The sequence below is a fragment of the Drosophila virilis genome, chromosome 3, assembly GCF_030788295.1.
Source record: "Drosophila virilis strain 15010-1051.87 chromosome 3, Dvir_AGI_RSII-ME, whole genome shotgun sequence".
Lineage (NCBI taxonomy): Eukaryota > Metazoa > Arthropoda > Insecta > Diptera > Drosophilidae > Drosophila > Drosophila virilis.
In genome coordinates this window covers 7,607,605-7,892,125 of record NC_091545.1, presented here as the reverse complement: position 1 = coordinate 7,892,125, position 284,521 = coordinate 7,607,605, and the positions used below count along the sequence as shown (strand labels likewise).

At 41.9% G+C, this 284,521-nt stretch overlaps 24 protein-coding genes and 2 long non-coding RNA genes across 41 annotated transcripts; 9 read left to right on the top strand and 17 right to left on the bottom strand.

Moving 5' to 3' along the window:
• The first annotated feature begins 55,066 nt into the window (after nt 1–55,066).
• Nucleotides 55,067–58,424, top strand: LOC116650580 (uncharacterized). The gene is made up of 3 exons (XR_004303579.2): nt 55,067–57,299; nt 57,412–58,234; nt 58,300–58,424. It is a non-coding gene; the product is annotated as an uncharacterized lncRNA (long non-coding RNA).
• Nucleotides 58,425–58,443: 19 nt separating this feature from the next.
• On the bottom strand, nt 58,444–59,383 carry ND-24L (NADH dehydrogenase (ubiquinone) 24 kDa subunit-like). The gene has a single exon (XM_002046686.4). It carries the CDS (start codon nt 59,273–59,275, stop codon nt 58,532–58,534), a length of 744 nt encoding a protein of 247 aa, XP_002046722.1. The 5' UTR covers nt 59,276–59,383; the 3' UTR covers nt 58,444–58,531.
• An 11,958-nt stretch (nt 59,384–71,341) lies between these two features.
• On the top strand, nt 71,342–73,070 carry LOC6623117 (uncharacterized). The gene has a single exon (XM_002046685.3). It carries the CDS (start codon nt 71,455–71,457, stop codon nt 73,033–73,035), a length of 1,581 nt encoding a protein of 526 aa, XP_002046721.1. The 5' UTR covers nt 71,342–71,454; the 3' UTR covers nt 73,036–73,070.
• Nucleotides 73,071–73,530: 460 nt separating this feature from the next.
• Nucleotides 73,531–74,244, top strand: LOC6623084 (uncharacterized). The gene has a single exon (XM_002046684.4). It carries the CDS (start codon nt 73,556–73,558, stop codon nt 74,180–74,182), a length of 627 nt encoding a protein of 208 aa, XP_002046720.2. The 5' UTR covers nt 73,531–73,555; the 3' UTR covers nt 74,183–74,244.
• An 11,883-nt stretch (nt 74,245–86,127) lies between these two features.
• Nucleotides 86,128–89,259, bottom strand: LOC6623250 (transmembrane protein 209). The gene is made up of 5 exons (XM_002046682.4): nt 89,118–89,259; nt 88,711–89,057; nt 87,086–87,747; nt 86,700–87,029; nt 86,128–86,640 (listed from the first exon to the last, which is right to left on the bottom strand). Exons 1-5 carry the CDS (start codon nt 89,138–89,140, stop codon nt 86,278–86,280), a joined length of 1,725 nt encoding a protein of 574 aa, XP_002046718.2. The 5' UTR covers nt 89,141–89,259; the 3' UTR covers nt 86,128–86,277.
• Nucleotides 89,260–89,295: 36 nt separating this feature from the next.
• Or74a (Odorant receptor 74a) lies at nt 89,296–90,787 on the bottom strand. The gene is made up of 4 exons (XM_002046681.2): nt 89,865–90,787; nt 89,716–89,811; nt 89,473–89,655; nt 89,296–89,418 (listed from the first exon to the last, which is right to left on the bottom strand). The coding sequence occupies exons 1-4, from the start codon at nt 90,738–90,740 to the stop codon at nt 89,368–89,370; spliced, it is 1,206 nt and encodes a 401-aa protein (XP_002046717.1). The 5' UTR covers nt 90,741–90,787; the 3' UTR covers nt 89,296–89,367.
• Nucleotides 90,788–91,726: 939 nt separating this feature from the next.
• Mip (Myoinhibiting peptide precursor) lies at nt 91,727–96,777 on the bottom strand. The gene is made up of 2 exons (XM_002046680.4): nt 96,484–96,777; nt 91,727–92,903 (listed from the first exon to the last, which is right to left on the bottom strand). Exons 1-2 carry the CDS (start codon nt 96,564–96,566, stop codon nt 92,270–92,272), a joined length of 717 nt encoding a protein of 238 aa, XP_002046716.2. The 5' UTR covers nt 96,567–96,777; the 3' UTR covers nt 91,727–92,269.
• Nucleotides 96,778–98,603: 1,826 nt separating this feature from the next.
• On the top strand, nt 98,604–103,724 carry LOC6623222 (calponin homology domain-containing protein DDB_G0272472). 4 transcript variants are annotated; one of them, XM_015175391.3, is made up of 7 exons: nt 98,604–98,795; nt 98,857–99,274; nt 99,336–99,586; nt 99,649–100,242; nt 100,305–101,145; nt 101,208–101,887; nt 101,949–102,120. In XM_015175391.3, the coding sequence occupies exons 1-7, from the start codon at nt 98,712–98,714 to the stop codon at nt 101,973–101,975; spliced, it is 2,895 nt and encodes a 964-aa protein (XP_015030877.1). In that variant the 5' UTR covers nt 98,604–98,711; the 3' UTR covers nt 101,976–102,120. The 4 variants fall into 4 exon arrangements, with proteins under 4 accessions (XP_015030877.1, XP_070063896.1, XP_015030876.1 ...); XM_070207795.1 differs by having other exon boundaries at nt 101,946–102,120; XM_015175390.3 differs by having other exon boundaries at nt 98,605–98,795; nt 101,211–103,724.
• Nucleotides 103,725–103,858: 134 nt separating this feature from the next.
• Nucleotides 103,859–110,173, top strand: tap (Basic helix-loop-helix neural transcription factor tap). The gene has a single exon (XM_002046678.4). It carries the CDS (start codon nt 106,250–106,252, stop codon nt 107,420–107,422), a length of 1,173 nt encoding a protein of 390 aa, XP_002046714.1. The 5' UTR covers nt 103,859–106,249; the 3' UTR covers nt 107,423–110,173.
• Nucleotides 110,174–115,211: 5,038 nt separating this feature from the next.
• LOC6623106 (uncharacterized) lies at nt 115,212–116,161 on the top strand. Its single transcript, XM_002046677.4, has 3 exons — nt 115,212–115,366; nt 115,433–115,585; nt 115,657–116,161. Exons 1-3 carry the CDS (start codon nt 115,289–115,291, stop codon nt 115,990–115,992), a joined length of 567 nt encoding a protein of 188 aa, XP_002046713.1. The 5' UTR covers nt 115,212–115,288; the 3' UTR covers nt 115,993–116,161.
• Nucleotides 116,162–118,650: 2,489 nt separating this feature from the next.
• Cad74A (cadherin 74A) lies at nt 118,651–131,889 on the bottom strand. 5 transcript variants are annotated; one of them, XM_015175668.3, is made up of 9 exons: nt 131,807–131,889; nt 130,526–131,000; nt 124,525–124,889; nt 122,978–124,469; nt 122,582–122,843; nt 120,901–122,518; nt 120,539–120,841; nt 119,341–120,482; nt 118,651–119,282 (listed from the first exon to the last, which is right to left on the bottom strand). In XM_015175668.3, exons 2-9 carry the CDS (start codon nt 130,677–130,679, stop codon nt 119,156–119,158), a joined length of 5,463 nt encoding a protein of 1,820 aa, XP_015031154.1. In that variant the 5' UTR covers nt 130,680–131,000; nt 131,807–131,889; the 3' UTR covers nt 118,651–119,155. The 5 variants fall into 5 exon arrangements, with proteins under 5 accessions (XP_015031154.1, XP_015031152.1, XP_032290642.1 ...); XM_015175666.3 differs by having other exon boundaries at nt 131,636–131,888; XM_032434751.2 differs by having other exon boundaries at nt 130,526–130,840; nt 131,636–131,888.
• Nucleotides 131,890–132,668: 779 nt separating this feature from the next.
• LOC6622668 (putative uncharacterized protein DDB_G0271606) lies at nt 132,669–135,343 on the bottom strand. Its single transcript, XM_070208550.1, has 2 exons — nt 135,101–135,343; nt 132,669–135,014 (listed from the first exon to the last, which is right to left on the bottom strand). Exons 1-2 carry the CDS (start codon nt 135,245–135,247, stop codon nt 132,747–132,749), a joined length of 2,415 nt encoding a protein of 804 aa, XP_070064651.1. The 5' UTR covers nt 135,248–135,343; the 3' UTR covers nt 132,669–132,746.
• Nucleotides 135,344–136,162: 819 nt separating this feature from the next.
• LOC6622795 (uncharacterized) lies at nt 136,163–142,021 on the bottom strand. 3 transcript variants are annotated; one of them, XM_070208253.1, is made up of 4 exons: nt 141,813–142,021; nt 139,049–139,117; nt 138,763–138,983; nt 136,163–138,621 (listed from the first exon to the last, which is right to left on the bottom strand). In XM_070208253.1, the coding sequence occupies exons 1-4, from the start codon at nt 141,813–141,815 to the stop codon at nt 136,698–136,700; spliced, it is 2,217 nt and encodes a 738-aa protein (XP_070064354.1). In that variant the 5' UTR covers nt 141,816–142,021; the 3' UTR covers nt 136,163–136,697. The 3 variants fall into 3 exon arrangements, with proteins under 3 accessions (XP_070064354.1, XP_070064355.1, XP_002046710.2); XM_070208254.1 differs by having other exon boundaries at nt 136,163–138,555; XM_002046674.4 differs by having other exon boundaries at nt 136,163–138,983.
• A 10,775-nt stretch (nt 142,022–152,796) lies between these two features.
• blot (bloated tubules) lies at nt 152,797–180,434 on the bottom strand. 2 transcript variants are annotated; one of them, XM_032434752.2, is made up of 6 exons: nt 180,090–180,434; nt 165,891–166,505; nt 157,536–157,767; nt 155,410–155,555; nt 155,209–155,345; nt 152,797–155,148 (listed from the first exon to the last, which is right to left on the bottom strand). In XM_032434752.2, exons 2-6 carry the CDS (start codon nt 166,494–166,496, stop codon nt 153,372–153,374), a joined length of 2,898 nt encoding a protein of 965 aa, XP_032290643.1. In that variant the 5' UTR covers nt 166,497–166,505; nt 180,090–180,434; the 3' UTR covers nt 152,797–153,371. The 2 variants fall into 2 exon arrangements, with proteins under 2 accessions (XP_032290643.1, XP_032290644.1); XM_032434753.2 differs by lacking the exons at nt 165,891–166,505; nt 180,090–180,434 and adding an exon at nt 159,607–159,790.
• A 132-nt stretch (nt 180,435–180,566) lies between these two features.
• Nucleotides 180,567–183,802, bottom strand: Sec3 (exocyst complex component Sec3). The gene is made up of 6 exons (XM_002046671.4): nt 183,008–183,802; nt 182,712–182,939; nt 182,202–182,651; nt 181,642–182,144; nt 181,073–181,580; nt 180,567–181,007 (listed from the first exon to the last, which is right to left on the bottom strand). The coding sequence occupies exons 1-6, from the start codon at nt 183,680–183,682 to the stop codon at nt 180,660–180,662; spliced, it is 2,712 nt and encodes a 903-aa protein (XP_002046707.1). The 5' UTR covers nt 183,683–183,802; the 3' UTR covers nt 180,567–180,659.
• A 10-nt stretch (nt 183,803–183,812) lies between these two features.
• Nucleotides 183,813–184,581, top strand: COX7B (Cytochrome c oxidase subunit 7B). Its single transcript, XM_002046670.4, has 4 exons — nt 183,813–183,919; nt 183,993–184,043; nt 184,182–184,354; nt 184,425–184,581. Exons 2-4 carry the CDS (start codon nt 183,998–184,000, stop codon nt 184,479–184,481), a joined length of 276 nt encoding a protein of 91 aa, XP_002046706.1. The 5' UTR covers nt 183,813–183,919; nt 183,993–183,997; the 3' UTR covers nt 184,482–184,581.
• Polr3G (RNA polymerase III subunit G) lies at nt 184,572–185,453 on the bottom strand. Its single transcript, XM_002046669.4, has 3 exons — nt 185,209–185,453; nt 185,028–185,156; nt 184,572–184,969 (listed from the first exon to the last, which is right to left on the bottom strand). The coding sequence occupies exons 1-3, from the start codon at nt 185,356–185,358 to the stop codon at nt 184,601–184,603; spliced, it is 648 nt and encodes a 215-aa protein (XP_002046705.1). The 5' UTR covers nt 185,359–185,453; the 3' UTR covers nt 184,572–184,600.
• Nucleotides 185,454–185,510: 57 nt separating this feature from the next.
• Nucleotides 185,511–186,933, bottom strand: Gorab (Golgin, RAB6 interacting). Of its 2 annotated transcripts, none has more exons than XM_002046668.4 (3): nt 186,771–186,932; nt 185,940–186,645; nt 185,511–185,877 (listed from the first exon to the last, which is right to left on the bottom strand). In XM_002046668.4, exons 1-3 carry the CDS (start codon nt 186,856–186,858, stop codon nt 185,673–185,675), a joined length of 999 nt encoding a protein of 332 aa, XP_002046704.1. In that variant the 5' UTR covers nt 186,859–186,932; the 3' UTR covers nt 185,511–185,672. The 2 variants fall into 2 exon arrangements, with proteins under 2 accessions (XP_002046704.1, XP_070064461.1); XM_070208360.1 differs by having other exon boundaries at nt 185,727–185,870; nt 186,771–186,933.
• Nucleotides 186,934–187,028: 95 nt separating this feature from the next.
• Coq4 (Coenzyme Q4) lies at nt 187,029–191,919 on the bottom strand. Its single transcript, XM_002046667.4, has 5 exons — nt 191,789–191,919; nt 188,083–188,302; nt 187,824–188,028; nt 187,284–187,507; nt 187,029–187,200 (listed from the first exon to the last, which is right to left on the bottom strand). The coding sequence occupies exons 2-5, from the start codon at nt 188,298–188,300 to the stop codon at nt 187,050–187,052; spliced, it is 798 nt and encodes a 265-aa protein (XP_002046703.1). The 5' UTR covers nt 188,301–188,302; nt 191,789–191,919; the 3' UTR covers nt 187,029–187,049.
• Nucleotides 189,498–191,492, bottom strand: frc (fringe connection). Its single transcript, XM_002046666.4, has one exon. The coding sequence runs from the start codon at nt 191,167–191,169 to the stop codon at nt 190,021–190,023; it is 1,149 nt and encodes a 382-aa protein (XP_002046702.1). The 5' UTR covers nt 191,170–191,492; the 3' UTR covers nt 189,498–190,020.
• Nucleotides 191,920–192,027: 108 nt separating the features above from the next.
• On the top strand, nt 192,028–196,102 carry LOC6622258 (protein bangles and beads). Its single transcript, XM_002046664.4, has 6 exons — nt 192,028–192,222; nt 192,278–192,422; nt 192,477–192,539; nt 194,445–194,504; nt 194,612–195,612; nt 195,680–196,102. The coding sequence occupies exons 1-6, from the start codon at nt 192,028–192,030 to the stop codon at nt 195,974–195,976; spliced, it is 1,761 nt and encodes a 586-aa protein (XP_002046700.1). The 3' UTR covers nt 195,977–196,102.
• Nucleotides 192,588–194,449, bottom strand: LOC6622376 (uncharacterized). The gene has a single exon (XM_002046665.4). It carries the CDS (start codon nt 194,382–194,384, stop codon nt 192,684–192,686), a length of 1,701 nt encoding a protein of 566 aa, XP_002046701.1. The 5' UTR covers nt 194,385–194,449; the 3' UTR covers nt 192,588–192,683.
• Nucleotides 196,103–197,390: 1,288 nt separating the features above from the next.
• On the top strand, nt 197,391–214,594 carry LOC6622959 (uncharacterized). Of its 2 annotated transcripts, none has more exons than XM_070208359.1 (2): nt 197,391–197,693; nt 208,163–214,594. In XM_070208359.1, the coding sequence occupies exon 2, from the start codon at nt 208,177–208,179 to the stop codon at nt 212,323–212,325; it is 4,149 nt and encodes a 1,382-aa protein (XP_070064460.1). In that variant the 5' UTR covers nt 197,391–197,693; nt 208,163–208,176; the 3' UTR covers nt 212,326–214,594. The 2 variants fall into 2 exon arrangements, with proteins under 2 accessions (XP_070064460.1, XP_070064459.1); XM_070208358.1 differs by having other exon boundaries at nt 197,391–198,148.
• A 5,892-nt stretch (nt 214,595–220,486) lies between these two features.
• Nucleotides 220,487–221,125, bottom strand: LOC6623026 (uncharacterized). The gene has a single exon (XM_002046662.3). It carries the CDS (start codon nt 221,123–221,125, stop codon nt 220,487–220,489), a length of 639 nt encoding a protein of 212 aa, XP_002046698.1.
• A 23,991-nt stretch (nt 221,126–245,116) lies between these two features.
• Nucleotides 245,117–261,065, bottom strand: LOC116650656 (uncharacterized). Of its 4 annotated transcripts, none has more exons than XR_011416356.1 (4): nt 258,873–261,065; nt 249,485–249,561; nt 245,348–247,881; nt 245,117–245,262 (listed from the first exon to the last, which is right to left on the bottom strand). It is a non-coding gene; the product is annotated as an uncharacterized lncRNA (long non-coding RNA). The 4 variants fall into 4 exon arrangements; XR_004303674.2 differs by having other exon boundaries at nt 245,117–246,533; nt 246,593–247,881; XR_011416355.1 differs by having other exon boundaries at nt 245,117–247,518; nt 247,587–247,881; nt 258,873–261,063.
• Nucleotides 261,066–273,249: 12,184 nt separating this feature from the next.
• Nucleotides 273,250–273,713, bottom strand: LOC138911018 (GATA zinc finger domain-containing protein 8-like). The gene is made up of 2 exons (XM_070207844.1): nt 273,382–273,713; nt 273,250–273,298 (listed from the first exon to the last, which is right to left on the bottom strand). The coding sequence occupies exons 1-2, from the start codon at nt 273,711–273,713 to the stop codon at nt 273,250–273,252; spliced, it is 381 nt and encodes a 126-aa protein (XP_070063945.1).
• Nucleotides 273,714–284,521: the final 10,808 nt, after the last annotated feature.

Here is a 284,521-nt window from a genome sequence, read left to right as displayed (position 1 = left end):
TTTCCGTGCATTTCACCTGCAGCTTTTTGTGCTGCACTCGTGTCGCAGCCCAAATCGGTGGGACAGGCACAGGACTTTGCTCACTTTTATTTTTGGGCCAGACTTCTCTCCAGCTCTCTCGCTCTCCGTCTCTGATTTTAAGCGCTGATAAGCAGCAAAGGACATTCAAAAATAAAATAGCTGCAAGTGGCACTTGTCTTGGACTTGCGGGAACTCTTGCTTCCCGGTTTCGAGCGGGATTGCATACAGTCCTTGTCCGCAGTTGCCATTGCAATGCAGTTGCAGTTAACAAACTGCAAGTGGGGGATTGCAATTGCCATAAAGAGCGACGCCCCCCACCCATCAGGCACTGTCGCCCGTCGTGTCGAGGGCAAAATTGAAGTGCAAATAAAAGCTTGTGCAATTTTTGTTGTTGCCTAACCGTCTGCCCATAGGACGTCGCATATTTCAACAAATTTTTTACTGCACTTTCAGCTGAGTTTTCGCTTCGTTTTGCTGGATTGCCGCCGGTTGCCGCCGAAATGTCACCGAAACAAGCAAACGGAAACACTCGAAAAGTATTTTGTTTGTTATGCTAAAATTTAATGGCACAGGAAGTCGTATTAAAGACCAGCCCGACCAGAGCAGCGCAAGAAAAAAAAAAAAAAAAACAAACTAAATAATATTAAAAAACATTTCGATTAAGGCAACAGCAGCAGCAGCAGCAGTTGCACTTGCAGTTGCAGTAACAATTCATTTTGCATTTTACTCTATACGTACATATATATATATTTTTTTCATTTATTTCACGTTTGATTGATTATTGGCACACGATTGAAAAAAGTTTGATATTTCTGTCAGAGTTGTGTTTTTTTCTTGTTCGGCCTTAAATATATACATATATTAAAAAAAATAAATACAATGCATTTCACTCGTAAATGCCAATGTTGATTTTATGCAAATTATTTGCATGAACCGATGCAGCAAGAAAAAAATAAAGATGAGTGAATAAATTTAATATTATTGTTGAACTTTAATTATCTGCCATTTATTGTCATACGCTGTGCGTAATAAACTCGCATAATAAAAAATAAAATGAGAAAAACAATTTTAGCGAATCTCTTTCACAATACTCGGGCTAATAAATGTTAAGCGCAAAAAAAAAACGAGAACATGCGAATATCTTCGGCACGGCAAATATTGAAACTCGAAAATGCCGAGTTTGAAAATACCGTGGAAAATATAATGTTTCATCATATGCTGCTGTATGATATAGCGATCCGATCCGGCAGATTCCGATATATGTATATACTGACTGCCAGAGAAAGAAGTCGTTAATGCAAAGGGGTAATAGCTCTAAAGCCTTAGCTTTAGCTTTTTAAGAGTCTAGTTGACATAGATACAGTCAAGTGGACATGGTTTGGTATTGATCCGGCGAATATATACGTATATATATAAATAAAAATTACTTATATATATATATACATATATGCGTATATATTCTCCAAATCATTGGTTTCGAAAACGTGTTCTCCACAATTCTTGACAATATTAGAAGGCCTTCAGCAGGAAGTGTATCTAAATGTTTGCATATATATTTGAGCGAAACGTTGTTGCATTGAAATTACTTTGCAATTGTATAAAGGAATCCAGAATATAAAACTCTGCTCTGTGCGCTGCAGTTGAAGTTTCTTAGAGAACGTGTCCTTAGGGCAACTAAGCAACAAGATTCCGCTTACGTAATGGATGTTCAAATGTGAGATTCCGATGTGCAAGTGTTGTGGGTTGCTTTTATATAAATTTATTTTGCATGAAAAAGCTAGCTTCTAGGATGAGAACCTTTACGGCAGCCAAAAAAACAATGAAAAAATCAGTTTTAAGAGTTTTTAATCGAATAATATAATGCTGCTCTTGTCACTGCTCCTTCGCAAGTTTATTTCTTTAGCCTCAACTGAGAACTAAATATCTTTAGAATTCGCTCCTCGAGTCGCAAATATATATTTCCAGCATAAAACCAAAGTTGGGCTCATTTAGATTTTATTGTATTTATATCAAGAGTATTTGGCCATTATTTATGAATTTATTAGTAGGGTATTTAATTGTCGTTTATTTTCGTTTAAATTGCAATTATTTCTTGTTTACGCTGCTCAGTCAGTCGTCTAATGCCATATGGCATTGATTTTCTGCAATGTATCAATATAAATAAGCCATTTTCCATACGCTGGCTTATGCACTTGTCACATCTGCATAAGTAACCCCTCGCCCCGCTCTCCCTCTCTCTCTCTCTCTCACTCTTTGTCAAACTTTCTTTCCCTCGCTTTTCAGCTCCATTTCCTTATCCGCATCTAATGCTGCTGCTGAGCGCTGAGCTACTTGCAGACAGTGCAATCTGCTGCTGCAACAATTTGACACATTCGAATCGGAAAGTCAGCAATAGACAAGACGCAGGCAGACTTCATTCCAGCGCTAGACAAAGCCTCCAAAAAAAAAAAAACAAAATGGCGACAGCAGCTATCCAGTTGACGTCCCGCTGTGGGATACTGTGCGAAATTGAGTCGCAAGCGCATGTGAAAGGGCGCGTGGCAGTGTGCGGTGGCAGCATTCAAAATACATACGTGTATTTGCCACTTGCACAATTTCACGTATGCGAGCGAGTGTGCGTGTGTGGGTGTGTGTGTGTGTGTGTGTGTGTGTTAGACGCGTAGGATTGCCACATCAAACTATGCTGCCCATTTATTTGGGCACGTGCTGCTCGTCATTTAAGAGTTTTGTCTGCACTTTCGTTGCTGGAATTTTAAAATATTTTTCGTGCCAAATGGCTGCGTGGCTTTTACTTTTCGCTCCTTTTTGTTGTTGTTTTTTTTTTGGTTGTGCGTGTGTGTGTCAGTGTGTAAGTGTGACTGTTGCTATTACCAAACACCTCTACAGACAATATTCGTTTTGTGTACATTCAGTCCTTGACATAAACACTTTACGCGTTGTCTATTTTAAAATGTTGTGTATTTAAAACCAGAAATTTGAACAAAAGTTACAAATTTCTATTAAAATTAGTTACCGTAGTCAAAGCTCGTGAAGTAATTGTGATAGTTGAATATTTGTTTGCATACAAATTAGATAACTTTTATAGTAAAAATGTTCAGGATTTTCTGGGCAATTAAAAGTAGCATTTAAAATTTGTAAACGTGAGCGCCCTTATCATAATATGAGCTCTATTGGAATACTTATTTATAGCTTTATGCTTGCTGTGTTAGCTAACAATAGTTTTGAGCCATATCGAAAGCATAGCTCAGATAGCTCTGTATATCTTTAAGCATTCGTGGAACTGGGCGCTATCAATGGGATATGCAGCAAGTTATTTATTATAAAAAGAGTTGCCTTTGAGTTGGAATAACAAACCGCTTAAGAAAGCTCAGCTGCCTATGAAGTGTTTAAGCTAATTCGCATGCTTACCCAATTTAACTTTTTGTACTATTTCAAAAATCGTCTCAGTGGCTTGCGAGAGAGCAGCCAATTTGCTGACTAATGAAGCCTGGCACCAATAGAATTTGAAGCGAATGCATTCTACATATGATATTCATATGCCATGTACATTTGCTTTAAGGCAACATTTCAGTTGGACACGTGCTGATCATCATTTAAGGGTTTTGCTACGGCACTTTCGTTGCCGGAATTTGAAAATGTTGTTGTGCCAAATGCCAGTGTGGCTTTTACTTTTCGCCCTTTTTTGCGAACGCATGTGTGTGTGTGTGTGTGTGTGTGGCCGCAATATGACTGTTGCTGGCTGGCTGCTAACAAAGTGCCCAAGTGGTATGCAACATTGTTGCTGCCACGCAGCATTCAAATGCGGCGGCATTTTTATTTTTATTTCTGTTCGCTTTTCTGTTTTTTTTTCTTTTTTGGTTTCATTTTCTTTTTTTGTTTTTGTTTTTGTTTTTTTTTTGTTGTAGTTTTTGAGTTGCTTGCCTGCGTCTCTGGGCATCATTTCCACTGACTGCGTTTCATTTCATTTCCTGTTGCTGTTGTTGTTGCAGCTGTATGTTGCTTTTGCTTCAGCAGTAATTTGGTATGCCTTTTGTTGCCTCTGCCTCGGTCTGTGCTGTAGCAGGCGAAAAAAACAAAACAAAAACACACACAAAAAAAAAAAAAAGAAATAACTATTTGCGCTTTTAATTTGAATTACAAATTGTATTCAAGTGCAACAAAATTTAATCAAATTGCTGCGGCGCATTGTTTAAAGGCGGCATAAAGCGTAAACGCGTGCAAATAAATGCCGAACAGGCTGTACAACAATGCCAATGTCCTGCCTGCCCCCACCGTGGCGCACCCAGACCTAAGCCCTGTCTTTAACAGCCTTTTCAGCGCTTTAACACTTGATACCAGTTGAAATTTAATTGACTGTGTGCGCTATATGCATATTTGCTCAGTGTGTGCGTGTGTGTGTGTGTGTGTGTTGACTTGTTTGTTGGCCATTATGGCCAGTGTCAGGCTCAGGTCTCTGACGCTGCAATCTGCACCTGCAGCTGCTCCCTGCCACTGTCATTGCTGTTGATGCTGCTGTTGCAATTACCAAAGGACCAGCAATTCGCACTGACTGCAGCTGCGGGCAAATGAGTTGTAAATAGTTGACGCCCCGGCCAAATCGTTTAAATTGCTAAATAATGACAGTCATCGCAGTACACATACACATACACGCACACACCCACGTACATACATCTACATGTTAGCTGCCTTTGTTGCCGGAAGATATAAAAGTATCGCCTAAAATGCGGCCAGTCAAAGCGTTGAGCAAATGCCAACGCTCAAGTGCGCATACGACACGTTGTACACACGGCCTGCAAATGTTCGTTGTGGTTGCATGCACAGTCACACGCACACCCACACACTCAAACACACACACACACACGCACACGCATACTCGCAACGTTAACGATAACAAGTGTCGCGCAAACAAATGCTGTTTGCTGCGACCCAAAGCCGTGGTGAGGGCTTGGTGCGAACGGCTGCGTTTGGCTCCTTTTTTGGTGGGAGGTTTGACTGACTCTATGTTCGAACGGCTGCGAAAGGACATCGAACATGTTGCAACCAGGCGGACGAGTACGAGGCGCTGCGCTGCACACGATGCCCACGTTCAGCGCGCAGTTGGCTGCCGTCCTGCGACAGCGGTAGTTGTGTGCGCTTGACTGGCCCCAGTCTCCCTCTCCCAACCCCCAGCCAGGATCAGTGTCCGCCTGCTGTTACAGTGTTTGTGAGTGCAGTGCAAGCCAATATTAAAACAACAAAAATTAAAGGCAAAAACTTGTAAAAATATCTAATATCTAAGAGCATAAAGCCAGAGACAGCAAAAATTAAGAGATAGACTCGTGTATGGACGGTGACGCCCAAAAGCGTGGGCCTAGCCAAGTTAAAGCTGCTGCCCACGCACACATGCACACCCACACACATAGGCAAACACACACCCACACATATAGGCACACACCGACACCCACACCCACACCCTAACCCACACGCACGTTATGTGGCCTGCAAATGACTTGTTTTCTATTTAAACTTTCTTAGCTTGCACTTAAATACTTTTTTATTTTTTTTTTTTTTTAGCTCATTTATTATAATTTCTTTTACTTGTGCGCTGCGTGTTGATTTTTCTATTCATTTGGCTGTGCCTTTTTTTTTTGTTGTTGTTGATGTTTTTTGTTGTGCCATTTTCTTTTGACTTTATGTGTGTTACGGTCTTTTGCAAAGTGCGGACATTATGCGAACACACTGCCTGCCATATGTTGCCAGCCTCGGTGTTGGTGTGCCTGTGTGTGTGCCTGTGTGTGTGTGTGAAAGTCAAAACTTTGCCGTTGGCTCCTTAAAAAAGCCAAAACACTTTGCCTGCAAATAAAATGTCCATTGTGCTGTTGTTGCTGAACTTTTGCTGTTGTTTTATTGAATTTCAAGTGGGCCATTGAGCCAGACGGCTGCTGTTGGTAAGTAATTTAAAAGTGGCTTATATCGCATGCCGTTAATTAAGCCACATATATTATTCAATTGTCATACATGTGCATATATATATATATATATATATATATATATATATATATATATATATATATATATATATATATATATATATATATATTTATATACCTATCTTATGCGTATAATTAAAGAGTTGCCACATGTGCCACGCGTCTGTCCGCACGTCAGCAGCATTGCAATTATAATAAATCAATTCAATAAGCGCGCAGCTGACAGCTATGCAAATTCTGCAGCACACAGAAAACTATACACACACACACACACACACCACACACCTACACACACACACACACACCTGGTTGATGTATAGCTGCGGCGCAAGCAGCTGACACTTTTCGCAAACATTTGCCGGCGCCAGCGTTTAAATTAATTATGTCGCCAAGCTAAGCCACTTGCACCCACACACAAGCACTTAAGCGTACGTGTCTGTGTGTGTGTGTGCGGCCACTTCCGCTTGCAACACTGCGGCAGGCGGCGTCTCATGGCTTAGCTGTTGCAAAACTGTGGTCAGCATATGACATGAATATGCCGCGAGTCTGGCCTGGCAGCCTTCGCATTCTGATAACATTAATTACAGTCAAGTTGCAAGCCAGTTTGCCAGCAAGTTTGCCAGCTAATTGCGAGTCAATTGTAAGCTGGTTGCTTTTAATTGCCAGCTGCTGTTTTCTTGGGAGCAGCTTAGCCCTGCCTCGCACTCTGATAACAATTATGATGGTCAAGTCGCAAGCAAGTTTGCCAGCAAGTTTGTCAGCCAGCTACCAGCCACTTGCACAGTACTTGCTTGTCTTTGCCAGCTGCTCGTCGGATCCCGATACCAACTACAGTCAGGTTGCCAGCAAGTTTGCCAGCCAGTTGCGAGCTGGCTGCTTTTATTTGCCAGCTGCTCAGCATTTCGTTCTGTGCGACGGCACTTAGCCAGGCTGCCTGCAGCTGTCAGCCTGCAAGCATTTGGCAAAAGATAAATGGTAAAAGCAGGCATCCAGCCTCGTCGGCCCGTTAACACATGATGCCAACTGTCTCAACAATCAACTCTCTATTTCTCTCTCTCTCGCTTACTCGCCCTCTCAACACTCGAGAGCAAAATCTGCAGCTGTTGAAAATCAACTGTAACTGCAGATTGAATTACGTTCACCCCTGGTTTTAGAGGGTTGGGCTTTGGGAACTGCTCGAACGTGAAAAGTTGCATAGGTGCGCCGCTGTCTGTCAGCCTGTCAGTGGCTGCTGATGCCGCACACATACGCACACATACACGAGCGTGTGCAACCACAGCACACACACACACACCCGCACACACACACACACACATACACTTAGTAAATACTAATACCAACATCACCTGACATTGTTTGCTCTGCGGATTTGCATTGCGGTTAGCTGACGGCGCCGAGTCTAAGGCAAGCTAGCTGTGTGTGCGTGTGTGCTGCCCGTGTGTGTGTGTGTGTGTGTGTGGCTCGCAGTCAGCCATTTTATGTGCACTGGCAGCTTAATGGCCGCCCAGCCCCCAGCCACCCAGTTAAATAAATGTTTTCTATAATCAAATGGTAATGCAGTCAACCCAGGCCCAGGCCCAGAGATGTTGTCGTAGTCGGAGTCTGAGCCTAACTTCCGCCACGTTACCAAAAACCAGCCAAGCGTCCAACTTCAGTCAGTCGATGTGGCCACAAAGGCAGCCCAAGATAGACCAGTGCAAGCCAGACCAGACCAGGTCAGGCCAGAGGCAGCTCCGGCAGCGTCTTCTTGTTTGAAGTAATTACATTGTTCGCAGGCATCGTAAAGTGGAGTGAAAGGCGTTAAAGTGTTAAGTTGCTTGTTAATTTTTTTCTCCTTTCTGTTTGTTGTTGTTGCTGTTGCTTTCTATGCTGTTTCAACTATGTTGCCAACAACGTACCTTGCCACTTGCCACGTTCTTCTAGTTGTTGGCCATACGCTTTTGTTGTGGCTTAGAGTCGCGTCTGATTAATGAAGCGTAGCTACGTAGCTGGATTAAGGGTCCTGGCTGCTGATGTAGCTGCTGCTGCTGCTTCATGTAATTAAGTTGAGTGTAGTATAAATAACTGTATTTGCACAGCGTCCGGCGAGAGAATGTTTAATTAATTTTGTTATTTTGTCTAAGTATGGCTAAGTACACAGCAATGGCTCAGCGCATTGCGGCCAAATTCAGTACGAGTTCTTGCCCAAATTAAGTTAGCAAGAGTTGACACAAGTTCTCTATAACTTTGAGCTTAGTTTTTGGTTTGTACGCAACGCTCAGCGTTAATCAAATATTAATGACTGTCGTGACAAATTAATTTCTAACTATATTATTGACATACAAGTATGATAAGGTACTAAGCTTTTCGAATTGATTTAATATAGCACAGCTAAAGCAAGCCAAGTCAAAGCTCATTGTTTATTGCCAGAAGTCAAGTTAATAAGCTATTCAGTGGAAATATTCTATGTGTGTATTTAAGACATTTCTCTTCATAGAGTAAGCCCACATTTAAGAAGTCAGTTTTCTATTACCTGGGACACTTCTCAGGAAGCCATAGCTTAAAGTTTTGGCCTAGTGAACCTTACTTTATGAGATGGCTTAGCAGCATAGTTAATAAAGTCGTAAAGCAAGCATCATATCATACCCTTCTTTACCCCGTTTCCCTAAAGTCATGCTCCTTTTGAAAGATCAAAGGACCTTTCCCCGAAACCGACCCTAGTCTATTAAATATGCCCAGGACGCATGCTTGTGTGTCCTTCTAAAAACTACACAAAACAATTTATAAATAACATTGAACATAGAGCTATATTCCATTTATTAAACTCTTACTAATTAAAATGTTCAAAGCTAAACTCAAACCCTAACATGTTATCAAACGTAATTAAAGATTATAAAACATATACTTCCTCTATAATTATTATATGGTAATTGTTGATAGATATTGCCCGCTTTTCCATAAAGTAACGAGTTTTAAAGCCATATAATTTTGCCCATTACCAATCATTCGCTAATTAACTTTTTAAATAAAAATAAGGTATTATAAAAAGTGTTGCATACTTAAGAGCGTCATAATTTATGATATACTAAAAAAATGCTATTGCATATATGAAAAAAAACGTGCGCGTTGTTGCGCAAATGATTCGCATTATGTGATTAAAAATTTAATAAAGTTTAACGCCAATTGTGATTGTTGTTGTTGCTGTTTTTGTTGCGCCGCCAAAGTCATGCACTTTGCCACCATGAATGATCGCATAGATAGAGAAAAAACAATGGTGCGATTTTTATTGAATTTACATGCATAATAATGGCAAATGTGTTGCCATTTTTTTTTTTTTTTAATATTTTTATATTGATAATATAATTACAATGCGAAATGTAAATTATAATTTAGAACGTATTAACATTTGCCATTCGCTCGCTGGTGGCCATGCCAAAAGGCACATAAATTATTTTTAGTTGCAACAGCGATTTGTGTTTATTTGCAAATAAGCGTTGACACACACCCCGCCCCCCCGTCGCTCTGCTACCAACGCACCATCGCTCAGCCAGCTTACTTAATATGCCATATAAAACATTATTGCAAAAAGAAATAATGCACAAATTTATTTGCACATTATGAACACAAATTGCATAATTGCAATTAGATTTACGAGCGTGTTACGAAAAAAAATGCAATTTTACGTCGACCGAAATAATGCCAGAAATTTAGCGGGCGATGCGTAAATGAAAATTTCAGGCAAAATGGAAAATGGCCAAAAAAGCAACACACACACACACACACATTTGTTTGAGCAGGATTTGGGCAACAATGCACAGTACCGCGCAGAGAAGAAATAAATGCGACGCCCTAAAACTTACACGAAAAATGCTCTAAACAGATAAGAGAACTTACACACGACGAGACAAAAGGGGTAAATGGAGCTGCTAGCCGGGAGGCAATCTGGTTAGGGCGTAGGGGCAGGGGCGGGGCAGAAATAGAAAGCAAAGACAGAAAGTTGGCAACTGGAAAGTCAAGTTGCGCTCACGCTATTTATAGCCGACGTGGGCTTTTGTTTTCGATGGCCTTTTCATTTGCAGCCAACTGCAAAACACTCACCAGAAAGAAAAAAAAAAAAAAGAAAAGCGGGCTAAAAAAAAAACAACAAAGTCAAATACTAAAGAAAAAAAAACAACAGGAGCAACTCCAACAACTTTGCCAAATAGTATGACAATGGAACTGCCATTGTGTGTGTAGTTTTTTTTCTTCTATTTTCCCATTGTGGTTGTTGTTGTTGTTGTTTTTCCTGCAATAGTCGTATCTTGTGTGACTGCATCTACACTAAAAGCCCGGAGCGCGCTCCGCTTAGCCGCAAAACAGCCAAATGGCCGAAATGCTTTGAGTGGGTGCTTAAAGCTGTCAAATCTACTGCCGCACAATTTAAGCGTTCAATTGAACAGCCTCGCCCGACCCACCAGCCAGCCAGCCGGGACTAACAGCAGCAACAGCAACAGCAACAGCAACAACAACAACGGCAACAATAGCAACAACCACTTGAACAACAACAATTTTGGTTTGGTGGCGTTGTCGCTGCCATCGCTGAAAATATTTTCGTAATTATTTTGCATGCAAAGTGCGGATTTTTCCAATTTTCACTTATCAAAGCGCACGCGGCCAATATGCAAAATGGTTTTGGCGGAAAAACAAATGGCTAAAAAAAAAGGTGACAAGCGACAAGTAAAAGCGAACAGAAAATACTCTGCATTTTAAAGTGCAAAAGTCACATCAAAAGTTACCAGTTCCGAAAATGTTTTTAAATATTTTATAGTTGCCAGTGTAATTAAACTTTCGATTATTTTTGACAGATTTTGATCGATTATAATAGCTATTATTATTAAAAACATTATAATCGTGTTGTATATAAGCGCGCAAGGGGAGAATTATCCATCCGCAACTAAAAGTGCATTCTAAAAATGCCTTTACAAGTATTTTATAGTTACTTGTACAGTTATTGATCATTTTCAATTATGACGTCCAGTGCTGGAAAACTCCCATAAAGTTTCCATGCAGTTCCCCTACAAGAGTACCTTTACCTTCACTTAATCGAACTTTGATGAAATTGTCTTTTGCATTTACATGGATAAAGTTAAAAAAAACCTAATTTCCAATAATTTTTTCATAATTACCACAAACACTTAACCTAACCAGTCTGACTTCTAACGATCGTTTCGCAGCACTGCAAAACTTTGTGGCTTTCAACAGTGTGGCAACCCTTGCATAGCTGAGGGACATGCAATATGCAAAAGCCAACAACAATGTTTGTTGTGCGGACGCACGTTTTGGCCTTTTTATTTTCATTCAGTTTTCTTTATTTCTTTTTGTTTTGTTGCAGCATTTTTTCCATTCATGTTGGCCGACTGCTGATGCTGTTAATCTGGCTAGGCTAGGCTATAGACGGGATTGGATTGTCGACTGAGCAGCGCTGGTCTGTGCACTTTTGTTTGAATTTGCACTGACACGAGGCGGTCGCAGGAATTGGTTGGCTCTGCCTGGGTTGCCTTCTGTGGCTGACGAAGCTCATGTTTACATTGAATGCTTGACGCGAGTTTGAGTATCTGTATCTGTACAGTTGTCGAGTGTGTGTCTGTGTGTGTGTGTCAGTGTGTGTGCGTGTGCATGTGTCTATAGTTGATTGTAAGTTTTGATGACAGCGTTTCGTTTGCATATTTTTGCATTTTGCTCGTTTGCTGTTTGTGCTGCTGCATTTACCTACGCGGGTGTCGCTGTCTGCTCTTGTGTATCTTTCGAATTGACTTTGTTGTCCTTGGGAGCACCCATAACAACCCACCAGCTGACACACACATATACACACATATACAGATGGCCAGCAATCACACAGCTCATAAAAGACGCCGTCCTAGTAGCTGCTTGGCTTCAGTGTCTTGAATGGCCATTAAAATTTAAGCACAGCTTGTTTAGTGCCTTTGGCTCAACTCTGCTCTGTTCGGTTCGGTGCTGTGCTGTTCAGCACATGGAATCGTAAAACAGTTCTATGCTTTACGGGCTACTAAACGTTTACCATTGCCATCAGCTGCTGCGACAATTCCGCACATTGACCCAACCCAGACACAGCGGCAACTCCAGCAGAACACAGCCTGAAACTAGTGCCAGATGAGAAGTGTTGTCAAAAAAGGCTAGTTTTAGAGGAAAAGAAAAGTAGTTTTGACCTATGTTTTAGTTTGATATAATATCAATCTATAACCATGATATCGTGAACAAAAGCTGGCCTACTTCTTGTACTCAAAAGAAAATCTCAAACAAAATAATTATACAAAATCAAACTCTATGAAAAAACTCCAATATTTGCGAATTCCGGCATAAAAAAAAGCCAGATTTGGCGGCAAACAAGGAAAATTGGTTGTCACTGTCAATGAGACAAGTTGTGCAAATATGAAAGCTGATACAAGTTGAACATGAAGTTCGTTTGGCACTTGAGCAGCCTTTCAGCTAACTTCACAGTAGATAAACTTGACTTGAAATCCGTGTAGCTGCAGCTCAAGTCTCTGTGTGCCTCTGTATGTGAGATCTATTTAGTCAGCCAAATGCGTTGGCCGCAATAAAATTGAATTTATAGTTTATTTATGCAGCTACTAAGAAATTAAAGACATAGACGTTGTCGGCGACGACGACGTTCCGAGTGTGGGCCCAGACACATGTCAGGCTCATGCACAAACAACGCACAATCACAAGCACACACACAGGCACACCCACACACACGTTTATATATAAATCAGGCTCATAAAAGGCGCGCGCGTGGTTTATTGATTTCAAAAGCAGTCTTTATAGACTTTAACGAGGCACGCAGACGTTGGGCGAGAGGCACACAGAACATCAGATGCGCAGTCTAAAGCTGTTTGCTTGCACGCCAACTGCCACGCCCAGCGTTTGGACGTTTAAATTGATTATAATTTTTCGTTGAATTTCAGCTCATTTAGATATTATGCACGGAGTGCATAGTGTTTGCGGCGCGGCTCGTAAATCTGTCCGTCAAGTCAAGCGCTAATCAAGTGAAAGTTCAGAGCTCATGCACGCTCATGCACGCACACACACACAAACACACGCGCACGCACACACACATTTACATAATGAATGGCAATACATGTGGGCGTGCCGGGCTTTTGCATAATTTCAATTAATTTATGCGGTCAATGTTTAGTTTTTACTCGATCCTGTATGCGGCTTTTGCTCTAGCTACGAGCCTATAAATCATTTTGCATAATTTATGCGCTGTCCGAAGCAAACCCAACTAATCCAGCTGCTCCACTGACTGACTGCAGCCATTTGGCTGTGGATGTGGCTGTGGCTATGAGCTTGTGGACAATTGAAATTTCACTATATCATAACGAATTTCAAGCTGAAATAGCCAATAATTCATAATATTAAATGCGCGCGCAATTAGTGGTGCAAGCTTTTTTTTTTATCGCTCATACGCCGTGTGGCACGCACACAAATCATACGCCTGAACAGCAAGTGCCGTCAACGCTATTACAAAATTTATAAGCGCACTTAAGCTCGGTCTGATGATGCCCTCACGGCAGTCTGAATGAAATGAGCACATAACTTGCCTTGGCGACACACGAAGTTGGCCTTAAAAAAACAGGAGCAAAAAAAAAAAATAACGCCCGTGTGTGCTAGGACTCTGGCAGAGAAAGGCTTGCAAAACAATGCGAAACGCCGTCCTGACTTGACACGTCTGTCAACAGCCATTAAACGCTCGAGGCTTGAGCCGCCTGCTTGGCTGGCTGCCGGGCTGCCGGGCTAGCATCTAACCCAGTTTGTGCTAAAAGCAACCTATGCCCTGGCACAGATATGGAGACTCCTGCCCTGTCAGGAGTCGCAGCTGCCGAGCAGCAAGAAAAAAAAAAAGAAATGCCAGCGATTGTAGCTACCAAGTTCTGACAGCGCAATTTATCACTATCCACATGTGTGTGTGCGTGTGAGTGTGTGTTTGAGTGTGGTGGTGGTGGGTGTATTGCCCATATAGCAGCCTACAAAGTTGAGGTCGTAAATCAAAACTTAAATTTAACACATGCAGCGACGGCAAATGGCAGCTGCCCCCCAACCAACCAACCAACAAAAATGTCAGCCTCTTTTGTGTTTGCTATTTGTTTGTTTGATATTTGTTTTTTTGCGCGCTCACTTGCTTAGGCTTCAGCTCCGGCTGCCGGAGGTGGCAGCACTTCCCCGTCAGCTGCAGGCGCCCTCGTCTAGCTGCTGACAATTGACATAACGAGCTGGTGGGCGTGACTAGTGGGCAAGCGTTGTATATCAACGCACGCGTGAGTTAATCTGTCAAAATAGCTCAGCAGCAGGCAGACAGGCTCAGACAGGACGTCTACAGACGTGGCAGACACATGCAGCCTGCTCCACTTGATTGCCTGCCACTGACTTCGAGTTGCGTCAATGCAAAGACAGCTTGCCCGCACTTCGCCCACTACTCACTACTCAAGCATTTGGCATTTCCTTATTCGCATTGCGCATTTTGGCTTTTGGCATTTGTCGTTGGCGTTTTCGGCAACGTTTCGCTTTAATTTGCTTGAGCTGCCACGCCCAGATGCCCACATTCAGCTGGCCATTAAGTGCTCCGGCTGGCACTTCGTTTAGTCATTTGGCTTAGCCATTTTATGTTTGCTCTGGTAATTTGGCTGATATGCTGATTTCGACTTCATATCCGCAGAGGCTCAAGACGAAAACAAACAGGGCTTGCCCCGCCCACTGGCCTCTGATAGCCAGCCAGCCCCGCTTGTCATTTGGTTGTCATGTGCGAGATTTGCGTGTGTTACGACGATTAATTTAAATCATTGATGATGCTACAGCTCGAATGTCTGTGTTGCCAACAACCCTCCACAGCCCACCGCTCAGCTCAGACCGTATCTTTATTTCCATTTGATTTGCCCGCCATTACACACACACACACACACACACAGGCACACTCAGCAGAAGAGGCTGTGCGTATTTTTATATATATGTCTTGCTGAGTGCCATGTCATCGTCTCCATCTCCAGCTTCATCTTCAGCTCCATCTTCATCTTCAGCACCATCGGCATCTTCGGCTACGAGCTCGTTAATCATTATTTTCGACATGCCACTCGTCATTTGCCTTTATTGTCATGGAGATGTATACAAGCATGGAGGGGCTGAGGCGCAAGAACTGGACTGTTTCCGCTGGCCTGTTTTAATACGGCACTTAAGCTGGCAAATACATAAGTATACTATATGCGTGCCTTATAAAAAAAAATATATATATATATATATATGGTATATACGTGTGCGAATGGTCAACGGTTCAGTTCGGGTATTCGTATTCAAAAGCCATTAGCCATAAAATGCAGCCAAATGCAAAAACAAATGACTCGCATCTTGTCGCAATGAGGCTGCACGCTGGGTTCTCGGGTTGGTCGGTTGGTTGTTTGGTGGGTGGCACGTAAAAGTATGGCATAATTTATGCGCTGCAGCAAAACAGCAGCCGCCAGTTTAGGCCCAGACGGCAGCGTCTAGGTCCATCTAGCCATAGGCATAATTAGTTTTCGAACTTTAAAGTTATGGCCGTGTGCTATCTTTATGGCAGACGACGCCAGGCTAGCCGCTGCAGGTATAACCCAGCCAAATACCTATCTATATACATGGTATATATATAACTCTTTATGTGTGTGAGTGTGTGTGTGTGTATTTCTGTGGCCATGGCTACATAATGGCATCTTCATTGATTGTCGAGCAGCAACTGTGGCAGCCGCTGTGCCAGTGCTGTGTCTGCCAAAAATATACAGCTGGCAATACACAAAAAAGAAATCAGGCATACGCCGCGTTGCCCGAACACACAAACACATACGAGCTGCCGAAAATGTGCTGACTGTGTAGGTGCGTCCGCTTGGAAAAGGAAAAACCTTTAGCAGGGCAGCTGCCGCAACGACAACCTGACGCCAGTTAAAAAAATATATATATATAATAATAAAGAAACGAAAAAAAAAAATATTGCAGACGCAATCCGAAAACTTGGCCGAGTTGGCGACGCCACAAACGGGTTGTGGCACACGTCTCGCTGTCTGCCGCAGCCCAGTCTACGGGTATCCTGTTTCTGCCCGGCTGCTGCAGCATTTTTATGCAGCTTGCATCATTTGCTGGCGCTTTTATTTGCCAGCATTTCGGGTGCTTAGGCAAATGTGCTCATAATTCTAAATAAGCTCATGAAACATGGTCGCTGACGCTAATAAAGTGAGTCGTGAGCTGCTGTTGCTGCTGCTGCCATGCTGCCTGCTTATGAGTGCTGCAAGCCAATTTCAAATCTATATATAAAAATGCATTCATTATTTTTTTGGTAGCTAGTGCAACATTTACTTTCTACTCGAGCGGCTTTTGTGTTATTGCAAAAGTTGTTCGGGTGCCAAAAGTTTCACATCCTGCCATCCAAAATTTTAATGCGCATTGTAAACAATGTTCTAATTGAGTTGAAAAATACATAACGCATTATAATTGTTATTGTTTGTGCAAAAATAATGAGCATGCGGCAAGGGCCGACGGAGGGAAAGGGGTGGGGGTTGGTTTTAGAGTGTGTGTTAAACAAGCTGAAGGTCTGGCCTGGCACGGTTATTGTTTGCTTTAGCCTATTAAAAGCGCTCTGCTCTAAAAACTTGAGACACTTGGCAATTTTAGACTTTCAGCGCAAAGTAAACACAGCGTCAAGCACTCAGCTGCAAGGAATGTTAGAGGGGACTATAAAGAAACCAGGGCTGCCAAACATTTTACCAATGCCATTTTAAAGCTTCGAAAGCGAATTGGAGCACGAAGCTGCCTAAAAACAGAACTACTTTAATTAAATCCTTAACAATTCTGTAAACATTAAAAGTTAGGCGAGTGCCCTAGCTGAAAGCTCATTAAAGCTGTGTGCAGTCTTAAGCGGGGCATTTTTTTATTAAGGTCGTATTATTGACTTTCATATTTGCTTAAAAAAGGTTGCCAATTCAAAAGCTTTGCTACTCGCTCAGATTAGCTTAAGACTTTAAAAGCTCTTGCAAACTCTATGCAGTGTGTTAGACTTGACTTTATTTCATTTTATGGCTTGCTATTTTTGCCGAGCTTTGAAAGCTCATTAAAGCTCGTAATTTAATCGAATGCCTTATAATTGTGAAATTATTTCATATAACTCAAAAATTCTGTTTACAAGTGCTTTTATAACTGCTCCAGTTCAATGGTTCGTTAACGTTTGTAGCTCTAAAGCCCTTAGCTCTGCAGCCCTTAAGACAATGCACACACACGCACACACATGCCACAGCACACAAATTAATTTAAGCTGTGAAACAATTTAAAGTTTTCCACCGAGCGGATAGCTGAGTAGCTGACTAAATGACTGACTGACGGAGTAACTGACTGAGCGCAATGGTTGACTGGCTGCTAACAATAAGTACGGAAATTGAAGAAGATACTGCTTTAACAGGGGCGGGCGTTCCATTATTGTGCAATTAGGTGCAAGGCAATGCTTAAGGCCAGCCAAAACAGAAGCGGATCTCTTGTCGCAGAGGAAGTGCAGCAGCAGCAGAAACAACAACAGCAGCTGCTGCTGTTGCAGACGCTTGTTAAACAAAATCAATATAAAGTATACGCTCCGTTGGCCGCCGTCGCAACGTGTGCAGAACGTGATAACAAAAAAGTGAGTAGGGTTTTTTATTTTTATTTTTTCGCCTTGTTTTTCATTACCTTTTTTGGCTGCTGTTTGTCGCCTTAATTGGCTGTAGCCACACGCAAAGGAAAAGAAAGCCAGCAAAAATAACAAATGTCAACAAATTGTGACAAGAAATCAAAATTTGTGAAGACCAGGCACAATGACAGCTCCAAGAACAAGACGAGAGCCAACAATGAAATGGGCAGGCTAACAAGAGAGCTAATAAAAAAAAACAAGACCCAACGACCAGTTTTGTGGCGAATTTGTAACGAGATTTGATTTGAATTTAAAACAGACGCACGAAATAGCTTAACTACGGCCACACGCAGTCAACAGTTGACAGGCAGATTCGGGTTGGGCGCATAGGTAGAGGTAGACTCAAGGGTCCCGTGTCTGGGCTAGCTGGCTCGTTGTGTTTGTCTAGCTTCGCTAGCGGCGTGGCATAAATTACGCAAATAAATTGACAATAATGCGGACAAACCAAACGAATCCGTGAGCAATATGAAGCTGAGACCAGACACTGGCGCAGGCGCCGACCCACTGTCGCTGATGGTAGCTATCCTGATTCGAAACAGGGCAAAAGGTAACGAGATTATCTGTGTCAAGACAATTATTTCCGCCGCATCAGCAGCGGCTTGTCCTTGTCTGGCAGCAGTCGTGCGTGCTGCCAGCTGATGTTACCAAGCCCCCATGCACAATTCCCATTCGGATCCCTATTTTGCCATTTGATAGCCCCGAATGGAGAATGAATGAACGATTGCTTGATGGTTCGCTGATGGCGTTCATTTACATGATTGCCGCATTGCGTTTTACTGCTGTGCCATGTAATTGCGCCGAATGTCTTATACACATTGTATTCAAATCATTTTCATCTTGGCCAAAAGGCCCAAGCCAAATTAATTAAGACTTGAAGGCGTGTCAGCTGTCACACACACAGACTCACACACAATCACACATACACCCACACTCACGCACACAGTTGATTAGCCTTTGGCAAGACTTGAATCTTGTGCTTACTCATCCAACTGATCCCCACTCTCATCATCTATCTCCACAGCTCACAGCATTCAGCAGCCATGACAACCGACTACATAGCGCATTATCATTCACAACTCATCCGATTGCCATTGTCTCGCCGGTGTTGCTGACTTCCCCCCAGTTGACTCAAGTGGAGCGCATCAAACGACCCAAGGGCATGCTTATGCAGGTGCAAAGGGGATGTGGGGGTGGAGAGCAAGACAGCAAGACGCTTTATTGTCCTTCTGCGGCACAGGTGAGTGGCGAACGGGCAAATCCGGGCTGCAAAATATACATCAAGCTAGCTGCCTGCCAAAAGCGTTGAAAAAGTGACTTTTAATGGGTTTAAATCAAGTCAAAGTTGTTGAAAGTTGACTTGATTTGCGCGGAATAGCGTAGAACGGCCATGGCCTGCAACGTTAGCCATTTTATGATGCTGCGACCGTAAAAAAGTTTAAGCTGTTCGAGATCAGCTCAAGTAGCTGGAGTTGGAAGCGTAGATGGTAACTGCTAGCTGGAGCTGCAGCTGGAGCTGGAGCTGATGTCATCGCAGGGCCACTTGATGGCTCAGCTCGTTAGGTAATTTGGCTTTGATTGGGGTTTTGGGTGTATTTCGTGCTGCATTTGTTTCAATGATGCACAACTTGTAGCTTGTCGCAGCTCAGCCAAAGTTTTTGCCCAACAAGGCTACATGCACTCAGCGAAAAACTCGGTGCTAAACTCTAGACAGCAAAAAGTTTATTGCTGCTAATTTTCATTGCATTTCCTGTTAAAGTTAAGCGTGCAGCTTCTATTGAGCATAAATGTTACGAAAACTAACAGAAAAAGACTTGATTGAAGCACAATATAATTATTACAAGAATTCACATAAGTAAAACTAGCATAAGATGTTCTCAGTTCATCATGGCTTTAGTATAGATTTAAGTAGAAATTGCTTGACTTTTTCGCCGAGTGCGTGATGACCGCGCGATGGCAGCAACTTTGTGTGCGGCTTTAAAAGTCAGCAAATGGCTAAAACAAATACCAGCTGCTGATATATATAAATGTGTGATTGTGTGTGTGCGTGCGTGGGGGAGGTATTTGAGGGTGTGTCACGCCCAAAAACCAGTTTTAAACGCTCGCTTTAAACGACAATTATCCTGTGGCAGAATAAAAAAGTGTCAGTCTGGCTCGTATTTTATTATTCGATTTGGGTTTTAGCAGCTTTATCCCTTTTAAATGTCACGTACTCACACACACACACACACACACACACACACACACACACACACGCATAGATGTAATATACATGTCTGCTACTCACAGATATGACCAGCAGCAAAGCTAAGATTTTTATTACTTTATTTTATGCTCGTGCTGCTCCAGTTGGTCCCGGCCCTTAAGCCAGGCAATGAGACTCTAATGCGCGTAAAACTAATACAAATGCGTTTCTTATCCGCCTGCTGTTACTCGACAACGCCACCACGCCCCCCTCCGCCCCATGGTCGTGCTTCAAACCACACACCCTACCAATGCCACCATTTCAAATTGGTTGTACTTTGCTACAAGTGACGGCTTATGCGGCAATATACATAAGTAATATTGTCCTTGTCCTTGTCCTTGCGCTGCTCACCACCACCTCTTTGTTAAATCTCTTTCTGTGTGTGTGCGTATGTGCGTGTGTGTGTGTGCGTGTGTGTGTGTGTGTGTGTATTTGTAGCCTTGAGCCATTGGCCTGTGGTCGATATGCTCATATGTTGGCCATAGCTTAACTAAATAACCGTTTGATATCATTGCTAGCGTTTTACGCCCTTATCACATTCACGTTAACACTTCAGTATCCGTCAATGTTATCCGCACGGTCACCCCAGCCCAACCCAGCCTGAATATAGTTTAATGAGATACTTGTCATTATGTGAAATGAAATAATGATATCTCCGCTGAGATAAGGACAAGATAGAATAGCTTTCTTAAGCAAGTCGAAGATTAAATACTCTTGCAGCCAAAGGGCTTAAAAGAGATTTGAGGTTTATTTGCAACCGATTTTTCTTATGAAAGTACTTTGATAAGGTAAAACGATATATAGAAAGAATAGCCTAGCTATTAGCTCACAACTCGAATACACATATTTAAAAAACCGAAATGTTTGCCAAAAAAAAACGAAATTTTCTCATATCCAGAATATATATATAAATATCCAATAGAATCGAAGACGTCTTCTTTCCTGTGTTACACTTTTGCTGACAAAATAAGAATTGCCTTCTGTAAAAGTGCAATAAAAGGAAAACGTGGTTGGAGTTGGGCGTACTCGCATGATGAATGGCACAAATATTTGATTTGATTGGAGCGCATTCCGGGAAACGTACTGCAATAAATACGAGCCGTAAGCTTAATGAATTTCTCAAGGATATTTAATATTAATTCCGCGAATGCAAGTTGTAGATAGGAAGACTAAACAAAAAAAGCTAACTAATTTCCACATAACAAAAATTGAAACTACAATTCAAATGTTACGTTGGAAATTTAAATTAAGCGCATATTCCGGGAAAATATCTGTGCATTTCCCGACTTCAGTCTCTCTCAATTCATAGAAAATGCAATTTTGTGTGTGCAACAAAATTCTTGATTGCAAATTAATTTTGTTGTGCAACAGTTTCAGATTTTAATCAAAAAGACTCTATTATGAAGGCCTTTAATATTTATAATTTACTTAAATTAAAACTCAATTTATAAAAAAAAACCAATTTTTTGTATCAACAATATTTGTATAAATAATGTGAGGCAATTTTTTAATGCGACTATCAATACCCTTGATTTTGCCAAACATTACTTTTTGCGCATATTCTCATGTTAATTTGATATGCTTGTGTTTGACACTGTCCGCTATTTTTTTTAAACAAATTACGTAGTTTATTTAAGATCGCATAATAAAACTTTTTTTTATGTCTATACATATTTTTATGTACATATATTATTTATATAAATCCCGGCAATTTTCGCGTGCAACTTAATTGCAGAGCTTTCAAAAAGAGTTCATATCAATATAAACTGCTGGCAAATACACAAATTTTTTCGATTAACAATTTTTGACTGCAGTTGCAGTGGCTAAAGGCAAATCAAGCAAAACGAAGTGAGTTGTGCATAGAGACTAGCATAGACTAGCAGACACCCTGTAACCATATTCGCACACTTCTGATCTCGATCTTGAACTTTCTACTGCTTTTCTTAATCTGTGTATGATAAACGATTAGATACATATCAAATGTAGACCCTAGCTCTCTCATAATCAAATCGATATTTATCGACTTGAGCGAAACTTGAAGAAATTGATAAAAAAAAAACACCTTTTGGTAAGTGCAAATTCAAAGCATGGCGCCCTTATAGTCTCTAGGATCAAAGCCTTATAGACAGATCGACAGGAATTTTTTTCGATCCTCTCGTCTGTTGTGGTTGATAGGGAATATGCGTACTTTATGGCCTTCTCCCGCTGCAATATACCCTGACTTTAAGCCATATACCATTGGATACAGCTCATAAAAAGTTCAATATAAAGCGTGTGACATATGACATTTTTTGCTTTGTCAAATATGCATAAAAAACGTGTTGATATATGGGTTTGGTTGCGCTTTGCCAGTCGTTTGTGAGTTGCCATTTAATTGGGCAACATGATTGCCAAATGAATGGCTTGTAATATGGGTAATGCTCGTATTTGCCAAGCAAATTGCAAGTGGCCAACGACAGGCGAAACGACTATGGTCAACACGAGACTGCAGCAACAGTAAATTGTTCATTGATTGGCTGCCATTTGTTCAGCACATGCATGTAAATATATGTACATATATGTATGTATGTATGTATATGAGTATGTATATGAGTGCATGAACAACATGTGGAAAAGACACACAGAAATGCCATTTATAAAATGAGCTGCTCGCTACGTAAAATAGCCTCAAGTTCTGTTGCCCTGCCGTTTGGTAAGTTCCCAACTGTACGACAAAGTTACATTCCGAGGCAAGTCAATAAAAAGCCACTCAAATGTCTGCGATTAGGGCCGAGACATGGGCCCATAGTTGCCCAAATTGATTTTATGCAAAACTTTTCTATTATATCCACAAACAAACCCCTCAATTCAATCGAAAATTGAAGCAGGGTGTGCAGTATATGTCGGGATGCGAGCCGTGCGTTCAAAGTTGGAGATTAGACGCATTGACAGGAAATAACAAAAAAAAAAAAAAAAACGAAAAATTTGTTTTAATTAATTGTCATTGTTGGCGGCTTTCGGATACAACAATAACAACAACAAAATACCGTCAAGGAATGCAAATCATATCAAAGTTTGCAGATCATCTTAAAAGCGCGCAAGTCACGACGCAAAAGCCCCAAACTTGCCACTTAACGTGCGGGGTACGGAAAAGCAAAACAGAATGAACAAAAAAAAAAGCGAGAGAAAAGTTTCAATGAAAATCCGTAAAACCGGTAAGCCGCTGCCAGGCGCATTTCCCGGGTTTGTTTAGTGGGCGTGGCACGGGCAACATATGACAAGAAATGACTTGAACGCTTTATAAACAGCTTAACATGCCGTTGCCAGCCACGCGAGGATGTCGCAAATGGGAAAAATGCGGCCAGGCCCAGGCGCAACTGTCGGTACCGGCTTTCCATCCATCCAACCAGGCGCTGGTCGTGGTCCTGGGTCTGGGTCCTGTTCCTGGCTCGCACATAAAGCGCTTACAGTGTGGCAGATTGATTTGTGGTCGAGTTCATGCCAAATTTAACTTTAATAGTTTTTACTGGATTTACTTTTAATTAATTTTTGCGACAAGCCGGAACTGAGACCGGCTACCGACAGCCACAAGGAGCCGTCGTTTCATTTGTAACCGTCTGTGTGTAACCGTGGTGCCCGCCCAGAGGAGCGTTTATCGTGGCGCGTAAAGCGCAATTAATTTCTTGTCTGCTCGTTGCTGGAGCTGCCACGAAGTAGACGCCCACCCACACTGATACCCAGCCGCCATTAATTATGAGATAAAGCACTAAAATGTATCAAGTTGTTGCGCAACTGTTGCGACAAAGTTGCTGCCACAATTTACTGCGAAATGTTTTTACACACACACACACACACACACACACACACACACACACACAAACTCACACACATACACATATACAGATGCATATACAATTATACATTTATTTATTTGGTTTTTTTTTATCATTTTGAATATTTTTTACTGCCTGTCGTTAAATTAGCATGCATACTGTCCAGTCTGGCCCGTTGTTTAATATCGTATTCTCAACATTGTTTGTCTTCTTGCAGTCTAATCTGAAATGGCCACATGGCGTGCCCTCCCCCAACACATACACACACACACACGCACAGAGACACACAATTTGCGGTAAGTACCTGGCAGTTGTGGCAGGTGCAACTGCATAATGTTGCGCAATCTAATTAAATGCGGAAGTCTCCCAGTGCAGCAGCAGTGCGGCAGTCGACAAAATCAAAATGTCGTTAACATGCATCCTCAAACAGTTGCCCCGCCTCCCCGAGGGGCTTTGGGTTTTTTGTGGGGCGGGCGCAGGTTCACACAATCAAATAGACATTGGGTCCTACTCAATCGATGTAGTCTCACATTGAATTGCAGATTCTCTGCTTAAACTTCGACTATTTGAAATGCACTGCACAAAGTGCAAAAGAGTTTCAGTTTTAAGCCAACTGCCAGCAGTAAGAAGAAGAAGAAGAAGAAGAATAACAACAACAACATGAGGAACTGCCAAATCCGTAAGTCTGGCACAAAAGTATTCAAAAAGAAGTGCAGCTGAAAAAGTTCACATTTCAAGATGCCATTTTCTTGACTTTTGCAACTTGCCTTTCAGTTTTGCACGGCCGTTGCCGCAAATGTACTCAACACCACAACCGCCACCGCCAGCACCCGCAACACAACATTATGCTTGTGTGTGTGTGTTTGTGTGTGTTTTGTGTGTGCATACCCTGCGTACAGAGGGGGTTGGCGCATTTAGCCTAACTAAAAAAAACGAGTCTCAACGAAACGAAGCCCGTCTGCAAAAAGCAATTAAATATAAGTTTAATCTTTAAAAATGAGAATTATGGCTGAGAGCTTTTGGGACTCACAAGTATTTATCTTTTATTAAGCACGCAATTTAGCCACAAGAGATTTGCTTATGCGGCACCACTTGAGAATTCCATGTGACAACATAGTTCATTTCAAAATGCTCCTAAAACTGTCACAAAGCGCTTTGAAAGCACCTTGAGTTTTTAAGCAAACTTTAATATAATTATTTAAGATAATTATTATTGCCTAGAACCAGAGCTTTGGAAGCACATTAAAGCTTTAATCGAAATTTTAAGTTTCAAGCAGCGATTTTATGATAAGCTTTTAAGCAACTTCATTAATCTCACATTAAGATGAAAGCTCAACAAACTGAATTTAATTTTGACACTACAAATGATCGGCCCCCTTTCAATACTTCATTAATTATTCGAGCTCAACGTTTACTGGTCATTGGGTTTATTAAGTCTTTTTTGAACGCGCCTCCACGAGCTTAAGCAAACTTTATTTTTAACAACTGTCTTTTTGTTATTCTAATTATTGTGCACTCAACTGCAGAGTATCTTAGAGTCTACCCCAGCTCAAACAGCATTATTTTTGTTATTTTTTTTTTTTTTTTTTTTTTTTTTTTTGCAAGTTTGGCGCCGCCTGCAAGACAACAATGCCGCCAAAGTGACTGGCAACGGCCGACGAGGACGTTGTCGGAGTTAAACAACTTACTTAGGCAATGTGCTGCTGACGGGTTTGGGTCAGAGGGCAGGAGGCGGTTTGGACATTGGGACAGGGTCTCGGCTGGCAGTCAGGAAATTGTTGCATTTGGGCTTTTGTATGTTGTGCAGAAGTCAGCAGAAATCTACTTGACTTGACTTTTGCTTGCCACAAGAAATGTACTGAGAAAAAAGCCAAAGAAACAAAACAAAGCTGGCGCACAAGAAAATAAAAGGGAAACAAAATTCAGGCCAAAAAGTAACGAGACGTTAGGCTACAACAACAACAACAACAACAACAACAACAACAACTACTACTAACAGCCCACTGTTGTGTAGCTCCAGCACGTATTTGTTTTAATAAAAGTTTTGCGCAAAAACTTAATGAAATGTTGCCAGGCTGAGCCTCTGCTGCCAGCCGGCCTGCATGTCAGCACAGACGAGAGAGGAGCTGGGAAGCTGGCAGCATGTAGACATGTTCTGCATGTGTCCTTGTTCCTGTGTCTATGCATATTTAGCCACAGCTCGAGACAAGCGAAAAGTTATGTTGGTTGTGTACAAAAAGGAAGTTGTTTTATATAACGCTTGAGATGCTTAAAAGAATGCCTTTCAATTAAAATGAATGTGTGTGCATCTGTGGCGGTGGGCGTGTGCGAGCTGTTGCTGCCTGTTGTTGTTCAGATATTAGTGCACATTTGTGTATATTTAACAGATTTAATGCAGCACTAATGAATAGATCTAATTGCCACTTTAGACGGCTCCAGTTCTGGTTTTGAGTTTGGCATTGGCTTTGGCTTTGGCTTTGGCTTTGGCAATTTGTGGCCAGCAACCAGAGGCAGCCTGTTAATTGGAAAGTTCTATGCAATTATAAAAGTTTTTTCATTATTTTGTGGCATTTTTCTGTTGTGCTGCTGCATCCGTTGATATTTTGTAGCTTTGTGCATACAATTTTGGCCAAGTTGGCCAGTTGCAAGGCAAATGTTTTTGCCACAGGTAGCGCTCAGCGCTCAGTGGCAGCAACTGTAACCGAGACGGACCCAACTCATGTGTGACTAAAGTTAAAATGGAAATGAAAATGGAAATGCACAGCTAGAAATAACAACAATAACAACAAAAATGACAATGTCACAGCCAGAAACAGGGCGAGCTTTGTCGTAGCGGTAGCGGTACGTGGGAGGCAGGCGCACATGTCGTATGCGTGTTTTTGTGTGCTGGCTGCCAACGCAAAATTAATTTCATTTTGCAGTGCAACAAAAGGCAAGTGACAATTGCAAAAGCGTTTAACATGAATTTCATTAAATACAGAAAGCACTCGCTTGAAGCAACAATTAAAGCAACAGCAGCCACAGCCGTGCTTAAAGACGCAATTTCTTTGGCCGGCCCCTACCGCAACTTTGCGCTCTGTCTCTAGGCGAGCAAAAGCCTAATGAATAGCTAAGAGGTCCCACTTGGCCATTTAGGTGCACAATTGATGTGGTTTGATTTTGTTATGGCCATGGCAACTACTACACATAAACACAAATGCCAAGCATCGCTGGCAATAACAACACTAAAAGCAATCCCCAGTTGGCTGCCCCACAGGCTCACACGGCGCCCGCCAGCCAAATGAAACACGAATGAATAAATGAAGGCGGTGCCGTCCCAATCCCCTTCTACAAAATGGCCAACATTCAATGTGGCAGCGGCATTGGCAGCGACATTGGCAGCGACAGCGGCAGCTGTTGAGGCAGCATGTGCACATAATAGCTGCTAAGCAACTGTCTGTCGTCTCTGTGTCCACGACGCTGTCTGTCTGACTGTCTGTCAGTCTGTCTGTCTGGTTGGTCTTCTTTTTGAACGTTGAGTGCTCTGCCAATACCTGTTTTGTTGCATGTCCCAGTTGGCAGGAGAGTACTGTGTATTCCGTGTGCCTTGATTTAAATGATACTGAAATTGATTTCATTTCGAGCGCAAATTATAATATTTCCATTCAGCAAAACACACACACACAGACTTGTGGCAAGTGCTCAAGTGGCATACAACGAGCGCAAGTTTCAAATTGAACGCAAAATGGCAGCTGAAAGCGGAGAGGCATTAAAAAAAAAACTGCGCAGCGGAAGTAGCCAATGGCCACGCCCCAGGCAAAGGGCCAAATGCTCAAAGCAAATGTATATAGAAATAAAAATAGAGATCAATTTGAGCTGAAGCTCTTACATTTTATTTGCTGCCCCTTTGGCAAATATAATAAATAAGTTTTTATGCTACTTTTTTTATTTGGACAACGCTTTAAACTTTGGCCAAATTCGATTGCCTTTTGGCCACAGCTTAAATCAATATGGAAAGGAGTACTTGGCAACAAGCGCAAGAAGCGGCCAAAAAGTGTTGCCTACTTTTGAGCGAGGGGAGAATGTGAATATAGCAAAGCTGCAAAACAGTTTTCAACCAACCCGATTCGAATTCGGAATTTCAATTAGATTCGACATCGAAGTACTGTAACCTAAATTAACAGCCTCAAAGATTTCCGACGTCAGAAAGCCAGGTTAAACCTAAGCCGAATCCCCGAGCATTTTTATTGTGCAGCCCTGGACTATAACAGGAAGTTAACCACAATCAATTCAATTTCCGGCAAATGTCATGTCACAGCCACAATCTAATATGTCTGTAATTATAATTTATAAACATTTAATGCCGCCTTTGTGCAGCATCAATTCAGCAAACGTTAAATCATTCTGAATCATATATATATACATGTTTTTTTGTGTAACTTGTCAAGGCTCATCTATTGATAGATAATCTTTTTTGTGCATCGGGCATGGCATGCCATTAATTATATGGGGCGCAATCAATGCCCTACTCTGCCGCCCAATCAGCACAAGCGTGTCCGAATCTTATCTGCACCACCCAAAATCACCCACCCGCCCAACCGCTGACCAATACACATGAATGTGGTTGGCAGTGGAAGTGTTTGGCGGCGGTCACTTTTTTGACACCGCATTTTCATTAAATGGATTTCAATTATAACGAAGGACGCAACGCGAAGGCGACGTGCAAATTTATTACATTCAAATTTATGAAGGCCGTTAAAACGACAGCGCACCGTACAGTAGCTATGCGCTGCATAAATACAAGGGGTGAAAAAGCGATGTAGGAATTTTTTAAAAATGAATTCATTAAAAGTAAAAATCAGAAAGAGGAAAATCACTTGGCAAACAAGACATCGCGGCAAAAAAAAAAAAAAAAACCCTTTGATATTTAATGCCATCATCGGTGACGTTCGGGGCCAAGCTGGCGACCCCGCTCCCAACCTTTAACCCTTGATTGCGCCCACCATCCGCTCATTACACCGCCTGTCGCACTTTATTTGGCAACTTAATCGCCAGACTTGGCCGCCATTTAAATGGAATTTCACTGCTCGCAACGAGCATTTTATTAAATTTCAGCGCATTAAGCGGCAGCAGTTACTTTCATTGTTATTCTTTGGGGAGGGGAGGTCTTTTGTATTTTTCTTTCTTTTTAATGCTGCCGAGGGCGATAATAATAATAATAATAATACATACCAGAAATGCGTCAAAAATTAAGCGGCCTTGTTAGCAGCTTGTACAATTTTGGCTTACAAGGCATTAAAAAAAGTTGAAATTACTTCAAGAATATTTCTACTCAAGCTTAGATTAAATTTATTTCATTTGTGTTCATATTTGATTTCATTTTAAATTTATTTTATTCTAGATTACAATTAGTGGCGGCCCGAACACAATTTACGAAACGGTTTTTAAGCATTTTTTTGCCAGCCATAAAATGTTTATTCAACATTTAAAAAGCGTTTGCTCGCGGGCACGTTTATGGGCCGTTAAAAAAGGTCAACGCCGGCGCCGAGCCGAGAATAAACAAACCGACAAAATGCCTAAAATTTATTTTTTAAAAAAAAAGCTCATTTTTAACAGGCAAACGCTTGGGTCTAAGGCCACATCAAACACTGAAATATGCGAGGACTTGCAACAAATGCTCAATTAAATTAAATTTGCTGCGCAGTTTAAAAAGACAATGCGCCTCGCTGTCAACTAAAATTGCATAATTAATTGTATGCGTTGTGCACTTAATGTTATTAGACCAACATCAATGGCTCAGGTCTCTGCGCGAGCGTGCAACAACGTGATGATGTTGCATGCAAAGCAATTTGCGTGACAAAACTTGCAAAGAGCTGGGTGTAAATTGCCCAGACCACGCCCACCTAGTTGGCCGATGCGATTCGATGCGGTGCTGACTGTTTGACTGAAAATTATTTTAATTTTTCACACAAGCGAGAAGCGGAAATTCCAATTAAAACGCATCAGCGGATTGCGGGCCAATGCAACTGGAAATCGTCGCCCTGCCTGTCTGTCGGGCTCACAGAATTGGCAACAGAATCATAAAGCGTTGCAGAGACCAAAGGCAGCGGGTGTGGCAAGAGTGGTTGGGGGGAGGGCGGGAAGATAGAGTATACGCAACAGAATCAGACAAGAGACGATTGCGATAGAGATAACGATGCGTCCACATTTATATAAACCACATATACACACACACACACATACACACACACACTTACACAAATATATACACATATATGTATGTGTATATTTTTTGACTGATTTTTCATTTATTTGTGTAAATTAAAAACGAAAAAGCTACACGAAATGGTTGCACAGGCGCTGTAAAATAAATAAACTGTGCAACAAAGTGAGCCGAAAAAAAAAAGAAAACAATAATGTGCATATGTAAATAACGATGTCAATGTAATTGGATACGGCGCGCGCACACACACATACATACAGAGTGGGACACCATAGCGAGTATTTACCGTAAACACATATGGCAAACGGTTGCAAGAGGGGAGTGGGGGGTTTGGTGCCTACGCTTTTCCTGTTTCCTGATAAATTCGATGGCCAAAAGGAAAATGACATTACAATTTCTTATTATGCAGCTGTCACATGTGTTTAATTTGCAACGAACAAACGCATTGCCACAATCCACAGATTTCAATTATATTGCATTTAAATTGAATTACAATCCCCAACGAATGCGTTATGAAAGCGCCCTGATCTTGCCGTCAATATGTTATTTGTGAACTTTTCAACATGCGTAATTAATAAGCCAGACAAGCGCTTGATGTGCAGCCAATAAAAAGATTGCCTAGCAGCATACGAGTATGGAAATTTTCTTGCATATTAATTTCATTTATATTTTAAGGTTTCTATCTTTTTTTTTTTTTGTGCAATCGACTTGGCAAAAGTCAAGCGTATTTTGATTAGCCAGCTCAGACAATTGCAACATCTTTGTTATAATTACAAATGCTGGGCACGTGCCGCCCTCAAAGTCATTCGTGCCACACACACACACACACACACACACACACAGAGAAAACTATACAAGAAGAGTGCCAGCCACTGGAATAATAACTGCAATTATGATATGTATTGCACAATGTGAATGCGAATTAAATCGCATCGTATCGTATCGAATCGAATCGAATCATATGAAATGGCAATCTGAAGCTGCACAACAAGCGAATTTATATTTTGCTGATTTACCAAAGACAAACATAATTGAATTACAACAGCTGCAACACAACACAACACAACACAACACAACTGTGTGTAGAGGGAATACCCTATCGTACACAATACGCATGCACATGGTCAAATGTGCATTAAATTGCCAATTATTTGTTTTCTTTGCTGGCATTTTTAGTTTTTCAAATAAGAAAGAAACAATAACAATAATAATACAATTTGAGTAGATATTTCGCAAAATAAATAACAAACTAATTTGATTTTTAGCATGAACGAAAGGCCGACTTTGGCATGCGGAATAATAAATGCCTTTGTGAATGCAGCTGAAAAATGCTTTAAAACAAAAGATTTAAATTTGCCCAACACGGTTTGCGGGCATGTTATGATATTAGAGGAGCTCATCAAGATGTCTTGAGAAAACAGAAGACGTTTTTTTTATTTTTTACAAATTAATTTTCCTACCTATTCGATTTGGCTAACTCGACAAATCTGTTGTTGCTGATTAAGAATGTATATAAATATATTCTGTATGCGATCTTCTTCCTACCAAATTATAAATGAATCAGTCAGTTTCGGAGCTAAGCAAATTCTGCTTAAATTTGCCAAATTCCTATGGCAATCGGATGAGTTTCGATAAATTGCAAATTTATGTAGATGTAGGCGATAATGGATTTTGAGTTATGCTTAAAAACAACGCAGCTATCTTCATCAACGGCCTGTTATTTGCCAGCTCCCAACAATATTGTGACGCTTCTTTTTTATGGGCACAGCCTAAAAAATGCCCAACTCTACAAAGTTGTATTTTATTTTTATTTTATTTTTTTTTATTTTGTGCTAACATAAACATTGATTTTTGTGACGCACAAAATGTTTAATCAGTTTGTGTTGTGCTGCCATAAAAAACTAATCTACAATGGCCTCAAAATAAAGGCCATAAATTTCACACACACACAGAAGAAAACAAAAAAAAATAAGGGATTTGTTGCTGCATAAAAAATGGCGTAACACAACCTGCCCCTGTCCTTCATGGCCGGCCAGGATGTGATGGCCGGCGGACATGATACAGATTTGTATGCAAAGAGCGGAAAAATCTGAATAGGCCAGTTAGCGCAGATAGATGGAGGCGTATTGAGCAGGTGGGTGGCCAGCAGCTGGCACCCGGGCTATTTTCGTAATTGCTTTAGCACATCCAAAAAGTGCAAGATAGAGAGGGAAAGAGAGAGAGAGAAGTTAGAATTGCAGTTGATTTGTTTGCCGAACGAACTGCAAACTGCAATCAAAATGGAAAGCTCCAAATGCAGGCGATACACTGCAAAAAAAAATTAATGATTATTTGTTTCGACGTTTATCCAGCCCGAGGCGTGCTATTGTTTTCATTTAGTGAAAGGCTGCTGCTGCTGCTGTCGCTGCTGGTTTGGCTGGCAACCGCTTGTCACACGTGTTAGCATTGATTCTGTTTGCCAATGGCATTATATTTGATTTCTAATTAAAAATCATTGTTCAGCTGGCAAATAAACATTTCCGATTTTTTTTTTATAACATGCTCGCATTTAATTAAATGCAAATAACAAATGGCAAAAATCACATAAATTCTAGCCAAAGGTGCGAGTAACAATATATATGAGCAGCAGTTGTCCAACTGTTTAATGCAGGAGGTTTTGTGTGGGTAGGTGGAGGGGGAGGGGGAGGGGCTTGTGGCCAGTGGGTGGCAGAGATTTGCAGGGTGTTGTGGTGCAGTTTCGCGGCTGGCGTGACCATTATTTATGAACGCAATCATTCATATGATATTTTGCGGTCGCGCTTGCATTTATCAAAAAAAAATGTTTTATAACACTTGCTTAACAATGCCAGCTTTCAGTGTGTGTGTGTGTGTGTGTATGTGTGTTAGAGTGCTTAATGCCCTGCATGTGAGTGTGTGTGTGTGTGTTTGGGGATGTTTGGTACGCTATAAAAATGTTGTACAACAAACATGCTATACATGTATAGAACCCTAAGCCTGCAAGCTGGGTTTCACTCGAATCGGTTTGTAGCCGGAATTTTAAACCTCTTTTTTAATATAAGTTGAACCATTTATTTTACCAGCTAGGTAACTGGTTCAAACCATAAATTAAAGCTACTTTTTTTGGGTTTGCAAAGCTACAAGCTCAGCTTCAGCCGATCCGGAAGATAAACCATTTTTCAATATTTATTAAACGCCCAACTAAGCCAAGTGAGATAGCTGGTTCAAAGCGTAAGCCGAACCACTGACTCTTGTACTTTAACAGCTTTGGTTTTACATAGATAAAACCTGCAGAACTTCCTTTTATGCAATCGATAGTAAGCACAGCTGCCAGCGACTTGAAGTTACCTGCGCTACATTGTCAAATTAATCACAAAGATTGAAAAGAACTGGGCAACAAACTGGTAAAGAAACTTTCAGCTATTAAAAAAAAAAAGTAGAAAGGCAACAGCTAGTTACACTTTTTTCTTTTTTCTTATAAAACACAGCTCAGAGTCCTGTCGACTACTTAATTTCAACACATTTGCTTCCATTAAATTTCCAGCGCTGTGATTAATGTTTTCTGTCAGTTTTATTATCGTTTTGGCAGCTGCTTAAATTGTCAGCTTTAAAATGCGTTTTTAAGACGTGCGCGGGCGCCCTCCATAAATAAGACCCCAAAAACATCAACAGCAAACTCATTAAAATCATAAAATGCATTTATGACAGTCTTGTTTGCGCTGAGGCAATAAGTATATACATACATGTATTTTTGTATATGTGAGTGTGTGTGTGTGAGTGTGCGTGCGTGTGTGTGGGTGGGTGTGGGTGGTGTGTGCACAAAAGTGTCAAAATCAAAACCGAAAGGCGCAGGCAAAGTTGGCAGGCTGTGCGCTCGAGTTGCTGCGTGTATCCTGCTGCATCCTGTCAGCCTGTCCTGCGGCCGCCTTCGTGTTGTCACACAATTATGCATGCAACAGCTCGAGTTTTGCTGCCGTTGCTGCTGTTTCTTGTTTGTACTTGTTGTTATTGTAATTATATTGCTGGCTGCGAAACAAACTGCGAACAACACGAGCTGGCGCTGGCTGTGGCACAACACGATTAATCTTGGCAATCCATTTGGGCCTATATGCGTGTGTCAGTGTGTGTGTGTGTGTGTGTGTGCCCAACTTTTAGACATTACCCAGGCAGGACTCTTAAAGCAGCTCTGTGCATGTCCATATCCTGCGACTGGCACTTCAATCACGCTCATTCGTTATGCGTTTGACAAATTGAAAATGCGCACAAAGTAAGTGCGAAGCGTGGCCCAAGAATAAGAAAAAAATGAACGAAAAGGACGTGCTGTTTACTTGCCAAACAAGCGCCATCAGCGCATCCTTAAACACATAATTTCTAGTTGCCAACTCCTCGCGCTGGTACAGTCCCCAGCACTATCTATCCACCTATCTCCATCTTCGATCCCTTTTTGGTGTTTCTATACCGAGAACCCATTGAAAATGCGTAGAGAAGGGTATATTGGTTCTTGGACAAATGTTATGTAACGGCCAGCGGATATATCTGAAGGGATCTGTCCGTCTGTGCGAATATGTCAACCCGCCCCAGAGAGCCTCAGCCTGGAGATGCACAGGTTCCTCTAAAAGGTGTTTCGAATGTTTGCATAGGTAGCTCAGCGCTGGATTAGGGTATCTCCTAGTTGGCCACACCCGGATAGAGCATTCGTATTTTTTCTGTGGTCTGCTGCTTCTTCTTGGTTCTTCTTATTATTGCTTTCACATTTCGCTGGCTGACCACGTTCTCAGCGCAGCGCGTTGCTACACCATTTATCATGCACTCGACAATTTTTCACTGCATAACTCAGGGCGCCACGTACGACCGGGGCATGCCACAGCCTCAGCGGCTGCAACTTTCTTTTAGCAGCACTTCCACTTTATTGAAGGGGAAGCTTAGAGTGTGGAGTCAGGGGTGGAGTGGTGGGTTTATCTGCAATCAGTGGCCTGCACAGTTTCACACATGGCCACTGCTAGATAGGTTTTGATTAATGCAACTGCAGGGGAGAAAATCGCCAGAGAGCTCGAATTCGATGCGATTCGATTCGATTCGGAATGAACCTAAGTTGACCCTTGGCTCAACTAGAATCTAGACAAGAGTTGACTTTCATTTAGCTAAGGCAACGAGCTTGATTCATCTGACGTTGACTCGCCAAATCAACGGCATCAAATGTGCGGGTCCCGTATATTCATTCATGCCACATGCCACATGCCCCACACCCCATGCACCCATGCAATCCCCATTTTCAATGGCATTTCCATTGCGATTTCCATTCCGATTACCATTTCGCATTCATTCTTCATCATTTGCTTAGCATGTCACTCAGCACATTTGGCATGCGCTCGTCTATTTAGCTGATTGTCTGCCAGCCAGGAAGAGCAGCCAGCATGTCAAAGGAGCCCTCGCTGTTTCACTCTGTTGCCGTTGCTGTTGCTGGCGTGTGTGTTCAGCATTTTTGTTGACATATTCATTGGCAAATGCAATAATGTTAGATTTAAATGCTTGACAGCGTTTAGTGCGTTTACGTAAAGCAGGCTTAAACAGCCGCCGGCGGCATACACGCCCATCCAACCGCCCATTCTTCAAATTGAATTTGGGCAACGCTTTACGCGTTTGTCACGGAAATTGAAAAGCATCGCCACGCTTCCTTTAAAGTTCGATTTCAGTTAAAATTTTATTTTTTTTTTTACTTTTCGCTTTTCATTTTGCTCGATTTTTCAGCGTCGTGAGTTGACAAAAGTTGTGCAAATTATTTTGCCATTGCTGGCAGCAGCATGTTGCCATCAGCTTTTGACACACTTTGATGTCAGTTGCATGCAACCAACTAATTTCCAAGCAGACCCAAACGTGCCCGCACCCGTCAATTGATGAATGACAGGCGCCAGGAACTAGTCGGGTAATGCGGGCAAAGCGCTTCAAAATGCCTTAAGCAGCGTTCGCCAGCTTAAGTTGGTGGCTTCGAGTGGCGCAGGATACGCCGGAGTAGCATCATCATCCTGTTTGTTACGACTATTATTATTTTCAGTTTAATGAAAAGTGCAATTTACCCGCCACCCGGCTGCCCACATTTTCCATCCAAACCGACTTCAACGACGTCGCCTCACTTCAATTCAAAAGCAAATGTGCAACTCGGCTGCACAAAGCTGGCGAAGACGACAGCAAAATTCGTACCCCCGACTCTATGGTTATGCCCTGCACTGTGCCCGCTGCCACTTTACAATCTTATCGATTTTTGTTTGGCTTTTAGACAGCGCCTCGCCGTTGCCTTTGCCTTTGCCTTTGAGCCTTCCTCTTGTTTTTTTTTTCTCATATTTTTTCTTCGCCCAGCATTTACTTTATGCATTTGATAGCAGCCACTTTGATGACATTATTGAGTGTCCCCCAACTCATTCAATCTTAAAACCCATTGCTCTGGCTTTATCCATGTTGTAACAGTTTCTGTGTGTGTGTGTGTGTGTGTGTGTATCTGTATATGTGTGTGCTGCATAATGGCATTACGCTTTTAGCTGGTCTCGTCTTCTGGCCAGCTCTCAACTCCATCAATTTCAACTGCTTTTTACAATAAATTAAATCAATCGATCAAGCCGCCACGCTGACCGGGCAAAAACTGTGTCAATCAATTAGTTTTGTCGTTCACACACACACACACACACACACGTCTCAGACACACACATACACGGCTCACACCCCGGCAATAATTTTAATGAAATACAAATATAAATGAAGCAACGCCCAAACAATGACAGCTCAACGATGGGCTCAAATGGAGCTCATCAATCGCCGCAAAGTTTTTTTACCAATCAGCCTGGTCGAAATTATTTCCAGCACTCGCCTGATTAGCTGCGCCATCATTTTCAGGACATTTTTGCGGCTGGCCACGTGCAACGCATCTCAAGTAGTTCAACAAAAATGGCGTCGATAGATCCATGGAAAATGCAAAATAAATAAGCGGGCGTATGTGCTCAAGAGGCGCTACTTGTAGCTACCCTGTAGAAAGCGCTAAACAGTGTTTAAGTCCTTAGTGTCTGGCTAGTTGAGCATACCTTATGCCCTGTGCAAGTGTAGGGTATAATAAAATACACAAGCAGCCGAATCGAAAAAAATGTCGAAAAACGAATGACAAATTTTAATGTCAATAGCTGAAGACGTGCGCTCCAGCAAGGCGGCTGGGCGTGGTCTGCTCTATTAAAAACTAGGCGAAGGGGAATGCCTGCAAAGCGGGGAGGGGCGGATTTGTGGCCATTTGCTCTGGCCAGCTTAGACGTATCTGCGCCGCTTTCATGTTCATTTTAATTTGTCTGAATGTCGTTGTAGGACGCACAAACGATTTGTTTTGGTCGGCGGCAACGTCTATTGGTTTAGTTTTATTTTATTTTTTTTCTTTTTGTTGCTGTTTTTGGTGGGGTTCAGGGTTTTCCGGGTTTATTTGTATTAATGAAATAGACATTTTGGGGTCATGCTAAAGTGATTTTTCAACGTCCTGTCCCGGCCAAGCTCCAAGCCGGGCCCAAACCAGCCACACCATGCGCTGTCTCACGTTTCATGTTCCTTATCTCTGGCATTTGCCATTCGTTTTTATTTTTTTTTTCGTTGTTGTTATTTTTGTTTGTTGTCGCCGTGTTTATTTTGGCTTTGTCTTGCCTTGTCGCCTGTTTTCTGGGGGTTTTTCTCCGCCAAACGAATCCTTTCCGTGCCGCAACAATGGACAAGTTTTTGCTGTGGATGCTGCTGCAGCGGCATTCGTGGCCTTTCAGCGACACTCGCAGCAAAGTGAAACTAATGGCAGTTAGTTTTGTTAAGTCGATAAAACTGTCAGTGATATGGCAGATTGTGTGGCAGCTGGCGGGTATCCTTTTTGCCGCGAGCCAACTTCAGCTTTTTGTCACCTAGAAAACGGCGCACAGAATGTATTCGTGTGTGTGTGTGTGTGTAAAATGGATTTGCGGGCGAGGCTACATTCCAGTTTGAGTTGGGTTAAAAAAGTTAAATGAAGTTGCCACAGGCATTAAATTTCCGCCATTATCAGACAAGTCAGCCCAAAAGGCCCCAGCTCGTGCCCGTACCGCACCGCACCACACCGCACCGCGCTGCCCTCCCCTTTCACGACCTAACTGCCAGGCAAATGCAAATGAAGCTGCCTGCAAAAGTGTTGCATTTGTCGCTGCATAAAGCATGCCACCAAGTGATGCATTTTGCCAGCTCACACACTCACACACTCGCTTCTGGCTGTGGCATAAGTGTAAGCATTGGGCGTGGCTGCTGGGCATGCTTGGTCTAAAAGTGAGTGACATTTTATGTACATTGGCTTCGGCTCGAGCTCTGGCCCTGGCTCTGGCTGCTGCTCTTGCCATGCATTGTGTTTTATGCTCTTCGCCTATACGAAATGCACATTCGCATATTTGGTTAGGCTAGGGCGGCAGGTGTGTGTGTGTGTGTGTGTGTGTGTGTGTGCCTGTGTGTTAATGGGGGGCTGCTATAATGTTGACTTATTCCGTAGACATGCTGCACATTTTTCTCTACAAATGACTTGCCATGTGTTCATCATCATCACCATCATCATCATCATCATCATCATCATCTGAGCTGAGCTGAGCTTTCAGCTTATTACTTTGTGCGCACCACGCGGCGTATGGTTGATGTGCATTCATTGTGTACATTACAAAGCAGAAACTACTTCACATTCCACCAGGTAGCTGAATTAATTATCACATATCACAGCTGGCGCACGTATCCTAAATCAAAGCATTTAACGCCCCTAATCCGCTTAATGCAAAGGGTTCTTTCCTCTAAATCCAACTCCACAGCCACACACACACACACACACGCACAGATTGCTTGTTGGGGTTTCTGTGCATTTGCAGTTGGGCAGGACGAATGGCACAAAGCGGGTTCTGAGTGTGCAGCGTATTTAGCAAATTAAAATGAAAATCCTTGGCCCAGGCGACCACAGCACAAAAAAGGTGACAAAAAAAAAAGAAGAAAATAAACGCCTCACGTCACACAGCGCGAGAAGAACAGAGAGGCGGAGGGGAGCGAGAATGGCGATCCAGGACTATTTAAACCCCAACGCGAATAAGGGACACATTGCACGAGCTGGCCAGGACGAGCGTCAGGCGTCGGCAGGTCGCTGTGATTGGCAGCACCCATCAAGCAAGTTAATTGCCCACAATTTAGAGAAGTGAACGTAGTGAAGTGGGTCCAAGCTGCCAGTCTCCATACCACGCCGCAACACTCCACACCACTCTGCACCACTCTGCGCCACTCTGAACCACTTGCCGTGCACTTCCGTCGCGCAAGCAAAGCTCATCAATCGAATTGAAGTCGGTCGCCCATCCTGTTTTGTCGACGCTCCTACACACGGCTCATGTTCAACCGCCCCCCAGCTAAATCTCAGCCATTTGTGACGCTATTAGTGCGACGGGTCAGTCGAGGCTTTTGGCTACGATACTCCCCGGACTATTCTCTATTTGTATATGGCTGTGCTTGGGTCCATTATCGTATATGGTGCGTTATTAACTTTTGTTGCCTGTCAACATTGAAAATTATATGCTAGCCAACCGCAAGCATACGCCCCGTAAAACTGAACCCAACAGCACACACACACACACACACCCCACCCACATACCCATTGTGAGTGTGTGGGGTATTTTTCATGCTTTGCCTTCGTCTCGCATTCATTACGTGAGTTGCATGGCGACAAGCACAAGGATTCACATCCTTATTCCCAACCACTTGCCATTAGCGCAGCAGGCGAAGCACATTTAATTTTGTTGTTGATGTTGTGCCCCCTCCGTTTTGGCATCTAGCCCCCAATCCTGCTGCTGTTGGGACTCTCATCTTGTGGTTTTTTTTTTTGGCAAATAAATCAAGTATTTTTTACAAATTGTTGTCATCATGTTGACATTTGCGACATCTTTATCGGCATCGAATTCTGGCCCAGGCCCATGCAAAATAGACCCTAAAAATGTATGAGTGTTAGAATGTGTATGTGGGAGAGACTTGTTAATGTAATTGATGTGCGAGAGAGTGAGAGACATGTATATACAAAATGCGGATCAACTTAAAGTGCCCCAAGTTGGGCGCCAAAAGAAATGGCAACTTCTAATTTCAAAGACTGACTATAATTATCGGTAAGTGGATACGAATCAAACAAGAGAAACCACTGCGACCTAACTCGGTGCCGGTCAGGCCATCAAGCGCAAAACAGGACGTTCAAACTTTTATGAGAAATTCAAGACTTCCGACGCTGTTAGCGACAGGCGATGGGCGGGCGCAAATTAAAAGGAAAACAAAATGAAACTGAAGCGAAAAGGAAGCGGGGCGGAGCTGTAAATGAAAAATTACATTTTATTTTTATTTATGTATTTGCATTTGCCATAAAACTCAGCGCAACATCATCAGCCGGAGTAGAAAACAACATCATGAACGTCGACGTTGCCCAAATGACTTCCGTTTCCGCTTAAGATGCAGCCACGCACACACACACACACACACACACACACACACACAAATATATGCAGAGCATCAGCATGCAGCGCGCGTCATTTGTTTGCGAGTTTGTTGTTTTTTTTATTCTTCTTTATTTTTTTGTCCACTGCCAGCTGGGTCTACACATTTGCTGTCCATTTTGACAGCGAAAAATTGCATCGAGCATAATGTAAATCGTGTCATTTGTCAAGGGCAGCTGTTTCCTAGCTGCCAACACAACAATAATAACAACAACAGCCTAATGACAATCGGCATGTCTTGACAGCTCATATAAAAGTGTGTGTATACAGTCAGAGAAAACACGTAAGACCGGAATAGAACTTTTAACTTTAGCTTTACCTATTCTTGAAATACTGATCAAAATGAAAAAGAAACAGTAAGGCTTACGATAACTGCAAGATTCTGTTATTAATATTTTCCGTGCCGAAAATACCCATTAAATATTCTCAACGGAAGCACAAACTATGCTACACTGAATAATGTTTTTGAATCTTGTCTTTAAGAACTGCAGAAATAACTTGAAATAAGAATCTACTTCATCATTAGCATTTGCACTTAACTTGAGTATACAAATGTCTACCATTTTCTCTGAGTGCATTAATAAATATATAGAAATGCTAACGCACATTGCTCATCAGCCGTGTAGTCGAGTAGATTTAATGAGTCTTTTGCGAAAGTAATTTGAAAATTTTCGGGCAATGCGTCTGTGACTTAGTCGGGAGGCGTCGTGAATGATTCAATAAACTAACTTTCATGAAGATTAATTAAATATTTCTGTCTAATTTGACGCAATTTATGCAATGCGTCGGACGGCTGGTTGGAGGGAGGTGGCGCTGGCAAAGAAAAATGAACAAAGTTTTAGCGTTCGCTATCTTAAGCTGTGTGTATGTGCCTGTATGTGTGTATGCGAAAGCTCTGCTGCTAAAACTTTTATTAATTACAAAAGATACACATAAATATTAGTAGCAGCGGCAGCAGCAGCAGCAGAAGTGGCTCCTGCTTTCGTTTATTTGCGAGAAAGCCACTCGTCGAGTTACTAACTTAGTTTCTTATGTTTCCTGCTTGGTTTTTGCAGTGTCCGGGTAAAGTTGACGAGCTCTGGGGACCACAAACAACAACAACAACAACAACAACAGCAACAACAAAAGCAATTGCAAACGAGGATTAACATGGCCCAGACCAGCGAAGCGTAATCAGCCACAAGCACGGCTACGATATGCTGCTATACGGTATACGCTGCACGGTATACGGCTTACGATCTAAGGTAAGTTGGGGATTGGGACTTGGTGTACTGACGGGGAAATAATGCAAGTTAATGCGCTTGTGTACACGGACATAATGTATAATTAATATGGCTCGACATGCACATTTGCCACAGGCCAACCTGTTGAGCCAGTTCTCACCTGCTCTGCACAACTGCCCCAATCCCCAGCCCCATTCTCCACAACCCGCTCATTGATAAGTGGCATAACGAGCACTCTTGCAACGGCTTAAAAGTGCTTACAAATTGCTACACGGCAATGTCTGTGTTACGGTCGAGCTGTGGGTGTGTGTGGATGTACGTATGCATGTGTGTCGGTAATATTAGTGGGTTGAGCTACTGCGCTGCCTCTGCTGCTGCTGGTGCTTTCATCAACACTTCAGCAGCAGCCGTTGAAAAAGAGCTGAAAACTGAAACTGCAATTGAAGCGCTTTTCAGCACAGACAGAAACCTGGACTCAAAAAGAAAAACAAGCAGAAGAGCAAGGCTTTTTAATGAGTCAAGTGGCCAACACGTCGCATTCAATCGCTGTGTGTGCATGTACGAGGGCAGGTTTAAAATTATGAGTTAAGACAAGTAATAAGAAAACCAAAACAGTTAAGGGATTTATATATATATATACATATACGTTTGAGCAACGGAATAACAAACGGCTGATCGCCAGTTCAAATTCAGCAGCACCCTTCGAATTGATATATAATTTTTATAGTTTTCGAATTATATTAATTAATAACTTGATGCACTTACCTTCCTCTATTTAATTTTTATCAGCTTCTTTTTATCATAGAAATTAAAACATTTTTATCACAAAACAGGAAACACATTTTTATGAGCACACAAATAATTATTTATGAATTAAAACACTTTTTCTTCGTACTTTTCCTTTCTTAAAAAAAAAGCATTTTACATTTTATTCCAAAAGAGGCAACACAATTAAACACAGAAAAAAAAATCACAATAAAGGATCACAGAAAAAAAATATTAAATTACTAATTTTACACAGATTTTTAAAAAAAATCAAATTAACTTTTTATCCCAAAAGAGGAAACACAGTTAAACACAGAAAAAAAAAGAAAAAAATAAATAATGACACCTTGGCACACTTTCTTTTTGCATTAACTGAAAAAAGAAAGATATAAAGAATTAGAAAAATTAATAAATTGACGAAAATATATAAAAAATATCTTAAATCATATATGATATACCAGCGGGTATAATCTTTTTGAATGCCTCTTCTAATGCCGTAAAGTTTAATAAACAAAATCTTACAACTTCATGGTAGAGGCTTTTGCTTTAGTTCAAGCACATTTACTAATTTCTTATTTAAGCCCTGAAAACTTAATAAAGATCGGACTACAAGCACCGAAGTCAGTCGAGAAAGGCAGAACACAGCAAAGCACAGCATTATTTTAATATGCGGAAACCGAACTAATTTCTCTAATCACTCTACACAAATAGAACAAGTTTTGACTTACGAGAGGAGTGCCTATTTCAATCAGACTACCTTAACAGATGGCATCAAAGGGGATTATATTGAATGATATAATATTCTTCAGTCTGCCCTCGTACATGTGTCTGTGTGTGTGTGTGTGTGTGTGTGTGTCTGCGTGTGTAATGACGCGCATTTGGTGCGCTTTTATGCCAGCGCATTCGTACGAAATAAACCGTTTGCTTTTGAAGTTCGTTTCTGGGCGCCATGCCAACCTTTTTTGCAGTTGCCAGTTTGCATTTGCTTTTATAATTGCATGGCGCTCTTAATGAGCCGAGCTCCATGCAATTTGTACAGCAGCAGCAGCGGTGGCAACGGCAGCGGCAGCGGTAGCGGCAGCAACCACTAGCATACAGAGAACGACTCACTGTGGTGCAAATCAGCCTTTCAGAACAACTTTGCCGCCACTTGAAGTTGAAGTTGAGTTCGGTTTGAGGTTGGTTAGTTGCTCGGTTGGTTGTCCGTTTGCTGGAAACAGCTGCCAAAAAGCGTTGCTGAAAGTTAAGCTATGGCCAAATGGATTTGCTCGTAAGCGAAATAAAACCACGCAACGAAACGAAATGAGTAAATTGCGGTTTCAAGTTCTCGCAACTGTTTTGCCGCCGTCCCCATCTTGCCGCACTGCCATGCCACATTCACCAACGCGTTGCCACACACAGCCGCACACGCCCCGCTGTTGCCCAGGCAATGCGTGTTACTCTTTACCAATTTTTTGCAATTTCCTAGCCGCCACCCCCCCAACCCGAAAACCACTTTGGTTGTTAAAATTTTTAACACATACTTTTTAAGAGAGGATGCGGGGGAGCTGTTGCTGTTGCTGCTGCTGCTGCTGCTGCTGTTGTTGTCGTTGTCGTTTCTGCTTGGATACGTGGCTTAAACATTTGATTGACTTTTGCGCATGGACACAATAACCAGCGCCAAAATCATGTTCGCTTTTAATGCCAGCACCAGCAACAAAAATGGCTGCCACAATAGGCAACATTTTCAATTGCTTTAAAGCGCTTGTATAAAATATTGCGCATACGCCCCGCAGTACAACGAACACACACACACAGTCAAAGAGGAACCCCTACACATAACGTATAAATGTATAATTGAAAACAAATTTTACTGCATGTAATTGAGAGTGTTTGTGTGTGCGTGTGTGGGCCTGTCTTGATATCGATAACAAACGCCACAAATTGAATTTAAATCATATTACATACACATACGACTACAGCCAAGGCGCATACAAAATCATGGAGTTTTAGCCTGCTTGTTGTCGTTGCTGGCTGCTTTGGGTCGTTGGGCGCAATGTTCGCTTGTTTTATTTATGGAGGCAGTAACAACAACAACAACAACAACTACGATAACAACAAAAATAACCCCAGACAGCACAACAACAAACGAGCAACGCCTTCGCTTTGCCCTATACAGCAAAAGGATTTCATTATTCTTACAAGCAGCTAGCAACAAATAGAAGAGCATATCTTTAACATGTTAATTATAAAATATAAAATTAAATAAACCATAGAAGTATAAATAAGCTTGCTAAGCTTTAAAGGTGCACGTATTCCAAGCTGTCGTTAGAGGATAGTTTTTAGTTTAAATGAAGGCCACAAAACTTGCTTAGAAACATTTTCAAAGTATTTGAAGCATCAGTTAAGTTAAATTGAACATTTATTTATTGGTTAAAGGATTTTAAGCTAGAAATTAGCGCAAGTAACACTAAACTCCATTATCGATAGTTTTGTAGTTTTGATTAATTTAAGAGAATTTTATTGCGAATAGTTTACAGAGGATTTCCGCTTTAGGCTCAGCTCATTAACATCTGCATATTCACAAATTACAATTTTCTAAGCGGAAGCTAATATTTATCGATAAGCGGCGTTATCGCTAGACCTATCGATACATTTGTGATACAATGCTTGAACTTAACTACACATTTGCTAAACAAAATTACACTTGATCAGAATTTTGTATATTCATTTTAAATAATATTTCTAGCTGCAGCTTTTATCTAACGATTACCCCAATTACCACTATTTATTAATGTAGATAGCTGTATAGCAAATCGTCCTCATTCGATTCGATTTAATTCAATAAACTTCTTTTGGTATCAGTCTGAAAACATTTCCGAACAAATTTGGAAATGGTTGAGTGCTTAAATTCCATTTGGTTAGAAGAGCATTTGGCACGTCTTTATAGCCGTTGAGTGTCGTAGTTTGTGCCATGCCTTGTTTTGAGATTTCCGTTTTATGCATTCAGTGCACACGTTTGCCAGAGACAAGCGAGCCAATCTGCTGGCTGCCTCAACCAGCTCCTGTGCTTGCCCCTGCCACAGCCACGGACGCTCAGCTCTTAATTGTCTACTGTGCTGTGTTGTGGCATGCAATAAATTTATGCATTGCATTTGGATTTTGGGGCTATTTGGGGGGCTATGCATTGCATTTGCCAGCGGCTCGAAGCTAGAGGCTACAGGCTAGAGGCCACAAGAGGCCTATCGGTAGCTGCTGCGACTACAGTTTGGCTATTAAAGCAATAAATAAATGTTTGATAAGCAGTCAAAAATATGTTTTGGACTAGTTTTTTTTACCTTTTTTTCAACAATATTTGCATTTTAAGCCAATTAAATGGCATTATGGAAAAGAAAGCAATGCTAATTAATTGAAGCAAAAATGTGCGCAGAGGTTGAAAGTTCTGCTGAAAATACGAAATACACTTGAAATGTTGTTGAAAATGGCTTCGGGCATGAGAAATTCATATGAAATATGTTCAATGTAAATATAAATATTTACGATAACAGAGATCAATTTATTTTTTCGTAGAAAAATATCATAAATCTTGTTTTATTAAAAACCAGCCGCAGGGCAGGCAACAAAATCTTGATAACACAGGCAGGCGGAAAATAACTTACACGGTTTTGGCATTAATCATACCCTGTACCCAAAAAGGTAGTATGGCTTTGCGAAAATATATGAAACAGTCAGAACCAGGCATTATAAAAGATATAGCCGTATAACTCTATCCGTCTGAGTCTCTCGATTGTTCTAGGGACTTGAAATTCGCAATGTAAATAAAGTTTATTTACACGAAATCGATCAGTTTTGGGTTTCAGACATATGCTATAAGTGGTAGTATGTAGATTCGAGTAGCTTTTGAATTACTTTCTCGTCTCCCCAGTTTTGAAGGTCCAGCCTAGAAGCTCTGCACAGGCTATTTCCCATTCGATTACTCCCATTGCAGGCCCTCTTACATGTTTGCTTTAGTTTGAATACTTTAAAGGTTGCACTCCATATTGATTTACATTTAAATAAACCCATTCAAAAACATTCAAGTTCAGCTGAAATTCACATTTTTGCTCGATGGAAGTTTTATTTTATGCCAAAAGTACCTTTAGTTTGATTTTTGCATAGCTGGACCCAGCACACATTTTGTTAAATATGCAAAATATATATTTGCTTATATTTGTGGCCAGCACGCAAGTTCACATTTATGGGCACTCAATAAAATGCCAAATTCAAGTTATGCTGGGAAAATATATGAGAATGACAGGCCCCAAAATCCATTTGAAGTGTAAATAAGCATAGAAAAACATAGGGCTAAAGCCAATTCAGACGAAGCCATCGTCGCTATAGGGTCGCACGCACACACACACACATTGTGCCTGGGCAAAGACTTTTCCGGCAGCTGTTGTAGTATGTCCTGAATGTCTTCGCAGCTGGCTACGTGTTGGACGCAACTGAAACGTGAACGTGTCGCACGTGCGTGCCGGGCCAGAGGAAACAGACTTCAGGTCTTAGTCGGACTTGCATTTGATATTGACGTTAAAAATGTTCTTGCAGCTAGCAGTAGCAGCAAATACAAGAGCTGAAAAATGGTACGACAAATTAGAAGATTGTAACGGCAATCGTAAGCAATGAAGCGAGTTATTTCTCACAGAGACTGAGTGAGAGTTGGGTGTGCGAAGACACGCCCACTACATCATGTCTGGGCGGGAATGGGCATTGTTGCCGCCTCTGCTGCTGCTGCTTCTGCTGCTGCTGTACGCGTAGCACGATTTTGCAAATAAATACAAATAACTTTGATTTTCCAACAGTTTCCCAACGGGACAAGGCAAAGGCAACCAACAAACTGCACATAACAACACACACACACACACACACACACACACACACACACCCACAAACACACACACAGACAGAAGCATGTGACATTCAACAGAAGAAGCATTCAAATTAAACTTTATTTTCCTGCCTGACATTTTCCATTGCATACCTTTGGGCGTCACTGCCTGAAATTGCAGATTGCAGGCTTGATCACATTGAGGCTTGCAAATGAACACGACTATTCGGGTAGCGGGTGGTGCCTTTTGTGCGGGACGGATAGCTACATGGCATAGGCAACCAGACAAACATACGAACGTGCTGTGCATGCAATAAAGCAGCTTTTTTGTGGGATTTCTCTCGGCTCTGATAGCAAACTAACGTCACAATATGCTACAACAATTGCGCACAGGCAAAACAGCATTGGACTGCGTCAATACCAGCGCTAAAGCCTTCCCAAGCGGCACAACAGTTTACACTTGTACTCCGCTCTCCCCCGCCTCAAGGATTTAAAACCAACAACAACAACAACAGTAATAATAGCAACAATACAAAATATAAAATTTGCAGTCTTAACCACAAAGACAACTGAATTCGTTTTAAGCATGCGCAAAGCAATTATGTAAAATGTTCTTTGTTAATAGACGAGTGTCTGATCGACTGATAGGTACTCTATATAACCAGTGCAGGTTGTGGCTTCATTCGAATAGCCCGCTTAAAGCCTGCAAATTTGCAAAGTTTTCTATTTACCATATGCCTAACCGTAAAACGTATTGTTCAGAATACAGATAAGTCGAGCCTAAGCCTGTAGCTAACCCATTTTGTTGAAGACTAAACCAAGAAAAAAACGTAACCTTCGAATCGCAAGCCGAATTACTAAAAATATGTTTGCGCTTGCTCTGCCCTGGTTACAGGGTATGCACACAGCCCTTTGCTGTCGCCTTGGCTTATTATTGTTTGCAGTTTCGCTGGGGCCTTCGCTTTTGTTTGTAATGTGAAAATAATCCAGGCGCACAAAATCAAAGTATTAGCAACAACAGGAAGTAAAGGAAGCAGAATAAGAAGAAGAAGAAGCAGAGCTGAGCAACAGCAGCAGCTCAAACTTCCTGGCCAGGCAGGCAGGCAGACAGGCGGCACGGGCGCCAACTTGAGCGCACAACCTCGCCAAGTTTTGACGTGTGTGTGTGCGAGAGTGTGTGTAGATTGTGTGTATTGTTTTATTCATATACCTTGCGCTCGACTATTTGCACTATAGCCGCGAGTCCTTTTGCGTCCTACAAGGGTTGTTGCCAGGAGCCGCACAACTCGAATTCTATTTTTATGAGCAGCCAGGCAAATATCGACTGTGGGCGGCATGAATTAAGTTACGCCACTTAATGATGTTGCTTAGCAAATTGAAGCAACTAAACACAAACATAATTGAAACAATTTTCTCATTATAATGACGACGATGACGATGATAATGATGATGATGATGATGATGATGACGGCAAAGGGCACAAACGGAACAAGCTATATGCAGAAGTTGGGCAGGTTTAGCAGGTGCGCCTGACGCAAATTGTTTGGCTTTGTCTGAGAACCTGACAAGGCAGCGGGTAAACAATGCCGGCTGTTGCCACGCCCACGCCCACGCCCACGCCCGTGTCAGGTAAATATGCATTGCACTATGTGTGTGTGCGGGAAGAAGATGAAGTGGGCTCGGGCCGCACCGGCGGAAGTCAACGCAAAAGTTAGGCGCGCTTCTTTTGCGAATATTGCAAATAAAATGCACAAAATGAAAAAGTCAGACAGAGGCTTAGGTAATTGTAGATGCACCTGGAAACGTTGGGCGGCTGGGCGTGGCCAACTATGTTGGCAGCGCGGAAGTTGTAACAAGTTAATGGCAGTTTTCAACAAGCAGCCGACAACTGTCAGCCTCTCAAGTGCGGCAGGTGCAACAGCAGCGGCAGCAGCAGCGACAACGACAACAACAACAACAACAACTTCATATTGAAGTTGACACTCAAGTAGCTGGCAAAGTAGCTGTTAACGTGGCCTAATAAAGTTGCTCTCAGATTAAATTTACCAAGCGTTGCACGCGGCGTATGCGTGTTGTCTGCTGGGAAAACCAACGGCTGCTGCTTCTGCTGCTGCCCTTTTTTGGGCTACGCCTTTTGTATTGGCAAACAGACAACGGCAACGATAATGTCAAAAACAACAAAGACTTCTCTGGCCCTTTGTATATTTTGTTATTGTATTTATGCTGGCTCTCCCATTAGCAGCTCAATTTACACAGTCAAGTTCGACACTTTGGCCAGCTTTTTGCGGGAGCGTGCGGCATGGCAATACACAATATTTGGCATTTGTTTTCGGTTTATGGCTCACTCGCACCGCCGACCAACCCATCAACTCCAGCTCTATCTATATTTCCGGTGCTAAAAGCTGCCGGAGTCAAGTGGTTCGCCTAATGGACCAACAACTGCAATTCGATATGTTCCCAGCTGAATTCGAAGCGGGGTTCTATTCTGCACACGCTTCACACATTTGGCACACACACAAAAGGCACCAGAAAGAGAATATTACTTTGGCAGTCGAAGATTAAATACCCTTGCAAAGTGTTTTAAGCGAAAGATCTTTTGTCGACCATTTGTTTCTATAGTTGTCATCTGATAAAGTGAACTGATTGATGACATGTCTGTGCAGAAACGTTGGTAGAAAACTAAAATTAAGTGAAAGACTGAAATATATTGCATACTCATGCACTGCACATCTTAATTTCAGACCGATTCTTCCTACATAATGATAAGCAAGGCGAATCGTAAAGCTTGTGAATGTGAAATTTGGTTAAGACACCTTCAATACCTACGGGATCGGGGATACCTCCATATTTCATACGGAAAGCTTCTTAAGCCTGAGCGCGTATAAATATGTATACATTTATGTATGTAATAATCGTAGGATTCGTAGATGCCTTACACAGTTCTAAGCAAACTTTATATTACCCACTGCAAGGTTATACAATAAGAAAAAAAAATCAAATTGCTTGCGAATAGCTAAATAAAAAGCCACAGCTATGAGCTGGGGGCGAGGCCTGGGCGGGTGGGGCGGCGACTATGTCTGATTACCCGATATCGCCGGATATGGCGAGTAAATGAGAAACAAGTTTGCGCTTTGCAAATTAATAACAACAGCTGAGCTCAGACCGTATCCTTTGTTCTTGTTGGCAGCAGGAGCGCCTAGACACAACATAACTGCGTGTGTGTGAGTGTGGATGGGTGCGTGTGTGTGTGTGTGTTTGCGTAGCTGTTAGGCTAATGCCTGCAGGTTGACGTACGTGCTGCGGTATTTTTATTAGGCTCGAGCCTTTTACGAGCAGCAGCCGCCTTTCAATGTTTTTGGTGGCCACAACCCGAAGGCGGGGCAATTGGGGCACTGGAGTGGAGTTTATGATGGGCGCTGGAGTGGAGTGTGCTGCGCTGGGAAGTTTGTTTCATTGGCCATAAAAAGAACAGCGTAAGTTACATTTTTTTATGCTCTTCAGCCAAAAGGGGGTAAACAAGGTTTATTGACTTGATGCAAATGCAAATGTTATGTGTGTCGCTCTGTTTGGCTTTGATAAAGAATTTAATTATTTTTTTTATGCATTTAATAGAACTTGTTAAAGAATAACAAAACTCTACTTTTATGCCATGTGTGGCAATATATTCAGTTATAATTATGACAACACTATCAATATCTGTAATTTCTGTTAATTAATATTTTAATGCTATTATTGAACTTTATCAATATCGAAAATTTCTATCATAATTATTGCAAAATTATACAGAACAAAGCAAGCTCATAACTATATTTTAGACTCTGGTAAGTAAAATTAAATTATAATATTTGCCAATAATATAAATGAAATGTGCCTAAAACGTATCAAATTGTCGTGTTACATAAACGTGTGTGCTTGTGAATCGTGTTTCGTGATCGTCTCGTGTTCGAATTATGCGAAGCACGCTGTTGCTTATTTCCAGCTCGAATTCGCACAGCTGTAGCCTTAATTAATACCATGTCACATGTGATTTCTATTCCTTTGCTATTTATAATACTTAAAAGCAAATATTTTTCTTTTTCTTTTCATTTTAAAAACAACCTTCTGCTCACGTTCCACTCACATCCTGCACAACTGGCGGCATGGATTACCTATTGTTTTATTTAATTAGTCGTTGCTGTTACCCAGCATTGAGCTCACAATTCCCAGACCCTACAGACTGTCGACCCGGCCCACCCACTTGTATTATTGTTATTAGTGTGTGTACAGGCGTTTTATTGGCCGCTCCGTGACTGAAAAATGTCGCTCAATTAAAATGGAAACACTTAAAATTCAACACTTAATTCCGTGCGTAAAATTAATGCCGAGCACCTAATTAAATTATGTTAATTACTTCTGCAAGTCTATTAACAACAGCCCACACGAACACGCCCACACACACACACAAATACACACACGCGCGCGCGCAGTGGGAGTGATAGGCACGTAGAGCCTATGCCATTTGTGGTTGTTGTTGCTGGATTTTGGCTTTCACGTTGCTTGAATTGGGCCGAAACGGCAAACATCAAATAACTTTCAATCAATTCCAATTAACAACGTCCATAAAAGCAGCTCAAAACAGATCCACAAAGTGCACATAAGAATGGCAGGACAATTTAATTTAAAATTTAATAGCCAAACGGGACAGGACAGGACGAAAGCTGGAAACCAAGTTTTGATGTTCTTATCAAAGGCAACCCTTGCCAGCTCGTGGTTGAGGGGTGTCAGCTGTATACAAGGAGCGCCAGCTAAGGATATTGTAATAACAGTAGCCTGACACGCAACGGACAACGACACGGGCCATGGACACACGCACACACGCACACACACACACACACACACAAGGACTAACGCAGGAGTATCATCAAGTCCATGTTGAATGCAGCTAGCGCTTGGAAGGAATGCAGCTTTTACAGTTAGCAACAATGGGCAGCAACGCTTGCAGCCACAATAAAAGACACAAGACACAGGCCACAAGACAGACAACAACCCAAGCGAAATAAAACCGCAGACACGCCAATGCCAGCGGCAGCTCGCGCTCCGGCCACGCTTCTGGACAGGAGGGCAGGATACAAGTGCCGGCAGTCCTGTGTTCAGCATTCTGACGCACTGACGACTCTCGTGGCAAGGACATATGCGCTGCTGGCAAGTTCATTTTGCACTTGCAGTGCAAAAATTTAATCAAGTAGTGCAGCGCCAAGCGAGACCCAAGCAACCAACAGCCAACCCATACACCGCCCACACCACCCGCAACAAACCAAGGCCCACAGCCAGAAAAGTTGTCTTGGCCAGCAACACGCGCCAGCCCCTTGCGTGTAATGCGAGATTCGTTCAACATTTACAATGATTTTGTGATTCTTCCGACACTTTATGGCCAGCCAAGCTGACAGCCAAGGCCCCGACCCCGCGTCGAAGGACCCCATTCGCTGGTTAGTTGTGTTTGGTCTCCTTTTTTTATGCGATCTGGAGCATAATGGAGTGAAAGACTTTAAGCAAGCGGGGCCCTTGCTCAATGCTGTATTAAGTTCCAGCGTAAGGTTCACGAAAAGTGGTTTTTCTTTTTCTAGCCTTTTATACTTTTGGGTGCCATGTGATATCAGGGCCAACACAAAGCCGAGCAGCTGGCCAAGTTTCCCAACAGCTGAAAGCCATTATTTTTTTTGTCGCGCTAAGTGTATAAATATTTGGTTAATTCGATTTTTAGCTATGATTGTCCAAACGCAATTCTTGTTGATTTCAAATACTCAAGGGTTGCGACTGGGCATCGCGGCTCGAAATGAGAATCCAACCCACAACCAAACAACAAATAATAATAATCAAATAGAATAAGAACAAAAGCCAATTAGCTATACTTTATGTTTAGAGCGAAATCCAATTAAATTCGTTTCATTATCAGCTTATTGTGTATTGCTAATTAACAACAATTATTGTAACACTCAACTTGAAGTATCTTTAAGGAGCAAGACAGAAACAAACAAACAAAAAATGTTGGAAATTTAATTGAATGCGTTCAAAGTTTTTGTGCATTTTTAAACAGAGTTCGTCAAAGAAGCAGCACAAATTACGAATTCACAATAAAAAATTCATTGCCTAGACAACAAGTTTTGCCTTGGCTCGCCTTTTGATATCTATATTATTTAAGTTTTAGGTTAAACAAATGAATTCCTCAATTTATATTCAAATTGAAATACCAAGAAATAAAATGTTGGAATTTAATAAGTTTTGTGTGTAATAAATTTAATAAAAAAAAATAAGTATGAGAAGTTGGTCCTAGAGTAAGGTATAGTACAGCAGGCTGGTAAAAATATTTGGAATTGTATTGACCGAAGGCTGATTTGATTTTAGAAATTTAGTTAAATAGTCTGTAACTATAGTACTAATAAATCTTTAATTAGCTGGCTTGAGGTTATGGTTAAGACAACTAAAATTGTTTTCCGATTTATTATAATACAAGAAACAAAAACTGTGCAGCTTAAAAATGCAAGTTGTGTGGGTTCTCTGGCATGCTTTGCAATGTCTTTTTGGGGCATTAACTGTCTTGAAGTCTTACGGATCGAAACATTAATCAAATCAATCGAATAATGTGTTCTTAAATGAAGAGCAAAGTCTATTTAGCTACTAGAAAATCAATTGAATTCTTAAATGAGCAAAGCAACATTTGTCAGCATGTCTCTATACTTTTTTTATACGAGCCAAGCATCTCAACACGTCGGAAATCTGAACCAAGTCTGGCAAGATGAAATCCTTATGACACCCTAAGCACAATTGCACTTGCTTGCTATATTTTTAATGAGTAAATGTCAACTCAACATTTATGATTGCACTTTACGTTTCCTTGGCCAATGACTAAGACAAAACTACACCCATCCACACTAGACCGGATCCTTATTTTGCAGTTGACAGATTTACTAAAATAACTCATTTAGCTCGACTATTAATAACGGAAGCGCATTAAGAGATTGCAAGAAAGTAAATACAAATAAAGAAAATGAAATAAAATTTAATGAAAAACTTACTCAAGATTTTCGCGTGCATTGATCAAATTAATAAATATCCAATAAATATGTTGGGCGGAAAACTTGTTTATGAGCTGCAAAAAGTCAGATAGATAATAATTTATGTTTTCATTATTATGATGCATATTAAAACAGGTGAATAATCAAGTAAGTGTAAAACAGGTGCTAATTAGTATACTAGCTGGTAAGTAAAATCTATTGCAGAGTAAAGGCTTCTGTTTTGTGGGTGGGTAGTTTTTGTGCCATAGCCCCGGGGACGGCATTTCGTGGAGCTCTTGAGTAACAAAGTTTTAGTTTGGCTTTTAAGAAGTGAAGCAAAAATAATGTTTACAATTTTTCTCATGTACTTAGTTTTGCAACAACTGCGGGCACAGTTTGGGGAAGGGGGCAGCGCAAGACAGGCAAAGTTGAATGTATTATTTTGTTGTTATTTTTTTTTTTCATTATATAAAACAAGAATCCACCCACATGGCAGCATTGTACTAAAGGCACGGAGCAACAGCAGCAGCAGCAGCAGCAAATGGAAAGGCAACAGCAACTTTTTGTATAGAAAAGCTATTTTGCAGCAAATATTTGCCAAGCATATTTATTCGCTTTCCGCCAGCCACTTTTGACAAATTATGACTTTGCTATTTCTTGCCCCCAAACACAGAGCTTTGTGTGTGTGTTTTTTATTTTCTCACAAACTATGGCAGTAAGTTGCCATGACAGCGCTGCCACATTATACAACAAGTGCTCAAAATAATAAAGTTAACAGCACTTTAATAGTTAGCTCGTCCCGCCCAAAGCCGGTGGCAAGTGGCAGACGCCCACAAAGATTGGACTTGGGAGTTTTGATACGAATCGGCAAACGGCAAACGGCAACGGCAACGGCAACATGTTGCCCGGCAACGGGGCATAAATGAGGGGCTTATCCTATCGAGCAGCAAAACTTGAGCAATAAAATTGCTTTTATACTCTGGTACATATAGGAGTCTATGGCAGCATTGAAATATTCTTGGCATGCTCATTGGCAAAGCCAGCAGCAGGAACAGCAGCAGGAGCAGCACAAGTAGTCGAGAGTCAGATAAATTTCTCTACTTTGATTTTGCGCTTAATAAAAGTCAAATTTAAATTCGGCTGACTACGCACGGCCACCAGTTGCCCCTACCTCCTGCTGCTCCTGCTCCTGTTGCTACATGTGTGGAACCTGCTCCCAATAATGGACGAAGCAGCAGCAGCATTTTTTATTGCCAGCCGATGACAAGACTTCGTAGCTGGCAGCACAGCTTAGGAATGTAATAAACTTGAAGCGCCTCCCGCCTCCACTCGGACTTTTATGGCGCATACATAAAAGGAAATTGGAGCAGAAGGGTAAGCAGCCAGTACAGCTAACCAAATGGAAAAGTCAAAGAGTGGCCGCAGCAGTCAGCGTGGAGCGAGCGAGTGAACGAACGGCAGCTGGATGGGGCAGCTAATGAGCTCTGTGGAACATAAGTGCGGCATGCGGGGCGTATGCTTAATATCAGCGCCAGTTGGCGCGCTGCAGCCTCAAAGCGCTTACATATAAATGTGCCGGGTGAGACGCACGCCCAAAGTGCCAAGCGGAAAGTTGTGCATAATTCAATTAACTAGAAACATGCAAATGAAAACTTTGCTGGCGACAAGGCCGCGGGCAAAAGAAGCGGGCAGCAAAAGTGCAGCCAAAGACCCAAAAAGAGTGCCACGAAAGATCCAAGACCAAGGGCGGGGGAAGAGCTGATGGCGGGGAAAGGGTTGGAGTAGTGCTCTGCTCTGCTGTTGCTTTTAATGTTGCAAACAAATTGGACAACTCTCCAATGGAATTGCGCAAAAATATTTCTAATTATTTCAGAGCAGAGCAAAACAGAGCGCCTGGCAACCAGCTCTAGCTACTCAGCCCCCCTCACTACCACAAGCCATGTCGCCCACTCCCCATGCTCAGTCGCATCCTTGACTCTCCTGGTTGCTAAGTCAACTATGCGTGTATATCAGAAGTATAAAATGCAATAACGTAATGAGTAATTGCGCAAAAGTAATAAAGGACACGGCGCACAGTTACGCAAAAAGCAGCATACAATCTGTTGCAGGGATAACAAGGATATAGCCGGCAGCAGCAATTATGGATGTGGTGGGCGGGCGGCTCAACAAAAGTTGTCAACGGCAGGCAACTGGCGAACTGGCGTGGGGCATGGGGCAACTGGCAACTTAAAACAAAAGCCAGCCCCGGGGTCATCGTTGCCATTTGGGGCGTGGCATGGGCGTACGTGCAACGTGGCCACAAAAAAGTTGAAGCTCAGCTCACGCGTTGCTGCCGCGTGACTCCAATTGCTGGCCCCGCCGCTAGTTGGCTTGGACACAGCCTGAGCTGGACGGGACTCGACCGTGGAGGCGGTGGCCAACGTTTGGCTTTAGCTTTGTGGGTCTGCCTGTTCGGGGCGGGGCATTGGTGATGTGTGTTTGTGTGTATGTATGTGTGTGCGCCTCGTGCCAGCCAGCCAAAAAGGATATTAATTTCCCAAAGGTGCCGTTTCCAGCCAGCGAAAATCACGCAAAATGCGCTAGGGCGGGGCGGGTGTGCCACAAGCACAACTTAAAACAACAACAGCAACAACAACACGGAATAAAAAATAAAACTCACGCACACAGAAATTAAAAACTTTCAATAGCAACAATTTTCATTTAAAAATTCATCGCCATGCGCTGGGACCGCGACAATGTGCCCCAAAACGTGGCAAGGCTGTGGGCTGAGGAGACGCAGCGTGTCGTGTTGCTGCTGCTGCTGTTGATGGCCATTGAAGCGGCAAACAAAAGTGACAAACAGATTTATTAAAACTGTAAATCTGCATTGTTCGCTTAGTTTGTCTAACAACAAATTGCAACAGAAAACCGTTTCGAACGTTATTGACGTTGCGTCTGTTAGTGACGGTGAGTTACCCTATAATAATAAGCAAACTATATATGTGCGCTTACCCATTAATTTGATTAAAATTCAGTTTCACTTTATTACTTTTTCACTTTTTACACACGCTTGTTGCAGCAGCGCAGCCAACTTCAAGCCGATCTCGCCGCTATTGAGAGCTCTACAGATAGTTCCGTTATTTGGCAGTAAAGAGCGTATTTCAAGAGCGTGTGACGTCACAATTTCGGCTTGTGCTTTGCTAGGCTCTCTCAATCGCAGATGTAGCGTTGCCAACTTTTAATATTTTTTTCTGTTCCTAAATTGTGAGTTCTTGAATATAAATGCGCCACAATGCAAATTAAATAACCCGTTTAGTGCACTGCAGCACTGGGTATAACAAAAGTTGTTAGCCGCTTTAGGGGGCGTGCTGCAATTAAAACTATTTTGGATAAAACAATATCGACGCTGTTGCTATCGCTTTCGTAGTTTTAGTTTGTTGCTGCTGCCGTTGCTCCTGTTATTGTTGTTTCTGTTGTTGTTGCCAGTTGTACATGTTGATGGTTGGCAACATTTCATTAGAGCGCCGACGGGGCTTGGCCGAGGTCAAACCACAGCGTGCAACGCCAAGTGGGAGCAGCCAGCCAGCCGGGCGGGCAGTCAGAGAGACAAGACAAAAGCTGATTACTTGCTGCATTGGCTGCACAGGACATGGCAAGCAGGCGGGCAGCCAGGCAGCCGGGCGGACAGGCAGGCAAAAGGCACTGGGCCAGGGCCGGGCTTTAAGTTGGACTTGGGCGTTGGTTCCCGCTTGATTCGCCATGGCTGCCATTGCTGTTTGTTGTTTATTTTTGCGAGCGTTGCGAAATTGCAAAGCATGTCCTGTTCCAGGGGCTAAATAGAGCAATGCAATGCAATAAGGTCGAGACTAGCTAAGCAACAACAGCTGTTGACAGCAGGAGATGTAAGAAACAAAACAAGAATAAGACTGCTCCAGTTGGGAGTGCTCAACTAGTATATACCCTGCAGAAATTCCATAACAAACAACCCAGATGTAAAGTCAGCCGGGCGGACACAGAAGTGGTTAGAGCGACCAAGAGAACATATCCTTAATGTTTCCCCGAGGGACCTACATACTCTGTCTTCACTTTTTCGCTGGGTATGCAAACTCGCTTTATACATTTGCTGCTTGGCCAGAAACTATGCCTTTTTAATGCCTTAAAAACTAGTAAACAAAATGTGATTTGCTTGCAGCGCGGTGCTAACAAGGCTTTGTCTTGGGTTTGCACAGCTCCTGCATGCCAAAGCCCGCGGGCGGTGCTTCCATCAGTAATGAGGTGGGCCCCGTGATCGGCTCACTGGCAAAACGGCCACTGCGCGGTCCAGGTGGTGGCAATTTGCCATCTTTCAGTTCGCACAAGATCTTCTCTGTTTCGTCCACGTTGAGATCCTCGTAGAGATCATCATTGACAGACATAACGGGGCCATTGACGCAGGCGCCCATGCAGTAAGTAGTATTCAGTGTAAACTCCATATCCTTTGAGGTCTCGCCATCCTTTAAATCCAATGTTTTCTCACAGATACGCAAAACGTCCGCACAGCCGCGCAGCTGACAGGGTGTCGTCATGCACACCTTCACACGGTACTTGCCAATGGGACGCATATTAAACATGGTATAGAAGTTGGCCACCTCCCACACGGCGAACGGCTCCAGTTTTAGCACTTCGGCCACAGCCTGTATGGCTGTGATCGGCAGCCAGCCATGCTGTCGCTGAGCCAAGTCCAGCAAGGGCAACAGAGCACCGCGCAGCTCCTTCTCCGGATACGAGCCCAACAATTCCTTGACGCGGCACTTGTTCTCCTCAGTAAACTCGAACTTCAGCTTATCGTACATATTGCATGCGTCGACCTTGTAGCGTGGCGGTGTGGCGCATATGACGCGGCTGGGCTGTGCGTGCAGTACAAGGCGTGGCAGCTGATACAGGCGCAACAAATTTGCGTACATCTTGATTGGAGTCGGGCACCAAAGTGGATTTATATGTATTAATATACTCAATATGTATATGTATTATTTTATATGTACATGTGCCTCTCGAGTATGTGGATTGTAAACTGGCAGAGCTGGCAGCTAGCTCGACGCATGTGAGAAACGCAAGCTGTACCGCCTGCCTCGCCTGTAGTTTTGTATTTCAATTTGATATTGAAAATTGTCAGCGCTTTGTTCCCATTACGCACGCCTCTGTGGCAAGCGCAATCAAATTAGCAATATGCCATCGAATAGGTGAGAGGCGTCAGGAATTGGTTTGCCCTGTTTTGCCATGGCAACAATCGTCATTTGATGCGTCTGGCGGCAATAACTAACTGGCACAATATGTCAATCAGTACCCGATCGGGCGCCCAACGTGCTGAAAATTGCTCAAATTGTTCAAATTGCATGCCCCGCCTAATTGGCAATATAGAGAGCAAAAGCAAGAGCGACCACTTTGCCTGGAGGCCACACGGAGCTCAGCCTCACAGACTCCCACAATTTTTTGGTGGGCGCGTGTCGCAGTCAATCACTTTGATGGGGCGCCATTGTTATCAACACCTGTCCTGGGCTTTTACGCTTCCCATTTGCCGCATTCCTGCCTTTCTTTTTACAGCTTTTAATGTATACCAGCTGCCTCCCCCTGCCTCCACACACCAGCCCGCAATATCTCGTAAAATGTGTAATTCAGTAAAGTGTCTAATAAAAGTTTGCCATAAGCGATAATCGATAAATGCTGTTCAAAATTCCATTGATTACAGATCACATGGGTTCGCGGCCATAAACGAAAACAATTGAAAACTTCCCATTCTACCAATTAACTTTTGACTACAAGCTAGATTAAATTTCGGGTTATTCATTGGATACCAACTTTATAGTTGGATAATCTCTGTATATAAAACAGTTTGTCCTAGCAGACTGGCTGATTGGTGATCGACCCACAGCCCGAATCATTAGAGTTACGAAGCTGAAATATCCGATAGAGATAGAGATAGAGTATTGAGATAGAACCGAGCTATGATGGGAAATGGAGATGGAAATGTTGATTATGTCTATGTAGGACATTTTAAGAGTTCAATTTTATTACATGAATTTCGACAAAAATTAGCGTTGCCAGATTTTGATGCACAATTAACATAGAGGTCAAACCATTAACAAAAATCCAAATCTCGTGAAAAGCAGTTGAGTTTTGGCCGAGTTATGGGGGTGGGAAATTTCGACCTGTCTATATATGATATTTGAGGGTACAATTTTTACATGAATTTCGACCAAAAATAGCGTTGCCAGATTTTGATACACAATTAATATAGAGGTCAAACCATGAACAAAAATCCAAACCTCGTGAAAATCGGTTGAGTTTTGGCCGAGTTATGGGGGTGGGAAATTTTGACTTATGTCCATATAAGATATTTGAGATATTTGCGTGTACAATTTTGTACATGAATTTCGACCAAAAATAGCGTTGCCAGATTTTAATGTACAATTCATATGGAGGTCAAAACATGAACATAAATGTAAACCTTGGTAAAATCGGTTGAGTTTTGGCCGAGTCATGGGGGTGGGAAATTTCGACCTATTGGTATATATGATATTTGAGGGTACAATTTTGTACATGAATTTCGACCAACAATAGCATTGCCAGATTTTAATGCACAATTAATAAAGAGGTCAAACCATGAACAAAAATCCAAACCTCGTGAAAATCGGTTGAGTTTTGACCATGTTATGGGGGTGGGAAATTTTCACTTATGTCCACATAGGATATTTAAGGGTTCAATTTTTTTACATGAATTTCGACCAAAAATAGCGTTGCCAGATTTTGATGCACAATTAATATAGAGGTCAAATCATGAACAAAAATGCAAACAACGGTGATATCGGTTAAGTTTTGGCCGAGTTATGGGGGCGGGAAATTTCGACCTATGTCTATATATGATATTTGAGGGTACAATTTTTTACATGATTTTCGACCAAAAATAGCGTTGCCAGATTTTGATGCACAATTAATATAGAGGTCAAACCATGAACAAAAATCCAAACCTCGTGAAAATCGGTTGAGTTTTGACCATATTATGGGGGTGGGAAATTTTCACTTATGTCCATATAGGATATTTGAGGGTACAATTTTTTACATGAAATTCGACCAAAAATAGCGTTGCCAGATTTTGATGCACAATTAATATAGAGGTCAAACCATGAACAAAAATGTAAACCTCGTGAAAATAGGTTGAGTTTTGGCCGAGTTATGGGGGTGGGAAATTTCGACCTATATTTATATATGATATTTGAGGGTACAATTTTTTACATGAATTTCGACCAATAATAGCGTTGCCAGATTTTGATGCACAATTAATATAGAAGTCAAACCATGAACAAAAATGTAAACCTCGTGAAAATAGGTTGACTTTTGGCCGATTTATGGGGGTGGGAAATTTCGACCTAAATCTATATATGATATTTGAGGGTACAATTTTTACATGAATTTCGACCAAAAATAGCGTTGCCAGATTTTGATGCACAATTAATATAGAGGTCAAACCATGAACAAAAATGTAAACCAGGTGAAAATAGGTTGAGTTTTGGCCGAGTTATGGGGGTGGGAAATTTCGACCTATGGGTATATATGATATTTGATGGTACAATTTTTACATGAAATTCGACCAAAAATAGCGTTGCCAGATTTTGATGCACAATTAACATATAGGTCAAACCATGAACAAAAATCCAAACCTCGTGAAAATCGGTTGAGTTTTGACCATGTTATGGGGGTGGGAAATTTTCACTTATGTCCACATAGGATATTTGAGGGTACAATTTTTTACATGATTTTCGACCAAAAATAGCGTTGCCAGATTTTGATGCACAATTAACATAGAGTTTAAACCATGAACAAAAATCCAAACCTCGTGAAAATCGGTTGAGTTTTGGCCGATTTATGGGGGTGGGAAATTTCAACCTATGTCTATATATGATATTTGAGGGTACAATTTTTTACATGGATTTCGACCAAAAATAGCGTTGCCAGATTTTGATGCACAATTAATATAGAGGTCAAACCATGAACAAAAATGTAAACCTCGTGAAAATAGGTTGAGTTTTGGCCGATTTATGGGGGTGGGAAATTTTCACTTATGTCCACATAGGATATTTGAGGGTACAATTTTTTACATGAATTTCGACCAAAAATAGCGTTGCCAGATTTTGATGCACAATTAATATAGAGGTCAAACCATGAACAAAAATGTAAACCTCGTGAAAATAGGTTGAGTTTTGGCCGAGTTATGGGGGTGGGAAATTTCGACCTATATCTATATATGATATTTGAGGGTACAATTTTTACATGAATTTCGACCAAAAATAGCGTTGCCAGATTTTGATTTCCAATTAATATAGAGGTCAAACCATGAACAAAAATGTAAGCCTCGTGAAAATCGGTTGAGTTTTGGCCGACTTATGGGGGTGGGAAATTTTCACTTATGTCCACATAGGATATTTGTGGGTACAATTTTTTACATGAATTTCGACCAAAAATAGCGTTGCCAGATTTTGATGCACAATTAATATAGAGGTCAAACCATGAACAAAAATGTAAACCTCGTGAAAAAAGGTTGAGTTTTGGCCGAGTTATGGGGGTGGGAAATTTCGACCTAAATCTATATATGATATTTGAGGGTACAATTTTTACATGAATTTCGACCAAAAATAGCGTTGCCAGATTTTGATGCACAATTAATATAGAGGTCAAACCATGAACAAAAATGTAAACCAGGTGAACATAGGTTGAGTTTAGTTGGCCGAGTTATGGGGGTGGGAAATTTCGACCTATGGGTATATATGATATTTGAGGGTACAATTTTTACATGAAATTCGACCAAAAATAGCGTTGCCAGATTTTGATGCACAATTAACATATAGGTCAAACCATGAACAAAAATCCAAACCTCGTGAAAATCGGTTGAGTTTTGACCATGTTATGGGGGTGGGAAATTTTCACTTATGTCCACATAGGATATTCGAGGGTACAATTTTTTACATGATTTTCGACCAAAAATAGCGTTGCCAGATTTTGATGCACAATTAACATAGAGGTCAAACCATGAACAAAAATCCAAACCTCGTGAAAATCGGTTGAGTTTTGGCCGATTTATGGGGGTGGGAAATTTCAACCTATGTCTATATATGATATTTGAGGGTACAATTTTTTACATGGATTTCGACCAAAAATAGCGTTGCCAGATTTTGATGCACAATTAATATAGAGGTCAAACCATGAACAAAAATGTAAACCTCGTGAAAATAGGTTGAGTTTTGGCCGAGTAATGGGGGTGGGAAATTTCGACCTATATCTATATATGATATTTGAGGGTACAATTTTTACATGAATTTCGACCAAAAATAGCGTTGCCAGATTTTGATGCCCAATTAATATAGAGGTCAAACCATGAACAAAAATGTAAACTTCGTGAAAATCGGTTGAGTTTTGGCCGATTTATGGGGGTGGGAAATTTTCACTTATGTCCACATAGGATATTTGAGGGTACAATTTTTTACATGAATTTCGACCAAAAATAGCGTTGCCAGATTTTGATGCACAATTAATATAGAGGTCAAACCATGAACAAAAATGTAAACCTCGTGAAAATAGGTTGAGTTTTGGCCGAGTTATGGGGGTGGGAAATTTCAACCTATGTCTATATATGATATTTGAGGGTACAATTTTTTACATGGATTTCGGCCAAAAATAGCGTTGCCAGATTTTGATGCACAATTAATATAGAGGTCAAACCATGAACAAAAATGTAAACCTCGTGAAAATAGGTTGAGTTTTGGCCGAGTTATGGGGGTGGGAAATTTCGACCTATATTTATATATGATATTTGAGGGTACAATTTTTTACATGAATTTCGACCAAGAATAGCGTTGCCAGATTTTGATGCACAATTAATATAGAAGTCAAACCATGAACAAAAATGTAAACCTCGTGAAAATAGGTTGAGTTTTGGCCGATTTATGGGGGTGGGAAATTTCGACCTAAATCTATATATGATATTTGAGGGTACAATTTTTACATGAATTTCGACCAAAAATAGCGTTGCCAGATTTTGATGCACAATTAATATAGAGGTCAAACCATGAACAAAAATGTAAACCAGGTGAAAATAGGTTGAGTTTTGGCCGAGTTATGGGGGTGGGAAATTTCGACCTATGGGTATATATGATATTTGATGGTACAATTTTTACATGAAATTCGACCAAAAATAGCGTTGCCAGATTTTGATGCACAATTAACATATAGGTCAAACCATGAACAAAAATCCAAACCTCGTGAAAATCGGTTGAGTTTTGACCATGTTATGGGGGTGGGAAATTTTCACTTATGTCCACATAGGATATTTGAGGGTACAATTTTTTACATGATTTTCGACCAAAAATAGCGTTGCCAGATTTTAATGCACAATTAACATAGAGTTTAAACCATGAACAAAAATCCAAACCTCGTGAAAATCGGTTGAGTTTTGGCCGATTTATGGGGGTGGGAAATTTCAACCTATGTCTATATATGATATTTGAGGGTACAATTTTTTACATGGATTTCGACCAAAAATAGCGTTGCCAGATTTTGATGCACAATTAATATAGAGGTCAAACCATGAACAAAAATGTAAACCTCGTGAAAATAGGTTGAGTTTTGGCCGAGTAATGGGGGTGGGAAATTTCGACCTATATCTATATATGATATTTGAGGGTACAATTTTTACATGAATTTCGACCAAAAATAGCGTTGCCAGATTTTGATGCCCAATTAATATAGAGGTCAAACCATGAACAAAAATGTAAACCTAGTGAAAATCGGTTGAGTTTTGGCCGATTTATGGGGGTGGGAAATTTTCACTTATGTCCACATAGGATATTTGAGGGTACAATTTTTTACATGAATTTCGACCAAAAATAGCGTTGCCAGATTTTGATGCACAATTAATATAGAGGTCAAACCATGAACAAAAATGTAAACCTCGTGAAAATAGGTTGAGTTTTGGCCGAGTTATGGGGGTGGGAAATTTCGACCTATATTTATATATGATATTTGAGGGTACAATTTTTTACATGAATTTCGACCAAGAATAGCGTTGCCAGATTTTGATGCACAATTAATATAGAAGTCAAACCATGAACAAAAATGTAAACCTCGTGAAAATAGGTTGAGTTTTGGCCGATTTATGGGGGTGGGAAATTTCGACCTAAATCTATATATGATATTTGAGGGTACAATTTTTACATGAATTTCGACCAAAAATAGCGTTGCCAGATTTTGATGCACAATTAATATAGAGGTCAAACCATGAACAAAAATGTAAACCAGGTGAAAATAGGTTGAGTTTTGGCCGAGTTATGGGGGTGGGAAATTTCGACCTATGGGTATATATGATATTTGATGGTACAATTTTTACATGAAATTCGACCAAAAATAGCGTTGCCAGATTTTGATGCACAATTAACATATAGGTCAAACCATGAACAAAAATCCAAACCTCGTGAAAATCGGTTGAGTTTTGACCATGTTATGGGGGTGGGAAATTTTCACTTATGTCCACATAGGATATTTGAGGGTACAATTTTTTACATGATTTTCGACCAAAAATAGCGTTGCCAGATTTTGATGCACAATTAACATAGAGTTTAAACCATGAACAAAAATCCAAACCTCGTGAAAATCGGTTGAGTTTTGGCCGATTTATGGGGGTGGGAAATTTCAACCTATGTCTATATATGATATTTGAGGGTACAATTTTTTACATGGATTTCGACCAAAAATAGCGTTGCCAGATTTTGATGCACAATTAATATAGAGGTCAAACCATGAACAAAAATGTAAACCTCGTGAAAATAGGTTGAGTTTTGGCCGAGTAATGGGGGTGGGAAATTTCGACCTATATCTATATATGATATTTGAGGCTACAATTTTTACATGAATTTCGACCAAAAATAGCGTTGCCAGATTTTGATGCCCAATTAATATAGAGGTCAAACCATGAACAAAAATGTAAACCTCGTGAAAATCGGTTGAGTTTTGGCCGATTTATGGGGGTGGGAAATTTTCACTTATGTCCACATAGGATATTTGAGGGTACAATTTTTACATGAATTTCGACCAAAAATAGCGTTGCCAGATTTTGATGCACAATTAATATAGAGGTCAAACCATGAACAAAAATGTAAACCTCGTGAAAATAGGTTGAGTTTTGGCCGAGTTATGGGGGTGGGAAATTTCACCTATATCTATATATGATATTTGAGGGTACAATTTTTACATGAATTTCGACCAAAAATAGCGTTGCCAGATTTTGATGTCCAATTAATATAGAGGTCAAACCATGAACAAAAATGTAAACCTCGTGAAAATCGGTTGAGTTTATGAGGTCAAACCATGAACAAAAATGTACCTTTAGTTGAGTTTTGGCCGAGTTATGGTGGAAATTTCGACCTAAATCTATATATGATATTTGAAAAATAGCGTTGCCAGATTTTGATGCACAATTAATATAGAGGTCAAACCATGAACAAAAATGTAAACCTCGTGAAAATAGGTTGAGTTTTGGCCGAGTTATGGGGGTGGGAGATTTCGACCTATATCTATATATGATATTTGAGGGTACAATTTTTACATGAATTTCGACCAAAAATAGCGTTGCCAGATTTTGATGCACAATTAACATAGAGGTCAAACCATGAACAAAAATCCAAACCTCGTGAAAATCGGTTGAGTTTTGGCCGATTTATGGGGGTGGGAAATTTTCACTTATGTCCACATAGGATATTTGAGGGTACAATTTTTTACATGAATTTCGACCAAAAATAGCGTTGCCAGATTTTGATGCACAATTAACATATAGGTCAAACCATGAACAAAAATCCAAACCTCGTGAAAATCGGTTGAGTTTGACCATGTTATGGGGGTGGGAAATTTTCACTTATGTCCACATAGGATATTTGAGGGTACAATTTTTTACATGATTTTCGACCAAAAATAGCGTTGCCAGATTTTGATGCACAATTAACATAGAGGTCAAACCATGAACAAAAATCCAAACCTCGTGAAAATCGGTTGAGTTTTGGCCGATTTATGGGGGTGGGAAATTTCAACCTCTGTCTATATATGATATTTGAGGGTACAATTTTTTACATGGATTTCGACCAAAAATAGCGTTGCCAGATTTTGATGCACAATTAATATAGAGGTCAAACCATGAACAAAAATGTAAACCTCGTGAAAATAGGTTGAGTTTTGGCCGAGTTATGGGGGTGGGAAATTTCGACCTATATATATATATGATATTTGAGGGTACAATTTTTACATGAATTTTGACCAAAAATAGCGTTGCCAGATTTTGATGCCCAATTAATATAGAGGTCAAACCATGAATAAAAATGTAAACCTCGTGAAAATCGGTTGAGTTTTGGCCGATTTATGGGGGTGGGACATTTTCACTTATGTCCACATAGGATATTTGAGGGTACAATTTTTTACATGAATTTCGACCAAAAATAGCGTTGCCAGATTTGGATACACAATTAATATAGAGGTCAAACCATGAACAAAAATGTAAGCCTCGTGAAAATCGGTTAAGTTTAGGCCGAGTTATGGGGTGGGAAAATTTCGACTTATGTCTATATAGGATATTTCAATTTTTGTACATGAATTTCGACCAAAAATAGCGTTGCCAGATTTTAATGCACAATTAACATAGAGGTCAAACCATGAACAAAAATCCAAACCTCGTGAAAATCGGTTGAGTTTTGGCCGATTTATGGGGGTGGGAAATTTCAACCTATGTCTATATATGATATTTGAGGGTACAATTTTTTACATGGATTTCGGCCAAAAATAGCGTTGCCAGATTTTGATGCACAATTAATATAGGGGTCAAACCATGAACAAAAATGTAAACCTCGTGAAAATAGGTTGAGTTTTGGCCGAGTTATGGGGGTGGGAAATTTCGACCTATATCTATATATGATATTTGAGGGTACAATTTTTACATGAATTTCGACCAAAAATAGCGTTGCCAGATTTTGATGCACAATTAATATAGAGGTCAAACCATGAACAAAAATGTAAACCTCGTGAAAATCGGTTGAGTTTTGGCCGACTTATGGGGGTGGGAAATTTCGACCTAAATCTATATATGATATTTGAGGGTACAATTTTTACATGAATTTCGACCAAAAATAGCGTTGCCAGATTTTGATACACAATTAATATAGAGGTCAAACCATGAACAAAAATGTAAGCCTCGTGAAAATCGGTTAAGTTTAGGCCGAGTTATGGGGTAGGAAAATTTCGACTTATGTCTATATAGGATATTTCAATTTTTTTACATGAATTTCGACCAAAAATAGCGTTGCCAGATTTTAATGCACAATTAATATAGCGGTCAAACCATGAACAAAAATCCAAACCTCGTGAAAATCTGTTGAGTTTTGACCATGTTATGGGGGTGGGAAATTTTCACTTATGTCCACATAGGATATTTGAGGGTACAATTTTTTACATGATTTTCGACCAAAAATAGCGTTGCCAGATTTTGATGCACAATTAATATAGAGGTCAAACCATGAACAAAAATCCAAACCTCGTGAAAATCGGTTGAGTTTTGACCATATTATGGGGGTGGGAAATTTTCACTTATGTCCATATAGGATATTTGAGAGTACAATTTTTTACATGAATTTCGACCAAAAATAGCGTTGCCAGATTTTGATGCACAATTAATATAGAGGTCAAACCATGAACAAAAATGTAAACCTCGTGAAAATAGGTTGAGTTTCGGCCGAGTTATGGGGGCGGGAAATTTCAACCTATGTCTATATATGATATTTGAGGATACAATTTTTACATGAATTTCGACCAAAAATAGCGTTGCCAGATTTTGATACACAATTAATATAGAGGTCAAATGAACAAAAATCCAAATCTCGTGAAAATCGGTTGAGTTTTGGCCGAGTTATGGGGGTGAGAAATTTTGACTTATGTCCATATAAGATATTTGAGATATTTGCGTGTACAATTTTTTACATGAATTTCGACCAAGAATAGCGTTGCCAGATTTTAATGTACAATTAATATGGAGGTCAAAACATGAACATAAATGTAAACCTTGGTAAAATCGGTTGAGTTTTGGCCGAGTTATGGGGGTGGGAAATTTCGACCTATATCTATATATGATATTTGAGGGTACAATTTGTATATGAATTTCGACCAAAAATAGCGTTGCCAGATTTTGATACACAATTTATATAGAGGTCAAAGCATGAACAAAAATGTAAGCCTCGTGAAAATCGGTTGAGTTTTGGGCGAGTTATGGGGTGGGAAAATTTCGATCTATGTCTATATAGGATATTTAAGGGTTCAATTTTTTTACATGAATTTCGACCAAAAATAGCGTTGCCAGATTTTGATGCACAATTAATCCAAACCATGAGTCAAACCTTGTGCAAATTTGATTAAATTAGACCGAAAATTGACCTCAAAGCAGAAATTAAGCAAAATGTAAATATTTCATTGAAAATGCAGCACTCGTGACAAGAGCAATTAAGCCAGCATATATCATTGATAGCATTTTTAACAAATATAGCTTCAGTGTTGTGCAATTGCCTCGCATATCCTAGAGGCTATAATAAACAATGGCAATTAAGTGCTGGCCGTTTGAATTCTTGGCACATTTATCGTTAAGGCGCTTAATGCTGTATGGTTCAAGAACTAATCTTATGATTTACTAGCGCTTCGGCAAAACTTTGTCCAGGCCGCAATCCTAACTCAAACTTAACTAAAACACATATCTAAGAAGGCCCTTTAATAGTTATATGGCAAAAGCAGTAAATGCATTGGCATGGGTTGAAAAATATGCTGACCCCAGAGCCGCCAGGCAGCCAGCCAACTGCAACTCCAATTGGCCACTAAGCACTTTCCAAAGTCTTTTGCATGCCAGTTCACATAATTCCTGTTGTGATAGTCTCGCTTTCGCCTTTGCCCCAAAATGTTCTAAGTTGTTGTTATGCCCTGTACCCATTAAATGTGTGCATTGTTGGGGTGTTATGATTTTATGCAGACGCATGTGAGCTCTGCCCATTTGTCCGTCTAAAGCTACAGACTTTATATTTATAATATATGTATTTCAATACCAAATGCAGTACGAGTTTATCATTTTATTTCGATTTCTCGTATAATTTTCTTCATATCAATAAAATACTACTTTGACGCATGGGTTTTTGAGCATAACTCGAAGATTATAAGAGCTAGATAGACCTAATTTGTCACGTAGAATTAATGCAGATCTGCATTCTTTTACTTTTTGATAACTCACCGCGTATACCACAAATTTTAATATAAACACTTTGTTGGGGGTCATGATATATATAAGCACCGAAGTTATCCAAGAACACGTTACCCTTGGTATCGGAAAATGGAAGAAGCATAGTTGCTGGTCGTGTTTGAGTAGGTATTCAGGATATTGATGAGGTTTAAATATGTGTAAAGGCAGCTCGGCACTGAGAACAGGGTATTGCCTAGTCGAAAACTGTTTGTGGCCAAAAGCACTCTTACTTGTTGTTGTTGCTGGCGTTAACTTGGTTGCCGTACAAGTTAGGCAGCAGTTTTCGGTTGTTGCGCTCAAAACATAATTAAGTGCTTCACAAGTTGTTAAATATAAGTACGGGCAACTTGTCATAACAGAAACCGTTGATGATGTACTAAGCAGCAATAAATTTTACTTTTATAACAAAACTACAAGCAAAGAAAACTGAAAACGAAAATGGGAATGGAAAAGAACAAGCCAGAAATCAAGTCCAAGCACATAAATGAAATGAAATGAAATGTGCTTGTCGCAGGGCCAACCAGCTCAACAAGTTGCCAAGTTCTTGGGCCAACTGACAGACTGACCGACTGACGACTGTCTAACTAGCTGACGACCGAGCTGATGATGTGGCAATGGCCAGAGCGGAGCGTCAGTTGAAGTTCGCAAGTCGAGCGCAAAAGTTGAAATTAAATCAAACATCAAAAACCCGAGTCGGACCGGTGCCCTACCAAAAAAAACTGAGCGCGACTGGCGCGTTCTACGTCCAGTGGCGCAGTCCTGCAAAGTTGTTCAAAATGAAATGAAATGGGGCAAAGACGGAATGCCGAAAGTGTTGTTACCAACTTTGTTATATTTTTGTTGATTTTACAAAACTGCGGCCAGGCACGCACCCAGCCAGAGATCGGGCCGAAGCTGCCGCAGAGGCGTGATGGATTAGCAAAGTTTCAGTTTAGCGCCCCGCAGCAGCAGCAGCAGCAGCAGCAGCCTGTAAAGGGCTGTGCTGATGGCCGCAATGGGTGCGTTGGCCCTGCAGATCCCCTATATGTTTTTAATTTTGCAAAAATTTATGAAACTTTGTATGCGCAACTGATGCAGCAGCCGCTCTCTGACGGGGAGCAGCATGGGCGTGGCCTGCGCCAACCACAAGCACAGCTGCTTTGGGAAACGCAATCGGAAGGGATTGCAGCTACAACTTCGAAGCCCTTTCATGTGCTGCAGCAACTGGATCTGGATTTGGAGGAGGAACTTAAACACACGACCACAGTGAAACCCTTCAGTGTGCTGGAGCACTTGGCGCTGGAGCAGGAGCAGCAACTGCAGCAGCACAAAGGGCCAAACGTTAGCTTTAACATACTACAGCAGCTCCAAATGGAGCAGGATAGGCTTGTCAGTGGCACCACCACAGTGCAGCCCTTTGACGTGTTCGAGCAGCTGGATCAGGACCTGCAGCAACAGGAGAATGCCTTTGTGGTACTACAGCCAGCAGCTGAGCCGCTGGAGCAGCACAAGACCAGCACAAAGCTGCCTGCGGAGTCCTCACGCGCCAAGGATAGTCAGAAGCGGAAACGCAAGCGAATTCGGCGTCGCCGCAAGCGCATCCGCCGTCGCCGCAAGCGCAAGCGACGCCGCGGCAAGAAGAAGCGCAAGAAGAAACGCAAGAAGAAGGATAAGAAAAAGAAAAAAAAGAAGCGCAGAAAGCCCTCAGGCCACCAGCCCGTACTGGGTCAGCAGGCTCAACTGATCTTTGCCAATCCCACCAAGCAGCCCTACCACTCGCACCACGGCCACTACTCCCACAACTATCCACACAAGCCGATGGCTCAGACCACAATTCTGCAGTTAGTGACAACGAAGCGACCTGTGACCAGCACAAAGGCACCCTTTAGCAAGATCAAGTATCTGCTGCGCCACAACAGCCTGTTCAAGAAGAAGAAGAAGGAGTGGGTCAATCATGTGGGTCACGTTTTATATCCCTTCATCAAGTTCGTTGCCTTTTTCACCGTTCTCAATCCCTTCACACTGGGCGTTTTCCTCTTCACTTTGATCTCGCCCGTCGTCTTTGGCTTTCTGGGCTTTGTTGCGCTGAGCGTGCTGGTGAAACCCTTCCTCCATCTGGTCTTTGGCGTCAAACGCAATGTGGACTACATAGATCGCAAACACTATTTAGCCAACAAGCGCGCCGAACAGCTCAAGCTAAACCTGCGTCCGGTGACCATTCACAAGCACTTCTATCAGCAAAGGCCACTGCATTCCACACCGCCGCGTCATCATCCGCCGCTGGTGGATTGGCGGCGACATGCCACACAGCCGGACCAACGGCGGCACAATCCATTGTTGCCCACAGAACGAACAGCTCTGTCTCAGGAAGATCTGTATTATGACTAGGAAAACACATCTGTAAATAAAGTACATAGCACACAACCTACCAAAAACATTTCTAAAATTCTTATCAATTATGGAATTTTTGCAGGCAAGGCTGTTAACTGGGTCGAAAAAGAAATTCTAAGCCAAACCTATAACCGGAGCCTAAGCCGAACCATATTTTTCCTGAAATATTTAATATTATAGCCAGACTTAAGTACCAAAGCTATCCAATATTTTTATTTGATGTGCAGTCTTTTTGATTGATTGATGAGCATAGTATAGTATGCTTATCAATCTGTAATAATCAATCAATCAGACAATCAATCAATCAGTCAATGACAGCAAGTTTCACATGTGACAAGTCTAGCTATAGAGTGGATGTCAAGTGAAAGAAAATAACCCTTTGTGTCCCAGGAGGAGAAGAGTCTACATTCAAACAGGGAATTTCATTAAGAGTCACTAAAATCTTTGAAACTGATTTTTAAGGCAGTTCCTTAGCAGCTAAAGTTTTTTTCAGTCAAAATTGAAATTTCAAAACCCGATGATATTCCTGTCATCCCATTGGAAAATGTTCGGAATCTTGCAACATCTCCGACTGCTGCTGTGCCTGCACTACGATGCCCTGGCCGTAGTTTGTGTCGGTTGCATCTTTCTTGTTGGCCTCTTGGACTATAGTCATTGGGTGCATGGTTGCGATCTGTTCTGCTGGCAGCAACAGCTGGCACGTGTGGACGATAAGCCAATGGCACTGATGCTGCTTATTGTCGGCTTCAAAATGCTGCTCATTCTAATCTTGACGCTGCTGAGCTACAGGCGAGCCCGACCGGAGCTGGAGCCCACAATTGGGCATGTGAAGCAGCGCTATCGTCGCTTCATTGTGATGCGTCTGTTGGCCGCTCACAATCAGTTCTTGCACGGCGATGAGCAGATCCACCAGAGACATGCAGAGCTGCTGCAGGCCATTCAGCTATTTCGTGCGGATGCGCGTAAACTCTATGAGCGCACGTCGGAACAGCTCAGCCAAAGCATCCAACAGATGCTGCCCGTGGAGGAGCAGCAGGAGCAGGAGCTGTTGCAGATGGGCTACGACAAATACAAGTGCGTCACACAGCTCCGGGAGGTGGACATCTACAGGCTGGTATTGGCCTTGCCCATGTCAAAACCATGAACCCAGAGCCAATAAAGTGCGCTACTCACAGCACTCTAAACAAAGGCTCGATATATGCGTGTTTATATATATGCAGGGGGTTGGGAGCGCCGACACTGGCAACAGCAGCGGAGGGGGCGTTGTGTGTTAACCACAACAATCGGGAAAAATGTACGCGAATTTTTGTTTTTAATTAGGTTCAGCAAGGAATTTCAGCTCATTGCTGTTGCTATGCACTGTAGAAGAAAGTGAGGGGTGCTTGTGGAGTTATCAAACTAATCATTGGTTAAAGACATATTGAGTTTAAAATAGTTGAATGTCATCTTTAAAGTACTGCAGTTCTGCCATGAAATTCAGATCAGTTGCTTCGTCTGGCGGCAAATTGTTAGTAGCTCTTCAGTTTCCATATTCAGCGTAGAGCGTCCGTATCCGAGCCCAGTTCGACATAGGGGCCATTTCCCAGATCTGGAATATATCCAGCTGGGCATGAGACAGTCCCCCGCAGGAGGAGTTTGAACTTATTGCACGACATTCAGTTTAGGCGAGACATCTGATAAAGGCAGCTGTGGTCTTGATTTACGGCCTAAGAATTAGGTGCTGATTCAGATTGATCCCCAGATGCTTTGCCTTTTGATCCATCGTGAAGCCAGACTTGTGGCACCTAAATTCTCTGAGGGCTGTAGCAAACATTCCTGCACTTGGCCATTTTGAATCAAATGTTCCATCTGCCCAGCTCTCATGCTGAAAATTTGATCCATCTTAATACAATGGCTGTGTTCCAAGTGCTTCCAAGGATATGCCCTAGAAGTCTTTTTCTTTCTATTAATCCTTTTATTCCGTGGGCAACTGATTCAATTTAAGCTACGATTGATAGTAATATATAAATTTGGAATTTGGAAGTACGGCTCAGACTTGAGAGGGTATTTCTGTTAATTGCATAATTCATATCAACTTTTTAGATAACTTGGTTCTAGAGTGTGGAGGCGAGGTCTTGAGGTTGTTGAGCAATTATTCGTTGAAAATCGTTTAAAGTTGCGCTCGATCATTTTGTTGCTTAATGCTTTGTTTGCAGAATGCAGCAGAGCCAATATCAATTGAGCCTTGCAATTTGCCAGCGGATTGTTGGCCATAATGGAATTGCCTTGGGAACGTCATTTTGTGTGGCTGAAAACAAGTCGAATGCCATAGAAATACGAGAGAATTGCCGAGAGCAGAGCGTTGCAAATAGAACGAGTAATAATAAATAAAATTGTAGTCAATTCATAAGGATTTTGCCGCTGCAAATTGGCGGCGACGGAGGCGGGGCGTCGAGGCGGAGCGACTGGGCTGCCGAGCTGGGTTGTATGGACGAAAGACGACAGGCGACATGCAAACAACATTCATTCATATTTACCAAGAGAAGACTCACACCGGGAGCAGCATGTCACCCACTCCATCAGCATCAGCGTTCACAATGTGCGTATAAATAACGGATTTCCTGTTATAAAATATTTGTAACGACATTTTATGTATGCCGATTTATATGACAACACCCCACCTCGCAAACCCACCGCCCAACACAATCCATTGTGGAGCAACCACTATTCTCAGCACTGTGGCAGTCAGAAGTATGCGAGAATCTCGCTTGCTCTCTGTCTCTGCTGTCGCAGGCACTCCATCATGGCTGGCAGTTATGGCCATATACATATATACATATATTTATATATGTATATGGTTTTAAGGGCCTGGGCATGGGCATCTGGTTATGGATACATATCGATGTCGATGTCGATGCTGAAACGTCTTTTGGATTGCAGCTGTCAGCATTGCAACAAATTTCATTCGGTTTAATGACAAACACTGCGTAGAGTAACCATTGTCATTGATGCGCAATGCCAGCTGCAGTGACAATTTCATAAATCACACTAGCATATACCATATACCATATATGTGTATACCATATCTTGCGTTCTTTATCTTTATCAAGCATCTGCAACCTGACACTTAAATGATGCATTCCTTGCCAGTTGCTTCTGACTCGTAAATGTTACCCGGAAATTTGCAAGCAATCATTTTAAAATACCTTGTATTCATTATTAATGCGCAAATATTCATTATTAATGAGACAATTATAATCATTAATAATGAATACAAGAAAAGCTCTTCAACTATATATACTAGCATATGGCTGTCATAGGAACGATTGAACAAAAATAAAGTGTTTCTATGAACAACAAACCTTGGCGTTAACAAGTTCTATCATGAACCAAAGTTTACTATAAGCTGTAGCTCTTTGGGCAAAATTGGTCTTAAAATGAGTTCTAGGATCTTACTATATATTGTCTACTATATTATATAACTTTATGTTGTAGTATGGACAACTTCTTTATTTCTCAAAATATTGTGAGCAAATCTGCAAGAGCATATCAAATTGGTCTACTATATAGTTTTGTCTCTTATTAGAAAAAACCGACCCGAAATAAAGCTTTTAGATAAAATCCCTTTGAAGCCATATTCGAATATTTAATCTTCGGCGTGCCAAACACAGGTGTATAAAGTTATGTATAAAGTCTAAAACGCTTGGATTACTTGAGGGTTTTTAGATGTGGCGCTTAATATTAAGCACGGCTCTTTTAGCGAACGCCTAAAAGTATGCTCCTGAGAGTGTGTTGCACACACACACACACACACACACACACACAGGCACATTGCATATCAAAGACCGAAAAGGCGTTGAAGCACAGCAAATTCAATTCAACTACTGTTGCCTAGCCAGTCGAAGTTTGTTATTGTTGTTGTTTCTGTTTGATAAAAGGTCGAGCGAGGGCCGTTGCTCAGAGGGGCGAGGAGAGTAGAGTCGGGGCCACAACAGCAACGGCCAAAACCCAAATAATATTAATATGCAAATTGAGTTTTTTAGTTGAGTGATCTAAGCGGATAACTGTGGCCCAAGACAAGGGCAGCAATCCGAGCCGGTGCTCGGGCGCAGGCAAACAGCAATGAGCCTTGAATGGACACGTAACCCCTGGAGATCGAGAGGCAGCTCAGCCAGCTCGGCAGCCCGTCCGAGCACTTTGCTTTATTGATTGCCCGCTGGTTAGGGCCAAAGGATGGGCACGGACAGCACCGGCAACGGCACCGGCAGCAACAGCAGCAGCAGCAGCAGCGAATAATGCGAGCATATCACACATTTCGATTCAAATGCGACTTGTGAATCAATTGAAATCATATTTTATTAAACGTTTACGGGGCCATTTCCCACAGCCGCGACGGGCAAACAATGCCAGGCACATACTTTAGCCTTGGGGCTCTGGGGCACACAAATCAATGTAGGTTCGTGTGTGCACATTTATATAACATAAATCGGATCAGGATCAGCAGCCAGTGGGCTGGCGTGGCAGTGAGCAGCCGGGCAGCCGCCGGGCGGCACACCAAAAAATACACAGCAAAATATTTACAAGAAGTTTGCTGCAACAAAAAATAATATAAGCCCGAGGCAGCGCATCAAATGCGAGCATAAACACATACAAAAATAAACAAGAGCCTTGTTTGGCACGCCGAAGCAGAAATACCCTAGATAGACAAATATATGGCATATCAGCATATCATACCGACCAATTGTTTGCATAGGAGGCATATGATATGAATCTATGAATCTATATGATAATGGGATTCAGACATGACTACATCTCGTCTCGTCTTTCGATGCTGTTTAAAAATAATTATACTTTCAATATTCGGCAACATTTCTTTCTATGCGTTCCATATTCGGCAAGCATTTTAATAATATCCTTTACAGGGCATATAAACAGAATTTATTTTCAAGTAGAGAGTGGGAGAGAGCTTTGGGAGTGGTTGGGTTGGGGGCGCGGGGTCGTTCAAGTTATGAAATTTGCTTTTCTGCATGAAATAAATTTCCAAAGAAATTGAAAACGAAAAGCGCAGCGCAGCGCAGATTGAAAGCAAACTGGAGACAGACAAAAACTGACAAACAGCCGTGCGAATGTGTAGAAATGGCACGATTCAGATTTCAGTGCTGACGCGCGGTCGGCATGGAATTGGAAGTGGGCGTGGGCATGGGCGTGGGCGTGCCGTCTGGCCCAGTTGGTGGCCCATTGTGGCTGCCGGCTGTGAGTTTGTGCGGCACAAAAAAAAAATGGCCCCAAGGATTTAGCAAATGTCACGCAAACGGAAAGTTGTCGCTGACGATGACGCTGACGCTGATGGAGTTGGATTCAGATACGGATACGGATTCATGCAATTCAAAGCAAACACCGCAAGCAATTGATTTATAATTACGCTCGGGCCGGAAGTGAGCCGCTGCCAGAGCCATTTACCGATTTGCTCAATTAGCCAGCTGGATGGCAAACATGCAACTGAAACCAGCAGCGCTACAGAATGTTAAATGGCTCTCTCTCTCTCTCTCTCTCTCTCTCTCTCTCTCTCTCTGTCTTTCTCTGTTGAGCGCAATTTCCGCTTGGCATGCTGCTCGTTGGGCAATTTTGGTTTTCTTTTCCTTCTTTTTTTTATGTGTTTTCTTTCAAGTTGCCTTCCACCTGTGGCGCAGACGGTGCGTATGCGTAACGTCCCCTCAGCATAATTTGCTCAACTTGGTATTGCCCGCCCCCCTCACATTTGTTCTCCTTTTAATGCCACCTCCATAAAAATCTACGCTGCCCCAACTTTGAGTGTTTTCCTAAACATATGCAAATTAGAATATTTGCATGTGGCAGGATAACAGCGGCGGCAGCATTCCGCCTCAGGCTGTTTCCACGGATTCTCACTGGACGCGGACACGTATGCGGCATAACAAATGTTGCCTCATATTTGTGTGGCTGCAACAATTTTCCAGCCACTCTGTCTAGACATCATTTTAAGCCAATTTGTATTAAGATTAGATAGAGTCTAAACTAAAATATGCTCAACAAAAAAAAAAAAAAAAAAACAAATTATAAAAAATATATTTAAATAAAGGCAAATTTTACTGCTCGAGCGCCATTAAAAAATCTGTAAACTTTTTATGATTTTTTAATTACTTGATATGCGTTTATGGCTTATTTAATTAACGAGGTACATTAACTCAGCCCGAGATTGTGTTCATGGGGCCAGGGCTTAAATCATTGAAGGAAGCATTATGAATTGGTCAGGATACATTTAATGCACGACAGGAGACGTATCTAACCATAAAAATTATGAGGTAATATATATGGCGAAGTCAGCTGTCGCTGTCGCGGTCAATAATTAAATAATTTATAAAAGAAACTTTTCTTTAATACGAAATTTTGAGCAAACTTGAAATCAATGAGCTCTGCCATAAGCCTTAAATATGAGCTAAAGCTTATCAGAAATTATAAAAGATTAGTCGAGAAAGGAATTTGAGTATGGAAAACTTTTCTGTTGTGTATTCTCCCAAAACATTTGCCACAAATGCCCCAATTGTTCCCAGCATAGCAAATAGTTCCTATAGAAACAACATCTAAATTTATATTGTGTGCTTGCATATCAAAGCCACATGCCTGTAAAGGCGTTCAAGTTTAAAGCAAGTTTTTCATTTTTGCCTCAAGTTTACTTCATGCCAAAGCCAAGACACAGACACAGATTGTTGAAGGGATAAGATGTTTCAGCTTCTATAAGCCCATGAATAATTAATTCCCCGGCTACGCACACACACACACAGACAGACAAGAAGAACAAGCAGGCGCGAGATCATATAAACAGGAATTGAAAGAAAATCGAATACGCAGTCCTGCACATGCCTAATCCTGATGTCAGCTCACGCTTGGTGCACATTTTTCGGGACTACTCGAGCCGTTGCCGGCGGCATGTCCGTTATTTTGTTTACAAGAAAACATAAATCTCAGCGCTCGTCGGCCAGTGGGCAGTGGGCGGAGGCTTCGCATCCGTTTTTCGGTATGAGCATGTCTGTGTGCGGTCGAAAGGATTGCCAACGGTTGCCGTGTGAAATGAAACATATCATCACTTCAAGACCCACACATGTGCGGCCTATGTCAGAGGAGCACGTCTGCTCGGGCAACCAAAAAAAAAAAAAAAAAAAAAATAGAAAAAAAAGGTTCGGTTGGGGGTGGGGTGTGGCCGTGTGAGCAGCTTTGGTTTGTACGCGTCAACTGTAAAATCCTTTTTGACATGCCACGAGCAGCACGGGCTGCAGGGGCTATGACTACGTCTGTGTCCAAAGTGGCCATAAAAAATGGGCTGACCCGAGGAGCAAAGAGGTGGGGCCTGCTTTTAGATGAAGCAATCCAATTATAAAGAATTTTAAACTATGTACCGTGAAGAGGACATTTAAAGCGCACACAAGAACCAGGTTATTAGCGCATTAGTGTGTGTCAGCTCAATGTGTGTGTCTCTGTGTGTGTGTGTGTGTGCGAACAAGTTATTAAAAAGGAGCAAAGTTGTGAAGGGCCACATCAGTCAAGCTCTCACACAGCTGGTCTCCATTTCGGCCATGTAGAGAGAAATTGACGTGAAATTTATACGCTGTGTTTTTCGGGCCGAAAGTTGAAGAAAAAATATAGCAACAATCCATAAAGTAAATGTTGCATTTAAACAAACAAACCAAGTGACAAACACTGGAAGCCAAAACTGACAGTGACAACTGGCTGGCTGAATGGGGACGATCAGAACGAAAGGGAACGGCACGGAACGGAGCAGCGAATCGTTGATGATGATGCCAACGACTACGTCGTCTCCCGTTTGCTGCCAAGCAAAAAATAAAAAAAAAAAAAATTGACATAAGCGGATATGTTACACAGCGCCTTTGCGCTAGCTGAGTCGCGGCAGGGGGAGAATTGTATATGCTGTGCCATAGGCAGTGGCTGTATGCGCACTGAGGAGATAAATTAATGCGATTTTTCATGCTACATGTTTGAGTTTGATTTATGCAATTATACCTTCCTCTCACACTATCTCTCTCTCCCCCCCTCTCTCTCCCTCTTTGTCTCTCTCTCTCTCTCTCTCTGGTGATGTACAACTTTTGTCAAACATGTCTAAGAGCAGTCATTTTTTATATTTGATATAAAACGGAAATGCTTACCATGTTTCCGGTTTGTTACCTGCACGCACAATTGTTACATGCCCGCAGAGCTCACCTATTTAGCGTTTAGCTGGCAGACCATAGCTTTTGCTACATCTATTATTCAGCTTTGGGTCAACAATGGGCCGTTGTAAGCTGAAAGCATTCCAAAAGAGCATAATTTTTTAAAGGAAATAAATCAAGTGCGGTTGCTTAGAGATACTTTAAAGAATTATCTTAACTATTAACTATTTTGTGAAATTAAAAAAAAACTTAGTTTTTAGGTTCAATAACTTTTAAGCAAGACAAAAACATGCCAAGCCAAAAATGCAGCTAGACATGAAAAGTCTCAAATGACATTTTGGAAAATCGGTCAAGCAAATATTTTAAGAAATTTTCCAAAATATTCGTAATATTTATCGAAAAATAATCTTCATATTATAGATTTTAATATTTGAGTATGCTAAAAGCAAGCTTAAAGATAATGAAATACAATGTTAATAATTTTTAAAGAGTATTCAAATGTATCATTTTGATATGGTTTAAATTCTCGTTATATTATTTTCTTTGTAAACTGAGTGCATTAAAAACAACCCAAAGGAAAACAAAGCCTTAAAGGAAATAAACAAAAAGAACAATTTTAAAAGATAATTCTTAAATATGATTGAGTAAATGTGAAAATATTTTTTTTTATGTTTAAATTTTTGGTTATCGACTGATATTATTCATTTTCAATCATATATTCTTATATATATATTCTTGATTTTGCTACGAGTTTTTGTTGAGAGTTGTCGTTGTTGAATGACTTGTCGATCTCTCAAGCAGGATTGCAAGCTCTCGATTATAATTGCCTTGCTTACGAGCCCGCTTAGAAACCAAATCATAAAGTATTTATGCCCCTTTATAAGAGTATTAAATACCCAGCATATGCCACATGACAGCAGAAGCATCAACAAGAGGATCAATATGGAGCAGGCAGACTCAACAAGAATTGGCAGCAACGTTAATTTGTCATGGCAGTGGTTGTGGTCAATATACACACACACACACACACACACACACGCATGCACACACACACATGTATACACACTCTCGATATTACACAACAAGTGATTTTCTTTTTGTGTGCCCAGTGCTCAAATCAGAAATCTGTATGTATGTGTGCTCGTACCTGTAATCTGGACAACAAATCCGATTAAATGCAAATGCTGCAGAGGCCCCCAGCCACACTCTATGTGTGTGTGTGTGTGTGTGTGTGTGCCGCACACCAGCGAGTGGCATGCAGCTTAGTTGCGTAAGTTATCGACAACGGGATTGAAGTCCAAAGTGGCCAAATGCAGCATGAGCAGCATCGGCAGCGGTTGCACTGCAGCATCTAATTTGGAGACGACACCTAAGCAGGTGCAGGTGTGTGTGTGTGTGTGTGTGTGTGTTGCTTGTGTGTGTATTCACTGCAGCAATTCGCATTCGGCGGCTTCTAATTATTATTTCAATAGCCCAGCTTCAAGGCACTTTGCGGACTTGCATTAGCATCGTGCGAACGAGCCACTCATATGCTCGGCGGTCTACTCTGGGCCAATAGATAAACTGCATGGCTTAAAACGCTGCCAAAATAGTTGCCATAAAAACTCATTTCGGCCATTAACTTGAACCATCGAGTAACAAGCATCGAATTGGCGCTGAGGACGCGTTGAAAACGAGAAGCTGCTTCAACAAAAAGCAATTGAATGTCTTTGACTAGCCGAAGACTAAATACCCTTACACCATATTCCTAATCACGTTTCGATTGATTCTATAGAAGGCTCATAATATTGTTGACCGATTCGATAAGGATTGTGGATACGTGAGCACATACGCTTCGGAGATTTGATGAAAATATCTTAAAGACAGAAAAGTTTTGCATAAAATACCCAATAATTCCTTTACAGCTACTAATAAAGTGATTCGATTCAAGTAAGATATATGTTTATATAAAATAATGAATGAAGCATGCTGAATTTCGTAAATGCCCAGATTGGTCAAGATATTTTGAAAAAAAAAATCAATTTTCAATAAATATCTAAATTTTCGAACAATTTTTCCTATGGATTATGACAGCTATATGATGGATATAGTAGTTCAATCCGACCGATAAAGACATATTAACTGCCTGCAAAAGAAATTCGAGAATAAGGACACGGATTAAATTGACTCGACTGTTCATATGCTATATGCACAGCGGCATCTTCGTATAAGCTTTATACAGTTCTTGCCAAAGTTATAATACTCTCTAGTAGGGTATACAAAGGAAGGACAGCCATTTTCTATGCCAATTCCTCGCTGCAGCCAGGCAGCCGGCCATGGAGTTCCTGGGAAAACTCACAACTGTCCGCGATTTGGACTGGGCGGCTCGGGTGCTCCAGGGTGGATAACACAAGTCGACGACTCTTTAAAGCTCTTTCGTCTGCACTACACGAATTGCTTGTTAAAAAAAAAAAAAAAAACAAAAAAACCCAAAAAAAAAAAAACTGCGCCAAATATTTGTTGAACATTTAAGCATCGACATTATCATCATTGTCGCAAGTTTGTTTGGCTTCACATCAGAATTTTATGGAGCGCGCACAAATATGAGACAGGATCGAGAACGAGCAAGAGCACGAGAATGTGGGCACAAGAATGGGATTGGAAGTGGACGCAGAAGCGGGAGCGGGAGCGTGAGCCACCTAGACGATGGTAAAAATAAAAATGCCACTTCCGTTTTATTTGCGCAAAATTAAATAAACCGAAATATGGCCAACCATATTGGCGCATAATAGGAAAAATATTTTGTTCATTAATGTGCCCCAAACGAGGAGTAGATGGAAAACAAGTAAAAAAAAAAACTCAAATAAAAAAAAACGCGAAGAACTGTGCCCGACTTGCAGGTGCCCTGGAAGTGCTATTAAAATAGTTCGAACTGAGATATATCTATGAAAATGGAAGCATATTTTTTACAACTCTTACAGGTGAAACAGAGCAGAATATAGTCTTAAGATTGTCTAGTTAAGAATTTCAAACTTTGAAATCTATGAAATTAAGAGCCCTTTATATAAAAGAATCATGAATAATTTTGATTCTATGTTCCATGCGAATAACAGGCTTGAGTGTGAATAAAGAATTATCTGAGCCAAAGTTTATAGTCAAAATATAAACATAATTTACATTTAAGTCTTCTTCCCAGTTATTTAATATATTATTACTAAAGGTCCTGGCGCACAATGCTGAACAGCCCTCTTTTATCTTCCACTTAATAGGCACACACACATAGCTAGGTTTTTATACCCTTGCCAAGTTCGAATTACAGGGCATACGAAAGTAAAAATAAATAAGCAGCAAAAAAAAAAGGAAAGCCGAAAAGTAAAAGCTTTGCCACTAGCCAGTTTATTGTGTACAAACATTTGCAGGACTAAAGCGACGCCAGGACAGCGTGGAGGATGGCAGCATGTTTTTTTTTTTTTCTGGGCAGGAGCTTAGCCCCCACTAAGTGACTGGCCGAATAATATTCGATCGAAGCTTGTGTAAGCAGCCGTAGCAAGGGGCAAGGTATATAGCCTATTGAATGTACCAATCGAAAGGCGTTCAGTTCTTTTAAAGTGTTCACAGACAGACGGGCATCGGACCAGAGCTGAAATCCATCTGCTGCCTGTGTGGGAAGCCAGCGAGCCGCACTAATCAACACAATTACGGTGCAGTCGAAGGAAAACTTTTCTAATTGGATATGAAGAAGCGCACATGCGTTTCCTTAAAAAGAAATTTCAAACGTCTCACGAAACGGCGTCCGACACACAATTTGGCAAAGAAAATGGCGAGCGACAGGAGCAGCAGCAGCAGTTCCATAGGCGTCGCATGAGACACCGAACCCCAGCGCCGTGTACGCTGAAATGCTTTGACAAATTATTTTTAAGCCAATTTACAACTTGAGAAAAAGTATCAAGAAAACATATCACCCAACCGAGGCGAGGGTGTGTGTGTGTGTGTGTAGGTAAAGCAAATATAATGCGAGGGATAAAAGTGTAAAGTTGACAACCCAAGCACATTACTCACCCGAGGTGCCAGCTACAACGACGGCATTAAAATAACCAACCAAGCGATTCAACGTCAAATGAACAAAGAGCTGAAACAGAAAACAGCAACCGGAGCGCGTTGCCTGAAATGGGCATGGCCAAGAAAAATGGTAATGCGCTCCTCTGTCCGCGCCCGAGCAGGCGACTCCAAAGCCAAAGACAGACTTAAGTGTATGCAGCCGGAGGTAGTCAACGAGTTCATATTGTGTGTGTGTGTGTGAGTGTGTGTTGGCCCAGCTCCTTCATTCGCACGCCTGGCTAGCTCCACTTCCAGTTGCACATGATGCCAGCTGTTGTTGGCCAAGGAGCAGCATTTTCTCAACGCTTTTCTCAAGCTCAACAAAATGACGACACTCATTGCCGGAAGCCATTAATTTTGTCACTCTGGAGCTGCTGCAGCACATGAGCCGCAGTCGTAGTCAGTGCTGCTCTCTACGTGCCGGTGTCCTGTTTGGTGTAACGGCCATTGACCAGCACAATATTGAAAATCATGAAAATGCAATTAAAGTTGTGCACCTGCGCGATGGGTCAGGCCCAAGCGCCCACACACACATTCCCGTTTTGGTGTGTGTGTGTGTGTGTGTTGCGGCATTTGTCCGGCTGACTTCGGCGACGTTCGAGGCATAAGTTAATTGTTGGCAAAGCGCAGACCGCAGTGACCGCAAGTACAACAACAACAACAACAACAACAAGAAGAACAACAACCATTACACCACGAGCAATAACGGATGGTGCATGCTCAAAAGTTCACATGACACTTTGATGATGATGCATTGCGGCCAGCAGCGAGGAGCAGTGGATAGCCGCAACTGTTGTGACCGCAAAAACCGCGTACATGTTTACAATTTGATGTGCATGTGTTGTCTTGGCAATTGACTTAATAATTACAATGCATAATTTAATAGCTCAATATATGTTATGGCTAGTCGGGCCATCGAGTAACAATAAACGTTAGAAATTAAAATATATATAATAAGCGTGGCGGCCATTGCTTTATGGCCAAGTCAATTTTTCTCGCTGCCTCATTCTTCGATTACGCACATTATATTGATGCCGCTCTTGCCCAAGTTAACACCCTCGAGTGCCGATTCCTGGTGTGTGCGCATATAAATCAAAAACTGTATGATAACATAAAACAAATTGTTGCGATCGTAGGCGCAATTGTGCAGCTCCTTTTCGCTGATGAAATTAAATTTGGGCTTCAGTTGATTGTTGGTCACGAGTATGGCGCAGTGTGCTTTGTTATTAACCGCATTTATTATGTCCTTGGTGGAGCGTTTCTCCTCGCGTATGAGCACATAGCGCGAGTGGAATGGCCGTCCGCCACCCTGTGGCAGGGGCATCAATTGGCTGTCCAAGTAGACGCAGAACAAATGAAACAATATCTAGAATGGGCAGGTGACATTTGATTATATTGCAGATTCCAGGATGATGTCGCACTCACTGCAGCGTCCGTGGGCAGATGCTCGCCCCACACCTGTCCGTTGTGTGCATTGCCCGAATTCCAGCGGTAGTCGCCAATGCAGGAGCCCTGCGATAGATCCCTAATGCGCTGCACCAGATACTCCTGGTTGCTGAAGGTGTCCAAAAAGGGCAGCAGTAGCGGCAGCATGGGTGCACAGCTCTGCACAAACTGTTGGTTCTCTGCCATTTTGCGCAAACGCTCCAGACCGACGGCGCCGATCTTAAAATCGCTTAGGCCGCGCTGACGGAACACTTCGTCCATATGATCGATCTGCTTGACTAGGCGCTGCAATATGGTTGTGGATATCCACTAATATCAAAGAATATTAAAATCCTGGCTCATTTAGGTAAGCTCCCGGCACTTACATAACGCAGATTGCTTAAGTATTGCGACAACTTGACCGTCGAGATGCGCTTGATGACCTCTGAGTTGCTATCCCTGAACTGAAGAAACCCAAAATCCTCAATCGAAGAGGGCGCATTCTCTGTGGAGGCTACAGGCGCCGGTGCCAGCTGATAGATGGTTCGTTTCAGCATATACGCCGCATTATTGCAGTAATTCCAAAATGAGTTTCCCGAATCCATGGTCTGCATATTTGATGTATCGGCCAGCTCGGCATAGCTGCGTTCGCGTTCCCGTTCTGCTCGTCTCATCAGTGCCGGCAGCTTGCGCACATCGGTTGGAAAATCGTCACGACAAACTTCCGCGTAGGGCGACATATAGACAGACTCATTGCTCACATTACTGGTGTTCAGTGAGTTATTCGCGCCCATGGATCGATTATACGATTGATTATTGTAAGATTGATTGTGAAAGGATTGATTGTTGAACTGCTGTTGCTGCTGGTGCTTCTGTTGCTGGTGCGGCGTGCGCATCGGACTAGGACTGCGACGTGGTGACTGCGTGCCCCAGCGTGAGTCCTCAAACGAAGAATGCCAGTTGATTATGGGTCCCGTATCCAATTCATCACAATTCGGTTCGTAGGCGCGTGGCTTCGACATATTGTTCACAGTCTTGAATGTATTATCTGAATGCATAATAAAGATTTCATTGTATGCTAGTGTTTCCCAGGGAGCTGTGCATCTTTAACTTGAAGCGAGACTGCGTTTATAAGGACATCTTGAACAAGGGTCATGTCTGAGTTAAAAGGATGGTGCATCGGCTTCCAGAATGAGCTGGGCTGGACTTTTAGATGAACTATTTGTTGGTCCTCTGCGATCCCGAACCATTTTTTGGTCTCGGGCCGTGTTAAAGAAAACTAAGATGCTTGAGAGGAAACGCAGATAGTAAGCAAGTAATGCTGGATCAGAAATAACCAAAAGCTCCTGGACTGCATGTGCAATGAAACGAACCGAAAAATATCTGGACATAAGCTAAAACTAAATTCGGAATATCACAGGCTATTCAAGAGGAATTTGCCGATGTTGCCTTGAGAGCGAACGATTGTTTCAGGGAGGGTTTTGATCCATATGTTATAAGTGAATCTTTGATGGCAGGGAAATGCACTGCGTTTCTGCATAAATTGCGAGTGGGCAAAGAGTTCCAATTTCCAATGTCAAGTCCAGAGAATAATCTTAAGGATTGTCCAGTTTTAAGCAAACCAAGAGAAGAGCTGGTGTTAGATCCTTCACATTTGAGAATCGACATTTTTGAAATAAGCTTTTCTACTAATCCTAGATGAAGTGCTTTAAGTTTCCTTTTCCATATGGAGCTGACCCATATTCCATCCTCAGATGGTATGTCAGATCTTTGAGATTTAAGAAATGAGAGCTTTAAGGCGAGGGAATAGAAACTCAGTGGAAAGATCTGTAAATTGTGTGTTCCAGTGAGAACTTCATGGCACGTTCAAGTGGTTTATTCACTTATAAAAAAGGCTGAGAGCGAATTGCAACAAATCCCGTTGGCCCAGTGAGGAGCAGAGTTGAACCAAGTGTTCAGAATGCACTTAATGCTACCAAAAATAAAGTCATACATAAATGCAATCGCTTACCATTGCCTTCGTCCAGCAGACAGCGCTGCAGCTCCGTAACACAAACCGGGCCGCTGTCCATCATCAGCCACCAGATGTACTTGCCGATGCAGGCGGCGGCGCTCATGAAGACGCACACGGCGAGTGTGTACTCCGCCTGGTACCAGAAGGTGGTTCTGGCCGAGAGGCATGTCTGCCAGAGATCAAATGATATCAATGCCATCATGATTATGTTGATGAAGCCCCATTTCAAATAGTTTTTGGCCTCAGCACGCCGTCGCCGCAGCTCCAAGCTCTCGCGCACATTGACACGAGACATTTGCGAGTTTTGTCTGGGCTGTGCGACGGGACTGCGATAATTTGGCGAGCTGCAATTAATTAAGCCGTATACATAATCATGTTTTAGTTATTAATTCACTGTACTTTACCATTTATTGCTAGAGAAATTCATGTTTTAAGGCAAATATAACAAGGCGTATTTCCTAAAATATAATGCCGTAATTTGGCGGACTTAAGAAGTGTGTACATATCAAAAATATTTTATTTAATATATTTCTATTTTATCGATATGCTGTGCGTGTGGTCACTCTACAATTGCATTATTCTTGCAAAGCTGGCTGCTATGAAACCATATGTGGCGCGCGCCAAATGTTGAATTTGAAATGTATGCGATGGGCCTTAACGCATCGAAGTTAGAAACGTAAAGTACGAGAAAGCACCTTGTATTATCTGAAAGTTTAAAGCACTAATTAAAAGAAGCCTTCAAAGAGCTTTGTAAATTACTTTTAGTACAGCGACCAGCGTAACGCGAAAATACTTTAGGCCAGTTAGGTAAAATGGACGGGAGTTAATCTCGATGGCCATTGTGACTAGCTTCATGAGTTTCACATTTTCTTGAGCATTGCTCGACTTGTAGATCACCTGCTCCCAGTCACAGCAGTAGTACATGACACTTAATTGATCCGTCTGTGAAAACAATTCGATAAAATCAAATATTAAGTATAAAGCAGGCCAAGCGGAACGCACCGTTGCATAAAGAATCGAGCCGAGCATGCCCAAGGCGAGCAGCTCACAGAATTTGGCTGTAAACCAAACGATATACACAATATTACCCGCTGGATTCTAGAGAAAGAAGTGTAAGTGTTGGCCTTAATCATTTTGTATTTTATACCCACCGTATAAGCCTTGAAGCCCATGGCACAGAGTAGCGCAGCGCTGAACGCAAACATTATAAATATGCGAAAACTGAATTCCAGCTCCATTTGCTGGCCAAAGCGATTCAAAGCAGCATTTCGCCGCAATATCTCGATGAGTGCACAACGATACTGAGCTGCTATTTTAGCTGGATGTCCGTGCAACAGCAGCGCCTTGGCCACCTGCTTCAGATCCCGGCCGAGCAGCTCGTAGCGTGCATTCAGATGCATCATCAGCTCGCCCAGAATATTCAGCTCGCCAAAGATCATCGTTGTAATTATAATGCCCACCCAGTAGTTGGCACAGATCAGGGGTATATAGTACTGCAGCTTTGTATTGTCAAAGAAATAAACCTGCTGATAGAGCATCTCTCGTCGATGGTAGATAACATTCTGCACGGGCACCAGCGAGAAATTGAACAGTGCCATTAAATAAACCACTGAGTTGAGACGCGTGCCCAGCATCTGACGTTGGATGCGTGCAAATCTCACTGGCTCCGTTTCCTGGCTCACATAGATGTCTGCATAGAATTTCTGCAGCAGCTGCTTGAACGAATCCTTCGTGGCGGCCAGCTGAAAGCCGCGTATCTGCATCTCGAACAGCACCAAATATGTCGGCACACCCGTCAGCATCTTATCAATATCGTTGCGATAGGCCAGCACATAATGCATGTCCACCTCGTTGTGCTCACAGAATATGATAAATCCGACAAAGATTAGCAGCCGCTCTATGAACACCATACGCCGACTGGCCCCATCCTCCAGCGGCCAGGCAATATGATTGAGGCGACGATACATGGCCAGCGGCCAGGGCAACGGCGCCGCCTTTCCATCCCGGAGTCGTGGCTGATAGCGCATGGTGGAGCTGTCCTTTCCGAATGGACTGTGATCCACTCAAGACACGTTTACACCTGTATTTATACCTGACAAACTAACTAATAAGGATTTAATTACTGTTGAGAACTAAATTGCACTTAAATAGACATTCATTATTCACGATTCGTATTCATATTTAACATTTGCTTTGAAATGGTCATGAAAACAATAAACAATATTTGTTGTATTTATTATTAATGCCAGGTGGCAGGCAAACTAATTAATGAATTAAAATTTAAGAACGTTTCGTTAATTTCTCTTACAAACTTTTAATTTATTTGTTAGTTTTCAGCAAAAGTCGAAGATTTAATACCCTAAGAGCCAAATGAGAGAGAAGCTTTATATTCCACCGATTGTTTCTATAGGCGATATAGGATATAGCAGACCGGCTTGATATACATGGTAATGCTTGTACTTACTGAGTTTGAACGATATTAAAATAATTATGCTGTTTCCATATACAAATAATTCTGGACTTACGAGGCCTTATCCTGAGTCTGAAGCTATAACCACTTGAGAATTATAAGAAAAAAAGCGACAAGGCTAACCAAACCAGTATTGACCCCAGCTTAGTAATAAATTTGTACTAAACAGGTCTTTAAAAGACCCTAATCTTAAGAACTTCCTTCTTTACCGATTATTTTCATAATAGTTCTATGATAACAGGATCCGATCTGGCCGACTCCGTTTTATTGGCATGGCCTTAAGTCAGGCACCGGGTAGGGATGTTCCTTTCCAAACAAGAGTATAAAAAGCTTATACGCATAAACTTCAAACCTCAAAGCGACTTTAGAAAGTCCTTCGATGGGATATCAAGAGCAAATTAAAATAGCTATTGCTCTTCGGAGTACATTCAGTTTTTGACACGAGCCCGAGCTCGATTAAATAAATTACTAATAAAATTAATAATAAATTTAGAGCAATAAATTGAATGATTTTCTTTAATTTATTTTGATAATTGAATTTATATATATATATATATATAGTAATTGCCATTTGGTATGCTTTGGTATGTATACGTATTTAAAAAATATGCACAATTCGTTAAACTAAATTTAAGTTTTCTAGATTGCACAGAAATGTGTGTATATATACCACTCTCTATATACGACTAGCTCGGGTAGCTCGGCTAGCATATAGTTAATGCTTGGTTATTTTTATAATACTGGACTAACGAAAACACATATTTGAATACACAAGTACATATGCAAATTACAAATGCTTTCATTATAATTTAGTTTAAAGTTTCTTTTTGATTTTAAACGTATTTGTTTTTGGTTGCTGGCGAGCGCTTTCATACATTTTCGGAATTGACCTCCACTTCCTGCCACAAGGATCTTAGAACAGCGAGAATCTCAATGGGAAAAGAGTTGCACGTACTAGTTCATTTTATATGTTATATATATATAGATATTGTTATACACAGTTAGGTTTTGCTAGTTATATCATATATTATGTTTGTTTGTCTCCATGTTTCTATTTGCCTATATCGACTGATCGGAGCTGTGGGCTTAGTTGGCCAGCGAGCGCTTGCCCCAGCCCGCGTGCAGCTTCTGCCATTGATCGCGCTTGCCCCACATGCCCTTCAGATTGTTCCAGGTGGGCTCGCGCTTGCCCCAGGCACCACGGAACTTGTTCCAGCCCTGTGCCTGTCGTCGCTTGCCCCAGGCCACGTTCATGTTCTTCCAGGCTCGCTTATCGATTGTGTTCTCAGCGCTCACATCTTCCGACTCCTCATTGGACTGTGCCGGCTGCTGTTGCCGCTGCAGCTGCTGCTGCTCCTGATTGCCACTGGCCAGCCGCTCAAAGGTGTTCCAGTCAATGGTGTTGGTGCCGTCGGTTATGACCAGCGGCACAAAGTGTCCCGTCATGTATATGGAGTCATCCACTTCGAGAGGACGCGGCTCATTGGAGCGCTTGCCCCAGGCGCTCTGCAGCGACTGCCAGGCGCGCTTGTTGTTGCCGTAGAGCTCATTGTCGTCCAGCTGCTCCAGCACCTGGTCGGACAGACCTGTGGCGGCCAGCTCATTGTTGTTGCCGCCGCCGGCTGCGGCCTGACTGCAGCTGGTGCGGCACCAGAACAGCAGCAGCAGCAGCAGCAGGGCCATGCCGTGTGTCCCACCACAGACGCAGCTCTTCATTGTCCTGGCAAAGAGCAAAAAAAAAACAGAGAAAAAGTGGAAACAATTTAAAAAGTGTATAAGTTAAAGCCGCATTGCGCATTCTCCCAGGGGGCACTGCGTGTGCTCATCGCAATGCTTTGTTTTATTATTTTTTTTTTTTTTGCTTTCGGTGTGCTGGCAATCATTTCCGCCCACGACTCAAATTACAGCAACAAGCGTAACGATTTAGCTAAATAACCACTCTAATTGAAAGGCAATGGGGCGGCCAGGCCGGGCCGGGCGGCACTCAACTCCCGACGGTGGCCAAAAAGTTCAGTGTCAGGCCGAATGCCAGCCTGCTGCGTTAAAAGCCAACAACGCATAACAGTTACAATTTATGGCCTATTAATGTGTTGCTGTTGCTCATGCAAGTTGCTGAGGTAGCTCGCGGCAGGCGGTAACAAGTGCGTTGATAATACGCATACGCCACGTAGTACGCACGACTTGCAGCTCCTTACGAGCTGCACATGTGTGCGTGCACTCATCGCGCCTTAAAACGATATAATGATAGCAAAGCTTATGTTTGCTCAACAGCTTAAGTGGCTGCGAATTGCACTTGCGGCCACTATTACCACAACCGCAACGCCCTCCGCCAAGCAACACTTGGCCAGAAAAGACAATGTGACGCTAAGCGGCTTCACATTCTGTTCGCACTTGACGCTAAAGAGGTTCAACTTATGCGTTTGCATGGATATGAAATACATAATCGCTTAACAGCTAAGTGTACAGCAAGAGAACTCAGTTGCAGGGCATTTGTGTACGCGTATACTCTACAGCAAATAAATTACGAGCACTTTAGATGCTCTTTTCTGTCAACTTAACCCACATTATACAAGTGACTCTTAAGTTCTAGCAAAGGTTAAGTCCTAGTCTGACAAATATTTATGTTTTTCAAGAGATCTGGACTATTATATCATCTCTGTCTATATATATGGAATCGCTCGAAATATTAGTTCTTGCATGGAAAACCTTTCTGTTCTTCAAGAAAAGTTATCCTACATATAGGCAATATTTTTTCATATCATCTCTCTCGCTCTCTCTCTCACTCTCTCCTCTTTCTCTCTCTTTCTCTCTTTATAGAATTGCTCAAAAACGTTTGATCAAGCTCATGTACACAACACTCTATTTAATCAGTTTACTTTCTCGCAGGACTTTAACAGGAATCATAAAATTATTCCTATGTCTTAATTCTATAAGATTATTCCATTTTCGACATGCCAAAGCTAATCGCTGTTTAGTATTTTAGTTTGTTTAAATAAAGCAATGAAAACACTTTGATTGTATTTTGAAATTAAAGAATGATATTTATCGAGTGACCTTTTGAAAATTGGCATGGCCCTGCGCTGCGCTCTTTGCGAATCTCTGAAAAGTTGATGCCAACTGAATTTGGACAACATTTGCCATATCCTTTGGCGGGCTAATTAAGCCCGTTACAAATGTAAGCCGCCAACACAGAAATGCTTTTTGAGAGGACGAAAAAAAAATATGAATCATTACAGGCCACAAAAGTCGAAAGCAGTTAATAGTCCAGACTAGGGAGGAGGCGTGCGCGCGACCAGATGGGGTTGCCGTGTTGGCGGCTTTAGTGGTATCTTATCTGGATGGGCGGCGATTTGATGATGCTACCACTTTGTTGCTTTATATGGGAGCTGAGAATTGGAAAGTTAATTGGCGGCAGGCGGTGTGGCAATTGCAGTTGGCCAATCTCCTGGCGCTTGACTCTTGACTGATTGTTCGTTTGGCTGGTTTTATGTTGTCTTACTTTGCATTTAATTTGTGCGCTTGTCGTTGATTGATTGACGCCCAGATGAAAGTTTTAGCGGCTTTGCGTTAAATTATAATAGATAGCACCATCGCTTCGATAGGGCACGCATCAAATTTTATGACCACACACAAAACCGGGCCAAAGCCAGGCCAAAAGCAGCAGCACGTTTCGCACAGCTTGTAATTGAAATTAACTGAAAATATTTATGGCTGTGTTAAAGGCTGACATGCCAGCGCATTGCGAATGCGGGCCAGATCGAATTCCCGTGCCAAGTCAACTCGTGTCGAGTCCCTCTATTATTCAGCAGCTCTGTGCCTGTCCAGGCATTATTCATGGCCCTGTCGCACGGTGACAAGTACAGGTACTTTTGGGCCACCGAGCACATCCTTAACAACAGCTCCCTAAATATATATGTATATATACGCCCAATGTATATATACAACGCATTTCGCGAAACATTAAACATTTTGACGGAGGCGTGTATTTCTTTTTCATAGCGCCTTCTACTCAAGCAGGCTCTAACGCCAATATTTGCCAAAGGCTGCCATTCGCCTATAAGTATTTTGTTTAAATAGGCATCCAGTGCCAATGCGTCCTCCCACGTCTCACGTTCGACGAGTGTCATTTGAATGAAAATCATGAGCCACAACACGAGCCGAAAACTCGTGAATAAACAAAATATCCACAGAAGTGCAAATAAATTTGCCATCGAGTGCACAGAATTTTTGGGTATGCTCAGCTTGGGTTCTGTTCTATTTAGCATAAACCCAATCTGTCCGCCTGCTCTCCTTCAAGATCCCAAGATCTGCTGGCAGTGCATATGTTATGCTGGCAGGACTGGCGCTGATGCCTTCATCTTTTGACTGCCTAATAATTCAATTTCTAATGCGCTCGGCGTTTGTTTAAGCCAACAAAAACTCGTCTATTATAAAGTGGTAAACATATTTACCCCAACCGCCTGATGGCAGCTTTAAATATTTGAAGTGGGCTCCACTGGGCTAATGCCTAAGTAAATTCAGTTCAATCAATTGTTTTTTTTTTTTGTGCATGTGAGAAGCGCGTAGAAAATAAATTTAAATATTTTGAAAATAATTTCTCAATTTTTCACTTGATTTTCTGAGAGCAGCGAAAAGTGAAAATGGTTTTTAAGCAATAATTGGAATGGAAGCTTATAAAATATAATAATATATAATTTAAAAAAAAAATGAAATATTAGCTATTGTTATTATATTATGTAATATTATTATGTAATAAATATTATATACTTCTTACTCATATCTTCCTTCGCAAAAAACTATTTATTTTCAAAATTGACGCTCAAGAATTGTTTTTCTTTATTTTAACTTTAACTAAGTAGCTTTTCCTCTAGTTCGATGCTCAAAAAGAATTTTCTATTATATAATTTATATAATATATTATAAGGGAAAATTAAAATGAACATTTAGAAAAAGTTTCTTAGCATTTTTAAGCACCTATTGAATATTAATTTTGTATTAATTTTATTCCGAAATATTATATTAAATATTTTGTTGGTATGCAATTTCCACATGCACCAAAAAACATGCTAAGAAAGTTTTCCTTCTAAATATAATTTATTAAGTTTAATAATATTTGTACTCTGCCCAAGTGCACAAAGAAGGGGACTTAAATTGTGTTTTGCTTTTCTAATCTAATATTATTTAAAGATAAAATATTTGTACTCAACATTCTCAAACACCGACTAGTAAATTCATTAAATAGAAATTTCGTTAAGCATTGGCACCTGCACAAAAATGCCCTTTTATCACAATCAACTCACCTGTCTGTAGTTATTTTATTGTATTTGAATAACAGGAAATGTGCTTTTGGTTCCGTTTCTGTGTTCGCCTCGCGAATCTGCATACGCGCGCGTCCCTTTTTTTCGTAGCTGCTTTTTTCTATATATATATATATATATTTGTGAGTAATGCACGTGAAATGACTTTTATAACTGAATTTGTGGTGCCGCTGGAATTCAATTAGTGGACAAATAGGCCGACTGGTGCTGCACTGCAACGGATTGCGACTGGGTTAGCGACTGTTCTGTTGCCGGGATGTCTGCGCAAACCTGTTGATCAACTGTTAATGATACGCAGCACGGTCGCGACGGTCGTTTATAAATCAAAACGGAAGCGAATCGTGGCAGACACGAGCGTACGAGCGCACGAACCAGATACGCACACAGTTAGACACAATGGGCTGTCAGGGCAGCAGAGCAGCCATTGTGGCCAGTTGGCGGTTGCAGCGACGGAAGTGCCCGAAAACTGTTGCCTACTTAGCGGGGCAGCCCGTCCCGCTGTCCCGCTGTCCATGCCCATTGTCCCGCTTAACGAAGTGCTGAAGTTGTTGGCACACATGCGCGCCTTTGCAATGTTTATTTGCCTTCCCCCGGGAAATGCGACAAACACACACGCACACACACACACACACACACACGCGCGCTTGGACTCATTCAAATTCATATGCATGCTCCATTTGATTTCGTTAGCACCTCAACCTTACCTCAGCCCCTATGTGCTTGGGCTAAGCCAACGCCCATGCTGACCTTTAATATTTAGCATGGCTTGTGCCCGAAAACGCGCTGCCACTCAACGTTGGCAAATGCAATTGCATTTCTTGGTCGCTTCGAATACAATTTTTTTTCCATTTGGGTTCAATTGACGCTGCACGTGTGGCCCGGGACAGGGACATCACCTAAGCATCTGGCACAAGTAAAAACCCTTTTAGAGCTTCATGAATATTTATGAACGCGAGAGCCGTTGCTTTCTTTCTTTCCTCCGTTATTTTCTTTTTTTCTTCTTGCAACACTTCAATTCCCTTTCAAAAATGCTTCTTCAATTACGACATGAACGCAACCTTTGATACAGACAGGTGTGCGACTGTGTATGTGCCTGTGTGTGCCTGTGTGTGTGTGTGTCTGTCTTTTGGATATCAACAGGTTTTCATTTGTGCCATTTGATAGCCACTCCGGTTGAGGACGCCAAATAAACGATGATGGGAATATTTATGACACTGCCAATGCTACCGGTGCGTATAATGAATGGGTTATGCAGGGAGCACACCGAACATGGCAAAGCGCTCGTCGCTTTATTGATAAGGCCCTTACGTAGTTACTAATTGATTTTGCCACTGATAAATTGGTACGGAATAATGTTATCTGGCTGTAGACAGCTACATGTGTTTTTTTATGTTTTGCTTTTTGGTGTGTTTTTTGATTTTTGTTGTTGCTGCTCTTCGAGTGCGGCAATTGTAAATCATTTACATGGAAAATATTATTTGGCTTTGGCCTAATTGCTGCTACCCTAAATACATGATGAAATTAAGCCATTAACTAAAAATCTCTACAATGGACTTTAATACATTGGCTTTTGCAGCAGTTGCAGCAGCTTTGCACTGTTGCACGCGTTGAAGCCCCGCTTGTTGACCAACCAACTGTTGACCCCGCACACAAACATATTTACACTCTTTAGAAAGGACACATTTCTATAGGAATACCCTTGGCGCTTTCATTGTAAGATGAAGTAGTAGACGCTGTTGGCAGCTAATAATAATTTGTTTGCACTTTGCATATGCCAGCTGGCAGCAGAAACCAATCAGAATGTGGGATGCAGATTCTTATGAATATGTGCGTAGATATTACTATTGAATAGCATTTATGACATTTTCAATCATTCAATATTGCATTGTCAAGTACTTTCATGCATAAATCGAATAGCTTACACAATTCATAACTATTTGAATTTTAAAATTAGTTTTTATCAATGCAATTACAAATCGATTTTAAATTGACTCTGTCTTATTTTTTAAATTGCCGCACCTTGCACACTTGCAAGAGCTCGCTGCTATAGCACGCATGCTTTTTATCGATAAGTTACCACAGCACATATCTAGATTATGGACTCGCATCTCTAGATGACATGCAAACCGGCTGAAAAATGGAGAAAAGTGCTTAATATTTTGTTAAAAACTAATTTATATATGTGAACGTTTTGATGAAAAGTGCTCGCCATGGACATTATATTGCCTGAGCAGTATAATGAACAAAAGTTTCTTGACTGCGCCTCGCAAATACAATATGACGAGTTCAACGCGGTAAGTAAAAAAAAAATTTTCACTTCGATCTTTCTCCTATGGCTACTTTTGTTTGTGGTAGAAAATGTTTGTGTTCTTTGCGAACTACAGCGATGTCGATGTCTACCAGCTGATACCAGATGACCGCATCCTGCAATTAATCTACGGCTGGGATGTGTGCCGACTGCACACACGCGAGTGCATCACAGAGGAGCTCGGCCACATTGTCCGTGTGCTGGCGCATCACACGCTGCATTTGTGGTTTAGCCAGGAATGGATGGGCAGCTCTGAGAGTCTAAAACGCATGCTGTTGTACTATTTGAGCAAAGGTTATAGGGCGTTCAGCAAGATTAAGGGACTATGCGATATCGATTGGCAGTATTTACTCAACTTCCAAGTCAATCCCTGGCGTCTACCCTATCTGCAGCAGCTCTTTGCCAACCTGCTACAGAATAAACATCATGTGATAGAGCACGCTGTGCAACCGGCAACGGCAGAAGGTGTGTATGGTTGGATAGAATCTACTGATGTTATTTTAACTGATGCACTTTATGTTTCCAGATGAAACATATCTAATGCAGGAGCGTCTGCATCTAATTATACTGCGGCTACTGAAACTGTTCGATGCCGGCAGCTGGGAAGCCGTTAAGCAGTTATCACTGCGTGTGCTCGCTGCCTGGTTGAAGTGCAATCCCAGAGTCTGTACCGCGAACTTGCATCCAGAGCAGAGGTCTATTATACTGGTGGGACATCTCTATTTGCTCACAGTTTTTGTAGCGGACGATAATCGTGGTTATATGATTGATAATATGGTGCGTAATCAGATGGCACGCAAATTTGTATTCAGTTCTTAACAATGTATTCTCTTTTAAAGATGTACAACATACGCTTCTATGCGCAAAGCATGCAGGATGCTTCGAATGCGGAGGCTATGGGTTACACTCCAGCTAGGCTAATTGCCCAGGTTTGTGTGCGTCTGGGCCTGGGCAAGGATGGGTTCTTTGAATACATTGTGTTTAAAAACTTCAATTTGAGCCTGGTCACGTCATTCGCTGTTATGCTGGAGGCCTACACCAGCTACGTGTTGGGTAACCAGCTGCTGGAACTGATGGCACTGAATGAACATGATTTCATGACGCACATGGCGCAGTTCAAGGTGCTGATGCATCGCTATGTCGAGGAGCGCGAGAACAGCGAGCGTTTTCTGCTCAATGAACTGCAGAAGCTGGATGCGCAGCGCAATAGTCACGCCTTGCCACACACGGTTAATCTGAATCTGAACTACCAACAGCAGATCTGTAAGGGCAATCGTGCGAGCAACATTGGAAACTATAAGAACTGCGACGATGATGAGAAGCCGTTGCTGGATGTTGACGAGGAACTCGACAGGCAAATAGATCCGGTCTTTCAGAATGTGCCCAATAACGAGGAGGTTCTGGAGTTTGTATACAATTTGCTGGCACAGCGTGTAAGTTGTTTAATTTTGTTCATACAGGCAGAATGCATGTTAATCTGTTTTTCCTGTTGCAGAAATTCAGGGGTTGGCAGTTCGCCAAGATTGCGCTGCTGCTGAAGATAATTGGCCAGAAGCTCAACACAATTGAAGTCTGGCGCTATCATCCTGGCCTGACCACACAATTTATGCTGAATCTGGAGCACAAGCTCTCTGATAACTATGCCGATTTGGCCAAGGTGTTTACGGAGCATGGCTTCATGGAAGCCGAGTTTTGGTTAACAGCGTTCTATTTGCATCCAACACGCAGTAGTTACTGTGAGGTGAAACGCTGTTCGCGCATCAAAAAGAAACGCAAGGATGAGGATGAAGTCTCTAGCAGAGCAGCGGCACGTGCCGAGAAAGTGGATCACATCAAATACGAGCTGTTGAGTTCAACGATAGATGTCGATGAAATTGTTGCCATCACAAATCACAATTCGCCCGTAACCGACTATGATCCTATCTATAAGGCGCTGCAAACCCTGCGCTTGCCGCGCAGCATACTCAAGGACCTCCTGACAGTGGCCTTCCAACCACGCAACAAACGATATTCCTGGGCGCTAGAATGGAACACTTTGCACCAACGCTGCAGCAGCCTGCTGAAAAGCACAGATCTAAAGCGAAAATTTGTGGCTCTAAATATGGCCGAGGCTAATGATGGTCTGAAGTTTTTGAAAATCGATTATGAAAAGTACAAAAATCGGCCTCAATTAGATTATGGCACAATCGAAGAGGGTTACGAGAACGCCGTCAGCACAGCCGAAGCAGAGGTTGAATTGAGCCTTGAAGACGAAGAGGCTGCGCAAAAGGCAGCTCGCGAAAAAGTAGAGAAAGATCGAAAGCGTTGCCGAATACCGACCAAGTTCTGGGAGGAGGGTAAACATGAAGCTAAATACAATTTTTTGTGATTAACTAGATGATCCCACTTTTCCTTTCAGTAGTCTCAGAAGATGAAGAGGAGGAGGAACAGGAATCTGACGAATCGGAAGCCTATTACACAGGCACAGGGCGACGCACTCGCGTTCGCGCCGCTGCACTAATGGCAAATGCCATGATCTCAGACATGGATAGGACCATGCGCAGCGGACGTCGTTCGCCTGCAGCTCCTACAGCAACTGCTGTTGCCGAGTTGACAGCGGAACCACCGCCACCACCAGCATCAGAAAAGCCCCAAACGGCGCCAGAGGCTACGACGTCGCAGCCGCCGCTGGAGGCACCAATCCAACAGAGGCGTTCGTTTGGTGAGCTGCTGCAGTCGCAGGCCAAGTACACAAACGAAACAAGCGGCTTTAAAGCCTTCGCAGACATTTGGAGTTTCGAGAAGGACGAGCAGATAAGCATAGAAAATGACGACAATGTGCTTATGGAGAGTAATACGCTGCTGAGCAAGTTCAGGAGCTTGCAGGGCCTGAGACGAAGCACAACAGCAACAACAGCCGATAATAATACCCAGTCACGGGCACTCGAGAAGTCGGAAACATCAATGGAATACTGCAGAGTAGCGCGTACCAGCAGCCGTTGCAACAGTGAGGCGGACAGTTTGCAGTCTGGAACATCTACGATGGCCATGCACGACGCCAACGAGTTCGAGGAGGGACAATCTGAAGCTGTATCTGGCGTAAGTAAAGAGTTAACGCCCCCGCCGGCGCCAACGTCTGATTTTACAATGGAGACAGAAGTGTTGCAGCTCAGAGGAAAGTTTCTAACCAGAGATGAGGCAACCGCCAAATCACTGCCGTCAGCAGGGATACAGGAGGTACAGAAGAGGACAACAGCTGAAGCAGAGGCGGAACCAGCAGAGAAACACTCCGAGGAATCGTCAAGCAAACGAATCAAAACCAAGCATGAATCAAGAGTCGAAACCCACATTGATGATCACAACCAAACCAAAGAGGCATCCGAAGGTTCTGTGCACACAGCAATAAGCCAAGTTAATGCACGTCTAGTCGAGGAATGTTTGACGCGCCAGGCTGAGGTGCGTCTGGACATGCTCACATTGCAGGACATTGAAAAGTTGCGCGGTCTTCGGGTGCGTGTGAAGCGCACCAATTTTCTTGACTACTATCGCGAAAAGAGAATGCAACGCGATCGCAGCAGACCCACGTCGAGCAGCAAGCAAAGCCACACCCACACCGAAGACAGCAACGCCTCGACGCCGACATCGGAGCTACAGAGCGGCACGAGCAAAAGTAGGAAACGTTTTGTGCATATAACATCCGATTCGGCCGCACCGACGACGCGAGTGATGTTGGCCAAGCCGCGCTTTAAGCAATTCAAGCGATTCAAGCACGTTACTTCCGACTCGTCGACCTCAACCGATCCCGAGGAGACGTCACGTCCAGCCACGTTGCATCGACGACGACGTGGTCATAAGTGGATCCAAACGAAGAGCAAATCCATTCATTTAAAGTCAGAGAAGGCCAAGCATGTGACCGGCGATACGGATGTAATAGAGCTCTCATCGGACTCGCTGTCGTCGTCCGTATCGCCAGTGCCTGTGACTGTGACCCGTTTTCCCGTGATGGTTGTGCCATCGGAATTGGATCCACTCTATGAAGAGGAAGTTGTTCCCTTCTGAAGATGGCAGACATTTGCTTAGCTGGTGCTGTTTTGGTCTCTCGCTTCGCCCGGGGCTACGTGCCTGAAACGAATGCAGTCGGGGTTGCATGCCGCACACACAAACACACACATCCATACACACGCACGTACGTAAACGCACACCAGGGGCAGGGAGATTGGGCATACAGGCAGCTTGGAAAATTGAATTTGCGTCGCTTGTTAGAATGCAATTTGCCCGGGGCATATATTTGATGTGTATGTGTATTTGCTTACGCTCGGACTGTGTTAGGATGTTTGATGAAATTATATATGTACAGAAGTCCGCAGACAGGGACTAAGCCATGTTGGCTTTTATTTGGTTAACGCGACTGTGACGCTGCCTCGAGGCTCTTTAAACCGGGTGTGTTAGTGTAAGTGTGAGTGTGTGTATGTGTGTGTGCCAACCAGCGTTAGCGTGAGTCTTGGGCGACAATTGTTGAGAAAATGAATGCAGCTTCCATAATAATTCACATACTTCCATGCAAACCTAATAAGCGCTCACACTTCAATTAACTGTATAATTGATACGCATTATGCTTACTACAAAACCTCAATTAGCCACACGCGTCCGGTCGGCGGCTGCCACTTGAGATGTTTCGGGCGTAACCAATAACAAAATTGACAACAAAAATAACACACACCACGCCGGACACGTGTCGAGTGGTGTGAATTTTGATGCGAACATTATTATTGTGTTAAAAACCATAAATCCGACTAGAGGCCGCGTTGATAATCCTAAAAACCATTGACTAAATTCAATAATAATCAACAGTTTCCTGGCGTCTCTATGGGAATCTCAAGATGTATTAAATGTGTGACCAAAAATGTAAATAAACAATAACTAATATTGACATCTACATTTTAATGGATAAATTAATATTTTAATTAACAAAGTTAGCAGAAAACACAAGTAAAAATCGGCTATTAATCGGATATTGATCGCGCAATACTATGTTAAAAGTGTAAAAACAGCTTAAGAGAGTTCAGAGACAATTTCAATATGGAAATACTTTTGGCTCTCTAGGATTAAAATCCGCAGGAGAAAATCTAAAATATTGGCGATCACACATCTACGGAAACTTTGTGAGTTACTTACTTCCGATATCTATTTTATTAGAACAATTTTTTATTTATAAATTTATTTTAAAAGATTTCAAGTTTGCAAAAGTCATGTAGCTTGGGGTACATTTTAATATAGCGAAATGTAGATATACGCAAGCCTTTACTATCCTTTGATGAATATCATCGGTACACATCTATTATTATTTTGTCGCAAACGTATAGAAAAAGATATCCGAGTCCATGAGGCATATATATTCTTGATTAGTCTTATCCATCAGAATCAATTTAGTCAAGTCCGTCCGTTTGGCAGTCTATTCTCTTAGGCTTTAAGCTATTGTCACGAAGCTCTGCATAGGTCTGTCTTTCTGTTGGGCATATATATATCGAAATCGGCCATATCGACTCACTATATCAGAGTGCTCCTGTAGCAGCAAATAAACTTGTATGACAAATTTTACTTATATGTCAAGATATCTTAACCAATCTTGTCATTTATAAGTTCCGGGGTGTTTCTTGCATGTAGGCCAAATCTTATGAGCATAGGACAGCTATATATAAGAAAGCCTCTATTAGACGCCTCCAAACAGATAAAGTAATATATCAAGATCAACAGCCGAGTATATATAATCATGTCCGTCTGTACTTATGTCTGTTCGTCTGTCTATTTCTATGCAAACAAGTCTCTCAGTTTTGGGGCTATCGTCTTGTTGCAGGACTATATTATATAGCTGTCATAGGAATGATCGGTCGAAGTAGCTTCTTGTATGGAAAACTATTTTGTTTACAAAGATATCGGCGCCAAACTTAGCATTTAATAGTTTCACTATGCTCCTTCATATATGGAAAATCCTATCAATATCGACTTACTATATCGTATAACTACCATAGGACAGATGGGTCGAAAATTAGGTTCTTGTGTAAAAAACTTTTTTGCTTATCAAGATAGCACAACACGACTTGGCTTTTGCAACTTCTAGTATGTTTAACATACATGAGCTAAATCTGATCAATATGGTATTGCTATATCCTATAGCTCTATAGAAAGAATCGGTCCAAAGATAAAATCAGCAATGAACTATCGTTATATTAATTCTCCTCACATATCCGTATAATCAACAGCCGTATATCTACTAGATTTTTAAACAGTCGGCGTGCCGAGAAGCAACGTTCTATTTTATTTGTTTTTCTAATGGATTTGTATCTATGCCAACTTACTTACAAGATGGTAAGGTCCGGAACTAGGTTGTTTAAGTGTCATAAATACAAGCAACTGTCAGCAATTGGATCAATTAGCATCCTTTGCCCTTTAAATTAAGCAAAATTGTGTCATTTTGGCATTAATTTATTAAGTGCTCACTCGTGTCAACAATTTACCCGCAATGGGAGCACATATCATAACAAACCTGCACGTGGCAATTGGGAAGCGGCAAGCGGCAGCCACTTAAAGCCACAATCCCAACCGCGTGTGTATCTTTCGCGTTTATACACATGCAGCCACTTGAGCCAGTTGTGAAGTGGCTTATGCCACAAGCTCTCCAGCCCAATTCGGTGGCACGTGCCGCCGCGTGGGCCCTGGGCGGGAGTATTTGTGGCATCTTTACAGAAGTGTCGGCACACGTGGCGGTAATTCGTTTAGCGACAGGCGTAAGCTCGCAATGATTATTGCGGTTTAAGCTGAAAAGAAAGAGTTGCTGCGAGCTGCGAGTTGCAATTGATATTAAGTGGGCACAAGATGTGCCACAATCAATGTTGCGACAAAGGCGCACTGATAAGAGAAAGTGCACGGCGCTTTGAACTCTGTCGCTGATCCTCGCGGCCAGACGAGGCCAGCGAGATAGACAAACAGACAGACAGAGCACTCATCCTTCCGATTGGCTTACGTTCAGGCGTAAAAAATGCTCGTGTTTTAACTGGCACTGGTAGTTGCTGGTGTGTGTGTGTGTGTGTCCGTGTCTGTGTATGTGTGGGTAAAGCAACCCCCTGGGCTAGAGCGAACGGCAATCACGGCGCGCATATCTTTTGGGATTTGTGCCATGGCGCCGCCATCGTCGCGACCGACGACAATGCGCCGAGGGTTGTTGCCGCCTAAATCAGCGGGCTTACTGGGCAGCTCTGCCGTGCTAATGGCTGAACATAAAACCGGTGCGCACTCCTGTTCAGCTTTTAGTTGGTGCGGGCACGCGAAACGGTTAAGGCTACAAAAGAAAAAAAAAAAACACATACGCGAGCGTAATGCGTCTGGTTTGACATTTAGAGACCGGCACAGATACAGCTAAAGCTAGAGCTAGAGACAACCACAGCTACCCACGCCGAGCTCAACATGGCCGCCTGCTACAACGCCTACAATCCGACGCAATCGTTTGAGTTCGAGGAGGATGATGACGATGATGCCTCATTCGATAGCGGCTACGAGAAGAGCTTTGAGACGATTGCGAATGCGAGCGCGCGGCGTCGTTTGGACTTTGCGGAGCACTACAATAGCACGGCCAATGCCAGCGGCACGTCGCCGGGTCAGGCTCAAGCGCCGCTTATGTATGCCGGCGCCTGGGATATGCAGCTGAATTCGCCGCCAGCGGCAACGGCTGGCTTTGTGGGTCTGCTGGACAACAGTAGCAATCACAGCACGCGCAGTGGCCGCACCCTGGTGGAGCATCTGAACAGTCGCGCCGCAACGACGGGCGCCTTTGAGCCGCAGCTGACGAGCACGCCGGTCAAGTCGCCGGAGGATCCGAATGCGCCGCGTCCGAAACGCAAATATGCCGTCGGCAAGAATCGTGTCACTCGGTCGCGCAGTCCGCTGCAGGTGGTGCGCATCAAGAAGTTTCGACGCATGAAGGCCAACGATCGGGAGCGCAATCGGATGCATACGTTGAACGATGCGCTGGAACGGCTGCGCGTGACGCTGCCCTCGCTGCCGGAGGAGACCAAACTGACCAAGATCGAGATACTGCGCTTTGCGCACAACTACATCTTTGCGCTCGAGCAGGTGCTGGAGAGCGGCAACACCATCAATCTCGACTTGGAGAAGCTGCAGAACTTTACGCTAAGCGGGGAGCGCATAACCAAGGAGCTATTCGATGCGCTCTTCGTGAATCCGCAGCCGTTTCCCATGTTTGGCAGCGGGCGCATCTTTCCGTATGGGCCGCATCATCAGACGCCGCCAGCGATGCACTATCAGCCAGCTCAGGGAGTGGATTATCAGACGGCACAACCACCTGGCTTTGATCTGGGCAGCAGCATGCGCTACTACCAACAACAACAACAGCAGCAGCAGCAGCAGCCGGAGCTTAGTCCACAGCCCACAGCTTCAGCTCAGTTTTCCCAGGAGAAATACGATCTGTTTCGCAGCAACTTTGAGGCAGCTGCCAATGGAACGCCATTGTCAGAGTCGGGTCTGCATCAACAGAGTAGCTTCTATACACAAACGCCGCCCTGGAAGGAATACCAGGAGGATCAACAGCTACTCTACAAACAGTTTACCCACCAGGTATAGCATAGTTTTGCGGGCATCTATATGGTGTCAGTCTTCTCTGGGTGATATGTTCGACAATGTGCAGACTATAACGACACTGCCACCTGGAAATTGGAATTGAGAATTGGCTGCTCTAGTGACTCACTTTTGTTTAAGTCAAATATCAAAAGTCATTTGCTTAGAGCAGCTGGCCAACATGCTCACATTTCCAGGTCTCACTGCCGCTGTGGCTAACAATCAGTTGATATTTTGCAATAAGTGTACACAAAATTTTGATTGCTGAGGCCATGCTAAGCTGGCTGGCCTCAATAATCGATACGATTAAATTCATTTAGTGGGTAACACAAACGACAAATCAATTTGCGCTGCTTAATGTCAGAGTTCAAATGAAATGCAGTTGCAAATTCACTACTGATTCATGCATGCCTGGAATGGGTTGCTTGTTTGTGGCACTCGCTAGTGGACTATTAAAACTAAAAGTGCATTTTTTAATGAATATATTATAAAATGCACTTGTGGCTTTTAATGGCTAATACAATTTGCTTTATAATAACATCGGTTGTCCATGTAAATTAAGTAAGAGCATCCATGTACCTTGCCATATATATTTATATAAACACAATCTAACTAAGAAAGCAGCCTAGCCATTACTAACACACATGCTTAACGAGTTTTAAGCGTTAGCTAAGATTTAGTTTCAGGCTTAGTTAGTTGGGTTGGGTTAACATTGCAATGCGATAAACGAGGGCTAGTCATTTTTGAAGTCAGGCTTAATATATACTATATACATTACGTGTTAAGATGAATTTTATGTAAACTATTACAATTTATTTTTGCTAAATAAAGTTGATGAAGAAAAACCCGAAACCCGAATAAACTATTGTTTATGTAGAATGGAAATTGTTAAAGTCAAGGCAAGTCTAGTTAATGCTGCCTTCTGGGCAGCATAAAGCAAACAACCCTGAGCTGCATTTGTGTGCGGATTTCAGATTTCAAACAAAAGACTTAAATTCAAATAAATATTGTATATTGCAGTGCACATAAAATGAATGGCTCTGTGCGTGTGTGCGAGTATGTGTGTGTGTGTGTGTGTGTGTGTATTAATGTGTGCAGCTTGTTTATTGTAGGGGGCATTTTTGCGCCCTTACAATTCGACATGGGGTGAGTCGAACAATGGAAGATTGCCCGTCACCTGCCACAGAATTACGAGTACAAAACGAATGTACCAATACCTAAAATATAAAGCAGCAGCAGCAGCAACAACAACAACAACAACGGCAGCAGCAGCAGCAGCCGACAATCCTGAAACATGAGCCAAGTGGCAGTGGACCTGCATGAATGCCACTCAAATTATTTAGTTGAATGAACCGGCAAGAGTCGAAATACTGACTGACTGAGTGACTGCCTGACTGACTGACATTTTCCGTTACGTGAAAAGTGAAAAGCGCCCCGGGCGTTAAAAAAAAAAAACTAGAAGAATGGCTGCGACACGCCGTAGATAAAATACCCTTGTAAGAAATATGGATAAGAAATGTTTTCCTGTAGATGCCTTGTGATAAAGTAGATAGATTAAATACGGAATGGCTGACAAATTAGGAGAATAAAGAAACTCACAATTGCTGACACAGAAGAAAAGTTTTTCATATGGAAAATCATTTTGTAACCGATTTTTCCCATTAGGCTGTAGGATATAGTAGTCCGATGTCTATAAGATCATTTTAGGAGTATATTTAAATTAAGATGCCAATGCAAGACATCTTAAAAGCCAAAAGAATTTACTTACAGGAACTATATTTATATTTTGCTATAGTAGTCCGTTCCTGGCAATTCCGATAAATGTACTGCCTGCAATTAAATACTGAGAACTAAGTTTGGCATAGTAAGAGACTGGAGTATAGCGTCACGGTTGTTGATACTGATAGGGAATATATATACACTCTGGAATCGGAAATGTCTTCTTCCTTGTGTTACGAATTTCCTAACAAAATTACAGTACCCTTCACTCAAGTGCATAAAAAATGGTGACTTGAACGCTACAAGATGCAAAAATGTGGCATGCAACTTCGCTCAAGACATTCAAAGGACCCAAGGCCGAGACCTATGAACTAAGCCGCTGTGGCAAGCGACGCGTTTGTCATTTGGCGCAGCTTTGTTGAAGGTGTCGGGATTTATCTTAACAATAATCATTAGTATAGCCGGGACATTGCTGTTGTTCCGTTGTGCTGGTGCGTCACAAAGGCGCAAATACGCAGCGGGCGAGCTGCTAAGCTGCATTCAATTCCACAGAACTGGCGCTGAGGGATGCATGAGGGCAGCCCAGCACATAAGACGCGGGACAGGGGACGGTATACGGAGCAAAAGGACTCGGGCAAATCGGGCTGGCATCATTAGCGTCCTGCATGCTGATCCATGGCCATGGCCAGTTGTGTTACGGGGTAGCTGTAGATGCTTATCGGCGGATCAATAACGGCATTACGAGTACGTCTAGCTACAGCCCCCTCCCTGCTCTATCCTCTTCACCCCAACTGCTGTCTATATGACTATGCTAATGCTATGTGAAGCTGGCAAAACAATTTGGCGATTGCCGTAAGACGATAAGGAAACCAAAATGGAAACAAATTGCCAGCACGGTGCAAGGAGCAAACACAATGCGAATGCGTCAAGTGCAGGTCCTTTGGGCACAATTTATATACGATTCGCTGAGCAACAGCTTTGCTTCCGGCTGTAATGTAAGATATTACGTATTTAGTTCACAATAAAATAAAAGCAACGTTGCAATTCATTTTAAGAGTTTGTCCCATTTTACTAGGCTATAAAACAGCCAATAACTAATAAAACACAATTATAATAATATTATATTTTCTTCTAGGTCTAACCAGATCTTCATTCTTTTAAGATTTTAATTTCTTCTACTTTTTTTTATAACGTTTCTTGGTGCTTGAAAGAAATTGTTCTTTAAATAGCGCTCTACTCTGCGATTCTCACGAATCCCATTATGTCTCGCTTTCATGCCTTAGCTATGTATATTCTTTTAACTCATCGCTGATCGCTGATCATACTCTAACTCTTATTTACTTTGATTTTTCAGTTATTTTTATATATGAATTTCATCTATACTAATAGATGTCCATAAAAAATATTCGTGAATTTTGTGGGTAAGTAGATTTTCACATATTCATTTTAACATAAAAATAAGTTTATATTTATGTAAATTCAGTTTCATAAGTTGTCACCAGTTAGCTTTATATACCAAATTATATTTTTAAGTTTTTTGAGTATCTCTTTTATGACTTAAATGACCTTTAATCGTTATACCAATATCATGATATACTTTATTAACTAACTGATTTGAAGGTCTTAAAAAATCGGGCATATGCGGGCATAAATTATGAGCATTTCGTGTAATCCGTATTCAAGCATAAACGTGCCAATTTGTCATTTCAGTTCCGATTCCGATATCAAAATGGCAAAATCGCAAATCGAATTTTATTTGGCGAATTGATTGTTTTACGCCTTTTTAGCATTGAACTCGTATGCATTTCGTTGACACACTTTTCCATAGAGTATAAAAAATTCTAACCCTTTTGCGGTACACGTGCGGCATCGTACCTTGTGCCCCTTTTGCTTACCCCTTTTTCGATTGGCAAACAAAATTCGCTCTGGTGTTGTTGTTGATTTTTTTTACGGGTCGAGCCGAGCAAGTTGCTCGACCTTTTTAGCGATTCATTGCCCTGCTCGAATTGGTTTATCTGTGAAATCTGTGACGTTGTGTTGTTTGTGTTGCAACAGCGTTCGGGGTTCGCCATGCATATGTATCTAAATATATATATATGTGTGTGTGTGTTACTGGTACTTTTATATAGGTCCTCGGCTGTCCTACCTTGAGTTGTGTGCTCATCTAACCGAAAAACATTGGATAAACAAACAGCCGTTCGAGTATTTTGTTACATTTGTTGCCGAGCCGAGGAAGCCAATCTGTCGCATTTGTGTGCATGCTCGTCCTTTCAGGATAATCATTAGACTGTGTGTGTGTGTGTGTGTGTGCGTGCGAGTTGAAACTGTAAACTGTGCTGCAAGTTTTGATTGCGATTTTAATCCGATCTGAGCGGTTTTAGTCAAATTTAAGCAGATTTGTGTCACATTGTAGCAGCCGAGAGTGGTACGCAAAAAATGTAAACACATGTAAATCAAAAATCATTTTAGATACACACGAATCGAATTGAGATAAAATACTTTCATAGGGAATATTATGCTTATAGGGCAGGTCTTAATGAATTTAGTATTCAAGAACAAGGGCAAAGAATTTGCATTTGTATTCGTTTGTCTTTTAATAAGACACAAATTATTAAAGATCCTGTAAGCACTAGATATATTTAAATATTATGCTTATGTATTTTTAAACGCCAGCACATGTATATCAAAAATCTAATTAGATACACATGAATCAAATTGACATAAAATATTTGGTTACAAACAAAGTTTGTTACTTATGCGCAAACGAAAGACTTTCGCGTCTTTTGTTTTTACCTGAGCTGTTGTACGGCAACGAATTTGATGTGATTTTACCTATTTAGAGTTTGGCAACCCGCCAAAAATGTCATTTCCGTTTGCAACCCCAGAAGAACTGCATGCATACATATTTCATATTCCAATCACATAACAACAAAATTTCCTTTTCCAAATGAATAAACTGTTAGACAAACAATACATTAAACTTTACAACTTCACACCCGCTGCCTGTGTACAAAAACCATTAGAGCCGGCTAGTTCTACCCCCAGGACCCGAGATCCTTTAGCCCTTCACTCAGCATTAGCGCTAGTAGCTGAGCTGAGGCTGTACCACAAGCTACGACTTGATTGTTATGCAAATGAGGGCAACCAGGACGAAAGCATGCTCGCAACCCCAAATACAAATACTGGGTGCAGTTCATCAAGTGGTCATAAATATATTTGGGTAAAGGACGAACGAGCGCCAGTCTAATTAATATGCAGCGCCATGTGCATAATGAATCTGACATTTGTAATTTATGGTTGATATTTGTAAAGTTTTTTTTTTTTTATTTTTAGTTTTTTGCAGTGCATAAATTGAATTGAAGGCTGGTGCTAAAATGTCGGCACAACAACGGTTTCATGCCCAGTTATTGTTAATGTAAATAACGCTTGATTGACTGTATTTGCCATTGATTGCAGTTTGTGCCAAAGCCGCATTAACGAACGCTTCCGTTCGCTTGTTATGCGCTCTAATGCCACTTCCGGTTTAGTGAAAAACGCGCGAAAATCCTGCGATTAGGCCTGCATTGTGCGGCTCGGCATAAAAAAAAAAGAAAGAAAATATTGCAAAAAAATGCAGTTTTTACCCCAAAAAAAAAGAAAAAAAAACAAAAACAATAAAGCAGCAGCCTAACAAGTAGTTAACTGCAATTACAATTGACTGGATTGCTGTCGGCGCGGGGTGTTTGCCCTAAGTCGCTTTTTATGGCACCTCTGACAGGGTTTGCGGCAGTGACAGAAAGCGACCGTTATGATTTAGTCAGATATATCGCATTGGCACGCAAGGTCTTAATACCCTAGAAATGCTAGGCCTGTCAAAGGTATATTCTTTCTATATACATTTTAGAGTGACATAGGTAAGGGTTTCTATTTGGAACCTCAAATTAAATAGACTTTATTTTAGTACTATTCAATATATAAAGCAGTTGCTCGCTAACTGATTCTTTGGAATAACAAAATATTTTGGTTATATAGTAAAGTATTGGAATTACTTTCTAGTAAACAGTTTTTAATGCTTAAAAACAAATTACCCTATGATTATCTTTGGCAATATTCAGTAAACAGGGCATTTATAAGTCGATCAATTTCTAGTCTACTCTGCTTGTCCTCTCACAAATTGTTTTTGCCGCAAATGTTAAGGAAATGAGCGACTTTCCCTGCTATAGCCTCGTCCTGGCTCACTCATTAATTGTTCGCATTGTTTGTACGTTAAAGTTGGACATCTGGCCGGCTGCTCGTTCGGCCCCGTCTCCCCGCCATCGACTGACTAACTGTCTGCCAAATGAATCTAGGGTAAAAAGTTGATGTGTGCGTTTAACTACATTTTTGTTTAACACTGTTTGCGCAGGACACCTGCAAATGTGCTGGCTTTTTTTCAGGGTGTGCGGTGTTCAGTGAGTGCAGTTGCGAGCGCTTGGAGCTTGGAGCTTAGAGCTGGGTGGCGCCAACCCCTCCATGTATCACATGAGCATAAATTGGTGATTACTGCAGCTTGGATCCGTGGCAGTTAGCGGCGCCGTCATTGTTTGGCCAGCAAACAAAGAGGGAAGCGCGTTTGTCACTCGAGTTTGAAGTGTGATTTACGATCGCCATCATCAATCAATGTTCAAGTGGAATGTGATTTGGCAACATTTGATAGCTGCGACTGCTGCCAGTTGGGTTTTATGCTAATTGCAATACTCTACAAGTACTTTGAAATTTTTCAACATGGTAATGGCTATGGTTGTAATTACACCAAAAGCCAGAGACAACCCCCATAAAAGTGAGCCACTGCTCGTTGATTTACTTGAGCCCGGACGCACTTGATTTGCCTTAGTTGTTGTTGTTGTTGTGTTTTAAAAAGTTATAAAAATAACTCGTTAGATGTGGCAGCAGCTACAGCTAACAACTAAGACAGGGGTACACAGCAACAACCCCTGATCAGTTCATATGTGTGTGCACTGAAACACACATAAAACTTGCACCCTTTGGCCTGTTGGTGTGGCAGTTCATTTACCAGCATCATCATCCCTTGTACTTGCCACATCGTCCACTACGTAGTTGCCTGAGGCTAATGAGTGCCGCACATTAGTTTTAACAATATTTATTATATATGGGTTTTTCTTTTTCTTCTCTTTTTTATACCCTGAACCCATTTAAAATGGGTAATAATTAAGAGGTTCTAGTCGGGAGCTCCCGACTAGAGGATACCCTGAACCCTTCTCCTCCAACATCAAATGCATATATATATTATATTTTGGAAGCTGTATGTCCAGTTTGGCGACTCTAGCTCTTGTTATTTACCTAAATTGCCCAAAAAACGGGATATCAATATCGATTGCGAGTAAGTTATCGACTTGCTTTAATAACTTTTGTGTTTCTTAACCGATCTTGATGAAATTTTTAATAGTACATCTTATTGTGATATAGAATATTTGTTTATTTTCAAAGAGTCAATTGCATTAAAATTGTGGCTTAAATTGGGTTAAATTGGCAGCACAAATTGGTTTATTTACTTGAATGTGGTGATAGCTATATAATGAACTATACTTGATATTGTATAGTATTCTAGAAACCACATGTCAAGTATGTTGACTATTATTATTATCTTATTATTTAACAATTTTGCTCAAAAAGGACTTCAATATCGACTCTTATCGATTACTTGGAGCGGGTGAAGGTATAACTCGTTCTGCGTGGGCACTAGCAGGAGCCACATTGAACATTTTAATTCCTCGCTCTTATAGGCTCTGAGATCCCTGCGTTTATACATACGGACAGACGGACAGATATACAGACTGACATTGCTAGAACGACTCGGCTTGTGATGCTGATAAAGAATATATATATACTTTTTGGGGTCGGAGATTTTTCTTTCTATCTGTTACATACAAACGTTTTCACAAACACATTATACCGGTTTTACCCAATTTCAATCGGTTCAGGGTATAAAAATAAACACCCAGTAATATGTAAAGCTGGTAAAACTGTCAGATTGTCAGGTCGGGCCTGTGTTAATAATTTTAATGCCTGTCAAGGTTAATGGCTATAACCCACAAAACGAATGGGACTCATGACAAAATCGGCATATATAAATAATCTGACTGCAGATACAACCATAATCAAACGATATCGGAAATGTATACGGGTCTGCTGCTTTCGCTCTCCGTGGCATGGATATTGCTTCCGTTGCTCGTAGACGGCTACGATGAAAGGGTAAGCGATGCAGAGTTTAATACAGAAAAGGATATGCCACCAAATGCCAACTGATCCCGTTTGCAGTATGATAGGATCTACGAACCATTATCGGTAAAATTCAGAACGTCGGATCCATCGAAATTGGAGGCTAACGCAACGGTTGGACATATGGGACGAAAGGGCCGTGCTTTTATGGGCAAAATGTTAGTAAAAGTCGATATGGACGATACACTTATGGTGAGTGCTTCAGTGCAAAAGTGATCTCAAAATGTAATGAATTGTAAGTGCGATTTCTATTTATCCACCAGGTGGAGGCTACATCTTATCGCAGCAATGACGGGCACGATTACACGATTTTACCCTACCACATACCGAAGCAGGGATATAAAAGCTTTGCCGAATCCTTTTACAAGGACATTATCTACAAGGAGCTGAAGCAGTGCTCGAATATACCCGAACCCAAGAAAGCATACCCCTGGCCCAAAGGCACCTACATTTTCGATAATTGCGTTCCGACTGGCGATGGATGGCCCAAACCTCTGAGCCCGGGCTACTACAAGATCAACTTCAACATCAGCGGACAGGTCGAGGCGGACTTATCAGTTATTGTAGTGCTGAGAAATATGAATGGTGGATTGTTTTAAGCCCAAAGACAACCGACGAGTCATGGCATAAAAAAACAATATTGAGTACTTCTTTATGAACAGTAATCAAAAGAATTAGGTTAGTTTGAACAGTATATATCCGTATCTATTCAAGTGGTTCAAAGAAAACATAAGCTATAATTAATATACAACAGCTCTGCAATTTGAATGTTCTTTCAACTTTTTTGATGATAAAAGCTGGGGGTTCTCAAAAGGCAACTAGGGGTTTCTATTAACATTGTTGATAATTATCTACATCTACAATAGAAATCGATAAGATCCGTCTACTAGCCCAAAACTCGAATCATAACTAGATATTTAGAGAATACCGACATCCCGTTTTTTGAGCAAATTTGATAAATGTTAAGAGATATAGTCTCCGAACTTGAAATGTTGCTTCCAGAATATTATATATATATATATATATATATATATATATATATATATCAAGTATCTTACATTTTATACCTATCGCCACCTCCCCGCTGCCACCGCAGAGCTATTAATCAAGTTTTTAACCCAACTAATATTGCCCACCAATTTAAGCCAAAATTTTAATGCAATAGACTTTTTGGGAATACACAAATATTCGATGGTACGATAAGATATACTGTAGAAAATTTTATTAAGATCGGTGAAGAAAAAAAAAGTTATGTTGTACTGCGCAATTGGATTGGGGCAGCTAGTGCAAATTCAAAGAATTTCTATATAAATGCATTGTAATCGCGATTGTTTTCTGTCCTGCTATTTTAATTCGTTTTTCTCAATAATACTTAATTATTGGTGTGCCTGTTGAGTAATGGCTTAGCAAGTGGTGCGGTCTGTCGCAAGCTCGAGCCCTACCGGGGAAACTATTTTTATACCCTGAACCCTGAAAAAAATGGGTATAAGGGTATATTGTATTTGTGCAAAAGCCGAATGTATGTAACAGACAGAAGGAAGCATCTCCGACCCCATAAACTATATATATTCTTAATCAGCACCAATAGCCGAGTCGATCTAGGCACGTCCGTCTGTCTGTCTGGTCGTCTGTCCGTCCGTCCGTCTGTCCGTATGTACAAACGCAAGGATCTCAGAACCTATAAGAGCTAGAGACTTGAAATTTTAGATGTAGGTGCTCCTAGTGCCTGAAGATCGAGTTTGTTTCCGATCATCGATAACTTTCCGTTTCTAAGCAATCGATTAAAATCGATATCGATATCCTGCTTTTTGGAAAATTTTGGTAAATAGTAAGAGCCTGAGTCACCTAACTTGACATATAGCTTCTAAAATAGAATATACATATATATGCATTTGATGTTGGAAGAAGCTCCCTAGTCGGGAGCTCCCGACTAGAAACTTTTACTTGTTATACCCTGAACCCATTAAAAATGGGTATAAGGGTATATTGTATTTGTGCGAAATCCAAATGTATGTAACAGGCAGAAGGAAGCATCTCCGACCTCATAAAGTCTATATATTCCTGATCAGCATCAATAGACGAGTCGATCTAGCCATGTCCGTCTGTCTGTCCGACCGTATGTATGAACGCAAGGATCTCAGAACCTATAAGAGCTAGGGACTTGAAATGAAATTTAGATGTAGGTGCTCCTAGTTCCCGCGCAGATCGAGTTCATTTCCGATAATCGATAACTTACTCCGTTTCCAAGCAATCGATATCGATATCCTGTTTTTTCTTTTGGCAATTTTGGTAAATAATAAGAGCTAGAGTCACCAAACTTTACATACAGCTTCTAAAATAATATATATATGCATTTGATGTTGAAGGAAGAGGCTTCAGGGTATCCCCTAGTCGGGAGCTCCCGACTAGAAACTCTTACTTGTCAGTTGCGAGTTCGAACCCTGCCAACGAACCTTTATTTTTAAAATTTATCTTTATTACTTCAAACGAGCGCGTTACGCGAGCTGCATTCAGGATATTCCCTAGTCGGGAACTCCCGACTAGAATCTCTCTCTTGTTTTTGGCTTTCTTGGTGGAAATCATTAGACATTACAATTTTCATTTTCGCATTGGCGCGTTTTGGTCATTAAAAATTATAATTGGAATGATCAAAAATGGTCAGGTATAGAACTGTAAGAATCTTTTAGCAGTCAATTCAATTTTATTTAACAAAAAAGATGCCAAATCTTAACTACAAACCATGGTCAAATAATGATAATAAAGGCCTGATAGTTAGAAATCTATCAAGGCAACAATTGTAGTCCAAATAGCCGTATATATTCCCATATATTGGGCAAGCCAAATTGTTGAGAGACTCGAGAGTCTACTTTTAGCTAAAAGCCTTTGTGTTTAGTTTAATTTTTGTTGACTTACATTTTTGCTGTGGCCCATATCACTGTGCATGCCCCGTCATAGTTCATGGAATGTGACTAAGGTATTCGTGTATTTTGTTGTAGATACAATTTATTTGCACACATGTTCACATTCGAAAACTAAATACATATTTCTACCTTAATGGCACCAAACATATGCACCTTGTTTGGGTAAGTGGCAAATATATATGTTATGCATATAATTTGTTTTAGTTTCACACGTCAACTCTGCCCTTTTGCTTAGCGTCAGGATGTGAAACTTCCTGCTGAAAATCAGGCTGCATTTTAAGTAATATTTATTTTGCACTTGTTACGCATTTGCTAGACAAATAACGATAAGATAAATATATAGGTAAATGCCATTTATTTTTACTAAAATAAAACAAAATTATTTCATGAGTTGCAAAAAAAAAGAACTCTACTCAAAGCTGGAGTACTCGAATGGGGTACTCGGCCCTTTCTGCGCAGATGACACATAAAATGACTTTCTATATGAGAACTTAAAACTAAAAGTTTTCATTTTCGACTTTATACAGTTTAAATTAGATTAGCGTACTCTATACTCTTCTATACTCTACATAGGTGTATTATGTACATACTAGATCACGTGCATAGTATGCTTATGCTTGTATGGACTGTTTTGGCCAACTGGCGCGGCCAGCTGCATTGCCCAAGCCTCATGTGCACCTGTTCTGCTCTGGTTATAGCGGATAACTAGCGGATTGGATAAATCTGTTGTCAGATGGTGCAGATGAGGCCTAAGTCTTGAGTCTTGAGCACTAGATTACACTAGAATTAAGATTCAGCATTGCCATTGGCTGTTCCTGGCTGTGCAGAATATTAGCTGAGGCTACAAAGGTCCATAGATGGGCTCCGAGTAGAGCACGGCGGGCATCGAGTAGCTGTACGAGGTGGGCGTATGCTCCGTGGGCGTGCGCAGACTTGCCTGCAGGCTGCGTTTGCTGTGCCTCTTAAATCTGTATACAAGGTATTTTCATTAAACAATGGAAACCAGACAGAAACTAGGACACTCACTTCTTCTTCAGGCAGCAGGCTGTGCAGAGGGCGACCAGCGCGGCCACGCCTATAAGCGCCGCCAAAATAACCAGCCAAGCGCCCGCAGACATCAGTGCATTGCCAAAGAGGGCGGCCGTGTGGGTGCGTCGCACCGAACAGGACTCCAGGTCACTGACGCCATATGCCGCATAGATGTCGATGAGCTCGTGCCGCAGCTCCTTGGAGTTCATCAGCTTTTGCATCTCCTTTAGTGACAAAGCGGCCCCATTGCGAAACATTTGGAAACAGGAGCTGGTCGCTGTAAAGTCCAGACTCATGTCGGCACGCGTAAAGACCTGTGTGTCCAGCACGTGCAGCTCCAGGCCCAATGGCCTGAGTTTTTGCTGCAGCTGCTCCTGGAATGGCCGTATATTGTGCTGTATCTCGTTGGGCGGGCGGGCAAAGACGAACTTCAGTAGCGACTTGTCGCGTATGACAAACACCTTGATGTTGCTGTGCGTCTGGCGCTTGGCCTCGGCTGAGTTGTTGGCGCACACGCGCATTAGGAAGTATCCATCCACATAGTCGGCAAAGGAGCCACCCGTGCGCAGCTCCCCAGTGTGATTGTTCAACGTAAAGAGCGTCTGCAAGTTGCCCGTGGCCAGTTTGCGACTGCGCTTGTAGAACTGCGGCACAAAGGTCACGTTCACAATGGACAGCGCAATGGGCGCAGCTTCCGCATCCGCATCGCTGGCACGCAGCGTGGTAATCACAGTGTCAATGGGCACATTGATGCGTATGCCGACGGTAGCGTCCGGATTCTCAAACAGTGGCAAATTGTCGTCTATGTCCAGAATCTTTATGGTGAGGCGCAGATGCGAAGGATCCTGGCGATCATAGGGATCGCCTATGTACCTGTAAGCTGGCTCGCCCAGCCTCAGGCACTTAATAGTCAGCGTAAAGGATTCGACCAGCTCTCGATCGATGGCTTGGTTAGTCTTCAATATGGCCACGCTGTTGTTGTTGCGCTCAATGGTAAAGATCTGCTCGTTGTTGCCCTCGATTATGACATAGTCGATGGCCGCATTCTCGCCAATGTCCTCGTCAATGGCGCTAAAGTTGCCCACAATGGTGCCCGCTGGCTGCTCCTCTTTCACGGACATGGTTCTGGGACCCGCATCCTGCTCAAATTTTTAACTTAGAGTCCAAATGGATGTTAACTTGTGTTCTGACTTACGATTTCTCTGGCAAATCTGGGCTCATGATCATCCATGTCGAGCACTTCAATCTTTAAGATGCGCGTCACCGACTGCTTGGGCTGCCCATTGTCGCTGACCTCCAGCAGCACCTTGTACATGGACTTCTCCTCACGATCCAGCTGTTCACGTGTTGTTATCAGCCCGGTGTGAGTGTCAATGGCAAAGACCTCAGCGTCGGGCGTATCTGGCAAAATGCGGTAGGATATTGTGCCGGAGGGCGTACTCTCGTCATCGGGATCGCTGGCAATCACTTGGAAAACAGGTGCGCCAATGGCAGCATTCTGTAGGGAGATTAAAAGTTGTAACATCTTTCAATTTACGGTTTTTCTGCGAGACTCACCTCTGTCACATTCGCCATTTGACCCACTCGCGGCGCCACAAAGAATGGCACACCATCATTGGCGCTCACATCCCCGATGAAAATGCGCACCTCGACATCCGTGAAAAGCGTGGGCTGCTTGGGCACCTGGTTGCCATTGTCCTGGGCGCGCACAATCAGCACAAAGGCATCGGCGCGTCCCTTGCCCGTCAGATTGCGACGCGTCGTCAGCAGACCGCTCTGCGCATTGATACTAAACAGCCCGTTGGCGTCGCCCTCGTTGACCAGCTCGTAGCGTATCTCGCCGCCAGGTCCATCATCCGCATCTGTCGCGTTCAGTTGCAGGACATTCTCCATTTTCAGCGCGTTCTCCGGTATGACAGCGCTGTAGAGCTTTTTGGTAAACTCTGGCGCATTATCGTTCACATCCAGCACATCGATCAGCAGCTCGACAATGCTCTGTTTGGCATCGGTGGGTTTGCCGGGCGAGTCCTCCGCCTTCACTTGCAGTCGAATGGTGGGCGTGCGTTCGCGATCAATGGTCTGATTGCGAGCGACAATGATCTGCCCGGTCAGGTTGTTGATCTCAAAGAGCATTGCATATTCGCCTTGCAGGGAGTAAATGATCCTATGATAGCCCAAGCGCTCATCACGCGCATTAAGCGCCGCATCCTTATCCTGGGCCCTCACTTGCAGCACACGCTCCGGATGGCCCTTGTTCTCAATGATGGTGGCATGATAAGAGCTTTGTTCAAAGATCGGACTGTTATCATTCACATTCTCGACCGTGATGTTCACCCGGCTGATTGTGCTGCGCTGACGATCGGCGCTATTCGCGCGCACCTGCAGATCAAATTCTGCGCTGCCCGACTCCGCCAGGGTTTCGTAGTCCAAACGCTTCTTCAATATGACCTCGCCAGTGCGTTCGGAAATTTGGAAATATTCCAGCTCCTTTGGTTCGACCAGTTCAAAGCTTGTAATGGGCTGCTCGGTCACTGGATCCTCGGCTTGTAGAATGAACAGCGCGCTACCTATGGGCATTTCCTCCTTGATCTTGATGTTGACAACAGGGCGAGAGCTGCTCCATCCCGGATTTTTGAAGACCGGATCCTTATCCTTGAAAGACTGCACATACACCGTTACCTCTGTGGTGTCCACTTGCTTCTCAGGATCCACCTCAGCATTTAGATCCCGCACGGCCACTGTGAAGATGATAATGGCAGCCACATCGTGACGCAGACTGCTGTTCACAAAGATCTCTCCGCTTTGGCTGTCGACACGGAAGGCTTCCTGCACGGGATAGCTGCTCCGATTGGTTATGCTCACGCCCGCCTTGGTGGTTGCCCTAACCGCTCCCTGCATGCTGTACTCCAGACGTGAGTTGAGATCCTTATCAATTGCCTTAACCCGCAATACGCTCTCTCCAACAGCTGTGCGCTCGGATACGTAGGCAGCATAGCTATTCTGCTCGAACTTGGGCTTCTCATCGTTGATATCCTTGACATTCACATAAACAGTGGTTGTAGCTGTTTCCGGTATGGGCGTGCCAGAGTCGACGGCATTCACAATTATCTCAAAGCTATTCATATTCAAGTCGCGATCAATGCGCGCCTGCGGAGACACAGTAATCAATCCAGATCTGCAGGAGAGAAGTTTAGATGAGGTGGAGGAGCAAAAGTCTTTCAAGTTAGACTGGACTTACAGCTCATTAATCTGGAAGTTGTCATTGGCGCCCACAATGCGATATCTGAGCAGACTGTCCAGACCGTCGGGATCATGTGCTGAGACTGTAGTTACATTATAGCCCGGTGCGGCATTCTCTGGTATGGACACGCGATAACTGGGCGGTCCAATGATGGGCAAATTCTCGACATTTTGGAAGTGACCCTTGAAAATGGGACGCTGATTGCCGGAGATTCCCACACGCACAAGCACACGCGTTGTGTTGGTTAGCGGAGGAATACCTGGCGACAGGACGAAGAGAGACAATTAATTATATTAATGCTGTCTTACAAAAGTGAGTGGTTCTCCTTATGAAGGAACTAAGTGGAGGAGCAAAACTCTTTGCCCAGCCCAGTAATAGTTTGCCCTGACTCACCGAAATCTGTGGCGGATACGACTAGCTCATACTCGCCGCGCTCCGTATCCATGGACCTGGCTGCCTTCTGTAGGGTTATTTCGCCCGTTGCCGGCTCAATGCGGAATACATTGCCAGCTATGCTGTTTTCCGAGACTATGGCGTACTTCACCTTGCCGTTGCCTTGGCTGGGACCATCTGCATCGTGGGCACGCACAAAGAACTGTGGTTCAAAGATTGCGGCACCCTCCCGAATCGTGCGACTGTATTCGTTTCTTTCGAAGCTCGGATGATTGTCGTTGACATCGAGAACGTCGACATAGAGATTGGCATTCGATTCGCGTCCACCGCCATCCACAGCCACCACAGTCAGACTGTATGTACTCTGCTTCTCGTAGTCCAAAGGTCTGAGTAGATAAATGCCGCCAGTCTCCGGGTTAACATAAAAATTATCGGCTCCAAATCCTTTAAGCACATACTGCACATGCCCGAAATCAGCCGAGTCTGCATCAGTGGCATTTACTACGCCAATAAGGGAGTCGGTTTTCAGATTCTCGGCAGCTGTAAAGCGATAGGTTTGCTGACCAAAAACGGGCGCATTGTCATTGGCATCCAGTAAATGGACTTCCACGCGTGCCTTGGCCTGTTCCACGCCATGCGTGGAGGCCACCAAATCGAACTCGAATTTGCGCTGTGCCGGATTGTCGTAGTCCAGGCGACTGGCATCGAGCACCTTGACCACAACAGGAGTGCGACCCTGGCCCTCAGTTGGTGAGACTGCAAACACGCTAGCTGCCTTCGAGACATCCAGTAGCTTGAGCTGATATCGACTGTTCTCGCCCATATCTCGATCATCCACGAATATCGATAGACCTGGCAGGGGCATACCATTGGCCAGATTCTCCGCAATCGAAACGTTAAAGTGCGAGGCGCTGAACTCGGGCCTGTGATCATCCACATCGGTTACCACAATGGTGACGCGTGTTATCGAGTGCTCCGCGGGAATGGCACCATCTATAAGCTCTGTGGCGCGTATGGAGAAGACGTAGACGCCACCGTTTTGCAGTATATCAGGATTTTCGCGGTCCAAGGGTACACTGGTAGTTTGCAGCATGGCTGTGCCATCCTTGGGATTACCGTAGGCTACCAGCTCAAAGTGACCAAAAGGTTCATCCTCCAGTGAGAGAAAGATCTCCCTTGGTATGCCCACATCGCCATCGATTGCCTTGACGGTAAGTATGCTCACGCCGGCTGGTGTATTCTCGGCCACAGTAGCGGAATATGGGGCATTGGTGAAAACGGGCGCCTGATCCTGCACGTCGATTACATTGATGGAAACTGTGGCAAAGGAGGTCAAACGATTCTCCAACGCGCTATCTGAGGCGGAGATGGTCATGATGTAGGAGGGACGACTCTCAAAATCCAGCGGCTGTTTTAGAGCAACCCTCGCGGTGTAGTTGCCATCGCCCAGCTTGACAGCGCGTACCTCAAAGATGTCACAAATGTCGTTTTCCTGGAAGATGGTATCATGAGCTGGATTGAATTCGCCTGTTGATGACTCGACCTACCTGCACACACTTTATCTGCACCTCTGCATTGAGGCCCTCGTCACGATCAACGACTATGATCGGCGGCTCCACAATCAGCTCGCCGCCCACGGGCAGCGACTCACTAACGCTGGCCGTGTAGGGTCTTCCGTAAAATGTGGGCTGATTGTCGTTATAGTCGCGCACCGGTATCTCGCGACGCTGGGACACCGTGTTGGGCTCTGTGCCGTAGACACCCTCATCGGTAATGCTTATAATTACCTCAACGGTATCTTGGGTTTCGCGATCCAGTTCCTGGCGCAGACGCACCACGCCCGTCTCCCGATCCACCGAGAAAACTGGGCCAGATATGCTGTACTTGAGGCGGCCTCCCTCCGGGTCGATGCCTGCAAATGTGTAACAAATAAATTGGGGTTCACTTGTGACTGGGTTGTTGGCGGCAGTAAAAGCGGTTTGTCGGCTACTCGTTTTGCTCGACACGCTCACTGCTTTAATTACGTGTCGAGTTCGCGTCGTCGACTAACGTCATCGACTGACACTCTGTTGGGTTATGTTTAAGCGTGTGAAAAATGCTAATTAAGTTCCCACAACCTCCTATGCTCGACTTTGCAGTTTAGTTGGACGTGGAAATGGAGCTAAATATGTTGCTAACGCTGGGAGTTGGGTCAGCTCAGCTAAATCTGGGTTTCTTTTGAACTCCACTCAAACTGTCTTGATTTAAGCAGTTTCTCTTTCTCTTTGGTGGTTTTAATCACAGGAAACATACTTCAAATTTCCGAGCAGCTCAACCCAGCTTGGGGGCAAACACGAAAAACCATTAGAAATTCTTTCGAATGATACACAGTGGATGGGCAAAAGAAAGAAAACAAATGATCCCAACAGCGCATGTACAAAAGCCAGCAATGACAAGAAAGAACTGCAAGTATCGGTAGATCGAATTAGAAATACTCTTGCGACTTGCATGAATGCTTGAAAAATAAGAGAAAATTTCTATGCACAAAATCATCTTTGACCCATTCTTTCTGTGAAGTATATGATTTATTTGATATAATAGCTCGATGCTCAAAAGATATGCAAGCAGCAAAGTAAAACTCCTAAATACTATGTTAGCCCAAGATATCTTGAAACAACACATTTTTCAAAAAAGATCTCAATTTTCGACTGATAATATCTCTTGAAATAATATAATATATGATAGACTAGTATGTTCTGGCTATTTTCTGTGATACTGAACAAGAATATATCTTTACGCGTTTCATGAAAAATGTATCATACTTTCTAAAAGAGTATAATAAGCCCGCTGGCGGTCTGCAAGACGACTTTTGGCACAGACGCAGACGACAGGCACACAGATCGCTTTTCAGGTTTTCAAGTTTGCTCTAACCATTTGAAGACGACAGACACGGCGACCGACAATTGCAGCAGCTACAAGCACGACTTGGACGCCGAAGCGGGAAGTAAACAACACGTTCTCCATAGCTTACTACACCCAACAACTAACCAATTGCGGTCGCCAACCCGAATCTTTCCCATTGCAGTGCCCCCAGTGCCTGCCCCTGCACCGTGCCTCTTGCATTCGGCGCGTGAGCGGCCGTTTCCACTTTTAATGTACATAATCATTTTTTTTTATAGTTTTTCTTTTTCTTGTTTTTTTTTTTTTTTCGGAGCTTACACATTTTTTTATGTGATTTCTCATAGCATACAACAATATACCGTAGCGTATTGGTACATTGGGGGCCAGTGGAATTATTTGGTGTACGTTGATTGTTACTGCGCCTCATATGGAATCTCGTTTTGGGGCATGCTCAAGAAAAACTGGGAAAAACTAACTGAGCTCCGTAATGGCCAACAATTATGCGAGTTTTTCAATGTTGAAAACTTTTCTACATTTCTACTTTTCACTTGCCTTATCATGCGGCATGTGTACTGCATGCTGATGTTTCAGGTGTGTAAGAGTGTGTGGGGTGGGGGCGGGGGCAAAATAATTTGTGATTTCATGCTCTGCGAAGCGTATTTGTTAATATTTTGCTATTTATTACACACTAAACACACACAAGGGAAAACAAAAGAAAAACACCCGCATTGTGCCAGCGTGTTTTTGCACAATTATTCATTTTCGTTTCTTTTGGCCGCACTTTGCGTTTAAAAGTCTACATAATTATACCACGCCATTCACTTAATTATGTTGTTTATGTGGATTTTGAAAACCATTTAATTGAATCTAGCTTAATCTTTAAAAAGTGCAAAAAAAATTTAGTAAAATATTTGACGAAAAAAAAGCTTTAGAAATTACTTTTTGGAGTTGGGAATATACAAATAAAATAGCTACAGTAATTATTCGCATTATACACTATTTTCTTATTTGTGAATATTCATAATTTCTGTTCAATTATTGACGTTTAGTTGTTGCATATTTTGAATTTAATGATTTGAGACAAAGCTGAATATTTTTTCAAAAACTCTCTATTCAAAGATACAAAGTCTGAAAAGAAAAGGAATTTCTTAAATTTTATGCAAGTTGCAAAATCGAAGCGAATTTCTCATCATTAAATCTTAATATAATTCTGCGATCGCCTTGAAGTTTCTATAAATAAGCCAAGAATCGTAAGAATGGGCTAGCGAAGAAGGGAAATAAATAAACTCTAAATAACTCAGAATCTGCCTAATGAAAGCCACACAATAATAAATCTACATAAACATATATACAGGTATTTATTTGGTCAGCACGATCTCAGGGCCGTCTTTTGTTCCAGTTTTATTAACTGATTAGCCGCTATTATCATTGACTTGTCAAATGAGCAATTCGAATTTAAAATAGATAAAAGAAAAACCTGTAACATTTTTTCGTTTATTGAATAAAGTTGGCTGCAGCCAACAAATTGGCCTATTGCCAGCGAGCCGTGTGATGCAAGCGCTTTGTTTTGTTTTCTTCAACTTTTGATGATTGCCAGTCAAAATTGCAATAACAAATTATGCAGCTGTTCGAGCCGCTTCCTGGCTTACAGTTTAGCCAACGTTTTGGCTAGTTTTCAATTTGGCTGCAGTGTCCGTGTGTGTGTGTGTCCGTGTGTGTATTTGTGTTTATGGCACTCTTAATTTCAAACGCAGCGCGCTATAAATTGTTGGCTTAAACGTGTTTTTTTCTACCGGTATCTCACGGATGCAGCTTGCAAAACTAACTGGCTGGAAGACCGTTCACCCAGCTACACACACATGGCATAGATTGATCGCACACACATGAAAGATTCAATGAGTACTCACTTACTTGTCAACTACTTAGTTAATGCAAACACTTGAAATAATTTTGGGCCTCAAGTTGCCTTTTGAGCTCTTCATTGAGCTCAAGAAAATTATGTACAAATATATTTGTAGTAATATGGCTTGGGATTAGATAAAAAGATACATATATATGTATGCTGCAGCCCCGCACTGGCTTGAAAGTTGTCTGCCTTGCCTTGTCGTCTGGCAACTGTGGCGTCTGCATCAAATTACAGGCCGCATCTCGGCAACCATAACTGGGCCTCTGTGTTAGGGTGTCAACGGGCCGCCGCCGCCGACATGCACTTGCGGGCAGGTGGGCAAAAACAAAAGCCCAAAACCAGCACGAAGATGCGCCCAGTGCGATCTGCGTGCAGCTTTCACATGAATGCGAACTGTTTGTTGTTGGATAATCATGCAACGGAATGTAACACCAGTTGCGCCTGTTGCTGCCACACATTATGTGGCAGTTGCCAAGCCCAGCCAAGGAGCTGCCCCAAGCACTTACAGTTACAATTGCAATTGCGAAAGGAGGCGATTACGACATGGGTATATAAGATATTCATTGCGAATTGTAGCTTTCGATTGATTGTCCGCTTTTATCAAAGTAAAAGTGTCATAGATTCTGCGTGTAGAAAATTGAGCGCCATATTATTATTCTACACTTGCAGGGGGTATTATAATTTGTTAAAGAAATGTGTAACGCATGGAAGAAGACGCTTGAGATTTCATAAATTAAATATATATTCTATCTCCATATATAAAACTGTTTGTCCTGACTGAATGATTGAATCCCAATTTTTACGTGAAAAACTTTTTAAATATGTAAAGTTGATGATTTTAGATATTTATATATTTTATATATATTTATATTTATATTTATTTATAATAATTTATATTTATCTATATATATTTACTTCAATTAATTCAATTTTAATATCATTTATGTCTTTTTATTTCAGGTAATGCAAAAAGGAAGTGTGTCAATGTGTGCTTTTTTTTAATATTTTTTTACTGTGTTTAACTGTGTTTCCTCTTTTGGGATAAATTTAAAAAAATTAATATTTTTTTCAAATTTTTTTCTGTGATTTGTTTTCTGTGTATAACTGTATCCCTTTTTTGGGATAAGGTGTTTTTTTTTTAAGAAAAAGTATGAACAAAAAAGTTTTTAATAATTTTTTTTTTTTTATTTTTTTTCTGTGATCTACAAATATGATTGATTGCTTCCTGTTTTGTGATAAAAATGTTTTGTTTTTTGACAAGAAAAAACTGCTCAAAGAAGGTAAGTGCAGCAATTTATTAATTTATTTAATTCGATAAAAACTTCATATAAAATCGAAAATTGACTATTTACCAACTACTGTAGCACATAGCAATTTCTAGCCTAATTATCCATCCAAAATATCTCAAAGAGCATATCGAATTGGTCTACCATATTATATGGCTAATAGAGTAATAATTAGTCGAAAATATAGCAAGAGTATTTAATCTTCGCCTTTTTCTCTGCAACTGTTGTAGTTGGCCAGCAGCCAGGAGACAATTGCATGTCTAATGCCGCAAAGAGCTGGCCACACGCCATATTCTCATGGTAATTGTTATCATTATCAAGCAAACATTATCGGAGCGTTTGTTTTGGTATCGCGAGTGCTACGCACAAACGTGTTCAAATGCATTTCCGCATGGACAGTGCACAGAGGCAAACACACACACACACACATATGTAGCTGCTGTCTGATTACCTACTTGCATTCCCAAGCATGCAACAAACACATTATCATTATGGGAACCCGAACTAAAGTAAGATTGCTTGACGCTTATCGCTTAAAATACACGACATATTTCGCTACATAAATCAAGTAATCACCAGAGATACTCTACATAAAAATGCCCATGTCGAGACACACTTATGAGACATGAGTTCTCCAAAAACGTGCGGGGCAAAAAAAAATACATAAAAAAATGCAATACTCTGCACAAGGTTATTCAAAAAGTAGGTGGCGCTGTGGCGGGCCAAGCGCTTAATATTTCAATTATGGCCATATAGGCATAACCCTCTCAAGCCCCCCCTTGAAAAAAAAAAAAACCCACAGCAAGCCAGCGAAATGAAAGTCAGCAAAGGCAATTTGAGATTTCGAGTCCACAAAAGTCAAATTACAAAATAATTAAACTATCAAATGACCAGCAAAATAAAGCCGAAAGAGAGCGCAAATGCAAACCGATTTTGACAAAAACAATCTATATGTATAAGTATATATAATTACTAAGAGACATGAACTCACAAGTTTTTGGGCCAAAAACATTGTCTAAGTAATTTTGCTGTTTGTGAAAGGCTTTGCCGTAAATAATGTGAGAACTGAGGCTATTGTTGCTGTTTTTAAGAGCCTGTGCCCATTGTAAATGGGTAAAAGAGGGCATTATAGTTTGCTAGAAAACTACATCTGTGAGCTCATAAAATGTATATATAAACATATATATTCTTGATCAGCATACACATGCGAGTCAAGTTATGTTCATGTCCTTCTCTGAGAAGAGCTAACTGCTATCAATGCAGAATGTAGATACTTCGATAATTATCGACTTTCAGGATAGATTTTATCAGCATAGCTCTGATATAGCACTTATTCATGTTATGGCATATAGTAGAAGAATCAATAGTACGGGATATGTTGTAGTCGTTCACCTGCGACTAAAGCATTTTTGCTTGATTATGAAACGTGGGTTTGGTCATTTAGTGACCTTAGTTTGGGATTTAGGCACGACTTACCTTTAAGCTGATAGACTGGACTGCCAACTGGGGTATGCTCCGACAGGCTGAAGCGGGACATGTCGCCGGAACCGGGCACAAAATGCGGCGCATGATTCAGCAGCTGTGCCCCAATCGAACCGAGCAGCAACAACATCAGCGACGGCAGCAACATGTTGCCGTTGCTAATTTCAGTTGCCGTTATGTATCTGTATCCGTTAGCTGGCAAGAATTCGGTGTTTTATTTACACAAGTATTTGGCACATGTAGCACAAATTCTTTCACAACTCTTCAACTGTTTTTCGTTTATGCAAAACAAGAGATTTTCGTTAAACGCTGCTAACCAAAAAACAATGAAAAACCTCTTTCAATGTTAGCCCCCACCGCCCATTCGACCTTGGTTGTGGTTAATGGCAATGCAGTTGCAGTTGCAGTGGCAGCAATTGCAGCATTTGCAGCATTTGCGCTCAGTCAGCGGAAAAGTGAGTGTTGCAAGCTGTAATACCAAAAAAGAAAAAAAAATAGTTTTGTGCTATTACAAGTGAAGCCTTGGGAGCCAGCTGCTGTTGAACTTGGACCGCACTTAAAAGCCAAACATTTGATCAATTCTTGAAAAGAAATTCGCCTTAGCTGGCAGTTTCACTTTATGAGCATGTGAAAAGTGGCACATGATGATGAGGCGGCTGCTGCTGCCAAAGAGTTCCAATCATTTGAGGCTGAGGCGCTGCTCGCGCCAAGCGATTGGCAAATGTTGGCTTTCTCGCACACACACGAGCACGCACACATGGACTTCAAACAGCTGGAGAATGAGGAATGAAGCATAAGGCATGGGGAAGTCAAAGAAAGCCAGCACACACACACACACACACACACACACACAGGCTCACACACTTAAGACCAAAATGTGTGCAAAAAGGCAGCTAAAATAAATAAGCGCATAAAACAGAACTGGTTGCTCTCTTCTGCGCTGGCGTAGCGTGCATTGCCCGCAGATACATAAGTATCTGCAAGATACATATATAGGCTGATGGTCAGCACGGCTGTTGTTTGGGCAAAAGTAACAAAAAACAAGCGGCCAGGAAGCAGCACATAAACCACAAAACACTGCGCACAAGTTCTGGCCAAACTCACATAGCTCTAGCAGCCCCGCGTGATTAGATGCACAGTTATTACACTTATCAAATGATTATTTCACTTTTTAGCACACGCGCATAAAAACCCAAACGCCAAAGTATGACGCCAGGTACGAAACTTGATTCTCGTTCCGAATTTGCTTCTTGTTTTTTTTTTTTTCTGAATTACTTTTATTTTGTTCGATTTTTGCCCACTGTCACGTTGAATTCAACCGCAGCAACGTCTTAACGACGCGACGCTCGCTCACCTTCTGTCTTTTGGCCGTTTTACCTGTTGCTGCTGTCGCTGCCGCCGTTCTTGGCTGGCCAACGGCGTGCGTGGATCGGCCACAGAGGTAAATACTGGTTTCGTGCTGTTGCCGGTTTTGTTTTGATACACATTTCGCGCATGCGCAAAACGAGTGGCAATGAAATAAATACAAGTGTGTACACACTGTGCGGACAGGGAAAACATTTTCCGCCGCAGCCTCAAAGTATGCAGCGCATTTTTCAATTAAATCGTTTGTAACGCAAAGGGCGGCTAGGTAAAAAGTATAGTTAGATACAGATATAGATATTTTTGGGGTACCTAAAATTTGATATGTTACACGGATTATGTCATGTTATATTAATGAAAAAATGTTCATGTGTTCCAATTTAAGACATCTAGAATTCCAAACATGCCCAAAAAAAATCGTTTGAAACTCGGTTCAGATTTTAACCAAGTTACAGATGTTAAAAGTCTTCAATTTGCATTTACTGAGAATTGGGAGCTCTGTAAGCCGACAAATGTGAACAACATTTTAATAAGAAAATTCTAAAAAATTTTGCTCTCAAAATATATATAAAAGTTCAATCTTGAGGTCAAACAAAGACCCCTGATTAAAATCGTTTTAGTTAGGCGCATGTTATGTAATTTTGAAAACTTGGAAAGCAATAGCTTAGAACTGGAAACTTTATAAGTTAAAATATTAGACTTAAACTTGGTGATGAAAAATTACACAATATGGTGTTTGCAAATCTATATACAGAATCAAAATCCAACCAAATCATCAACTAAGAATAATTGGAGTAAGCACTAAATATATTTATTTATTTTTGGTATTTATAAGAACTATAACTAAATCGATTTAGAGTGCATCGTCCACCTGGAACTGTATCAGATCCTCGACGGGAAAGCGAAAGAGCGAAGCTGTTTGTGCCTCGGCGGCCAGTTGATCGATGTGTGGAATCTTGTGGTAGCGAAAATGATCGCCCTGGACGCTATAGCGACCATGATTGGGAGGATTGCCAGTGAGTGCTGCAGGATGTGGCAGCTGGGGCACCTCAGCCGCCACAATAGGATGTTCAAAATCGATCAGCGAAAGATTATCGCTGCGTGAAATCGAATGATTCGCTGGCTGCTGCTGCTGTTGCTGCTGCTGCTGTTGCTGTTGTTGGGTTTGGTTCTGCTGCGGCTGAGCTGTGGTTGCCGCCACAGAGCTGTTGCCGGACTGTGACTGTGACTGTGCGGGTGCCACCTGGCGTGGCTCAATGGGACTGGGTGGTTTAGGCAGCGGCTGCTCCCGCTCACTGGTGCTGAAAGTATTACGCTGCAAGCCCGCAGCGAAATTGTGATTGTAGAAGGGATTGGTGGAGGTGCGCATTGGTGTTGTGGGCTTCTGCTTGGGAAACACATTCAAGTGCAGCATTATTTGATTGGAGTGCGAGTCTACCGGTCCAGTGTTGACATTCCCATTGGCCTGCTGTGCATAGATGCAATCCTCAGAGCCCGAATTTTGCTGCTGCTGTGTGGCAAACTTTGGCGACTGGTAAAGCGCCTGCTGCTGATGCTGATGCTGCTGCTGCTGGTGCTGGCTGTAGCGTGTGCCATGATCGGGAAAGATCATGGGCAGGTGGCTGGGTGGCTGTGTAGGAAATTTAAAGGGTGTCTGGTAGAGACCCTGCGGCTGCGCATAGATGGGCCCGTTCGAGGCAGTTAGTGCCCCAGCCGAGGGCAGTGCATAGTCGCCGTGAAAGGGATTGCGCAGCACAGAGGTCGGCCTCGAAGGTGGCAGCACCGGATAAATATCCAGGTTTAGTTTAAAGGGTATGCGCTTATGTTGCGGCTGACGCGTTGCATTCACTGCGATAAGGGGTGGCAAGTTCTGCAGAAAGGGATCAACCACCAAGTGCTGCTGACTGCCGTGCTCCAGCAGCATGTTGTAATTACTCTGCTCCTGCTGCTGCTGCTGCTTCTTGTTTTTCTTCTTGGAGCTGGGCTTGCTGTTGGGCGCCTGCTGCAGCGCCAGTAAATTTATGTCCTGCGGTGAGCGTGGCTTATAGGGATACAGCTGCTCGATGGCTACGCGCTGATGCGGCGCACCACCGTACAACGACATGGGCATGCCCATGGGAAACATGGGCATCGGTATGCTGAACTGCATCTGTTTCTTGTTACGCTTGCCCCGAAAGAAATTGGCAATGCCGCTGGACTTGAGATTCTTATAGCTGCCGGCAATGTGCAGACCCGTGGGCATCATCACCAGCGAAGGCGCCGTCATCATTTGCGGCATCTTGCTGGGCAGCATACTATTGATGTGCAGATTGTGCAAGATGTCCTGAATGTTGTTCAGTGTGCCATGCTGTCGCTCCGCCTCGCCCTTCTTGAATTGCTCCGGCAATGGCCCGTCGAAGGGAAAGTGAAACGGTTTCGGCTTGAATTCATCGCGCATCGCCAATGTGCCCGGCGTCTCCGAGTACTGGCGCCGCAGCAGTCCCGACGAGGGTGGCCGCTGTGTGGACAGGCGCGGCGGCCGGGGCAGCTGATCGCGCAGCACATCACGCAGCGGCGTCATTGTGACGGATCGCTTGGGCAGGCGCTCATACAGATGATTATCGTCGACGGCGTTGGCATTGGCGTCGCCATCGCCGGGCGCGTTTAGCTGCATAGTTGTTGCGTGCTGCAGCATGTTGCCTGGCGGCTGGGGTCGTCTCGCTTTCGTGCGCCATGTTCCGTAAATGGGCGCAACGTCGTCGGCACGCTCCAATAAGTAGGCAGTTTCGCCAGCCGCGCCAGTCTCCGCTTCACTCACGGCACCCGCGTCCACATCGTTGGCATGCAACTGCATCTGCTGCTGATGCATCTGCTGCAGATGCATGTGCATTTGTTGTTGCTGCAGACGATATTGTTGCTGCTGCTCGTGCTGAAATTGCTGTAACTTGGCACGCATCTTCTCAATGTTTAGGCGTTCCGCTGTCTGAGCCGGGCTGTCGCCGTGGTTGTCACTTTCCGTGCTGGGCGTTGTCTCCGCCTCCGTTGGCTCAATGTGGTTAAGTAACTGCTGCGGCTGCTGCTGCTGCTGCTGCTGTTGATATAAGGCTGCTGTTGATGCGACCTTGACTACCATAAGAGACATCTGTAAAATTGAAAGTTTTATTTGGTTTTGCTGCAAGCACTTAACATTTCTCTCTCTTTCTCTCGCTATTATCACTGGGGGCTCACAATTGTGTACACATAAAGCAGGCCCATAATCCGCTGCCAGCGGCTTCGTTTTGCCTTTTGTATGCCTCTGCACCTGGCAGGATCTGGACCCAGCAGCTCTATATGGTTTGACTTGGGCTCTAGCTGCGCTTCTGGCTTTATAAACATTTTTCACTGTGTAAATTTAGCTGAGCTGAGCCTCGTATCGTAGCTGTTGGTATCGGTATCTCTTGGCGCAACTGACGCGACTTCCTCATCGCGAATCGCAAAGACGACTGCCCGCAGTTTTGGCCAAGCAGCCCTAAAAAACTTGCAACCACTTGCAACAACGCAGCGTACGACTGCGCCTAATTAGAAAGTTTAACATATACGAACGAAAATAGACAAATAAATTAATTGGCTAAATGATTTCGTGTTGCCGATGTGTTTGTGTGGAAAAGAAAATGAGATATTTTAAAGGCAGCGACCATGAACAACTCAAGATCGCACACACGCCAATACACGCGATAAAGAATTAAAACGAGAAACAATTTAAGTGCAGCTCGCTAGCCGAAGTGCCTAAAGCTCTCATAAATTAGATAAAAAGTTATGTTTAATAATGTGATTAATCGGATTTTTTGCAGTTCGATAGGCATCATTTGACACCACAACAGGCAGGCGTTTTAGGGATTTGAACCAGCGACCTTCTATTTACTTTTTTGTAGAATATCCGCACATAATACGTACCTCAAAATGGGATATTACTGGAACCTTTTGCCAAAATAATGCATAATTTAACTGCTTTACAATAAAATGTTTATAGTAAAAAGACTCCTTGATAAAAGAGTTTTAACCAATAAACAATGTATTATGTGTCATTCCCCATTATTAGATGGAATTCATAATGATAATACCGCACTTAAATTGTTTCTCGATTATTATTTGCTATACAAACCTTACACAAAAGCCGTACGACCCGCTCTTTTACAGATCCAACCTCACGCGAGTTGCGTCTTGTTGTGGCAAAAAAAAAAAATGAATATAATAACAATAATAGCAACCGCTGCAAACATTTCCCGTTGTCGAATTAAAAATGCATTGAAACCACATTTGATAAACTTAATTTATTGTTCGGGCCTTTAGAAATGTTCATAAAAGATATTTGTTTGTATTTCATTTGATTTCAATATAGAGCTAAATAGTCTTGAGACACAAAGTGCTGAGGAGGCAAACACGCATTTTGATTGGGAAAAACATAAAACATAGCAAGATATAGTATTAAGGGGTTTACAAACAATTAGATACATAGATACAGTGATCCCTAATCGTATGAGTATGCGATTCATTAATTCATAAAAACAAACAAGTTTCATTCTTGCCGACGCTTCAGTGGTAATTCGCAAGTTCGAGCACCCTCATGAAACGCTGTAAAAATCTTTTCGACTGTATTGACTAGATGTATCTAGCCCTAGAAATATATGGTTGGCATTGCATTGCTAGATATATAGAGCATCAGTTATTGCATCCCCTCTCATAAGACATTGTTATTTCAATTAAAATGAAATGAAATGTCACCCATCCTGCCGTTGACCGTCGTTGAATTCATCGACGGCTATAACTGAGCTAGTTGAACGGGTGCTTAGAAGTCAAAGGGTATGTTGGGCCTGGGATATTGGTAGCCCTGATGTTTGGTCGTCGCTGGTGGCACGCTAGCCCTTGTCGGAGGTGGGACGTACGGAGTGGTTCTACGGGTCGTCGGCACCGTACGTTGAGTGGTTATCTTCTGAGTGGTCACGGGAGGCAGGTAGGTTGGTGGGGGTGTGGCTCTGGTTGGTGGTGGTGTTGGCCTACGCGTGGTTGGTGGTGGTGGTGGAGGAATTTTGCGAGTAGTGGTCGCTGGGGGCAGTGGCTTGTTGGTTGGTGGCAAGTAGGTTGGAGCTGGAGTTGTGCGGTAAGTTGGGCGTGCGGTAGTGTAAGTGGGTGGTGGTGGTGGTCTACGAGTCGTTGTGTACACAGGTGGTTGTGGCTTGTTTGTGGGTGGCAGGTATGTGGGAGCGGGAGTCGTACGGACTGGAGCCCTGGTAGTCGGAGGAGGTGGTGGCCTGCGGGTCGTGGTCACAGGAGGCAAGTACGTTGGTGGTGGGGTTGGTGGACGAGTAGCCCGAGTTGGTGGTGGGGTAGCCCGAGTTGGGGGTGGGGTGTACCGAGTTGGGGGTGGAGTAGCGCGAGTCGGTGGTCGGGTAGTAGCTCTAGTCGTAACAGGAGGCTGTGGCTTGTTTGTGGGAGGCAAGTAAGTAGGTGCTGGCGTACTTGTTGGGCGGACGGTCGCGCGAGTCGTACGGACGGTAGCTCTAGTAGTTGGTGGCGGTGGTGGCCTACGGGGCGTGGTCACTGGAGGCAAGTAAGTTGGTGGTGGGGTAGCCCGAGTTGGTGGTTGGGTAGCCCGCGTTGGTGGTGGTGTTGCCCGAGTTTGGGGTGGGGTGTACCGAGTTGGGGGTGGAGTAGCGCGAGTCGGTGGTCGGGTAGTAGCTCTAGTCGTAACAGGAGGCTGTGGCTTGTTTGTGGGAGGCAAGTAAGTAGGTGCTGGCGTACTTGTTGGGCGGACGGTCGCGCGAGTCGTACGAACGGTAGCCCTAGTGGTTGGTGGGGGTGGTGGCCTACGGGTCGTGGTCACTGGGGGCAAGTACGTTGGTGGTGGAGTTGGTGGACGAGTAGCCCGAGTGGGTGGTGGGGTTGGCTTACGAGTAGTTGGTGGTGGTGGTGGTCTACGAGTCGTTGTGTACACAGGTGGTTGTGGCTTGTTTGTGGGTGGCAGGTATGTGGGAGCGGGAGTCGTACGGACGGGAGCTCTGGTAGTCGGAGGGGGTGGTGGCCTGCGGGTCGTGGTCACAGGCGGCAAGTACGTTGGTGGTGGGGTTGGTGGACGAGTAGCCCGAGTTGGTGGTGGGGTAGCCCTAGTCGGCGGTGGGGTAGGTTTACGGGTGACAGGTGGCTGTGGCTTATTTGTAGGAGGCAGATACGTTGGTGCAGGTGTGCTTGATGGGCGAATAGTTGCACGAGTTGTGCGAATGGTAGCCCTTGTCGTTGGTGGTGCTGGCTTGCGAGTGGTGGTCACTGGGGGCAGTGGCTTGTTGGTTGGTGGCAAGTAGGTTGGCGCTGGAGTAGTACGAACGGTAGCCCTGGTTGTCGGCACCGTGCGCTGAGTCGTTGGTGGAGTATACCTAGTCGGTGGTGGCGTTGGCTTGCGAGTAGTCACTGGAGGCAGTGGCTTGTTGGTAGGAGGCAAGTAGGTTGGAGCTGGCGTTGGCTTGCGGGTAGTAACTGGAGGCAGTGGCTTGTTGGTAGGAGGCAAGTAGGTTGGAGCTGGCGTCGTACGAATGGTAGCCCTGGTAGTTGCCACCGTGCGCTGGGTTGGTGGTGGAGTATACCTAGTCGGTGGTGGCGTTGGCTTGCGGGTAGTCACTGGAGGCAGTGGCTTGTTGGTAGGAGGCAAGTAAGTTGGAGCTGGCGTTGGCTTGCGGGTAGTCACTGGAGGCAGTGGCTTGTTGGTAGGAGGCAAGTAGGTTGGAGCTGGCGTCGTACGAATGGTAGCCCTGGTAGTTGCCACCGTGCGCTGGGTTGGTGGTGGAGTATACCTTGTCGGTGGTGGTGTTGGCTTGCGCGTTGTCACAGGAGGCAGTGGCTTGTTGGTAGGAGGCAAGTAGGTTGGAGCTGGCGTTGTGCGAACGGGAGCCTTGGTAGTCGGAGGTGGTGGCCTACGAGTAGTGGTAGTCACAGGTGGCTGTGGCTTATTTGTGGGGGGCAAATAAGTCACAGGGACACTTGTTGGAGGCCTGGTGGGCGGTGGTAATGTAGTGCGCTTGGGCAACTCAAACGGCACCGCGGGAGTAGGATAGAAGTATCCATCAGCCGCACGAACCTTACGCTGAAACAAGTCATACTGTCAGTTAAAGATCAGCTCCATGATCTAAATTGCCATTAGATGCTTACCTCATGGGTGTCAGCTGTTGCGGTGGCTACTGCCACAACGCAAAGCGCCAAGACAAAAAGTGCACTTCTCTGTGGAGGAACGGAAACAGAAAGTGATCGTGTTAATATGGTTAAAGAACAGACTAAAAAAAACTTCAAGTTGTTTGGTATTCCACAAGCTGTGACCCTAGGCATCGCAATGAGTTTAGTTCTAATTACCTTATCGAATTGTTTTAATACTCTAGGCCTAAATGCAAGGCAACATTGTTTAACTATAGACAATGCTCAAGTCGTTCGTTAAAGTTCAGACGATGTCAGCCATTTGAATATAGTATTCAAATCGGCTACAACAACAACAATAGCAAATAGCTGGCAATTACATTAAAATGTTAATGTGTAAAGTCGAAGACATTCAACTTTGACATCATCTCTAGGTCACGGTAGCTAACCACAACAAAGTCACACAAAGCGATGGCTAACTCGATTATGCTCAAATTTCTGATTCACAAGCCAACTATAAAAAGACACAAAATGCAGGTGAAATAATTAATTTGTTTGGCGACAAGATCTCTGGTCAAAAAATGCACAGATTAAGCTATGTATCGTCTTCCGTGGCTGTCAACGGATCTAATGTCTAATAATTAGCATTTTATGCGATTGCCGTTTAAATTTCGACAAGGTCAGCTTGAAGCTGTCAACATCAACGAAAGTGGTAAATGGCTAGCTGCAATTAATTTGCGGACATATTAAAATCACTTAGAATTTTTGGATAAGCTATGTCCGTGCTGGGCTCTATCTATAAAAATAGCCAATTATGCAACAAACCGGCTGCGAACATAAGAAAAAACAAAATAAAATTATGCCTGACTAGTTTTAGAACCAGCAGAGACAGCGGTATTATATAATAATAATCGGCATCGGCCATTAATAAAGTGAGAAAAACTGAAGTCGTCGCTAACAAAATTAGCATACGCACTAATCATTGAAAGCCGCTGCCCAAGTCATAGCCATAAAAATCGCCATTCGCCTCGCTTTATGGCCAAATTTCTTTGACTAAGCCAGACAAAAGAATACTATGTACATATGAATATATACGCACACGTACATGCCTATATATATATCTTTATATTCTTGACAAAAATTTGACTTATCGCCAAATCTAAAAAAAAAATATATATATACATATAAATATTTATACATAAGTTATTTAAATGTAAATGCCTTTTAATATTGGTTGTTAATGAACTTGAAATTTCTCGATGTTCTAAACTTGTTTAGCATTCAAATATTCAAGTGCTTGGAACTCAACCCGTCGCCGGGCAAACGTCTTGTTAGCACCTAGGCGAGTGAAAGTGAAAGGACTTTAGCCGCATGGTGTTCAACTGAAGATAAACGCGCGTCAGTTTCTAGTTTTTAGATTATTCCAAACAAACCTAATGAATAAAGGTTATCTCATAAAGAGCTACACGCGCTTTATATTTAGATTTATTTTTATTAATGGGATGCGGTTGGCGAGTTTCGAAGACACGTTCTCTAAACGAATATCTAACTATAGATGGGTCTTAGTGCTGGTGTCTCACATGGTATATTCAACTTTGAGCATGGTTCCCAATAATCTATTATGCTAATATGTAGTTAATTAATTTGTTTTACACACAGACATGACCTTGCATTCGTATCGGAAACGTCAATGACGCACATTTAGGTCAAGCTGTCTTCAAAAATGATCGAAAGTTACGCATTTTCATTAATGGTTATTTTAACATTGCTTTTAGAGATTAACGAGTTAGGTTTTTATTGGATGTTTTGGAATGAAAGAGACAGGTAGCATGTCAATGAAGAGCTAAATGATCATCTCCAACTATACTATTAAATATTTGTTTTTCATATCTTAAGTATCTTAATCTTCGTTTGGTTCTTGTGCAGTTCTCTGCTTGCTGCACATTTGGCCACTCAGATTGATCGCTAAGCCTGTTGAATTGCCTTTGGCACTTGGTCTAGGCGGTGCTTCTATGCGATTCTTTGATAATTTGCCGTAAATCTCTGTTGCAATCGAAAGACTTAGGCAACGAACTTGGTGTAGATAATTAACCGACTAGCGAACTGACAGACGTTGATCATCTCTCAATGGCAGCGCCAAGAATTTACATACATTTATATATACTGATATAGCTTAAGGCAACATTTAATGGTCATTTACCTAAATATGCCAATTCAAATGTCAACCCATGAAATGTATGAAAAAAATTTGCAACGATTGGCAAACAAGTTTTCATTTCATCCGCTGCGTTGACATAGAAACCCAGGCAAAATGTTTGCAGCTTCTGCTGCACCTGAGCCATGTTAAATGATTAAGTACGCAAATACTGACAGCAGCAGCAGAAAACCCCTCACCCAGCACGCGGACCGCTGTGTCGTCGACTTGGACAGCCCACGTGGGCGCAACGGGCGTATGCGTAATATTGGCTGGCAAAGCGCCTGCGCACTTACACACTCACTTACACACTTGCACAATGGCACTACTACAAAGCGTGTAATTGGAAAAACAAAAACGCTCTTCAGGGCTTAAATGTCACTTGGGCCGCCAGATAAGAGCCCCAACTTGTCTGCCTTGTTAAATGTGTACAACGCAAATAAGCGATTGACGTGAAGTAATTGATTTTCAGTATTGTTCGATTGTCTTAACAACTTCTCACTTCTCTTTTTGGCACTTTTCACGAATGTCTTTTATTTGATTTCATTGTATTTGTATTTGATTTGGGCAATTGCAACTAATTGTAGTTACCATATTGAGCACTTTTAACTGCAACGGACGGCAGATAACGCTTTAGTGTATATCTGTGATTATATCCCGACTGTGAATTTTGTGTATAATCCTTATGTGTGTACGATCGTATCAAAATTCAATGGTCAATTGAATTTTTGATCGATGCCAAGCAAAAAAGTTGCTTCAACTTCTGGGTCGACACTGGGCTAGCAACTAAAGCATCAAAACTTGTAGATTCTCTACTTATATATACTCGGGGCGTCGGATCGGCCGCTGCTGCTTTAGCTGCTGCTGCTGCTGCTGCTGCTGCGACGACTTGGGCGACAGCTGTTAACACTCGCAAAGAGTGAAGATGCTGCCAACAAAGACGCTGACGCCAACAACTGACCAACCGGTGCCAGTTTCGGTTTCAGTCCCAAGCCTCAAGTCGCTCGGCAGCTGCGCAGTCGTTGCCGCGGCTGCGGCTGCTGCTGCTGCGGCTGCTCTTAATGTTAATGCCAGGCATTGTTGTTGGTCCGTTTAACAGTCGCATAACATAAGTAAACGCACTAAAAGCAAATAATCATCATAATTTAAATTATAAAATACGCCTCAACCAAAAATATAAGCCCTGAAAAGGCTTCAACTAAGCAGCAGCAGTTGAGACAATGCCGCAGTTGGCGTCTGCCGCGTGCTTAATTTGTGGCTTGGGTGTTGTTGTTGCTATTGGTATTTCTATTTAGCTACTTTTATTTGAGCAAATATATTAGATGACTAGTGACTAGATTAAAGCCAGGCATTTGGCCACTTGCTCTGATGCCTGCCTGAACTGTGCCTTAAGTGCGTGTATTAGGTTTTATTTTATCTCTATATTTCTTTACTTACTTAAGTTTTTTAGTTTCTTTAGTTTTTTTCTTTTTTTGCCTGCAAACTAGTATTTTAGTTTTTTTTCTGCTTTTTGAGTAACTTGAACGCCCATGGATAATGTGCTCGGCGAGTGTTAAACATATTGTCATGCAGAGTCTAATTTGTAAACGAGATTAACATTCGAGCTGTGGAGCTGTGTTGTAATTTTGGCAATCGCTTTCAAGGCTTCAATCGAAGCTCGGCAATAGGCAAATAAGTTTTTAGTGGAATTGCAGATGAAATTAGCTGCATTCAACTGAAATTCCATGCAGGCGTTGTCTAAGTGCAAACATCGCCATCGACAGAGATTACAGCTGTTCGTTGCCAAGATTAGGCCTACATGCGCCGCAACTGCAGAGATAGAGATGAAGATGAACCGGTTGCTGCCGCTGCCGCTGCTGCTGCTGGTGGTGGTGCGTGCAATACCGTGTTTTGGCGGGTCAGTCGTGGCGTCCAAGTTTGGAATTGAGCTCTGAATGTTAAGGTAGGCGCGCACAGACGCGCGCTGCAGCCCCAATAACCAAATGACCTTTAAACGCAAAACGAAAAAAAAAAAAAAAATAAATAAGATATAAAAAAAAATATATATACACACACGCTCGACAATCGCCCGTACACATTATGTGTATTTATTTATTAAAAACAAAAAAGATGCTGCTGCCAGCAGCCAGATGTAGATGTTGAGATGCAGAGATGTGAGTGGAAGATATCCGAGTGCCAGAGCCAGTGCAAGTTGAAGCCTCATTGGCGCATCATTTTTGCGCGTCCGACCGGCTGACAGCAGCAGCAGCAGCAGCAGCAGCAGCAGCAGCAGCCAAACGGGTTTCCTTGCTGCAACGTATTTGTTTATTTTTGAACAAACTTTTTTTTAATAAGCTGCATTTATTAATTTGTGATGCCCAAAACATGATCAAGTGGCAGTCACGCAAAAGTCTCTCTCAAAACTGAACACCGTCCGAACCAATTTGGCGGCTGCCCACGCGACAAAAACAACGAGACAAAACAACAACAAAAACTCATCAAGTTGTGAGTTTTGCATATATCAAATATTTGTCGCTTAACTAGATCATCGATTCTTGAATGAGGTGCTAATCCGATTCATAATTGGAGTTCGCATTAGTGACTGAATTTGAACCATTCAACAAGTACCTACACTCAGAGAAAAATTCTATTAACATTACATTTTCTAACTGCTTATTTTATTAAATATAAAAAATATGTAGATATAGAAAATATGTATCCATATCATTAAGTTATTATTACAGCAGGTAGCCTTTTTATACCCTGAACCTATTGAAAGTAGTATAAAGGGTATAAAGCTTTTGTGTAAATGTATGTGACAGGCAGAAGAAAGCAACTCCGAACCCATGAAGTGTATATATTCTTGATCAGCATCAATGGACAAGTCGATCTAACCAGTTCCGTCTGTCCGATCTCCGAAACTATAATGAAATAGTTATGCACTCCCGACTAGAGCACCTATTACTTGTTTAACTGTTAAATAAATCAGCTTAGAATTGGTTTACATGAACAAGAGCTATGTCAATTTTGTATGGGCAAGAGATTCACGCTTTTGCTCACACTTTTATATTAAATATGCTTCAAAGTGAATGCAGAGTTTGACTACGCACTCCTCTGATATTTGTAGCTTCTACGAAAACTTGACAGCAAGTCATTCATTACATATTCCGTTTTCAATATTCATCAATTTTGAGGATTAGCTTTGAGTTTATATATGTTATAACATATATATTTATAAGAGTACATTATAGTTAGATTACAAAACTACGGCCTTCCACTTGAGTTAAGAATTTGTCAACTTTATAGTTTGTCTAGCAACAAATGCTTGAATTTCGGGTCTCAAGTCATGTCTTATGCACATGCTAAACACTGCGCAAAAACAAAGGTGTGAAGGAATGTGAAACATTACTAAGACAGTATTAAATTTCACATAAATCAACATTCTGAATGATCAAATAAAACAAATGATATTTTATATTAAGAGAATTAACTAGGAGTAAAGTCGCGCAGATTTAGTTAGCTTTATATGTAACATATTTTGTTCAAATAATCGCTCAGTGTCGTTCTTGTGCTTGAATGACATTATTAAAAGTTGTTTATATGAAGCTAAGTAGTTATCAACAAAGTGTGTTAGTAGTAATAATTGCGTGCTGCAAAGTGAGTGCTATGCATTCGAATATGTCGTAAACATAGTCATAAACACTTTGGCTTTAGGAAGTCACCCCAAAGAAACTAATTGCGAAGTTGACCGCCAGCGCACACTTATGCATCCGCCTATTAATCGTTCTTTTTATGAGAAACCTCCACCCAGCTCAAGTCGGATACCAGATGACAACCGGCCAAGCAAAGCGATGCGATGCTGCTACTGCAGTTGATGGCTAACAATTCGGGTCATAACTTGCTTTGCGCCTCTGCTCTCAGAGGCAATGACACTTGGCGACTGCTGACATTTAACAGATAAGTCATTGTGACAAACCAAAAATTCGTTATACGTAGCGCCACAGAAATAGAAGAAGAAAAAACCATTTCATAGCAAATATTCGGTATAGGAAAGAAAAGTCAACTATTTCGGCAGCATCATGGCAGCTTGCAACATTGCGGCATGATGAAAATGAAGTATTATTCAACGGCGATGTAAATATGCAAATAGCCGAAGGACGTGCCGCTGCTTATTGTGTCCACAGTTATGGATCGAACCAATAGACGTGTGCATAAAATTGATTGAAATTAATTACAAAACTGGCTTGTCAAATTAACGCACCCGATGTCCGTGACATGGGCCAAAGCCAGCGCTGTGGTGGATGCCACGTCTAACCAGATTCTAGACATTGTTTTTTCGATGTTTTTGTTGCTATTTTAACACTCCACATCGTCATATAAGTTGCGAGCTAAACAGAAATTAGCAAGATCAAGAAATAGCCCAGTCCCGCCGCAGTCGAGAGATGTTTTTTAGTGCGGAAATAATTTGTAACTTTTATCGAAGCAAATATCTCGTTTAATTAAGAGTTTATATATATATATATATATATTTATTTATTAAAAGCACAAATCGATGCATAAATCTTTCTATTTAGGTGTCAATTGAAGGCAAAGAACAAATATTTCGACATCTGTCTAATTCACGTAATTAAACATTTGCACGCACAGCCCATTAAAATTATAATCAATTTTTAAATACTTATCTGGCAGAAATTCGAAACCCAAAAGAGTTGTGAGAAGAATAGGCCTGTCGAATATTTATGACTTCTATTCACAAGCCACGTTTTCTCAAACTCACGGATACGCCTATTGTGCTTGTGTGTTTGTGTATATATATATATTATAATTTAGCGGATCTGATAGAAACCGCATAAAATAATATAAATTTTCTAGCCAAATGTGACATCAGTTACGTCAGCAAAAGAATACAACTTTTGGACATCTTTAATTGTGCTTATGATTTATGCAAATTTATCCTTTATATAAACATGCTCTCGCATCTACATACCAGTCAAGGCAGAGCAAATTTTATAGCTTGTCAGGCTGCTTTAAATTTATATATATGTAAATAAGCAAACAGAGACTGACAGACAGACAGACAGACAACCAGACCAGACCCGACCCGACCAACTAGTTCGGTTTCTGTTTTATATTTTGGCTATGCTCAAAGAGGAAGTTCAAGTATACGACAAGGTGTACGTTTGTCTTTTCTAAATTGGAATATTGTAGCGCCATCTAAACGCTGGGGAATTGGATTGATATTGAAAGAACGACAACAATAGCTGCTTCTGGTTATTTGTTTTCCAAAGTAGGAAAAGTCTAGATTTTATCGAACTTGAAATATACGAATACTTAAATTGAAAACTCAAAATCTATGTATACAAAACAAACTGGTTCAAAATGGCATTATTAAACGCACATCTGGCCTTTGCCAAGTTTGGGATTCACAAGCAAATTCTCGGAATTGAGCTAAATCGAATATTTGAATGCGTATTTTTGAATAGTTTTCTAAATTGTTTATATTTATTTCTCTTTTTTTTTTTGGTACATAAATATGCTTTCTTGTATAGATATTTTTCATAAGTTGGCCCTTTTTCGATACTGTGTCGATATAATTGAAATGCGAATAGTTCTCTATGTTGACTTTTATTACCTTTAATAATGTTTGCATTTTTATCTATATATTTTTAATTTGGCATATATTAACATAGATATTTTTGAACTCATCTGACATTTATATTTTGCATTAGTCCACAATCTATTCCAATTAAATATGTTTTTAAATGCCAACAAAATATATTCATTTTCAATGTTTGCTGCTTGTGCGCTTAAGTAATTTGCAATCCAGTTAAACACGCTAATACCAAACATTTAACAGAAAATTATTTATTGTCTTTCGAATGTCGATAATACAAAATTCTAGCCGTTTTTATTGTTATATGATCGTGCAGTTGTTGATGGCAGTGCCATGTTTCGAATTTGTTTATAATTACCGAACGCTGGTTCCTAACGGTTTCTTTTGAGCGTAGTTATAATTAATGCCATTTTAAAATTTATTAAGTAGCTGTGAAATTTCATTAAAATACAAGAGCTGCGCATCGAGCGACGCTTTTGGGCCGGTTTAAAAGGTGGCCCAGAAAACGTGTTTCCCCAAAAAACAAAAACCATTAATAAGTAAGTCCGATCAAGGACACCGCAGACAGGCTGGCTAGCTGGCTGGCTGGCCAGCAACCAGTTTGGACTTTGGCAATTTATTGGCCCAATTGCAGGCCATTGGCATTGAAATCCTTGTTGTGCTGGTGAATCTGTACCGAGGGTCACACTTGGGTTTTGGGATGCGATGCTTATCGAATTCCACGAAAAACCTGTTGGCTCAGAATACTTTGTGGCGAATTATGTAATATCAATTTACACGCTTCCCAGCCTAAGCGAAAGTTTTTAAGAAGTTGTTCGCCATAAATCAAGCGTTTTATTATAATTAAGCTAAGAACTGGCTTATGGCCAATGACAGCCGTCAAGTGGTCATCGATTGGGCCCATTATTCACATGGCATTCACGCCAAAAAGGTAGGTGCTCGGCCTGTGGTCCAAGACTGAATCCAATTTGATTTATGGCCAAGCGAGAGTGTTGCACTTCGGGCCCCAAAACAGCTCAATGGCTGGGCTGGGCTGGCCTGTGAATTAGCCTAGTTATTCCAATAAGAAGCAGCAAAGTTTTGAGTGCAAATTAAAAATATAAAAAGCCACTAAATTGGAGCAGTGTCGTTCACACGCGCCGACAGTCGCAAGGCTGTCAAGTGAACTGTGGGCCAAGTCAAAACAAAGCCAAATTAGAAACATACAGAAAATGTATCTTAACATAATAAACACAAATGCATATATATCCGTATATTTTATATATATGTGATCTTGTGTGTAATAGCTAATCGTTTTAAGATGCTGCTTAACACATTCTACGCGTTTTTTGGCCAAATTTGTGCGACAAATAAAAATCAAAAATCGAAAATCCAATAACCAAAATTAATTTAAATTAAACGAAGCGCAGAACGGGTTAATCTTACCACGAACTGGTTCGCTACATATCTCTGTATATAGGCACATATACAATATGTATATAAAGCTGAATATATGCATATATCTACATATGTGTAGCCCTAGATATATACACATGTGGCCGTAGTATTTGTTGTAGAGTGACTGAAATTCTACGCCCAAAATCTTACAAGTTTCACATGCAAATTTTCAAGTTCAGTGCTTACATATTAAACACGAATTTATTGCCGTCTGCGGTTGGAATTGAATAAATGCTGGATTTTTTTGGGTTCACACTCGACGTCATTGGCAACAAACATTGTCAGCTGAAAAATTTTTTGCTGGCAATCTTTCGGCTAATTAGATGCGTTGAAGCGCCATTTGTGTGGTCCACGACTTACTACTTGGTTCCAGTTCAAAGACTGCAAAAAGTATGCTATAATAAATTTCACGGCGAATCCTTTAGCGTTTGTCACACACCAATTCGCCGCATAGTGTTGCCACCCTACATCAATTGCCTATAACACATCAAATGCCTGCCCCTCCCAGTCTCCGATATGTCTGTCTGTCTATCATTTGCCCGAAGGTTAGTTGGACAAGATTTCAGTTTTTTTTTTTTTGTTCAGCGCATTAAAATGAATTCGATATATATAAAATAAGTATATAAAATATAATTTGATTTTAGGCAAAGACTGAGACCAGAGCGCGCATAGTTTGTAGCCAAAAGCGCCAAACTATTTATTAGCTTTAATTTGAATTTCGTATAATGCCGCGAACAAAACTTGTTGAGCCGCTTCTGCAAAGATGCTTCTACATATTTCACAAATATAAAAAAAAAAAAACAGAAATACAAACTAAAAAGATAACAACAACAAAAATCAAGTTCACCTCGAGTGTATCAAATTTGTATAAAATTCATCAGTCAACAAATACGTCAGCTTGAAATTTGTGTATATATATATATACATATGCTCGAAGCCACAAATCTTGTGTTATGCAAAACAGAGGAAGCACTGCGGTCTCTGAAAACCAAACTTCAGAGATACAAAGATACATAACCGTGCTCATATGCGGCCCAGCACGTATGTATCTCTCCATCTAAGTGTACCTGTTGAGCATCGTTTAGCGTGTTTTAGTATAAGCATTAATGATTTTCACTAATATTTCAGACATAAATCAGTCACTTGTTTAGCCATTCGATATGGCTGTGAACCCCCCCTCGGCGGCATCTGAATGTGGTATCATGCACACATTTATTATTATAATTATATCTTTTATACGCTTGTAGACATTATGTTTAATGATTCTTTTTGATTATGGGTGTAATGTGTACATACGGTTATTGGTTGACTCTTTGTATGTTTATTATTACAGACTGCAACCGCAAACACGGTTTCAGTACCCAAATTGACGAGATTTGCAGTTATCACGACTTCTCCTGAAGCTACTTTAGGTTTACCAAAATTGTGGGCGTAATTGTGTTCTATTGACTTACAGTTCTGTCGTGGGCATCCATCGTTTTTTTTTTTATAAAAAAACCTGAATTCTTTCAATACCAAGAGTTTGAAGCATAAGTAAAATAATCTTACAAATCGGTTTTTATAATTTTAAAGAAATATGGAATATGGCATATTCGAAGCCCTAATATTACCCTTTTATTACCTAATATCCCTCATTAAAGGTAGATGATACTCCCCAAAACTGTATAAAAGCTTATTCAGAAACCTAAGTAATCTTTAGACTACAGTATAAATCATTTGCTTTTCAATCTGGCCGGGTAGATTGCCGTTTTATACAGGCCACTTTTTAATCGATAAGCCCCAAAAGTATGCAGTAAAGTTTCTATATTCTTTTCGCACTGATTATAAAAGCATGCTTGGGCGTCAGTAAGACCATCCGCATTAAAAATCCTCATACGGCGTTATGGGATTAGGCTCTAAATAACCTTTCCATCCATGTGTTATTAAGGTACTAAATTATAAATATAAGGTACTGTATTATAAATAAAAATAAAAGTATGCATGCAGAATTAAATATTATTACTATAACAAGAATGAAATTTTCTAACCTGTCACCTTCGGAAGGCACACAGTCGGCTTAATAGCACAAGAGCTTTAGCAGCAGCAGCAGAACCGTCTACCAAAGGAAACAAGGCTCAGTTGAAGCCCAAAGAAGCTGTGATTAAAACAGCAGCCATACCAGATACCGGGCAAATAAAATACCTCCATCGGTCGGTGATGCTATTAGAAAATTTTGTATTCTAATTAGGCTTTTAGCATTTAATTTTCATAATTTGATGTATTGATAAATTAGGACACTCGTTTTTATCGACCATAAATAAATTTAATAATTAAATAAAATAGATAAATAAAATAGATAAATAATTAAATCAATGGCATATACAAAGAAATACCCATAAACTCGTCATACTTTGGATACATTTAACAAAATACAGAGTGATTTTTAGAAACCATCGAAACTGAAGACTGATGTATTGATAAATTAGGAAGACATTCGTATTTATCGGCCATAAATAAATAAAATAATTAAAAAAAATAAATAATTACATAAATGGCATATACAAAGAAATACCCATAAACTCTTCTTACTTTGGATACATTTAACAAAATAGTGATTTTTAGAAACCATCGAAACTGAAGACTGATGTATAGATAAATTAGGAAAACATTCGTATTTATCGACCATAAATAAAATAATTAAATAAAATAAATAATTAAATGGCATATACAAAGAAATACCCGTAAACTCGTCTTACTTTGGATACATTTAACAAAATACAGTGATTTTTAGAAACCATCGAAACTGAAGACTGATGTATTGATAAATTAGGAAGACATTCGTATTTATCGACCATAAATAAAATAATTAAATAAAATAAATAATTAAATGGCATATACAAAGAAATACCCGTAAACTCGTCTTACTTTGGATACATTTAACAAAATACAGTGATTTTTAGAAACCATCGAAACTGAAGACTGATGTATTGATAAATTAGGAAGACATTCGTGTTTATCGACCATAAATAAAATAATTAAATAAAATAAATAATTAAATGGCATATACAAAGAAATACCCGTAAACTCGTCTTACTTTGGATACATTTAACAAAATACAGTGATTTTTAGAAACCATCGAAACTGAAGACTGATGTATTGATAAATTAGGAAGACATTCGTATTTATCGACCATAAATAAAATAATTAAATAAAATAAATAATTAAATGGCATATACAAAGAAATACCCGTAAACTCGTCTTACTTTGGATACATTTAACAAAATACAGAGCGATTTTTAGAAACCATCGAAACTGAAGACTGATGTATTGATGTATAGATAAATTAGGAAAACATTCGTATTTATCGGCCATAAATAAATAAAATAATTAAATAAAATAAATAATTAAATAACTGGCATATACAAAGAAATACCCATAAACTCCAACTTTAGATAAATTTAACAAAATACAGAGTGATTTTTAGAAACCACTGAAACTGAAGACTGATGTATTGATAAATTAGGAAGATTCGTATTTATCGGCCATAAATAAATAAAATAATTAAAATAAATAATTACATAAATGGCATATACAAAGAAATACTAATAAACTCGTCCTACTTTGGATACATTTAACAAAATAGTGATTTTTAGAAACCATCGAAACTGAAGACTGATGTATAGATAAATTAGGAAAACATTCGTATTTATCGACCATAAATAAAATAATTAAATAAAATAAATAATTAAATGGCATATACAAAGAAATACCCGTAAACTCGTCTTACTTTGGATACATTTAACAAAATACAGAGCGATTTTTAGAAACCATCGAAACTGAAGACTGATGTATTGATAAATTAGGAAGACATTTCGTATTTATCGACCATAAATAAAATAATTAAATAAAATAAATATATTTATTTGGCATATACAAAGAAATACCCGTAAAACGTTTCTTACTTTGGATATAATATAAACTAAAAAACCAAAACTAAAACCGGACTATATTGTGTATTTTGGTTCACATATTACGGATTTAAAAAAAAAAATAGTTGACCACTCAAAGTTCTTCCACGAAAACAGAAAAAGAATCAAATAGGTTGGAAAAATTGTTTGCACAAGCTTTTTCCGCAAAAAAAAAAAGAAACAGAAAATAAATAAAATAAAAAGAAGTAAATAAAAATAGTTACAAAAACAATATTTTTTCACAAAAACAAAAAAGGAGTTTAGCTCTAGACTCGACTAGAGTTCAGAGCAAACTGATTTCCCGATTGACTTTAGGCAGTGGCTTTTATACAAAATTCCGAATGTTCATTGACAGCAAATCCAAAGCCTACTCCGATGGAAAATCTCTATATATAAAACTGTTCTGCCTGATTCTAAAAGGGCTTTGTTCAAATTGAGGCTTGTTTTACACTTTTAAATGGTGGAAATGGCAGTCATAGATTTGGTGGGTGACTTTTCGTGTTCGAAATTTATTGCCAAGGAACTATACAAAAATTCATTTGAGATGAGTTTCACATTTTTCGCAAAAACCAAAAATAAAATAAAATAAAACACGCTCTTTTATAATTTACTAATTATATTTTTTATTACATTAAATCGTTTTTGTAATCGTTGTGCAGTTCACTTGACAAATTAACGCAGATGCGTACACTATACTATACTACACTACACGGTATATATTAGGACAGACTAAAATATAGTACATATAATCAAATGTTGAACAGACACGCACAAATACATAAATCACACATACACATGCACAAGCACATACATACAATATACTCACATGCATTCAGAAATTGATTGTGTCTCTATACTATATTCCTAAGATAAGGCTTAACTACACGTAATCCTCGGGATATGACATTCTTTAGTTGTGGCGGCTGAATGACAACAGAATTGTGTTTATCAAAATTTTCTTATGTGGACATAAACTAAACACTAGGTACAATGCTCTATATGTACAGTTCATAACTAGAAGATACACTTTGCATATGGGCATAGTTCGTAGTTCGTAGCTTAAAGATAGATCTGCTTGCAATTCTATACAGATTCAGATACATTTATTTTGGATGCAACAAGTCTTTTTGAATGTGAATGCTTCGTTTCCGTCTGGGGCCTGGCCAACGTGGTTCACAGCTCCGTCGAGTACTCCTCGGGATTAATATTGAACTTGCGCCAACAAATGTGATCGCCAGCCGCCGCGGACGTGGGCGGAGGTAGCTTGTGCGTATTAACATTCACCACGGAACTGGCAGAGCGCTTAATGTGGTGGCTATTGGACGCCGGCGCCGGCGCCAGGCAACCAGTTGAGCGGCCCAACGGATTCCGGGACATGGCAGCCGCATTGGCATGCCCATGCCCATGCCCATGTCCGTTCCCATTGGCCTTGCCGTTGCCATAGGTAATGGACTCGTTGGAGGGCGAAATCTCAATGCGCGTCGAGTGGCTGCCGCTGCCGCCGTCCGAGAGCCGCCTGATGTACACCACCTCACGATGCTTCTCAACCGTCGTCGGCCCTGGCGGCGCGCGGGTCAAGGTCTGCGGCTGGGCCGTTTGGCGTACGCGCTGCGAATATCTCAGCGGCTTGCCATCGCTGGCCTGGAATGGCACATATTGTTGGGTGATGCCCGGAAACTTGTCCACGCTGATGTCCTCCTCGATGGCCGAATCGCCAAACATGGAGCCACTGTAGTTGGGCGAGCTATTGCCCGGCGTCGACGACTTCCAGTGCGTCTGCGGCGCGTGTGTTGTCTGGCCATTGGGTCCAAGCTTTTGCGCACTTGAATACTGGCCCTTTTTGATGGAGTGCGTGTAGTCGCGTGTGCCGCGGCGCCGCAACGTAAAATCACGACGTCCAGTATCCTGGCAGACGGAACGCCATTGCTTCCAGGAGTGACGCGCCAGCGGATCGGCTGGACCCCATTCCTTGGCTGGTTTCGACGCCTCGCAAATCATGCCAAAGAAATTGTACTCCACCTGGCGGAAGATCTGTATGCAGGCAATGATCATTATCACCGCCAGTGCGAATAGAATTGGAGCCCAGCGTGGCAAGTAGCCCGCCAGCAGATCAAACTGATCGTCGTCGGCGCACCACCAGACCAAAATGCCCGTTAGTATGGCCGGACAGCTGCACCACAGCCACATCCAGCCGCGGAAAATGGGGCGTCCAATTGAGAACTCCAAATCTGTGTAGATATTCTTGGCGCCATAGATCCACGTAATGGCAATGAGCTCGAAGACCAGCGCCGTAATGACCAGAGTGCCCACAATGCGCGAGTCCAGGACACGGGCTATCAGGAACTTGGGCGCTGCAAAAGACATGACGGCAACCACCAAAGCAATCAGGCAAATGACATAGTTGGGACGGCGGGGCACCAGCCGAGTGGATGTATAAACGGCAACGGTTATGGACACAAGTGCCGACAGTATGACCAGAGCATAGATGAGTGAGGGTATCAGATGACGCACCAGCTCACTTTCCGACTGGGCGCCGTACAGGACGCGGTCATAGATGGCGGTCAACGGCTTCAGCTCATCCATAAGCGGAAAGCCATTGGACGAGAAATCGAACTGCACCATGAACAGCGTCACGGCGATGGCATTGATCAGCAGATTGAAGCACAGATAGACGACCGAGGTGCGCACTGCATCGCCCTTGTAGAGGAACTTGCCCGTCAGCATTGGCATCGCGCCGAAGCCACAATTCACAGAGAACAACACCTGCATGAGGGCATTGAACCAGATGTTGCTCTCGGCCAGCTGGGCGCTGTCAAAGGACCACAGCTCTGGAAAGTAGTGCCTGGAGAAGGAGTTGCGCACCTCCCAGCCAGTCAAGGCACAGAGCAGACATAAGCCCGCCAGGCCATAGACGAATAGACTGCGGCGCAAGATTTTGGCATTGTGCGTACTGCAAACGAGAATAAGTATTAGAATTTATGCAACAGGTAAGCCAAAGGCCCATACATACCACAACATGACAACTATCCAGAGACCGATCAGACCCGCTGCCAGCAGCCCGAAATAGAGCGGATTGCGCCAGAAGGGCGTCAAAAAGGTCTGCTGCAGGCACTCCTGTCCACTGTTGGGCGTCACCGTATAACCATGCTGTAAATTGAAAGGCAAATTAAGTCATCTGCTTAAGATCCTATATGGGTAAGCGGTAACCTACCATGCTCAGCTTCAGGTTGCCCACGCACTCGCGAAAGGGTATGCCATTGGAGGCGAACATTCCTATATAGGCCAGCGCAAGTACAGCCTGCAATGATATCCAGATGGCCGACACCCACGATGCAAAGCGGCTGATGATGCAGGCCCCTGTGCGAAATATAAATTAAATTAAATAAGTAAATCTGGTTTTCGATACAAGAAAAAACATCTATCATATCAACGGATGTCATCAAATTTTCAAAATAACAGCCAACATCTGGCTCCTCTTCTATGTCTTATGTTAGCGTTGCCATCTAGTCAAAATATTTGCGTACCCAAAACATAGGTTGCAAAATAATTGTCGGTATTTCGGTTCACGGCTCGAACTAATTCCTTTCTTTAAAGTTCGGTTTGTAAAGCTAGCTTTCCATATTTAATAATAATACCAAAATAATAATAATGGTGTTGGCATGAGTATCAGTCTTCGTTAAAATTCTAAATTATTGAAAATTTCAATCAGCATTTTAATTTACAAGCCGTCAAGCATTAAATATTTTTATATAGATTGGTTCTGGTTCCGACTCGGTCAGTGTAGACAAGATTCGTTTAATGTTCAGTTCATATTAAAAAGTAAGTTTGAACCAGCTTTAAAGTTCAAACCGTTTTGTTCGTAACTCTGTCTCGTAACTTTCAACAGCTACAACACTTATTTGGTTGACCAAATTTCAAATCCATACATGAAAAAATCGATTGCTTGGCATTTGTTTATGGCAATCAGAAATATTTCCCAACCAAAAGTTGATCGCACAATAATTCATTTGCAAAAGTGAAATAAAAAAAGGGGCGATACAGCTAAGGCATTCCTTTGCAGCACCCAGCATTATGTGTATTATACTGAGGTCTTTTTCGAAGGTGTTGTGTCGTAATTTGCAGTTTTTCATTTTTGCTTTTTGCCATTATTAGTATGTTGCTCATATATTGCTCATATTTTTGAATATCGTTTGTTTCACATTACAATTGATTTCGTTTTTCATGGTATTTTTTTTTTGTTTCATTTTGGTTTATACTTTTTGTTCATTTAGAATTTGCCTTAAACGTCTCTATGGTTATTTTTTGTGGACGCGCCAGTCGTCAGTCGTATTCCACAGGCATTCTCCGGGCTGATTGGGAATCATAGCAACTGCTGCTTGCCTGCTGGTTTTTTTTTTTCTTGGTTGTTGGGACTTTCTGGGTGTAGCTCTCACCCACCGGTCTCTATCAGATGTGCGTATTTTTGTTGTTTTTGTTTGTTTGTTTGTTTTTTTTTTTCGATAAGCAGCAATTGCTTTGGGCCAACAGAGCCAAGAGCTGCGCCAGATTCCGGATTTTGACTGGCTTTCGGCACGTCAGCGATTACACGAACGGGACACACACACCAATGCATTTTGCAGTTTTTAATATTTTTTTTTTAGATTTTTTTCAGAGTTTTCATTTTGTCCTGATAACACGATGATGATATCTTTAAACTACTAGGTCACATTTAAGTTAGTTTGCTTTCATTTTTTTTTAGTGTATTTTTTTATGTGTTTTATAAGTTTTTTTTGTTTGCATTGATATACTTTTGGTCTGATAGTATTTTTTGTCTTGATTTATCATTGCGATTCGTGATTTCTTGTTTAGACTTTTGTTGCATTTATATATTTTTTTATCCATATATATAAGTATATAGTTGTTTTGCTCTTTTGCATCATTTTTGCATTTTTTGCATATATTTGCAGCATATATTTTGCGTATTTGCGTATTTGCTTTTGCTTCAGAGAATATGACGAAAGTTTGCGCAGCGTACTCCTCTCTCCTTCTCAATCGTAACACTTCTGCTCTCGAACCCAACGGGACACAATTTCAGCGTGTGGGGTTTAAACGGGCTGTGTCCAACCGTCGTTAGCTGCGGAATGCACGACCGCCCCAACAGGATGTGTCTGGCATTCGCTATTTAAGCAACAACCGAGCGAATTCCAACTTGAGAATTATAAACGACTGCCAAAAGTGCAGTCGGTGCAAGCTTTCGTGCCGAGCTTTGTCCTGGCCAAAGACTGCACAGCTTTTCCGCCCGTCCGCCCAAAGAGGGTTGTTTGCTGTGCAGCCAACTGTTGCACACCTGTTGCTTACCTTTGAATATGGGCGAGGCGCGCCAGGTGTGCGCCGCTCCCTGTCCCAGAAATTGACCCACCGATATCTCGAGCAGTATCATGGGCAAACCGACTAGAAACAGCAGCACCACATACGGCACCAGATAGGCAGAGCCATAGTGGTCCAGTTCGCGTGGGAAGCGCACCACATTCGCGTAGCTGACGTTGAGGCAAATGCACAGCACAAGGCCGCGAAACACCGAGCATTTCGTCTGCAAAGACAGAGAGATGATGGGAGAAAAAAAGAGAGTGCATTAGTTAAGTGTCAAAAATATGGGAAACAAAATCGTGTGTTGTCACAAGCATCCGCCGGCTATGCTCAAAACTGAAACAGCAACACCCACAATACAAAACTCATTTCCGGCACTTCCGCTTTCGAGTTGTGTAATTTTTCATCAGTTTTTCTGGTTTATTTATAAACACTCTCAGTTAACAAAGTTAACAATTTATTTGATGCTTATTTATTTTGCACGCACCCTTTGGGTTCTTATATTTATCTAGCGCGTAATGAGCGGCAAAAGAAAGTGTGGCCCATTACGAGGGTCTGTGGAAGAGGCCAAAATGCCGCTGCCTGCGAAATGTGCCGCATAAGCCCATTAGATGCGTAGCAAAAACCGACAACAGCTACAGCAACAACAATACTTTCAAAACCAAAAAAGGCAAAAAATAATCAAGTACATTGCAGTCGGGTGTTAACGACTGCGAAATACTCCTTCACAATCCAATAACAGCTTGAAGCCCGTCAAACTGATTGAAAACCCGATTCCTATTTGACACGGCACAAGTAAGGGCAATCTTTTTTGATCAGTTTATTAATCAGTAGTCTTTATTCCACATTGGATTAGTCTAGCTCTAAATCAGTGGAAGATATAGATGTTTACGATATCCCACCTTCCTAGCTAAATTTTTCATCAAATTTAAGTTTTGTTTGATCCGAAAATATATTTCATATTTAAAGTCTCAACTCGTGAACATTACACAAAACGAATATACCCCTGTCGCTTTATAAACGAGTATAAAAAGTTAACAGCTTTAAGCGAAAAAAAAATTACAGCAACAATAAAATTATATATAAAATAAAATCGCTTTGCCGCTGGAACGCTTTTAAGTGAAATTCATTCAAGAGAGCGACGCTCAGTTATCCGGACGAGCGGATTGGCGGACAGACAGACGGACAGACGGACGGACGGACGCCCAAGTAAACGCAGTTAATAAAGCGAAAACCGCACAGTGAAAATGTAAACATAAGCCAAACACCAAAACGCGGCAACCTCAGCTGGGTGCGATGATCAAACTGAGCTATTAAAAAATATCTACAAGCGATGAGTATCATGTGCCATATTGATTCAGACTCGTATACTAACTAAAACACAGGCAAACGGTTAACTTGTAATGATTAAATACGCTTTTAGTTAAAAGGCTTTAAAATAACACAGCTTTGTTTCAGACAGAGTTGTTCTAAGGGACTTGTCTAATGTAGTAGACTGGTTTGATAGGGTTTCACAGTTTTTTTTTTTTTTTTTGGAAGAATAGAGAAGCTGGTTTGATCAATAATTTATGATATATATGTATGATATGATATATTATATAATAAAATATTGCGAAGTTGTTAAGAATTAGCCCATATATCAAGAGCATAGTAAAAGTGCCAAGTTTGATCAAGTGAAATGAATAAGAAACAAGATGAATTACATACAATTGGTCCAATTTTTGCTATGACAATGATATAGTAGTTAAAAAGAGACGAACCTATTAAAACAAAGAGATGAGTTCACATGGAATAGACGGACGAACGGACGGACATGGCTAAATCAACACGATTTTGTATACTGATCAGAATTATATGTAGGCTACTAGAAGAGGTCTCTTTTTAAGCGTTGCAAATTGCGTAACAAAACTATAATACCCTCGACAAGACAGACAAGGTACAGAACATCACGTGTCATATCATGCATGCATCCAGATGCAAAAAGCAACTGAAGCTTAAAATTGCACAATTAACAGATACAATTTTGTATCTTTTGTATTTAGTTGTTTTCTCTCACACTTACTTTGCGATAATATCTGAAGGGCACATCCTCATGGACAACATATAGATAATCGGCTAGATATTTAGTTGTTGGTATTTCCATCTTTGGACAGATTTGATATTGTTTATAGGTGCAAAAGAACTTGTCATTTTCTTGCATTTGATATATTTAGCATATAATTTACTTCGATTTGCCTTGATTGCAATTTCACAAAATTTATGAACTATAAAAATCAGACATTAAATTAATAAGCTGCAAAGATTTAGATTCAGAACAGACGTTGATTTATAATGCACACACAAACTCAATTAAATGCAATTAGTACTTTTATTTATTTCGTTTAAAACATTTTCAATGTGCATTATTTACGTGTATTTCTGATTTTTGTAAATTTTCAAGTTTATAATTCGATGTTTCTTTCATTTTTTTTTTTTTTTTTGTTTGTCCATGCGCCGACATTTAACATTTCAATTTTAACGTATAAAAATAAAATAAAACAAAAAAAAAATCACTACGAAAACAAATAAGGTGATGGCTTTAAGAAACACAGTGAAACGCATATGTATACGTATGTGGAACAAGTTATCACGTTGCGAGGCAGCCGCTTTAAATATTAATTGGCAACACCTTCATTGCTTAGTCCTGAACCGCTTATTGAATGTCTTGTGTTTGGTGTCTTTTGCGAATTGGCCGCGTCATCGCATCGCATCGCATATCCAACGACAGCCCCCCGCCAAAAAGAAAAAAAAAACTAAAACTGATGCCAACGCGTGCTGGTTCCGTAAACGAAGACAATTGGCAGCGAGTGTCATTAGATATGGATTGCAGGCTTGATGAGCATTGCAGACAAGCGCGACACGCGGCGTATGCGTAATTCAGCGAAATGCAATCGATCGGCAAATTTGTCTCGCATGCGCACACACACTTGCACTCGCACACACTCGATGTTGAAAGCGTATTCACTCGGCTATTGCATTGGGTACGCGCTGCGAGCAACCATCATGATCGGAGCAGCGTCGACTTGCGACTGCGCCAACGTGCGATTCCCGAAACACTAAAAATCGCGGGCGCGCGCATACGAATTTTGATTGGGAAAAATCGAATGAGAAAACGAGAAACGAGTTTTTCCATTGTCGACGATTTATGTGATTTTTCCAGCTCAAATCAAAACCAACACTCACTGCAGCTGAAGCTGTGCGCTGCCTTTTGGAAGGGGGTGGCCTGAGGGAACTTGACGACTGACACTGGGAGGGGGCGAGCACAGGTAACGTGCGAGCGAGCATGAACCGAACTGCTCTCTCATTAATGCAGAACTGACGCTGGCCGAGCCGGCCGACAGACTCTAAAGCGTGGCTTTCTACAAGCCACAGTCGCTGCGCAAAGTTAGCGTACCGGAGCCGAGTCAAACCGAGCGCACTTCGTTTGGGCATACAGCACGCCTCAACAATTCTGTGAGTGGTTGTGTGTGTGTGTGTCGACAGAGTTTGAGATACACTTTTTACCGCATCTTGTTAAACACATTTTATGTATATTTAAAAACTTCAGCTATCTGATTTACTGTGTGTATTTTTCGCCCACGAGCTGCGCGACTGAACACTAATTGAAAGTTCTGAAAAGACGCTTAGAAATCTAGACGTTGGGCCGGGAACAATGCGATGTTCCCATGTCGTGAGCATAATTAACTTGTGTGGCCTGGTGGCGGGGCAGAGCGGCAGCGGGGGGAAGTGGGCTAAAGCATAGAGAAAACCCGTCCATTAGACTTGGTCTCGATCTACGCCTGCCTGGTTTTGGGCACTGCCTTTGCGCTTCTCACAGTCAAATTAAATTTCATTTTAACACGTTCTGAGCAGCAGCAGCACCAGCACAGCATAATTTCATAATTCTTTTATAATTATTATGTAAGCATGCGAGCGAAACTGGCGCAGCGGCGCGAACCCCGACGCTGAACCCAAAACTTGCTGTCCGGGTACGCGTTTATTAACAGCGCTCACTGTGCGCCACAATAAACAGAAAACGATTTCAGGCTAAGGCTCTGATCTGTGCGCGTTAATTGAAAATAAAAATATTATTTCTGACGCACACACGTTCTCAACTCGAGCAGCAGCAATCATAAGCCATAATGTGCTGGACATTTGGCATTAGTCAGCCACAAGCTGAGCACGGAAATTCAAATACAAATCGTACATTTATTGGCCATCCATTGGCCGATCGAGGTGCCGGGCCATAAATGTGGCTGTGCAACGGATATGTCGGCTCTTGATGGATTGGCTGAAAACAACTCTGAGAGCGTGACTTTCCCGAATTTTTTATAAGTGTATTTGATAAGCATTAATGGAGCGTCACTTGACGTGCTGTATACCCTATTCAAAATACATCAAGGGTATACACCATTTGAGTTTATTTATTATTATTCAGAAGCTTTGCGAGCTTGATCAAAACTCATATATTTATCGTATTTTTCTATATTTATTTTCAAGAACCAATATCTGGGTAATATTATATTTTTATATCTAAATTCTGGGGCAATATTAAGTACTAATTAATTTTTTTAATTTATCTGCCAAAAGTTAGAGTAAGAGTTCGTCGCATACCCTTGATATTTTTTGATTTTTCATAAAATTTATAAAAGTAAGCTCTTGCTTTACAGGGTATTTTGTCGTCATATACAATTTGCAGCAATAACTCACGTTGTCAGGTTGTGTGTGCGCATATTTTGTTATTTAGAATTTTTACTCTTCGCCTTACGTTTAGCATTCATAATTGCTTTATTTTCATAAGCTTTTGGTGGCTTTTGCCGGGTCGAGTTTGTGTGCCTCGCATTTCGAATGGCCAAAGTGGCCGTTAAAATGTTGCTTTATTTGAAAAAATAATAATAATATATATGAGGCCAAACGAGCGCGCCAAAGGCAGGCAGAGTGGAAATTAGTGGCCGAAAGTGGCCTAACTATAAATAAAACCTTTCTTTAATGTCTTGTGCTTTTCTACATAGAATGCGAATTGATTTCGAATGGCATTTCATATAGAATTCCACATTCATTAAGGTTATAGTTGGACATCAGTTGTGTAGCCAGATCTCTCGTTAAAGACGGCAGCTGCACAACAATTACAATTATATATATATATATATTTTGTATGCGTCTGTCAATTGTTGAAGCTTGGACACGAAATTGGAGTGTGAAAATGCGTTCACAATGAGCCTGAGGCTGAGCTGAGGCTGGCCGGCCACACACAAAAGCTGCCTGAAAATCTTTTGTCAACAGATTGAATAAGAGACGTACGAACATTGTACACTCGGACAATCCCTTTTGTGTCGCATACACTCTTGGTAATGTAGTAAAGTGTGTAAGAGTGTACAGTGTATGGGGATGCATCTGTTGGGCACTGGAGCATTGCGGTCTGTCTTTCGCTCTGTCTGACAGTCTGCCCGCCTTCTGTATGACATGGGCTATTGTTTTACGATTTTTGGTTGCGTCTCGTCTAATCAAAGTGGCAAGTGAAAGGAACCGGAGTCATGAAGCCATATAGCTGCCATATCGCTAACTAGCCAAGTGCTCCGTTACACCCAACCCGGTAGCGCAGTGTTGCGTTGCGCCTTCCAATTGCCCAATTGTCGTCGGTTGGACGTTGCTTGGATTCTTTGAAGCGCGTGCACACAACATATCAAAATTCTACTGGCCACACACACACGCACACATCTTGGCCACTTTCACTGCGCCGACTGCTTTCAAAAGTCTTGTTCGTCCATGCAATTCTAATAACCGCCAATTATCATAATGCTTCCCACAACAAGACGCGAGTGGAGCCGGTTTGATTATTTGTATCATTGCTTGAATGCAATCAAACCAATGACGTCATCATTCAGCCAACGCACCGAATCATTCAGTCAGTCAGTCAGTCAGCCAGTCAGTCGGTCTGTCAGCTCGTCCGTCATCAAGTCGCCCAATATATCCAATTTGGGGCTGTGCCTCTTAACGCACAAAACGTGCAATGGACGTCGCCGAATTTGCACTAAAAATACAATTTTGCGCTGCACATTTTTCGTTTTGTTGAACTTGTTAATCAGCGAATTGGAAACGAAAAGGCATAACAGATGAAGTAACTGACACAAGTGTATGTGCAAAATATATCTGTATGTAGGTGTGTGTGTGCGCACACCCGCCGCTGCACACACAGAACTGGCCTAGCTCCACGGGGCGGCTGCCTGCTGTGGCAAGCAATTGCAAATGAGTCTCGAGTCGAAAAACATTCATATGTGCGCATGTAAATATTTATAATGATGATTGCGAGGGCTTTGCAAGTCAATAAAAATATTCAGTTCAGAGTGCAAATATATCTAATATTCCGTATATCATAATTTCAACTATACACATTCATATATGTAAAACAAAAGACTTAAGCGACAAACGCATTTCCCGCCCTGTGCTTATGCAACGGTTCAGCGAGTTGTCACGACAAGGGCGCAAAATATGTAGCATGCTTTTGGGCTGCGGCGAATTTTAATATGCAGATTTTCGAACTCGAATTGTGTAGCGAATACTTTCCTGTCATTATGAATGCGTATTTATGCACATTGAATTAAATTAATATATACTTATTTGTACGCTAAAAAGGTACAAAAAAGGTTTTGCAGATGGTCTTAAATATGCATATAGGCTACTTTACAAAATATAAGCGTTTTTTTTATAATTGAGGCAATCGATTTAGTAGAATGCGAATACAACATTAATAAATTTTAGTCGTTCGAAGCTTAGAACTAACAGAAATTACATAGTATTTATTTTATTTAAATTCTTGATTAAAAGGGAGAATCTTTTTAAAGCATATTAAGCTGTGTTAAGGAAGTATTTTCATTTGTATTTCAACTTTTGAGCCAGAAATCCTATTTTTAAATGGTTAAATTTTGTTATTGCAAACTGTTGGTTAGAGAGTTTTCGAAAAATCTTCTAAAGCTGTTATAGGGAAATTATAAAATGTGAAAACTATATATAAATATATGCCCATCAGACAACAAAGTAGTTTAAAAATAATATCAGCTGTGTTAATAAAAAGTTTCCACTTGTATTACAATCATTTTCAATCTATAACATTCGCAATTAGTTAAATATTTACTGATAGCTAACATAATATATTTGTAGTATGAAGTAGAATAACAATAACAGCGTAATTAGCCGTTACGAATTGAAAATTAAGGACACTCAAGTAAATAGAGAAAGCCTAATTAAAACCAATTAGCAGCTCTTTGGCATATTTTCCACATGCACTTTGCACTCATTTCAAGAACATGAATACCAAATGCAATTAGCGCAAATTATAAAATGCCGCTAGACGCTCAAAATTAAAAAAGCAATTGGTCGCTTCGGAGGGCCGCAGACAAGCAAACGAATGAATGATGGTCAGCTCTGGGCAGAGCCCAGCCCATGCCTCACTAACCCAAATAAAATTCAAACGGTGTACTAACTAATGCCGAAACTTGTTTTATGATGTTGTACAGACAACCCTATAAAGCTGGCACATTAAGTCAGGCAGCTTTGTATGGCGGAAAAACAAAGAGTCAGCCGGATTTTTGGCAAACGAGTCGGAAATCTATTTTAGATATCAACAAAAAGTTGTCCTATATTTCTGCTGTTAAATCAAAGGGGAACTAGTTTCTTTTTTTTTTCGTTTTTAGCCGATCATCGACTGTAATCGGCATCGGGCAAACACTCAATATGATAATGAACAAAACAAATAAAAAGTGCGAAAATTAAGGCATGAAAAAATGTCACACGCACAGTGCTGCTCACCACAAGTCTACAGCCACGGAAGCTTTGCGCTTAGATAAGTCGCATCTCATATCACACGTAGCCGAGCGCAGCTATGATTACAACGATCTTAGACAATTTTAGGCGCCCCTCGAATCGATCAATGCATCTGAGAATATTCTCGGCTGCTTGGGTCACGTACATGCCAAAGTTTTTGCGCATTATTCAACGGGCTAAGAATGTTGCAGCGTGAGCAATTGATTTCATTCATGTGTGGCTAAAAGCCATAACAACTGATAAGCGCACACTTAATATTGAAAATTCTACAAAATCTTTCGTATCCAGATTAGGTAGACTGATAAAACGACTAAGATATCTGAGACAAGTCTTTTAATACGCGCTGGAAAAAGGCTCTAAATGCATAAATTTCTCTGTGATAAAAGAGTATATATATGATGCCTCGACTGTATACGTTTCAGATAAAAATCCCATAAGCAATTGTTTATCTTTGAGAATCACGTAAGCCCCCAAACCAAAACCCTTTTCTCCCGCCAGCTGGCTTACCTGTTGATTTGACTCATCCTCGGGTGCGGGCAGAAGCTTCGCATTGCTGGCCGTCGTAATGTTGTGCGCGGAATGAGCCGAAGTTGTTGCGGAGACGGATGAATAGTTCTTGGAGACGCCATCGTGCAGATCGTGCTCATGGTAGCCCTGTATGTCTGTCAGCGTGTTGTTGCTGCCACTGAGCGTGATGATGCCGCTGGAGCTGATGCGGCCCGAGGTGACTGTGGTGCGTCCGCCGCCGCTGTCCACCACACTGGACACCGTCGAGATGCAGCTGCGCGTTGTCTGTGGCGAGGGTGTGACGGCCGGCAGTTCGGCATCCGCCTTGGCGCGACGCATATTCAGCCAGGACATGCGCTGCGGCTGGCGGCGATCCAGGGTAGCCGCACTGCTAACGACGCCGTTGCCTGCGCCGCCAATGTAGACACAGGTGCGGGTGTTATTTGTCGTATCGCTGCGCAGTCGCTGCTCAGTGTCGGGGCGTGGCAGTGTCGCCATGCCGCCGGATATCTCTTTGTAGATGGGCGTGGGCTTGACGCTTCTAGGCAGGCTCAGCTGCTCGGCGAGGGCCTCCTCGCTGCTGCGGGTCTTATAGTTGCTGCTCATCGATCAGATCTGGACAAGAGAATGAAAATAAGAGAGAGAGAGAGAGGAGGAGATGAGTTGGAAGATTTGTGGCAGCTTATTAATGAGTTCAAAAACCTAACCGGCCACAATTCACACGAAATGCCCGCTTTAACATTTTTCAAACGAAATGATTCACATGCGAGGGTTTTGTGTGGATTTTTTTTTTTTTGTTTTCTTATATTGGCCAGCGATTTGCATGCGAAACGAATTCAAAGTCAGTTGGTTCGCAGCACAATAAACCAAATCTTAGACAAAGTCATCTATCGAAAGTAAAATCCGCTCTTGCATTGCAAATCACGGCGAGATATGCGAAAGTGAAAGGCACAATTCTGGATTCAGTACAATAATGAATAAATTCGCCATATTATGTGTGTTATTATGACACTCTATGGCCGACTTTCATTGAGTTCTGTTTAATTTTTATGTTTTTCTTTATTATACAATACAATAACTTCTGTCCGCGAATTTCACTGGACTGAATTCAGCTGTGACTGTTGTGTTTTTATCTCTCGCTGGCAGTGAAAACAGCGTCACATACAAAAAGTATACAAAATATGTAAATAAAACGCGCAAACAAAGTCGTTAAAGCAACTGTTCCAATACACGATGAAAACAAAGAACATGGCTCGAGTTACTTATACGAGTATTTATATAAAATACTTGAAAGTATATATAGACTCAATTTAGAACAAATTAAGCTTTTGGGAACTTGACGAATTGCCTTCCAAAATAAGAATTGTCAATAAAAATATAGCTTCATATAGAACATACAAATCCCTTCGAAAGCTACAACAAAATATTATTAAATCATTAAGTTATCTTGTAGTTTATCGAGCTTTACGTTACGAATTCTTCCAAATGCAGCTTTTATGTGCTTCGAAAATTTCGCATGACTTTATGTAAGCTTTTTTTGCTTCGAATGCCTTATTATTCCCTTTTACAATCTTCTATGTTCTTTTACCAGAGTTCTCTGTCTTTAAGCGAGCTCTTGTAGCTTTTAGCAATATTAAAATGAGATTTCGTGGATTTAATCAAATTTTAGACAAGCTTTCAACCAATTTAAACTTCTTCATCTACTTTAAAACTTTAATCCGCTTGCAAAGCTACTTTCCTGTCGTGTTACAATTTTTAATGCGCTTTTGTTTATATTTTTAGTTGTATTTCGTGGCGTGTTACATTGAACTGCTCCCAACTTGAATTAACACACTTTATGCCCCTGTTTTAATCAGCTTATAAATAGTATTCATTAAGTCAAGAGCGTCATTGAATTTATTTTGCATGGAAACAATTTTATTGTTGAGTGACTCAAATGTTTGCCTATCGCCCAGCGGAAAGGTTACAACGAAGAGTTGTGTCATTATATTAATGAATGTGTTCATATGTTTGTTTTGCCTTTATTGTTGCTCTTGAGAAACAAACAAATGAGGAGCATCTTATCGTCACGATGGCACACATTTTATCTTGGCATGTTAGCTGGAAACAAGCACACATACTAAAAATACCAGCTCTTATCACAATCACTTGGAAATGCACATTTTACAAAATAATTATGCACGCTTGCACAAATCAATGAGCTGGGCACAAAATGTTTATAACCATAACAACAACAGCAACAACAACAACAACAACAACAACAACAACAACGGTCAACAGCTTTTATCACGAGTTCGTTGGCTTTGCTGGCCACGAAACAGGCCAACAGCAGGCAACACCCTCTTTGGATACGTATCTCAATCTTGAAAGCATTTTACATACAAATTTAAAGACTGCAACCGCCCGTTCAAAAAAAAACGAAAAAAAAAAATTTGCGAAAAAAAACTTCACATCATTTGTATAAAATGTTTATGAGCTGACGTCGGCGCTCTTAGCGCAAATTAAGGCACCAAAGTGGACGTCAGTTACGGCTGTTTAATATTGAAAATTTTTGCAAAAGAAACGTGGCGCCGGCCACACTGAAGATTTGCAAGCGATACAGAGCTGCAGATACAGATACAGACAGAGATACAGATACAGAAACCTGATATGCCCATATACTATATACTTATGTTGCAGGGCCAAAATTCGCTCGACCGTTGGAAGCCGGGGCGTTGTAAATTAGTGTCTGGAACGGAACCGAAGCCGTGGCACTTGGAAGATGGCATTAGGGAGGCGACACACACACACACCCAGTACAGGTCGCCCTCGAATGGCGACTACTGCATCAGGTTACAGGTTATTAACAGGTAAAATGCTGCCAGAAACTGCTCGTAGATCATTATGAGCCGAACTCTTGACAGCCTTTCTGTTGCTTTTCTTTGTGCACTCAAATTGAACGGCGACAAAAACAAAAACAAAAACAGCAAAAATAACTACAAGAAAAACTAAGTACGACAATGTGGATGCATTATTACTCGACAGCCGGGCATGATAAAGGTTCTGACATGCCAGCACCACCAGCAGCAGCCATCGCCAACAGACGGCGTAGCCAGCGGCGCGTAACCACAACAAACTCGAACTTCAGCTCGAACTCGGACTCGGACCCACACTGGGCTCGAAGTCTGGAACTGAAAGTCTGTTGCCACTGCCAAGTTGAGTATAAACATGCCATTTGGGCACAGGCTGCACTTGAGCTTGCCGGCAAAATAAAAGCCCCTTTTTTTTGATATTTTTTTTCGGTCATTAAACGAGCCAAACTTTTTGCTGAACTCTCAATTAGTTCTAGGAAATAGGAGCCGTATCCATAAAAAATCGCCGGAATCAACAGCGTTACGACTAGATTAAAATTGTGTTGTAGAAATATGCAAAAAAATGTGCGCTTTAATTACAGTTGCTGCATATTGAGTAAAGTCGAAAAGCAGTAAACAATACAAATTAAAATAAGCTAGAAACATCTTTAAGAACTTGTTGAAGTGAAAAGTCCAGAAACTATATTAACCGACAAAGCTATACGATCAACACAGTAAAATAGAAAACAAGAACGAACGGCTATTAAATGCCCTTTCAGAAATATGGCATAGGGTTTTGCGGTGTGTGAGGACAATTGTTGGGCTTGTAATTACAGAGTTGGACGAGTTTTCCAGACAAAAAGCTCATTTCTCAATCAATTCTGCGGAGAGCTATATGATATAGTAATCCGATATTGACAAGACATGACTCACATGAGATGAGCATGATTGTAAAAGATATCTTAAACAAAAATAAAATTTTCCATTCAAGATCGAACGATCATAGCTATGGCAGCTATATGACATAGTTGTCTGATCTCATTGAATCTTATATATCACATACTCGGCAAATCCAAGCACAAGGCATGCATGTGCTTAAGCTTCGCTATATATCTGTTAAAGGTTACGATATAAACTATAAATTATCCGAAAGACGATCTGTATTTCCGTGGAAACAGACATTTAATCATCTGAACTCTGGCAGCAGCTAGCTGCCTGCTCAGATCCGGGAAGTAGCTACATTAGTTCAGCTTGACCTTTTGATGGAGCGAAAGTCCACATTAAAGCCACATTAAGGGGTTCGGGTGAGTGCCTAAACCTATTAACAAATGTCACAATTAAAGTTCGCACAAAATGTTATTCCTATATCAAGCCAGGAACATATACTTATATTCTAATCTAGTGTAATTCTAATTCTAGTGTAATTAATGCCCGGATAGTGTGTCTAATTTCAAGATGCATTCGTTAAGCTAGAGTTTTAATATTTGTTACAAATAATTGAGAATAGCTTCTGAAAGGTAATTTCTAATGCAGCTAAATCCATGCCAAAGTCAGCAGGCGTTCGCAGGCGTATCTGAGTAAATGTATCTGTATCTGTGCAGCTGTGCAGCTTAGTATCTGTATTTAATAATTGAAAGTCGCGTCGCTTGGCAAGAAAGGAAAGTAAAACTAGAGGCAGATTGTTTGTTTGTTTCTAGTCGTTGTTTATTGTTGATGTTGCTGCCAAGCTGCGCCATGAACGAAAGTAAAAACAACAAAATAGAAACAAGTTCAGCAAAATAGTGCATAATATGAGCATGACGATGCGTGGACTGGCACCTGTCAATCCAATAGATACATATACAGCAACAGCTACAGATACAGATACAACAGTCGCAGATGCAATTTACTCGTCATTTCGCAGTCGACTTGACACAGTTTCGCATGCAGATAGATTATGTAAAATGGTTAGTCTCGGTACTAACGATGCCGCCTGTGCACTTGTTAACAAGATACTAGCTACAAGATACAAACTACAAGATACGGGTAAAAGTATCTGTATGTATGTGCATGAGTGTGTGTGCGTGTGTGTGTGTTTGCCTGGCGTTGATTGCTTTTTATTGATTGTTCAATCGAATATAATTAAATGTTGCCATGAGGCCAGCGGTGCAAATCTGTAGGCGACACGCCCCACAACCAACAATGAAAATTGACGCTTCATTGATTTCATTTCATTTCATTAATTTACAAATGAAATCTTTACGCTTTACATTTAGCAACAAACTGTCAAATTGTGGCAATGGCATCATTTTGAGGCAAGTGCTCCACAAAAATTATAGTGGAGCACAAGATGAAGTTGTGATCTTTAGATAATATCGCAACACGTCGCACATTTAAAGCCCATGTAAATTGGCCATAATAAGGATCAAGGCAGATTGCGAAGAGTTTACAGCACGAACAACATCTTCAACCGGCTTTTATTGTGCCAGATTTAAGTTTATGCAAAATATTATTAAGCTGGCCACAAATTGCGTTCATCAAGTGCGCCATTCAAGCGTTAAAGAGAACATAAATATGTTGTACATCTCGGCGTTGCCTTTTGTCACTCTGTCAGTGGGTCAAGTGCATATTAGGTTAAAGCATTTTATAGCACTTGGCAATTCAATAATAATGCTTGAAATCACAATTTTTGCACCTAGCTAAAGCTAAAGCTTGTCTAGTTATGAGCGTAAAGTGCCTGCGCCATGATTTGCATAAATATTTATTGCGTGGCGCCCTTGTTGCGCTTTAATTGCAGACCAGAGACAACAGGCAGAGCCCCTACGGGCCTCTCTATCCATCTTACACCTGGCAATCTTAATTTATGCAAACAATGCATAAATCTCGCAAAACCCGGCTCGACGTCAGAGTTAAACGTGCAGCGCCTTTGACTTTGCTGTCCATTAAACAAAAAGCATTCACACAATGGCAATTATCGGAGTCATTAGCTACAACAAAAAAACAAAACTGACCCCATGCCACATTCGAAAACCGACAGCAAATTGAGCTAACAAATATTCAAAGTCAATAGAATCGTGTGCGAGGTAGGAAAACAGTAAACACGAGGCCAAAAAAAAGGCGTAGTAAGCGCAATTATTTATAGAAAACTGACTAAGGCAACATCTCGCTCTAAGCCGATCATAAATAAAGCGCGAGATATTTGAGAATCTTCAGCTTTTTACATATTATACAACATCTCGGCTTAATTGCTATTCAAATTAATCGTTTTTTTGCCTAATCCTATTTTTATATAATTAAAATATTAACAATATTCCAATTCTTGTTTACAGTTTGCAAGCCTTTAGATATCATGAGTAATTCAACATTGTAATTATTTTTATTGGAAACAAATTTATTAATTTATGAGAAATATTCCATCATCATGCATTATAATTATTCAGTAACTATATTTCATTGATTATGAAGTAATATTTTTAAATAATATATGTGTATCATAGAATCTTTATGTGCTATATAATATTTAAATAATAGCTTTCAGATTCATTAATTTCGGAAGTAATTAATCTGCTGAAAAAGATTAATTCTATTCAAATTACCATTTAAACGAAGTTCTTCTGCATATTCCAATCAATGATATTTGCAATTTTTGTAATTTTTTTTTACGGAATTCGTGAGTTATTTGAAATTTATAGATTGCTACACTTCTGGTTTCATTAATTCGGTAACTGTTGCTTCAACTCTTAACTGTAACACTGCACAAACTGGTAAGTGGAGTCGCGGTGCTCCATAAAACTGATTCGACAGACAGCTTTTAAGATGGGGCATGGGAAATGATGTCGCGTCATTTACATACAGGTTCTCGTTCCATTCATTCAAATTTACACACACATTAACACACACTCGATGTCCGAAAAATCAATTTCAATTCAATTGCGAAATTCCTGGAAATTACGTCGCAGCCGTTAACGTTTTCGATTGTATTTCGGTTTTTTTTTTAATTCTTCTTTTTTTGTTATTTATTTCCCGATATTCTCGTCAATTGCGATTCGATGCGTTCCCACTGAAATCGTACACGAAACATTAAAATCAAAAGCGTTGCGGGTAATGAAAACTACACAATGCCGCGTTCAGGGTCTGGTGGCAAGAGACGCGACAACGCCGACAGGTAAGGCAAGACTGAGGCGAGCGTAACTCACCTGAGCTGCGCTACGCTGCGGTGCCGAGCCGAGAGCTAAGCTACCTGTCAGGTAGTTGGACATTGACTGAACAGCGCCGGCGGGCGGGCGTTCGTTCGTTTACATGAACCGTTTTACAGCGTGTTGTTGGTACGCTGCAACACGTGTATCTGACAGATACATGTGCTAGTATCTGATCAGGCGGTTGCTAGTAATTGCGGGTAATATCAGCGAAACACGCAACACAATTGCCAATTGCACAGCATATCCTCGGAACATCAAAATTAATACGAAACCAAGACAGTACAGCTATGTGTGGAATGCCGCAGTCTAAATACCCTAGCACGCATTATGCAGATATGTCATATATCTTGTTTGACTCTCAACTGGCAACTGTTTATATGGGAGCTACATATGATAAGTAGAATGCTAAGTTATTGCTCATATGATGGGAACAAAATGAAACTTTTGAACTATAACAGTTAAGTGGTAAGGATATCTTTAAAAAGGTTTTAATAAGAGCTAAATGAGTTGAGTTGATCGGATGAGAGTTGTCCGATCTGGCTGTAGATAGATAGATAGATAGATAGATGACCTTATTAGGAGAATCATGAGTCGACTGCCCCATTGGGAGCTAGATAACATCGTTGTCCGATGATTACAAATTTGTCTTATATATATTGGAATTTGTTTTAGGCAGCTTCATTTAGAGATATTTTATCCATTCTATAACAGGTATATGAAACATTTGTTCAAATATGGCAAATTTAGTTCTATCCATAAAAACAGAAGGACAGTCCATCTGTCCTATATTGAATCAGCCTTTTATATTACTCAAAATGCGCATATATATTTATTGGTTCCTTAAAAGTGTTGCACGTTTGGTGTGAAAATGTTTATAACCTTAGCAAGGGTATAAAACAAGCTACAAGCTCATACACAAATACCCATACATATTTACACATGAACAGCCTTAATTCATTGAGAAGAAAACCTTCAAAAAGTGCGTTTCGGGTTTTTTTTTTTTTTGTTCCTGTTCGTCCCAAGAAGAAGCCGCACAAACAAGAACGAAGAGCAGAGAACAAAGTGCGCATAAACAGGAAATTAATCACTCGAGTGTGTAGTATAATGCCGATACCTTTTCACATATATACATACATATATATGCACATATATATTTATGTAGAATGGATGTGTATATTTGTAACTGGCCTCCTCGTTACCTGAACCCAGTTCCGAGTCCAAGACTCAAGCCCCGCGGCCGACGGTTTAGACAAACAAAAAGAAACAGCCCGAACCGTAGAAACTTCATTAAGGTTTAGGGTAAAGATAAAATTTACCCATAGCTGGCGAAAAAATTTCAAGGTCGTCGCACAAACGTTTACAACTTCATTCGGTTCACGTTGTCGACGTCGTGTAATTGAATTCTGTTTATTTTGACTTTTCGATTTTTCACACACAACACACAAACAATGCAAATGGCCAGGTAACGAGCGGCGTGCATGTAGCTGCAGGTAATACTAATGAGTTCCTAGTTGCGACTATAAAAATAGGTTTTATGATGATGATACAATGTGGCGGCTATGCGAATTGCGATAAAGATTCTTTTTGCTAAATGTTGCCGCAGTTACCGGTTTCCGGCTCATTTCTAATTATAAACAGACAGCTCAACAATTATTCTTAATAATAATTCAAGCAGCACTAAGCGCACATCTCGTGCGATAGAACATTTCCCATAATTGATGATGGACCAAAAAATATTTGATACACCCGCCAAATCATGCGAGTGCTAAGCTTTTTTTGTGGAGTGTTGAATTAATTTAACTAATTGATCTTATATGAAGTTTGGCATATTATCTTTTTTACCTGATTGCTTCCGCAAAAATATGAAATGATACAGACTCCGGAGCGTAATTTTAGATTTATGAAATAACCTAATTTTTATTAAGTGCACTGCAATCTTCGTGGCAGCTGACATGAGGATAAAAATACAGAGAGGATAAACCTGTGTGGCAACACAAAGCTGTCACGCTGGTAACACCTTACCGATGGTTTTCAGTTTTTTTGCGTTCTTAAGTAACCTAGTTTTATCAAGTGCATTGCGAAGTGCTTGACAGCTGACATGAGGATGAAAGTACAAAGAGGATAAACGCGTTGGTGTTTTGACAAGTGTGGCAACACTCGGCTGATAGCCCGGAAACTCCTCGCCGACAGGTTTCTTTCGGGTTTTGGAGTAATCAAGTCTTATCAAATGCATTGCAAAGTTCTTTGCAGCTGACGTTAGGATAAATTGTAAAAGGTTATTGTTAAGCGTTATGACAAGTGTGGCAACTCTAAAGTTGACAGCCAGTTAACACCTGTTGGCCAAAATGTCGTGCAGTTAGTTTATAGAATAGTTTTTGTCTATGTTACTACTAAGAGCTCTTGACGCTATAATTTGGGCTCAGTGAACCCGGTCGACATGTCTTAGTTAGTGCCCCTCTCCTTCGGGGCAATTGTGCGTGCGAAAGCATCACGCAACAAGTTAACATGAGGTTGCCACATGAAAATGCTCGGTGGCACATTAGAGCTGGGCATTTGAAAATGAGCAAACTGGTCTATATATAATGTAAGACCCGAGTGCGACTTGGAGTACCACACGGCGCTCGATCAGCTGCACGTTTGGGGCCTGGTGAAAAGAAGCCAAACCAGAAGCAGACATAAAGGGGACGAGCGTCGCGTCGTGCCGTGTCGTGTCTGTTCCTCTGGCCGCCTGTCAGTTACCAAATTGAGTGCAGCGCCATTTTCCACAACATGCTTTAGTTTATAGCTCTTATTTTTTTTTTTCTGTTTTGTTTTGCTTTGTTCTTCAATTGCCTTTTTGGCCACTTTCTAGCAACAGTCTGGCCATGGCAAAGAACTTGAGCTCCATATATAGAGAGCCAGAGGCACAGAACCGGCAACCAAATTGCACCACTTTCAGGGCTGTGCGAGGTTCTGTGCCGTGCTGTGCTTGTGCTGTGCGAGGCAGCCAGCCAAAGAGGGGCATCATTATCATTATCAAGACCATTATTTGCTGCAGTGTACCTTACCTTACTGACACCATAAATGGACGCCAACAACAACTACCACTTTTTCGAGTTACTTTCAGGCTAGTTTTGGCTCGAAGCATTAACACCCATAGCTAGAGTTTGCCTGGAAACACGAGTCGGCCCTTCAGCACTGGCTGCCTTTGTATGGGCTGTGATTAATGCACTTTGACTAGTGTTAGTTGTTGTTGTTTTTGTTGCTGTGCTTGTGGTTATTCACATGGCTGGCATTTTGAGAACACAACAATAAGATTCACTGCCCCAGACGCTGTGTAAGCAGTATTATGTATAAGCCCATGTGCATATATTTAGTTAGTTAGCACTTGCCGTAACTTTTCTCGCTTGATTTTTTTTTCATTTTTATTTTTTTTTTTTGTATATTTATTTTTGTGGGTCTTTGGAGTGACTTCATTTTCTCAGCAGCTGACATGCAACCCGCTTAATTTCTATTATCGTATAACGCCATTGTTTCAAACAATGTGCACTGCACATTTCCACTGCATAATAAACCCAGCAAGCAAACCATATAATACTGTTTGTGTTTGCCCATACATGGCACACTTTGCACTGCATACGCTTTGGGGTTTGCTTTTTGATTACCAAATCCAAAATATGTTAAAAACTTGTAGTGTCACGTATGTCGACGCCAACTACTTGAACTGCGATCAGCTGAAGCTACATAAATTTAGAGCTGGTCAGCGATTGGAGTCCAAGAACTTTGTGCTGTGATTTTAGCTGACCAAGGCAAATGGCAGACACAAAACAACCACTTTTAATTAGTCTAGTCAGTACAAAAAAAAACAAAAGAGTCTTTCAAATAGCGGTCACTCGCTTTCATATGCAACAAAAACAGTGCAGCGGCCCACTGAAAATGTCAAATGGGAATGGAAATGGAAATACCGCCCGCCCAGCAGTCAGTTGCATTGCCAAATGCAAAAAGAAGTTTATTTATATATATGCATAACAAAAGAATAAAGAAAAGTTCAGCACATAAGTCACATCGAAATGCAAATACACTACAACTATATGATATACCAGAATGATATTGATACAATTTAATATCTTTGTATTAAGAGCATATTAAGACCATCATAACCTAATTTTTAACCGATCTTCCTATGGATGCCTTGAAGCCTATGAAGATAGCCTTGATAGCCTCCGTATGGAAACGGCGATTTATACTGATCATGAATTTATATGAGTCACATTATATTTATAAATAAATGGGTTTACATATTCCATGACTCAATTTTAATACCCGCAACGGAGGCATTAAGCTCTTACTCTAAATCCAAGAGTCTAAGATTGTCAAACTATTAAGTTGCAAGAGTTGTGCTTCACAAACATATTGACATAGTTGCACATGCCCCACAGCAAGTGTATAGAAAAGCTGAACAAGAAATAAGTGCCATATTTTGCTTCTGGGCTAAACTCAAAGTTAACTTCATACCTAGTTCTTTGGCCAGCAGTTGCCATAAAGTGCAAAACAAAAGGCTGAAAGAAAAGTGTCTGAAGAGCGCTCATGACTCAGTTGAAGCCCACGAAGCCCACTAATGGCCCCCAGAGAGGTTGCCCCACCGGTTACCAGTTACCAGTTGCCATGGGCAAAACTTGGGTTCTTCTATTCTTGGCAATGCAATATCTGAAATAGCGGCTCTGACAGCCCTCTACAAATATGCATTACGAACGACAACACAGTCTATAGAGAATTCACAGCGGATATTGCACAGCCTTTTGGCGTTTCCTTTATCGTTGGACAAACACAAGTAATATACACACTTGATCGGAGGAGAAAAGCAAAAGTAAATATTGTGCATTAGCGATAACAACACTTTGCACAAAAATCTAACAAATTAAATACAGTTTGTAAATAAGTAAATGCACAACCTTCAATTTGTCACGGTTAATAGAACGGATGAAATTACACACACAAAGTTTTATCGGCAGCTGAAAAAATGTGCAAATACTTTGCTTACATTTATCTTAAGGTGTTTTGCCTGTTATTCAAACTAAAAAGTAATTAAATAATTATATAAAGTTAATTTTATGATAGTTTAAAACATATTTTTATGCTTCTTGGTAATTTTGTTGAGCTATACTGAATTTAATAAAAAGCGTGCAGTGGAAATTCGAAAGGGGAAGGTTACAAATTTTAAGTAAACTAAAGATGATGTTCAAAATTTTAAGATAGGGACTTGCACAGGGCAAGGACATGTAATACCTACTACTGCTCTTTATGTGCATGTTCATATGCACGTAGGCTTGCATGTATATACATGCATATACAAATGTGTAACGATATATGCATGCATGGTATCCTTAGCCAAATGAAGACCAAGTTAACTGTTATATGTATTAAAAAGAATTAATGTATTTATTTTTATGGAATAAGTGTATGAACATACGCATGGCAGTACGCACGCATGTTTATATGTATGGGTGTATGTTTGCATGTACGCATGTGCATATACATGCATGTACACATGTATGCATGTACACATGTATGAATGTATGCATGTATGAATGTATGCATGTATGAATATATGCATGTAAATATTTATGTATGCATGCACTTGTTTGTATATATATTTATATGTATGTGTGTATGTATGTATGCATGTACGTATGTTTGTGTGTGCGTGTATGTATGTCGGTATGCTTGCACACTCGTATATATGTACACTATCTCATAAAAATCGCAGCAAACTAAACTGACCGCTGAGCTGTTATTTAAATAAAACGTATTTTTACATAGTGCTCTACTCTGCGATTCTCATGAATTCTAGTAAGTCCTGAGGGTTTTATGCTTTGGTTAAGTGTTCTTTTGAAGTGATAATTAAATTGTGAAGTTGTGACTATGTATGTGTGTTTGAATGCATGTATGCATGTATGTATGTATGCATGATTAAATGTTGGTAGATGTGAATGTATGTATTACTTATGTATGCAGCTATGTATGCATCTTCGCATGTATGAAAGTATGTGTGTGTATATATACATGTATGTATGTATATATGTATGTAGTAATGCATATATGTATTTATAGATTGTCTTTGTGTTTTTATGCATATGCGTTCACACAAACGACTTGATGCTTTGAATATGTTAAGGTTCCCTTATAAACTATTATATTCTATCTGATACTGACTCTTTTTTTTCAGAAATATGTATTAATGCATTGAGGACTGTCTCCTTTCTACTAATTATTATTATTGGGTAAGTGCATACATAAATATGTTCATTTTATTAAGAATATGCAACATTTAAACAAGTCAGACCTGTATTATTTAAATTTAAATACAATGAATTCTATAAGCGAACATTAAGGACACATTTAAGTAGGCTTCGAGTGCATTACAAATCCGATTCAAATTTCTGATAACAAAAACAAGTATTTCTGGAAGGTCTAAAATACGACCGATCTCTTTTTTTTGCTAAACATGTATACTTGTACAGTTTGCACATGATGAATTATGTTTTTTTTTTTTTTTTTTTTTTTTTTTGATAATTTAAACAACAATTAATTGAGATTTCTCAGTTTCTAAAATCTTAAGTTTGACTATATAAATCCCATTTATTGTGAAGGCGCATGCATTTTTATGACACATAACCTTAAAGCTTTTATTTGTGCGTTTTACTTTGTAACACACACACACACACATTTAAACCATGTCCAAGTCTTGTGCACGTTCTTTTTTTTTCGTGGTAAGCAACTAATTAATGTTTATTGACCCGCGGGCGCATAGCGGAAGTGGAAAATGCACTGCAACAGCATTGAACTTGGCTAGTCTGTGCGGCCAATTGCTAAGTTGGACCTGCCAGCGGCTTATCAAGGTGGCCAGCTTTTCGCAAAACTTAAAATACAGTAACAACAACAACAACAACAAGAGTAACAGCAGCAGCAGCAGCAACAACAACAACAATGGATGACCGCCAGAACAAACGAAACTCGAAGAACGACAGAGGCATAGAAAGGAGAGGAAATACTCGTACTATGATGTTGTTGTTGCTGCTGTCTGCGTGCATTTGTATGCAAACGAAAAATAAAGAACAGGAACACACACAAAAAAAAAATAAATAAAATAAAAGAAGCGTGTGCATAAAAAATGCAAAGGCAACAAAAAACTTGTCGAACTGGTCGCTTACTTTGGAGTTGTGTGTCGGGAGACCGCGATCAGGCAACGCCTGCGCCGCCTGCTATAGGGCAACGGGCAAACGTAAAGGATCGCGAGTGTAGGCCAAGCTGTAGGGCACTCTAGAACCAGTCACAGTCGGCCAATAAGTATATGCACCGCGTTTGCTGCCAATTTATGTGCGATAGTTGCGGCTCTTTCAATTATCATTTGCATATCACAAAACGCACACACACACGCAAACGCAACGAGCGTAGACCGAAGAGTTGTCTAAACCAAATAGCGAACTGTTAAAAAACCCGCTGAGAAACGAAGCGCTGACAAAGCAACCGCACGGAACGAGGCGCGCAAATTGACTGATGCGAAAAAGCTGGTCTCACAACAAGCGTCAACTGTTTTGTGGCGCTCTCTCCCAGAGATCTCTCTTCATCTGGCTCTCCACCTCTCTCCTGCTCTTTCACTCTCTCGCACAGCTTTGAAGAGTCAGCTGTTTAATTATGTGCGCGTATATTTTTGACTTAAAAAAAACACATCGCTTTAAATACTATTGCACTTAAAAGTAAAACTTCCGAGCAGCGCGCGCTCAGTGGGAGCGCGCAATGTCGGAGAAGAAGGCGAGTATGTCCTGTATGTTGAACTCCAGATTGATCATGGCGCCCGCATAGCATTTCTGTATGCGCTCCTCGAGATAATTGTACTGGGCTATGAACTCCTCCTGCATGGCATGCCAGACCACCTGCAGCAGATTCTCCTCCTCGCACAGATGCTTGTCCACCTTTTTGTAGAGGTTTTCTAGGCCCTTTTTCACCTCGCGCGCCGGATACTGGCTGATCACCTTGCGCAACTCCTGCTTGGAGAAAGCCATTTGGTAGCTTATTTCGGTCTCCTTGACGCCCTGCGCCACTTTTTGCTGCACGCCTTCAAAGAATTGCTAGAATGGACATAGAAGCAGTTAGTAGGAACACTATTGAAGTATCCACTGCGACAACCACTTACGTTTAGCTTCTCCAGCGGCCTGCCGAAGTACTGCGTCACATATGCCTTGAGTGCATCGTTGTAGCGTAGTTTGGCCTCCTTCTTGAGCGCATCCAGGCCGGGCACCTTGAGCTGCGCCAGCAGAGCGTACATATGATGGTAGTTTTCCATGCGCACCACCTGCGATGGCGTCTTTGGATGCTCCTGCGAGTGTATGCTGATGCCTTCGAATATGGCATTGACCAGCTGCAGGTACCATTTCTCCATATCGGTGCGGCGATCCGACTTGCGGAATATCCCTTCCGCCGTCTGTGCAAAGTTCTCAAAGTTCTCCACATACGGCAAAATGGCTTTTGAACGCTTGGGAAGCTTAGCCTCCTTTATGGACTGCAGCTGCTGCTGCATGAAGCGATCAAAGTTGCGCTTGACCTGCACCAAGGCCGAGGCAAAGGTCATGCTGAGAAAGGAATGTGTGTCCTGGGCGGACATAACATGCTGCGTCAGACGCACCAGCACATAGAGAGAATAGCTAGGAAAAGAGGGTCGATTAGTTGTATGCAGGCAATATATATATAATATTTGTGGCTTACAAGCTATCCACACGCTCGAAGCTCTGAATGAAGCTAACCAGCTCGGGCTCCAGACAGCCAAAGAGTCCCATCATTAGCTTGCGCACATCCTCATTGATTTGGCGATCAATGCGCTTTTGTGGGACTCCGCCAGCGTCTGTGCTCGCGCTGGTGGGTGAGGCAGTTGAGGCGTTAAACGACTGCGACATTTCCATGCCCTTGTCCTTCTCCATGTCCAGCGTCGTTTGTGTATTCTTCGTTGTGGGACTTATCACATCCATTTGAAAGAAGTTGATGCAGAACAACTGTTCCTGCAAGGCAATCGGTTCCAGCTCGGCTAGCACCTTCTCCAGCAGCGCATCGAAACGCACACGATCGGCACTATCCACACCGGGTCCCCATTGATCGCGATTAATGCCCAGCGTGCCATAGGGAATTGTAGAGACGGCAGACTTTCGCGACGAGGTGGACATGTCCAGATCTTCACGCGAGTTTCGCAGCTTGTCGGACACCTGCATCTTGGCCTGAAACGTGAAGATATTTTAAGATCATGTTTTTCGGGATTGAGGTTGAATAGCTACCAGGTTAAAGAAGTTCCTGACATCGCGATCATAGATCTTGCTCAGCGATGCCGTGTAAACACGCATCAGGCCGTCGTAGGTCTTACGATCCATAGCCTTTGACCAGTGCATCAGCTCCGTGTACGGCGTTAGCTCGCGGTGCACGTTGGAGTGATTGGGCAGCGTCAGTTCGGTGCTGGTGACCGGCATGTCGCCAATTTCGTTGCCCAGATGTATGAAGAGGTTGTTCATAAAGCGGCTGACAGTGGCCGAAAACTTTTGTTTCCACTTTTCGAAACGCTTGCGCTGATCCTGCACGGCTTCCAGGCGTAGCAGCGCAGGATCAATGTCGCTGTTCATGGCCTGCTGCAGACACTGCGCTGCCGCAATGGCTGCCTTGCGTCCGGCTGCGGTTTTCAAATCGGGCTCATCTAACGCCTGCTGTTGGCTGTGCGGCAAGTCCAGTTGGCTCTGAAAAGCAACAGGAATTCAGTTTAACACGTAACCTGGGTATATACTTTTCGCACATACAATAACTTTGTTGAGCTCTTTCATTAATTTGATATTGTTGTTGTTGGCAATTTCGATCATGGCATTCTTGCCGCCTATTTTCTCCATGGTCTCCTTGACATGGCCCAGTATGTCCTCATAGGAATCCAGGCGCGTTTCAAACTTATCCGCCTCGGTTATAGCATTGTCTATGTGCTCCATCATTTTGAGCACCTTTTGCTCCGAGGCCAGCACACTTTGCATATTGGCCTGCAGATAAATAAAAAATAAGGATTAGCCTCGATTGGAGGTGGGTTGCTTGCTAGAGCTAGACTTACGCCATCCAAATCATGCAGCTCTTTGGACAGTTGTTCAATGAATTGCTCCGCATCCTTAATGGCAAAATCGCACTCCGAGAACAGTTTGCCGAGCTCGTTGGCCTCCTTATCGGTAAGCGCAGTAAACTCTTGCGCCTCCTCCTCGTCCTCCTCATCATCCGTATTTGCTGGCTTTTGAGTGGCATTTGCGGCTCCCGCACGTCCCGCAGCTATCTTCTCTGGCGACTTCTCAGACAGCCAAGCGCTGGGCACATTGCGGAACTCTGCTCGCGGTCCACGCACAAACTTCTGTATCTGCCTGTTGAGCACAGCGAGAAAGTTCTGCCGCTCGTGCAAATTGAGAGCGTACCACTTGTATAGCTTTTCCAATTGGATGTCGAACTCGTGCGTTTCGAACTGCTCGTTGCGGCCATCGATCCACTTAATCTCGTCCAGCTGCCAGCTGCGCTTGCGTTTGTACTCACTGTCCCGCTGCTCGTACTGCTTGACCAGGCAGAGCGTGACCACCGGCACTGGGGGCGCTGTCGTCAGCACACAAAGGTAGCAGGCCCGCTTGTCTTTCTTTTTAAATGTCTTCGTCACCGTCACCACGGAGAGCAGGCGTTCGCCGCTGCCGTTGAAGAGCTCCTTTTGCAGTATGTGCTTGATGTTGGCCAAGGTGCCAATGGTTAGCATGGCTACGGAATGTTGGCAGCGGCTCGTTTGCAATTATTTATTACAGTAATATAATTGTTTCCAAATTGAAGAACGCCTCCGCCAAAAACAGCTGTTCAATGAGCCACCACCGCTAATGCGGCTAACTTCACGCGAGCTAATAATTGCGTGTAGCCAACTTAGCGCGGCTTCACTATTGCTCAGTATTTTTATGCTATTCGAACACGGTTACACTGGCCGATACATAAGTAGCTATTGGTGAGTAGTTTTTACGCGAAGAAAATATCGAAATTATAAAAACATATTTTGCACATTTTCGGCAACATTTTAGCAATCATGTTGGTTAAACACATCGTCAAGCAGGGTCTGCTGTTCAAAAATGGTGAGTGCAATTACTTGACACTTAGTTTGAGCTACATTTGCTAACCTTAAAACTTACATAATGTGATCAATGCACCGCCCCTGCGTCGTCATGTCCACTTGTATTTATTGACTTCAAATTTGTGATCCCTTTCGGCAGCTGGTGCCATGTCGCGTGCCGCCTACCACGGCGGTGGCGACCACAAGCACTCCACCATGAATGACCTCCCCATACCAGCTGGTGACTGGCAGGAGCAGCAGAGCCGCAACAACACCAAATACAATGCCACCCTCTTGGCTGGTGTTTTGGTGCTGGCTGGCACCATTGGCTTCGTAAGTGGCAACATCATCGCATCCGCATCAGCTCTGGGAATGCTTAATAATAATGCATGGATTTTTATAGGTAAAATCTTCGGGCCTGATACATTTCAACTACAGCGCTCCCAGCAGCTTCGATTAGATTGTGGGCAAACAATCTGTTCACGTACATTGCAAATAATTATGTGTTAAATAAGCGTAAAGTGGAAGAATAGTAAATCACAAACTCAAACACTGTTTAACGGACTGTTTATTTGTTGTTTAATATACGGGACCATCGTCCATGTTGTCATCCTCCTCGTTGTAGGCTTCACCATTGTCAAAGTAATCGTTGGCATAGTCGTTCTCCTCGTCCATTTCATCGTCCAGCGCTGCTTCCGGATCTTCGGGCTCATCGTCATGCTCCGAGTCGCTCTCCTGCTTAATCTCGTCATTTTCGTTCTCCCCGCTGCTTTTCAGTTCCTTCTGCTCCAGCTGTTTCAGTCTGTCCTCAATGTTTGTCTTCTTGGCTAACAGTTTGGGTCTTGGCTCTGCTGCCCGTCGCTTTCGACTCGATGTGTTGAGCTCCCGCGGCATTGCCTTGTAGTTGAACTCGGGTAACGCCTTATGTTTCATGCGCTCCAAAGCTTTCTGCAAGGTTTTAGTTACGGCTAATACCGGAATAATGCCTGAATCTATGGGCACCTACCTCGCGCCAGTCCTTGACACTTGTGTTTAGTTTCTCCTGGCTGGCTGAGATGATATAGTAGGGCGAGTCGCGCATGCGATTCAAAAAGTCTTCCTTCCAGAGCAGCTGATAGTTCTGCGATGCTGTTGTCTGAACGATGATGTATATTAATGAGAATCTAATTTATGAAATCTTTGCTTACCTCTAAGGAAATTGGTTTGTTGAGCAAAGGTGGAAACGTCGGAGGCGGCGCCGATTGGACTTGTGGCATATCTTTGCCCACACAGCCCAGCGCTTGCATCTGCTCAGCGGTGAGCGAGCCTGTTTTGCCACCACGCCCACGTCCAGCCATTCTTTATGTTTCGCTGTTTATTTTCAATTATAATGATTGTTTATGTTTTAAACCTCGCACACGTTTATTTTGCTAACTGAGCGCCAGCTGGTTTACCAGGGCTGCAGCGTTTGCGTTTGGCGTTGCCAGTTTGTTCAAAAATAACAAGCAAAAACATTTTGAACTACATTTAATTATTGAAATTTGCACTTTCTGCTTAAAACTAAAAAAACTTAATATATATATTTCTAAACATGCACACGCTAATATCAATGTAAATATATCTATCTAAACAAGCTTTGTTCTGTGCAAAGATTCGTAAAAATTCGCTATATTCAATTATTATCTGGAGCTGGCTCGTCATCAGTTGGCGCCAGGCCCACCTTTTGCATCAATTCCGTCAGCTTCTGCGCCTTGCGATCCTCATTGTGAGCTATAACCGTGCACAGATGTTCCGTAAGCAGCTCCTTCTTCTCGGACGCATTGTGCAGATCCATTTTTGCCTTCAGAAATTGAGCCTCAATTCTTATATACTGTTTTCTGCCAAAAAGCAGCACATTAGCCATAAATATTTCACAGAATTAAGCACATTAAGAACTTACTCCACATTTGCAAAGTGAATGCAAGCATTGTCAATCTGTTTGCGCAGCAGAGCAACATCCACGGCAAGATCGCTTTCCAGCTTGGAGAGTTCGTGGCGTATCTCTTCGATTTTGCGCGATTCCGCTGCAGTTTTTTGCGTATGCTGCTCGATGGCCTGGTAGAGCAGTTGTTTCTTTTGCTTGTTCTGCTCCTGGATCAGTTTGCGATGCTGCTCGAAGTCCTTGAGCGAAATGCCCTTGAAGGGCGAGTCCGTGCTGAGCCTGTCGTCCGTTGAATCTTTGGTGCTGGGCAGTATGCTGGCATCATCGTCCGTGCTGCTTACCTTCAGAATTGAGCTGTCATCCGTCTGCTCGCTGTCGCCAGCTGCCGCATACGTGGCAGATGCCGCGGCGGGCGTTGATTTCCCGTTTGTCGACAACGTTTTCACAGAGCCACAGTAAAGCGCCTCGACCAGTGAGTCAGACAGGCCGCGCTCCAAGTTGAGAGATTCTTCTTCGTTTTTGTCGCCATCGCTTGGCGTGGGAGTGGGCGCTGCTTTTGGTTCCGCTTCTGTGGGCGTGGTTGTTCTCGATTTGGCCTTGACTGCGGCAACTTGTTGAGGCTTCTGCTGCGCTAGCTGCTGGTGCTTTCGCAATTGATCCGCCTGCCGGAAGATCTTATCCGGCATCCGCTTGATACCGGGCTGGTTTATGAGCGCTTTCTTTGCTATAAATATGCATGCATGTATGTATAATAACATTTGTTTTGTTTAGCACACACACGTACACACACACACACACACACACACACACACAAGCTTGGCAATATCTTTAATAAGATTCGAAATTTACCTGCTTCGATGTTAAGTCTATTGCCCTGTTTCGCTCCTGTTATTTTTAGTATCTCGTCGTGGCTAAAGCCATTAAATTTCTCAGCCATATTGTAAATATAATAAATAATTATCCATTAGCGCCTCGCATCTACACATCAGCAAACCAAACACGGCAAACAGCGTTGCCAGACCGTTTTCGCGGACGATCGCTGTTTATCGATAGACGGCGATCGACTGCGCTCGATATGCCCGCTCAACCAAACGAAAAACAATCGAATTTAAAACAAGAAAACAAACTTTATTGCAAGGGTTTAATGCCCAATTCGCAGCGTAACTCATGAATATTTTGCTCCCAACGCTGCTCCCAATAGATGGGCATCAGTGGCCTCATACCCTTGCCATTTTCAATGGCCCACGGCAAATAGCGTTTCAAGTACTCTCGCCGCTGCCTGAAAACAGATAAGAATTCAATTGTATTGTACTTTTCAATTAACCCTAGAATGTCAGGTGAAACGGTAATAAGTTACTCTACCTGGGTCGCAATCGTACAGCTCCAAACACGGCGGCGCCGTAGCACATTGGCAGACCGGTATTCAAGGCCTCCACCCATTTGACCGCCACTTCGCACAGCATGTTTGTCGGCATGTCGAGTGCTGCGTGCACCAAATCATGGCATTCACGATATCGCGTCATTATATAGGCCAGCTTTGGATCTTCGAGAAAACGAACCTCCATGCGCGAATCAGGCGTCACTTTCTGTGTGGTAAAAAAAAAATTCTTAAAATTGAAATCTCCAAGAAACCTTGCATGAAATCATGAAAATCGCATAGAGAGGCGAGAGTGTAAAATCGAGAGAGTGTAAAAGAGAGAAGAATGTTTAACTTTATTACTTAAACAGTTAAATTGAGCGTTGCGAATTATTCGCACTCAAAGCTAACCACATATAAATATTAATTAGTGTCTAGCTTGTTTTTAAAGGCACACAGGCAGACAGACTTATATTGGGTCGAAGAGACCTTCTTCCGTCTCATTAACATAAATTTTGTGTAATCGCTAACAAGTGTCAACTTACGTTATCTTTGAGAAACTTGGCGTAGGTGGCACCAAATGTGTTCGGCGGCAGCGCCTCCAAGCGTTTAAAGTCAATGGTTTTGGTGTTGATGCGTGGCTTATCCTTCAGGATGCGTCGCCCCTCCTCGGTTGCCTGCATGCTGTCCAGAATATTCCAGAGCGCAGACTCGCCCGTTGTCTCGCCCAGGCAGGCAATCATGTCGTGCCTAAAAAATGTCTATACCAAGTGCTTCTGCTGCAGCGTAAATATTTCTGCTCACCTGTGCGGATCCAGCAATGAGGCAATGGACGAGCCGGCGCCCAGGAGCAGCTTCTGAAATGGTGTAATCTCTATGCGCTGCTTCAGGTAGTCACGCTCAAAGGCGTCCAGCTCCTCCGGCGGCGTTGATGGTGCCTCCACAGAGGCCACATAGCTGCGTCTGCTGGCCAGGCCGAGGGTCAAGCCTCGCCGCCAGCTTTGCCAGCTGCGCTGCATCATTTCTGTTGGTTAAACATGGTTAAATGACGTTAAACGTTAACAATAGAAGCCGCCAGCAAGTGTACACATCGTTGACCTCATCAGCTGCGGCGCTGACTAATTATGTATGTGTGACTTGGCTCCTAAGCGCGACCCTGAAGACTCAGTCGGTAGTTTAAGCCACGCTTGTACGTGGCTCCAATAATAGCCCCTCCGCCCAGCGCCCCTCGGGCCAGAGATTCAAGTAAACAATTTGTCTATAGCGAGTCGAGAGATTCGTAAGTAAATATTGCCGCCCCACAACGGTTAAGGCTAAAGACTGAAGCAAATCTGGCAACCGGTTTTCCATACTTTTATATTTCTTAACTTTTTTTGTTTATAAGCACAATTGAACCTTCAAAATGCGCTGAACCCGGGCGGCCGGCTGCCGTTTCTGTTCCTATTAACTTTTATTTCATATTATTCTTGATGAGCAATTGAGACAATGAACACGTGAACATTTTCTAAGATTGCCCAATACAGAAAATACATAATTATAAAGAAATTTAAACAAACATTCACAGTTTAGTTATATTTGGACAAGATAAGAACTGCTGCATGGGAAAGATAAGCGCGTAATAGCTGAAGCTGAAAACTATTTGGAGTGTATACAAATGGGTTTATTTTTTATTTATTTTTATCAGCCCCAGTCTAAATTGTGGGGAACTTGAGTTTCCGTTTCATCTGTTCAAACTACAGACCGCATTGGACTAGATTGTTTTTTAAGCAGAAGCAATAAAAGAATTCACAAACAAAATATACTTTGTATATGTGACTGTTTGAATGATTGATTGATTGACTGCCCGATAATCAGAGCTAACTTTATGACAATAATTACTTTTTGTGATATTGGGAAATTCCAACTATAGATGGAAAAAATCCCAGTTTAAATGTGCGAATACACGATCCGAAAAAAAGGTTTACAAATTCTCGATTATTTGTTACAATTTCGATTGAAATACTATCATTAACATTTGGCTGGGTGTTTATTTAAATTGACAATTGTTTAAAAATTCTAGTTGTCAATCCAATTTAGATCTAAATGAAAGAAAGTCGGATAACAGCAAAGAAGCTTATGACAAATTGAAGACATGTTTTTGAAAGCGAAAAGAATAACTGGTAGCAAACATGAAAGTTGTCATATTTGGCTTATATCTGTTCCAATTAGACACAAAACAGTTAACATACACAATTTTAATGAGCATATGCACTTACATGCGTCTCAGATCTTATCTCGGGGTCTGTTTCTTATCTTATCTTCAATTTACACACGCAAAATTGAACACTTTGGCTACGTTTGTGGATGTATTATTATACGTATATTTATATATTTAATTAACTATTATGTGGAGGTTTTCGTCTGTGTTTTCTTTAAACTTATGACACTTTGATGCTGACACACACACAATAATATAATTGTGTGCGAGTGTGCGTGTGTGTGTGTGTGTGTGTGTGGCTGAGCAATTGCGTATATAAATTTACAAAGACATTTAAATTACATAAGTGCTTAAATATAAGTATTTCTTTTTAAATACATAACTACATATGTACAGTTCAGAGTTGACAGTTAACAATGTGCTTCATTTTGTGTTGGTCTCAAGTCGAATTCGCGATACTCTTTCTCTATGGGTACATAAAACATTTATGGCTTTGGCAGCAGTGCAAGCGACGCGGGCTCCTTCCCTTTCCAACTCTCCAGAGACTAGACGTTCTCTCCCCGAGAGCTAGGCAAATTTGCCTGCTTGTCGGGCGCCTGTTTCCGCCGGAAGGTGACGTACGTGTAGAGCAGGCTGGCCAGCACGCTGATGTTGATGCCAATGCAGTTCAGCCAGGAGAAGACATAGTCTCCGCCAATGAACATGCCCAAATAGGTGACGCATATGTTCTTGAGACACCCGACAATTGTGGTGGTCAACGCCGAATTGAACTGGGTGCAGAGTATTGTGCTGTAGGATAAGATGAAGCCCATTACGCAGCTAAGCAGAAACTGTACCACAAATGCTGGATCATTCCAGCTGCCAAAGTCCATGGCCTTTTGGAGATCGCCCGTCACATAGTTGAGCAGCAGGGCGGGCACAAACATGAACAGCGAATTGTAGAACATCAGGCCGTATTTGCCAATCTCGGAGGTGTCCAGTTTCTTCTTCACGAACACGCCATTCGAGGCGGTTAGCGCGTTGGTGATCATCACGTACGTATAGCCCTGCATATTGAAGGACAGATCATCGGAGGCGGCTATCAAGGCGCCGCCAATCATGGCATAGACGCTGATCTGCACCGCTGTCGTGGGCCGCACGCCCAAGATTTTAAGCTCCAGCAACATGGTCATCAGTATTGAGAAGCGTCGCAGCGCAGCGAACATGGGCAGGCTGAGCGCCTTGGTGCCGCCCAGGCCAAAGATCATGTTGAAGCCAAAGATCAGCGGCAGCGGAAAGATCTTGGCGAACGTATTGCGCTGCAGTGACGGATACGTGACCAGTTTGAGTCGTTTGCCGGCGCCCAGCACCACAATGCTGGCCGTCAGCTGGCCCAGGCTGAGGAATAGGAACGATGGGAAGTGGTATGAGGTCAGTACCGTCTTGTTTACCACGGTTATCATAAAGGAGGAGATGCCATAGAAAACGGCGCTGCCAACTTTCTTCACAAAGAGTGCAGCATCTGCCTCCTCTTTTTCCCTCTCCCGCTCTCTGTGACTGGTACGCAGCTCCTTGGAGCCGACACTGGAGGCATTCAACAGGGCGCCATTGGACTTGCCGTTGTTGTCGTTGTCGCTGTCGTCGCTGTTGTTGCTGGCATCGAGCAGCGGCGTTAGATCTAGCGTTGTGCTGTTGCTACCACGCGGAATGCTCATTCTAATTGCTTTGTGCTGTGATTTTTTTTTCCCCGTTCGTCAAACGTCAAAATATGCATGTAATGGGCGGGGTAGGGGGAGGCAGCTTTGTACGTTTGCACTGACTGTGTTTTATAAGTGCTTTTTATCGGTATTCATGCTTAGCATCGTATTACATATTGGAGTTTTTTTTTATTGGTTAAACACTTTAGTAAAGCACACACATTGTTGTAGTTTTGTATCGGTATTATTGTTTTTGCGGTGTCCGCTTAATAAAACGAAAAACTATTTTTACCGACGCGCTCTCACGTCGTGCTCTCTCGCCTAGCAAATGAACATATGGCCAGCGATGTGACCAAACTTAGCAAAGTTAATAAATACCAATAAACATACAAATGGCGAAAACCCAGTTAAATACTACATGTGGCCATAAATAAATAATGTAATAAATGTTTTCAAATGGCAAATATCTTACGAAATGGCCAAATAGCACTGTTCTCGCAGTCAAAATGTTACTACCAAAGCACGCGTTTAAGGCAATTCGAGTAACATTGTCATTGGCAATATGTTACGAACGGCATGCCGGTTACGTTTTATTATTACAACTCGACACTTTACAACAAAGCCTTTTGCTACTTACTTGCGGTCACTTGATTATAATTTACACACGACTTGATTTGTACACAACACAATCCAAAACACAATTTGCTAAAGTTGTAATCTCAGCTGTAGCCACAGCAGTGTAGCAACAGCGTCAATTTAGCCCACGAGAGTGGCAACTCTGGCCAAGCAGCTGTTTTTGGTTTTTTCGGAGTTTTTTACAAAAGTCAACAAAAAGTTGATTTGCTCTAATTTTATATTGAATTGCAATTAATCGACATGAGTAGCTCGAAAAAACGTATTAAAAGCGATCAAATACCCAAGCCAATAACCATAAAGAAGGAGAAATCTGAGGAAGATCGCACACTTCAACCCATTTCCCATTACATCGATGACCGCCTCGAGCTGGTCAAACAAATCTTTGGCACACTGAAGCCAAAGACGATTATGAATCTGGCGCCAGAGTTTCTTAAGGTAGAATGACAAAAAAACAAAATTGAGAGCAATTATGAAGCGCAATCCCTTGCAGGAAACCAGCTTGGATGAAATCGAGGAACTCTGCCTAAACGAGCTGCTTTGCATATCTACCAAACGTCTAAAGTCGATTATTGCAGACACGCGCTGTCCCACCGACACGGAAAGCTCAGAGGACTCGGACGTGGAGCACAAGGATGGTAAGCAAAGCCTCCATTCTTACTTCACATGTACTCACAACGATGGCATTGCAGAACACATCTCGCTGGAGGAGATTTCATCGGATAGCGATATTGGTGGCAATGAGTCACGTCGAGGTAAGTCCATCCACTCATACTACACGCCACCACAATCCCGGTTAGGAATATCATTTAAAACTTCATTATATACATTTAATTTTGATGTATCATAAGAAATGTTATCTCTACAACTGCACGTCATGAATTAATCTGCACACGGACTCATGTGCCATATTTGAATTTCTCGCAATTGAACACCGGTGCCACGTAAAAGGCGCGTAAGATGCATACATCTTCGCCGACGCCTAATACAATATTTTCATCGTCCTCTTTGCCCACCTCCAAGGTGACAACAAAATCGCCCACCTCCAGGCAGCCCTTGCGACGCATATAATCCACCCCAAACTCAATGGGGCTATAGTTGCACTCATTGAGATCGGGCGTATATAAAACGGGATGCGTATTGCGTCTCAAATGCAGCGCACGGGCCAAATCAAATTTGCATTTAATTGTCTGTTCATCGTCATCACTGTTGAGCGGCATCATCATATAGACCGGGCAATAGATTTCCGAGCGCGCCAGCGCAACACTCGCATTCTCACACTTGGTGAACACAAATATGGCCTGGCACTCGATCGTGGCAATTGTTCGAATGATAAAGTTAACAATCGTCTGGTAGGAGGTCAGTATACTCTTGACCTGTTGCTGCGTCTGGACCACACCCACGCGATAGTCACGAATGGGCATAAGCTTTTTCACAATCAGGGGATACTTGTTGCACCACGGACTCTTCTGCATGTGTATGGTGTCGATTTTCCAGAGGAACTCGTGCAGCTCGAAACGCTTGAAGTCGTTGCAACGCTCCAGCGGTACAGTGCCAATGACGGGCTTTTTCTGGCAATGCGCAATGGGCAGGGCATCCTCCATGATGTAATTGTACACGCAGCAGTTCACATTGAACATGTCCGGTATCCAGATATAGTCCAACAGCTTGATAATGCCAAGCAGATCCAGCATATTGTTGCGCACATACTCAAAGTCAATGCAGCCAATGAGCTTCATATCAAAGTCCGACATAATGGCCGTGCGGACAGCGCGCAGAAACGACTTGCAGCGAATCTTGGGCAGCACCACAAAGTTGGCCTTAAGCGCTGTGGCCGTTTGCAGGTCGGACAAGAATAGATCTGGGTACACTTCCGGTTGCAGGGCATGACACTGACGCGGCAGCTCAATGAAATCGTACGAGGTCAGCAGGCCCGCATCGATGATCAGAACAGCCAGCGCCTCGTTCAGCGTCTTGACCACACGGCAGCGCACCTCGCGTCCAATTAGCAGCACATCATTCAGCCGTATTGAGCTGAGGTAGGCACGTAGATTGATGACGTAGACAATCTCACGGAAGCCAGCGTAGCGATAGGCTGGATTTGTGGTTAGCGTGACCACAGAGCCGCGTGCCAGCATTGTGGTGCAGTTGTTCCGCAAGCGACCCACACGACAACAATCGCCATTTATCTCTACGGCCAGGCCCGTGGCTGTCCTCAGTTCGCGCTCATCCGCATGTGCGGCTATGGCGATGTTAAGCGTATCCAGTATGGTGGCCAGTTCCTCTGGCTTAAAGGCCACCATGTCCACGTGGAATGTGTAGGTGCCGTGCTCCAGCATGCGCCGCAGCTCATCGTGTGTCGTCTCCATGACCACTTTGGCCAGCAGACCAATGTGATAGTAGCGACGCCTCCTACGCTTACGGGCATGCTTCTCGTGCGCGTCGCAAGCAGCCTTAAATTCGCGTAGTCTTTGCTCCAAGTCCTTTTGCCCATTGAGACGTACCGTAAACTTTTCGGGATCTACTTCACCTTCGGGCTGTTGTTCTCCCTCTTCCGTGTTCGTCAAGCTCACATTGTCTACTTCATCCGTCGCAGCCATGGCGTGCAGTCAATTTGAATTATAACTGAATGCTTTTGCTTAATTTGAAAATTTTTACAGCTAAGAAATTGCGGAAATCAAGCGCTAAAAGAGCCGATAAAACCAATGAAAATAAGGAACGTAAGTTGAAAAAAATACAAAGCAAATACTGAATGGAAGCAACTGCCTACTATAACTGAAGCTATATACTTAAACCTTTCTATGTCTCTGTAAACTCCATAAACCAGCGGATGGACAAATCAGTGTTCTGGAGCTGCTCGAGCTGCAGGCGCGTGCGCGTGCTATTCGCTCCCAGCTGGCCATGGAACCCATTACAAAGATCGAAGTGAAGTCGGATGACGATGAGCAGATGTCAAAGAAGCTGCCAGATAAGGAGCGGCGCAGTCACAAGAGCTCTAGTGCGAGCAAGCGAAAGTCCAGCGAGTTAGCCAACAAGGAGCAGCCGCAGGTACAAACAAATGGCAGCAGTTCAAAACAAGCCGCAGCTCCACCGAAGAAGATCAAGCTAAAGCGCAACTATCGCACCTCCACCAAGTCGCCGGAGAAGGAGGATAATCCAAAGCCCGCGCCCGACCCCGTCCAGGAACAGCACAATTCGCGTTCGGCCTCGCCGGATGTGATACCCATACCAGCGGAGCCGGAAACACTGCTCATAAGTGACAGCACCGATGATGAAGGCAAACAGCCGGACAAGCAGCAAACGGAGGCAACAGGAACGGCAGCTGAGACGCAACCGGCGCCTGCAGCGAACCCACAACCAGCCCCAGCTGAGGAAAGCGAGCCCGAAGAGGGAGAGGTGAGGGAGGAAAGCGAAAATGAAACTGAAACTCAGCCCGCAGCCAAGGTCGAGCAGGACCAGGAGCCGGCAGTAGCATCGGAAGCTGACAAAGAAGTATCAGTGGCAACTGATGCGGCTTCAATCGAAAAAGCAGCCCCAGCTGAAGAAGTGCCGGCAGCCACTGTGGAGTCCAATGAGGCAGTGACTGAGTCAGAGCGGCCGCTGAGCACGTCCGTTGTAGATGATGAGGATCAGAACGACGATATCATTTCCATAGGCGGAGATCTGGAGCTGATTGAAGAGCTGGCCAAAGTGGAAGATGAACCAGCTGTTAAGGTCAAGAGCGAGGCACCCGAAAAGCTAGTCGAGCCGGATGAGGAGGACAACGACGTCATATCGCTAAACACCAGCGACGATGATCACGAGAAACTACAGGAAGCCAATTCGGAGGTAATAGCCAGAAGCCAATAAATATATATCGCATCTTAAACTAAAAGCATTTAAAATTCGTGAACAGTCCTGGCGCACACGCTATCTGAAGAGCTCCAAGGTTAGCCAGGTGCTGGCTGCCTCGAGGCTGGGCAAACGCGTGCGTGATAAAATCAAGAAATCGAATCGCGACCAAAAGCGCAACGACACCAAGGAAGCCGGCGATGAGAAATCCTCACAGCAGCAGCAGCAGCAGCAGCAGCAGCAGCAGCAACTACAACAACAGTTCACGTCCAAGCATGAGGATGGTTCCATGGAGCAATACCAGGAGCTCTTACAGCACCGACAGCGCAAAAGTTCCAACGGCAGCAAGGGCGACAAATAAACGACTCGCAGCGATTTGTTATTGAAAAGTCGCTTAGTCGAATGTTGCCGGCAGGCAAAATTATATAGCATATAAAAAATAAACTCACATAAAATAGGTACCAAGCGAACGCACAGAAAATTTGAATATTTCGTGTTAAGCGCATATTTGATTTTCCTCATGTATACCCTGTAAACAAAAATTGTCAAAGTGGACATGATAGCTGTGCGCTCGTCGTACAAGAAATGCTTAATCTAATGTCCGCTATAGGGTATGCTATATGCTATCAAGAACAGATATGCATTTAAAAAACTTAGAGTATTCGCAGCGTCTCTTTGCAAACTAAAACTCTTAATAAATAACGACAGAAGTTATTTAAGAAGAATTAGTTATTAAAGCATTTGTAAAATAAATGTATAGCTTATAACAAGTTTGTATTTGTATTAAGCTAACTCTAAACCAGAGTATCTCGCGGTCGTGCACTCTCCACTCTGTTTAGTTATTTATTTTTTTATGTGCTCGCGTTTTTAGATTTGTTTATAGTTTAAAAGAAATGCGAAAACTATGCCTTGTCATTTCCGGCGTTCATTTGGGCCCCCCAAAAAAAAAAAAAAAATAGAAAACTTTTGCAGGAGGCGCCTTTAACGAGCCGCACGCTAAGCTCAGGCTATGCATACGCATTTGTATTTGTATTTTTATTTATATTTGTGGCAAGGCTTGGAGGATTGGTTCAAAAATCATTACCCAATTTGTGGGCTGGGTTTTTTTTTGCATTTGAAGTTAACCCAGTTTGGCCTTTGTCAAAGGACTTGACTTGGCATCAAGTTGTGCGGCTTACATGAACCACCCTCGCTTGCTGGGAGGGGGTGGGAGGCACAATATCATAATGTGTGTGTGTGTGTAGGTATGGCGAGCGTGTTGCACCATAAACGATGATTGTTTTATCAGAGACTGCGATATGTTGATAAAGTATATTAAAAAACTGTGGAGTGGCCAAGCCAAATAACTCTCTCTGAGAGTCGTTGCGAAAGCGCATGTCCTCAGCGCTGAGGGTGTCGCACTCGCCTACATTTCCTATATGTGTGTGTGTGTGAGTGTGTGCTGTGTGTGTGTGTGTGCCTGCGAATCCATCAAGTGGGCGCGCTATATAACTATGTACATAGAGACATGTGAGTAGTTAGTGCCAGTTGCAGCTCAATATTGCATGAATCTATGCAAAAGCTGACAGCAGGCACTGAAGTAGGCTAAAAAAATACCTTATAAATATTTTAAAATTATAGGGTATGCTTGGCTTGCACATGTTTTTGGCCAGCACACGCCTACTGTAGCGCAACGCCCCCGCAACGAAAGTAAACAAAATAGCAACAGACCGCCGCTTACCCATTCGAGTGGTGGTTGGGGGTTGGGGATGTTGGTGGTGTTAGTGGTGGTGCTGCTGCTGGTGGTGGTGGTTTTTTTTATTTTGTGTTCTCCATTAAACTCTCTCGTGCACTGGCTGCGCTCTCTCTCTCTCTCTCTCTCTCTCTCTCTCTCTCTCTCTCTGTGTGACTGTGTGGGAGTTTGTGCATCCTTTTGGGCAATATGCGGCGACAGGCTGTCAAACGGAAAAGCTGAAAAAACCCAAAATTCAGTCTACAGAAAACGCGTACGTGGTGCAGAAGTAGCCGCGCGTGGCCACCACAACGGCGTGCTAGACTTGTCGGTATGATAAATAAGTGAAACGCCCTGTACAAGTTCTGTAAGTTTCAACAACAACAACAGCAACAACAACAACAACAACAACAACAGGAAGCAACAGCCAAGCCAAATACGAATATGAAATATCAAATGAATGGCCCAACTCAGTGACCAATAAATGTGTTTAAATGAAAATTAAATAAAAACGTGTCGCAGGATTTGAATTAGCCAAATGACACTTTCAAAGTGCTGGGCCAAGCAAGTGCATAACTTAAGAATATCAAGTGTTTTCTTATGTAAACAAAAACCAACAAATAAATAATCATATAATCATATAAATAAACAGCAAAAACAACGTAAAATGTTGCTAATTTTGATACACGCCAAATTATTTTTGTTTAACATAATGCCGTTTACAATCCCGATCAGATCAGATACAAAACTCGTTACGTTGCGCGTTTATTTTCATATAAGTTTACACGTAGGATTAAGGTGCGCTCTCTGACTAGAGACACTGTGAGTCCCAGCCAAAGCCTACAAAAAAAAAATGCCTATCACTATAAATATTACGAGAACAACAGTTAGAATATATATATAAAATAGTAGTCCAAAATATGCGCTATACAAATTTGCTTGCTACAAATTAAATTGACTTTTACAACATTTGACAAACCAAACGAAAATTGGCAAAAATCAAAAAACAAAATTTAACCAAAATTGGCTTTTTTAATTGGCAACAAAAAGAAACGTATTGCTTGATGCTTTTATATGCTACGATTCCTTAGATATAATACAAGTGCCGTTAATTTCTAGTCGAAAATTAACTATAATATTTAAATTGAAATTGGCTTAAAATGCTTTTGAGGAAATTAACGCACAATATTATCAGAAGTAGATATATACATATATAACCATATATAGCCCTTCAAATATAACCAAAACATATTGCATGCATTTAGGCGAGCAGCTGAAGATCAAATCCCTGAAATATGCTCCCTTAGACTGGAATAGAATAGAAGATAGAATCCCTGCACCCTGTACTTATGTTGTTTGTGGAGGGAAAATTGTTTCAATTGCTCTTGAATTAGCGTCTATTTGCCATTTCACTTTGAACATTTAGTTGGAATTTACAATAGAATATAAATATATATATTCACAGACAGCAACGATTGGGTTCTTTAGTCTTTGGTTGTGAATGAATTCTGGGCAAGTTTTATCTTTTGCAAAATATACCAATAATCGCTCACTTTACACAGCATCGTACTCTGCCTCAAACAAATGCAAGAACCTTTTTATTCATTAATGAGAAAGTCGTTTTAAAAGGTTTCTTGATCATAAACTCGAAAATGATAATTATTTTCTTTTGCTTTTGTAGCTATCTACTTTTAGGCGCTCTAATGCACATCGTGTCCTGACGTCGCCGTGACGCACAGACACACACACACATGTGTGTGAATTTATGAAATTTAATTGGCCTAATAAATTTGGTGCGCTTGCTTTTTTTAATACCCTATAGCCATTAAAGCGACTCATAAAGTTGTTTTAAGGCGAAGCAAGGCGCAGACATAACTTTGAGCTGTTGTATGTATTTAGCCGGGTCCATGGCTATGGAAAGAAGTTTTATAGGCAATTTTTAAATTGATTAACACTTCAAGCAAAAGTAAACACCTCGTATGCACCTTGCTTCACTTTATACTTACCCTAGAAATTCGCCTATGATTTGTGCAGGGTATTCTCTAGTCTGTCACTCTTGTAAGGAGCTTCTGTTTTATTAAACAAAACACCCACGCTCACACACACATTCACACAACCAAAAACGCATACGGCTGATATATATGTCATAAACTTTTATTAATAATGAAAATTGTACTAAAAATGGTGGGGCAATTTATTAAAAAGTCTCATTAGCTGACAGTCACACACACACACACACACACACACACACACATGCACACATGCACGATGCGACGCGCGTTTTATCGCGCATTACGCATACGCCACGAGGGCCCTACGGGTGCTAATAACGTAAAAATAATAATATTATTATGAACGACACACACTAAAAAAAAACAGAAAAAAAGAGGCAGCCAGCGAAAAATCGCGATAAAGTAAAATTTCGATATGGACATTATTAAAGCAACTCCGCAACCCGCAACCCCCTAAAATGGGGGTGGCTGCCATAATAACTCCGCTGTGAGATTAAGTATTTTTAATGCGAGCGCCAATAAAAATATAAAAATTTCAACGATAAGCCCGATAAGATCGAAATCAATTTTATTATAATGCATATACATATGTTCGTATATATATAAATATATATATATATATATATGAATATATGAATATGCCTATATGCGACTGATAAACACTCGGGCAATCGTTTATAGCATGTGCTGTTGAAGCATTCATTTTGTTGATTTTCATTTTATTTTTGTGGCGCTCTCCTCTCAAAGTCAAAATCAATAAATTTTCCACAATTTTTTCCGCCACTTTCTGGTTGGCGTTAGTTAGTTGCCTTTGGCTCTGACGCTGGACACGGCGCCGTCGCTTGGCTCATTATTAATATTTTTACATTTTGTACGCCTTTTGATATTTCGCTTAGCATAGACGAAGGCGCCAGGCAGGCAACTCCATGCCCGCTCTCGCCCCCCTCCCCTCTCGACCACTAGACGGCTGCTTAAGTGTTTTTCTATTATGGCCTGCCCATTTCCCATTTCCCCAGTGCCTTTTACCCAATACCCACCAATATTATATTTGCTTTTAAATATTTTGATATACAGCACAGTTGAGGCTTATAACTCGGCTCAGGCACCCATACAGACGCCCGTGGGCAGGTAGCCCAGTGGGACCTGGCGGCCGAGAGAGTAAGAATAAAGTATCTTATAAAGAAATATATGAAACAAATATCATGGCACACAATATAAGAGCTTAATTAATATGACATGCTGCTTTCTTATTGCTTCATATGACAGCAGCGCTGCTCAGGGAACTACTTTTAGCATGCCTTTCAATATGGTTCCCCTTTTTGCTTTATAAGCGAATGGTAGGCAGTAAGTGGTGCCTTTTTCATGCATTTGTGTCCAACTGGGTGCTCAAGCAAACATACTTCAACCAGCAGCAGCATAGCTGGCAGGCATTTTCTCATAAAAATTTCGTACTCGAATAAGACGAAGTAGCTGCACACACACACACACATGCAAAGGCACACACACACACAGATACACTGACAGAGAAGCAAAAAGTAACCCGCAGGCATTTCGGATAGCTTAGTGGGCATGGGAGGGCGAGCGGGGGTGGGGCAAGACGGTCGCAAAACTTTGAGGCAGCAGCATGGCCAGAAAAATGAATGTAAAGGATGTGCCATGGCGACCGGGGGACGAAGCCGTGTGTAACTGGAAAATAATATTTTCTTATTTTTTTTTTTTTTTTTCGTTTGCCTCTTTCCCAACTACTTTTGTGCCTCAGCTTGTAATTCCCTTTTTGTTCTCCTTCTTCTGCTGCTGCCGCTGCTGCTGCTTTCTTTGGGTTTCTTTTGAGTGTCAGAAATGGAAAAGAAAATAATTTGATGGTTTCATAAAGTCGCTGCATGCCAGCTGCGGGAGAGGGGGGGGCGTAAATGTAAGTGTGTGTGCGTGTGTGTGTGCGTGTGTGTGTGCGTTTGTGATAAAATTGCAAACTTCCCCTCGCTGCGTGTGTGTGTGTGTGTGTGTTTGTGTGTGTGTGTGTCGTCTGTGTGAATGCGAGGACCAAAGCGTAGCAGCAAAAATTTATGGAATTCTTTTTTGTTTTGTTGCTGTTGATGTTGCTGCTTATTTTTCGTATAGTTTGTGAAAATTTTCTGCGATAGATTTCACTTGTGCGCTCGAAAGTATTTGCTGCATACTTTTGGGGGGTGGCTGGTTTCCTTGCCTTGCCTCGCCCAACCGCCCGCCCGCCTGCCTCTGCGCGAGATAACGATGCCGATGACGATAATGACGATCGCTGGTTTCTCCCCCGCGGCCCGCCCCTTACCAACACACACACATACACACACATTGCTTGGTTCGGTCAGATACACTTGCATTATTATAAAAATGATTATTATTTGTGCCGCCCTTGCCCAAAATAGCCAGCACACACACACACATACACACACACGCGTACACTCACACGCGAATGGCTTGTGTGTATACACACTTATGTACACACACACAGTGCTTGTCCTTGTCTCTGTGCAAGTGTGTGTGCGTGTGTGTGTGTTTCATTATTAATTTTTCTTGTATTTTTTCCACATTTTTCGTATTTTTATTTTATCTTGCCCTCACACACACACATCAACACATACGTACATTCAACCGCTCAGGGGATGGAACACACACACACACACATGCACTCACTCATTTTAGTTTATTGTACAAATAATATTTGATAGAAAAAATTTAGTGCATGAACGGGATGGAAATATGTAGTTGTTCTCATTGGCTTTCCCTTTCGATTCGCTTTAGCTTTAGTTCGAACGGCACAGCAAATATGCTGAGAAATTAATTTTTCACTCTGTTCGCCATTCGCCAGGCGAGAGATGCCAAAGTAAAAATGAGAAAAAATATGTATAAAAATTTAACTTAACGGGGCAAAGTCGAATACTAAATAATTGCCTGTATTACTGAGCGAGTGCATGTGTGTGTGTGTGTGTGTGTGTGATAGAGAGCGTGTGTATGTGTGTATGTGGATGTTGTTGTTGCCAACGTACCTTCATTAGTTTCTAATGAGATTTCTTGCTAATGAGCATGCCAAGCAGAAAATGTTGGAAATTCAGCTACCAAGTCAACTGTAAAGGACATTGAACATTCATTTGTTAGGGTGTTCTATTTCGGTTTATGTACTTGTATTTCTCGACAGACCGACGGGCTGTGCGTTGTCCGTAACGCCCAAGTTTGCCGCTTAATCTGAAAATAATAGTAAGCACTTCGACGGAACACACGCGTCGTATAACATTTTCAAATTATACGGTTTTTGATTCCTGTTCTAACATGAAAAGCAGTCCACAGTCGAATTCACTGGATCCGGGTTCGAATCCAAGGTCTGTTCAAGAGTTGAGTTAATGGGCCGTAAAATTATAAATTTAATAACTAAAATAGTTACCCGGCGTTGCCCAGTTTTCAAATAAGACGCTTTGTGTGTATTCTAATATTCAGTTGACAAAGTAGGACCAAAATCCAAATCCAAGATGCATGAATGCTGTCTTAGCCAAAAGTTAATATAGCTTGTGCTACTTAAAGTTAAAAGTTAAGCTAATGGCTTCGACAAATAATATAGCAGTTGGCAAACTTCGCTTATTGATGAAGTTCTAGACTCAATATACCAAAACGAATGCATCAGTCACTCAACAAGCAGCAGAACTCCATCAATAATAACAACCGCAACTCGCTCTACACTAAAATCAATTTGTCGCACACACATTTTGAGCCGCACAACCAAAACCTCCTCCGCACATCACAAAAACCAAACATGCATCAGCACTTTGCAGGCGAACTGGTGGTGGGTTTTGAGCTACCAAAAGTAATTTCAATTTGATTTTCAACAAAATATTAATTGCATATGCCCAGCTGGGCGGGGGTGTCATATAAACTATGCCATATGCGCGTCGGGGCCATAAGCATGTTCATAGGCATATATCAATCATGGGCGCGTCAAAAGGTGCACGCACACACGGGTACCTAGAATAATATCAATTGTTAACTACCCAATGAAAATAAAAACCAGGTGGGCGTACATTTGCATGTGTGCTAGGGGCGTTTACAGCGGTTCAGTCTGGGCTTTAAATTCTTTAATGATTGTTTGCAGCCGGGCAACTAACAGCCGGGCGGTTGACAGTTGTCACCCGGCTGGAAGCTATAATTACGTGTGGGCAAAGCTTTCGAGTTGTACCTTTGTTTACATTTCGAGTGCACACGTGTAGTGTCCAGCAACAGACATGCGCCTACTAGCGCTTGACCCAATATCATGGCCTGCCAACCGACCGACCGACCGACCGACCCACCGACCGACCTACCTCCCTCCCGGCCCCGCTCAAATGCCTATTATGTGTGCGTGTGTGCGAAAGCGAAAGTGCCGGCATCGGCTATACCGAATCCGATGGCAACCGCAACGTCACACTGGCGCCGGACACACGGACATGCCGACATGTGAAAAGTGAAAGTCAATAGCAAACCTTGACCATTGGACGTGGCCAGACAACTGGGACGCAGCTCCGCCGCTCCATGCTCCAACTTGACTCTGGCCAATGGGTTTCCAATGCTGTTGCTGCTGCCGCTGCTGCTGCTGTTGGGCTATTTTGTGCGCCTGGTTCGTTCAACCGGCGATTTAGACTTTCACACACACATGTGTTCCATATGACTCCACACTGAGCCGGTGCTGAGAGCGCGAGCGAGAGAGCAGCGCGCTGTGGGATCGGGTGGGGGCAGGCAACAGCCACCATGTGTTGGCCAACAGTGCGCATGTCCAGAAACTGAAACCAGTGCGAGCATTGGACATGGCAGGACAACAGATAGAGAGGCAAACAGGACGACAAATGGACAGACATGGAGACCGAGATGAACCTGGCAAGTCACTTTCACTTTTCCGTCGTGCTGTCATGTGCCTGCAGGAGAGCGAATGGGGGGGTGGGGCTGTTGTTGTTGTTGTTGGAGCAAAGGGGTGGTGTGGCCAACAGGCACACACACACATGAGAGAGACACACATTTGCCCACATCGACGAGCATCCTGTAAAGTCAAAATCAATCTATCAGTGCGTAAGAAAAAAGCAAAAACTTGCCTTTGATATGTCAGGGCAGCTATACATAATGGGCATACATTTTGGATCAAATTTGCGAAGGTGAAGCTAAATCAGATCAAGTCAAGCCAACTAATTTAGCTGTCATTCGCTTGAGTCACAAGACCTGCCAGGCTAACTATTCAGATTAAAGTCTCAAAAATATGTGAGGTGAATCTTTGGGATACACGGACTATTTCTATAATATTGGTTAGTTCTCGCTGGATGAGTTGTTTAAGTGATGCACATATTTGAGGAACTAGAGGAGCTTTTATTGTTATAAATACGGGATAAATGTACAATCTATTAATCTAACTTTTTATACCCCAAGCCCCGAGAAGGTGTTCTTTATCCCAGGCCAGGCCATGGCGCCGACAAGCTAAGTTAGTACACATTCGTCTCTCTGTCCTTTCCTGTAAGCCCGTTGGTTCTGGATACTAATATATTCTTTTATTTCCTTAAGATGTATTCTTAGATAAAGTTCCAACAGCTAAATTCATCAAATATTATACACAGACTTCGAATGCTTCACATTTGTAGCACATCCATCAAATTCCCCTTAAATTATAAAGTAAGCCTCATTTGGAGTCTTGTTCCAGTTCCGTCAGGTTCTTTAAACGAACAACTCATTTAAATTTGTTAGCCTATAATTAACCATAATTGACACGTGTAACATCTAAGTAGGCCCATGCCAAAGTCAATATAAAGAGTCTTTGTCTTTGCCTATAACCCTTTCAGTTCAGGTACACATTATTTTTTTAGCACCCTCTTCAACCATCCAAAAAAGTAAAGCCCACAGCTTAAAGACCTATTCAATTGGCTGCTAGCACAGAAATTTGATTAGAGATTATGCAACCCCTGTTCTTAAGACCTTCCAAAACAAGACGGCAATTACTCAAGTCCACATTTAAGTGAGATGTGTGCTCGACAACATTACGCTTAAGAATGGGGCGCGGCAATTGCTTCAATCAGCTGCGTTTCCAATTTATAGACACACAAGAACTACATGAATGGGACTTGTCAAATGCACTCACTTTCCAGATATGAATACAATGAATACACAAGAATTGAGTGCTGCAAAACGAGCGACTCAAGAATATGAGAAATCCCATAACATGTTCTAAGGGCGAACCCAACGAAAAGTCGCGAAAGCAATAACAACGATAGCAACAACTACAACTACTGCAACAACAACAGAACAGTAGCTGGAAAAACAAATTGAAAAACTATCGAACAATGATAAATTGGCACGAGCAGGAAAAAAGTCAACATAACGCGCTCGCTTGAGTGACTGTGTATGCATGTGTGTGTGTGTGTGTGTGGTGGTTAGTGAAAAGTTGAAAAAAGGGGCGGAGCAATAATGGTTTTCCGAGCAGCGACGCTCAGTTGTCGCGTTGTGTTGCTGTTGTTGTTTTTTTTTTAAGGGAAATTATTTGATTTTTGATATTTTGGGGTGTTTTATTGAGGTTTTTTGGGTGCAAAGCATGGGGAAAAAATTCTGTGGGTAGCTAGCTGCCTGTCTCTGTGTGTGTGTGTGTGTGTGTGTGTGTGTGTAGGGAAAACTATTAAATGTGCTGCGGGGTGTGCATTGATACATTTCCATGCATGCATGTGTGTGTGTGTGTGTGTGATTTTAGTATCAATTTTGTTTGCTGTTTTGATTTTGCGCTTGTAACTGCGATTTGACAGTTTTTTTTCTTTGATTTTTTGTTGTGTTCGCCGTTTCTGCTGCGTCATGCGGCAGTTGTAAACGAGCGAGCCACTTGGCAGGACACGAGCAGCAGCAGCGAAGTGCGCATGCGCCAGCGACTCGATAAACTGAGCGCGAACTTAACGAAAGTGCAAGTGAACGAAACGCGTAACGGTAGTTGAACGAAATTTCGCAATATACGCAAAGACAGAAACTGAAAAGCTTCGCGTTAAGCTTTGGCTTAACTTAAAGAAACTGAGCTTTTTTCTTGTTAATAATCTAATGAGTACGTGTTGTAAAGTGAGCTTAAGCTCTTATGCTATATATAGATAAATGTTAAGTGTTGTAAAGTGAGCTCAAGCTCTAGATAACTGTTAAGTTTGCTAATTAGACGCGATTTGCTGCGGCTCGTAGCTCAGTATCAGTTTGATATATGGCCAAGTACCAGACTTGTTTACACTCGGCTGCTGCCCATTTTCATTTGAGTAGACGAAGAGCTGGCCCAAAAAAAGAAATCAAATAAAATAACATCAAACTACCTTAGGCTTTATAAAAATCCCAACCACATTCAGCCACCCACACACACACACACACACATTCTGGCAGGCATTCTTGCTTAACTCCTCAAAGTACCAAAGTGGGTGGTGGGGTCGGGTGGCCGGCTTGCGGGGGGTTTTTGCCTTCATTGCTGAAATTGTATAAAAGCAAAGTCAACAACAGCAACAACATCTACGAGAGAACCAATTTCCAACCATGGAAACTTAATTTATGTCTGCAGCATAGTTGAGAATATTTTTCTTCTGCCTGCCTTCGCGTCGAGAAAATAGGGAAAAAAATTATTTTTCTTCGCTTACAATTTTTTTTTTTTTTTTTTTTTTTTTTTTGGGTTTATTTCGACATTTTTGCCTTTGCCGTTGCCTTTGCCTTGGCCCCTTGCCCCACACGGTTGCCAGTGGCAGCCTGTCCTGTGCCTGTTCGTCTGCCCCTGCCGCACGCTCCGGCCGCACCGCCTCCCACTTTTTTTTGGGCCGTCTTCGTGTCGTTGTCGGCTTCCTTTTGCTTTCTTGAGAATCAAATTTATTTTACCAAGTCATGTTGAAGAAAATTTTTATAAGTTTTATGCGCAGTTCAAGTGATGGTGTCAGAGGGGGCGACTGCTTGCCAAATATTACACTGGGCGTGTATGAGTGTGCGTGTGTGTGTGTATATGTGTGTGGGTGTCTGGGTGTGTGGGGTGGAGAAAAAGTTTGTGTGTGTTCGCCGCACAAAATAAGCAAAATTTGTATTCCTTAAATCGGATGACTTTGTATAAATTTTCGTGTGCGGCAATGGGGTTGCAAGTGTATGTGTATATATATATATATACGTGTGTGTATGTGGTTTTGTTGATGTGTGCGGCTGTGGGTGGCAGCTGGGCGCACACAAAACTTTTCTTTATATATGTGATATATATAAATACGTATGTGTGTGAGATGTGCGCATGTATTTGTGTACATAATGGAAAAATTTTTCATAGAATTTGCACAAAAATGAAAAAGTGCTGGGCGTAAGAAAAAAAATTACAGAGCGCAAAAGAAAAGCAGAAGAAAAATGAAATTAAGCGCATAAGGAAATGAGACACAAAATGTTATATGCCAGCTGTGCGTGTGTGAGTGTGTGTGTTTGTGTTAGTGTGTGTAGGTACAACATTTTTGGCAACATACTTTTGCGGCAAATAGAAATAAAATTGAATGGAAGTTAAGCACATAGGCGAGGAGCCAGACGAGAAGGAAGGAAGGTAGCTTAACACGATTTAAGCCTCAAGCTATTCATACCGTAGGCTCCAACGAACCGGAACCCCACCACGATACCCAGCCTGGATAGCGCACATGTGACCCACACAAACCAGTTAGAGTTAAACCCAATAAAACCCGACGTATTCCACGTATTCAGCTGGCATGCTTAAGCTTCCTGCAACTTTAGACACCCAATTAGTTTGGGGCTTCTTTAATTAAAGCAGTGTCCTTTATGCTTTCTTTTCTGCTTTTTGTTGTCGCTGTCATTCTCACAGTAATATCATCCAAAATGGCCGCATCCATTTATGCCACCCCACCGCCGGATCTGAGCAGCGAGGACACAGCGCTCTCCGATGTCTCCAACTCATCCACACTCAACACAAATCGCGGCGGCGGCAGCAGCAACAACAGCACCAGCAACAACAACAACAACAGCAACAACAACAACAACAACAACAATCACACATTGCAGCCACATGAAGCCACAGCAGCAGCAGCAACAGCAGCAGCAGCAGCAGCAACCACAACAGCCACAGAAATGTCACCCACTCAGCAACCGCACTTGGTCGCGGAGTCCAAGTCCAAGCTGAGCGCCACGGGAAGCAACACAAATGAGGCAGACGAAGCTGATGGCGAGGAGGAGGATGAGGGCGACGGCGACGGCGACGGCGAGGTCGAGGCAGCTGGCGCTTTGGATCAAACGGCAATGGCCGCAATGGCCGCTGCCGCAGCAAATGCAGCAGCCATGCAGCTGCAGCTGCTGGAGGCGCTCAACGATGCGGCCAAGAAGCGACGCAAGCAACACAATCCCAGTCGTCTGGAGGCGCTCAATCTGAGCGGCGCCGAGACGGACGAGGGTGCCGCTAAAGCAGCCACAGCGGAGCCAGTGATCGACTACGAGGAGAAACTGTCGAAAATGCTACTGCCCAAGTCCATTGAAAAGCTGAAGGAGACATTCGAGCTGCTGCAGCAGCAGAAGCTACAGCCCGAAGACATATCAGAAGCAGAGGAGAAGCAGCAGCTGGAACAGCAGCAGCAAGTGGAACAGCAGCAATCGCCAATAAATCCCTATCAGACCTACTGCAAGCAGTGCGGTGAGAACTTTGAGACTGAGTTCAAGCTCAGTCTGCATATGCTGCAGGATCATCAACAGGAGCAGCAGCAGCAGCAGCAACAGTTGTCATCGCAACAGCAGCAACAGTTGGCGTCAGACGAGCCCATGGACTTGCTGGCCAACATTCAAGTTAAACTGGAACGTGCTGACAGTCCCACGCAGCTGGAGCTGCAGCAGCAACAGCAGCAGCAGCAGCAGTTGGAACTGGCCAATGGACATGCCATCAACAACAAGGAGCACGAGCACTGGCTGCAGGCTATGGCACAGCAGCACCAGCAGCAACAGCAGCAGCAGCACCAACAGCAGCTGCCGGGCATGCCGCCCGCCTTTGCATTTCCGCCGGAGGCAGCTGCTCTAGGCTGGCCACTGTTGGGCATGCCCGGCTTTGGGGGCGTCGAGGGGCTCAATCGGCCGCCGCTACGCATCTTCAATCCGGAGGCCTATTGCGAGCTGTGCAACAAGGAGTTCTGCAACAAATACTTTCTCAAGACGCACAAGGCCAACAAGCATGGCATCTTTGATCCCGCCGGCGATTTGGCCACGCCCAACAACAATATCAGCAACATCAGCAACAACAACAACAATAGCAGCAGCAGCAACAACAACAACAACAACAACAACAACAACAACAACATCAACAATAGCAGCAGCTGCAGCAGCTCCACTTCCATGTTCCAACAGCTGCAAATGCCGCGCGAGCCGCCGCCGCCGCCGCTGCCGCCAACACAAAAGCCCGAGCCACAATTGACGCCACCGGCGCCACCGGCGGTGCACTGCGATATCTGCTCGAAGCGCTTCACCAACGTCTTTGCCATGCGCCGGCATCGCGCCAAGCAGCACGAGCAACCAGCCACACCCACAGCCTCACCGACGCCCCAGACGACGCGACGCGGCAGCCCCAACGAACAACCACAACCTGGACAGCCGCCAGCCACAATGCAGCAACAGGTCAAGCAGGAGCCCATGCCGGATTCCGAACAGAAGCCCTATCAGCTGCCGGAAGGTTTTCGCGAGGACTTCACCCTGGAGCAGGAGGAGCTGGCCTTTGCGCCGCCACCGCGCAAGCTGCCGGCCCAGCTGCAGCAGCAGGCGCGCGACGCCAGCTGCGCGCCGGAGAAACTGCGCCGTCTGGGCGTCCAGCTGCCGGAGGCATTCTGTGAGCTGTGCTGCAAGGAGTACGCGAATCGTTACTTTCTGCGCACGCACAAATGGAAGCGTCATGGCGTGTTTGTGCCGCCCGAGGATGTAGGCAAGGAGGAGCAGCAGCCGCTCATGCCCGCCGGCTGGCCATTCATGCCGCTCAATCTGATGCTGGCCAAGGCAGCCGCCGAACAGGAGCAGCAGCCCGAGCAGGAACCCGAGGAACAGCAGCAGCCGGAGGAGCAGCCACACAAGCGCATCAAACTGGAGCCCTACGACGAGTCGACGCCACCGGAAAAGCTGGACAGCTCAGCGATGGGCCTGCAGAATCTGCAGAAGCTGCAGTCGATGCTGCAGCAGCTCAACGATTTCAATGGTAAGCGACCGCTGCCGTGCCACCTGTGCGGCCGGGAGCTGGAGCATCAGTATGCGCTGCGTGCACATCTCATGACCGAGCATGCTGGCCAGCTGCTGCCCGAGGGCCATCCCATGCTCTACCAGCAACAGCAGCAGCAGCAGCCACAGTTGCCGCTCAAGTTGTCGCCGTTGGGCGGCGGCGGAGGTGGCGGTTCGCCCGGCGCTGCGGTCACGCCCACATCGACGGCTAATGAGCTGCGCTGCCAACAGTGCGAGCGCGAGTTTGCCACAACACAGGAATTTAAGCAACATATCGCCGAGGTGCATCTGGGCCGCATACCCGGCACCAGTCCGCTGCGCGAGGGCTTCTTTACGCCGGAGCGTGCCACGGTGCCGGCTGCTGGCGGCGCTGCCGCTGTGCCGCCGCGTGCCGCCTACACCATAACACCGACGTCCAGCTACTGCGAGATCTGCAACAAGGAGCTGTGCAACAAGTACTTCATGAAGACGCACATGCAGCGCATGCACGGCATTGAGATCGAGAACGGCGCTCAGATCGGCGGCGTCGTCTGCAACATATGCAACAAGGAGCTGTGCAGCAAGTACTTTTTGCGGGTACACAAGCACAACACGCACGGCATCATCGAGGATGGTGCTCCACTGCCCCAGCCGCGTGGCAGCGCCCAGAACGGACTCAAGGCCGAGGCACAGCAGCAACAGCAACAGCAGCAGCAGCAGCAACAACAGCAACAGCTGCTGGAGCCGGAGATTAATTTGACGCCGATTGGCAGCGACTCCAGTGCCGGTAACGAGCTGTGCCCGCTGTGCGCCCGCCAGTTCCGCAGCGCCAAGTGGCTGCGCACGCATCTGATGAACGAGCACGGTGCCGCGGGCATCGAGAAGCTGCGCGACTTGGAACAGTCACAGCCACAGAGCGGCGCCGGCAGCAAGCCGAACAGTCCCACGCTCAAGATACCCAATGGCAACACCGCTGGCGCCATCGCCGGTGTCAGTCCAGCCAACAATCTTGCCCAGGCACTGCAGAATGCGCAACAGCAGCTGTTTGGCCAGATGCAGCTGCCCAAGGGTATGCCGCTGCCGCTTCCATTGCCGGGCATGTTCGAGCAGACGCCACGCTTCAAGGAATATCAGTGCTCGCTCTGTCCCTTCACTACGCCCTACTATGCATTCCTCTTTATACACGAGCGCTCGCATGCGCTGCTCAACAATGGAGGCGATGTTGAGACGCATGTGGCCGCCGAGGCGGAGCCGCCACGCAACGAACGAGACAGATCCTTTGCCTTAGTGCAGGGCAAGGCCAGGACCAAGCCAGGCCGCGAGCGAGCCGACCGAGCCGATGTGGAGCACAACGAGCCCACGAATCTGACCACCAACAACAGCAGTAGCAACAGCAGCAGCAGCCAAAGCAATACAAAGGCTGCCACGCCCACGCCCACGCCCACAACGATACACTCACCAGGCACAGTTGCCGCCTCGCCGAAAGCGCGTTCCGCAACCGTGACACCGACGCCAGGACGACGCAGCACCATCAACTCGAAGCCCGGCACGCCCAACGGCATCAATGCCCAACGCTCGGCGGCCACCTCGCCGTTTGAGCTGTGCAGCGATCTGGCCAATGGCAGCGGCAAGCCGGCCAGCTATGCGCAGCCGGACAAGTCCGAGGAGGCATATCAGATGCAGGCCTTCCATTTGACGCCCGCCGACGGCGATGCGGAGGGTCTGTTTGCGCCCGCGCTCGTCTATTTGCCGGTGCGCGTACGCGCCTCGGAGTCGACCACACTAAGCTTTAGGCTAACACCAGCCTAAGCTTGCCCAGAGTTGGCCACAGGCACCGATACACACACAAATCCAAAATCAACACAAGAGTGTTGCCAGCGTATGTAAGTTAAAGCCCAACCGTTTTGTTTAGAACCTTTTACAACAATAATAGCACAATGACACGAGCCTTAAATGATGCCTAATCATAGGATTAATCTGTCAGAGCAGGACAGCAAGAGATGCCTTTTAAAAAATATACAAGTCGCAGGCATAAATCAAAAGGAGTGAAGGCCTGAAGCTTAAGTGAGCGCCACGTGAAATACAAAACACAATTGATTTAGCTTTAATTTTCAATCGAGTAAAAAACTTTTAAGCTTTAAGCGCAAGTCGACATTAATGAGCTTTGAGAGCTTTTTGCTTCATTCAAAGATTTCTAGTTATTTGAAAAATCAAATTTTCTTGATGTTTTTTTTTTTTTCTTAAGATTTAATCCTCTGATTAGGTTATAAAGTCTGCCAGTGTCATTGAGCTTTTAACGAAAGCAACAGCCGGCCACAGTGGTGGCAAGCAGTTATCGTCCCACTACCCCAGCCCGTTAACCGACAAGAAGACAAGACAAAATAGTGGAACTACAAAAGACTGAGTGCGCATATTAGTTGAGCTCATTAAAGTAAAGTTTATATACAATAGCTATATAGCTACGGCAATTACAGATCTGCAGATCTACAAGTATGTGGCATATATAGTGCAAAATTAATGCGTTTTGTGTTAAACATGAAAGCAACTACAAGAAAAAATGAAATATCTATAATCAAAACAAATAACAAGTCCGTTTCAGCTGGCAACACTGTGTGCTAAAAACATATTTTTTTATAAATCCATAACCAAGATAACATGATAAAAATCAAATGAAAACGAAAAAAAAAAGAAACATAAACATAAAAAACTGCATAACATACCAAACAATACATATATCTATATCTCTAGTGATTAATATCAAAGTTCCTATGCGTAATAGTAATTTTTAAAAGCCATTAACGTATCGTAAACGGGAAAGGTTGAAGGGGAAAGGTAACTTAGTCGAAAAAAAAAGGAAAATTAAATACGTACATAATACATAAGTCGCCAGGCAGGAGCGTTGGGAGGCAGGGAGAAAGTGGAAGTCGTGTGTAGTTGGATATATACATACATATAACCAAACATATATCGTAGTAGCCATAGCCATGCAGCTTAAAATAACAAACACACACACACACACTCACACACACACACATGCGTATATGGATATATGGCTGGGTTCGGTGCGCTTAGTTTAAGGGATTTTTGGTATAATACTATATTTAGTAGTGCTAACTAAAAAACAAAAAACTAGAGAGGTACACAAATTCAAGCTTCAGCATATAAGAGAACAATTTTATGCACAAATTTGCTCAAAATCAAAAATATAAGCGAAACCTTTCGCAAAAGTAGTCGAAATCAAAATTAGGAGGACAGTTCTAGAGCTAAGTAAGGATAAAAAGAAGAAAAAAATATAGGCATGGTGTGCTTATATACGAGGTTCCATAGTCACACACACACACACACACACACACAGATGCAATATACACTGTAGATAAATATGAGCAAAAAGTTTTTCCCGCTCTGCTCTTTAAACAAGAACTTTTATTTCCAACTAGAAAACTCGAACAAAACTTGAACTTTAAACAAATTATTTGCACATACATCTATAATGTAGTACACCCTATGCCAAAACATACACACACACACACACATTCACACACAAACTGTACATAGAGCGCATCAAATGATGGGCACACCTAAGGCGGGGCTATATAGAACCGATTCAGTGTGAACAGATAATGAAAATGGCGCCAGTAAAGGTTATTTTTTTGCAGCAACAGCAGCAGCAGAAGGCAAACATGAACAACTCAGGGCAAAAGTACAATGACCATTGGTACTTTTTATATACTAAATAAAATACTAAATAAAATCTATAACAATAAAAGCGAAATAAATATATAAACAAATAAAAGAAAGTTAAAACAAGTGAAACAAACATAAAAAGTAAAAACAAAAATAAAAAATGCTACCTCAGACGGACTTGAAAACAATAATTTAAATAAATGAATTTATATAACAATATGAACATTTATGCTTATAAACAAACAAAAAAAAAAAACCTATAGAGCAGAAGTAAATGAAATTTTTAGTGAATTTACCTCATGATACCAACACAGAAAAGCCATGCACAAGAAACCAAAAAAAAAAAAAGGAGAAGGAAAGCACAACAATTTATATATTTAGCATTTAGTTACAAGTATTTATTATTTAGTTTTAATTGTAAGTGGAACATTCCAGCAAGAAAACATTCCCAAAAAAAAAGCGCGCACAAAAACTGACCAAAAATTACGAAGCTAGTCGCAAAACTAAACAAACCCAAACTCAATCTAGTCAAAGTTGGGGTCTCAGCCAAATGGCCTGGCCATCAAGGCGGTACCCACCTTACAGATGATATATATATATATATATATATATATATATATACAACAATTCAAAGACAGGCGCGTTTGTTTCTCTTCACAGATCTGCGCACATTTCTCGTATATTATTTAGTAGTATTTAAGGCGTTTGTTCTTTACAAAAAATGTGCGCAGCTGAAAGGGCAGCGCGCCTGAGAAATAACAGACATAAAAATATAAATAAAAAAAAAGTAATTGAAGTAAAAGCTAAACATAACTAAGCCATAGTCGGGCAGCGAGGCAAATGTTGCTATTTTTAATTTTATTTTTTAAAAACGTGTGTTTTTTAAAATGCTGCGTGCCTTTTAGCAAAATTGCTTCGCTGCCTAAAACTAAACCAAATAACGACAACTTAAATAGCACAAAAACGAATCAAACAAAAAAAAAACCATAAAAAAAAAAACAAAAAACAAAAAACTAGCTTTTAATTTTCATTTACAATTAAATCTAATTATTTGCATCATTTAATTAAATATCTTCATTTGTAATGTATATATAAAAATAAACACGTGTATTTGTTAAACTTTCCATTTTATTTAATTTACTTTTTCTTTGATTGATTTCCCAAGTCCCAGAGCCCCGGCGCGAAGCGTGCCACACTTGCGGCCCGGGTGTTAAGTTGTATTTGCCACAAAAAAAAAAAACAAAACCAAACCCAAATCTTATCGCAGCCCTTAAAAAACTCACACTGATTGCCGTCAATTGACACTCACACGCAATTGTAGACCTTCTTTCTTTTTCCTTTTTTATTATTTATTTTATTTTAAAGTACTGTCTGAGAAATAGGGGCCACTTCTACTTTGTTGGACTTTATGCCGGTTGAACGCCTTTCGGGTGTAAATTATTAAATTGATATTTGATTTGATTTTTGAGCAGTATGCAATTTGTCAACAATGCCCAGTTGAAAATATATATGTTAATATCTTCTTTTTTAAATATACTCCACACAATTTGCCTGCAGCAGCTGTTTCTCGAGTTATGTTATCCATGCCACACACAGGCACCCTCATAAAAAACGTGTGTGTATGTTGTGTGCGCCTCGCTTCCGGCTCAACCCCCACGCAGACGCTGATTAGGCTATTTGCTTAAAATAAATACAAAAAAAAGAAAAAAATACCCTCCAAATGATTAGTAAAAAACCAAAAACAAGAAATGCGATAACCAAAAAAAAAAAAACATAATAGAGAGGCAAAGGGAAAAACTTAGCACACGGTCCATGGAAAATTCAAATTGTGCAGCTGCTGCGCCTGCTGGTAGTTAAAAAAAATGTACTAGCATAAAGCCAATAAATCTACAAGCAGCCGAGCAATTGATTAAAAAGTGTGCGTACACTCAGCGAAATCAGCTACAAAAACGCAATTAATTGCGAGCATAAATATGAAATGTCTATGCGAAAGAATTTGGCAAATTCCCCGAGCTAAGCAAAATTTAATTGAATTGATAACTAACTTGTTTTTTGCGCTGAGTGTACTGCGCACAGTGGGCGCTGTCCGGCAATCAACCCTCGCCAAATCTCGCGGCCTTTTTCGTTAATTATTTGTCACGTGTCCATGCAAATTTCATCTCATTGATTACGCACAGGACATTCGATACTCTCTGCTGCTGCTGGCTGCTGCAATTACAGTCAGTACACTTTCCATAGACATACACATATATACATATACATATATATATATATATGTAATATATTTGTTGCCCCTGGTTGCAACCCTCGAGGCATGGCAGGCAATTGTGCACCCTCCTCCATTCCGTCTGGCCATGCAAATTGTGTGCTGCCTGCGCGTTTTCTATATATTTTCTATTGAATTTTTATGGCAATTTATAATGGACTGGGCATTTGGCATTGTGCTCGTAATCCTGGGCCAACAATTTTTACGGCAAACAATTGCCAAAAAGTTGTCCCGGCGACCCGCTGCTCTTCACGTCGCCCCGTCCGGGCTGCTGCCACAATTTGCATGTTTAAAAATATAAGTGAGTGTGTGTGTGTGTGTGTGTGTGTTGCAGGAAATGCAATATAAATGCAAGTATATGTGAAAAATGAAAAATGCAATTTACTTGACATCGCGACGGCTCTCGTGACGTTTTCCACGGGGTGTTTCATGCAGCAACCAACCCCCACCCAACCCTCGCCCCCTTCCCCCTCACCCTAGCTACACCCAGCGATTATGCAATGTGATTTTAGCACAAAATATTCTGCACCATTTGCCAAATTCTTTATGCAAATTGAAGCGTTTCGGCCATTAAATAAAATGACATTATTACAATCCGCCCGATTTCCAATTTTCCATATTTTCCGTATTTTTGCCTGGGCTTGGGCGCATTTATCTATTTATTGATTTCATTTTGTAGAATTACTTTAATCAACAACAATTTCTGTTATGGAGCGCACAAATCAAAATTGAAAAGAGAATATATATAGTACTATATATATATATAAGTATATATACATGCTTATATGTGTAAATGGTTAAGTAAACAATTTTACAAAGAACTTGCAACGTACCTTTTAAATGAGCATAAATCAAAATTTTTGGCCGCAGTTACAAAACGTACTGCAGTGCTGGAGAAGAAATCAAAAAAAACCCAACATTTTATTAGACTTAAGAAAAAAACACCCAAAAGAAAAAAAACACTACACAAAAACGAGATCAAAATCAAAATTCTTAATAAAATTTAGTTTTAGGCAAAATTCAAAATTGCATTGAAAATTTATTATTAAAAAAAAAAACAAGATGTTGAATTAAGTTAGAGACGAGCATAAAATCAAAAAAAAAGAGACGAGAAAGAAAAACACGAGCGAAAATCAAAATTATATTAAATATGAGAAATCAAAGAACACTTTATTTTGCAATTGGCAAATATACATACAAAAATATATTATATTTAAATATATATTATATTTAACATTTTACTCTTCGAAAAAAAAAAACCAAAACTTTGTTATTATGTAAAACTATGTGTGAAAATCCCCAAAAAAAAACCCAAAACTTAAAAGTAATTATTTATATATATATATACATATATATATATATGTAATGTGCAACAAACATTTATGATCAAGAGCCAGAATCAAAAGCAACAAAATTGCAAAAAACAACAACAAAAACACCCATTACCTCCAACCCAGCCCTTTTCCCGTTTCCCCTCCCCACACTCCTATTGTCATTCGATTGTAAGCGAGCATTTATCAAAAATTGTATGTGTTTTAATGATTATATTAAATATATACACAACCATATACATATATATATTGTATGAATTTAAACCATTAAATATAACAAAAAAAAAAAAAACAAAAAAATCGACGAAATGTATTCCTTTTAAGCGCACCAGAAAAAAACCAGTCGAACGTGTCATCATCTCTGATTATTACAGTCTGCTTGGTTTTCCTTTGATTTTCCGCGTCAGTTTAGTTTGTGAAAACTTCTAAGCCGATTTGGCCAAGAGACAGCCACGCTTCAGCCTGGTGCTGAGCAACTTTTCGAGTCTTGACATTTGCTTTCAGATCGGAGCAGTCGCATCAGCTTTAACTTGTAACTGGGAAATGGGAAATGGGAAATTTTCCACCACCCGCACATGCCGACTGCCACCCCAGTGGGATGCTTTAGCCGAAATCAGAGTATGTCAATATTTGTATTACATGTGAGGATGTTCTTATCAATAATTTTTATAAAAGAATGCGCCGGCAGATTGGGAAACATTTTGCCGGAAAAGGAATGCCAGCCAGCCTCAAGGGGGGCGGGTGTGTCCCGGCCGGCGGCGCGTGTGTGCCTGACAGCTCCATAGATGTTGATGGGTGCTTCCTGCTGACCCTCTCTCCCCCCTGGCAAAAAGAAAGGAACAACTTTTCTCACTTGAAAGGCTGTTCGTATATAATTTTGCCAAATACTTGGCAAAAATATGTAATGTGTTATATGTAATATGTAGAAACAGAAAGATTCGAGGGGCGTCACTCAAGTTGTTTCTCAGTTTATTTATTTGTTTGTTCTGCTTATTGCTTGGCTCCATCAACACTTGGGCTGTCTTTACTCCAGGGATGTGCTCATAATGAGCTGGCCAGGCCGGAGTCCGTCATTTGATAAAACCTCTTGTGACAGAGCTGGTCATTAAGCCAGAAAAAAAAAACGGAAGGGAACACGATAAAATACAACTTGAAAATTAGTTTTTAATCGATTTTACAATCACACACGCAGTCAGAGCCAACAAATTATATAGAAAACAGCCGAAAATACATAAGTGCTGCGGCGTTCAGACCCAATCAAATATGCTCTATATACTCCATGTTCTTGTATGTTTGTGTATATAATTTGGACTCTCAATTAAATTGTGCAGGCGGAGGCAGGCGACAAGCGGCGCCGAACACAAACAACGGCAACAATTTTGTCACCATATGCTTTGGCACCATTTTCGAATGTCGTCGCTGCTGTGCCCTGTACACAACTGGTCATTGGGTATGCATGACGTGAAGGTGCGTTTATTAATTGCTAAGAATTGGGTCTTACACAAACACTTTACAATGCCCAGTTAATAATTAAGTCAACTAAACCAGCTGAAAAAGCAGCAAAAATGCTGGTTCGAACTTTAAGCGTGTGAATGCAGTAATATCTTAGCAGAGCACCAGTCCAGACAGTTCTTTTAGGAGCCTAAGTTTAGCGAGTTTTTGATATATCCTATTCTCGTAAGATAAATTGTTGGAGTTAACCCACTTAAAAGAAGATGCTGGTTCGATGCCCAGACTGGCGTGTGCAGAGGCTTAGTATGGTATCTGACAGGGTATCTAATAGTCTATAAATGCAATTAGATTGGTTCGTCGCGCCGCAAATGCGCGCTAGTCCTTAGGTCGTCGTGTCAAAAACCCACAGAGCACGCCAGGCAGCCAACAACAACAACTACAACAACAACAAACTTTAATAATTTAACTTATTATGGATTTTTGTTCGAGAAAAAATATATTTTAGTTACTATTTTATACCCTTGTAGACTGCATCATATAGTTTCGTCGTGCAATATGTAACGCATGGAAGGAGACATCGCCGAGCCCATTGAGTATATATATTCTGAATCAGCATCAACCGCCGAGTCGGTATATATATGTCTGTCCGTCTGTGGGTTAGTCCATCAGTTTCTATGCGGACAACTCTCCCAGTTTTAAGGCTATTGCCTAGAGACTTTGCATATGTCAGATTGGACCTACTATATCATATAGCTGCAATGGGAACGATCGGTCGATAGGTGCTTTGTTTTCCAAGATATTTAAAAAAAAAATCAGCACTTAATAGCCTCACTATTTTCACATAGCTGCAAAATCGTCAGGCAAATGTCAGCAAGGGTATTCAATCTACGGCGTGCCTCACCTTCTTACCTTTACGTTTTTATTCATTTTCCACAGAGGGTGGAAATTTTAGGTTTTATTTCGGCGGCATAAGCACATTAAGTCCGAAATGTGGCAATTTAAATAAATGACGCGAATGACACGCACTAAGCGGGGCAAAGCGCGAAGCAGCAAGAGCCGGGGGGTTGCGGAGCGAGCTGCAAAAGTTGCACTAATGAGTTTTAAGAACGCAAACGGCAATAAGTTTTAAACAAAATTTATTTACGTGATAACTAAAAATATATAGAAGTATATATATATATATATAGATAGATTAGAAGGGAAATGAAAACGCGACAAACAAGAAATTTTGTATAAACTATGCCAGGCTCTTGCCCTGCGGATAGAGCAGACGCCGCAGCACCTGGCTGTTGACGTGCAACTCAATCTGGCCATAGCCGCCGTGCAGCAGCACCAGCTCCTCCTCCCGCAGCACATAGGTGGTGTCCTCGGGGTACAGTCGATAGCCCTGGAACAGCAGAGCGGCCGCGTCACGCCTAAAGATGTCCACCGCCCGATGGGCTGCTTCGCTGGCCAGCTGATAGCGTCGCCTTGTTATCGGATCGTCCAGCAGCTGCTGTGCCTCCAATTGCCCTGGCATGCGCTGCATGGCCAGCTCCAGCTGCAGGAGCAGCCGGCGCACAATGAAGTCGGCAAACTTGCGCCGACGATACAGGCGCATCAGCTTGGCCACCGTGTACTCTATGCTCTGGATCAGTCGCTGTTGGATCAGCAACATTATCAGCAGCGGGCAGAGCACCGTTGCGGTCAGGCAGCACAACAGACACGGCTGATGGCTGATGTGCAGCACCATTTCCCGCCAGTACAGCAGATCCCGCTGCTGGCCCACGTAGCTCTGCTCCAGGAAGAACGTGAGCAGCGCAACAAATACAATGGCCGAGGCCACAGTTCGATAGCGGCGCTGCAGGCAACGCTTCAGCTGACCCAAGCTGTTCATCTTCCCGTTGTCTCTTTCACTTTTTATGAAATAAAAATTTCATTAAAAAAAAATGAATAAATACAAATTTTTTTGAGGTTTTTTTTAACTTTTGAACGATTTCAAAAAGCCATATATGTAGCTGATGAAACGAAAAGCTTTTCAAGAAAAATAAATAAATAAGCGAAAGCTTAGACAATCGTCTATTAGTTCAAGCTAGCTTTTCGTTTAAAGCAGCGCTTAAACCAACTGAGAATTATAAGCGTTAAGCATGCAAATACTGAGAGTAATTTTTCTTGCCTATCTATTTCTTTGCAATCTAGTTTAAGTTCTTGTGTCAGAGTTTGTGACATTTTTTTTTATTATTGGTTAAGAAAATAAGTGTCAAGCTAAGTACTTAAAACATAATAATGGCTAGACTTAAAGCTTAACAAAAGCTTAATCAGAATGAAAGCAAAATTCGAATAGACTCAATTTATTTTCAATAAACTAGAAAAAATTGACAGAATGGAAGCAAACAAGGGGAAAGAAATATATTTGTTAAAGAAAACCTAGCTTGTTAAACAAGATACCCAACTTTTTTTAGCTGTTGCTAAAGGTAACCATAAGCTTTATCTGTATGTGCCTGTTCGAGATATATTACGTATGCCGCCTATATCTAAAGTCTTCGGGTTGACATTGCCTCACTCCTCCTGCAGTCTGCTCAATATACATTTCGTATAATACTTTCAATCTTAGCTATGTATGTAAGGCATTGCATGCGGAATATGATTACAGGTAGATAGAAGAAGAAGCAGAAGCGTCAGCATTTTATTAAGTACGGCTGGGCACAACTTTCACTTTCCAATCTGCTTTGGCAGCTATCCAAACGCACGAGAAACCGAACCAAAGCCATCAAACTAAACTGGGATTTTGTTCAGTTTGTTGCGTTTTGAGATTTTTTTTCTCTATTTTCCCCTTCAATTGGATACACACACACCCACACACGCACACACACACACACATAGTGGGTAGGGCGTTGATGATTGTAGGCCAAAGCCAAGCAGAAAACTGCCCCGAGCAACACACACACACGCAACAGCCTATCTACATGTATGGTTACGCAGCAGCAGCTGAGGTAATGGGATGGGGAGGAGAAATGGAGGGGAGCAGCAGGCGGAGTAGAAGAAGAAGTAGGCAGGAAGCAAGCAACAAGATGGCAGCACATTTTGTATGAAAGTTGAGAGAAAAATAAGAGGAAAATTGTAATTTTCATCAAAATAACGAGAGAAAAAAAAGTAGGAGAAGTAGAAAACTTTCATTTTATTTTATTCTGGCTTGACCTTAAACAAAAAGAAGCTAGCATGCGAGAAGTTTTAAGTCGACTATTAGTTACCCTAAAATGTAGAAGAAGAGATAGAGAAATTGTACTTAAGACTCACAAAATGGATTTCTTTGGTTCGATTTACGATTCTTCTCATATTCACATTTAATAAAACAAGTCAGTTTTTAAGCAACAATTGCCCGTTGTGCTGAAAATATTGCAAATCGTAAATATTTTCATAAACAAAATGCGGGCTATATTTGATCCCTCCCCCAAATTGGCATCTACCAAAATATGGTATATGCTATATTTGGGCCCAAAAGGATTTATTCTTTAAAAATATAAATATATGTGCATATATTATTATTTATATTTCTTTTTATATATTGATAGTGTATACTCTTAATACATAACTTTTTCTAGCTCATTTGTGTGCAATTCGCTTTGCAGGATATAAATGAAGGACGTGCTGTTTGTACTCAAGGAATTAAAGGTATGTAAGTATATATATTTATGTGCATTATTTATATTCATATGAATTATGCGATCGCTTTGGATATCTTAAGTATTATAGGTAATGTTACTTAAGCTACTTTCTCTCTTTCATTAATTACCTATATATATTCTATAAATTATATTACCAATAACTTGTTACACAGCCCGATTCATTTCCGTGATCGTGTCACATAAGCTACAATAGCGCTAATGTGCCCAGCTCCCTTTATGAGGCTGAGCATAATGAGTAGCTTGTGCTCGCCTCCACTTATGCATGAGTGTGTGTATGTGTGTGCGTGTGTGTGTGAGTGAGTGCGTGTGCATGAGCTAGCTACAGCCGTGCGTACACAATCATGTGAGTATCTGCGTATGTGTGCGTGTGTGAGCGATACGGTGCGGCTATCGAAAAATTCCAAAATAAAAAGAAAAATTTAACGCAAAGGCGAAAGGCAAAAACTTTTCGGTGCGAGGTAAGTAGGAGGCGGGGTTCCAGTGCGAGAATGTGCTCAAGGATGCTGTGCTACTTCTCCAGCTGCTGCTGTGCTGCTGCTCTAAGGCAGCTTCTCCAATTTCAGGCGCATGACGCCGTCGCCCTCAGAGACGAGGGTGTCCATAGAAGTAGTTGCCGTCTTCTTTGTTGTTGTTGTGGTTGTTGTTGTTGTTGCCTTTTGGGTGCGTGTGTCTCGTATTAGGCAGCGGGCGACGCGGCGGATGCTAAAGTGAAAAGTAGTAAATTGAACTTTTTTTTTGCCTCCTTCTTGTTGGCTTTCGCTCGAGCACTGGGGGCTGGGGTTTAAGGACTCGGAGTGGGGTCTTAGGTTTCCTTTGGGCCTTCGCTTTTATATTTTGTGGGCAATTTGTACTTTTCTGCGTTCAGCACTTTTTGCAGTTGTTGTTGTTGTAGATGCTTTCCTTACTTTCTTTTCACTTTCATTTGTGTTTTATTTTACGGCATGCGTGTGTGTGTCCATGTGTGTGTGTGTGTGCGTAGTTATTGTAGTTTTTGCTATAGCAGCTCGCATGCGGCTGCCTTGCTTATTTATCGCTTTTCAAATTAAAGTTGAGCGCCTGGGCCACTGACAAATTATTTATAGCCATAAATATGAGCTTCAATTAATTAAAATGTGCCCAAATCAATCGCAACTACACAGACATAGTATACAGCATATCTACAGAGAAATAGTCATGTGAAAATCAAATGCTCAAGAAGCTGCCACAAATACGCTCTGGAGTCGAGCCAAGTGACAAAAATATAAATAGCCTATATCTGTACATATATACGGACAGCTAAATACACAAAGTACAAGTTGGCAACCGTAAACAGCACACACGTGTGCGTCTGTGTGCGTGGAAAGCTGCCGCCTGAGCAGCAGCTGAAAAGTATGCTACACTTTTTGTTACACTTCATGTTGTATTATAAAACTTAGTCTAGGCTCAATTTATGAGCACACAAAATCAATAAACACAAGTTTTAACTGTAACAAACAGACGTCGCCCCCTCACCCCCCCCCCCCACCGTTCTCCTCTCCCCGCTTCCCTCTCCTGTTACAGCGCTCGCTCGTAAGTAGTTCCAATTTCAATGCCAGCAATAAAATTTCGATAGAAAAATCGTGAGCGTAACAGAAAAAAAAAAAAAACAAAATGCTAAAGCCCATGGCAAAAACAAAATTAATTAATTTATGTGCCAGTCGGAATTTTCCATGGCAATACACACACACACACACACACGCGCGCAGAGGCGGCAATACAGACACACACACACACACACACGAGCTACAATCTATGTATACAATTTTTTCCAATTTGAACGTCATCATCCAACAGTTTTGTCCTAATTTCGTCGACGTTGTTGCTGTTGTACGCTGCTGTTGACAACAACAACAGCAACAAGGACTCATTACAAAAACATAATAACAAAATAAATATTGAAAGAAATGGCATAAAATTATAAAAGCCTCGCACTGGGCCCCAAAGCAAAAGAAGCGACGCAACTTGACAGCAACAGCCTAAGACACGGCCCCGCCCCCTAGCCGCATCCTAACCCCCCTCTTACTCATACAAGTGCGACACAAAAACTCGAAAGTGTGGCGCCCCCAATGCGCCAATAAATTTCATGCACTATCACACGGACACACACACACACGTGCGCACGCACACACACAGACACGGGCCATGAAGTGCGTAAGCCGCTTATGACTGTGCCTGTGTGCGTATATAGAGACGTGTGTGTGTGTGTATGTGTGTCGAGTTTATATTAAATAAGTAAAAAAAAAAGGGGGCGATACAAACAATCAGACGATGACCAACTGGCCCAACACCGCTCCCCTTTCGCCCCGCCGCGCCCGCTCTCATGCCCTTTTAGCCACTGCAGACTTTTATTTTTATCTCCTGGCTGTGGATGACAAACAGCAGCAGCGCATCAATAACGGAAAGCAACAGCAAAACTGAAATGTATTTGCGCAGATACTTCAACACACACACACACACACACACACACACATGCACACATATCTATTAGCTTTCAAGACCTGCTTGCACGCTTTCAATGACAGCCTTGAGCATTTCTTCGATTTTATCTGCTTCCAGAGCCAAAATATTTGTTAAACTTGAAAATGTCCACGCAAGCATCGAAAGAATACTGTTAAACAAAAATTTATGTAGGACATATTTAAGATATAATGTCTTTTGCCAGACTAGATCAGTTTTACCTTTCATTAAATCAGAAACACGCGTTATATACAAATATCTAAAAGGGTATTTAAATCTTCGGCGTATCGCAGATATCCCTACAATCTCATTATAATTGGTTTCTCTTTTACATTGTCTCAATTTCCAATCAATATTATAATGCTTTAATCCGGCAGACCTAGACGTAGGTAGTTAACAGCCGAGTTCTTTGACAGTTTCTATGAGCTACTTTTAGAATGAGGTACACAGGCTTACACAGAAATAGACAGACAGAGCGACGGACTTGACTATATAGACAATATACTATATATATACTGTATGAGAATTAAAGCAGCCGGCACATTTCAAGTCAGCTTCCTGCCTTTGAGTTTGGCTTCCTAGCATTGTTTTCCAAGTGAAATCAAATTTTGGTTAAAATTATGTCACATTCAAAATTCAGTTCAGGGCCCAAAGCCAAGTATACTTTGGAATAGGCTCTCTTCAAAATATTTCTAATTTTAAGCCAAATTTATACCCTGAACCAATTGAAAATGGATAAGGTTTAGATTGGTTTTGTGCAAATTTATGTAACATGCATATGGAATCATTTCCATTTTCTATAACTACAAAAATATTACAATTAAATCTTAAATCGTAATTAAAGATTGATTTGCCTAAAAATGAAGGCATTGCAAATAGGCCTTAGTATAGAGAGGCAATCAATTGCACTGAAATACTTTATAGTCTACAAAGTTACTCAAAAATGCAATCAATAACTTTTGAGTAAACACCCATAGACCGGCATATATATTTTGCCTGCCCGTCAAAGTGTGAGCATTTGCCTTGACACGTGCCTTCATTGAAAAGTCATAAATTACACAACCAACCCCAACAAAAACTGGCCATAAAGAAGCGTCAACTGTAACACCAAAAAAATATAGAAAAATATAAAAAAAAAACAAGAGTTTTTCTTATCTTTTTATGGGAAATGTCGCAACCCGATCCCGCAGTGGACGCCCTGAGCCCCGTGGACAAACACACGCGCCAATAATATCAAGAAATCGAATATGTAAACACATAAAAAAGATACAGATACAAATGCATGTGTGTGTCTGTGAGTGTGTGTGTGTGGTTGTAGATAGATGAGAGTGTGGCTTGCTTTGTATTTTTAAAATTCCCCTTAATCGCACACCTCTCTCTCTCTCTCTCGCTCTCTCGCTCTCACTCCCTGTCTCTGTCTTGCATTGTCCGATCTGGCAGCTGCTTTTCAAAACTGAAATTGAAATTGAAAATAGAAATAGAAATCGAAACGCGTGCGACGCTTGCGACTGTCACATGCTCCAAAATATCGGAAATGGATGAGGGTTAGGCTTGGCAGGGGCAAGTTTTATGGTCGCAATTGAACGTGAACGCATCTGACGGGGCCAGCTGTAAAGGTCTTGCCGAAAGGGTTGCAGCTCGGGCATAAATCAATTGTGCACCATTTTTCCAGCACTTTTCATTGAAAATGTGTAAAATTTTCATCTACTTTCTCTCGCCCAATTTTTTGGCCCAAAATCACAAAATCGCAGGGTCACCAAATTACTTTTGAGCCTTGCATATGCATTGATCTGTGTGGCAAGGGTTGTAACCCTTTTAGCCCCTCGCTGGCACGGCAAAAGTTGCAATTTGCTGCGCATAATGCGAATTTTCCAGGCACGTTGAAAAAATTGTCAAAAGTTTTTCTTGCACATTTTACGCAAAAAATAAGAGAGAAGCAGGCAGCAGCAAAAGGTTGAGGGTTACGGGGGTAAAAAGGGTCAGCCAAATGCCGCCGCGCATTGTGTAAATAAAGGATCAGCGGCAACTGTCACAGGACAATGCGAAATTCATAAATTACATTTTTGCCAATTTTTGAGCACAACAAAAATAAGGAAAATTAAATAAATTTTTACGTTTTTTTTTCGGGTTTTTCTTCGTGAAACTAATCTAGTGGAAGGGGTACAGGGGTGGGGTGAAGGGTTGTGACACATTAACTGAACCCATTAAGCAGCGCAGCCAACCCCGCCGCCGACCCCGACCCCGACCCAACGCACGACACGCGCGGGTCAGTGTCAATCCGACCAGCAGCCGTAGCCGTAGTCCAAACCGGATTAGACAACGCGAACCCCAGCAGAAAAATTGGGTGAAAAATGTCTAAAAAAAATACAAAAAAAAAGGGTCCAACAAATAATGGAAAAATGCACAAAAAAAAACTATGCGAATTTGCAAAAAATTGGAAATTTTCAATAAATTGGCACAGACGGTGACAGAATTAGAAAAACAAAAACAACAAGAGACGAGCCGGAGAATAATCCTCTTAACTGCGAAAACTGTCGCAAAACCGGAAACAAAGACTGCTGAAAAATGGACCGTAGGGAGGTTCCTTGTTTGTAAAGCTGCAAATGTTGGTTCCTTTTTTGGGCAATGAGATTCTTTTTGAAATAAAATGGAAACTGAGCGCAAAATCAGCAAATTAAGCGCCAGGCTAAGTCGAACTTATGAAATGGTTCGTTAGATTCGATTAATGTAAATGGAAATTAATCTAGTTGTGCTAAGATTATATTCTCTCCTGCAGAATCGCGCCGTTCTAACTTAAAGCATGAAATCTCGGGCACTATATAAATATTATTTAACGGTATCGTTTTTACATGAATTTCGTCCAAAAATAGTGTTGATGCACAATTAATCTAGAGGCCAAACCATTGACAAAAATCCAAACCTTACAAAAATCGGTTGAGTTTTGGCCGAGTTATGGGGGCGGGAAGTTTTGACCTATGTCCATATGGGATATTTGAGGGTACCGTGTTTACATGAATTTCGACCAAAAATAGCGTTGCCAGATTATGATGCACAATTATTCTAGAGGTCAAACCATGAACAAAAATCCAAACCTTAAGAAAATCGGTTGAGTTTTGGCCGAGTTATGGGGGCGGGAAGTTTTGACCTATGTCCATATGGGATATTTGAGGGTACCGTTTTTACATGGATTTCGACCAAAAATTGCGTTGCCAGATTATGATGCACAATTATTCTAGAGGTCAAACCATGAACAAAAATCCAAACCTTAAGAAAATCGGTTGAGTTTTGGCCGAGTTATGGGGGCGGGAAGTTTTGACCTATGTCCATATGGGATATTTGAGGGTACCGTTTTTACATGGATTTCGACCAAAAATAGCGTTGCCAGATTTTGATGCACAATTATTCTAGAGGTCAAACCATGAACAAAAATCCAAACCTTAAGAAAATCGGTTGAGTTTTGGCCGAGTTATGGGGGGGGGGGATGTTTTGACCTATGTCTATGTGGTATATTTGACGGTACCGTTTTTACAAGAACTTCGACCAAAAATACCGTTGCTAGGTTTTGATGCACAATTAATCTAGAGGCCAAACCATTGACAAAAATCCACACCTTACGAAAATCGGTTGAGTTTTGGCCGACTTATGGAGGCGGGAAGTTTTGACCTATGTCTATATGGGATATTTGAGTGTACCGAATTTACATGAATTTCGACCAAAAATACCCTTGCCAGATTTTGATGCACAATTAATCTAGAGGCCAAACCATGAACAAAAATCCAAACCTCAGGAAAATCGGTTGAGTTTTGGCCGAGTTATGGGGGCGGGAAGTTTTGACCTATGTCCATATGGGATATTTGAGGATACTTATTTTACATAAATTTCGACCAAAAATAGCGTTGCCAGATTTTGATGCACAATTATTCTAGAGGCTAAACCATGAACAAAAATCCAAACCTCAGCAAAATCGGTTGAGTTTTGGCCGAGTTATGGGGGCGGGAAGTTTTGACCTATGTCCATATGGGATATTTGAGGGTACCGTGTTTACATGAATTTCGACCAAAAATAGCGTTTCCAGATTTTGATGCACAATTATTCTAGAGGCCAAACCATTGACAAAAATCCAAACCTCAGGAAAATCGGTTGAGTTTTGGCCGAGTTATGGGGGCGGGAAGTTTTGACCTATGTCCATATGGGATATTTGAGGATACTTATTTACATGAATTTCGACCAAAAATAGCGTTGCCAGATTTTGATGCACAATTATTCTAGAGGCCAAACCATGAACAAAAATCCAAACCTCAGCAAAATCGGTTGAGTTTTGGCCGAGTTATGGGGGCGGGAAGTTTTGACCTATGTCCATATGTGATATTTGAGGGTACCGTGTTTACATGAATTTCGACCAAAATTAGCGTTGCCAGATTTTGATGCACAATTATTCTAGAGGCTAAACCATGAACAAAAATCCAAACCTCAGCAAAATCGGTTGAGTTTTGGCCGAGTTATGGGGGCGGGAAGTTTTGACCTATGTCCATATGGGATATTTGAGGATACTTATTTTACCTGAATTTCGACCAAAAATAGCGTTGCCAGATTTTGATGCACAATTATTCTAGAGGCCAAACCATGAACAAAAATCCAAACCTCAGCAAAATCGGTTGAGTTTTGGCCGAGTTATGGGGGCGGGAAGTTTTGACCTATGTCCATATGGGATATTTGAGGGTACCGTGTTTACATGAATTTCGACCAAAAATAGCGTTGCCAGATTTTGATGCACAATTATTCTAGAGGCTAAACCATGAACAAAAATCCAAACCTCAGCAAAATCGGTTGAGTTTTGGCCGAGTTATGGGGGCGGGAAGTTTTGACCTATGTCCATATGGGATATTTGAGGGTACCGTGTTTACATGAATTTCGACCAAAAATAGCGTTTCCAGATTTTGATGCACAATTATTCTAGAGGCCAAACCATTGACAAAAATCCAAACCTCAGGAAAATCGGTTGAGTTTTGGCCGAGTTATGGGGGCGGGAAGTTTTGACCTATGTCCATATGGGATATTTGAGGATACTTATTTTACATGAATTTCGACCAAAAATAGCGTTGCCAGATTTTGATGCACAATTATTCTAGAGGCCAAACCATGAACAAAAATCCAAACCTCAGCAAAATCGGTTGAGTTTTGGCCGAGTTATGGGGGCGGGAAGTTTTGACCTATGTCCATATGGGATATTTGAGGGTACCGTGTTTACATGAATTTCGACCAAAATTAGCGTTGCCAGATTTTGATGCACAATTATTCTAGAGGCTAAACCATGAACAAAAATCCAAACCTCAGCAAAATCGGTTGAGTTTCGGCCGAGTTATGGGGGCGGGAAGTTTTGACCTATGTCCATATGGGATATTTGAGGGTACCGTGTTTACATGAATTTCGACCAAAATTAACGTTGCCAGATTTTGATGCACAATTAATCTAGAGGCCAAACCATGAACAAAAATCCAAACCTCATGAAAATCGGTTGAGTTTTGGCCGAGTTATGGGGGCGGGAAGTTTTGACCTATGTCCATATGGGATATTTGAGGGTACTTTTTTTACATGAATTTCGACCAAAAATAGCGTTTCCAGATTTTGATGCACAATTATTCTAGAGGCCAAACCATTGACAAAAATCCAAACCTCAGGAAAATCGGTTGAGTTTTGGCCGAGTTATGGGGGCGGGAAGTTTTGACCTATGTCCATATGGGATATTTGAGGATACTTATTTTACCTGAATTTCGACCAAAAATAGCGTTGCCAGATTTTGATGCACAATTATTCTAGAGGCCAAACCATGAACAAAAATCCAAACCTCAGCAAAATCGGTTGAGTTTTGGCCGAGTTATGGGGGCGGGAAGTTTTGACCTATGTCCATATGGGATATTTGAGGGTACCGTGTTTACATGAATTTCGACCAAAAATAGCGTTGCCAGATTTTGATGCACAATTTATCTTGAGGCCAAACCATGAACAAAAATCCAAACCTTAAGAAAATCGGTTGAGTTTTGGCCGACTTATGGGGGCGGGAAGTTTTGACCTATGTCCATATGGGATATATGAGGATACTTTTTTTACATGAATTTCGACCAAAAATAGCGTTGCCAGATTTTGATGCACAATTAATCTAGAGGCCAAACCATGAACAAAAATCCAAACCGCAAGAAAATCGGTTGAGTTTTGGCCGACTTATGGGGGCGGGAAGTTTTGACCTATGTCTATATGGGATATTTGAGGGTACCGTGTTTACATGAATTTCGACCAAAATTAACGTTGCCAGATTTTGATGCACAATTAATCTAGAGGCCAAACCATGAACAAAAATCCAAACCTCAGCAAAATCGGTTGAGTTTTGGCCGAGTTATGGGGGCGGGAAGTTTTGACCTATGTCCATATGGGATATTTGAGGGTACCGTGTTTACATGAATTTCGACCAAAATTAGCGTTGCCAGATTTTGATGCACAATTAATCTAGAGGCCAAACCATGAACAAAAATCCAAACCGCAAGAAAATCGGTTGAGTTTTGGCCGACTTATGGGGGCGGGAAGTTTTGACCTATGTCTATATGGGATATTTGAGGGTACCGTGTTTACATGAATTTCGACCAAAAATAGCGTTGCCAGATTTTGATGCACAATTTATCTTGAGGCCAAACCATGAACAAAAATCCAAACCTTAAGAAAATCGGTTGAGTTTTGGCCGACTTATGGGGGCGGGAAGTTTTGACCTATGTCCATATGGGATATATGAGGATACTTTTTTTACATGAATTTCGACCAAAAATAGCGTTGCCAGATTTTGATGCACAATTATTCTAGAGGCCAAACCATGAACAAAAATCCAAACCTCAGCAAAATCGGTTGAGTTTTGGCCGAGTTATGGGGGCGGGAAGTTTTGACCTATGTCCATATGGGATATTTGAGGGTACCGTGTTTACATGAATTTCGACCAAAATTAACGTTGCCAGATTTTGATGCACAATTAATCTAGAGGCCAAACCATGAACAAAAATCCAAGCCGCAAGAAAATCGGTTGAGTTTTGGCCGACTTATGGGGGCGGGAAGTTTTGACCTATGTCTATATGGGATATTTGAGGGTACCGTTTTTACATGAATTTCGACCAAAATTACCGTTGCCAGATTTTGATGCACAATTAATCTAGAGGCCAAACCATGAACAAAAATCCAAACCTTAAGAAAATCGGTTGGGTTTTGGCCGACTTATGGGGGCGGGAAGTTTTGACCTATGTCCATATGGGATATTTGAGGATACTTATTTTACATGAATTTCGACCAAAAATAGCGTTGCCAGATTTTGATGCACAATTATTCTTGAGGCCAAACCATGAACAAAAATCCAAACCTCAGCAAAATCGGTTGAGTTTTGGCCGAGTTATGGGGGCGGGAAGTTTTGACCTATGTCCATATGGGATATTTGAGGGTACCGTGTTAACATGAATTTCGACCAAAATTAGCGTTGCCAGATTTTGATGCACAATTATGCTAGAGGCTAAACCATGAACAAAAATGCAAACCTCAGCAAAATCGGTTGAGTTTTGGCCGAGTTATGGGGGCGGGAAGTTTTGACCTATGTCCATATGGGATATTTGAGGGTACCTTGTTTACATGAATTTCGACCAAAATTAGCGTTGCCAGATTTTGATGCACAATTATTCTAGAGGCCAAACCATGAACAAAAATCCAAACCGCAAGAAAATCGGTTGAGTTTTGGCCGACTTATGGGGGCGGCAAGTTTTGACCTATGTCTACCTATATGGGATATTTGAGGGTACCGTTTTTACATGAATTTCGACCAAAATTACCGTTGCCAGATTTTGATGCACAATTAATTTAGAGGCCAAACCATGAACAAAAATCCAAACCTTAAGAAAATCGGTTGAGTTTTGGCCGACTTATGGGGGCGGGAAGTTTTGACCTATGTCCATATGGGATATATGAGGATACTTTTTTTACATGAATTTCGACCAAAAATAGCGTTGCCAGATTTTGATGCACAATTATTCTAGAGGCCAAACCATGAACAAAAATCCAAACCTCAGCAAAATCGGTTGAGTTTTGGCCGAGTTATGGGGGCGGGAAGTTTTGACCTATGTCCATATGGGATATTTGAGGGTACCGTGTTTACATGAATTTCGACCAAAATTAACGTTGCCAGATTTTGATGCACAATTAATCTAGAGGCCAAACCATGAACAAAAATCCAAGCCGCAAGAAAATCGGTTGAGTTTTGGCCGACTTATGGGGGCGGGAAGTTTTGACCTATGTCTATATGGGATATTTGAGGGTACCGTTTTTACATGAATTTCGACCAAAATTACCGTTGCCAGATTTTGATGCACAATTAATCTAGAGGCCAAACCATGAACAAAAATCCAAACCTTAAGAAAATCGGTTGGGTTTTGGCCGACTTATGGGGGCGGGAAGTTTTGACCTATGTCCATATGGGATATTTGAGGATACTTATTTTACATGAATTTCGACCAAAAATAGCGTTGCCAGATTTTGATGCACAATTATTCTTGAGGCCAAACCATGAACAAAAATCCAAACCTCAGCAAAATCGGTTGAGTTTTGGCCGAGTTATGGGGGCGGGAAGTTTTGACCTATGTCCATATGGGATATTTGAGGGTACCGTGTTAACATGAATTTCGACCAAAATTAGCGTTGCCAGATTTTGATGCACAATTATGCTAGAGGCTAAACCATGAACAAAAATGCAAACCTCAGCAAAATCGGTTGAGTTTTGGCCGAGTTATGGGGGCGGGAAGTTTTGACCTATGTCCATATGGGATATTTGAGGGTACCTTGTTTACATGAATTTCGACCAAAATTAGCGTTGCCAGATTTTGATGCACAATTATTCTAGAGGCCAAACCATGAACAAAAATCCAAACCGCAAGAAAATCGGTTGAGTTTTGGCCGACTTATGGGGGCGGCAAGTTTTGACCTATGTCTACCTATATGGGATATTTGAGGGTACCGTTTTTACATGAATTTCGACCAAAATTACCGTTGCCAGATTTTGATGCACAATTAATTTAGAGGCCAAACCATGAACAAAAATCCAAACCGCAAGAAAATCGGTTGAGTTTTGGCCGACTTATGGGGGCGGGAAGTTTTGACCTATGTCCATATGGGATATATGAGGATACTTTTTTTACATGAATTTCGACCAAAAATAGCGTTGCCAGATTTTGATGCACAATTATTCTAGAGGCCAAACCATGAACAAAAATCCAAACCTCAGCAAAATCGGTTGAGTTTTGGCCGAGTTATGGGGGCGGGAAGTTTTGACCTATGTCCATATGGGATATTTGAGGGTACCGTGTTTACATGAATTTCGACCAAAATTAGCGTTGCCAGATTTTGATGCACAATTATTCTAGAGGCTAAACCATGAACAAAAATCCAAACCTCAGCAAAATCGGTTGAGTTTTGGCCGAGTTATGGGGGCGGGAAGTTTTGACCTATGTCCATATGGGATATTTGAGGGTACCTTGTTTACATGAATTTCGACCAAAAATAGCGTTGCCAGATTTTGATGCACAATTATTCTAGAGGCCAAACCATGAACAAAAATCCAAACCTCAGCAAAATCGGTTGAGTTTTGGTCGAGTTAGGGGGGCGGGAAGTTTTGACCTATGTCCATATGGGATATTTGAGGGTACCGTGCTTACATGAATTTCGACCAAAATTAGCGTTGCCAGATTTTGATACACAATTAATCTAGAGGCCAAACCATGAACAAAAATCCAAACCTCAGCAAAATCGGTTGAGTTTTGGCCGAGTTATGGGGGCGGGAAGTTTTGACCTATGTCCATATGGGATATTTGAGGGTACCGTGTTTACATGAATTTGGACCAAATATAGCGCTTCCAGATTTTGATGCACAATTATTCTAGAGGCCAAACCATTGACAAAAATCCAAACCTTACAAAAATCGGTTGAGTTTTGGCCGAGTTATGGGGGCGGGAAGTTTTGACCTATGTCCATATGGGATATTTGAGGGTACTTTTTTTACATGAATTTCGACCAAAAATAGCGTTTCCAGATTTTGATGCACAATTATTCTAGAGGCCAAACCATTGACAAAAATCCAAACCTCAGCAAAATCGGTTGAGTTTTGGCCGAGTTATGGGGGCGGGAAGTTTTGACCTATGTCTATATGGGATATTTGAGGGTGCCGTGTTTACATGAATTTCGACCAAAAATAGCGTTGCCAGATTTTGATGCACAATTAATCTAGAGGCCAAATCATTGACTAACATCCAAATCTTACGAAAATCGGTTAAGTTTTGGCCGACTTACGGGGGCGGGAAGTTTTGACCTATGTCTATATGGGATATTTGAGGGTACCGTTTTTACATGAATTTCGACCAAAAATAGCGTTGCCAGATTTTGATGCACAATTAATCTAGAGGCCAAACCATTGACAAAAATCCAAACCCTACGAAAATCAGTTGAGTTTTGGCCGAGTTATGGGGTTGGGAAATTTTGACCTATGTCTATAATGGATATTTGAGGGTACCGTTTTTACATGAATTTCGTCCAAAAATAGCGTTGCCAGATTTTGATGCACAATTAATCTAGAATCTAGAATTAATCTATGGGATATTTGAGGGTACAATTTACAAAAATCAGTTAAGTTTCGGCAGACTCGTAGGAAATTTGTAAATGAAATTAAATATTTAAGGTCCTTTTTTAGCGCATTTATCGAATTTAAAATAGACTTTGTAACTTATCGAAATTCTATTGTCAAGCACAACGAATTTGTTTAAGCAACAATCGAAACATAGGTGGTGCAGCCTCTCGTTTTCGTGGGTTGCTTTCTTTGTTAGCTTGGCAACGCTGAATAACATATTTTATTTGCGCCACCTAGCGCCTTTGTGGATTATCCTATTTCAAAACCCGCGTATAACACAGTTTTGTGTCAACTGTGCTATCTAACTGTGCCGCAATTGGTTGCAGCTGGACGAAAGAGGGCGCACTTAGCGTGCAACACCATCTATTTTTCAATCGTTATTTAACTGAATTTTATTAACTGGCAACAATCTCATTTTCGATATGTTCAATGCTTTCGGTAAGTGTCAAATTAGATTAAATTAGACAACACTGAAATCCAGTGTGTGTAAGCGCTTATGATGCATGTTTGACAATTTGTATGCAATTTTCAAACAGTTTTTGGAGTTTTGCCCTGTAATTATCACATTTTATCAACTGCCTGCGTGTCCTCTTTTGAGACACTGTAATACTTATATTAGGCACGGCAAAACTACAACAACTGCGAAATCAGCGCACATACATACATAAGAGGTATTCATAGTGCCTTGTCTGACTGTGCGTGCGTGTGTGTTTATTGTTGTTGTTGTTTTTTATGTTGTTGTGTCGTTTGCTGTTGACCCAAATTCCTTTTAAGTAATCTTTAGTGATAAGCGGAAGTGCATGTACTAAATACAAAAAATTAGAAATGTGTCTCTGCCTCGTGTGTGTGTGTGTGTGTGTGTGTGTGTGTGTGTCGAAATAAGGAAAAACTATGCCCGCTACGACGTAATTAGAGCTTTTTATGTTTCATTTACAACTTAATTAAGAATGTATTTGCGCAGCATTCTCAATGAATGCGCCGCCTGCTGCTGCCTGCCCCTCTGACCGCCTGAATGAGTGCGAGCGCACATTATATGGTATCTTTTGTATGTTATATGGCATAGTGTAGTAGCCGGAGCCAGTGCCTCAGCGAGTGCCCAGTGCCCGTCTCAGGCACCGTTCATATATGAAATATGAATGGTGTTTGAATGAATGAATGAATGCGAATTGGGCCAGGTGGCGGGTGGCGGGTGGCGGGTTGCGGGTGGCGGATGGGCAAGGGCAGCGTGTGTGTGCGCCGGATCAGGCCAGGCCATGCTGGGCCAACACAGGCCAGCACAGGCCAGGCCAGGCCAAATATGTATACACGCCACAAACAAATACACACACATAACCGGAAATGAGTTAGTTGAACTTCCGTCTTGGAGCGACTGTGAATCTGACTCTGACTGCAATATTTTTTTATGCGCGACAATAATTTGCACAGTCACACAGACAGACGCAGACGTCAGACCCGACGGCCAGACAGACGGGCGAACGGAACGAAGACGGACGTCCGATGAGAGCTGAAAGACAAAATTGTGCACTATGGAAAAAATTGGATACCTTCTCGGGCATATTTCGTAGCATATTCAACTGTAACTAAAAAAAAATTAATTAAAGTCCTCTAACATTTGAATTTATCAAAAGATACCTTTGATATAAATTGATTAGCTTTAGAAATATTTGACTCCGTCTGCTTCCATATCCGACTCCATTCAGAAACCTTGCCAAGGCGTGTTCCCTTTGGCCCACAGTGCCTCGCCCTGCTTACAGTTATGAGCATAAGTATGTACACACATTTATGTCTGCAAACGAAAGGCCGACCTTAAGACATCTACCTGCATTATGTGTCTAGAGAAAACTCGCACTTCCGAACTATTCAATTGAAGCGAATAAAGGCCGCACAGTGGAAGGGGCAAGGCAAACATGAATCAAGCAGAAACCTCTAGATTAAACAGAACACAATTCTCGTTTCTTTACAGAACAATCCACATAGCTCGAGGATTATCGAAGTGAGAGCAACCAAATTTGGTATGTAGCTAAATGTATAATGGGCGCAGATGAGGTAAGTGGCAATTTTCAGATACTCTTTGATTATATATAGATATATAAGATATATATACATGTACAGAGGGTAACTTCTCTTGACACAGCTGGGCACAGGGTATCTACTAGTCGCTCAGTGCTAGCCTGCTTATTTCCCTGCACAATTGCGTACGCTTCTAGTCAAAGGAGTCATTTCCCCTTCTTATAAAGCATCTACACTTAAGTGACCACCCTTATACCCCCCCCCTCCCCCCCACCCCCTATAGGGGGTGGCACTTGAATTTGATTTCGATGTTAGTTGAACTGGAAAAGCGACGCTGGCTGCCTAGCTGGGTGAAAGTGCTGCACTTTTCACATGGGCCATCATAATCTTTATCAAATGTGCAACGCACTTTACAAAGGCGTGGCTAGAGATTGAATAGGGGGACTGGGGAGAGGGGAGCAGGAGCGACCGACCATACAAATCAAGCAATTTACATTTCGTGCACTTTTTGCCCAGCGCCTAATGTGAAAATATGAAAAACGCTACCCGCTGGCTACCCGCATATGTCTCTGACTGACACGGCAATTGGAAACGGAGTCGCTGTCGCATTCAGAGTCGAAGTCGTCGGAGTAGGAGAGTCGGGCTGCGGCTCTGGCTCTGGACTCTGGGGGCTGTCAGTCTTCAATTTGGGTTGAACAAAAGTTTTCAATTTCTAAATTAAAGATATGGTTAAATGAAATTCATAACGCAGCCAGCGCAAACGTGCATACATACATATAATTAGCCAATTACGAGTATCTAAACAGCGCCGAAATACACACGCACACTGCGATGAGTGTACATAAATTATACAAGGGGAGGGGGGTTGGGAGTTAGGAGGGACACTTACCAGTATGAGTGCGCGTCTCAGTCTGAGTACAGTTATAGAGATACGCTCAAATGCTGAGATACTTACCGAGTGCGCATGTGCGCCAGTTGCCAGCCGGCACTTCCAGTTTAAGTTTCACGCAACACACACACACACACACACACACGTGCGCACACACACGAACGCACACACATTTACGCACTGAGATCTCGAGAAAAGGAGCCGCCGCTTCTTACGCAATGGCGCATCAAGTTTAAGAGCGTTTGCTGCCCAACCCAGGGGGCTGAGGGGTTTGGCCTTAGAGTGCGCAATGATCTCATTTCACATATATATATATATCTAGAACAAAAGCTCGCACAAACTTGGCCTGGCAACAGACCACAGCCAGACGCAGCTATGCCCATGCCCATGCCCAGACTCATGCCCATTTCCATTCCCATTCCCGTTCCCATATACCCAATTGCCACTCCGTTGGCGCACACGTGCGCCGCTTCCTACAGGCAGCAACAGTAGATAATGCCAGGGCCAGGGCGAGGGCCAGGGCCAGGGCGAGGGACAGGGACAGGGGCAGGGACAGAGGCAGCCACCCTGAACGCGATCGCGATCGCAGAGCTCCGGGCGGCTCTTTGGGCACCCCATTTTCACACACATTTTACGAGCTATTGATGGCTGTGAAAATGTGCTTATGAATATGAATAGATCCTCTGCGCCGCGTTCGACTACCTGAGAGACCCTTACCATGTCGACGAGTACACTCAAAGAAAAACCAACCTATCAAAAACATTGTTGTTCACAAGTCAAGCAGACACACACGAAAAAAAAATCACTAGCCTGAGAACTTTTTTCAAAGCCCAAAACTCCCTTAAATATTGAATTTTAAGTAGTATAATTAACTAAAGAAACTGCGTGCTGCAATTGAGAAGATTTTTTCTTGTTTTAAGTAGTGTCAAACTCAATCCGAGAGCTCTTATCCTCTTTACCTGAAATCAAGACTGTTTCATATTTAATCTAAGAATATTCCAAATCAAATATAAAGATCCCAAAAGTACTTTAAATAGGTTCTCTAAATACAACAATACTTAGCCTAAGAAATATCGAAATATCTAGTATTAAAATATATTTTCTTATTTCAAGTATTTTGAAACTCGACACTAGAGTTTTTCCTCGATTCTTTATATTTTAATGAATATTCAAACACAGAATATGCTAAATATATCAATATACCAAATTTTGCATCTTTCCAAAACTCCTTGAAACAATTTCTTAAAATACAATACTTGAGCTAAGAAGCTAAGTACTTCAATTGAGAACATTTTAAGCATATTTCATGGGTGTCCATTCACAAGCTCAACCCTAGTTTTTCTTCTTTTTTTCATATTTAATTTAAGAAATTAAAATTCCTTCAGAACTCCTCAAATCAATATCTTTGAATACAATACTTAAGATGCAATTGGAAACACTTTAAGCCTATTTCGAGCATAAAAATTGTTGGTTCAATTTATGTTGAAAGAGAATCCAGAATCTTCTAAGACAAAATCCACTTGAAAATTATAGTTTTGATTTGAGCAATTTTTGAATGAAATCTATGCCAGCATGTTGACAGTTTTTGGCGAACACCGTATGGTTTTTCTCTAAGTGTACAAGTTCCGTGTAGTTGCCCGCCTTTAATGGCAACTTAATAAGTCCAGCGAGGCCGTTGGCTCCAGCTGCGGGCAACTTCTGCTCGACAAAAGCGCATTCATGCCATAGAAAATTTAATTAGTTGTCTGTGCGCTGTGTGCTTGCCAAGGGGTTGCCGGCAGACAGGATATAAATACGAGTGCTCGACAATCTGCTAGATACATCTGCAAACAAAACGTGGCCAATTGAAGGCCAACTGCCACAACAACAACAATGAGAGCCAAATACAATAGCCATGGCTAAAAAGTTGTATCTTTTCTCTTAGGCCAACTGCAAGTGTATAGCTGTTAATGTATCTGTAGCTGTAGCTGTAAAATGTATCTGTATCTGTATCTGTATCTGTATCTTTAGCTATTGCTGTTGCTGTTGCTGTGCGTGCATTCGCAAAAGCTTTATGGGCCGCCACTGCCGGCCGACGCATTCCGATGCGGATCCGGGATTGTGAAATGTTTTCATTTCGAGACACATTTACCAACGCGTCTGCACGCTGTCTGTATCTGTATCTGTATCTGTGCTTGTAGCTGTATCTGTATCTGTATCTTTAGCTGTGTTTGCTGTCTGTCTCTCTCTCTCTCTGTGTGTGTGTGTGTGTGTATGTTAGCCATGGCCTGTTGCTGTTGTTGTTGCGGCTTCTTTCTTTCTCTGGGCCACTCACCTCCCGATACGTGTCGCATTTTAAATAATAACGCGACCATCATAAAAGACGGGAATTCGTCGTGCCATCGGGAAGTTTCTACCAACAACCATCTAATTCGTTTGCCATATTTACAAGTTTTGCATGTTTGTTGAAACTATTTTTAGATATTTTATTGCAGTCATAAGATTCAAAAAGATTCGAAACGTGGCCAAAGTTTTATTTTTTTTTATTATTTTCAGTTAATTAATTTTATTTAAGGCAGTCAAGCAAAACTATTTATTTATATGTCTAATGAACTAAACACAATTATTAATTATTATTTGATATCTATCAAATCTTGGCAAAAATTATAGATAAATTATATATTTTATCGCGCTAATAGAATTTGTTATATATTGATTTATGTTAATTGTCATTGCCAGCCTATTCTAACCTATAACAGGAACTCATTTCAAAGATTTGTATAATATATACTAATACACTCAGAAAAATTTGAATTGCTTAATAACAATTAATATTTGCAATAGTATTATTTTAATTATGATTATTATTATTATTATTACGATGAAAGTCTTTAATGCAATAATCAATCCAAGAAATATTGCAAAGTAAATCTCCAAAATTCCAAAAATATATTTCAAAACAGAATCGACTCGAAATTTGAAGAACTTCATCTCGATCATAAACTTACTGTCTATATCATCTTTTCTTTAAGTGTAATTGTAAGTTATTTTTATAGATATATTTTTAATATAATTCAAAGGTTTTTTACGAAAATTAATTTTTTTTTGTTGTTTTAAATCATTATAATTGAATTCCCAGCATAATTTCGGGTATTCCCTTTAGATCATTCTTGATATGTAAACAAAGTCTGGCTTGCTTAGATCGTAATACGTTATTTCTCTAGATCTTCCAAAAGTAAGTTCCTTTGGTGAGGCTGAGACTAGATGTCTTTGACCTTCTGGGCTGGCGTTTTGCTATCAATATTTGGCAGCTTGAGACAGTCTTGACAGTCAGTGATGGTGCGATGATCCAATGATCCGATGATCGTCAGGGGCATTTAGAAAGTCGCCCGGAAATTCACAGCCACACACGGCATATTTATGCTGATTAGCACCTATTGGATTAGCTCTGCCCAAAGCATGTGTCGTCTCTCTGTGTGTGTGTGTGTGTGTGTGTGCGAGTGTGTTAGAAAATAATCAATTGGTAAATATGTTTATCACGACTTTGGGCCAACGTGCATAGCTTTCCTTTCCATGCTCCACTTTGCTTCGACTCGTGGGCAACATCGGCGCGGCGAACGCGAGGGGCGTGCACTCATTGGCGTTTCATGAATGAAAAACGTTGGCCATGCACACACACACACACACACACACATGCGTGTGTGCATGTGTTTGTAGGCATGTTAATATGTGTGTAGGCAGGCAGACAACATACACACACATTTGTTTGTCGTTTACTTATCTGGCTGCCCCCGCCTGTGGCTTCGCTTATCATCGCTGCCTTTTGTAATGCGCAAACAAAGCATAAATACCAACACATCAAGTTGTTTGGATTTGGTTTTGGATTTGAATTTGAATTTGGTTTGCCGCTGCCCTGGCATGCTTGGAATGTTGTGGCGCCCCAGCTCCAGCTCCGGCTCCAGCTCACCTTGAGCTGAGACTGACAGTCGCAGTTGAAAATAAAAAAATAAAAAAACAACAACAACAACGAATTATAATAAACGACATTTGGCGCAGCTACGGCGTTGGCGTTGGCGTCGGCGTCTGCGTCGGTGTTGGCCGTTTGCTGCTTTGACCCACTGTTCAAAAGCTCGGCGCTCTCCCTCTCTCTCTCTCTCTCTCGCTCTCTCTCGAACGCAACTGCAGATCCAGTCACATTGTGTACTTACCTATACACAGTTAAACGAAATGTTTTTGTACTCACCTTCAGAGTGGCAGCGGCAACAACAGTTTCACTTGGAGGCTGCGCCGGCGGCATTAGTTCAAAGCTTTGTAACACCACACGAATCTCTAGCAGCGTGTGTGTGTGTGAGCGTGTGCTTGTGTGCAGGGCACACAAAAACCATTGGAATGTGGAATGTGGTATTCATTGACAAAATCAGCTTTCAAAATGATCTCACTTGTATGAAATACAGTCAAACCAAATCGAAAACCGGTTTCGTAGTCAAATCAGAGATAGACGACACACAAAGAGCGCGCGGGGGGGGGGGGGGGGGGGGTGCGGGTTGGCATCTTGCGAGGGGTAGGAGACGGTGGGCAGCGAGAAGTAGCACTTTTATAAATTTCAATTTATGTAGTTCGTTTTCCTTGAGTTTTACACAATATAATGCCACATACATACCTCGAGTATTTCACTGTGTTTTCACCGCACGTGCCTGGCCCGGCTGAAAGCCCTGAGCCAAATTTAATACTTCATTTTGATTACGATGTGTGTCAAGTCAAAATTAACTGCTGCCATTTAACACATTGCACCAAAAAAAAAAAAAACACACACGCACACAAACCTTTCATAGCCTTAATATTTTCACACGCGCAAAGCAAAGGCAAACAAAAGAAGAAGAGGAAAAAAAAAACTAACCTGAAAGAAACACGAGAAAGAAAAATAAAAGACAGCGACTAAATTCGGGCAAGATCTTACGGTTTTTGGTTTTTAATATAAATAGCACACACAATTAGTGGCGCTGAGAGTGAGGCGCTGAAAAACACACACACACACGCACACACAGGCGCACAGAAAACTAAAAGAAAGACGAGAAAAATAAACTGTAAATATTTCAAACTTATCACAGCTGCAACTATGTATGTGTGTATGTGTGTGTGTATGTCGATTGCTATCGAGGGGAGTTTATCAAAATTCGAAACGAGGGGGGTCGCTAAATATAGTCGTGTATACGAGGGGTGCTGCAGCGGGGCGCAATATCAAAGGTGCACATAACTTACAAGCTTTAAATATAGACAAAGGCAAAGCTGCGCAGGCGTGCCCTGTGCGCGCGAGCGAGAGAGAGAGACGCGACAACGCTTTGGAATGCTGGGAGCAACAATCTTCATTTAACAGTCATTAATTTAGACGTCGTTCCGGCTGTTTGGCTAAGGGAGCGCCCGCTGCTGCGGCGCCGACTGCGGCTGCCGCTGCCGCTGCTGCTCCCGCGAGATGATCACACGCTGCTCGGCTGGGAAGCTGTGGGAAAGTATGTGCCGCCGCCGCAGCAGCAGCAGCAGCGACGGCAGCGGCAGCGGCAGCAGCATCAAATTGGGTCAACATTTTTTCATTCACTCTTTTTTGTTGCTATATTTCAACATATTTTGTGTATGTTTAGTTTTTAGTGTTTTATTTTTTTTTTTGCCCCTGCTTTTGCTTCTTTTTTGTGTGCCTGCCATTTTTTATTAACACAAAACTTTCTATTGAGCGGACAGCAAAAACACACACACACACACACAGACACACATGGAGAAATGTTTTTTGTTGTTGTAACTGAGAGCCACACACGAACTTCAGCAGACCGTAGCATTCACCGTTACTTTTTTTATAGCACATTTTTATGGCTGAGGCCTGGCGGTCAGGAACTGCCGCCCCGTTAATACAAATATAATTTTTAATTGACATTTATTGTCGTGCATAAAATAAAACGGGCCACAACTTTTATCTACGCAACTCCCAAAGCAGATGCCAACCGCACAGCTCGCCAGGCCGCGCAGCTTTGACTATCGATAGTGTTAGCGACGCCGATAGCTTAACGATAGGCCAGACGATAACTTACGACGGCATTCCTTAAACTCGTTGCTGTTATTACAGTTGTTGTTGCTGTCGTTGTTGTTGTTGTTGTTGCAGCCGACCACCGCCAACGTTTCGCCGTTGGCGTTCTTTGGCATTTTATTTATTTTTTTTTTTGCTGACATTATTGCTTTTTACGTCCAAGAACAGCAACAAGAACTACAAACGGGATCAGTTTGCCGTTGTCCGTTAGCCCGCTGCATGTGTGCGACTGTGTGAGAGAGAGAGAGAGAGATAGAGAGAGGGGAGCGAGAGACAGCGAGAGAGCGCATTGCACACTTGCGTTCCCTTTTTACCCTTTTCGGCTGCGACTGCACACTTGGACTTTGGCGTCTATCCCTGTCTGCCAGCAGACGCCGTTGCTTTTTCCTTGGCTGCCTTCTTTCGCTCGCCCTCTGCTTCTTTCGTCTTGCTGTTCTTGTAAAACGGTTTGGCGTCGGTTTTCTGGTTCTGCTTGCCTGCCGACTGCCGCCTGCCCTGTTTGTTCTGTTGTTGTTTTTGCTGTTGCTGTGCTGTTCCTGTTGCTCTCTCTCTGACGTTCTTGTTGTTGTTGTTGTTGTTGTTACGAGCCCGCATTCTATGCTGGTGGTTGACTTTTCTTCGTTTTGCCTTTTGCTGAGTGATGCAACTTTAGTTGGCGTTGGAAGACCACGATACCCAACAGAGCCGCAGCGGCGAGTCCAGCGATTGCAATTATGATAGGTAGTGCCCACTCCAGTGCACGCTTGGCTCTGCCGCTGCGACTGCTCCCTTTATTATCGGCTGCAATTGCATCGTGTGCGCAATTACCATCAAAATACTTTAACCGCACAGCGCCGCAATAGCTTCAAACGCGCAAGCGACTTAACTGGCATACAGTAAAAACTGCCTAAGGGCAACAAGCACAACAAATTGCCACCTCTATTGAGCATAATTAAGAAAATTATGTTGCAACAGCTTTTACAATTAAAAAAAAAATATGAAACTTTTTTCTCGCCTTATTCGTAACTTTGAAGATTTTTAGCAGTTGCTTTTAGGTAATTTATACTGTACTGAAGCCGAAATTGCAGTCACATAATGCCAAAGTCTGGCTCAGACCTACGCTCGCGTCGTGTATGACTCATGCTTGACAAATTTCAATTTCAATTTCTAAATAGACGCTACACACACACACACACACACACACGTACGAAGACGACGACGCGCAGCATCCAATTTCAGCCAATAAATATTTTACTTCGTCTCCAAAGACGAAGCCGAGCTTGTGACTTGTAACTGACAGCGCAGCAGCCGCTGTACATACATACAAATGTGTGTGTGTGTGTGTGTGTGTGTGTGTGAGCGCATTGACTGCTGGCAAATTCCACACGGCTTACTCGCTTACCCATGTGGCTTGACTTGAAGTTTAGAATCAAAGAGCTCCTTAGATGTCAATGGATGTCCCATGCAGCAGCAGCACACGCAACACGACGACACACAGTCTTGGCCAACAGAAACCAGTTTCTGGACACATTTTTCTTTCTCATATATAGTTTTTTTTTTTTTTTTTTATTATTACTCACTTTTGAAGCGCAAGTTCTATTTGGCTTAGTTCTTCTCATAGTTGAACGAGACCGCATTCCATGCTACAACCACCAATACAGGCACGCCAAGCTCAAGCCACACACACATGCAAGCAGGCACACGCACACTCACACTCACACTCACATACACACATGCACGGGCAGAATTCTTTAACTTTAATTTTTCCACGCTGTTTATGCTGTGGGCCAATTCAGCTCTCCCCACCGCAGTGCTGTGTCCCAACCAAATCGTTATTTGAACTTTCTGGAATGCGGTCGCCCAAGTTTCATATGTACATACGTATGTATGTATGTGTATGTATTAGTGTCTGTCTGTATGTTTGTTTTGCGCGCGTGTGTGTGTGTGTGTGTGTGTGTGTCGCAGCCAATGTTTGTCGTCTGCTCCGTTTTGGGTAGCTCCTTGCTGACAAGCCTTTTAATTTAACATAACTTCTTCTGTTGTTGCTTTTTTTTTTTTGGTTTTTTTTTGTTTTTATATACAAATCAACGTTTCAGTGTCATTTTTGCAATATTTACTTTTCACACTGTTTTTGGTTGTTCGTGTTGTTGTTGTTGTTGTTGTTGTTGTTACATCCGCTCTCACAAAATCAACGAAGTCTGCAAGCGAAACGTCCGCGCGCAGCTCGGCAACGACCATGCGGCTGTAGCTACAAAAATTCACTGAATGAAAACATGTCTTTTCTTTCCTGCGATCTTCGGGCGGATCGCTGCGCTGGCAGCGCGCGGGCAGAGCCAGCGCGCAGCGACGTTGGCAGTGACGTCGGCAGCGGGCAGCGACAGTGGCAGCACTTCGGAAATGTTGCTGCTGCTGCTGTTGTTGTTGTTTCGAAAGTAGTCGCTTGTATGATGTATCTGTCGCTGTATATGTATGTACGTGTGTATCTTTGTGTGCGTGTGTGTGTGTGCTAGAAAGTTTCGATACAAACTGAACTACTCCACGATGATGTTTGGGTCACATGCATATGAAACTTACAGAACGGCATTCCACAACTGAGCTGACACCCGCCCCCTCCCTCCATCTACCCCTCCACAGCTGCTCCTCTGCCTGACGCTCTGCCCGCAGCCAAGTTACAAAAGTATCTTTGTATCTGTATCTGTTACTGTTGCCGCGTCCAAGCAATGCGCTACTTTAGCCTCTTGTCCCAAGCACAAGTCAATGTCTCTTTGAGTCGGAATTTTGCTGCTCATTGGATTCTTCAGCTTCGGTTTTTTTTTCTCTCTTTAGTTTTTCAGTTTTTGCCTCGTTGGTTTTTTTGTAATGTTGTAATCTACGAAAGGTTTGTTATTGTTGTTGCTGTTATGCGTGTGTGCGCGCGTGTGTGTGTGTGTGTGTGTGTGTGGTTTTCGTAAGTGCTTTTGGAATGTTTATATGTTTGTATATGTATTTATGCATGTAACGTATGTGCGGAGCTACGTTTTTTATGTTGCTGTAGCTGGTGGCGTTCTTTTGCGTAAACAACACACACACACACACACTCACACACGCACACTAACCGAAATTCGCCATTGAACGGTAAAAACAAATTCCAACGTGTTTGACTTTGTCAGTACTCGTGTGTGTCTATGTGTGTGCGTGTGTGTGCGTGTGTGTGTGTGTGTGTATGGTCTTTTTCAATTACATGTTTGTAAATGGAATTTCTGAACTTTTTGTGAACGAGGTCATTTACAAGGAAAAAAAACCAAAGCACAACATATAGTGCTGCGGGGTGGGGGGCAAAAGCTGTATATATTTTGTTGTTGTTGTTGTTGTTTTGTTTTGTATTCGTCATGAAGGTATTTATAGGAAATTCCATAGGCATTACTCTTTAAATTTAAAATAGGCGTTATTTATAGTTGCCGGGGCAGCGGCATGACATGAATACCAAATGCGCAACGCCCGAGGGGGAAAGGGTATTCGAAAAAAAAAAAACAAAAAAAAAAAAAATGAAGAGAAAAAAATGTCAAACGATTGACGAAATTTGTGTGACAATGTCTAATTCGATAGAAGATTAGTGTGAAAACAAATGGCAGCATTTTAAGATCTAAGAATTAACATAAATTTCCCATGATAAAAGTAGGGGAACACACATCAAAATGTTGGGCTTATAAGCTCTGAGATATAATTCTAGAAAAGTTCTCCACAAGCCAATTTTCTATAGCAAAAGTAATTTAATTAGTTAATCTTACATTTGCTTAGTTCCAAAGAGCTCCTGTAAATTCTACCTACTTAGTTCCAAGTTCTTTTCTAGAGAATGTTTTCTACGCATACGCCCAGTTACCCATATATAATCCACGCTAGTCTAGCCTGTCATAGAAATATTTATAAATATATTTATTGCTATTGTTTTTTATAACTGCATATGCCATATGATTTGGCGAATTCTGGAAATAAATCGTTTGCGGAATTACAGCAGAATAAAAAAAAAAAACATGGCACAAACACACACATCATGTGGCAATTGGTGCAGGTGATGCGTACCGAAAAATGTGACTGTTTCTGGGCATTAAAGGTGCTTCGAATGTTGTACAGTTGGTTTTCTTTGTGCTGCGGTCTGTTGATAAGCCAACTGCATCATCAAAGTTCCCCGTAACTGGGGCGCCAGGTGTAAATTTGTAATGCCACGACAAATGAATGCGGCCCATTGACAATTATTTTGAGCGCTCGTCGCTGGCTGTTCGATTGATAAGTAACGGCGGCTACTTGACGCAAGAATTTCTGGTATTTCGAAAGTGTACACACACCTGTCACGCACACACACACACACACACACACGCACACGCACTGCATGAAGCACGCGCTCAATCTAAGGCTTATCAGGAATCCAAAGCAACTATATAAATGAATTGTGATGGCATTGCAGCAACTCTTTGAGTCACATGCTCTACACTTACCTGGGCGTTGCTTGAAGAGCGATGAGAGGGGTGGGCGACGGGGGGGGGGGCGTCAGGTGGCAGTTGCAGCAAAGCGTCTGTAAAGCAAGCGAGAAAAGGGTTACGGAAATTGTTATAAATATTTGTTTTTTCCTCGCAAGGGATTTCTCAATAAAAAAAAGTAATATATATATATATAAAAAAAAGAAATAATAATAAAAGGCAAACAAAACTTGGACTTTCGTCTGTTTGTACTATTTACAACATCAACAGCAACGTCAAGAACATAAAAATAATTAATAAATCTTATCAGGCGACTTGCTGTTGCCATTGCCGTTAAGAGGGCCGCCAACAACAACAACAACAACATCAACAACAGCAACAAAAGTGAAGTACATTTATACACAAGCATATAGCACATGTTATTAAAAGGCCTTTGGCTGTGACGTGGAAAGATTGGAATGCCAATGCAGTGTCATGGGTTAATTGTGCACCACGCACGGTCAACGATTGCCCGTTCATATTGTAATCGAACCAAAAAAAAAAAAAAAACAAAAAGGGGGAATAAAAAAACAAAGTAAACAATAATGGAGTGAAATAAAAATCGTTTATGGCTTCCCGTATCAATATCAAAGTACTCAGACCCATTGGTAATCGCATCGAAACTTTGGCCTAGCTTTAAGGCTTAATAATGTCGTCTAATAGCCAGCACGTGATGCGCATACAACGGGCGCAGGTAACATTAAAGAATGTCAGCCCAGTGTTGTTGGCAGCAGGTGCGGGCGCAGGTGAGCTGTGCCGCTAGACCTCCAGCTAGACAAATTGCACATAATTTCTAGTCGAGCAAGCGGCAAAAAGTGCAGCGAACCTGTCCGAAAACGAGACACACGAGCAAAAGGGCGAGAGATGGGGAGAGGTGGAGCTAGTTAGTCAGATTGTTTCAGTTGACGTCGCCAGACTCTCTGCTCCAGTCTCCGTCTTTATGTGCAATTTTATGCATGAGAGAATCAGTTGCAGGCAAAAAAACTACAAAAAAAAAAAACAACTATTAACTGAGGCGGAGGCAGAGCGCGTTGCAACTGCCGCCGGCAACTGGCTCAGGTTAGATGATAAGCCGCTGCGAAATGGAGAACCCACCAAGGCACACACGAACGCTAACCAAGACCAAGAGTTGGTAACTGCACACTGGCACAAAGTCACACGAAAATGTAGTCAAAAAATGAATAAGAAGTATGGTTCACTTTTAACGTGGATCAACAGCGATTTAATACAAAACCTTTAGGAAAATATACCCTATATTCTTCTCTCTAGATACCCTAGTTTTTATAGTTTAGCCAATATGGCTGGCAAATGAAATCAAGCAAGGAAAATACAGAGTATGATGAAAATAACTTGGAAATTTGAAGAGCCAGTTTATCGTTCGATTGTTCCTATGGCAGCTATATGATGTGGTTCGAACCGGCATCCTTTAGTTAAATGGCTCGACTATGGTCGCCAATTTCTCGAGCCTAGTTTGGAATAGTTGTAATATTTGACCGAAATGCAATTAATTTGAACGGTGCTGAGTTGGGTTAATGCTTCGATAAACAAAAGAATAACTGGCTTCGGTTCATGGTCTGATTCGGTCAGCAGAAAAAGCCAAGCCGCAAATGCCAAATGAATTTAACAAACGTGCAGCTCATATTGACCAACAGATAATTGCTTTATAATGATTTATAGCTTTCTTTTGATCGGTTGAATGAAGCAATGTTAACGGTTGCAATCAACTCAGACAGCTGACCAGGCAGTTTTCTGGCTCAAATCCACGCCATTGTGTATTAGTCGAAAGACAGATTGTTAGTTTCTATATTTAAGAAATATTTATATAAAATATTATATAAGTGCAGGCAAGTTTTCTGGTTCAAACCCATTCAACTCGAAGCATTTACGAAGCTCTTACTCGAAAGTTAGCTTCATAGTTTCCATATTCAAGATGTGTCTGCATGAGTTATACAATTTTATTTAGGATTCTTCTTCTGAAGTGCTTTTCGAACCACTGTCTGCTGTTGCATGCATTAGCATACAAGTGTTGGCCGCAGATTCAACATACAACATCAACAACAAGGAGTAGCTCTTGCTAACGAACAGAGCGACGCCTCTAGAGAGGAGAAATGCATTGAAGCGATGCTGATGTTGCTGCCGTTGCCGTTGCCGTTGCAGTGGGCGCTGGCTATGGGTAGTGGCCCGATGCTGCCCCCTGGTTGGTTGCCTTACCGCCCCCCTGACAGCAGCACCCAGTCTATGCCCTCTCAGCTGCAGCAGCTTGCGTTGGGTGTGGGTAAGTCTATGACCGCCGACTGCTTTCAAAGTGTGCCTGCCGTGGGGGGAAAGTCGTCGCGGGGGCAGACAGCACAGCGGGCAACTGGCAATTGCTGTGCCGCTTCCTGAGCCCACACAGACGCCGTCGCCGTCGCCGTCGCAGACAGCGGCCATGTGAGGCTGGCATAATTATAGCACATTCCATGACACAAAGTAGCTGCAATCGGATGTGGATTTGGCTACCAAGTAGGAGTTGTTTGACTTTTCAATGTGGGCGTCGCCCCACCCCCCCCCCCCCCCCCAACCGACTTCCCGCCCCGATCCGACCGACAGTTCGCTCGTCAGCGCATGATTTGTCTCAGTCTCAGCACCTCCGCCTTCGATCTAAGATGTATTAATGACATTTGGCCCAGTTTCTTAACAGTTTTCCTCGTCGTCGTTGTCGTGGGGGCGACTTCGTCGTCGTCGTCGTCGTCGACACGTAACTGGGAACAGCTGTGCACACGACGTTGGCGTCGCTGTCGCCTCCTCTGTCTCCTCTGCCTCCTCTGGCTCTTGTCTGCCTCATTCATATTCATAAATTTAACGTATTTTTTTGCGTAAGTCTGCGACGCAGCGGAAGTTGTATGTTTCCCCCTAGACCTCTCCCATTCCTCTCCCTGCCGTTGCCCCTTTGCGCTTGCCAGACAATGCGCCGCTCTATTTTGGCTGCCTCGACCCATCCCTTTTCCCCTTCCCCGTTGCTTTGCCCATGCCCGTGCCCGTGCCCGTGCCCGTTCCCAGGCGTAAAGCTAAAGTTCAAAGCACTATTGAACTCGAACTGGCAACACTTTCGCCATAAATAGCAAAAGACGTCGCTGCGTTTGTTTTTATCAACGGAAACAGCAACTGGGGGCTGCGGGGAGTAGGGTATTAGCTGGGGCTTAGGTCTGAGGCGGAGAGCAGGCATCGATAGGAAGTGGCAAAAACAAAAAAAAAAAACAAAAAAGTAGAAGAAAAAGAAGAGAGCAAGAAAGAAAAACGAAAACAAAAGTGACTAATGCGCCAAGTGTGAGCCGCTCTGGCTCCCGCTTCCTCCCGCTCACTTCCTGTGCGTGTGGCCTAATGAGGAAGTGGGAAATGGAAGTACTGTGCAGAAGGCGAGCGCGGAGCGGGGAGGCGACAGAGGAAATGGAAATGGAAATAGCAGAGCTGGGGTAGCTGGGAAGTGCAACTGCATTTCAAAGTGCAAGCCAAAAATAAAGCATGTGAGAAAACAAAAAACAACGGCAGCAGGTCGAAGACTGTATACTCTATGCGAGATGCATTCGGTGGAGGGGAGGGGGGGGGGAGGGTTATGGTATATTAATACGAATGTGTGTTTATACTTGATGACATTTTTTGTTGATATAGATCAAAATTCTTTGGCAGAAATACTCGAAAATATTGGTTAAATATGAAGAAATTGATTTTAAATCTTTTTTTTTTTCACTTTATATATTTTATTTAAAAATATTTACTTTTATCTGTGTTTTGTTAATTAATCAATTTTGGAATACTTTTATTTGTAAGTGTTGGAAAAGTATGAAAAGAATAACAGGGCAAGATCGTTTTGATCGAAAAGTAGAGACATCTCTTTATCTTTATGAATTCCACAATCACAGTCTCATATTTACTTATGAAACGCACCAAAATGCAAACGCCATTTGGAGCCGAGCTGTGTCCGGGGACGGGATCGCAACGGGGCGGGCCGGGTCTGGCGGGCTCTATAAATAAGCGTTTGCTCGAGTGGCCGGAAATATTGTGACTATATAGATGGTTGCGATACAAACCGATACGAATACCAGTGCGACTCACTGTACGTGTGCCTGTGTGCCTGTGTGCGTTTCATTCATATTTTTGCGCAACATTCATTCATGATTGTATGTGAATGGAATGGGGATACGATTATTTGGAATGGGGCATATTAAATACAGCAAAGCCGCATATGGAAGAAGTTTTATTTAGTTTGTTGTTGTTGTTGTTGTTGTTGTTGTTTTGTGATTGCGACAACATGCAGTCCGAAATAAATAAAAAGCAACAAAAACAAATACTGAATGTATTGGGTGCTGACCCCAAAAAAAAAAATAAGCGACAACAACGGAGATACGGATCCGTTCCTCACTTATCAGTTTCGAGTGTGTGTGCGCGTGTATGTATCTATGTGTGTGTGTGTGTGTGTGTGTGCGCGCGCATGTGCTCAATGAAAATTCATTGAAATTTAGACCAAATCTATAAAATGCAACGAAGCAAGCAACAGCAACTACAAGCGTACTAAATCCATACACAACAAACACACATTGAGCTACAGATACAGATACAAACACACACATACACACACACACACACACACAGATGATTTGGGGGTCTCAATGGCTCGTTGGCTGGCGTTGGCGATGGCGGCGATAAACTAACTGCAACAACAACAACTGAAACGCATTGGGGCAAACTGTTCCGAGCGATGACACGAGAAACTGCGGTGACCGCAGCGGAGGCGGAGGGGAAGGCGAAGGCGGCGTCGGCGGTGGCAGCGGCAGCGACGGCGACGGCGACGGCTGCTGCTCTCGGGCAATGCATGCATTTATGAATGAATGAAAGTGTATGTGATTATGTGTGAGCGAGTGTGCGTGTGTGTGTGTGTGTGTGTGTGTGTGTGCGTGTAGTTGTTGTGGCGTGTCGCCGCAATCGCCGTGTGTGTGTGCCTCTGTGTGTGGGTGCGCGTTCGCATTTAATGAATGAAAATCCCAAGCTGAAGCAACGACAACATAAACTAACAAACACACACACACACACACACACACACCACAGCAAATGCAGCACAAACGGAAGTAAATGGGAACAACAGCAACAACAACAACAACAACAAAAGTAACAAGCAGAAGAAGCAGCAGCATGCCCCATTGGATGGCATGAATGCCCGTCTGATTTTCAACTACGGATAAGATACTTGTAGAATATTTTATGGCTTCAAGTATCCACTCATATGGTGTGCACATAATACATATGTGCGCACGCATGCATCATACATGTATGTACATATGGCGGCATATATGTACACGCATGTGCTACTCGTGCACATACATGGCTGCAAATACCCAAAGGCAGACTTGCGAGTAAAAGTAACTAAAACTCAGCCTGCATTGGGCACTTGAAACGGATTTCTTATACCCTCGAAAATGGATAGAAGCAGGGTATATTGGTGACATGCAAATGTGTGCAGCATGCAGGGGCTGGCATATCCGGAGCATGTATATATTTCCGGCCCATCCGTGTGGTTGGCGGACTAGAGAATACCACCACAGCATGTCATCGCTTGTCGTAAGAGGCGACTAATCGAGACACGTGGCTCTTGCAGTTCCAGACTGCTAGTCAAAACGTTTATAAATCTCATATATATTCTCGATATCTTCCCTTTCCATTATGTCGATCAATATCGAGTTTTAATCAAGGATGGAGGCTAGCTAAGCATGTTCTCGTTTAGTTATTACAGATTTAGAACATATTATCTTCCAAGATAAAATATAACTCACTTTTATAAAAGTTTTTCCGCTGTAGGGCTGTGCGATTCTCATGAATTCATGATTTCAAGATCAAGAATTCAGTATTTCAAGATTTCAATATAAATAAGTGCCGTTTGTATGTATGTATGTATCTATGTATGCATCTATGTGTATATGATATGATATGTATGCAGGTTTTTTTTTTGTAAATGTGCGTAATGCATGTAAATATGTTCATATGCATGTATGCATGTATGTATGCATCAATGTATGCATGTGTGTATGCATATATGTATGCATATACGTATGCATGTATATATGCATCAATGTATGCATGTATGTATGCGTATAAGTATGCATGTATGTATGCATTTATGTATGCATGCATGTATGCTTATAAGTATGCATGAGTGTATGCATCAAATGTATTTTTACCAGAATGGAAAACTATCAGCTGTTACAGCTTTACCATATTACAGGAAGTTTCTAGGAAATTGTATTCTGAGCATTAATCAGTTAAAGTAAATAAATAAAACACCATAAAAATAGCGATGATTTTCCAATGCGTTTTATCAATTAAAGGAATTCGCTAATTAATTTGTAGGTCTTCAAAAGTATGCTATATAAAAAGCAATATACTTACATTTCAGAATTTAAAATAATAATAAACGATTAATGAAGATAATAAGAATGGGAAAATCGAGTACAACTATGATTAATTGGATGATAAATGGGATTTTCAAAAAAAAAAAAAAAACCGCCCAGATAAACAATCAACTTTCAGGAATCTACGTTGATAAAGGTCCCTTAATTTATGGCATACCGATAGGAGAAATTATTTCATAAAAATATTAATGAATTGCCTGGAGACGACGATAAATGGCGCTCGACATTTTTTCAGCTAATTTCATTTGTTACGATTTTTGGGAAATTTGATTAGCTGCGATTTTCTTGGAAAAAGAATCACATTAAGAAATTTGCATTTGCCGTTAAATTCGCGCTGACTCAGTGAACCGGACAAACAGCCTATTCGGAATGTAGACTTTAGGCGAAATGAGTGTATTCGAGTATATTCATGCATGTTTGAACGAATGATTGGCTGACTCGACTCGACTGAGGTTCTACGGAAATTCGATTGACTGTATTACAAGTGCCGCGCGTTATTGAAGCACTAGACGGGAATTGGACTTGGACTCGTGCACAAAAGTCATAAAAATACAAAAACTGAAGTAAAAATTACAAAGAAAAATAAATAAATAAATATGTAAATAAAAATAGAATTTCAAGATTTGTTGTATTGACCAACTATGACGCACAGAGCTGCGCCAATGTGCAGGTAAAACACACTGATCTCAGCAAATATAAATACACAGGATATACATACAGCCACACACACACACACATGTATTTATATTGTATGGCCATAGGGCTTGACTTTAACGAGTTGATATTTATCGAGAGCTGCGGCCAAGAGATTAAAATTACAACAGACCCCAGCGAAAGTGACGCGAATATTGTTCAAATTGTTTAGAAACAATAATAACAACAAACCAAATGACGCACAACAACTTTACAAGGTTGTCTGCCCGTCTGCGCCAATGTAATCGGATTGTGGGTGCAGGGTGGCAGGCAGAAGTTTCTTTCTGTACGTCATTGAGAAACTGAATGAAAATGAAAATGAAATTGGCGCACAGCAAACGCAACTGGGCACACACACACACACACACACACACACACACACACACACACTCAACTAGCCGCTTTTACGTCAGCAGCTACTATTTCCATGTGATTTGCTGTTGTAGTTTTATTTTTACTTTTTTTATTTTCTTTCTGGTTTTTCCTTGTATTTAGATTACGATTATTTACATTAGAGCTGCGGGCGATGACGTTCTGTGACCATTGAGGCAGCCCAGAGCCCAGAGCCCAACGTTTTGATTTGTTCAAATGTGCGCCTAATTGTGGCAGACAGTGGGCCAGTGCTGCCAATTCATTGCTAAATGCCACACGCAATAACAATTAATCGATAATTATCGAACGCAGTGTGATAAAACGATCGAGCACAGGGTGTTCGAGAGCATGTGTTGAAAAGCTTTTTGAAATTTGATTGTTTCCTTATATGTTTTCGTTTTGTTTTGTTTGGTTTTTTTTTTTGTTTCTTGATATTTTTGATAAATGCGTAACATATCAAACTGGTTCAATTCTGTTGATAGTTTTTGTTGCTTTTGTGCGCTTCGGCTGTGCCAATCTTAATTGCGCATTTAAATGTGTTCGTATGTACATACTATAATAGAAAAACAACAACTATAAACACACACACAATCACACACACACACATGCACATACACATGCACACACACACAGGCAACGTACAGAAACAGCAAATTTACAGCCCATTGTGAACTTTGAGGCTTGAGGCACAGGCGCCTTCCCCAAAACGTGCGGCTGCCCCTTAAGCGCCCCGTGCCCGACCAACCCGCTGACAGCGTTCGCGTTGCCAACCATGTGTCTGTCCCTCTGTATATTTTGAAGCTGCGCATATTGCGCCTTGGGCTATTTATTATGTATTATAGTTTATGGGCTTGCAAACAAAACAGAAGCGCAGTGCAAAAACGTTTTTGCGCACTATTCTTAGCGCCGCGTGTCAGGTGGCAACGCTCACAATTAAAGCACGTGCGAACAATTAAACGAAATATAATAATATGAAGAATAATAATAGTGTGTGTATGCGTGTATGTTAAACATAATTAATTAATTTGCTTTAATGAGGCATTGCCAAACATTAATTAGTTGAATTTAGCAACGCCAACAGTCTGGCAACGCCAAGAGCAAGGGCAACCATGAAGAGAGCCGAGCGAGCTTAAGAGCGTAAAAACAAAATGTACGACAAAGACAACGACAACTTGTTGCGCCTGCGACTGTGTGGGTGAGCAAGCAAATGTCGCTCTCTGTGTATGCACGAGTGTGTGTGTGTGTGTGTGTAAGTGAGCGTGAGAGCGAGCTTTTCGGCAGGCTGGCCTTGCTGTTGTCTGGGGCAGGCTGTCTGTCTGTCCGTTCGTTTGACTGTGAATGTGTGCGCGCGCGCGTGTGTGTGTGTGTGTGTGTGTGTGCATGTGCCTGTGCTTGTGTGTTTTTAAAAATATTTTGGTGCGCAAAAAGCCCAGCGCTCATGCAAGGACACATGGCTAGCGCGACGTGCGCACGTGTGCGTGTGCGTGTGCATGTGCGTATGCGTGTGTATGAGTGCGGAGGACTCGCTGTCTGGCGGCTTAAGCTGCGCTGCGCTGCTGCGCCGAGTTGCGCAGCGACGCGCCGCTCTGCTGCCGTTGCTGCTGCTGCAGCAGGCTGCACAAAACAGCTGTTTTCTGTTGTCAGTTTTGCAATGCACGTCCAAGCGGACAAGCGCAGCTGAAAACAGCTGTTGCGCTGCCGCGCAGCTGCATTTAGCCTGACCCCGTCCGCAAATTTATATATGCAAATGCAAATAGCTTTACGTATATATATATATATGTATATATGTATGTATATGTATAGATATGGGGTATACATACGTTAAAACTAGTAAAAGTTTAAACAAATTGCTTGATACTTACAAACAAAGCCATTAGGCGGCCTGGCGATGGCGATGTCGTTGTTGATTATATAAGCAGCGTCGTCGAGCACACACACACACACACACACACACACACATACAAGTAGTCGCGTGTGTGTGAGTGTGCCTGTGTAGTGGAGTGCTGTGCTGTGCTGTGTGTGTGTGTGCGTGCGTGTGTTTGTATTGGTGTGTGCCAGTTTAGTAAACGCTCAGCACACGCACCGAACTCAACCGAACGAAACGTCGACGGCAGCAGCGACAGCGACAGTGGCAGCGGCAGAGGCAGAGGCAGAGGCAGCGGCAGTAACAGATAGGCAAGTTTGCCTTTGTTGTTGATGTTGCTGTTTGCCGTTATTGTTGTTGTTGTTGTTGTTGTTTGTGTTTTACTTTGTTGTTGTTGTTGCTGTTGCTGTTGTGTCGTATCTAAAACATTTGCGCTTTAAATAAATATACAGTGGTATTATAAAAGAAGAGGCAACTACAACAACTACAAAATTGGTTCAATGCACGCCGCCAAAGTGGACGAGCCAGCAAAAAAAAAAAAAAAAATGCTTATCACAGATGATAGCAGCAAGGGGGGAGGGGGGGGGGGGGAGGGTGGGCTTGGTGGAAATTAGTTTTCCCGAATGATATTGCTAGATCATTGTAACTTTGATTATTGTTGTAATTGATATTTAGCAGCTACTCGATCATCATCATCATCATCGTCAACATCATCATCGTCATCATGATCATCAGCTTTGTCACTTGGCCAAAGTTCACTTGTTGTTCTTCTTGTTTTATATGCAATACATGCAAATAATTTTATTTTATTTGATATGTTCTTGTTGTTGTTTTTTGGTTTTTGATTGTATAAGTTTACAGTTGCCTTGTGCGCCATTTTTATTTTATTTTTATTTTTTTTTTTGTTTTAATACATATCTATACCTGTATGCATATGTATGTAAGTCTGTATGCGTGTATACATTTCGATTCTTTATTTGAGTTTTTTTTTCTTTCGCTTCTATTTTTTTTTTTTTTTTATTTTATTTACTTTTCCGCTTCTAATTTTAATTATTCAGTTGCGAAGCTCAAAAGTCGCGCGCTAGTTTGTTTTTAATTCTTCTTCTTCTTGTTATTGTTGCTGTTGTTTTGTTTTCCCTGTTTCGCTCTCTTTTTTTTTTTTTAATTTTTATTTTAAACGTCGTTTAGGCAGTTACGTTACGTTACGTTACGTTACGTTACGTTATGGCGTTGGGCTACGTCTTTTGGGGGAGTGGGAAGTGGGAAGCGCGAGGCCTTCAAACTGCGTCGCAAATTTGCAAATTATAATTTTTGCTTGTTTTTGTTGTTGTTGTTGTTCTGTTGTTGCTCTTATTGCTGTTGTTGTTGTTGTTGTTGTTGTTCGGCTAACTCGATCGAGTTGAAATGGGATTCAGTTTTTAATTTTCTTTATGTTTGTTTAGCAATATAATTAAACGCAAGTTAAATGGCGACACACACACACACACACACACGCACACACAAACACACACATGCACGCACACACAGAAAGACACATGCACAGACGCCAACACCAACACCAACACCTTTGCACAGTTTTAATTGAAATTCACTTTGATGCCGCCGCCGCCGCCGCCGCCTCCGTTGCCGCCGCCTCCGTTGCTGCCGTTGCCGTTGCCGCTATCCAGAGACCAGGAGAAGAAGAGCCCAAGCAGTTTAGCCAAAGCAAGCCGCGCCCAGCCAGAGCAATTCACCGCCTCCTCCTTCTTGACGTTGGCGCTGTCGGTGACGTACTGAATCACCCAAAGTTTAGTTTGTGGCGCATGGTTACGCTGGCGGCGCACACACGCACACACACACACATAGGCACAGCACACAAACACAAACACAAACACAAACACAAGCACAGAGCCACAGCGAGAAGCAAGAGCAAGAGCAAGAGCAGCAGCAGCAGAGGCAGCGACTGAGCGAGAGCAGGCAGCCGCAGCCGCAGCCGCAGCCGCAGCAGCAGCAAGGTCTCTTGGTATCAATGAATTGCTTTGCTTTAGCATTGCCCCAGCCTCAGCCTCAGCGTCAGCCACAGCCTCTGCCTCTCTGCCCCTGACTCTCTGCCTTAGTCACAGAATCGGTCGAAGCAACAAGTACAAAGTAGAAGCAGAGAGCTAAAACGTCGCGTGCGTCGGGCACGACCGACTTGAAATGTCTGAATGTTGAATGAATGTGCCGCGCAGCTGCTGCTGCTTCTGCTGCTGCTGCCGCTGCTGCTGCTGCTGCTGCTGCTGCCCGACACTGTGAGTGTGACTTTGCATGTAATGGTTAACGCCATATGCCGCATTGGCGCTGAAAAAAAAAATAAAAAATACAACTAAAAGAACAACAAAAAACAATAGCAAAACAAACACACCGACACCTCACAATGGCACACACACACACACACACGTACACACGCGCACGCGGGAGAGCGCGCGCTCACTCTCAAAAGCTTGCGGCGGCCGCTTGAGTGTGTGTGTGAGCGAGTGCGCTTGCTTTGGCACGGTAAAAAATTTTATTAACAAAGCAAAAAAGAAAATGGCGGCGCCAGCAATTGCATTTTTCGCATATCAATCGCGATTTTATGGCAGAAAATAGCAATTTAAATGATTTATGGGTTTTGCAACAGCAGCAGCCGGCAAAAATGCAAATATTTTTAATAAATTAATTATAATTCTTGCAGCGAGCACTGAAAATAATGCAAAACAAGTTGCAACCAAGCTTCAGAAAATCAAATAATAAATTGTTTGAAAATGCACTAAAATAGCAAAAACAATTGTTTTTATGAGCTTCAATTTGTTTTGCAAAGCTGCAGCAGATTCTTTTAATTGTTCAGATTTAAAATAAATTATAGAATTATTTGAATTAAGTCAATTTCTAGCTTTTAGCCTCGATTTACATATATTTTGATTGTGCGAAAAACTAGATGAAAACTGATTGAATTAGAAAAAAAGGGCATAAAAATGGGGATTTTACGAGCACAGCAGGATAATTTCTTAGATCAGTAGAGAATCGATAAAAAAAACCTAAAAAAATAGTTATTTTTGCCAAAAAAAAAACACATAAAAATAGTTTGTTTTGCCACAAAACAATTGTCATTAGACGGCAACATACGTAAATACATGTTAATTTGATTGCGAAGTGATTAATTTAAGCAGAAATAAAGCCTGACTTTATACTAAAGCCAACTATACACGTTTTGTGCACAGTGTAAAGCACCCCGAAGCACTCATTCAGACACACACGCACATATACGATCGAAATCAACGAAAAAGAGCAACCAAAACCCCATCGAAATCTGTTGAATACAAGTAAGAGTGCTCTAGTCGAGCTTGCTCGACCAACAGCTACCCTGTACGTGGCAATTAAGACACATGCAGACAGTAATAAACGTGCTCATGTGGAAATTAGCTTCTTAAGCAGCTGTGCGTCGCATGTGAGAGACATATTTGTTGAGCTTAGCTCTTATGTGGGGCATGTGTATAACTTTGGGTGCTGTCACCGGCTGCACTCGGGCACAACTTGGTTATACGTTTAACTAATAAGCATTTTGAAAATGGGTACAGGGTATATAACACAATTCCTGTGCGTGTGTGTAGAGCCAGCCAAGAGGAGCTAGTTATTTCGCTTTACACCAACACGCACGCTGCCCGAGTGTGATGTGTGTGCCATATGAAATGTGTAACATCGGAGAGATACAGATATACTAGAAAACATTTCGATTTTGGGCTAGTGTGATATGTGTGCGTGCCTGTGCGTGTAAGTGTGTGTGCGAGAGCTGTCTGATATGCCTATGGGTGTGCGTGTGTGTGAGTGTGTGTGTGTGTGTGTGTGTACGATTGCCATGGGGGCATTTTCAAATGGCAGGCATGAAATTGAAATGAATTTGATATCAAATAAATGTACTTACATTCAAATATGCAATTAAATGGGCACAATTATTTAAGCCGAAAATGGGCGAACACTTTAGCCGGCATCAAACACTGGAATCCGAAACGGAAATAATACAGTACATTAATTATGCACATCTAGACTCATTATGAAAGACTGGGCCCAACCTTTAACCGCGTCAAACTGATATCAGTTTACGAGTTGTCATCGTCCAGTCCAATGAAACGGCTCTCAGCACAAATCAACGAAAAACAGAACCGAATTCATCAAACCACAAACCGAACACAAGGCCCCGAAGAGACAGACGGGTGCCCAAAAAAAAAAAAAAAACAGAAGCCCTTTCGAGTGTTTCGTTTCGCTTGACTCTAATTTTTTTTTTTGTATGTTTTGTATTCTTATTTTTGTTTTGTCCCCCTCTCAATTATGTATTAATTTGATCCTAAATGCTTCAAGTTAATTAAACGCTTTAATAATAGTCCACGTGCTAATGCTGACGTAAGGGTCGACAGTCGACAACTCATAGGGGCGTGCACAATATCAACGCATCTCTCTCTCACACATACACACACACATGGACACACACACACACGGATACACTAATAAAAGTGAACATTTTGTCAGCTATTCGAAAAACGCAGCATTTCTCACGCACACGCAGGCAGCAGGCAGCTCACACACACGCACACACACGCGCACAAATGAGTTCAGCAAATTTCTTTCTATAAAGATCGCAATATATATACATATATATATACATATACACATACATATATGAAATCAAGAGAGCTTCAAATGACGTGCCCAATATCGAACATGAATAATGGACAAAATGTCGTCGCTTTACAGCAAAATTCGAAACTAACAAGGGTCGCCCTTATCCTTTCTGGTCGCACTTGAGATCCTTGACACTTGGTCGAAATTCCCTTTGGCCATACTCGTAACGCCTACACAGAATATTTGCACAGAATTTTTCAAAGAGAGCATGTGCCAAAAAAAATCACATGTTCCCAATGTACTCCCGAAACGGCTGAAGTATTTTACACTATGCTCGGCAACAGAGGAGAGCAACCGAAATTAGCAACAAATAAAAAACAACAACAACAAAAATTGGAATAAAATATGTTCGACACTCGCGGAGAGAAGCCCACGCGTCGCTTTTAAAAACAAAATGGCCGCCAGGTAATTTTGTTGACGTGGTTTTGTGCTTTTTCTTCAGGGCACAAAACCAAATTGCTTTTAATTATTTTAAACTATAATTAATAATCAGCGAATCTATGGCAAATTTTAAGTTTATTTAAATTTGATCACATATATGAAAACTGTAAGCATGAATTGCCTGAGAAACGGACAAAATGGCGTTCGTATTGCGCTAGAAAGAAATATTTAAATATATTTTAGTTAATATTTAAAAAACATTTACAAATAAGCAATGCGTTATGTCTGCATTGGAAATGCCACCATTTTGTAAACTCTGATTTATACAGCTGCAATACACAGGTTGCCACCCTTTATAGGTTTTTTCTAATATTTGGTATATATTTAAAAGAGGACGCCATTTTGTAAACACGATACATAGCTGACCCTTTTCAAGAGCTTATATAAAATATATTATCATTTTGGAAACTATCTTTTAGAAAAGTAAAGTAGCAAAACAAAGGTTGCCACACTTTGCAAGTTTTTGATCAAGCTGTAACTACAAATTTAGCCAAGGGAAAACTAATTATTTCACTAAAAGATTCGTTTGTTTCCTACTTCATTTAACATCGTTTATATTCTCTCCGGACTCAGCTATGTATTATTTTCTTCTTCTGTTAATATCTAAAATCAAATTATAGCCTTTTTAATGAATTTAACTTTAGAATTTTAACTAACAGCATTCCTGATATTATTGAAATCATAAAAGCCAGCTTACTCTCTTTTAAATTAAATAATCATTCAATTTAACATTAAGTTAAATATATTCCAACTATATTCTAACTAATCGTCAGCTAACCTAACTGTCTAATTTGACATCAAGTTACACATTTGATCTCGCAAACAAATAGCTTTCAATTAATTTAACTCTCAAATAATTGAATTAAGCTCGAAAACAAGTAACTAATTTATCTCCCCATTAATTAAATATTGCTCAAAATCAAATGAGCATCTTTAAATTAACTAAACTCTCAATAAATTGAATAATGTAACTAGCTTTAAATGAGTTCAAATATCTAATTTAACTTCCAGTTAAATAAGCTTTTCTTTGTTTGGTGAAACTAAAAATCAAATAATTGTCTTTTATTTAACTGAAATATGACGACCAGCAGGTGCTTTGTCTGGGCGCTTTTAAATGGGACTTTTATACAAATTTAATATTATAATAGAGAAAAGTTATTTCTAAAGGAAAATTTTAATGGCGAAGGCTGTTTGAATGCTCGCTCTTCGATAAACAAAAGTGTAACCTAATTTCAATTGATGGAAAATTTGGAAAATGGCAGAAGAAAATTCAGCAGAAAAAGCAGCTGCAGTTACTAACAGGCTAGTCTAAAGCCAATTAGTTAGCCTTGAGGTCCTAAGGCCACCTGGTTAACCTGGTTACGAGCATTCTTAATTTCCTAAGCGACCCAGGCTGTCTGTTATTACAGAGTATATGCGATAAATCGAAAAGTAGCTAAAGTAATAGCTTTATTAGCAATTCGATTTGGCCTCAATTGTTGGCTGGCCTGCAGTAGGCAGCTTGCAGCTAAATGCACTGAGAAATAGTTAAACGTTCGACTTCGATTGGTCTGATTCCAGCTTGGACGCGCACTTTGCATGGCGCATGGGGTGGGCCAGAGCTGGGCCAGGGCTGGGCATGGCGTGGCGTCTAAGAGTGCGACAGCCTCCATTAAAAAATGCCCCACTAGCTGCATTCCAAGAATTCATAAGTCAAAGATCGAATGTGCCGCGCTCCAACGATAGTGACGGGTCCCAGCACCGATCTGCCCGTGCTCGTGCCCAGCTGCCCGGTTGCCCGGTTGCCCAGCTGTCGCTTAGTTGGTGCATTGTATCTGGCCAGGGCCACCGCCAGCGATCAGCAGCAGACAACAAAGACTCAAATTGAATAAATAAAGCGCAAGATTTATGCATACGAAATTAATAAATTGAAATATGTTTTCGTGTGTGTGTGTGTGTGTGTGTCTCTCTCTCTGTGTGTGTGTGTGTGTGCACGGAATATTAGACACTAACGCTTAACAAGTGCATTGGGCATTTAATTTTAATGCGTGTGTGCCCGCTTTATCAGTGGGCAACCCAACCCCCAGTCCCAGCCCCCCAGTTCGCAGCCCAACTCCCCGCCCCGATCGTCTAACGAAACGACAAAAGAGATTAACAAGAGTAACCATCAACGGCAAGAAACCAGATATGAAATATATGCGCGATAAGACCCAAAGTGCATTGGTGTCAAAAAAATACTTACAAGAAGTATGCAGGCCAACAGCCAACGGCAGCGAGTGCTACGAGTACCAGAACACGTATCTCTTGGTTCTTATTTTTCCTCTTCTTATGCTAGTTTTATTCTTATTTTTTTTTCCCTATTTTTTTTCTATTTTTTTTTTTGTTCGTTTCGTTTGTGTTGAGTGGTAAAGTGATGAAATGCACTCTCGCATACAAACATAAGAATGAACCAAGCCCCGTCACAGTCACAGCCGCAGTCGGAGTCGCAGTCGGAGTCGCTGTCGCAGTCGCATTCGCAGCCAGTTTCAGTTTGCCTCGTTTCATGAATGGGGCCTGGGAGCTGTGTTGGGGCTCTGGGTTGGCCGTTTGGTTGCATGAATGAATTGCTGTGGCGCCGGCGCGCATAGATCGAACTATTGTAATTACTATGAGATTATGCAAAATGCATATGCAATTAGTTGTGGCTGCTGCTGGTCTCGCAGTCTGGGTCTCGCGGTCTCAGACCTGGGCTCACGAGTCGCCACATTCAGAGTCAGACACTGAGTCATGGGGCAACTGGTTTGACTTGACTGAGAACAAGTACAAACCTACTAACTTGCAGTTACATTGCAAATAACTAGTTGCCACACATGGCTGTAGCCCTGCATTCTGTCAGCGGGGTACCATTTAATGCCCCACTCCCACTCTATATCTTCATTATATCTTTTATGTAACTCCAGCTTGCTAAGCAGCTGTCGATTAGAGTGATCACCTTTTAAGTTGAAGATTTTCAAATCGTATGCTTACAAGCTGCTTTTAGATGAAGCCTTTTTTTAAAGTCTTTACAAGCTGGTTTTAGACAAGCCCCTATTCAGAAGCCTTTTGCCCCGATTCCCTTTAGGAAACCTTATATAAGTCATTCTTTCAAGCCCTTACAGTAAGACAGATTCTAAGTGTGACATTTGATAATTTAAAATGGATTAAGATAAAATTAAGTTTGTTATTATTAAACCTTTCTTTTTTTGGTTACTTTCCGCACGCGCTTTTGCGCCCCTGCGTCATATTTCAAGTCTGTTTTTAGTTGGTTTTAATTTCAACCCTCTTTTTACACACAAACCGTTTTGTCAAGGATTTTTTACATTACAGCTTTTGTTATACAGCTTTTCGGGAAATAGTGCTTAATTACTCTAAGACAATGCTTCATTTAAAAACCAAAAAATAGCATTTTAGAGTCTTGCTTTGACAAGCTTTTAGATAAAACACTCTTTCTTTTGTATACAGCTTCAAATTATAAAAATATACTAGACTTTATATAACCCATACGTTGCAATATAGTATTTCTGCTTTTGGCATACTTTTCGCCCAAATGCAACCCTGCTGCTGTCAGCCCCCTTTCGGGCTACGCCTATGCTAGCAGCGACTGTGTGATATGCAGTCACGATATTGGAATGTGTGTCTTGATGATGATGATGATGACGAACAAATGTTTGTTGTGCAAGCCAGAGAACTGCAACCTGTTGGCATTTAGCAATTAAAATTTCTTAGCCCGCTGGCAGAGTCACAGCGCTCGGCAGCGTCTAATCAACAGAAAGTCTGCCCAATTCAGAAGAGCTAACAATATTAATTTGATGGTCCATTTCCTATTGTTTGTCGACATAAGCATTAAGATAGGTATGTCTAGCTATATGCCGCATGCATGCAGCAGGTTGCAGCCAGCTTCTCAACTTCTTTATGGTAAACGTGGACGAGATCAATGCCATTCAATAATAATAAATATAAAACGGTCTGCCGATGGGAACCTGACTGGAAATGTCATCAGCATTAACATGAATAGCATCAACAACAACAGCAACAACAGCAACTGCAATGCGCCCAGCCTATCGGTAAGTATAATAATGTCTGTCCCAGTCTCGGGTTCTGTCCGGTGTCCCCTAAAGAACTGATAATAATGTCGCCTGCGGGAAATTCCTTTAGCGGCATTTAAGGCCACTTAATTATGCTCCGTTGCCCGAAACTGAACCGAACTGAGCCGAACTGAACTGAGCTGAGCTGACCAGGTCTCTGGTCTCTGGGCCGCTCTCAAAACCAAAAACCAATCCTAAATTCCTGGAATTTTGACTCTTGTTAAATATCAACTGCTGTATTTGTACACGCCGGCTCTTCGACTCACCTACCGTCCGTCAGTCTGACCGTCTGTCTGTCGGACTCTGTCTCCCTCTCTGTCCCTGCTGTGTCTGCCGTCTGTCTATCTGTCTGTTTGTCTGTTCTCCTCTCCCCCGCTTGCTGCACTCTCTATCCATCCATCCGTCTGTCTGTCTATCTGTTTATCGGTCTGTTTTCTCAGTGTGAGAGACGCGCCCAGCAGGAACTTTCATATGTGAAAAACGTACAGAATATTTACATCCCTTTTCCATTTGGCGGGGTCTTAAAATAAGTAAACTTTTCCCAGTTGCAAGCACAAAATTTTTTTATGATTGTGAATTCTCTGCAAACTCACACGTTTTACATTTAAATTTCACGTTAGCAGTGAATTTTAGGCTTACTTTTAGCTGAAAAACTCATGTGGTTGTGGTTTTAAGTCAGTCTAGGCTTATATTAAGTAAGCCTACAATTTTACAACAATTACAATTAGATCAAACGTTTACTCCTGCTGAGTGGCAACAACTTGTGCACCAGCAGCTCGCCCTCGCTCAAGCCACAAAGCCACCAATGTAAATATATGTACCTACACACACAACACACACACACACACACACACACACACATACTCAGATAGCAGACATTCTTTACGTAGCTCGCTCTGTCTACAGTCTACGGTCTACGGTCATCAAGTCAGCTTGTTCAACATGCAAGAGGTAAGAGGAGCAGGGTGGAGGGAGGCATCGATGATAATATTCATTCATTTGATCAAACCGCCGAAGACGTCAACAACAAGCACGAAGCAACGACGACTTTCATTATGCCCCAATGGCCATTTCTCCTCCTCAACCTCCGGCTCCTCCCTTTCCCCACACAGCGACTGCAACTGCAACAGCCGCAGCCGCAGCCGCAGCGAAGACCAGTCGATCGTCGGACCGCCCGAATGCAGTCCAAAATCAAATTGAAGCAGAGAAAAGAAATAACAAAATCATATTGCCAAAGTAGCAGCAGCAGCAGCAGCGGCAGCCACAACAAAATCAACAGCAACAACACTGAAAGAAATGCACGAGTAATAAGCAATAGATCAACCCATTGATCTAGACTGTGAGTAAATATTGATTAGTTCAGGCAAGTCACAGATTATAATGTTTGTTAGGATCAAGCATTAGCTTAAGATATAATTTGAACCATAAAACACTAGTCGGGGGCTCGAACCCGATGCTTCATTGTCCTACTTTTGACTGCATTTTTGACTGGAATTATTATTAGTTTGGGATATATTCCATACAACCTTAGTCGGCGGTTCGAGCTCAGAAGTTCTTTGTTCAGTTCCCTAAATTATTTTTGTCTATTTTGGGAAACTCATACACTAAGAACTACTTATGTTTAATTTATAAATCTCAACCATCTTTTTGTCATGAAAAATATGCTTTTTGAACTTAAGCAGCTGCCTCGAAAATTGATAGAACAAGGGTTAAAGCTACCTCAAATAAATACACTTTCGCTGCTTCCAGAATGTCTTCTATGTACCATATACAAAAATGAATATGACCTTCTTAAGAAGTCGGCTAATAAGCCTTTATACAATTCCCTTGGCTTGTCTTTTGATTAGCCTCGACACGAAGAGATCTAGAGATCTATCTATATCTTGTTAATGTGTATGTATTCAAATAAGTTTAAAAAAAGTTAGAACAATTATTTTACAGATCTTGAGATACTTCCAAGGATTTCCTAAACCGCGTCGAAATAACATGCTTAACATTTTCTGCTTATTTCGATTTTTTCAATTCGGGCTTATCGCGATTCTGCCCACATCTGCATTGATTACACTCAAATTTCTCGCAGTGCACACAATCGACACATTCACTTATAGATATAAAAATCGATGAGAAAAGGAATATGTTGAACGGGCGTATGGTCTGTAGCACGGCTCAAAACTGCCGTCCGTTCTCCGCCCATGCACACACACACACACACATACAGGCACACACACGGAGGCACAAGACGAAGCAAAGACCTCTTTTTAATGTATTGCAATTCCAAGAATTTAGGAAGAGGAACGTGAGAAATTTTGTTTTTGTTATTTTCTTTTCTTTGCATTTCATTTCAAGATACGAAGCCTGTGTGCCCCAACCTTATAGCATATAACTATCTACCTCTTTCATGCGCTCTGCAGTCCCTAGCCGAAAGTCGCCGTCGTCGTCGGCGGTGGCTCCTACATTGGGCTCGGGCCATGGCCAATGTTTGATTGCAGTCGCTACCTCAGTCGCAGCGCAGTCTCTGTCGCTGCCGTTGCCGTTGCAGTTGCCGCATGCCCCAGACATTCATATTGTATACACTTAAGTTCTTCTGGAATTTTGTATTGCAGCAGCCAAAAACGGCGCATTTTAAGGTGCAAACGTGTGCGTGTGTGTGTGGCAAGCAAGCCGAATCGCACGAGTCGGGAGTTGGGAGTCGGGAGTCGGTAGTCGGGGGAGTCGCCCCAATGTTGTGCTGCAGTGTGCCAGACTTGGCTAATAAAGCCGGCTGATCGGGGAGAAAGCCGAAAATTCCGCGACAACATTGTGGCACTTTTGGGTAGAAAGCCATGTGGGGGCGGCTGCCAGGCGGTGCAGCAAGAGGGCAACTAAGCGGTGGGAGTGGAGGGCGGGGGGGAGGGAGAGGTGTGTAAGCTCTTGCAACTGGCAGTTGCCGCATTTAGTTATTCTGTTTGCTTGCCACAATTTTGTTTGCTTGCTTTTGGCTTGTTTTTGTTTTGGTTTGTTTTTGCATTTGCAGCGATTTTTGCGTGCGCAAGTGTGTGTGTGTGTGTGTGTGTGTGTGCGAGAGTGTGTGTTGCAGGCAGTCCATTTCTTTTTGGGCTGCTGCTGCTGACGTTGCCTCTGGAATGTGCGCGCCGCCATCGACGTTGCTGCATAATTTTTAGCTGCTGCCTCTGCCTCTGCCTCTGCTGCTGCTGCTGCTGCTGCGGCTGCTGCTGGCGCAGGGCAACGACAAAATAGCAGAATCCTGTTGCCATGATCGTTAACAAGATGCCAAGACAACGGCTGCCGGACCGGGCCGGGCCGGGCCGGGCCGGGCCGGGCGGCGCACAAGCTGGAATCTGGAATCTGTGGGAGCTTCGAACTGGCAGCCAAATTAAATAGGCGCAAGCGCTTCAGTTAGCCACGAGTTCGAGTCCGAGCTGCCGCTTCTTGTTCTTCTTCTCCCTCTGCTTTTTCTTGCCGCTGCTGCTGCTGCGGAGTTGATTGTCCTCTCACCTCAAGTTTTGGCCCGAGTCTGCGGCAGTCGGGACTCTGTCGTGGCCTCTACTCTGCTTTGCAGTTGTTGCCTTTTGCATGGAATGCTGCCTTACGAGTAGAGAAAATCTTCTCACCTCGCACCAGGTATCATTTCATTGGACCAATGTAGATCCGGATTCCAGTCAGCAACAGCTAAGCAGATTTATTACTTAAGCCAAATCGTAAGCCCATAGGCCGCGGCACGTTACCATTTTTATAATTCCTATAGACTCTTGCCCATTCCCGACTAGGATAACACAAAAAGGAAAACAGGATTAATATCTATAAAAAGTTCTAGCCTATTAAAGACGTTTTAGTCCTTCTTCTTCTTAAACTGATGTCCCCCATAAACTTGGCAGCCTAATATTTCTAGGAATTCTTCTGCCAAGACTCGAATGACTAATTTTCAGCGTCTTTTTAGGAAACTATCTAGCTTTTTTGGCAATTATTTTTAGTCCGAATTTGAATGTTTTGTCATCGGATTTTCTTGAGTAAACAAATATACAATAAATATCCACTGTCTGCTCTGATTTGCCAAATATTCTGAAGAACATGTTTTCTCAGAAAATTCCCATGTTATCCATGCAGTGAATTTTAGGCTTACTTTAAGCTGAAAATGTAATGTGACTTCGTCCTGAACTATATTAAAGAGACTTTCAACTTTTACTCAAGCTATTCTCGCTGAATTTTCCACTTTCTTTCTTCAACACTTCAGAAAGGGACTCAAAGAAGTGCTAATTTGTCTGACTAAGGCTTATTATCATTTAGTTAGCTCTCTCTGAGATTTTTCTAGATCGATTTCCCATCATATTTTTAATGCAAGCGAATGCTCTTCTGCTTGAGTAAACTACTTTTTGTGCTGACTGTAAGATAGCTGAGGATTGCGAGATTATGGATTAAGACCAAGAGACTATATGAATAAGCTCTTACAGTTTCTGGTGGCATTCTTTGCACTTTACTTGGTAAAAATTGAGAAACCGCTTTTATAAAGATCCGCAATTGCTACAATCAGATTTATCCTTATATGAAGGCTCTGAGTTTATGCTTTACTACCAATAATTCGGGTACTAAAGGAAGTTATGCTTATAATATGGATTGTTTAGATTCGATCAGCTATAAGAATTAATCCTTATCTAGAGGATATAAGATATATCCCTCATATAACAACCGATACTTTAGTGTCTTAGCTGCGTTATCAATAACTCAGGTTTAGGATTATCCATTTAATGTAAGTTTTCAGACTGGGATTACAATTAGACTTTACCCCTTATATAAAAGCTATCTTATATATAAAGGCTATCTGATGATGGTTCGAAGGGTTATCCTCGCAATATGCACTTATTGTCTTGATAGACAAACTGGTAGCTTGGGCCCTATATGCTGCTCATTATGGCTATCATCAGGTTTATGGGCTGTTCATTAGGCTGTTAAAGCCGTGCAGCTACTCAGCCAGAAAAACTGGACGCGCTCAGCTGCAAGGAGCAGCAGCAGTAGCCGCAGCATTGGCAGTGGCAGTGGCAGTGGGAATCGAGCCGGAGTGGCAAGGAGGCAAGGAGGCGTTGCTGTTTTTCTTTTGAATTCGGCTTTTGGCGGATGGTCAACGGGGCAAGTCTGTTATTCCTGGAGGCATGCGGCCTGTGCGCCGCATATTGTTCATTATGATTATTTCTGGCAGGCATTTTTGGGCTCGTAGCTGCGACTGCTGCTGCGGCTGTGCAAAAATCCGCACATAATCTGGCAAAACCAGTAGAACAACAACAAGTCGATGTGGACGTGGTTGCTGCGGACATGAACCTGGACCTGGACATGGACGTGGATGCGGACACGGACGCAGCGCTCAGCTCATTTATAATGGGAAATGTGTGAGTGGCGCAGGCGCAAATCCCTTTTCGTACCTTACCGAACGTTACCTTTTCTGTCAGTTGTTGTTTTTGTTTGTTGTTGTTGTTGTTGTTGTCGCGGTCGTCGGGGTCGCCGCTGTTGTTATTGTTATTGTTGTGCGTCTTGGTCTTGTCTGGATGTGTCTGACTCTCCGTCTCCGTCTCCGTTTGCGTCTCAGTCGCAGCATCAGCTTCGGCATCGGCAGCGGCTTTGGCTTTGGGTCTTTTGCCTTTTGTCCTGCGCATCGCATTCGAATTTTCCCAGAAATGTTAATTATAATACATACATAACACATATTCATACATAATTACTCGCATTTTTTCCATGTCCATATCCTGTTTATGCCTCTTTGCGTACCATTCCCCCCGGCCCCGCCCCTTCGCCACGCATCGCATCGCGTTGCGTTTGTTAATGCGCTAAATAAATTTGCATGCTATGCGTTTTTTTTCTTTAATGCTTTTTGTTTATTTTTTGTGCTTCTTTTTTTTGCGCAAATAAAAAATAAATGAAAGGGGCGAGCGCAGCTTGTTCTGGACTGGAATTCGGTTTTGTTCTGTGTGGCAGCCCCTCGCAGCCCCTCGTAGTAACTGGCAAAAGGTGCTCAGAGCCAGCTTCTAATATGACCTGGGTAAAGGTGCGTAGCTCTGGGCAAAAGGATGTGAAATGCCGTTACTGGTAGTTTAATGAAACATTATGGGATTTCGATTTCTCGTTGGCTGCATGTCAATCAATTTAATGAACCATTGTTTGACAATGAATGTAAAAATCTATTTCTCAGCTAGGTAGGAATGTCTAATGCACGATGTACTTTTCCATTTCTAGTCTTTTCGCTTGAGATTGTCTCATTTTCTACTAAATTAACTTTTTGCAAGAGTAAACAAATAGTTTTTATTAACAAAATAAATTGCATTTGAACTATTTTTATTCAAATGCATTTATTTTCATAACTATTAAAGGCTTTTTTTTAGAGCAAGGTAAACGTTTCTCAACTATTAAAATGTAGTTTTTATATATAAATTTTAACTCTATTTATTGAAATGCATTTATTTTGAATACTGCCAAAGGCTCGACATGAAAAACTTGTACTGTAATAAAATTTCACGCTGACTTTTTACACACGTCCACATTATTTGAAAGATTATCAAATGTATATAAAAACAATATGGCTAGAAAAACAGGGTAATAAAAAATATATACAAATAAAAGATGACATCAAAATGTTGTAAACAACTTGGAGAATAGCCCAATTACGTTGTAATTACAATACAAAAAAAAAAAAAAAAGTGTTTGTATTAGTTGGCAACAATTATTTTAGAATTTTTTATAATCAATAAAATATAAATTTAATTAAGTAGTTGCCCCGCCCTATCGAATATATGAAAAATAGAATGCAGGCAAGAAAATGTTGAAAAGTTTAAACAATTTGCTACAACGCAATTTTTGAGTTTTCTATCAAATCGCCGCCATTATGTTTTTTTGTCGCTCTCAAAAAGAACAACAACAACAACAACAACAATAACGACGACAACAACAACAACAACAACAGCAAAGAGTAAATTCGAAGCCCTCCCACTTCTCGTGCACCCCAAGTCCAAAAAGCTGGGTCGGCTCTCCAAATAAACAACAACAACAAATATGTCAAAACCCAACAAAAAGCTAGTATCTCTCACTCACACACACACACACACACATACACGCAAGCTCCCGCACACGCGAGCACAAATACACACACACACACACACACACACATACGCGCGCGCGCGCATACACACACACGCAAGCGCCAATTGATCGCTCACACGCGCACATGTGCGCCAATTTCTCACCTACACAAGCGCGCGCTCTTTCACACGCACGCACCCATACCAATCCAGTCGCTCTCATGCCACTAATCGTAGTGCAAACGTAGCTGAGACGTTAACGCTGGCTAGGGCAGGGCAGATTGGGTGTGGGGAGGGGGGGGGGGGGCTGTGAGCAGAGACTTTGATCACGTAGTTCGCACTGCGCAGATACTCTTCGACTGGGGCTGGGTGAGAGGTGGGCGTCAAGGCGGTCGAGGAAGCGGCAAATACAAATACAAGCTGAGCGTGAGAGCAGCACACACACACACACACACACGCACACACAGAGACATACACTCGCACACGCACACATAGCATGGGGGCCAGCTAACGCCACACTTTCGTGCCAGCAAAGCGATAATGAACGAAAAGAGAGCTGACAGCGAACGACTGCGACTGCAACAGAGAGAGAGAGAGAGAGAGAGAGAGAGAGAGACAGAGACGGAGAGAGAGAGTGTGTGTCTGAGTTGGCGAGGGGTCAGTGGGGAGCTGAGGCGCTGCAAACCAGTTGCAGTGGCAACTCGCAATACCAATACCGCATTCCAAGCGAAAGAGGTTAGACCTCCGCCGTCATTTCATTCACAATTTTCAACATTGCAAGCAGCAGCAGCAGCAGCAGCAGGGACGTGGGAAGGAGTAAGGGGGCAGGGGAGTCGGGGAGCGCAGCAGCAGACTGCACATTTTTGAAGTTGTTGCTGCCGCTGCAACTGCTGACAGTGACTGAGACTTGGCGCTTGGCATGCGACACGGACACGGACTTTGCTTGTGACAGCAGCAGGGGGAGCGAGTGTGCGGTGGGGAGGGAAGGCGGCAACGATTTGCCTGTCCTGAGCTATTTCAGCTATGCCTTTAATCACTCTCTCTCTCTCACACAGATCTATCGATATATTTGTTGAATTTATATATATACATATATATATATATATTTTGTATATGTTCTTTTTATACTTTGCTGTCGACTTTTGCTGCCACGGCGGCAAGTCCAGCCGCTTCACATGATTCATTTGCCGCCTTGGCTTGGGCCAATTGTTTGTGCAACAACCTGTTGTCTTAATTTCTTACTCAAATGGCAAGCGAATTACAATAAATTCCTTAACCAGCCGTGTAATCGTGTTATCATCATTATTTACAATTACAACGACACACAAAGCCATACACACACACACACACACACAGCTGCACAGCACAACTGTAGACATTGGTCAGACACTGAGAGAAACGCACGTGTGAGAGACTATCTCTAGTTTATTCTTATAAAAAATAATATTTTAATCAAATTAAAAGTTGCCTACATTTTAACTTTGCATTAGATTAAATATAACTCTATGTGTGAATAAGATTCGAGCTATTCGCCGGTTCAAACCCAGAGTTTATATATGTTTAATGCCCTGAGCCCTATGAAATTGGGTAAAGGGTAAGTTTTTGGGAAAAGGGCCAGTTTTTAAATTTGAACGAAAGAAAAAATCATAATATTGGAGTTATTGAAAAAGAATTGTTTTATGTTTATATTAAAACCAAGTCTCAAACCAGCTAATTTATTACGAAAAAACACAAATATGTCTGGTTATTTAATTAAAAAATAAATTGTTTAATTGTTGCAAAGGCAGCAAAAGCGGATCCAAGTGCCGCAACAATTTTTAAATATACATTTGCAGACTTGATGAACATTTATTTATCCAGCTAACTTTTGCCTATGTCATCTAGCTTTTCGCTCAGTGCAGACGTGCGTATCTCTCTTAGATATTTGGTCTTGGTTTTCATGCGTTCGCTGCGTGCCAAGAAGCAGTCGCTGTCGCTGTCGCTGCTGCTGTCGCCGTCGCCTTTGCAGTTGCTCTGCCTAATAACAGCAACAGCTACGCGGCGACGGCAGCAGCAATAGCAGCAACAGCAGCAGCGGTGGCAGCGGCGGCAGCAACTTGCATACGAAACAATTTGTGGCGACTTTTGAAAGCTACACAGCAGCAACAACAACAACAGCAACAATCAAGCGACGTGCCAGACGTGTGTACATACCTACACATACTTCAATGTTACCTAATTAGAGTTTACAAGAAGAAGTAGACGCTGTCGCAGTTAAAGCAACAGCAACAGCAAGAACAGCAACAACAACAACAGCAACAGCAGCAGCATGATTCATTGGAATGCAAAGAATTTTTATATGTTTCTATCTACATATGCACACACGCAGCCCACATACATACATACATATGATTGTTGTTGTTGCTTTTTACAATTTTAATATGTACGATGAATGATTTTGTAACACAAGAAAAAAACAACAAAACAGCAACAACATCAACACCCTAAAAACATCAAGGCAAACACTGCGCATGTGGAATGCAGTAATGTGGCCCAACCATAACAAAGCAGACGCAGATCCGAGCAGCGGGCGGGTCCGGGCCCGGGACCGGGCTGACAGACAGCCGGAAAGACAGCCGGGCAGACGGACAGACGTAGCGACAGTTACGTCAAATAGATAGTCAGAGTTTTGGCGGGGAGGGGGAGGAGACAGTCAAACGAGACAAACAGCCCCCAATAGATAGACAAATATGCCCAAGGCTCGTTACTTTTAGATACCACACATGGAGAGGCAAATACAAAAGTAAAATAGAGGAATTTGATTGGGAAATCAACTGGCACGAAGATCAGATTGTCTTCCATACACACAATTGGGCGATATGCGGAAAAAATAACCGAGCCAAGAGCTTGGTTCACTTTAAGATCCAGGCAGATCTGGCTGTGAAAAGCCTCCTAATCCCACTTCAATCAAAAGAAATATCAATGTAAATTATCGACAATCCCGATGTGTTTCTCTTCGATCGCTGCTTTTATTTAAGGTCTATTTGGTCGAGTTAGGATACACAAGCTGTTGAGGATCAAGCGCACATTTACGCAAGTTCAATCGACTTTGAGAATTAGCAGAAAATTTGCTGATGGCAAGTTTTTGTAGTAAATTCGTAGTAAAATCCACAACGCAGCTGCAAATGGGGATTCAAAGGGGTAAGGACAACATACAAGCTTTTCACGATCGAAAAATGGGTGGATATTATACCAAATTTATTTCCCCCCAATACGTTGCATATTGTATGGAAGTTTATGCATGCATATAGATAGGTTCTCTAAAATCAAAATGACCCCCAACTTAGCTTTCCGCTGTTCTCCAATTAAAAACAAATGAATTTCTAAACAGCGCCCTACTATGCGATTCTCAAGAATTCAACAGAGTCGCAAAAGCTTTCATGGTGGACTCATGTGTATCTATGTTATGTTTAACAGGCATTCAAAACAGTTAATTTTAGGGCCTATATGGGTTGTACATAGTCAGACTATTCAAATCTTTCCAGAATCTTAAGTAAGTTATCAACTTCATCTTAATTATATTACTTATAAGAATGTCATAAGCTCTAATCCAGCTCTGGATAAACCCATGAATTTCCCCAGTTAACTATTATCTCAGCTCTAAGATCAGTTAAGGAATCGGAAACTAAATAGATACAAGTTTGTGTAATAATTCGATTTCATGAATCATCTTGGGCTTTCAAAAATTAATATTGCTATAAATGCATTCCAGTAAGGGGAACTTCCAGCTTTGTCTTTTCACACACAGACATGGCGACACATGGATACAGATTCCAGACAATCGACGACCTAGAAGAGGCGACCGAATACCACAGAAAGCAAGACCAGACTATAGGAAACTCAAGTGTCTGGGTTAATAATGCAATTGCATTGTAGGCGGTGTTTTTTGAAAAATATCAATGTCGGCAAAATGCATAACAAACAAATTGGGCATATTGCTGCTGGACTGTCCCCTGCCCCTGGCCCTTGCCCCGGCCCTATCTCCCAGGGGCCTGTGCCTGTCCGCTTGAGTTAGCCGCTGCGATTTCGCTGCGTGTGACAGGCCAAGTGGCTGGTCAGCACTCGGTTGTGGCATTAGAGGGTATCGGGGTATTGGGGTATCGGGGTATCGGTGCTGGTATCGCCATCGGCATCGGCATCGATGCATTGCAAAATTCGTAGAAGTCATTCAGCAGGCATTTGAAATAGGAGGAGGTACGGGGTTTTCTCAAGAACCTAACGACAGCATCGGTCAGTTGCATTTATTGCATTGAATGGTTTTGTGGGTTATTCCTGGAAACGGCACCACCAACAGCACCGCCGGGGCACAGCTCCGGGGACCACCACGGACCATTCAATTTAGCCAGCATGTAATCATTTCTGCTGACAACAACTTCCTGTGCCACAGATTACCAACAAACAAAAAAAGAAAAAATGTGAAGTGATTAGAGCCTGCTTCTACGTAGCCCAGCTCCTGGGCTCAGCATGTGTGTGCGTGTGTGCGTGTGGGTGTGCCAATATCAAAGTGACATTGCCGCAATATTGTGTCCTGCCCTGTCCTATTCTCCGGCGTCTCAAGTGTGGGAAGTGATGTGTTGATTACAAACAATCCGAGGGCAACACATGGATACCTCGAACCGGCTACGAACTGACCGATTTAAGGACATCAAAGGGCGGGCCGTTTAGGTTCCAGGAACTGAACAGTGCAGAGAGAGATTGGGGATTACAGTAAATACTGTAAATATGCAATCAATTCTTATCGAGCAGCGTGAGACACTTTTCTCACCAAGAAAACAACTGCAACTTGGGAAAAACGAACCATTCATGAGCCCAAACATAAATTGCTTGTAACTCTTGGAACTAATTTGGGCTGTGTTATCGCTCAACTTGCACAATGGATCTATCACCCCTAATAAAATATAGGGGAACACAAAGATGGAAAAACAATGAAATGTATACATATGAAATGAAAAATCAACGTTTGTAATACAATATTTGGCAGCATACAAACACACACATATATATATGTGGAATGTGGGAAACTAAGCTAAGTGGTTCCTGGGAATTCTCATAAAAATTAGGCACATGATGCATAGCTTGGTCCAGCAGCACCTATTCTGTGAGACCATTTATAAGTTTCAAGCATCTAATAAAATAAAAAGATAGTTTAAATAAATATTAAAGTAGATTATGCACGATCTGCTCTGATCTGTTACCATAGCTGCTTTTGTAATTCTCAACAAGTTGAAGCTTTTGAAAGAACTCCTAGGGTCGATAGTAAAATGAGTTGAAGATAGAGCCAGAGAGTTTCTCGAAATAGCATCCTGGCCTTATTCTGGTGGCTATCAATTTTTTTTGGCTATTTGTTTGATATAAAAACCAAACAATATTAATCCAGCTTCATATTCGGATGAGTTTTGACCGAAATATGGGTGTGGAAAGTTTCGACCTATTTCTAGTTACAAATCTTGGGGTAAGATTTTGACCTGAATTTCGACTAAAAAATATGTTTTCAGATTTGAATGCCAGATTTATCTCGAGGGAAAACCATGAACAAAAAAACAAACCTCATGAAAATCGGGTGAGTTTTCACCGAGATATGGGGGTGGGAAGTTTTGACCTATTTCTAGTTACAAATCTTGGGGTAAGATTTTGACATGAATTTTGACTAAAAAATATGTTTTCAGATTTAAATGCCAGATTTATATATAGGGAAAACCATGAACAAAAAGACCAAAATTATGAAAATCGGATCAGTTTTGACCGAGTTATGGGGGTGGGAAGTTTCAACCTATTTCTGTACACGAATCTTGGGGTAAGATTTTGACATGAATTTCGACTAAAAAATATGTTTTCAGATTTGAATGCCAGATTTATCTGGAGGGAAAACCATGAACAAAAAGACAAACATTATGAAAATCGGATGAGTTTTGACCGAGTTATGGGGGTGGGAAGTTTCGACCTATTTCTATACACGAATCTTGGGGTAAGATTTTGACATGAATTTCGACTAAAAAATATGTATTCAGATTTGAATGCCAGATTTATCTGGAGGGAAAACCATGAATAAAAAGACAAACCTTATGAAAATCGGATGAGTTTTGACCGAGATATGGGGGTGGGAAGTTTTAACCTATTTCTATATACGAATCTTGGGGTAAGATTTTGACATGAATTTCGACTAAAAAATATGTTTTCAGATTTAAATGCCAGATTTATATATAGGGCAAACCATGAACAAAAAGACCAACATTATGAAAATCGGATGAGTTTTGACCGAGATATGGGGGTGGGAAGTTTCGACCTATTTCTATACACGAATCTTGGGGTAAGATTTTGACATGAATTTTGACTAAAAAATATGTTTTCAGATTTAAATGCCAGATTTATATATAGGGAAAACCATGAACAAAAAGACCAAAATTATGAAAATCGGATGAGTTTTGACCGAGTTATGGGGGTAGGAAGTTTCAGCCTATTTCTGTACACGAATCTTGGGGTAAGATTTTGACATGAATTTCGACTAAAAAATATGTTTTCAGATTTGAATGCCAGATTTATCTGGAGGGAAAACCATGAACAAAAAGACAAACATTATGCAAATCGGATGAGTTTTGACCGAGTTATGGGGGTGGGCAGTTTCGACCTATTTCTATACACGAATCTTGGGGTAAGATTTTGACATGAATTTCGACTTAAAAATATGTATTCAGATTTGAATGCCAGATTTATCTGGAGGGAAAACCATGAACAAAAAGACAAACCTTATGAAAATCGGATGAGTTTTAACCGAGTTATGGGGGTGGGAAGTTTCGACCTATTTCTATACACGAATCTTGGGGTAATATTATGACGTGAATTTCGACTAAAAAATATGTATTCAGATTTGAATGCCAGATTTATCTGGAGGGAAAACCATGAACAAAAAGACAAACCTTATGAAAATCGGATGAGTTTTAACCGAGTTATGGGGGTGGGAAGTTTTGACCTATTTCTAGTTACGAATCTTGGGGTAATATTTTGACATGAATTTCGACTAAAAAATATGTATTCAGATTTGAATGCCAGATTTATCTGGAGGGAAAACCATGAACAAAAAGACAAACATTATGAAAATCGCATAAGTTTTGACCGAGTTATGGGGGTGGGAAGTTTTGACCTATTTCTAGTTACGAATTTTGGGGTAAGATTTTGACATGAATTTCGACTAAAAAATATGTTTTCAGATTTAAATGCCAGATTTATATATAGGGAAAACCATGAACAAAAAGACCAACATTATGAAAATGGGATGAGTTTTGACCGAGATATGGGGGTGGGAAGTTTCGACCTATTTCTATACACGAATCTTGGGGTAAGATTTTGACATGAATTTCGACTAAAAAATATGTATTCAGATTTGAAAGCCAGATTTATCTGGAGGGAAAACCATGAACAAAAAGAAAAACCTTATGAAAATCGGATGAGTTTTGACCGAGTTATGGGGGTGGGAAGTTTCGACCTATTTCTAGTTACGAATTTTGGGGTAAGATTTTGACATGAATTTCGACTAAAAATATGTTTTCAGATTTAAATGCCAGATTTATATATAGGGAAAACCATGAACAAAAAGACCAACATTATGAAAATGGGATGAGTTTTGACCGAGATATGGGGGTGGGAAGTTTCGACCTATTTCTATACACGAATCTTGGGGTAAGATTTTGACATGAATTTCGACTAAAAAATATGTATTCAGATTTGAAAGCCAGATTTATCTGGAGGGAAAACCATGAACAAAAAGACAAACCTTATGAAAATCGGATGAGTTTTGACCGAGTTATGGGGGTGGGTAGTTTCGACCTATTTCTATACACGAATCTTGGGGTAAGATTTTGACATGAATTTCGACTAAAAAATATGTATTCAGATTTGAATGCCAGATTTATCTGGAGGGAAAACCATGAACAAAAAGACAAACCTTATGAAAATCGGATGAGTTTTGACCGAGATATGGGGGTGGGAAGTTTTGACCTATTTCTATATACGAATCTTGGGGTAAGATTTTGACATGAATTTCGACTAAAGAATATGTTTTCAAATTTAAATGCCAGATTTATATATAGGGAAAACCATGAACAAAAAGCCAAACCTTATGAAAATCGGATGAGTTTTAACCGAGTTATGGGGGTGGGAAGTTTCGACCTATTTCTAGTTACGAATCTTGGGGTAAGATTTTGACATGAATTTCGACTAAAAAATATGTTTTTAGATTTAAATGCCAGATTTATATATAGGGAAAACCATGAACAAAAAGACCAACATTATGAAAATCGGATGAGTTTTAACCGAGTTATGGGGGTGGGAAGTTTCGACCTATTTCTAGGTACGAATCTTGGGGTAAGATTTTGACATGAATTTCGACTAAAAAATATGTTTTTAGATTTAAATGCCAGATTTATATATAGGGAAAACCATGAACAAAAAGACCAACATTATGAAAATCGGATGAGTTTTGACCGTGAGTTATGGGGGTCAGAAATTGCGACCTACGTCTATATAGGACAATAGCGGGTACAATCCGGCCTTGCCCGTGGTACGTATAAATTGAGTTGTCTCAAACATCTTTGAAAATGAGTTGTAAACCGATCGGATGATAAACATAAGTTTCATGCAAACATTTTCCACGGCTTTTCCATACTTGCGCATGGAATTTCCCCTCTTAGCTGGAAGCTCAACAGGGTGCTTAACAGGGTGACTTCTGGTTTTCCGGTTCTTAAGGTTTGAGCTGTGCCTGGATCGCCAGCCAGATCAGTCAGTCAACCAGTGAGTCATTTAATCAGGACAAACTGCTTTATACATAAACAACTTTCCGATAGGCAACAATTCTAATAGATAATTATCTTATTATAATCATTATATGATAGATGCGAAGCATTCATTGATCGCATCGCCAATGCATCTACAGACTAGCTGAACAAACTCTTTCCAGCCTCCCTTTGGCCATGCTGGCTTGGCCCTTGGCTGCAGCACAATGCACTTGCCCGCATCGAAGTCGCGCCTAGAGACGCCACAGAGCTCCAACAACTCTCCCGCTCTCTCTCTCTCTTTCTGCATTTTTCTCTCTCGCTCCCTCTGGCTCACACTTGAGTCTTCTATTTGCGTAGCTTTTGAAGTTGCAGCGACAACATCATCACCATTGCCAACGCCAGCGGCAGCTTCGCCCGCAGCTTCGTCTGCGTCTCCATTTGTCCACTGTAGTGCATTGTTGTTGTTGTTGTTGTTGTTGTTATTGTTGTTTTGTTAAGTGCGTGGCGCGTTGGGTCTGGGCCACGTCGCATTTGAATATGAAAAGCGTCGCCGTTGTATGCTGCCATGTGGTATGCGGTCTCTGG

Excerpts from the sequence above, each read along its gene's own strand:
- ND-24L (XM_002046686.4), bottom strand. The coding sequence starts at position 59,275 with ATGTACGCAAATTTGTTGCGCCTGTATCAGCTGCCACGCCTTGTACTG.
- LOC6623117 (XM_002046685.3), top strand. The coding sequence starts at position 71,455 with ATGGGGCAAAGACGGAATGCCGAAAGTGTTGTTACCAACTTTGTTATA.
- LOC6623084 (XM_002046684.4), top strand. The coding sequence starts at position 73,556 with ATGATATTCCTGTCATCCCATTGGAAAATGTTCGGAATCTTGCAACAT.
- LOC6623250 (XM_002046682.4), bottom strand. The coding sequence starts at position 89,140 with ATGAATTTCTCTAGCAATAAATG. Across the intron at positions 87,748-88,710 it reads TCTGCTGGACGAAGGCAATG|ATAATACATTCAAGACTGTG; the intron begins GTAAGCGATTGC and ends TTATGCATTCAG. Across the intron at positions 86,641-86,699 it reads ATCTGCCCACGGACGCTGCA|ATATTGTTTCATTTGTTCTG; the intron begins GTGAGTGCGACA and ends TGCCCATTCTAG.
- Or74a (XM_002046681.2), bottom strand. The coding sequence starts at position 90,740 with ATGCGCTATCAGCCACGACTCCGGGATGGAAAGGCGGCGCCGTTGCCC. Across the intron at positions 89,656-89,715 it reads GCTCGATTCTTTATGCAACG|ACGGATCAATTAAGTGTCAT; the intron begins GTGCGTTCCGCT and ends TTGTTTTCACAG. Across the intron at positions 89,419-89,472 it reads CGCTGGTCGCTGTACTAAAA|ATAATACAAGGTGCTTTCTC; the intron begins GTAATTTACAAA and ends TTAAACTTTCAG.
- Mip (XM_002046680.4), bottom strand. The coding sequence starts at position 96,566 with ATGCAGATTCGCGAGGCGAACACAGAAACGGAACCAAAAGCACATTTC. Across the intron at positions 92,904-96,483 it reads AATAAAATAACTACAGACAG|GACAATGAAGAGCTGCGTCT; the intron begins GTGAGTTGATTG and ends GCTCTTTGCCAG.
- LOC6623222 (XM_002046679.4), top strand. The coding sequence starts at position 98,712 with ATGGACATTATATTGCCTGAGCAGTATAATGAACAAAAGTTTCTTGAC. Across the intron at positions 98,796-98,856 it reads AATATGACGAGTTCAACGCG|AAAATGTTTGTGTTCTTTGC; the intron begins GTAAGTAAAAAA and ends TGTTTGTGGTAG. Across the intron at positions 99,587-99,648 it reads GTTATATGATTGATAATATG|ATGTACAACATACGCTTCTA; the intron begins GTGCGTAATCAG and ends TCTCTTTTAAAG.
- tap (XM_002046678.4), top strand. The coding sequence starts at position 106,250 with ATGGCCGCCTGCTACAACGCCTACAATCCGACGCAATCGTTTGAGTTC.
- LOC6623106 (XM_002046677.4), top strand. The coding sequence starts at position 115,289 with ATGTATACGGGTCTGCTGCTTTCGCTCTCCGTGGCATGGATATTGCTT. Across the intron at positions 115,367-115,432 it reads TAGACGGCTACGATGAAAGG|TATGATAGGATCTACGAACC; the intron begins GTAAGCGATGCA and ends TCCCGTTTGCAG. Across the intron at positions 115,586-115,656 it reads ATATGGACGATACACTTATG|GTGGAGGCTACATCTTATCG; the intron begins GTGAGTGCTTCA and ends TTTATCCACCAG.
- Cad74A (XM_015175668.3), bottom strand. The coding sequence starts at position 130,679 with ATGTTGCTGCCGTCGCTGATGTTGTTGCTGCTCGGTTCGATTGGGGCA. Across the intron at positions 122,519-122,581 it reads AACTTCCAGATTAATGAGCT|ATCTGGATTGATTACTGTGT; the intron begins GTAAGTCCAGTC and ends TCTCTCCTGCAG. Across the intron at positions 120,483-120,538 it reads CCAGATTTGCCAGAGAAATC|GATGCGGGTCCCAGAACCAT; the intron begins GTAAGTCAGAAC and ends AAATTTGAGCAG.
- LOC6622668 (XM_070208550.1), bottom strand. The coding sequence starts at position 135,247 with ATGTTTATAAAGCCAGAAGCGCAGCTAGAGCCCAAGTCAAACCATATA. Across the intron at positions 135,015-135,100 it reads TGCTTTATGTGTACACAATT|ATGTCTCTTATGGTAGTCAA; the intron begins GTGAGCCCCCAG and ends TCAATTTTACAG.
- LOC6622795 (XM_002046674.4), bottom strand. Across the intron at positions 138,984-139,048 it reads CAACAGCTGACACCCATGAG|CGTAAGGTTCGTGCGGCTGA; the intron begins GTAAGCATCTAA and ends GACTTGTTTCAG.
- blot (XM_032434752.2), bottom strand. The coding sequence starts at position 166,496 with ATGAGCAGCAACTATAAGACCCGCAGCAGCGAGGAGGCCCTCGCCGAG. Across the intron at positions 155,556-157,535 it reads CGCCTCGCCCATATTCAAAG|GGGCCTGCATCATCAGCCGC; the intron begins GTAAGCAACAGG and ends TATTTCGCACAG. Across the intron at positions 155,149-155,208 it reads TGGATAGTTGTCATGTTGTG|TACGCACAATGCCAAAATCT; the intron begins GTATGTATGGGC and ends TCTCGTTTGCAG.
- Sec3 (XM_002046671.4), bottom strand. The coding sequence starts at position 183,682 with ATGCTAACCATTGGCACCTTGGCCAACATCAAGCACATACTGCAAAAG. Across the intron at positions 182,652-182,711 it reads AAGAGCTCAACAAAGTTATT|AGCCAACTGGACTTGCCGCA; the intron begins GTATGTGCGAAA and ends GTTGCTTTTCAG. Across the intron at positions 181,008-181,072 it reads GGCCGCTGGAGAAGCTAAAC|CAATTCTTTGAAGGCGTGCA; the intron begins GTAAGTGGTTGT and ends TGTCCATTCTAG.
- COX7B (XM_002046670.4), top strand. The coding sequence starts at position 183,998 with ATGTTGGTTAAACACATCGTCAAGCAGGGTCTGCTGTTCAAAAATG. Across the intron at positions 184,044-184,181 it reads GGGTCTGCTGTTCAAAAATG|CTGGTGCCATGTCGCGTGCC; the intron begins GTGAGTGCAATT and ends CCCTTTCGGCAG. Across the intron at positions 184,355-184,424 it reads TGGCTGGCACCATTGGCTTC|GTAAAATCTTCGGGCCTGAT; the intron begins GTAAGTGGCAAC and ends GGATTTTTATAG.
- Polr3G (XM_002046669.4), bottom strand. The coding sequence starts at position 185,358 with ATGGCTGGACGTGGGCGTGGTGGCAAAACAGGCTCGCTCACCGCTGAG. Across the intron at positions 185,157-185,208 it reads ACAAACCAATTTCCTTAGAG|ACAACAGCATCGCAGAACTA; the intron begins GTAAGCAAAGAT and ends ATCATCGTTCAG. Across the intron at positions 184,970-185,027 it reads GTGTCAAGGACTGGCGCGAG|AAAGCTTTGGAGCGCATGAA; the intron begins GTAGGTGCCCAT and ends AAAACCTTGCAG.
- Gorab (XM_002046668.4), bottom strand. The coding sequence starts at position 186,858 with ATGGCTGAGAAATTTAATGGCTTTAGCCACGACGAGATACTAAAAATA. Across the intron at positions 186,646-186,770 it reads TAGACTTAACATCGAAGCAG|CAAAGAAAGCGCTCATAAAC; the intron begins GTAAATTTCGAA and ends GCATATTTATAG. Across the intron at positions 185,878-185,939 it reads ATTCACTTTGCAAATGTGGA|AAAACAGTATATAAGAATTG; the intron begins GTAAGTTCTTAA and ends GCTTTTTGGCAG.
- Coq4 (XM_002046667.4), bottom strand. The coding sequence starts at position 188,300 with ATGATGCAGCGCAGCTGGCAAAGCTGGCGGCGAGGCTTGACCCTCGGC. Across the intron at positions 188,029-188,082 it reads TCATTGCTGGATCCGCACAG|GCACGACATGATTGCCTGCC; the intron begins GTGAGCAGAAAT and ends GACATTTTTTAG. Across the intron at positions 187,201-187,283 it reads GCTGTACGATTGCGACCCAG|GCAGCGGCGAGAGTACTTGA; the intron begins GTAGAGTAACTT and ends ATCTGTTTTCAG.
- frc (XM_002046666.4), bottom strand. The coding sequence starts at position 191,169 with ATGAGCATTCCGCGTGGTAGCAACAGCACAACGCTAGATCTAACGCCG.
- LOC6622258 (XM_002046664.4), top strand. The coding sequence starts at position 192,028 with ATGAGTAGCTCGAAAAAACGTATTAAAAGCGATCAAATACCCAAGCCA. Across the intron at positions 192,223-192,277 it reads TGGCGCCAGAGTTTCTTAAG|GAAACCAGCTTGGATGAAAT; the intron begins GTAGAATGACAA and ends AATCCCTTGCAG. Across the intron at positions 195,613-195,679 it reads TACAGGAAGCCAATTCGGAG|TCCTGGCGCACACGCTATCT; the intron begins GTAATAGCCAGA and ends ATTCGTGAACAG.
- LOC6622376 (XM_002046665.4), bottom strand. The coding sequence starts at position 194,384 with ATGGCTGCGACGGATGAAGTAGACAATGTGAGCTTGACGAACACGGAA.
- LOC6622959 (XM_070208359.1), top strand. The coding sequence starts at position 208,177 with ATGGCCGCATCCATTTATGCCACCCCACCGCCGGATCTGAGCAGCGAG.
- LOC6623026 (XM_002046662.3), bottom strand. The coding sequence starts at position 221,125 with ATGAACAGCTTGGGTCAGCTGAAGCGTTGCCTGCAGCGCCGCTATCGA.
- LOC138911018 (XM_070207844.1), bottom strand. The coding sequence starts at position 273,713 with ATGCGCAGGACAAAAGGCAAAAGACCCAAAGCCAAAGCCGCTGCCGAT. Across the intron at positions 273,299-273,381 it reads ACGTCCATGTCCAGGTCCAG|CCGCAGCAGCAGTCGCAGCT; the intron begins GTTCATGTCCGC and ends ATTTTTGCACAG.